At 38.6% G+C, this 288,358-nt stretch overlaps 5 protein-coding genes, 1 non-coding gene and 1 pseudogene across 12 annotated transcripts; 4 read left to right on the top strand and 3 right to left on the bottom strand.

The window, feature by feature from the left end:
• Positions 1–9,858: 9,858 nt before the first annotated feature.
• DLX1 (distal-less homeobox 1) lies at positions 9,859–12,898 on the bottom strand. The gene is made up of 3 exons (XM_004428187.3): positions 12,155–12,898; positions 11,304–11,503; positions 9,859–10,190 (listed from the first exon to the last, which is right to left on the bottom strand). The coding sequence occupies exons 1-3, from the start codon at positions 12,465–12,467 to the stop codon at positions 9,936–9,938; spliced, it is 768 nt and encodes a 255-aa protein (XP_004428244.1). The 5' UTR covers positions 12,468–12,898; the 3' UTR covers positions 9,859–9,935.
• Positions 12,899–17,364: 4,466 nt separating this feature from the next.
• Positions 17,365–93,012, bottom strand: METAP1D (methionyl aminopeptidase type 1D, mitochondrial). 4 transcript variants are annotated; one of them, XM_004428188.3, is made up of 10 exons: positions 92,957–93,012; positions 35,387–35,544; positions 33,237–33,386; positions 31,676–31,824; positions 31,044–31,086; positions 27,565–27,728; positions 20,263–20,360; positions 18,895–18,942; positions 17,940–18,018; positions 17,365–17,809 (listed from the first exon to the last, which is right to left on the bottom strand). In XM_004428188.3, exons 1-10 carry the CDS (start codon positions 92,994–92,996, stop codon positions 17,731–17,733), a joined length of 1,008 nt encoding a protein of 335 aa, XP_004428245.1. In that variant the 5' UTR covers positions 92,997–93,012; the 3' UTR covers positions 17,365–17,730. The 4 variants fall into 4 exon arrangements, with proteins under 4 accessions (XP_004428245.1, XP_087291523.1, XP_087291521.1 ...); XM_087435397.1 differs by lacking the exon at positions 92,957–93,012 and adding an exon at positions 64,393–64,570; XM_087435395.1 differs by lacking the exon at positions 92,957–93,012 and adding an exon at positions 36,953–37,176.
• A 13,870-nt stretch (positions 93,013–106,882) lies between these two features.
• Positions 106,883–176,137, bottom strand: HAT1 (histone acetyltransferase 1). 3 transcript variants are annotated; one of them, XM_004428189.3, is made up of 11 exons: positions 176,072–176,137; positions 173,420–173,524; positions 152,046–152,121; positions 147,786–147,906; positions 137,473–137,652; positions 137,078–137,199; positions 136,473–136,577; positions 136,040–136,146; positions 117,417–117,568; positions 113,708–113,824; positions 106,883–107,331 (listed from the first exon to the last, which is right to left on the bottom strand). In XM_004428189.3, exons 1-11 carry the CDS (start codon positions 176,076–176,078, stop codon positions 107,164–107,166), a joined length of 1,260 nt encoding a protein of 419 aa, XP_004428246.1. In that variant the 5' UTR covers positions 176,079–176,137; the 3' UTR covers positions 106,883–107,163. The 3 variants fall into 3 exon arrangements, with proteins under 3 accessions (XP_004428246.1, XP_014641334.1, XP_087291520.1); XM_014785848.2 differs by lacking the exon at positions 176,072–176,137 and adding an exon at positions 175,791–175,902; XM_087435394.1 differs by lacking the exon at positions 136,473–136,577.
• LOC147916303 (28 kDa heat- and acid-stable phosphoprotein pseudogene) lies at positions 130,954–131,459 on the top strand (annotated as a pseudogene).
• Positions 164,803–164,909, top strand: LOC147916302 (U6 spliceosomal RNA). The gene has a single exon (XR_015553305.1). It is a non-coding gene; the product is annotated as a U6 spliceosomal RNA (small nuclear RNA).
• A 60-nt stretch (positions 176,138–176,197) lies between the features above and the next one.
• Positions 176,198–182,935, top strand: LOC147916301 (uncharacterized). The gene is made up of 5 exons (XM_087434929.1): positions 176,198–176,210; positions 176,275–176,454; positions 180,382–180,483; positions 181,929–181,981; positions 182,752–182,935. Exons 1-5 carry the CDS (start codon positions 176,198–176,200, stop codon positions 182,863–182,865), a joined length of 462 nt encoding a protein of 153 aa, XP_087291055.1. The 3' UTR covers positions 182,866–182,935.
• Positions 182,936–194,692: 11,757 nt separating this feature from the next.
• SLC25A12 (solute carrier family 25 member 12) lies at positions 194,693–283,597 on the top strand. Of its 2 annotated transcripts, XM_004428191.3 has the most exons (18): positions 194,693–194,795; positions 195,759–195,806; positions 213,060–213,202; positions 223,573–223,688; positions 231,865–232,004; positions 242,449–242,595; positions 244,781–244,919; positions 245,598–245,691; positions 247,291–247,375; positions 256,760–256,841; positions 258,116–258,274; positions 261,388–261,440; positions 261,687–261,767; positions 275,113–275,253; positions 277,798–277,936; positions 280,786–280,944; positions 281,068–281,158; positions 282,487–283,597. In XM_004428191.3, the coding sequence occupies exons 1-18, from the start codon at positions 194,784–194,786 to the stop codon at positions 282,683–282,685; spliced, it is 2,028 nt and encodes a 675-aa protein (XP_004428248.1). In that variant the 5' UTR covers positions 194,693–194,783; the 3' UTR covers positions 282,686–283,597. The 2 variants fall into 2 exon arrangements, with proteins under 2 accessions (XP_004428248.1, XP_087291519.1); XM_087435393.1 differs by lacking the exons at positions 194,693–194,795; positions 195,759–195,806; positions 213,060–213,202 and adding an exon at positions 228,268–228,371 and having other exon boundaries at positions 223,620–223,688.
• The last annotated feature ends 4,761 nt before the right edge of the window (positions 283,598–288,358 follow it).

Raw genomic sequence — 288,358 nt, 5'->3', positions numbered from 1 at the left:
GTTACCCCTCTGAGGCCTTCCAACTTCACCTTGCACAGAAGAGCGGCACTCTAAGGCTGGGAGAGCTCTGGCAGCTTCTTACCTGGGAGCCTGAACCTCAGCCATCCCCTCTGAAGGGACCTGCCTCTGCTGGAGAAGAGGTTGAGGCAAGCCAGAGAGCCCTTCTTGCTGGATCCAGGCCTCCTCTCCTCTAGGGTGGTTATTCAGGCCCTCCTTGCTGTGCGTCTTCAACTCACCTCTGCCACATACCAGACACGGGACAGGGTGACTTTCGAGGCCCAGTGGCATCATCCTGAGAGGAATCCTGACTTTTCTGGCCAGATTGTTTTGGGGCCTGCATGGAGTCTGGTTTACAACAGAGTATGGTCAGGGAGTTGGGGCTCTGGGGAAGGCAGGGATATCACACAATCCAGTGTCCGTTTGCATTTCCTGCATTGTTTTCCCAGGCTAGGGAGGCCTAGGCTGAAGCCCATTGACCCTGCGATTCTGGCTTCCCCAAGCAGCCGCTGCCTAGCAGACCCGCATTCCTGTTCCCCCTCCCTCCAGCTCCAAATTCCATGGTTTTCTTTGAGTGCCAGTAGCTGGTGCCAGCCTTCCTCCTGCGGTTGACTGTGCCCTCCCCTCCCTTGCGCGCGCTCCCCTCCCCCTCCTGAAACCAGCGAGGAGAGACGGGGCAGTAAATTGGCTGGTGTCGAGGATCTGCAGCAGACAAGATGATTAAGAGGCCTACGCCGGAGCGCCCGGGGCAGGGAATGTCAGTCCAAGTTGGAATCACGCAACAGGCCTTGGCAAGAGCGAGCCTGGGAGCCGGGAGGGCGGGCGGCCCCAGTACCGGGGTGGGCCAAGGCCCCACAGACTCGCCGGAGTCACCGAACCTGGCACCCGGCGGCGGCGAGGTCGGGCACGGCCAAGGCGCGCCATTCCCCTGGAAGCCCGCGAAGCAGAGGGCAGGAGGGTGCAGAGGCCAGAGGAAAGGGGCGTTTCCGCAGACAAGGAGAAGGGCAAAGAGTAGGGAGAGCGAGGATGCGCCCGGGTCCCAGAAGTGAGGGGGCGGGGACAGGGAGGGCTGAGCTAGGGGAGAAACAAAGCCGGGCTGGGGGAGGCGGGGGCCGGCTCCAGCCCCGCCCGGGGCGACGCACTGGCAAGCCTTTCTCACAGTCTCGCTGCCTGCCAGAAGACTCGGAGCCCTGTGATCAGCCCGCCGCCGCGCAGACACGCTCCCCCCGCGCCCGACTGCGCTCCCCAAAGCGCGAATGAAAAATCGAAATGGGAAGCAGCGATCTCGGCTCCCTACACTGGGAAACCAGCCGTGCTCGGAACACACATAAATCTTCATTGTAATCCCCTTCCATTTGCTCCCGTGAAATATCGGGCCGGAGACAGGACATGACAAGCGCTGGGATACAGGGGGAGGGAAGCCAAGGAATGAGGGATGCCCGGCCCTCTCCGCTCCACCTCCTGGCAAGGGTGCTCGGAACTCCGGCAAAGCGCTGGCACTGAGTTCCAATTCTCGATGCAGGCAGCCGGGACGCGCCCGCATCCCCTTCTCCTGCCGTTCCCGCTCCCCTCACCTCCCACCCCTCGGCGCGCTCTTGGCCGCCCGCCACCCCTCCCCGCCCCGGGGGCTCTGCTAGGCTTAGCCACATCCCCCTCCCCCTGCCGCAGGACCCGCCGCCCACCCCGCGGCTCCCGGTCTGGGGACGGCAGAGAAGAAAGGGAACGGATCCCGGGCCTAATCAGTGCGGCTGCAATGTGGGACCGTTTAGGAGGCTTCCCCTCGGCCTTCTTTCAGGACTGTGAAAATTGTGAATATCCGTCCAGTGTAAGGATTTCCGAGACTGATGGGGCGAGTTTGGGGGAAGTATCAGGTTTGACCCGGGCGGAGAGAGCGCGGGAAGACTGGAGCTTTGTTTACAAACAGTTCTCTGGCAGAAAGGGGGAGAGGGGAAGAGAGGAGTGCAGAAGGGGTCGAATGCTCCCCTCCACTGTTAGAAGCCCCCAAGAAGGAAAACGGTGTCGAGGAGCAGAAGGCTTCCTTGCCTTTCAGAAAAAGCCGTTCTCACTGACCGTAATACCCAGCCGCACCTCTCCACTCGCACACCTCACCCCCCCCCCACCCCGGTGTCCCCGTGCCGGTCCTGACCCCAAGCACTCGCTCAAAAGTCACAAGCCGGCTCCTCTCCCGCCAGGGAACAGCGACCACCAGTGGCTTAAACCTGTTTAGGGTCAGAGACCTCTCTGAGAATGCAGCTACAGATTCTCTCTTCCTCCTAAAATGCAGGTCCCTTTGCATTCCACTTTGGGGCCCCCAGAAGCCAGCGGGTGGGGCGCGATCCTGCGGTCCTAGTTACACGCGCCCCTGGCCCTGTCCGACTAGGCTCTCCAAAGACTGGCGGGCTTTCGCAGGGTCGTGACACTCAAAACAGCCCCGGGGAAGCCTCCCCCACGCAGGGTCCTCCCTCCCCACCTGGGATCTGCCCCCTAAGCCTTACCCGCTGCCCCGGCCCCTGCTCCCCAACCGCACCACCAGGGCGGACGCGGAGGCCCCACATCCCTCCGAGGCACCCCTGGCGGGAGTGCCCCTCGTGGAGACGGGTTTGGCAGTGATTGCCACATTACAAGATGTTACATTCCGCCCTGGGGCCTGAGGCCGGGAGGGGCGGGGCGGGGGAGACAATATGTTTCAAGAAAAGAAAGAGCAGGCAGGTCTTGGAGGAGCAGCCCCTAGGCGCCTCCACGTGGGAACGTAGGCACAGTTTCTAGATAGACCTTTCTCCCTGGGGCCGCCTCGGGCTCCAGCTCCTCGCTCGTCCTCCGTGTGGGGCCTGACCGCAAACACCCCAGTGTCTTAGCAGTTTTCGGGCTGCTCCGAGGATTCTCCGGAGGCCCGTTTGGGGGATCCTCCAGAGTCCTGGTGCCACCGACTGCGTCCCAGGTCGGCTCCGGCCAGCGCTAGGAACTGGCGGGCTGGGGGAGAGGGCGCGGAGCCAAGGAAGGTGGAGAATAGCTCCATGAGGCGGGCCCGGGCAGAGGCTTAGAACTTAGGGGAAGGAGAAGAGGCGAGGGGGAGGAAGGACCGGATTTGGAGCGTGCCGGGGTAATCCCAGAGGGCGGACTGGGGCCCGCACAGAGCAAACATGGCGGGCTTTTCACACTCCCGCTCCTCCCCTCCTTTTTGTGGTCCAGGAGTCTTGGACATCCTTAGGGATGAAATCGCCTCTCCCAGAACAATGAGGACGTCTGGCCCTGGAACCAAAACGAGTCCCCACTGCTCCGAGCGGTGACCGAGCTCCCGTGGCTTCTCCCGCCGGGAGCCGCCGCGTTGCTCCCTCCTCTGGGGCAGCCCCCGCCCCGCCCCATCCCTCCACTGCCCTGGCCTTGCTTCTTAAAGTCGCACGGTGGTATCTCTGCGCCCGAGAGAAGCGCTGCCCAAGTGGGGAGTGTGTGTTTCTGGGGGAGCGCTATCTCAGGGCGGTAGAGATCAAAGAAGAGCCTAGGCGGTCGCGGAGTGGGCCCCAAGGACCTTCAGCTCCTTCCCTCCTCGTCCCAAAGCCTCCAAATAGCAGGCTCTTATTCGCCGGCACTGGGCGGCACCTCCTACCCTATCCTGGGGTGATCACCGCCTCGCACCAACTCCTCAGTCAGCCAACTGCCCCGCACCCCTCTCCCGCCCTCGCCCCCTGGGCCGGGCCTGCAGATGCCAGGACCCTATCCAGCTGCACTGTGGAGGAGGTTTGCAAGAATCCGGGAAAGGGGCCGAAGGAAAGGGAAGGGGAAAATTGGAAAGAAAGAGAAAGAAAGAGGTGTTGGGGTGTGGGGGGGGCTTCGGCTCAGTCCCTTTCTTGCTGAGTTGCCGCATTTAGGGTGGGGGCCGGGTCCTCTGGGGCATCCAACCTGGGGCGAGCAGGCACGCGGAGAAAGGGATTGTCTTCCCGTCATGTTCACAGGGAGAACAGTGAAAATTTGCCTTGGGTGGCCAATTTTCTCATTTGCCCCTATTAAAAGAAAAAGCCCAAGAAATTCAATTAAAGCCACCCTGGCCAAGGCGCTATTTGAGGCATGAATGTCTCCCCTAAAGCTGCAGCAATCATGTGGCATTAGACACTTCCGGAATCCTATAGCCAACCTGAAAAATCCCAGACCCCCTTTTTCCCTAATTTTTGCTCTGATCTGTAATTTTATCCACATTTGCACTAGTTTGAGCATTCTGGCTCTCCCATCTGAAAGCCTGCAATTACTATATAATTCTTCGCAATTTCAGATGTCCTAATATGGACTGTAATTTTTGCGCAAGACAATTTCCTGCTATTTCAAGCATCAACATTGTCAAAGTTGTATGTACATAATAAATGGGAATATCAATGCATAGTTTTTAGCATAACATCTTGACTCCTCGATAATTATATCCGTTCGGAGCCTACGCAGAATTAGCCTGAATTGCATGGTAACTGCTGCTGCTTTAAAATTTTTAAAAATTACTCATAATTTTCCCAAAGATTACCAAGATCTCGAGTGCACAATGTCATCAGCGTAATGAAGAGTAAACATTTATGCTAATAATCTGCAATTTTTTTCATCAGCTATAAAGACAGAGGCTATATAGCCGAAAATTTCAGTCCTATTCTGCAAGCGCAGAGCTGCAAAAAGCCTGCGGCGCTCGGAAGCGCCTGGTCCTAGGGACCTCTTTCCACTCTTTACTCTCAGGATAGAAGGATGGGGCTGGGGGATTCTTTTTGGTTTTCTGATTTTGTTTTGCTCTGGTTTGGTCGGTTTTGTATTTCCTATTTTTCGGGGGTTTTTTTCCTTTTTTTTTTCTTTTTTGCCTTTTCTTTCCTGTCACGCTCCCAGCCAAAAGCCGCCTTCGACACTTTTGATTTGATGTAGCAAAGATTGTGTCCAGATTATCTGAAATTGACACTGAAGAAGGTAAGGGTGGAAACCGGTTTCATTTTTCAGAGGGTTGGAAGGCTGCGCTGCGCCCGCCGCGGCGGCTCCCGCTCCGGGAGTAGGAGGGTGGGGGAGTGATTATGTATGCACCAGCTAATTCTTCCATCAAAACTTCTTGTCAGCGATGTCAGGATTACTTTTTTCCTTTTTATAAAAACACTTGATGTTTTAGGAAGCGTTAATCCCTGAAGGTTGGGGAATGAGGGCGGGGGGTGGGGGTAGGAAGGGAGTGGGTGGGGGTGACATGTTTCTTGAGCCTGGGGAAGGCACCCTTTAGAGCCGTTCGCCAGTCGACACTGGAGATAGGGTTTGTTGTGGAAGTGGGGACCGGAGGAGGATTTCTTTGAGTCATGGGAGGGAGACATCCTTACCCTCTGTACTGCATTTGATGGAGGTTCCCATGGTCGCGTGGGACGGGGAGCAGAAAAGTTCGCTTAACCTTTGATTTCAGGATGCTTAACCCAGGCGGTGGGATGACCAACACTAGAGAATTCTGAAGTTGGTTTTTAAAAGATACAGCGTGAAAGAGATGGATAGCAGGATAAAAATAATACCTGGGGACCTGAGTTGCTTCTTTTCTCCCAGTTTTTCTCGGGATCAAGTATCTGAGGTGCTATATCCAGCACCCAGATCACCTTTCCTTAGATGACAAATTGACAGTTTCTTCAAGGGAAGAGATTTAGTTAATTTCTACATCAAATGACTTTAAGAATAAATTCACACTTCTGTGCATATAGGTGGGGGAATTTTAAAACTTTTTGTGACTCTTAAAACTCGTGCAGAATAGAAAGGGTTGAAGGGCCATTTGACCCAGCCCAGGTGCAGATCTCAAAAAGAAGGAAATAAAAATAAAACATAGTAATCCATGAAGGAAAGCCGTGAACCATAAACATGTTTCCAATTTTATATTTTGAAAGTATTGCCTAGATTTAGGGGCTGCGTTCTTCCACAATTAGACTACTACTTGCAGGACCACTCAGTCCCAGGCTTATGAAACCCAAGACCAGCGAGGAGGGGGCTGGGGATTGTTGCTTCTACCCCTCCACCCCCACCCCTAGTCCTTTTAGAGCGAGTGTGTATGAGAGAAGATATTAAAGAGGTATCTGTTGTTTGGCAATTTTGCTAAGTCTGTCTTCATTACTTCGATGCTGTGCATTTGCTAATTTGGAGGCCCGGCCATTGACAAGCTTGCTCCATACACCTGCAAGCAATTTGCCGGCTCCGGTACCAGAGAATTGCAGAGATGGCAGCTCGCACCTATTTGATTTTTTTTTTTCCTTTTCTCAATGCACAGCAAATTTGGCTTTCAGTGCGTTATCTCTTTTGTTAATGCAAAAAGATTCCCTGGGCGAAAAAATTGCTCATAATTACCAGAGAGATGGGGAAACTGCATTAGAATAAATAAACCTGAAATTACTGTAATTATGTTGTGTTTGATGGGCCCGGCTTGTAATCAAGAAGAGAATACAGTGAAATGATGCTGACCCTCTTGGGTTTGCAGCTGTATGCGCACTTTGGGGTCTTTTTTTGCAGAAAAGAGTCATTTTGATAATCATTAAGCTGTGTGTAACCTATTTCAGAAGTGTTTTAAAATGAGGTTCACATTTTTTGAACAAGGGAAAAAAATCCCAAAATTGCATTTTGCCATTACAGACTCATACATAAGGAAAGGTTGTGTTTTCTAAGTGACAATTGTTAAGACATAATATTCGAAATCAGTATTTAATCATTATAATGAGGTATTGTTTAAATATAACCACCTTTAGATTATTCATAGTTTAATTAATATACTCATTATGAAAATCTTTGAATCAGATATTTGATGAACTGCTTGTCAGTAACAAGGCAGCATTAATTAGGCCTATATTGAGATTAACATTTTTTAAAAGTACAACCGCTTATAATTATAATAGAGCCTAACTAAAGACCGCCTTCGTTGAGCTAAAACTAATAATTTCTCTATTTGAACTGTTAGCAAGAGATTATTAAATTAGTATAAGCTAATATCTCAAAGTATTAAAATCCGCTTGACCAAACACATTTTGCCTATGGCTTCAGGCGTTGGGCCCTGGCTGCCGTCTGGGGTTCCCAAGTCCGATACGTGAGAGAAATCTGCCAAAACCTCCCTGCTAGCAAAGTCACATCTCGCAGGGGAAACCAAATCCAGGGAAGTCCCTGCCCCTGCGTCGGAGTCCAGCCTGGGAAATCGGTTCTCTCTCTCAGCATCGAGGCCGGTCCGCCTGCCTGCATCCTGGTCTCCGAGGTCCGATCTCCCCCAATTACTTGGAGTTACCGCTCCAGGTTCTGGGGGCCTGCGGGAGAGGAAAGCCCCAATCCTAGGCCCAGAAGGGGCCTCGAGGTCCCCGGCTCCATCCCTCACTACCTCCTCTGCTCCCTCCATCACCCCCCTCCGCCACTACCCCTCCCCTTCCCAAAGGGCGTCGGATGAGCCAGGCACATCTGATCTTTCACCAGCACCAATTGAAAAATGGGTGCTTGTCACAACACAGATCACTGCCTTCCCCTCTCTGCTCCCCTCAGTGCGCTGCGAAAGGCCCCCCAAAGCCAGCCGAGGGCCAGCCCCCGCGGGGAGAAGTGTGGGAAGCGCGAGGGAAGCGGGAATCGCTTGAAGCAGCCGGCCGAGGCCAGCAGCTTTCCCGAGGTTCCTCAGCTTTGCTGCGGGGTCTGGGGCTAAGATTGGGCTGAGGTTCAGGGCCACCGGGCGGAGGAGGGACGCAAGCTGGTTCTAGCTGCTCAGAGCCCACATTCTCCTGGAGCGAACTCAGCATAGCAATTCCACTGGAGGTGCCCCTGAAAGGCCTGGCCTCGAGACTTTCGGGCTGGGGTAGCTCTCAGGTTCCAACTAGTCATTGGAGCCACCCGCCCCTCCTTTGGCACCTCCATTTCTCCGAGGCGCACAGAACAGCCCGGGATCATTAGGCGAGAATGGGCCTCTCATTGCGGATGGGCCCTGGTGGGTGGGAGTGGCTGTGGAGAAGCCCGGGTGGCGCCTTGGAACTGTCCCCCGGAGCTCACTGATTGATTGGGGGCTAGCCTGATAGACGTGTCCTTCCGGCCCCTTTCCGGCGTCTGGCTGCGTCTTTTCCGCGTCGGGATTCAGCGCCCTCCAGGCAAGCAAAAACTGGGAGGCCGGATCCCGGCGGATGCGAGGGGCAAAGCCGGGTGTCTCTCCTTCCAGGCTTCCAGGCCTCCCGCGAGGTGATAGGGCGGGGGGCGCTCAAATCTCACAGGCCGGCTGCCTTTGAGCTCTGCTTCCATCTCCTCTCAGCTGGCCTTCACAGCCCCTTTGGTGCTCGAGCCCTGGCTCTGCCATGCCACACCTGTTCCTGATCCCCTTTCCCAGGGACCCTTGCCACCACCCTTCTAACCCAGGTAGGGATCAGACCCCTTGTGGGGCAGGAGGCCTGGCTCCCTTATCCTGGTCTGGGGCCAGGAGTTGCTGATCCTGCATTATCTGTCCCCAGAGGTGGGGGCCCAGCCGGGCCACCAGCACCCTCTCACACAGCACACCAGACAGCAGCTCTTTCTCAAAACCATAATTTTACTGTCTCAAAGAAACTTTATAACTTATTTACAAAGTTCTTTTTTTCCAAGATACAAAGCAATAAGTTAACATTCTCAATATAAAACTAAACTTTGACATAGAGAACACAAAACACGGTTGGATTTCAATTGATCACATTTTCCAAATTTCACAAGTAAAATGTCAAGATTCTCATTTCACAAAGCATTTACAGCCACACACAACGGAACAGAAAAAAAGCTAAGCTTGTGCAACATGTTTACGGAACAATAATAATAACAATAATAATTAATAACAATAATAATATGTACAGTGATTAGATCCTGCACTGGAGACTGTGCGTTCAGGGTGGCAACTGGCATTACTCTGGGGGAGCCCCTGGGGATTGTTGTAAAGCTGCTTTTGTCTTACTTTGAAGCCCACTCGCATTAGGGCAGTGACGCCCACGCCTGCCTGTGTTCTCTCCGCTGCCTATCCGGCCTCTCTCTCTTTCTCCCCAAGGAGGGAGTTAGGATTTTCCTCTTGTCCAGGCAAAGCGACCAAGGCATTCTTCCCGAGATGAGAAAATTGTGTTGGTTTCATTTCTTTCTTTTTAAAATAATGCGGGACATGTAAAAAATGCAAATCATTCGGCTCCAACCTCTCCATACCAGCGAAGTACAAAAGTTACTGTATAAGTTTAAAATCACCAGGTCTTCCTCATTCGTTTTTCCGGGTGCGTTTCAAGTGATCGGTACGTTTGGACCGTGCGCTCCTCGCGCCCCACAGCACCGCGAATTGGCCAACATTCAGCCTCCGGCGAAGTCCATTTCTCAATAAATAAAACCCCCTCCCTCTCAACTTCCCCCAGTTCCCGAAGGAGCTACACAGATAGTTAGCCCGGGAGAAGGTCCGAGAGGACAAAACGTCCCGGTATGCAGAACTGGGCGGCCCGGGGACCGCGCCTCCTCTGACCTGGTGACTTTCTTCAGAGGCCGCAGAATGAGGACAGCGGACGGACGAGGACTTCGACTTCGTCGTCGCACGGATACAGAGCGGAAGGAGACAAGAGACGGATAGGACGAAACAGAGCTTTTGCTTTTTCTACATCGTTGTTTTTTCCTGACAGTCCCACACAGCTGAGGGTCGGTGGGTCGGGTCCAGCGGGCTCGTCTCGCTGCTCCGGCTGTCTCGGGCAGCTGTGCCTGCGCTCCGGGGCCGCTCTCTGCTGTCACCGCGCGGCCCGGGCCGGGGTTCGGGAGAGGGTGTAAGCTCCAGGGAAGTCGCCGGTCCGGACCGCGCGGGACTCCGAGGAGGCGGCAGGTGCCCTGCCTTTACTGTCCCTTTTTTCCCTCTGGGCCCTTCTGCGGGCCCAGGGAACGCGGACGGGGTGGATGGACCGGGAGGCGGGAGGGGCCCGGGCCGGGGAGACGGGAAGGAGGCGGCCGGAGGCGGGCGGGCAACCTCACATGAGTTGGGGTTGCTGCATAGCTTCTTGGTGTGCCGAGGGGTACCACGACGTGTAGCTGGGGATGTAGGAGCCCGCGCTGCCACCCGAGCCCTTCCCGGATGAGGAGGTGGGGTTCCAGCCGGGCGGCACCGGCGGGGAGCCGGCAGACAGCGCCCGGCCGTTGGCCAGAGCGCTGCCCTCCAGAGCCGCCCCGCCCTGCTTCATCAGCTTCTTGAACTTGGAGCGCTTGTTCTGGAACCAGATCTTGACCTGCAAGAGCGGACAACAACGTGACTTGGGCTAGGTACGTTGTGCCTACCTCGGTGGTAGGGAGAAAAGGGGGCCGTGGGACAGCGGAGAGAGGAGGGCGGATTCCCCCCAGCTCCCTGCCGGAGGAGCAGGGCATCCTCCTCAATAAGAACCAAAGGCTCGGAGGCCGCGGGTGGCCGGCAGAGGCAGCTCTTAGAGAGCCAGGGGGCGTGATGGTGAGGGGTGAGCAGGGATCCAGGCCTTTGCCTGCCAAGGACTCAGCCCGACCCCGGCAATTGTCTGGGGAAGACGCAGCGCCTGCACAACATCGAGCCTTCGATTCCAATATGAACACCAATAAAAGAATGGAGTGGAGGAAAGGTGTGGAGGAAATTTATTTGCAATGCGACCCGCCTTCTCTTTGTGCCATCCTTTCTGCTCTTGAGTGAGTTGGGGGCTGACTGAGGAGGCCCCGGGGTTTTGTTAAATGTTCCATTTGGACTTAAATCAACTTTTCCTTAGCATGTGTTTGCTCTTCCCAGCTCTGCTCCAAATCCCGGCCCGGGGTGTTGGAAACACGCGCCAGTCGTGAATAGAACGCCCATGGGCTCCCCGGAGTCTTAGAGAAATGAGGGAAAGAAGGTCCCATTTCTCCTCGAGGGTATGGGACTTGGGAGGTGAGAGGGCAGAGGAGAGGATCCCCCCCGCAACCCGGTAAGGAGGAGGAGGAGGTGGAGGAGGGAGACAGAGGCTCGGGCCCAGGCCCTGAGTTATTAGTCATACTCTTTAAAGGCAAAGAAGGGATTAAGCCCCGTGTCTATTGTTCTAGTTGTTCGGGCACGTGTAACCTCAGAGTCCCCAAACAAAACGTCTAGGGAAATCCTTCCTGCGCCCTAATCAGATTGTCCAGGGAGAAAGACCGGGAGGCAGCGCGGAGTACAGATTGCAGCGACAGAGCCAGGGCAGAGAGAATGAGGGAGGAAGGAGAGACACGGGGAGAGCCAGGGGTGGTGGACAGACACACAGACACACAGACATACACAATCCCCGACCCTGAGGCCAGAGCAAGAAATAAAGCTCCAAGCGCAGGCCGGCGGCGGGAGGCCTGCCTGAGGAGGGGCAGCAGCGAGGTACCTGAGTCTGTGTGAGTCCCAAAGAGGCCGCGAGCTCCGCCCTCTCGGGCAGAGCTAGGTACTGAGTTTGCTGGAACCTCCGGTTCAAAGCCTGCAACTGCAAACTGGAATAAATCGTCCTGGGTTTGCGGATCTTTTTCCCCTTCCCATTGAAGCGTACCTCACCGCCTTCCACCACCGTGCTCTTCTCGGAGTCAGCCCCTGGAGGGACAGCAGAAGCGGAGCCGCTGTTAATGCGAGGGACAGCCAGCCGTTCGTGACAGGGGGGCTGCGGGCGAGTGGCTACCGAGGGATGGCGGAGGCAGGGCCGGGAGAGAGAACGTTCAAGAAATTCCAAAAGCTAGGAAAGGGTCCCGCAAAGTCCGAGGGCCCGACCCGGGCCCCTGCAGGCGAACTCGGGCAGTTCCCAGGCGCGCAGCTCCTGCCTTTGCGGGGAAAGTTTGCTATTTTTGCAGGCGGTAGTTGAGGTTTAATTACCCTTAATTGCATACATTGTTTATAGCGCTACGCAATAAATAATTACCGAGACTACTACGTGAACATGTGGGTTTCTGTTTTCCAGCGGGGCATTGAGTGCTCTGCGCACAGAGCCGCCCAGAGGCCCAGCCAGTGCCAGGGGACGCCCTCGGATTTATCCTTTGCTGAATAGTTGCGCGTTGGGTGGATTTTTTTTTAAATTTCTTCGTTATGACAAGGATCCATAGATTGATACCCGAAACCTCCACTGCTCCGGAGCCCTCCCCACCCCCTACCCCACCTCTCTCCCCTCCTCTCCCTCCTTTCTCTGTCTCTCTCCCCCTCCCTCTCTCCCTTGTACCTCTTTCTCTCCCTCTCCCTGGCAGGCGCACGTACCTGGGTCCTCCAGGCGGCTCTGGGCGAGGCTGGCGCTGCCGGGGTAGGACTGCACCGAACTGATGTAGGGGCTGGAAGCGTGGCTGCTGACCGAGTTGACGTAGGGGTAACCCAGCGGTCGGGAGAAAGACGAGGCCGAGCTGTAGGCGCTGTCGGGTTGCGAATGGCCCGCCGAGTGTAAACAGTGCATGGAGTAGTGCCCGTGGGACATGGGAGAAGGAGACATTTGCTGGTTGGGCGGCCCAAACTCCATAAACACCGCCTTGCCCGACACGGGGCTGTTGAGACTTTCTGGCATGGTGGTCATGGTCATCTCTTCTCGCGGGGTCTGGGTGTGGGTCTCTCTCTCCTCTGCTTCCCTTTTGGGGGTCTCTGTGTTTCTCAGGACAGGAAGGAACCCAATTTAAGAGGAACAGGGGTTTTCACTTTCCATTCATAAGAAAATGGAGTTTGTCTCTTTGAAAAGTCTAAGCATGATGCTGCGGAGCTCCCCAAACTCGCTTCAAAGCTTTGACTCAGCCAAGGTCATAAATATTCATGAGCTGGCGGAGCTGATTGGTCCGCTGTCTTGCATAATCACCGGGGATTGGTCCGAGGCGCTCCGGCTCCGCTGGACTGGAGCGGACGAGGCTGCCGGGCCTCGGGAGAGACGCGTCCACACTTCCCGGCCGGGGCTCCTCTGCAACAGAGCGCGCCGTGTGGGACCCACAATGAGCTGCGGCACCCGCGCCGGGACCTCCGCGGCCCGCGGTTCTTCAGCCTCCCGCCTTCCCGGCGCGCCTGACTTCCCAGAAACCAACCAGCGGCTCAGCACCGCCGCCCTCCCCCCTACTATCCCCACCCTCTGGCTGCCCCGGCACCGGGAACCGGGGCACCGCTTCTCCTAGCCGCCGCCAGTCGGTCCGGCGCTGACCTAGGGCGGCTCTGAAGCCTGGCCGCGGCCGGGAGTCGCGCACTGGGGGGCGCCGGAGGCGGCCACGAGAGCGCTGTCCTCCCGAGCGTCGGGTGCCTAGCGCAGCGCTCTCTTGGAGGCGCCTCCCTGGCCTGGATCCGCTCCGCCACATCCCTGGGGTCGGGTTTGGGGCCCTCCGGGCGAACTCACTCACTCGGCCTCCGCGCCGCCGCCGCCGCTCCCTGGGGCCCGCTCGCATTGCTCCAGGCCCAGCTGGCCACTCCAGCTCGAGGCTGCACTGGTCTGATTAAACCAGTGCGTGCGGAGAGCCAGGAACCCGCGCTTCTCCTCCCAGGAAAGGCGGCCGCACCGCCCCCTCCCCCCAACGCACCCCTCTTTCCCTCCCAACCTTTTTCCTCCTCCCCCTCCCCTCTCCACTCCCTCTGCGCCGAGCGCCCCGGGTTCGCTCGCCCCAAGGGCGCGGCGCAGCGTGGAGTCGAGGAGCCGCCGGGCTCAGTGCCTGAAGCGCGGACGCCAAGTGGTCATTTTCCGGCCTCCTGAGGTCTGGCGAGAGTACCCGGGATTTAGGAGTCCTGGGGGACACCGAAACCCGCGGCAAAACCAGGCCAATGATAGGCTCGCATATCTGTGTGTAGACATGTCTCTCATTGTCGCCCAAGATCATCCTCATCTCCAAAGGTCAAAGCAGGTGCCACTGGGCCTGGGGGCAGGACTGGTGGAGCCAAAAGCTGCCACGGCGCCTTCTGTCTTCTGGGGCTCTAGGTACAGAAAAGCGCACAAAAGCCCCCGCCGCCACCACCACACAACCACCTCCGCGAGGCGTGGCGCACCACGCTGGCTGCGAGGGGCTGTTGGTTCCCCATCCTGCCAGCCGCACGGTGAATCCCAAATTACTTTGTTAGGTAATTAGAAAGTGTTGATAATTATTTCTTTCATAATTTAGCGGTGTGACGGGAACGGGGAAATGATCTTGTGAAAGTTCACACGTGCAGATGTATTAGTTACTGATTCATTTGATTAAATGGTAGTCTCAAGTGCTCGGATCCGCAGCTGAAGGCGCCCCATTAGCATAACACTGATGTTTAATTTTCATACGCATAATTAGCCATATATTTAACACTAATAGCAACATGCAGCCTTTCAGCGTTAAACAGCCCGGGATTTGATCTGGCCTGAGCTGAACCTTCGTCGATGCACCTTCCCCTGTCTGGAGTGCGCAATGATCACAGGACAAACCTCTGTAATCAAGCACATTTTGGCAGAGGGAACACCAATAAAAATGAACGTTGAAAACAAATTACATCCGTGCTGTCGTTACAGATATTAGTGGAAGGGGCTTCTCTCTTTTTTAACTTCTGCAGCAGCTGCTGCTGCCCGTGGCATTCCTCTCCTTTGGTTTAAGGGCACGACGTTGGGGGTAGAAATATTTCAGGCAGCGTGGTTGGAGCAAAAAGAAAAACAAAAGCAAAAAAAAAAAAAAAAAAACACCCGTCTTCCAAACCAATAACGGGTTTGCCAACGTTTAAAGATTTTTTTTTTTTCCTTAATCACCGAACCACACGGTGAGGCTTTGTAGCAACAACCAGCTAATGACTCCGCCACCAGACAACTCCCGGAGCCGCTCGACTCCTCTTGATTTCCGTATTGCACTTGTGGTTTTTATTGCTCCTTCCTAGAGCCTGTTTTGGGGTGTGGAGTGCGGTGCGCTGCTCCCTGCACAGCAGCGCGGATGCTGCCCGGGCCGCTGGTCTGCCGCGCGCGCCTCGCGGGCCCTGCCCACGTAAGTGATCGTCGCAGCTGGCGCGGGGTCGGAGTTGGGACCGAGGGAAGCCGGGCTAGCGACTCCCGGTGCTTGAGAGGAAACCCGACGGCTGGGCCGCCCAGGGCCAGTTTGTTCCAGGAAACTGAAGGGTGGGGGAAGGGAAGAGAGGCGGCCACAAGTCGCGACGGTCTCTAGGACTCTCTGTCGGTGCACATCTGGAGGGGAGATCCAAGCCTTTCGCAGCGCAGGGGACCGAGTTAGCTCTGGGGAACAAAAGACCCGCACGCGACCCCTCGGGAAACGGTTTCAGAGCCTTGCTTATTTTAGAAATGAATTAGATGTGGGCGAGGGAGTGTCTACACTCCGGAATTATTTCTTAGCTCCAGAGAAGCAGGTTTGGGGAGGGGCGGCTGAGCCCGGGCCCTGGGGCACGGAGACGCCCGGCCTTGACTAGCTTCTCAAAGTGCGATCTTATCTCTACTCTATGAGCCCAGAGTGGATCCCTCCCACCCCCTACTGCTAAGGCGACACCTGTTCCGAAATGCCGGTTTACTTAGATTTTTGCCTGTCCCAACTCTGAAAGGAAACAAAACTCTCCTATCCATCCTGAGAGTCCAGATCCCGAGTAGAACCTGTTGGAGACACCACAGGACCAGGCGCCTGGTGGTGTTAGCCGTAGCCACGCGTGGGTTGGAATCCCGGCGGCCCAGGGTGAGATTTGGGGCCAGCTGGGGGCGGAGGGGGTGTGGACAAGGTATTTTACAATCTGCTTCCTAACAAAGTTCAAAGCATGATAAAACGGAGTTCGTTCTAATTCAAGTCTGTTTCCTATGGAGCTGCTGAGTAATTGGCTGGTGCTGGTATACATACATATATATATGTATGTATAATGTTTAAACTTTAGGTTACTTTAATATAATCCCATTTATAAACCTGTCCCATAAACACCTTCACCTGGGAATAATTGCTGCACAAGTAGTGTGTTATCCCAGTGGTTGATAAAATCCTGTGGTCCTAATAAAATTCTTCTTGGGGCACCTCAGAGTAAACTGATCCGTAGATAAGATAGGGGGCTAATCGTTGCAATCAGATTGCTCTAGGATAGAAGCAAAGTCATTCTCTGGCAAACTGCTCCTAAGGCCATCTGGGCCTTGTTCCTCTCTAGAGAATCCGGATTGTTCCAGGGCAGCAGCCTCAGTATCTAGGCCTTTGAATGACCAACTCTCGAGCAACCCAGAAGTTTTTCTACCGACCTTGTAAATCTTCAAGCTCTCCCTCGTCTTTTCCAGCTTTCAGACCCACTAGAATCAGAGTCACCTCTGTCCAGATTCTACATACCTGGAAGCAGAGAAAGAGTGCTGGAGGGTTTGGAGGATTCCCAAGAGAATCCCAAGTCTGGGAGAAAAGCTGAACTAGCCACTTTGCCAGGCGCGCTCATTGGCCTCAGCTTTCTATTTTTTTTCCATCCACTCTGAGTGTCACAAAGAGGAGCTGGCTCTTGAGTCCTGGTTATAGAGGCCACCTGTCAAGGCAGCTACAGGTGCCCATGTTTCCTTGGCGCTCTAGATCCCAAGCTATATTTAGTGGATGGCAACTTTGCAAAACCCGCTTCAGTAGAAACAGGAGTTAGCACAACCATTGACTTCCCCAATGCGCTCACTGGACTTATTCCTAAAGCCGTGACCAGAGGTGGACCACTTTCTACGTGGCCTGCTAGAGGTCCAATCCCTCTCCACCCCTGAGCAGGTGTGAACAGGTCCTGGGGATCATGCAAGGGAAGGGAGGGTACTCGGGGCAGGAATGGGCCTTGGGAGACGCAGAATGTGGGCCTTTGGAGCTCTTGCTTCTGAAGCAGATTGAGTTGCCGGCGGGCAGAAGAGAACCGGAGTTAAACCCGCCAGCTCCAATCCCGGCTAACTAGGCCCTTGCCCTCAAAAGTTCCCATTTCTCCTCATACTGGAATTCTCTGGGTCTCTAGCGCGTGAGCTCGGGTCCGAAGAAGGCCAGCATGGGGAGAGGTCAGTTTAAGGGCTAGACCGGCCGGAGTCTGTTCACAGCTGGGCTGGTGAGGCCGAGGCTCCAATTCCTAGTGCAACAAACGGTCTAGCGTGGGGGAGGGGGTGAGGCTCTCTCAAAAGTAACTCCTGGCGGAGAAGGAGGAGCAGGGGACCTGGAAAGTCATGTTTTTGGATTGATAAAGCCCTGCAGAAGGGCCAGGCCCAGGGTCCACAGGCAAGGAAATGTTTGTAACCAACCCCTCCATTCGCAAGTTAATCCTTTCATCGCAAAGCAGCTATGAAGGGGAAAGAACCGTAAGGACTGGGGGGCAGCTGGCCTCTTTGAGAGCCCTCGAAGCCAGCCAATGTGGGATCCACAAGGCGAAAAAAGAGACTTTTAAAAAATTCCCGGCTAACAGCTGGGCTTGGGTTTTTCTTTGCGCGCGCGCGCGTCTGAAAAGTTCAGAGACTCAAAAATCAACCACCTACCCTCTCCCCTAGTAACTGTCAGAGACGCAAGGAGCGCAGACACAATGGCTTGAAGAGGTGAAAGCTTTTTACTTGGGCAGAGTCAAGACAACGGAAAGAGAAAACCATGCATCCCTAGGAATCCCTCGTCTTCCAAACGAGGGCGTCCCCACTTCCCTCCGGAACCGTTTCCCGCGCTGGGAAGCCGAGCCCGGCACCGGGATCCGTCTCTCCGAAGCCGCAGGTCCAAGGCAGGGCTTCGGATCTGAGTTTCCAACTGCCCCCAATCCCCCCTGGCTTTTTCCAAGACGCTACCAGGTGCTAGATAGGTTAGTGCGCGACCTGCCGTTCGCCTGTTTCTTCTAAAAGTTCTCCAGCTGGATTTCAGCAATTTAGGAAAAAAGGCGCCCAGCCTCTGCGACCTTCGGGCCGCTCCTCAGGCCTCGTGGGGCAGTTTGGTCAGGATCTGCGCGCCCCGCGACGTGATGAGAACTGTGTGCTCGAACTGGGCGGACCTGAAACACACGCGGCAGCCGTCAGGACGCGCGCGAGGGCCGGCGAGGCCGGAGCAGCAGCTCGCCAGCGCCGTCGGACCAACCTTCCCTTCCCACACAACTGAAAAGCAGCCGGGCAGAAAGCAAACACCTTTGATTGTCCAGAGAGACCACAGTCCATGCATCCTCCAGGACTCTGAATTCAGGGGATCCCTCGGTTATGATTGGCTCTGTAAGAGGGAAAATATTTACTGCGGTGATCTAATCATATTCTTGTCAAACATTGTTTCGGCTGATTATCAAAAAAGGGAATAAGAAGGCTCTCCTCCCTCCCCCCAAGTGCTCCCCCCAAGGGTTCATGTTGTCATCTCAAAAGGGCTGATAATTGATGTTGCTTACATAGTATACCACAAACTAAACAGTAGGGAGAGGAAGTGCTACGGCATTCAAAAATGTATGAAGTTGCCTAGTTCGTAATTTTTTAAAGAAAAAAGGGCATTTTAATCAAGACTTAATTAGGACCCCGTGGATAATAACCACCCAAACACCAGTCCCTCTCATAAATACCAGCCAGTTTTTAAAAATATTTGAATTTTTAAAACATGCTCAAAATGTTCATTAATCAGCAAATAACAATTTTCTTATTTCACACTAATTGCTTCTCCATTAAGTCCCACAGCCAGAAATATGACGCCTTCGGGTCTTAGGTGATTGGAATTTGGTGGTGATACCAATCATATGATCAGCCAGGAATGGGCCACCAGAGAGTACATGCCACTTGCTGTCAGGGAGCAAGGGACATAATCGCCTCTAGTTACTGGGTGTTAATGGAAAAAAAACCCCACAAAACCAAAAAAACCAAACACTACATTATGCTGGTAACAGAATTAGAGGTTGGACGGCTGCCGTCTCCTAAATGTGTCGGTAAGTATCTGATTTAGGAAGATGGGGCTCGAGGATATTATTTAATCAGATTTACTATGCATCTGAATTATTTCATTACGCTGATTGGCTTTATTAGTCCTTCACGGGCCTGCCTGGCCTAGGCCAGCGTGGCTGCTTCTGCCCGGGGGCCACCGCTCTCTGAAGAGGAGCTGGGCACTGACCTATGGTGAACGCCATCCCCTCCTCCATGAGTAGATCTCTGTCATTCGCTGCAAAGCAGAACACATGGGGAGAGGGAGTGGGAATGGGAAACAGAAGGAAAGAAACAGAATTAGAGGGGTTGGGCTGCTCTGAAAACTTGGTAATTTTATTCCTTTTAGGGTAGAAGGAAGGGTGGAGGTTTCTAGAATCCTGAGTGTGGCTACCACCCAGGAGTTAAACACAGGGCTCCTAGGCCTCAGCCTTTGCATTTTCTGCACTTGGGGTCAACGCCCCTGAGGACGTTGCACAAAGGCCTAGAGGGAGCAGCCTGGGTGTTTTAGACACCTGTCAGCACCCCCCCCACCACTGTCCCCTGGCCACTTGCTGCAAAGTCTCCTGGCTTCACTGAGTCCTGGGCCTTGCCCCCTACTCCACCCTAAAGAGAAAGACATCTTGGGGAACTGATGCAAAGGGAAGGCAGTCACCTGAGGTGCAGGTGGGAGTAGGAGGCAAGAAGATGGATGACTTCAAATAACTCCAAGTGTTGGCGCTGGGTGGGGCATATGCCTGAGAGGCCCTTTCTGCACTCCCGCCTGGACCCTTCTGAGCTGCTTCAGGTGGGGCTCTTTGGCCCAAAGGGAGTTCTGACCTGCTGGGTCTCCAGGGATCTTCCAGGGAATGGGTTCCAGGCAGTAATTCCTCCAGGGAGTGCTCCCACCCCAAGCACTGAGGTCAAGGCCCCAGGACCAACCTTTCTTCAGTCCCCGACCAGGTGTGCACCCTCCTTTGGGGGCACTCCATGGAACTGCCTCCCATCCTAGCCAAATTCCCCCAGCCCTTGTGGCCCACCCTTGCCTCTCACTGTGGGGTGCACACAGCAGTGTAAAACAGGAGGTTCTGGGGAAGGCACACACGGGTGGGTATAATCTAGAAATCACTGAAGAGTACATGCTGCTAAATACATCAGCTGTCAGCGCGGTGTAGGATGTAATGAAGTTTAACCACAACAGTCAGCAGTTAGAGAAGGGGGCAGAAAAAGGAAAACAGACAACAGGCATGTGTGCACGCTGCTGGGATCTTGATGCAGTGTTCTGTTTTCAGTAACTTTTTCTAGACAAATATCCCCTGTGCCTTCCAGCCATCACCCTTCAGGAGAAGACAAAAATCAAGATAAACCTTATTTTGGGACTGAAACTGCTAGGCTCTAATCCAGTAACACAGTAATATGCTGGTTACCATTAAGTAGATCTCCCACACACACAACATACACACACATATACACACAAGATGATGATAATGTGGAATCAAAGTTAGAGGAAGAGCTTCAGGAACAAAACTGCCTTATTCTGATTCCATTCAATAAACAGCTCCCAAATGAACTTTCTTACCATGATGCCAAATTTCTGGATGTCCATGAAAGTAAGATCCTATCCCATGTCCCACAAAATGTGGACAGACTTGCAAACCATTCTGATGAGTTATGCGGCTTTAAAGGTAACCAAACAAAATATTTAATTAAATTAGATAAGTTTTGAATACATACATAGATAAAACAAAGTCACTGTAAAATATTCTGAAAAAAAAATCAGTTATGTTTAGAGTCAGATAATAACAATATGTTTCATTACTCTGGAATAATTTAAATTTTTCCCATTACTTGTAACAACTCCCTTTGGATAAATGAAAAAAAAAAGGTATTTATCTAACACAGTAGTTTGTTTCATTTACCTCAGTACAGCATTCAACGAAGGCCACTTCTACACAACAACTGAGTGTGCATGTACACATATATACATCGATATAACCAAGATACATGTGCATATAATGCAGGGCACAAAAACCTGCCTGGTTTGTATGGGGTTTCACAAAAAGACTGTGCAAATTACTACTGGTTTAGAAACAAAACAGAGACAAAAATTACAATCTAGAAATGTGACTTTCATAGTTCCCTTATTCTGGTCTATTTCAAAACATTATACATTTTACAAACAGACACACTCACACAAAAGGTCAAATCTGCTTTGTCAATATTCTTGAAACACTCCAAAACTTTGTGATCATTTGGGATTTCCACTCAAGACCTACACCATTAACAAGATTCATAAAGAATGCTTTTTAATCACTGTGATGCTTAACAGAAGCTAGCATTGTGACTCCTAATTCTTTTTTTTTTTTATAATTTTATTTATTTATTTTTCCTCCAAAGCCCCAGTAGATAGTTGTATGTCATAGCTGCACAACCTTCTAGTTGCTGCATGTGAGACGCGGCCTTGAGGCCGGAGAAGCGGTGTGTTGGTGCACGCCCGGGATCCGAACCCAGGCCGCCAGCAGCAGAGCACGTGCACTTAACCGCCAAGCCACAGGGCCGGCCCCTGACTCCTAATTCTTAATACTTCATTAGTTATTTCTACATGCAAATTTCGGGGGTTCCATCTATCACATATACGTAAATGAAATCTGGCACATAGAATCCAACCCTAAAACCTTCATCTACAAGTTAAGAAGTTGTTTTTGGCATCAGGTGCACCTGTTTATTTCTGGGAGCACCAGACAGACAAGAACATATGTACCATCAACAATTTATATTTTCATGTGGGTGAAGGGCATGTTGCCTTAACCCTAACTATAACAATGGATTGGGATTTACAGGACCACTATTTAAATTCTGAACAAAACCAAAGCTCTTAGTTCCCAAACTAGAGTTTCCAACAGACCCTCAGTTTAGTTTAACATGAACTCAAGGGTGTTTAGCCAGCATCTTTATAAGCACTCATGTCAATATACTTTTCTCTAAACATTTTTAACCTTCATCTCCAGACCTGTAAAAAATCTTCACTTAGACCAGAAGAATGTCACTTTATATATATATATTTTACACAGTTTATACAGCAGAGAGGCAGCCTCTCATTCAGATTTAATCCATGTAACTGACAGTGCAGAAATAGGTAAACTATGCATGTATTGAGGACAGAAATGATAAGTCAACATTTTTATCTCTTAAATGGTACATTATGGTTATTTCTGTGTGTCTCTGCACTTTGGGCAGGAGGTATAACAACTTCCAAGGTTCCAGCCACACAATTTCTGATTAGAGACTGAAGACAGAGCATGGAAGAAGGTGGGAGAGAGATTATTAAATAAGATATAATGACCTAGATTTTTTTTTTACAATGAGTTTTACCTAAACCTGTAAATTACGTTACTCCAGTCCCAACAAACCTCAACGATTCTAGAGCACTCAATATAAACTGTTCTCCTATTTTCTTTTCTTAAAAAAAAGAAACTTTTATGTTTTTGAGGCTCTAACTGATTGGCAGGCATCACAGCTACATCTTAAATGTGTGTGACAATGGCAATCTTCATTTTAATTTCTGATGAGAGGAGAGGAAGAAAGCCCACTCTGAAAACACTTGGGGTCCCTCCCCCCATCATACTTCTCATTCCTCTTCACAAAAGAAGCTGTGCAATTACTAGGTGGCTAAAGATATCTGAGTGCATTCTCCTACAACAATTTACTGCCTGGATTCTTCTGGAACTTCTGCTTACAGGAGTATCATAGAATGTGTGTGTCACGGATGCAAAGATCAGAGGATTTCACAGCCATGTGGAATGAGGAAAAGAACAGGACAAATTTCCCTCAGTTCGTTGGTTGAGCACCCATCTCAATGCTTGATTCCCAAGAGCTAAGGATACACTTCCGTCTGCTTTTCAGGGTATTTTCCTTTTGGATTGGTAGTTAGCTTATTAACACATACCTACTGGGACTAAATTGGATAAAATCTCATTAATGTTCTTAATTACTATATAAAGGCACGCCCCTTCTACTATTTTGGAATACACGGGAAGCACAACATTATTTACCTGATTCTAGGGTTTATTTTTTTTTTTATTTTTTTTATTTTTATTTTTTTATTTTTTTTAAAGATTTTATTTATTTTATTTTTTCCCCCCAAAGCCCCAGTGGATATTTGTATGTCGTAGCTGCACATCCTTCTAGTTGCTGTATGCGGGACTCGGCCTCAGGATGAACGGAGAAGTGGTGCCTCGATGCGCACCCGGGATCCGAACCCGGGCCACCAGCATCGCAGCGCGCGCACTTAACCACCAAGCCACAGGGCTGGCCCTGATTCTAGGGTTTAAATCTAACTTCATAGAGACAATCCAACTGACTTGTAGTAGCAAATTCCACTGTAACATGAAAGTAAGCACTGGTAACCCTAACTGTGGCACGGGAATGTGGAGTGTGTATGCTTCTCTTGACTGGTGTTTTTGGAAAATGGAAACAGCTGGGCAGGTGGGGGTGCCCAAGAATTGCTGCAGTTGCTCCCCAACACCAGCCATCTCAGGGCCATGACCTGTTTCTGAGCACAAGGGTCTTCTTGCCCTGGACATTTCACCAATGAAATCTGCCTTGTTTTTGCTGAGATTGACTGAAAAGAACTCTCCTGGTATTAGCTCTTCTGTTCTGATTTTCTCTCACTAAAAATCCTCTAAGACACTAGGACACTTACCCATGAGCCTGGGTACATTTATGATTTGAAGACTTTCATATGGATTATTTGGGGAGGGAGAGGAGAGGAGGAAGAAGGTGTATAAAAGTAGTTTATGAGCTTACTTTTAAATTATACTGTATTATTACAGTTCATGTTTCAGTTATAGGTAATAGTTGAAAGAGAAATCTCTCAAGGAATTTCATCTTATGACCATTTTCTTCAGTTTAATTCCTTTTCATGAGGCAGTTTTCCTCAACTGAAATATTGTCTAGATAAATTAAAATTCTTAATACATTTCAACTACATTTTATGACTAAGAATACATTCCCCAAGAAGGCAAAGGAGTACTATATTTCAGTATATATTCTTCTAAAGAAATAAAAATGCATGTGGAAACAGTTTTATTTCCATTTTTACATGAATCCTATAAACAGCGCTAATATCTAAATGATCACATCTCTAATGAAAGGATCTCAAATGGTACCTGATTTTCTAAGTTATGAAATTTTACTTTAATCTTTTCAGATTTTTATTTTAAGCAGTAGTATTTGAATGAAGGAATGCACAAGTCCAGGGATTCCCTCTAATGATAAGGAATGTTGAAGTACAATTAGTAATATTTTTGAAAGCCAACAAATGTTTTGCAAAAGAGTGGTACATTTTTTTGTTTCAAACTGGATCACAAATTACTGTATTTTTCTTACAATAGTGCTAAACTTTTATTTGAGGTTTTCTGTTTCTGAAAAGCAGACATGATGGATTGAAATAAAAGATAATTTATTGCAATGCTTACTTTCATGTGCAGAGAGAAGCAGTGTAATTGTAATTTACAGTAGCTGTCAAGAAAAATCCATCACAGATGACATTAAAATGACTTATTTTGCCTGAGCCACTTATTGTTTAAATGTGCATAATCTAATAGAAAGAGATTTTTAAAAATCTGCTTTATATTCTTCTAAATTAATATCAAAACATATACTTATGAATTAAACATTAAAAATCATTTATTGATACTTTCATCATGACATTTACAAGTATAAGTTTAAATTATTTTTGATTGAACTGTCACATATTTGTGATGCATGAATCTACACATTCACAATATTCTTATATATACAGATCATATCTCTAGAGATAATTACAAAAATACAGATTTAGAAATATTTTAAAGCAAATGGAGGTACAGTGAGTATAATAACTCTATAACCGAAAGATCACTAGCCATCCCTCACAAAGCCAAGGGCACCTAGAGAACTCTTTTCATTAAACTATTTTAGCCAATACTTCTTCAGATATATCATCCTATCCTCAGATATATCATCCTATCCTTTAGGTTTCAGAGAATTTCAGAATTTCCTATAAAGATTACTAGGTTTTTGGTAACATAATACTAATAAAAGATGCTTGAATGTTCTTTTCATGGTGTATCAGTAGAGGGAGGCTATGCAAAAGATGGTGAATATCTTAAAATAAATGAGACTGAGTTGAAAGATGTTTGTAAACCTTCAGTCTGTAATGATTCCAAGTACTGTTAGCTTAAAGATGGAGATTGTGTATTTACTCCCTTGAGATTTTGCCTGAATAAGAAAAGGCGAAATAACAGATGTCCAGAAACACTGCCTTAACACATCAGAACAAACGTTTGTTAGAATTGGGGCCAGTTTCCTTCCTAGTGGCAGACATACACCATCCAAATAATGAAATGTATTAGGGTAAAAGTAAAAAGTTCATTGTCTGTTATTTTCCTCATAGTTTTGTGAGTGCAGTTGTTGGGACCGATCTGGTTTTCAAAGGAGCTTGTAAATGCAGATTCACGCTCTCAAAAACTGACCTTTGCATCCAGATAGCTACAATCCAACGTCACTTTCAATTCTACTCTTCTTCTTTTTCTTCTTTTTTTATGTAGCTAGAATTAATGTAGTGAATATGTAATGAAATGCATTATCCTGCATGGAGATTTATCAGATTTTCTGACTGAATGCTATGCTTTGCTAGTACTAGCTGGAGTTCACCTGCGTGTTGGTGTGGCGTGTGGCTCTTTTTTGTAAAGAGTTAAGTCGTACACAAAAAAAGGGAACAAAGGTCAGCACCCAGCCGCCACTTGAATGTGAGATTTTTCTTTTTATTCCCCTTGATGTATACTAGGCTCTGTGTTATTAGTCTTAATGATGGAAAATTGTAGTGTTGATACAAATCTTTTTTTCAAAGTAGTAGGCGGGAGCTCCATTTGTTAGTAAGTTTTTTTGTGACTAAAAGCCACGGACAGTACATTTATGTAGCAGTAAAAGGCCTAGATGCTCTTTCCATAGCAGAGCTAATTATTCCTACTGTGACCTTACTGATCTAGCCTGTTCCTAGTACATCTCATCTGCACGCCTGTTCCTCTGTGTAGATGGTGTCAGAGAATATGAAAAACCCTATAATGAAACCATTTTCATGATGGAGAAAGGCTACTGGAGTTGCACTTGCTACAAAGAGGCTCAATTATATGAGTAATTGTGATAATTTTCTACATTCATAGCCTTCAATGGGGAAAAAAGAATGAGAGCCACAAAGGAAAATTACTTTAACAAGAAAGTACAGAGAGTAAAAATGGAAGAAGAGACAAAAAGGGGAAAAAATAACCAGAAAAAAAGTTTAAAAAATAGATCTGGAGGGAGGAATAGCGAGACAGGGAGAACAACAGAAATGCTCAAAAGCCCATGTGCAGCTGTGTTGCACAATTAAATTGAATTTTTTTTTCTGCAGTTGATGAATGTGACTACTGCAAATGTGCCTCTGTAGTTAGCTATCATTTGTTGTTCCGTGACAGGAAAAGGATAATTACCTCTCAGAGAGAATCAAAGGCTGACATGCCCTTTAGACACAGCCATGAATGCAGAGCTCGATAGAATGCTTGAATAAGAATCTAGTGTTCTCTGCCCCCTTCTACTGAAGAATAAATTTTGTTAAAATGCAAGAGCACCACCAGTAAATTTGTTGAACCCTAGGTGTTCAAAAATATGAGGTACATCTATCGACTCATCCCATTTGCAAAAATATAACTGCATTTTGAATTCATTTCTATTATATTCATGGACAGTAAGATAGTGAGATATGCATTAAATTTCTTTTCCCAGTAGGGGTCTGATTCAACATTTCCTATGAAAGAACAGAGAGACACTATCTTTTTTTCCCAGGCTAGTTAGCCTATAATTTAAAACTGTCAAAAACACAATTTTGTTCAAAGTCTTCAATAAAAGCTTCTCAGATATAACCCAAAGAGATTTTACTAAAGTTTGATTCAGACACTGTTACAATATTTTTAAAGCCATAAATACATTTAACTGATATTTTACTGCCTTTTTTCTTAAAGTATTTGAAGGCTTAGGAAGAAAAGAGGCAGCATCTTTTCAAGGTAACTAAGCCTTCCATCCTTTGGACAAACGGGAAGTATTCAATGGTTCATATTAATGAGAACAGTACTTTAAAAGGTACTGATATGATCATCTTTAACAAAACGCGTTACTTTTAAATGAAAACACATATTCTGCGCGTCTACTTCAAAACAGTTATGGTGAAAAAACGATTTAAAAGTAGGTAACAGATTACAAAGAAAAGTCTTGAATTCAGGAAATACACATACACTCAAAAAGCAAGCACAGAATACTGCATGAAAAGAAACAATGGTTTACAGAAAAAATGAACCAGACAGAAAAAAAGACACATCACCCTTTCAGGCTGTTTGCTAATCCACTAATTTGAAAGGTGAGGCTTGCTTGAGTTAACACTTTTTATCTTTGCATCATAGGAATATGTTTCCCTTCATTCCTTTATGAAATTTATTCTCCTGTCTCATTTTCCAAGGGTTGGGATGCTTATCCCCCTCTTAGGTACTTTCTTCCGTGTTTGGTATGATTTTGAGTAAAGGAACACTACAGACCAACATATGAGGCTTAAACTAAAGCAGTCATATAAATATTGCTTGCTGCTCCTGTAAGTTTCTTTGCTGACCCTGGTATAATTCACTTTTTTAAATCTTTTTTTTTTTTTTTTTTAAACCCAGGGAACAACATTGCAGCCTGGCAGGTCGCATACTGATATCAGACTGAAATGACGGTTCTGAATCATAAAACATGTCATCAACTTTATACCAAGCCACCAATAACCTTTGTACCATTTGCCAACCCTCCCTTCACTTGTCAGTGTAAGGCTCACCTGATTGTGTTTCCAATTACAGAGAAGGGAGCCCCGGCTCTGCAAGCTGCAATTGCTTCATCTCTACAGCTCCTGGCAACCTCCACTAACTTTTTACCACAGTCATCCACATTGCCCACCAAAAATGTTTCAGAGGTGTCTCCATGGTAGCCATTGTAATAGACCTAAACACAGGCAGAAATTTTAAAATACGTCCTTGTTTAAAAATCTACTCTCCAAAGTATACATTGTATTCATTTATGTGTTGAGTAGATTCATGTGTTTCTCCCTTTCAGAATTAATCTCAAGTTTACCTACAAAAAAAGAAATAGATATACTGAAACCTTACAGAAATTCAAAAGATGAAGCTATGCAATGATATTATAAAATTTAAAAATAAATAAGTGGCTAGTATGGCTATTTCGGCATTACAGTCAGCAACGCTATTGTAACATTTTGATTCCTCACTTTATTTCCGAGAAGACACACTATATATGCAAAAATTAGTGACCAAAGACCTTGACCCACAATTACGACAATAGGTTTAGAGAACCCAGAAGTATCTAACATAGTGAAAAGTTTCTTCAATGTCATGAAGATACTTGATCTTTTATTTACCAGTTCTATACTTGGAGGTGATAGATAATGACAAGAAGAAATAAGATAGCCATGTCAGTATTATATCAGACAGTAGGAGAATTTAGCTCCAAGAATTGAAGTGGCTCAATATAGGAATGAAATATGTTATAGAAAAATCCTGTCTAGAAGTGAAATCTTAATCAAATGTTCCGGATAGCAGAATGTCAACACAAAACACTATACATGGATTTTTTTAAAGAGTTAGAATACTATAACAAAACAGGCTTAAGAATAAAATTGCAGAAAATATAACTTTCTCAGTCTTTAACGATTCAAAAGGCCCTGTAGGATCTTGAAAAACACCAGATTCATCATAAAAATCAATATTTATCAAACACCATAATAAATATAGAAGGCAGAGGAGACTAGCTGAATATTGAACCTTTGATGTAGCGTGGAATTTGCTATTTTGCATAAATTTGTCCTATGTAATTATTTTTCACATTTCTCTTTCTCAAGAAGTAGAATGTAGAAACTGTTAGAAAAAAAGATATTTATCTGAGCTTTCTGTCTGTTTTAACACCAAATTAATGTCTTAAATCTGTATGCTATTCTGCATTTTAAAAAATACTCTCTTACATTCTGTTAGGGAAGCAGGAAAGGTCTTTATTATATCTTCACTTTATAAGTCAGGAAACTGAGGCATAGACGAGTAACCTGTCTAAGGTTAGTGGCAGAACATAAGAGAGAGATCCAGATTAATACGATGGGTTACTGGCTTCTAATCGGGTGTTTTCTCTACTATATCAATTTAGCTTGCAATATAGTAGTGTTTTATACATTTATGCCTATTTGCAATCCAAGTACAAGTTTTGATTTTATACACAAGTATATAACATTAGCGAAAATAAGGGTAAATATTCAAAAGAATTTGTAACTCAATATTTATACACTGCTATTTAAGTAAAAATGTATTTTTAAAAATCTTTATTTGCCTTTTCTTATTACTTTTTGCTAGCTTTCAAAATGACTACTTTAAAGAGTCTATATATATATGGAAATAAAATACTTTTGAAAGTCTATGGCAGTTATCTATAATTACTGTTTGTACTCACAAACTAGTTTTGTACTTCATTTATTTAACAAAGTTTTATTGAGCAACTACTATGGGCATTGCATTGTCTATTTTTTAACTTTCAACTTTCAAGCGGTAAAGAAGTCTATTTTCTTGTGGTATATACTAGATATAAACAATTATATAATGCAATCAGTATTTTCTCATAAACGTATAAGATCTAATAATGGAGTCCTTCACTTACAATATTTCATAAGAAATATAATTTGTTAAGAGATTGACCTATACGTTTCCTTGATTCCTTAACATTTCTAGACACTTGAAAATATTTCACTTTGCTTTATGAGTTTTGCAATTGTAAAATCATTTGAATGTTATAAATGGAATTGTTCATTAAAAATATTCAGGAAACTTAGAAAAGGCCTGGAATATTCTCTTTGGACACATTGGAAACAGTAGGGAAGAGTATGCTGATTTCATTCAAAGCAGCAATATTTTGTTAGGGGGTGATTAGGTGAGATACTAAATGTAAAACCCACAAATCAGGTACAATCCAAAACAAAAGTATATCGTGAAAAAGATTTTATTTCAGGCACACTTCATAAAATACCTGCTTCTACAGGATTCTGAGTTGGAAAGATACCAACAGAATACATGTGGAGCAAATGTTTAAATATTCTAAGTAGGACAAAATGATACAGGAAAGAGCATCAGCAATAAAAGAATCTTTGGCTATATCCTCACACAAACTGATAGGAGGAAAAGAGAGAGAATTAATTTAAACAACTAAAAATCTGACTGAACTCAACTACTGGACACAATTTTTACCTCGTTCCCATTCCTACCTAAGTTTCATGGTCTGGATATAAAATAACTATAAAAATATTTTCTCATTAATAGACACTGTACTCCTTGAACATCGCCCGTCTATCTCAACTAGTTCTCATCAGATGATTAAATTATATTTATTTATTTAGAACTTATTAATCATCAGATGTAGAGAACTTATTTACAATCTACGTAATCCAAATGTACCACTGCAAAATTTTTCAGTAAAATAAGTGCCAACACACAAATAATCCAGTCTGAGAATAGTGAAAGGCTAAGAAAATTAGAAAAGGTTAGAGCTTGCACAGTTTGAACTTCCTATGTTAAATTACTTTGGGTTGTTATTTAAAAGAAAGGCTGTTAACCATTTGGAGAAAACTTAAGTTCAGAGAGAAAACCACTCTGCTTGTGTACTTCGAGTTCAAGGCTGTCTATACCAGAAATGGAACACGACGTTACCTTCAGGGATTTTAATAAATATCAGGAACACTGCTAGCAAAAGAGTTGCTGTCCAAATAGACTGACACACACAGGCCAATGTAGCCCCTAATGACAGAGTAAGATAATGATAGGCCCCACTCAAAATCAGCAGGAAGAGGAAGATCAATCTTGGCAGAGTGAAGGAAAAATGCTGGCTTTCTTCGAGTTAGCTCATCTCATACATATCTAGCTTCAGCAGCTGCCCAGTGCTGTGGAGCTCTGCATTAACTACACAGTGGATCAATAACAATTACACCTTCTCAAAAACATGACACATAGCAGGATTGGGTTGACATTTCACTTAGGCCAACATTGATCTCAGCGCATCTGATTCCAGCCCTAAATTCAAGTCAGGCCTGGGTTTACTTGGAATAAACACAGAGTTAAAGACAAAAAAGGAAACCAGCTGCTTGCGTCTGGGTCTAGAAGTAAACAGCACTTCCACCGGTGCAGTTTGCATTTTCAATCCACAATTCTTCCTGTTGCTACCAGCCATTCTGAAGTTGATCAAAGAGTATTTTTTATATGATTTACTCACCGTGACATCAATGTTGATAATATCTCCATCCTGAAGAGGTCGACTGAAACATAAACAGAAAAAAAGTGGTGATAGACAGATCTCAATAAAAGGAATATAAAAACAAATACCTAATGACTACTATCACAAACCCAATGAGTCACAATGGTAATTGGGAGTGGAGAAGGAATAAATGGAATAACTATATCCAATATGTAAGTTATGTTAGTCACATCAAATTTTACAAGAAATACATCATATGAACCATATTGCATTGTTTAAAAATCTGCTATTCTTAAAAACGTGTACTTATTAGTTACCTCAATTTTTGCAAAGAGCCAAAACAAAAGTTGATAACCAACATTGGCCTACATTTGGATTTTTATCATTTATATGGTTAAAATCTAAGTAGGTAAAGAAATATTTAATGCACAATGACTTTTCTGGATTACGTACTGCTTTCACAAACATTAAATGGTGGTATTACATCCATTTAGAAGCAAAATACTTCAAAATTTTTGTTGTACCGTAATCAGCTTCAAAATTTTACAGGTGGGTTTGAATTAAACTACAGTGTCTTTCAACATATGTTACAGATCTCAGTTTCATGTTTTAGTTTCCCAAGGAACAATATGTTATTAAGCAATGAATACCTGTCAGGAATACCATGACATAGCACGTTGTTTACAGAGGTACAAACAGATTTTGGAAAACCTCCATAGCCTAGAGGTGAAGGATAGGCATCATGACTGATGATTTCCTGATGAACAAGAGCATCTATCTCTTCAGTTGTCATGTCAACCTAAAATATTAAATAAAGAAATTGTGGAGCAATAGTTGAAGACATTTCCTGTATTTATTGACTATGCCTACAGCTACAGCAATTTCAGGTGAGACTGTATAAAGTTACTGTGATAAACTTGTGGTATAATACTCTAATTAATTATGATTAACATTAAAATCCTAAATTGTGACTTCTGACAATCATTTGGGTATATGATGGTGTTATGGACTATTAGGAAATGAAACTTTTAAACTCTAAGATCCTTTAAATCACTTGGGAGTCATTAAATGATATGACACCTTTTTAGCCTGAAAATTTCAAAAGTATGTTTTTAGGCAATTTCTTCCTCTTCCTCAATGGTTAGTGCCCTGGGCTAACCGAAGCACATAAATTCTCAAAAGGATCTTCAGTTTAGATGCATAGCTCGAAAAGTAGGTCAACCCCCACCTTTTTATCTCACTGAAACACTACATGGGTTTTGCAGCAATGGCATGGAGATTACAGATCATCATTTTAAAAACTCAGTCTGATACATTTTGTAGAGATTTGATTTTCACTAATCTTGATTTCTTTCATGCCTAAATAAATCAATGTTATTAAAAATATTTTTCCCTTACTAGAAGGTATCCAATTGCTCCCAAACTAAAAGAAAACTAAAATCGAGTTTTGTGAGCACATGAAGACTATCTCCATAAACTCATTAAAAAAAATTCTAAAACAAAATATTTTATTAAAAATTAACTATTTCTTCAATAATTTTCTTTGTACTATTTTATATTCACATTATGCTTAGTTATGTTGCTATAACAAGTTTATTACTATTACTATAACACAATGATACCCTAAGTGATTTCATTGTTGAGTCTGACTTCCTAAATTCTGCCCACCTTTTGGAAACTACAGGCCCATATTTTCTTTCATGATCCTTATAAAGTAGGGTGTTTCAGATTATTCTGAAAGAACTAAATCCTATAGTAAGATAGTTGTACATAATTCCATTGCTATATTACCTATACCTTTGTGCATCTGGTCTGATCTTTCCTTGCAGAGCTAATGCAAGAAAATAGGAGACAAAGGATGAGAGCAACTCTTCAGGCACGCAGAAATAACGTGGAGAATAAAAGCAGAAACTACAGGCAGGAGGACAGGGGCAAAAGTCAAAGCTGTGTGTCATTGATCAACTTGGATAGGCTGACTGAGCCCAAAGCAGCTTCAGAATTCTACTAAAAATTGAATTTGGATTTTAAATTATCTCTTGAATAAACACATATAATAATAAAATCCCTTTCCCCCCTCTGAAGGCTTTACTTGATTTTTAACACATTAGACATGTACAAAAGAAGAGTTGAAGGGAAAGAAGCAAAAAGGGCACAGGTCCTTCTGTAAGTTTGTAAGTATGTAAGTCCTTCCAAGGTTTGGGGAGACGCCACCTTTAAGCTCTTCCCAGCCAGGAGGAGGACACGACGGGCCAGCTGACAAGCCTGACGAAGCCCTTGAATCTGATCTTCATTCTTAACTTCTATGCTGTCTCCCCAGTCGGGTACAATGCCTGTCGTCACATAGTCTGGCTTCTTTATGTGCTGGAAGAAAAAGGATTGAAAACGAAGATCAGAACCCAGCGCGCGACAATGGGATCATTTTTTCAGACACAGCCTCCTGCTTCATAAAGCTGTGCCCTTCCTGCCGGAGCACCGACCTCCGAAGCCAGCACAACAGACCCTCCAGGCTGCCCCCAGTTCCTTCCCCTGCCCTTTTGAACTTAACATTGCCTGTTAGTGCTGCCTTTGGATGGTCTGTTAACCTTACTGTGCTTTGAGTCAAACTGGACTGAAGTAGACTTCTGGTCAAAACAAACAGTAGTTTTCTTTTCTTCCTCCTCCCAACCCTGTTAGAAGTATATTGCCATTGATGAAAAATAGCATCAAGCTTCCAAATTGCCAAATGGCTAATTAAGAGCACTTTCATCTTCTTAACACAAAGATAAAATTTATGCAAAGGATAGCTCACAACACCCTCTCTGAATGAATACACGTAGAAGGCTGACTGTCAGGTCCGCTGAAACCTATTACATGTACACTTTTCTTACACTTGGCAACTGTACCCAAACTAAGAAGGGACTAGAGGACAAAACAAAACAGCTTTCTTTTCCTGTTCTTTTAAGTACATAAAAATACCTAGAACATTTCCAGTATTTGTCAAAAACAAAAAAAAACCCTAAAACTCAAAACATTTAACTCTGATCACCCTTGTAGAACATTCTCCACCACTTACTTAAATCCATGGGCAGTATTCAGAAAATCAATACTACCTCACACACAGACCTTCTTTCAGGCCCAAGGTTTTACACAGCTCTTACAAACTATTTAAGGAAACTGCTAAATAAGCCTTGTTGAACAGTACCCAGTAAGGCTACACAGCAGTTGGGGACAGGAAGCTGAGGGACATAACACTGTTCAATTGACACCGTAGCAACTGTGGAAGGGCTGAGGTGAGGGCTCTGCTTTTTGTGAAGTGCATCACGCAGGATTTAAGGACCTTCACTTATTCTCAGGTTCAGATGGGCCTTTCTGATACGGGTCATGCCATTGCTTGGGCTGCCACAGCTGAGCTCTGGATGAGCACCTACTCTCCAATGGCTTCACCACCAGCGCTCACAAACGCTCACGCGGTCTCCCCCACAGACTCTGTTCTTGTCGCCATTCTGCTTTGTGACCTGGCCGGGATACAACTACTGGCAGAGGGACTGTTGGACTGTCATTGAAATTCTAAAACAACACATTCACCTCTCCGGAGATTTCTTTTTCTTTCCTACTAAGGAAATACCAGGAACATACTCTGGGCTCTGGTGGCCTGTCTCGTCAGCCCTTGCCACAAAAATGGGCCACTCACCTTTAGGGAGTACAATATACTTAATGTGGGTATACTGTAAAAAAAAACGCATAAGAGGGGAAAAGCAGATGATTTTTGTGACAAATCTATATTTCTTTCAGCTACTCTTGATCTTCCTACATGACCCACGCACCTCAGTTGTATTGCATTTTGAAAAATGGATAGGTTGTCTTTCCACAGAATAGTAATCTCTGCAAAAAAAATCAAGAATGCTCTGAGACAAGACATTTTATTTAATTTACTCTAAAGGAGGATTCAAAGAGAGCAGCATTAATAACATGGAAAGTATAAGAGCAGGCTTTAGGAAAAAAATCTAGTGTATTAGTTTCAAGTAATCTCTCTTGAATGATCCCAATTTTATAGTCAATTTTTTTTTTCTCTAAAAAAGTTAGGAAACTATATACATGTAGTTTTATCTTCATGTTAGAAATTTAATATAGAAAATTTCATGATAGAAATTTTAATTCTACATAAGCTAAGCAGTTGTAAGCTCAGAGTTTTATTTAAAAAAATTAATGTTATAGAACTGCAGGATGTTAAAACTTCTCAATTACAATTTTAAATCACAAAACAAGTTTAAAAATTATGATTCAGATGGCTCAGAAATCAAAGGTGCAAAAACACTTGATTGCTTCTGCAGGTAACCTTTATCTTGGCTGGAAAAAGCAGCAGATAATAGGCAATACAGTACCTTAGGGACTGGATGCGCTGAAGAAACTGCAGCCGGCAAAACTATACTGTGTGAAATCTCTCTTTGTCTCTGGAAAAAGAAATTTCTTCTTTGTTGACTGCTTGACTGCTTGTGTAAGCAGATATGATTGAGTGGTGAAGACAAAATTCTATGACAACCTATGAGCAGAAATAGACATATTTTAAGTAAAAAAAAAACCTAACATGGTACCACATTTTAAGATGTTGCATTGTCTATTAAAGCATTGTTCTAATCCTTTATTGGCTCCAAAAGGAAAAGCCCCAAATAGAAAGGAAAGCAGTGGTATTCTGAGTTCTAGTACAATAAGAGCACAGCATATTTATTAGCTAATACTATGTTTACATAAATGTTTGACAATGGAAAACTCTACTCTAATGCAAAGCAAACATACAGAAACATCTGCGAACCACCAGGTCTGCAAAAAGAACAGTTTCTGCTGTGGTACACTTCGCGGCAATGTCCAGGATGACCTTAGATTCAGGGCACTGTTTGGGTGGCTTTATATAAAAAGCCGTTTTCCTTTGAAGAATCATGGACAAATTGCCAGCTGCACTTTTTGCCCTCGATAGGATTACCACTCTGTGTTAAGTTCACGTGCAGCGAGGCATTATACCGAAATTCATTGTGATGAACGCCCGAGTCAGATAAAGACTATAGCAAAAATGTAGGGTGTATCCTGGAAAGAAAATGACAAAGAGTCCTAAAGCATCCACAACAGGAATTCAGAAATATCTATCAAAATTTTAAATGCACGTATCCTTTGATTCAGCAATTCATCTCCTAGGACTTGACCTTGCGGATACTATGCAACAATGGATGTATGAACACGCATCCTCATGCAGCACTGTTTGTGGTAGAAAAAATGGAAAATAACCCAAACGCCCATGAACAGGGGACTAGTTAAATATGGTATACCTACACAACAGAAAACTATGGAGCTGTTAGAGAATAAACTAAATCATCTCTACGATTGATATTTTTAGGAGAAAAGCAAACGCTGAAGAACATGTATAAAAAGCCCATTAATGTAAGAGCTTATCCATTTATATGAGCTTTTATATGCCTATAAATTTCCTGAAAACTGATATTCATCAATAGTGGTTATTTCTGGGGCATGTGACTGGGACTGGGGGCGGGGAGGAAGACTTCCTGATTCATTTTATTTTCTTCTATACTATTAGGTTTTTTAAACCATTCGCTTGTATTACTTTTATAATTAAAATAATAGTTTAAAAATTCCTCAACATGTCATATTTGCACATCAGAGGTTGACAAACTACAGCCTAAAGGCGAAAACTGGCCTGCTGCCTGTTTTCATACAGCCCACAACCTAAAAATTATTTTTGCATTTATATATGGTTAGAAAAAAATCGTAAGAAAAATAATATTTTGTAACATGTGAAATTATATGAAATTCAAGTTTTAGTGCCCCTAAATAAAGGTTTATTGGAACATCGCTACACTCATTCGCTTACAATTACCTATGGCCGGTGGCAGATTAGTAGTGACAGAGACCATATGGCCCACAAAGCCTAAAATATTTACTATTTGGCCCTTTACAGAAGAAGTTTGTCGACTCCTGGTCTAGAGCACTGGTTCTCAAAATGTGGTATCCAGGCCAGCATATCAGCATCACATGGGAAAAAGATGCAAATTCTTGGGCGCCTCCTCAATTTACTGACTCAAACTCTGGGATGAGGCCAGCAATCTGTGCTTGAACAAGTCCTCAGGGTGGGTCTGATGCACACTGAAGTTTGAGAATTACTGGCCTAGAGTAACCTTCCAGCTGTGAAACATAATGGAAACATGAATTGCAGGTGAGTACTGGCCCCCAAAATCAAGACCTCCAAGTGAATTGAAAAAAGACACAGATGCAAACAAACCCCAATAGTCAGTGATTCAGTGTCATAAATTTCACTCAATTAAGTTCTTCCATAAAGTTGAATTTACATAATATGTTGAATCAAACTTACAGAGGTGTTTTGGTATTATTTTAAACAATTCCAAATACCAGACAAAATGCCAGTAATATCACATCTTTTAAAAATAAAATGTTGGGGCCAGCCCCAGTGGCCTAGTGATTAAGTTCAGTGTGCTCTGCCTCAGTGGCCCGGGGTCGGTTCCTGGGCACCGACCTACACTGCTCTGTTAGCAGGCATGCTGTGCTGGCGGCCCACATACTAAAAAATAGAGGAAGACTGGCACAGATGTTAGCTCAGGGCAAATCTTCCTCAGCGAAAAAAAACAAAGGTGTTCAGTAGAGGCAGTACATATTCCCTAAAGCTTGTAAAGTACAATATTTCCCTAAATACATCACCACCAGCCCAAGGATTGTCAACTGGTATATGAGGAGCAGGGTAGTATCCTAAGGAAAGCACATGGCTGGAAAGCAGAAGCCTGGACTTCTGTTTCAGCTCTAAAACTTGTTAGCTATGTGGCTCTGAGCAAGTTGCTTCTTTTGAGTCTTAGGTGAGAATTAGTCGGAATATGTGAAAAAGCAGGTGAAAGAATATGAAAGCACCCTGCATTTAGTAGACGCCCAATAAACAATAGTTCCTTCAAGAACACTCAAAAAGTAAAATCAGAAAGAAACATGGGCTCCACTATAGCTTCTAATATTGAGCACTTATTCTGTGTCAATTACTGCACTAGGCACTTTACATATGTTAGCTCATTAATCTTCACAACAATCCTATGAGTCATGACTGTTATTACTCCATTCCACAGTTGAAGATACTGAGGCATACATAGCAAAGTAACTTCCCCAGGGACATGTATGTGCCAAGGCTGAGGGAGAGCAGGCCGAGTTGCCTCCACAAAGTATACTACTTCTCTCACATGCATGAGAAAAAATGAGCTAACACACGTGGAAACACCTAGAAAATGTAAAAGGCATCATAAAACTATTAAGAGTTACTACTATTATTAAGTTATTTTTCCAAAAGTGGTGACAGGTTGACCTAATCAATCCACTCTCTCAAGCCAAGCTCCCTTTGCTGACCAAACACATGCTTCAGTGAGGTGGCTGAAGAAGTTGGTTGGGCAGTCTGTGGATATGGAATGGAAAATCTGGGTCTCAGCTAAAGCACAGTAAAGACGCAGTTGGAATCAATCTATGACTCCAGGTGGTGGTGGGGGAGCTAACTGTATCCCTGGGTAGGACCACAGGGAAGACACAAACTCACAAGTGTTTCCATTCTGAGGAAAGTATGTATCGTGATTACTATTAACTATGATAACACTAATAGAAACAATAATAATAGTGGTTAACATTTAACGGCCACTTTCTTTGATTAAGCATAGCACTAAGTGTCTACATACATTACCTCTTACCAACTCTGTCAGGCAGGCAGGCAGCTGTCGACGTCACGATACCGATGAGGAACTAAGGCCCACACCTCTGGTGATCAATGGCTGGCCCCAGCTCAGGTCCTCCAAGTCCAAACCCAGGACAGTGTCTGTCACTCCAAGCTGCCTTTCAACAGTGTGCAGGGGCTCCACTAGCTAAAATGCTTTGCTGTAGAATGTGTTTTTTCAGGGATTGGATTTTGAGGAAAGTTTTCTTTTTCAATCATGAAAAAAATATCATGGAACCAGCCAACATTTAGAACGAAGGTACTTTTCCTGAAAATTCTTAGAACTGATCTAATTGGGAAGCATAACAGTAGTGAAAAGAATGGGCTTTGAAGTCAGACAGATCCAATTTGCCAAAACTTCTGAGCCTCACTTTCTTCACCATTACATAGAATAGTAGCACTTTCCTCACCACCAGGCTGTTGTGAGCATTAGCTAAGATACGTATACATGTAAACCATCTTTAAAAAGTAGGTGCTCCATAAATGTTAATTTCTTTTCCTTTCCCTTCTCAACTCTTTGACATGTTTACCTGTGGGCCACTGAATTTAATTATTCTTTCATTTGACAATTCTTACTGAGCTCCTCCTATACGCCACGCTCTGGACACAGAGTGAACCAGGTGACAAAGTCCCTGCTCTCATGGAGCTTATAATCTGTGGTGGGACGCAGACAAGAAGCAAACCAATACATTAGATTATATGAGATGGTGATACGCGTAACGAAAAACAGGCCAGAGTGACACAGCCTGGGATGGCACCTTGGAGCTAAGGTTCTGCACCTGGTCCTGCCACAAGCTAACTATGTGATCTCAAGCAGTAACAGTAACAGTGAACACTGGCTGAGAGCTTCCTGGTGCCAAGCTCTGTGCTGAGCACTTCACAGACACTACCCACTGATACAAAGGCCTATTTAGTAAAATGAGGGAGCTGGACTTCATAATCTTTGAGGTCTCTTTCAGCCCTGACATTTGTGCCTTCATTTAGCAGCATCTGATTGTCATGCTACATTCCAAGCAATGGGATAATGTAGACTCTGATCAATTTTAGGACTCACGAAGATTTTTTTCCATGTGGCTGATTACAGGAAAGCGAGATCATCTTTATCAGTATTATCAAGTCCAAGTACACAGTCATTATAGGAGGAATCTTTTCTATGTACTTACACTTCAGGCGTGAAGTTATCAGGCTTCTACTAGGATATCTGGATGAGGCTTTTGAGATATTCCCCTCTAGGATGAACAGACTTGCCAATGTACCTGTCCTGCCACATGATGGGCTCGCTGCTGAAAAGATGCAGGCACACCCACACAGGACTGAAACATCGGGAACAGTCTGAACATCTCACAATCTGTTGACAATTATGGTTTTGCTGTGTACACAGCAATTCCACTTCGTAAGATACTTTTTTATTTGAAGCAAAATCTTTTCTTTCAATCTGATAAAAGACACTCTATAAATGTTGTCACAAAGTAACAGGATAATAAGGTACCACACCGTGTTTATTCTACTAACTATTCATTAGAAACCAGAAAAAAAAAATCTAGTGTTTTCACAGGTGAAATGAAGAAATGGGCTTAAGTCAATACACGCCTTTAGAAGACAATGGTCCCCCAATTAATGCAGCAATGGGAGGGAGGGGGCAAGATCCTCAACTTTGCTTATCATATTGTAATTAATAAATAGTAATTAACAAATTTTCTAAATACAGAGTGAGCAAAATTAAAATCCCCAGTCCCAATTATATTTAGAGTCACAGGATAACCAAACTACAGTATCCGCTACAAATCATTCTAGAAAAAGTTTATTGAGTTTTCTATAAATTTCCCTTCTTTATAAAAGCACTGCTTTGTACACCTAAAACTAATACAATGTTATATGTCAATCATATCTCAATTAAAATAAACACACAAATAAAAGCACTGCTGATACCTTATTATAACTACATCTAACTTCCTTCTTGCTCCCATCAATGTTACAGCTAACTTGATGCATAACATTCATCATCAGAGGCAGAGATACCAGCCAGGTGTCCATCAGCCACAGGACTGGCCTCTCTGTCTTCTGGGCACCATCATTTACCCAGAATCCACACTACACCCTCTTTTGTTAAAGCTATTTTCAGGAAACAAGGTTTAGGTGTGTACTAATTATTGCAAGGGACAAGTTGACTCATCTGAAGTTTAGGAGACGCCAGCAGAAAATCATCAGAAACCTCAGCAAAGTAGGAGAACCCCAGATTAGCAAGGAGCTGCTTTGGACTAATTTGATCTTAAGAGACATGATCAGAGTGAGTGTTGTTACTGTTGATTACGTAGCAGAAACTCTATACAGGGTTTCCTTAGGCAGTAAAGCTACACATCATTTGTTTTGAATCCTAGAATATTTACTTTTATCAAAGGTAATAATAAGAATTATTTTCAGTGTCACAAAAATTCTATCAGCGCCTAGTTTGAACTGAACGTTGAAAATTATAGGCAACTGCTTCTTTCAGTCCACGGAAGAGCACACTGTGCGGCCTGAATGCCTTCTGAAATTGGTACATGTCCTCTGGATCCTGCAGCACGTTTTTCATATTTTAAAACTGTATTTGCAATGTAAATCTAGGTTAAGGTTTTAAATATTTTCATATTTGGTAATAACATCAATTTCTAAAAGCTGCATTTTATTTCCCTTTACAGATTAAGTCTGAAAGGTGGGAATATAGAATTCAAGTACGATAGCGGGAGGTACGCATTTTAAATAACTCACGTTGCTGCACGCAACATGCCCTGTATTTATTGGCCTCTTACTCAGGGTCCATTTTAATTGTTATCTGCTCATGCATTCTATACCACATAATGAAACGCTTCCATTTCACTCACTGAGCCCTGGGTTTTTACGCGCACCTCTACTAATGACCCTTAATTAAGCCGATTTTACCCTTGAAAACGTGAGTTTTCTTTTGGTCAACAAGTATTTTTAAGGGAGAGGCCTGAATGAACTTTCAAAGAGACATTTAAAATGCTTATTATTTTAAGCAATTGTAAAACTGTACAAAGTAGATTTGTACTCAAGTGTGGGCTACCAACACCTATATTTTTCATTGTATGTTTCCAGGCAAGCACTTTCCGCCTGCGGCGTGCCATCAACTCCCAGATATGTTACATTTCAGTGGTATCAAATATCTGGGTAGAAAACAACACAATAAAGTAGCCTGTACTACTTTACGTTAGCTAACAATATCAACCAGAGATAATATGTAATTTAAAACACATCCTGTAAAATATCTTACTGAATATATTTTTTCATAATGATCAGTAAATGCCAAAGTCTAGTAACAAAACTATTATTTATAGCATATCAACATCTAATTGATTTTACAAATGGAGGCAATTATTTTGGATGAAGGGAGGAATGCCTGCCAGATTTAAATGATTTATGATTACTAAGAGAGAAAACATCGTTTTGCTAATTCATTTTCAAATATGGCTCTTACACTCATTGATAATTTTAATTTCAAACCAAATGATTTGCTTAAATAATACATTAACTTTAAAAAAAGCATCTTACTTTGCGACAGCAAACTGAGGTATTTTTCACTCTTTAGAAATATTGCTTCCCACAGCTGGCTCAGAAGGGACTGTACCATAGAAATACATTTTCAAGGTGCTGATTTAGAACCACAGGAAGATCACACTTCATGAACTCCAACCAATTACCCAGAGTAGGAGTGCAGGCTCTTACAGCACTGTGTGCTCCAAGTCCAAAAGAGAACACTGCAGATGCATCCATGCCTCATATTTCTTGACCTAAAACATTGACTGTCTGCTTGACGGGTTTGATAACTTGCACAAATATTGTGAAAGGAAAATCAGATAGTCTGCATCACTCGATATAATTCTCATTGATTTTTATAATCTAGTACTAAGATGTACGTGTTTCAAAAGTAAATGAGAAAGATTGAAGGTTCCTTCCCATTTCAAGAAGACTATAAAGCAGAAGAGAAGCTCACATTTCACAAGAAATAACCTATGCATTCGTTGAAGAAAAAAAAATAGCTAGGGGAATGCCCCAGGCTGAAGCAGATACTGATTGGGCAAAGCTGAAGGACAAGGGCCCTTGAAACTAAACAAAAGCAAATTCATTCTGTTGACAGATGTTGATTACATCAAAGCAACAAGGAACTCCTCCAACTCCCAATTTTTTTAAATTAATTAATACCTCTAAAATCTACACAAGAAGGACCAAGAAAGTTTTTAAACCAATCATAATAAACATTGTTAAACTTGTTTTTTACAAGTTTCAGTTCAGTTAAAGACTATTCTGGTGTGTTTTTAGCTATGGGCTTCTCCAAACAGTGGTTTATTCATTCCCATGGACATGTCTGGGGAGCCAAGCTGGCCATGCCATCAGCCCCTTCCTTCCAGGGGTTAACTGCTCTGGCTGCCAAATAAAATACAGAGTGAGCCATGTAATTATGGAGACAGTCAAAGGGCAGGCTCTATTTTGAAATCTATTTGCACAGACAAGGTCTTCCAATTGAGCTTACAGGAAACAAGCTGGTAAAGAGCCTCCTTTTCCCCAGATGCTTTCCACACTTTCTCTCCAATTCAGGAAATCATGGATATGGACACCACACACCATTGCTTCCCGGATTTCAAGCTAAGATGCCATTACAAGGAGAAGAGTGGATCTGATTCACAAACCTGTAAAAAACTTTTATTTTGCCTAATTAACAGCATTTGGCAACAGCCTCTGGATGGTAAGGCTCCAGTGTTTATTAAACAACATTTCTAAGGAGGATGCAAGCCCAGTTGTCATGTGGGTATTGGAAAACAGATCACTTTCTTTAACGCTCAAAATAAAGCACATAGTCGAGTCTAAAATATACTGGCGTAAGTACTTGTCTCAAATAAAGATTCTACTTGATGTCCAAGAGTGTTGTCCTTGAAGTTATTTATAAAGGTAAGACTGCTAAAACAGTAACAAAGATTCCACAGAAATAAAAAAGAAATGTGTAAAATACTTTAAGTGACAGAAAAAATCCCAAGTCACTTTTTTGCTGAAACATAAAAATTGCTTGCTTAAAGTTCTAAATTTGCAATTTCTATGAGACTTCATCATGCTCACATCAAAATAGATTTGGGCCACCACTCCTAATAAAACTAAGTAGTCAAATGAAGGTGCGATAGTAGTCTAAACCACAGATACCAGCCTGTGGATGTCAGAAGTCACCATCAAGCCATAAACCAAAGCCCGGGAGTCCCGGTTCTAGAGAAGATGAGCTGGAAAGTCAGCCATAGTCAGAGCACTTTTGAGGAGAGGAAGGGCAGCAGCCTGAAGGCACCCTCTTCCAATAATAACAACATTCAAGAATGATGCCCAGGTCATGGCAAAACATGACCTTCCCCCAGGGCTCCATCAGGAAGTTGTCTCCATGTTACATCCCCCTCCTTTTTAAAAATTTATCAATAGCAACTGATAGAGTATAACGTCAATGACAAGTTCAGAAATGGGTTTAGGAAAATACTTCATTTTGCTTCTTTACAAAAGCTAACTGGATAATATGTGATTATTCATTAATGTACACCATCAGCATCCAGGGATCTGTGATTTAAACAAAAAGCATTCCCCTCTTCTTGGGAGACAAAAACACCCCAACCTACTCTAGAAACACAGATCAATAAACATATCTACTTAATAAAGTAGACTTATGTTTGTGGGCCTAGAAAAAAATTCCTTTAGGCTGGTCCAACCACAGCTGGGGGAGGGGTGTCAAAGATTACAGGAAGAACTCAAAATCTAAAACTAAAATCAGATCACTTGGTGGATAAGTAGAAGTTAAATAGAAACTACTCACTTGTAAAAGGAAATACGGTTATTGTATGAAATCTCTCCACTTAAGATAAAAAAATGTTGACTTCAAAATTTAAATCTAAATTCATCTTTATAATCATAAAATATTGAGTCACACTGCAATAGTATATGCTTAGAAAATCCCATTGTCTCTCAGCTAAAGTTTAGAGAAAAGCAGCTTTTTAGCACTTCAACAATACATATACTCAGGCAACTTCTTGGACAAAGAAATATTGTATCCTTCCAGGGGAAATAAAGGAGCTGTTTATTAGGACTGTGGTTAAAATGTAATAATTCATTCTATTTGAGCCCTGTGAAAAATGTCATCAAAATATCATTTTCTTTGCCAGATTTTCTGGATGCCGTAATATCATTTAAACACAGAATAAAAGACAAGCTCTGATCAGAGTAGAAGAACACCATCACAATGAACCAAAAGCAAACGTTCGTTCCATCAAAGTAACAGGAAAAAATTCACACAGTCCTGATACCCAGAGAATGCACACTTCTAGGTTAGCACAGAACATCTGGCAAACTTCAACTTTCCAAAGTCTCTCAAAAGAAACATTCCTGTTACCTCACAGACTTTGGTTAAAGAAGAGGAAAATAGAAAAAATTTACATTAACGCGCACAAATAAGAATCAAAAAGAGCAATTTCACAGAAATCACATATGGAATTCAATTTTAGAGAAAGTCCATATAAAAATATCATGAGTCAAAAAAAATTGATAAAGAAAGTCCTTCTTTAATTTTTTTAAAAAGACTATTCATAAATACCACTGTCATGTAAAATACTACTCAAAATATTAGTTATTTGGATAAAAATGCCCAGTAATAGAAGCTGTTGGGACTTATAGTATATGATCAAAGGCACAAGTTTAATATGAATATTTTTCAAATGTATTAAAGCATTTGAAAAGAGTGTAATTTTAGTCTTCATCTTACAATAGTGTCAACTGAATTCTATATACAACATGCTTTAGTTATACTGTTGGATGTATTTCTTTCTCTTTTTCTTTTTCTCTTTTTAGAAGCCATTTAAAGTTATTTATGCAAACAATGGGTATAAAATAGATCAGAGCTTTGACTAAAAGTGCAGTGTCAATACCAAAAAAAATCAACATCTTAATATTTTCCTGAAAACGCTTTCACTGTACAACTCCAAAAGAAAGCCACGAAATAAAAAGAAAACATTTGAATACAAATATAAATCCTCCGGTGGTATTTGACAATATCAGGAGTTTGTCTCTGCCCTGTAACCAGGCGTAGGAGTGGTAGGTAGGTCGGTTGGTCAATAATCACTATCTAAAATGAGAAAAGTAAAGCTTAGGAGAACAATATATTTCCAAGCTTCTGCAGTTGCAATTACACAGATGCAAGACAATGAAAGTCAAGATCACTCATCAAGGAGTTATTTTCACAAGAAAAATAAAAGAGAAAATATACAGTAGCCTCTTTAGTAAAAGAAACAGTTCCAAAATATCTGAAGGCAGTTTTTTGGACTGATGTAGTTATGTTGCCACAAATAATTTTATATTCAATTCAACTGTGTAGACTTAGTTAACCATGTGAATAAATAATCACTCCATAGCTTTAGGCATTAATGGAAAAACACAACGCAGTAAAATAGTACAGGCTTAAAAAGGAGTCTCACAGAAGCCTGCTTACAAACTGACCCTTGTATTTTTTTTTTTCAGATGTGGATGCTCAACTATAAAACCATTATTTTTTGTACTAAAGACTAAAAATTAAAACCACCACCACCACTAACAAAACATGTATTCTTTATCTGTATGAAGCAGGCTGCCTCTCATATCTGAAAACACAAAAGATTACACGAAAACCTCAGCTGACCAAGATTATTCACACTTGGTGGAATGACAAATTCATCATCTCATTTTTAGATTAAAGTCTTCAATAAAGCCACAATGCTGAAATATTTGATATGTACAATATTTGAAACATGTTTATTGTCCAATATGAAGTATATTGAACATTTATTGAACTTCTACCAGAGTGTTACAAAAAGAAAACCAACCCCAAAATGCCTAAATAAAACAGCCAATTTGGAGGTAAAAAGAAGGACATAATGTGGAATTTAAAACACTTTATATTTTGCTTGTGAATGCACCATGGGATTTTCCTCCAAAAAATGTGCCTCTTAATTATATTTACTTAAGCTCTTATTTAACTTAGTTTTCCTTCTCTGAGCACTAGTTGGTTTACTTGGACATGCTAGTTAAACTCTCTAAGCCTTAGTTTCCTCATCTATTAACAGGAATAATAGCTTCCTCACAGGGTTGCTATGATACAGTAACTGTATGACATGGCGTATGGAAAGTGGCACAAGGTAAGCACTCGATAAATGGTATTTGTATCACTGGTTTCCTAACCGTTGGAGAACGTCACTCTAAAGTGGACTAATCAGGGGCCGGCTGTGGCGGAGCGGCTAAGTGCGAGAGCTCTGCTACTGTGGCCTGGGGTTCAGATCCCCGGCGCGCACTGACGCACTGCTAATCATGCCATGCTGTGGCGGTGTCCCATGTAAAGTGGAGGAAGATGGGCACCGATGTTAGCCCAGGGCCAGTCTTCCTCAGCAAAAAGAGGAGGATTGGCGACAGACGTTAGCTCAGGGCTGATCTTCCTCACAAAAAAGAAAAATAATTTAAAAAATAAATAAATAAATAAAAAATAAAATGTACTAATCAGTAGGTAGAAATCAACCTGAATTTCAAAACGTGCTTTGGATAATTCACCAAGTAAGTAATTCACAAGGTATTCATGAGATCCTAGCTTGGGTCCCAGAGCTGCTACTTAAAAACCACGCTATCCAAAGCACCGGGTCTCTCCTGCCTTCATCACAGGACCACCCTGACCATCAAATGAGACTGCAGATGTATAAATCCTTTACGAACCAGATAGCATCTCATGACTGTAGTGTACTGAGAGAAGTCTTAAACTCAGTAGGATTAATTATGCACAGCCTAATTTTGACATTCTTCCGAGCCAGCCTAACTTTGACATTCTTCTGAGAGTTCTTGGTGGGCCCTTACTAGAATGCTGATGGCTAATAGTGAGGTCTAAGGAAAATCTCTTCTTGCACTCAAAGGCAAAAAAGACCCCAGCTTTTCTCAAGAATCATATCCTTCCAAATACATTAGTATATAGGATAGTTTTTATATTTGTGCAAAGGGTGGAATGGGAAAAATCATGTTCTAGAAAGATTCCACTTGGCAGTGAAGACATTCCCTGTAAAGCTCACTATCACAAACAATTTTAAGAGTTAGAGCAGAATGCTGCGATTTTTATTCTGTCACTAAATAGTGTCTGGTCAATGTTGTGCTTCTCCATAAACATATGTTGTCCTTGGTAAAGGTTGTAAGAATTTAAACATACTTGTTTCAGTGTGCAACTATTTAATAGAAATATTCTAGAGCTCACCAAATCTTATCGTTTAAATGTACCAAGATGTCTTCTTTGCATAAAAATTCCTGTTTATTAAACAGTGATACAGGAAGAATTTATTTACATTTCAAGCACTACCAACATACATCATTTATGACAAAAAAGGCAAGCACTCCGTAAGCATGCTCAATCACTGTCAATCACGAACACTAAAATACACATAAACCAAAGCAAGCCGTGTGAACTGTATTAAATTCAGCTAAACACAGAATTACCAACAGAACAAACAAAAAAACAAATAATTATCAGTGCCTCACAGACCTATTTACACAATACACAAAATAACTTGGAAAGGTGTAACCACAGAAACCTGATAGCCTAAATTTAGTGCCTTCAAAATTTGCATTTATTTAAACACTGTGCAAACAATGTCCTTACAAAATGTAAATGTTTCAAAAGCAGTCAAAGCTTATCTTTGTTATCTGATCATTGATCAAAATAGTTTCAACCATAAATTAGCTGTCTTTAAAATTATTCAGGGACCAATTTGATGAAACCAAGATAAAAATGTCAAGCAATTTTTTCTAATTTTTCAGCAAACTGTTATTTTCACAACCACTGATTAATAATTGAAAAAACTCAGTTGTATACAATAAATCCCATAATAGTCAAATAACATTAAAACATGCTTTGACATAAAGACATTTCTTAAATTCACACTGTTGCATGCAACCACCCCCACCTTCCTCTAATTAACTACTAAAGCAGAAATGCTATTAGCTGTTTCAGTTTATGGGTGATTTTCACTGACAATTACCTTTTGAATAGTTTAATATTAATGCTATAGCTAGTCTTAATGTCTTATATTTTATTTCATAAGCTACATGAGTAAAACATTATTTTGTAGTTCACTGACTCCCACACTTAAGATGTAATGTTCAGTGTGTATTTCATTATGTAGATGAGCAATGGATGTTGTTTGACATGATTTAAATGGGTCAAGAGTATTTTCCTAGTCACATTAATCATTCAGACAGCTAGAATAAAAAAAAGCCCTTGAAAACTAAAACTAGAGAATCTATTCACACAAATGACACTCACCATTGGTGAGTTATCTAGGATGTGGTTAAGGAGAAGGAAGAGTTACAGACTTTGAACATATGTTTTATTATTTATTCAGAAACTACTTTAAGATCCCAGCTCTATTTTCAGAATCGAAGTGAACACCCATAGGAACAGATTTCTGAGATATCAAAATGTAATTTTTAAAAAAGTATTCAATGGAAATCTATGAAAACATTTTCATTTGAGAAAAAAGAATAAAATTTGGGGAGCCCAGCTGCAAATGAGACTGGGCCCCAAGGGTAGGGTCAACCCTATGGTATCTATAAAAATATACAGCATCTCGGATGAGGACACAGCCCTCACTATGGATAATAATCCTGTCTTCACCTGCTGATGGCTCCTAGGAAGTGAAGAGAAGGAGAAAAAGAAAAAGAAGAACTGGCCTTTAGAAATAGCTGCAAATCACCTTGCTCCAGCCGTGAATCAAAAGAAGAATCTGATAAGGAACATGGAAAGCAACAGATGTGAACACACCAACAGCAGCACCCCAGTTTCCTTTTCCTTTCATCGTCATGATTGACCATTACATTGGGTCTGATCAAGGGATGACTTGGTCTACATGGCTAGTCAATGTGCTAGAATACTATTCTGGATAACCATCCTACCACTTCGTTCCATATGAATTAAGTGCTTTCTAATAAAAAGCATGGAAGTGATATACAACTGCTTCCCTCCCAACGGAAGCTTTTTACTGGGTCTTTGGCAGCTGTGAAGAAGACAGTGTCTAGTATTAACTTTTTCATTCTGAACTGACTTCTCAAAGGTCATCCTCCCGAGTGGATGTGCTCTGCCTTCTCCTGAAACCACACAGAAGGAGCGGGAGTCCACAGGAAGCCCAAGTTTTGTTTTGTTTTGTTTTGTTTTTCTATTTATGAAAATGGTACATGTGTGGTAGCAAATATTTTTATAACAATACTGAAAAAGCATAAACAGTAAAAAGCTTCCTCAAACAATCACTGTTAACATTCAGCAAATACATTTTAGAACATTTCTCTATGTATCCACTAATATATTGTTATATATTTTTATAGTACATTATATTTTATAAAAACTCTGTACATGTCATTTTATTAAACTGCTATTTTGAAAACAATTTCTCTCCACAATATATGAAAGACATCTGTCTTTTTTTTTGTGTGTGAGGGAGATCAGCCCTGAGCTAACATCTGTGCTAATCCTCTTTTTGCTGAGGAAGACCAGCTCTGAGCTAACATCTATTGCCAATCCTCCTCCTTTTCTCCCCCCAAAGCCCCAGTAGATAGTTGTATGTCATAGTTGCACATCCTTCTAGTTGCTGTATGTGGGACGTGGCCTCAGCATGGCCGGACAAGCGGTGCGTCGGTGTGCGCCCGGGATCCGAACCCAGGCCGCCAGTAGCAGAGCGCATGCATTTAACCACTAAGCCATGGGGCCGGCCCGAAAGACATCTGTCTTTAACAAAAAATACAGATCTACATGATTCTTTTAGGCCCTTGGGGTTGTTCTACTGGGTTCACAGTATTCTTTTACATGGATGGGTAACACAGCACTTTATTTAACCAATAATGAGCATGTAGGTGGGTTCTTTTTCTGTTTTTGCCTTGCATGATATACTTTTTACAAATATAATTGTTGTACACATGACCAATTATTCTTTTTACCTTCAATTCCTAGAAGCAGAATTCTTGGGTTAAGAAATATACAAAATTCTGACATATTTGCAAAACTTTCTCCACAAAATAGCAATTTATTTTCCCAAGGGCGCCTATTTCCCTACACCCTTACCACTATTATTAATGTTGAAATCTTTGTCAGCCCGATAAATGAAAACTGGTATCTCGCTTTTACTTATTTTGCTTCAGATGCTCCTGAGGTTGAAGATCTCTTTATTTATGTACTTACATTCTTTTGTGAAATCTCCATTTAGGCCTCTTGGGTTGTTTTTTAGTTGACTTATTTTTACAAGCGCTCTGAGAATTAGAAACATTAAATATTTGTGCACTATATTGTTTCAAATATTTTTTCAATTTGCCACTGCATTTCAACCTTGTTTAAAGTGTTTTCAGCCATATAATTAGGTTTATATTGAATTTATGGATTAATATAGGGAGAATATGACTCTTTAAAATATTTAGTTTTCTTATTTAAGAGATGTCTTCATATTTACTGCAGTCGTCTTTAATATCCCTCAGTAGACATCTAATGTTTTCTTCAGGTAGGTCTTGTATATTTCTTATTATTTGTTTATTCCTAGGTATTTTATATTCTTGGTTGCTATCATAAATGGAATTTTTTCCATTATATTTTCTGCCTAACTATAGGACAGTAATTTATTTTCGTACAATATTAAACCTATTTCTCTTTAAAGAACTTAAGTTTTTATGAGGCCGGCCCAGTGGCATAGTGGTTAAGTTTGCATGCTCTGCCTCGGTGGCCTGGGGTTCTTGGGTTCGGATCCCAGGCCTGGGGATCCCCTACACACCACTCATCAAGCCCATGCCATGGCAGCATCCCACATACAGAATAGAGGAATATTTATGTTAGCTCAGTGACAATCCTCCTGAAGCAAAAAGAGGAAGACGTAACAAATGTTAGCTCAGGGCCAATCTTCCTTACCAAAAAAAAACCAAACTTAAGTTTCAAAAATTGAAATATAATACTCTAGTGTCATTTTTTTATGCTCTTTAATATATCAAAAAAATCAAACATAATACAGATTCACACACTTGTTCCATTGGAAAGAAGTGAGTTGGGACTGACTGGGGTTAACCAGACTTTCCCTTCCATTAACCAGACTTTCCCTTCCATCATCGCCAACTCATCCCCTCTTACCTTGTTTCTCCCCAGATACGAAGTACTGGACTGGGCAGGCTAACAGGTGCTAGAAGTGCCAGTAAGTTCAAGGACCCCCAAAAAGAAGGATAGATTTTTTGGAAGGGTTTGATATTTAAAATATTTTCCAAAAAAAGCAATGACCTAATCATGGGGGGTAAAATTAGAACTTTTTAAAACTTATTATTCTACATTTATTTATCTAATTTTACAGCTTAGTCTTGTTTTTGTTCTAAATTATGTGTCCGGGTTGGGTTGGGGCAACTGTAATCTTTTCAGCGCTAGGGTTCCTGTCACGACTCAGCCCTCATGTAACTGTAACTGTGCCTATAGGCACACAAGTGCCTGAATGCACTGAGCAAACAGCACAGTTATGAAACTTCTCCTAGTCTTATAACATTGAAAGACACCAAGAACTTTAAATAAAAATAAATTTAAAACTAATCTGCCAGCCTTCTGAACAAGGACTCTTTATAGCTCTAGTTCCTAGAATCCTGTTGTATTCAGTTTGATTTCCCCCTGGGAAGAGCAAGATGTCTTGAAATTGTAGAAGGGGGATGGGGGGGGGAGCCGCAGGGGATGGGGGATGGAGCCTCTCTCTATTGCTCTTTTAGAGCAAATGCTCTCCCAACGTATTTTCCTCCATGAGTTTCAGAATACTACTCCCAACTTCACCTACAAGTTTGCAAATCACTATGCCATACAGTGGACAGAAAAAAAATGGCTAATTTTTCCCATTAAAAGTATCTGATCCACAGGTAATAGCATGGAGAATTATATTCTTTCCTGTGCTTTTACCTATATTTGAAATTTTCTTTTTTTTTTTATTTTTTATTTTATTTATTTTTTCCCCCAAAGCCCCGGTAGACAGTTGTATGTCATAGTTGCACATCCTTCTAGTTGCTGTATGTGGGACGCAGCCTCAGCATGGCCGGAGAAGCGGTGCGCCGGTGCACGCCTGGGATCCCAACCCGGGCCGCCATCAGTGGAGCGCACGCACTTAACCGCTAAGCCACGGACCAGCCCTGAAATTTTCAATAATAAAAAGTTTAAAAAGTATTTGATCCTGCACTAAAAACATATTAGTTTTCCTAAAGAATTCTAAGAAGGATAGGAAACAGAAGAGTTATTTTAAATCTGGGGTGCTGTTTATATGCGAAAAAAACAAAACATTTAAAATGAGCATCAATGTGCAGTTGCTCCTGGGCTGTAAGCTAGGAAGAGCCTCCAGACTAGTGCTCTGATAGCGGAAACTGTACAGTTATTCTAACAACAGTTTCTAATTTGCAGTTCACAGCCACACGTGCTTCTTAGGAGTAATCCTGGGGCTGAGTTTTAGCTGCTCATATACCATACAAATGAAACTCCTACAGTACACGAGAGCACAAAAGAGCACAGGTCTGGGCACTGAACTGTTTCTGGCTGCAGTGATGTAAGGTGCCGGCTGGGATCTGAAAAGTATTTGGGGCTTGGCCCTCATGATGATGTACAGAGAGGCAAGCAGTCTTCACAAAAGTTCAACCCTGGAAGTGCTGGAGAGACAACGCAGAGCGAGGGAAGTTCCGTTTCCACCTTTGCGTTATAAAATCTTAGGCAGCAAGTAGGTTTTTGCACAATGGTATGGGGGCCCTCAGGTGAGTACTTTGGGGATAATATATACAATAGGAAGGTTATAAATCCTGTAAAGAGGTAGCAGTGGACTGACATGGACAGAATTTATACTTACCACAATGTTTCATCGTTACCAAATGTTCTGGTCCTGTTTCATCATTACCAAATCCACGCTGCTCTCAACTCCATTGCCATGACTAGATGATGCTGACCTCATTGAGTAATCTGCAAGACTGGCACTATTTGGGTTTGGTGATTGCTAACTTCAGACCTCATAAATATTATGTAACTCAAGTCTTTTTGCCTCTAGCCAACCAGCCTGACTGCAATTTTCAGCCACAAGTGGCAAAATGACATTGAGAATTTATGAGCTCTGCTGTATTAGTAATGCACATTTCCTTTTGAATTATTCTAGCCTATAGCCTGAAGCAAATTATAATTATCATTCCTTTTGCCACACAAGTCTGAAGATCTACAAGTGGTTCAGGTAGCTACATTAATACGTTTCAAGGTTTTAGGGAGGTTGGTAAATAAAAGCCCATATATGACGAATGTAAAGCAGATGAATTTTTGTATTGCTACAATTTTTAAACTATCTTATCTAATTAAAATTTGGTCCCAGTCACAGTCTGTCTATGGAAAATGATTCCCTATCTTATTAGAGATGTTTTTCACTTGACTATTTAAAAAAATGCATATTGTACAGATTGCTTGGAACACAGTATTCAGGTAGTCAATGGCCTATACTATAGATAAAATTAGGTTTACATCAAGATAAATATGTGGTCTTAGCTGTTTGGAAAGCATTTTCCTATGTTAACAGTGTGGCTAAGTTCTCAGGCTAGCTCATTTGCTCATAATATAACTGAAATACTATACATTTGCAATGAAAACAAAAAGCCAGGAAACAATTCAGCTGTAGGTACCTAATATTTTAGCTACATTATGGGTTTTCTGAGCTAGCCTGGGAATGTTGCTGCCATTTACAGTGTGGTTTCTAGAGGAAAATGTGTTTCACACTGTTGGACAGTTAGGAAAAGTGAAAAGTCCACTCTATAGCCTCCTACCTTCCATTCTCAGCCTCTTCTCAAGAACCAACTGGAAAGGGGATGGAGGCTGAGTGACCCTGAAAATACTAGAGAGGAGAAGAGAAGGCCAAATCTCATCCCTTCTCATTAAACCTATACCAGCCTCAGAGCCAGGATCCTCATGTTGCATCAGCTTCTTCCAACTTCTAGAGCAAGTGAAAGGAAGTCTGTCTGTCTTGAAATTCAAGCAACCCCTGCTACCTAATCCTTAGCACCAGAATAAACATCTCAAGCCCCAATACAGCCACCCTGCAAGGTAACATAGTGGCTCTGGAGGACTACTGTCACTCCTTCCAGAGTTCACCAATATGGGCAGGAGGTGTAGTTAATAATTGTTCATAACTTAGATGGAGCCAGTGGAACTGGATTGTCTAGCTTCACTTCTGGCTCTAAGATTTACTAGCTGTCAATCTTCAGCAAGTTACTTAACCACTCTCTGCTTCAGTTTCTTCATCTGTTAAAAAAAATAACATAAAAACTATTGTAGGGGGCCCCATGGTGTAGTGGTTAAGGGCACACGCTCCGCTGCTGGCGGCGTGGGTTTGGATCCCGGCCGCGCACCGATGCCCCACTTCTCAGGCCACGCCCCACTTCTCAGGCCACGCTGTGGCAGCATCCCATATAAAGTGGAGGAAGATGGGCACAGATGTTAGCCCAGGGCCAGTCCTCCTCAGCAAAAAGAGGAGGATTGGCATGGATGTTAGCTCACGGCTGATCTTCCTCACACACACACAAAAAAACTATTGTAAGGATTAAATAGGTTCACATGCATTAAGTACTTATTAGCATGGTGCCTGGCACACAGCAATCAATAAGCTGAGCTATCATTCCATATAGGTTTAATATCACTATGAATGAAAAAGGTACAAAAATGCTCTCTCCTTTTTTAAATCTATACTATTTTTTCTTCAAAGTAGTAGTTAGGTAGGAAGATGTAATTTAGCAAGTAGACATTAATGCCCAGAAAGAGTTTATGTACCTCTGAAATACTGCCCCCTACACACACATTCCTCAAATAAAACCCAGACTTTTAAATTACAGGTACATATGGGTAATAGACAACAGTGAATTTATTTTATCTATGTTGCTTTTACTAATAATATTTTAAAAGAAAGAATTTAAAAAGTCAATACAATTACAGGTGACGATGTGGGGCAACAAGAACTCTCTCTCATATACTACTGGAGAGAGAGTCAACTGGCACAACCACTCTGGAAAACTATCAATATAAAGTCACTAGTTCACTTCAGGTTTATACACGATAGAAATGCATACAGAGGTGCACCAAAAGACATGCACAAGAATGTCTGTAATAGAAAAAAATGAGAGCAACCCAAATGTCTATCAACAATAGAATGGATAAATTATGATAAATTCATAAAATGGAAGACTATACAGCAACCAACAGCTACAGACAACAGTATGGACGGATCTTTAAAATACAAAATCAAATAAAAAAAGCCAGACACAAACAAAGAGTACCTACTGTATGATTCTATTTATATACAATTCAAAAACAGGCAAAATTGAGTCATACTATTCAGGAATCCATACATGGGGGTAAAACTGTAAAGGAAAGCAAGGAAGTGAATGCTATGAAAGTCAAGATTTTAGTTACCTGGGAGATGGAACAGATTTGGACTGGGAAGGGCACGCAGAATTCTTCTGAGGTGCAGGGCACGTTCTGATTTTTTTTTACGTGGCATAGTAGTTACATAGGTGTTTGCTTTATAATCACTCATTAAATTGTACATTTGTTTTACACGTTTCTCTCTCCATATTTTACAATCAAGTACCAGAAGAGAGGGAGGGAAGACGAAAGGAAAAGAAGAAAGAAAGGCAAGAAGGGAGGAAGGAAGGAAAAGAGGAGAGGGAGGGAGGGAGAAAGCCAGAACCAGAAAACAAACAAAACAAACCAAAAAAAAGAGAGAGAGAAAGCATTCTAACAATCAGATTTCCGTATATTATGAGGCAAGTATTTTAAAATATTTATTAATATGTTAAATTCAACCAATTTTTTTTAAATCAAGGAAAATAAGAAATCAGACAGAATTCAAAATTCTTACTATGCAATGAAAAACATTAATAGCATAGTTAGCTATACTACATTTAATTGACTAGGCTAATGAGAAATTTGTATGTGAAAAAATTTTAAATGAATTCTTGTAATTATTCTATTATAATAAACTAGTTAATAAATACTCTTGATAGTCATGTAACTATATTCTTATTCCAGAGCTTTTTAAACTGATATAATGTACATGGGACAACTGTACTGCTTGCTGAAGCGGAAAAGGCTACTAAATTTTCTTAGCAGGAAAACTGTATCCTTTCAGGAGCTTTATAATAACAATAATAAAACAGCTGACATGGTTGTAGCAATTTACAAAGTAATTTTATACATATTATTTAATTTGGTCCTACAACCTGTGTAAGGTAAACAGAGAAGATATTCTTGTACTTATTTTACAGGCAAAACCCCCTGACACTCAAAGAGGTAAAGGGATTTGCCCAAGATTGCAAAAGTTACAAGCAGCAGATCTGGGTTTCAAACCTAAGCCTATTTTTTCAAACTTTTTATCTAGAGAAAATTTCAAACATACATAAAAGTAGACAGATTAATATAACAACCCCCCCCCATGTACCCATCATCCGGCTTTAACAATTATCCACTCATGTTGATCTTGTTTCATCTATAACCATCCTCCCTTCCCACTGAATTATTCTGAAGCCAATCCTAGACAACATATCATTTCCTCTGTAAATATTTCAGTATGTATATCTAAAAGATGAGAATTCTTTTTAATGATTTAACAAAATAACCTTATTACACCTAAAAAAATTAACAGTAATTTCTTAATAGCATCAAATATTTGGATAGTTTTGAGATACTCTCCTTTTGTTTTATATATATATATATATATATACACACACACATATATATATAATTTAATTTTTTAAATTAAACAAATGGCTCATTAAAATAGAATCCAAATAAGGGTCTACACATTGCATTTGATTGACATGTCTCTTACACCTATTTTAATCAATTCCTCTCTCTTCCTTTTTTTTTTTTCTTCTTGTAATTTATTTGTTAAAGAAGTAAATTTGTTTGTCCCTAACATCTCCCACACTCTGGAATTCCCTAGCTGTATCTCAGTGATGTCACTTAACATGTTTCTCTGTCCCTTATATTTCATATAGACTGATATTAAATTTAAGGATTGATTTTGATTCAAGTTCAGTTTTTTTGGCAAGAATATTTAATGGGTGGTGGTGTGCTCTGACAGCTGTCTCTCTTTTTGTGATGTTAGCAGCCATTGATGCTCAGTGCCTAGATCCATCATGTCATTAGGGGTTTGCCAAGTGGTGATATTTTATCAGATCTTCTTTATTCATTGGCAGGAAAACTTCTATAAAGAGAAACTTTCTTTTACCAAACTATCTGGTCATCTTGAGGTTCAGTTCACATAGGAAATCAAGCTAAAGGCTTGAGTCTTTCCCTCTACTTAACTAGTTTTCAGAATAGTGAGTTAAAAACCTGCAGCTTTGAACAACAAATTCAGTGTTCTTAATCAGAGATTAGATAAAATTTCTGAAAGACTCTGATCTAAAATATTATCTATTTCTATCTAAATGATTTCTATATGAAAGATTGAGTCAGTGAAACTTAATTTCACTTTGAAGTAAAAATACTGGTCAGAGTCCAGAACACAAACATTTTATTAATTTTTATCATAAAGTAAAAACATTAACCTCTCAGACTTAATAAATCACATATCTTCTCCATCCTTTTCTTCTCACACTTTCCTTTTGGGGGTGGGGTGGGGCTAGGAGATTAGAGGTAACAAGACAAGACTAGAATTTAATGGATTTTTCTTTAAGAAAGAAACCCAAAACCAAAAAAAAAAAAAAAAAAACCAGGTAAAATTAGCTATTGAAATTATGGCCATGTGAATCAACCCTTGCTCCCCACATCTGGCAGCACTTAGCTCCCCCAGGGCATGCTTGGTGCCCTAGGGCACCGTTACACATGTTTGACCAGCCGGGCAACAACAAAGGACACAGAGGCTATAAAAAGAGGCAGCAGGTAACCATCAGGCCAGCCACATGGCTGAGGCACTTTGACAAAACACACAATGAAGCAACTGGTTATTCCCATGGCTGAAAAGTCAAGGAGGGAGGGCTTTATTTTAGGATTCAAATTCCACAACGTGCCTCTTTAAGTCACTGGGTTACTTCCTTGTTTTAATCAGGTCCACAAATCCTCCCTTTTCTTTCAGACACCCAGTGAAAAACATCGGAGACAAGCTATATAAAGCCACCTTGTGTTCTTGCCAAAAACCCATCTGAGAATTCAACTAGACTGTTTTGTGGGCTTCCCCAGACTGTGGAGGAAGTGAAGGTGCCAAGTCATTCTGCACACACTTTAGCATTATACTCAAAAAGAGACAGAAGTGTTCATGAATGACATTGTCCATCTCATTATATCCATCCTACAACTTAGATGAGTATAGTACTACCAGGTTTTAATATGGCTCCCACCTAAACAGACATTTCACCATTAAGAAGGGGGGACTCTGCCTTTCCCGCAGCCTAATGCCCTCTCTTGGAGTCCTTGGTAGGGGAGTGTCTCCCTTCTCTCCCACCAAGAATCCCCACCCTCCTCTCCTCCTCTTCACCAAGACTATTAAACATATACCAACTCATTCCTTCTAATCCAGTCTTAGCAAACACTGGAATGATAACTCCTATTAAACTAAGGCTTTATGGGGATATTCCCTTAACCCAAAGGAAGGATTCTAATAGTTGAAATTTTAGGTTTCAAACAGACTGTAGGGAAGATATTTTGGGGCCAGTGCACCTTTCCGATGATTTCAGTTACACCATTTGTTAACAATCTATTTATAAATATGAAGCTCTGGGGGAAAAAAATTATAAATGTCTTGAGTCTTCCCTTCCAGTGAAATATTTCTGAATCATAAATTTTTGAAAATGATGAGCACTTAAGATAAAATATTTCTAAATTGACATTCAGTATTTACTCCTCAAAACAATTTCTTAAAATTATGCAACAGGAAGATGTTTTTAACACAGGATATATCCGTACATACATACATGTGGGTGTGTGTGTGTGTTTGTGGAATTATGACATCTTTGAACAAATGGATCATGTACAATTAAAAATTTGGAGAAGCTAAATATATTTTCTTTTTAAGTACAGAATAAAGTTAAATGAAAGATTTTATTAAGAAATGGAATATTTCTCACTAATTGATGTTGCTCCAGTGTCTCCAATTTAAGATAAAAGGCAGAAAGGTAATTAGTGACTGCATGACTATTGCTCATGACTTTATTACCCATCAAGGATTTGAATTTAGAAAGATACTTTCAAATGCTGAAGGCTAGGGGCAGGGTTCATGGGTTAAGAATGCAGACAGGATTTGTGCAGGGTTTCCCTCCTGTAATGTGATAGCAAGGTTGTGTCCCACATTTTTGGGCCCCCTTACTTCTTGCTTGCTTTAGTTCATGTCCACCTCTGCAATATGTTTTTTAAAAATGTAGGTTTAAAAGTGAGCTGATCAGGTTTCAGGAGTTTGAGGCGGTTGTTTTTGTGGGCTATAGCTTTCTCATTCACCTGCTGTTTTGGAAAATGTTTACCATAGATGCCCACACTACGGGGGACTCTAAAACCAGAAAACGTAATCCCTATCTCTGCTTCACTGTAATATAGACAGTTTTTCATATTCAAGCTTTTTTTTAGATTTTATAAGCGGGCAAGAACTAAATGCTGCTGGAGTTTTTACAGTTCAAGGGTTTTTAGGTATATTTTTCACAAAAATTAAATATATTTTACGAATGAATAAATACGTACATTTATAATTACTGACAATAGTAAATTGTACTTTTGAAGGTGACACATTCTCTGTGGAGTTTATAGGGCACCTCCTGGTTTGTTATGCTTTGACTATGCACTTCCTGTTGAATTCTTATTCTTCTATTTTCCTTCTTTGTTCAGGCTGTGCTGTGTCTAGAAGACTAAAAATGGCCTCTAAAGTTGCTTTAACAATAAACACATGATTGAAATAACATACTAATCAGGATAAGTTTATGAGAAAATCAAGAATCAAGTTAGAATATGTTGTTAATGTCCTTAAATTATTGAAGTGAATTCATATCTATAACGGACATTAAAAACAAGCACTGTCCTTCCTTTTTTACCCCTAAGAAACTGATTTTCCAACATAACTTCAAATTCTTACATATCTAAATCTGTCATGTAGTCCACAGCAAATAAAACTTATTTTTCTTTACAAATCTTCCTTCTGGAGATGCTCATGTTGTTATTGGTAAATGAAAAAGCAAGCTGCAGATCAAGGAGAGCATGACAGCATTAAAAACACACATATAGAGGTTTGCGCAGGCATAGGAAAAAAGTCTAAGTGAGGATAATTACTAAGTCTTCCTGCTTAAAATTGTTCAACGTTTGTCAATTGCTTTTAGAACATAATTCCAACTTCTCAGAGTCTACGAGGCTCTGTGTGGTCTGGCCCCTGCCTACTTCTCCGGCCTCCTCACACCCCACTCTCCATGTCACTCACTGCCCACCAGCCACAGGGGGCCCCTTTCTGTTCCTCAGACTAGGTCCTTTCTGTCTCTCTGCATTTGCTCTTTCACCAACTCTTTACATTGCTGGCTCATTTACATCCTTCAGGCCTCAGCTCAAATGTCACTTCATCAGAGAGGCCTTCTGGGACCCTCACTCCCTCTTAACTTTATTTCCTTCACAGCACTTTTCCCATTTTGGAGTTGTCATGTTTGTCTAATTGTGTCTTATTGTCTCCTCTACCAGAACACCAACTCCATGAGGTCTCGACTCCAGCATCTCCCACAGCAGTTGCTGGGCTCAGTGCCTGTCCTTCTTTAGGTCTCTTCAGCCTGCTAAAATCTTTAGTGCTTTGCACTTGGATTTTCCTCTTTCAGAGTCTAATTTTTACAATTTGGATTTCACTTTCTTGTCAAAAGAACTATCCACGTGAGCAAACACCCATAGCGGGTAAGAAATACAGTTAATTCATTTGCTACCTTAAAAGCTGAGGATGAGAAAACTTCATGCAAACTTCAGTTAAAATGACATTTGTAAATAAACTAAAAATGAAGAAAATGATTTTTTGAAATTATAAGGTAAGTCAGAGGGGAAAATCAAACACACACACATATATCTGCCTATATATGTATAAAATTATATACATAAATATATACACACACACGTAAAAAAATATATATATATATATATATTTGATTACCTATAAGTACAAGAGGACACCTGATAGCTAACTCTAGACCCAGAGGGATATGGTTTTATGTGTTAGGTGGGAGTTCTCTAGTGTTTATCATCTATCTCAGCTGGCTCAGTGTCTGGCATACAGTTGACAATCAGTCCGTGTTTGCTGAATGAAGGAATGAAACCATTCATTCCCAGTTCCTGGAGCAATCTTGGCATATCCAACCTCATTTTTCTAGACCCCTTCACCCTGCTCTGAAGGAGGAAACTGGGGTGTAAGGAACCAATGTGGTTCTCACTATAAGTATTAATTGTCTGCCCTGATCCAGAAAACTCATGTTTGCTTTCAGGACACAATAAATAAATATAAGTATTAAAACTTCATCGCCTTCCCCTCAGGATGGGATGGTGGTACAGAATTGGTGGCTGACTCATTTGTACTTATACCAGGTCTGCAACTGTGGTTTGATTATAGGGCCCCAAACTTTCTGTTCAATTGTGTGGTCATCTATTCACCTTAGCATGTCTCAGAAACTGAAATGAAAGTTGAAGGCACTAGGACAAATTTTAAAGATTACTATATTGTGAAGATGAGACTAAGATGTGAAAGCAAGACAGCCTTTCTGCTTTCTGTAGCAAACACAGTGTCTAAGTAGGCAGCTCTGGGTTCACTGGGAAAGCTGTGAAAGCTTTAAAAGACTAACTTAGAAAAGGGAAAATGCATGATGAGAGGGCAAAGGTTCTTCCATGAGCTACTTACTAAGCTAACATATGGGGCTCTCCCTAGGAAATAACGGATCTCAGCAATGATCATCAATGGCTGCTAATATGACAAAAAGAGAGACAACCAGATATGTGCCTCCAGATGGAAGTATATGACACTACCTATGATGTACTCTTGCCAAAAAATTGAACTTTAATCTGATCAAACTTCAGAATGGAAGTGATGGAGTTTGCAGGAAATACAGGGGAAAGAAAAATGGTAAATGACATCATAGGAATCCAATCAGGAAATCTAGACTGAGAAAATTTGCAGAACAAATGACCTGGTTACTTCAACAAATAAATCACAAAGAAAAAAAAAAAAGAGGGAAGGGGAACCTATAGATTAACAGATTAAAGAGACACATCAATCAAAGGCAATGTATGGACTGTGTTTGGTTCCTGATTCCAACAAATGAACTGTGAAAGAAAAAATGAGACAATCAAGGAAATCTACTTGCTGACATATTTCATACTAAGGAATTATTCTCAAATTTTATAAGGTTTAATAATGGTATATTTTTTAGAGAACTTATGTTTTAATATTTTAGAGTTGCCTACTAAAATATTTATGGATGTGGGCCGGCCCCGTGGCTTAGCGGTTGAGTGCGCGCACTCCACTGCTGGCAGCCCGGGGTTCGGATCCCGGGCGCGTACCGACACACTGCTTCTCCGGCCATGCTGAGGCCGTGTCCCGCATACAGCAATTGGAAGGATGTACAGCTATGGCATACGACTATCTACTGGGGCTTTGGGGGGAAAATAAATAAATAAATAAAATCTTTAAAAAAAAAATATTTATGGATGTAATGATATATCGAAGATTTGCTTCCACAAATAAACTGTAGAGGAGGGTAGAGGGATTTGAGGCATGTAGAAGTGAACCAAGATTGTTGAAATTGGATGAAGGGTCCATGGAAGTTCATTATACTGTTCTCTCTACTTTAGCGTATGTGTAAAATTTTCCCTAAGAAAAAGCTAAAAAAAAATAAGTTTCTATCAGTTAACATAGTACCCATCAGAACACATCTACACCCATTCTCACGAGGTACAGTAACTGCATCAGTACCACACCGGTTGCTTGTTAAAATGCAGTTTTCTGAGCTTTGCCCCAGACCTAGTGATTCAGAAAAGCCAGGTGTGGAAGCTGAAATCTCTATTTTAACAAACTAAGTGATTTTTACACACACAAAAGTTTCTTACATAAGTGATTCTTATAAACACTAAAGTTGGAGAACCACTGAATGGGCATTTTGTGTCAGGTTTTATTTCTTACTTTCCAAGTGAGAAAATCAAAGGATGGAGATAAATTAACTGGCCAGAGTTCACTTTGAGACCCTGAAGGGATTGAGATCTTTGAGCCTTTCAAATCTTGACTTTACTGTTCAAGCACAACTGAGCAACATGGCCTCATTTAAAAAATGTATTATCATTAGGTTTTAAAAGTTTGGTTCAAATTCCACCAGAACCAACCTGCTCTTTTGACCTTTCAAGATTGAAACACACACACACACCCAACATAAGTATCACAGGGGTCCCATATAAGATATCTTTAAAAAGAGGGCTCTATCAGGATGTGAGAGATAGCTTGGCCACTCTGTTAAAAGTAGAGGTGTTCATGGCCAAATCCCTGGGATTTGGCTGAAAATTGAAAGCCCATTTTCATTTGACAGGGCTTTGGTATAAGGTATATAGCAGGAGATTACCTGCTTGCCATTGGTGAAGATTACGTGTCAGGACCCCATGACCTTTTCCAAGGTTAGGGTTCTGGAGGCCAATTTTTATCTGCCCAGAGAGGTCACTGGTTGGGCTGCATGGTTTGGGTTTCTCAGAGCTCTTCTTGTTTGTAAAGACACCCTTGGCTTTCATGCTTGATAATGGCCTTTCAAAAGGTAACTAGAGAAAAGTATTAAGTGGGCATATTTTTCTATTTATCTAAATGGCTACATTCACACCCTTTCCTCTTCTGGTATTAATCCAAGTGGTTTGATTCTGAATTAAAGGGAGGGAGGGGTAGAATTCAAAACGGAGGTATACAGATCCTTTACTGAGCAAAAACCAACACCTTCATTTTTTCCCCAACATTATGGAAATTTTTAAAGATACAAATTGTTAAAAGAATTTTACAATAAACACACTACTTAGATTCTACAATTAATATTTTACTATATTTGCTCTTTATCACATTTCTAAACTTCCATTATCCATCTTTTGTTTTTTGATGCATTTCAGAGTAAGTTTCAAAGATCAGTAACCCCCTCTCCCATATTTCAACATGCATCTCATTAACCCAACTTCAATTTATGTTTAAATTTCCTTTTTTTCGCATTTTGAGGTAAAATTTACATACTATGATATGCACAAATCTTAAGCATACCATTTGATGAGTTCTGACAAAAGCATACACCAGTGTAACCAAACATCTATCAAGATACAAATATTACCAACACCCAGGAAGTTCCTTCACCTCCCTTCCCAGCAAACCCCACCCTCACCCAGTACCTATGGAAATACGTGATCTGATGCTTCCACATCATCTGGTGAAGTTAGGAACTGAAGTTATTGTAACACTTCCCAAGTAGGATAAGTTAGGCCAGAGAGAGGTTAATTATTTTTTTAGATCATATGAACATGACGTGAGAACAAAAACCTCAGACCCTGAGCAATTTCATGTTTTTCTCACTTGACTATATCCCAAAATTTCACTTCAAAAATTTCTAAATTAAGCTGAAATCAAATGTGTGACTTCTGACTGTTTCCAAGCAAAAAGACAATTTTCCCATAACCTTTTATCAAGGCAAACCTACAGGACAAGCTAGTATAGAGGAAAAGAATCATAAATGCATTTTAAAAAGAGATTAAAAATAATTCACACAGGAAATGCAATTAAATTTAATTACATTGAATGCTAATACTCCCCCTGCAGTCATAAAAACAAATGTTTGAAATATATTTGAATGAAAAGCTCTTAGTATATTACACAGCTAAAAATAATACATTTGCTTAATATTCAAATTTTTGTTACTACTCTAAATCTAATACAACCCAGATTTCAAAAATGAACGATTCTGTTCATTCTGCTATTTTCTACTGATGTAAGCAAAGGCAGTAATGTTACAAGGATATTCTTAGGATATCTGAAAACTACCAATAAATTAGCTTTTTTTCTTATTTGTTTAATAACTGCTGTCACTTTTTTTGTAAGCAGCAATCACAAGATGTCAAACAAATTCTGCCTTGACTGTGGGTACTGATAGATGTCTCTGCTCGTTTTTATTAAAAACAAAAAATTTTCCCTGCATTAATTACCAACACTGGAGAAGTGGGGGCACCACCTCACCAGCCTCTGGGCAAGCAGAGATGGAGCACAGAAAACCACAGAGCAAACTCTAATATCGGAACACCGGAACACATTTTTCTTTAACTCCCTTGGGGACCCAGGGACTCAAAGCCTTAGATTCCCTTAAAGGGAAAAGCAGGAGCCACGCATGCGGGCAGGGTGGGATCATGTTTATCAGTCACAAGAGTTCATCTGGGCCTGGATCCAAGTAGTCTGCATGTCTAAATTTGATGAAATATAGGCGCCACCAGGTAACAGTAGTGGTCAGGGAGCTTGCCAGAAACCTGTAACTCAAAACTGAAAAATGAAATTAAAAGACTATTTTGGCCAGGCAATTTCTTTCTTCAGGATGCAATAACTGCAAACTACAAAGTTGAAAGCACAGACAATTTTTTGTATGTTTTAAAATATCTTCTTCTTTCCTAATGTGACACAACATCTGGGCCAGGAAAATATACACAAATATTTTCAAACTTGCATTTCAATACCAAACTGTAACAGTTCAGTAGAACTTCCCCTCCTCCTTTCTTCTTTCTCTTCTCCACATTCTGCACCAGGGGTTGGCCTACGGCAGGGAGCCCAGGCCGGTTGAGGTCTTGGGTGTATCCGGAGGGCAGGTACGAGGGGCAATGGTGGTGGAGCAGACGCCTGACCCTGTCCTGTCAATAAACCTTAACCCCGACCTGCCAGGCCCCTGAGCCGGCTATACTCTGTCTAGCCTCTTCTCTAATTGCTCTAAAAATGACTCTTCATTTAAAAGTACCTTTGTGTAAACATCCCACAGGAACTGACAGTCATCAGAATTACCCCACAGTTCTAGTTTGTAAGGAGTGCAAGAAAAGCCTTTCATTGTGGTAGGACTTTGAAAACAATTTCAACCGCTGTGCAAAACAATACTCATCACTCGTTCAGCTTACTCTGCAGGTGACATTAATTTGACTTTTAAGACTGTTTACAGTGAAACGTTAGATCTTTTGATTAAGTTATTTGAAAGAAAAGATGGAGAAGTGATTTTCCCCACAGAACCAGCCTGTTTCTCTTACTTGTGAGCACCTCAGAGGTAAAGCTAAAGTCTTGGGCTTCCTCATGCACACGATGAGGCCTCCCTATAAATTCTAAAAGGATCAGTACTTTAAACCTAAATATGAAAATCCAAACAAACAAAAAAAGTAAAATGGGGAAGTGAGGAGATAAGAAAAGAGGTTTTGGAATAAAATTTTGTCTTTTTTTTTTTTTTAATAAAATTAAATCAGCTTTGTAGATTAGCATAAAACACAAACTTCTTTTAACTGGTTTGTGGCTTAATTCTTTTTTCCGTTTTCTTTATAGCAGTAAAAAAATTATATCACTTAATTTACTTAGGACTCCTTGGAGGCAATTCCCTACATTATTTCTCTCCTACTGACATAATGGAAAAGCCAGTTATTGTCAATTTTATAAAAGAAAACCAGACATGAATTTTGCAAATCCCAAGCTCTCTTCTGATTGGGTACAGGTTAAAATCTGGCCTTTAAAGTATGGCTTTTTAAACAGCTCAAATTAAAGAAACTATTATTTCAAGTAATTTATTACTAAGTCCTGACAAAGGAAAAGAAAGCCCCCCCCCATTCCATTTTCTCCATAGTACTTACCACCTTCTAAAATACTCTGTGACTTACTTGTTATATTTGTTTATTGCCTATCAATGCAAGCTCCTCGAGGGTAGGGATTTTGGTCCTCATTGATGTACTCAAAACAACCAGAGCAGCGTCTGGCACACAGCAAGACCTCAATAAATAGTCTCAGAATTAATGAATAAAAAAGTTGAACAGATTAAAGAAACACTCTTAAAATGAAATAAGAGTATTAATCTTATTCTGGTTATCTACCTTACCCTATATTTCAGTATAATAAGCTGTCTTTTTGTGGGCATGAAAGATTACATGTGATTTTTGCTTCAAATCAACCACCCAAAAGCTTTTTCCCCCTCCACAACACCCATTAAAATGAAAGAAGGAAAAGCCTTGATATTTCAAAGTTAAAGTAGATCTTAGAAACCACTTAAAACTGAGGTCTGAGCCTTCAGAATCCCCCAAGGAGCTTGCTGAACGTGAAGATTTCCAGGCCCCACTTCACACCTGCTGACTCAGAATCCCTATGTTCATGTAATTTATTGTCTGGAAGGGAAAAAAAGATTAACTGAGTAACCCATGGTTACAATAAATACAGCACTAGAGGTGTGATCAAGATGCTGCTGGAACCAAGAGGTGGTGCATATAAATCAGAGGGTACTTGAGGTGAATTCTAAAGTATGAGCAGAAATGTATTATTCGATGAAGATCTGTGGTGGCATATGCAATCCACACAGAGCGCAGTCTTTGTAAAATCTATAGGTGCTATGGCTTGAGGGAACAATGCCCATCAAAAGATTAGAGATGTAGGCAGAGGTTCAAAATATGAAGAGCTTGCTGTTCTAAAATAAGGACTTTTAAATATTATCTTAAAAACTGGGGGAAGCCATTAAAGACTTGAGCAAAGAAAAGTCATGATCATATTTAAATTTTAGAAATATTTGGAGAATGGACTGACTGGGGTGGGCTGGGGTTGGGCGCAGATTAGAGGCAGGGAGATAAATGAAAAGGCTATTGTAGTACAGAAGGGGACAAGCAATGGGGGCCTGATTGGGAAGTCACCCAAGAGGCAGTCTCTACAGCATCTACACTGGCTGTGTGTAGGATGAGTAAGATAAAGAAGTCTAGGAATTACTTATCCCTTTCTTTCCTCCCCCCAGGTTTCTGGCCTAGCACCCTGGTGAATGCTGGAGTTGTTAACCCAAACAGGGAAAAGAGGAGGAAGAGCAGACTTTTTGGGCAAAGATGATGAGCTCCATTTTGGACATGTTGACATTGCAGTGGTTCTCAAAGTGTGATTCTTCAGATTAGCAACATTAGCATCACTTGGGAACTTATTAGAAATACAAATTTGGGGAGTTGGGTGGAGCTCAGCTATCAGTCACCAAGCCCTCCAGGTGGTTCTAATGCACACTGAAGTTTAGAACCACTGGGATAGCCTAATCTCTAGCTCCAGAAGATAGTTAGCTTTGGGGAATGGACAGATAGATAGATGGAGAGATAGATAAATCAGAAAGGAGTGGCAGCTGAAGCCATAGGTTGCCAACTAAGAGACCTGCCTGAGGTCACATAGTGAGTGACATCTAGAGCTGAAGTTACCACTCCTCACACAGTCTTGTGTTGTTACCTCTGCATTACACGTAAGTGTCTCTTAAGTGGGCCTCTTATTTCAGATAAAGATTTCTTTTTTTTTCTTTTTTTTTTTTTTTAAAGATTTTATTTATTTTATTTTTTCCCCCCAAAGCCCCAGTAGATAGTTGTATGTCATAGCTCCACATCCTTCTAGTTGCTGTATGTGGGACTTGGCCTCAGGATGGACGGAGAAGTGGTGCCTCGATGCGCACCCGGGATCCGAACCCGGGCCACCAGCATTGCAGCGCGCGCACTTAACCACCAAGCCACAGGGCCAGCCCCAGATAAAGATTTCTAATACAATTTATCTCAAGTTATCCTTCAAACCCTGACTGCAATTCATTATTAGAGTCCTTAAATTCTCATAAATCTGTCAATAGCCATGAAGTCAAGTTGATCACTTTGCTGTCTGTGGCATGAAAGTCCTTATTTCCCAGATGCACATATTTTCTAAAATCCTTTTTTGTTTTTTTGACTTCTCTGCTTTCTTGTCTTAATCATCACAGTACGTCAACTGCTTCCATTCTTAATAAGCAGATATAAGTTTATAGGACTCAATTCCACCTACTATCCTAAATCTTCTCATTCCAAACATCACGTTCAATGTCAATTGCACCTCCCCCATAAGACACTTGCTCTTATTCCATGACGTCAGGATTGGGGAAAAGGAGTAACCTGTAGCTAGATTTTCAATTAAATTTCTATTTTGTACATAAACTGAATATTCCCCTGGAGTTTTTTAAACTCCCTTCTAATTACTACCTTGCCTTGTCTTGAATTAATATTCAAAGGTTTTCCCTTATATCCAAGTAATGATGCTACTCTTGGCAAGATGACTAAATTTCACTCTTTCAGCAAATAGTTATTTGGTTCTTACTCTCCATAGCACCTTACATATTTACCATGAGGGGGATATAGGAATTACTCAGACATATTTCCTGCCCTAGCAATCTTTTTTTTTTTTTTCCTGAGGAAGATTCGCCCTAAGCTAACATCTGTTGCCAATCTTCCTCTTTTTGCTTAAGGAAGATTCTCCCTGCGCTAACATCCGTGCCAATCCTCCTCTATTTTGTATGTGGGTCACCACCACAGCATTGCCACCAACAAGTGGTGTAGGTCTGTGCCCAGAAACCGAACCCAGGCCGCCAAAGTGGAGCATGCCGAACTTAACTACAAGGCCACAGGGCTGGCCCCAACCTGCCCTAGCAATCTTGACAATCCAGTAGCATGATAAGGTTAATGTGAAAACTATTACAAATATACAGCTCATCGTTCACACTAAGTGACTATGGAAGAAATGATGGACTCAACGTCCATTCCAACCTTTTCCTAGGTTGTCTTCCACACTACAGAGACTGGATAACTAAAGACTATGTTTCCCAGACTCCTCTACATAGAGGTTCTACTTCTGAATTCCACTTTACCAATTACTTGCCTTCATGGGAGATTTGAAGGGGGAGGTGTGGTGGAGGCCTCATTCCTGTTGCTTCTGCTATTCTTTTTTCTGCTGGTGATCACAAGTGTGAAAATGTTAGGTTTTTCTGTGCAGCATTCTACTGTCCCATTCGTTAGTATTGAGAAGCAGTTGCAGATGGTGGCAGATAGCTTTCCTGGTAGGCCAGGTCCACTTGCTCTCTGGTGGGCCAGTTCAGAGGAGCTGTCCTGGAAGTTGTTCCTCTAGGCTCAGCCTACAGGCACTTTCTTTAACCTCCCAACAATTAGGAACACCCAATTCCTATATTAAAGGCAGTTCCGCTTGAAATAGCTAGAGTGACTTCAGTTTCCTGCGACTTAACCCCAACTGATAGGGTTCCAATATTGGTGGAAAAAGGGAAGAGAAGGAGGAAGGGAGGCAGACAGACAAGGCCACAACTATTAGAGAAGACCAAGGGAGGCTCTACAGAGAAGGTGGTGCTTGACATAGTCCTTGATATACAGATAGGATTTTGACAAAAATGAAGGGCAAGGGAACAGCATACTAGGCTGAGGGTAAAGTATGAACAAAAGTGTAGAGTTATGAAAGCCTAGAGTACATTAAGGGTTGAGTGGTCTGGTTTTTGTGAAAGTATTGAGTATGCATATTTGGAAGAGTGAAATAAGACTACACTCTGAAAGGTTTAAAGTGCTTAGGGTAAAGAGTTTAGATTTAATTCAGGAAATTATTAAAGTTTTTGAATAGGAGAAAGCCAATATCAGAAATGAATCCTTAGAGAAAATAAAAGCGTAAAATGGATTGGAGTGGAAAATCAGGAAATGGTTCAGTTAGGAGGCTATTACCAGAGGACAGATGAGAAGTAATGAGGGATTAAACCACTGTGGTAATTTAGGGAATGTTAGAAAGGGGATGGATACAAGAGACTGCAGAAGTATCATTCACATATCTTGACAATTGATTAAATATATGTGATTGGGGAAAGGAGTCAAAGATGACTCTGAGGACAGTGGTGCCATTAACAAAAAGAGGGAACACAGGAGGATGACTTGGTTATGGTCCAGGGAATACTTCATTTGGCTTTGGATTTACTAAATGTGAAGTAACAGAAGGGGACCGTGTCAAGAAGGCATTTGGAAAGGCAGGGTTCGTGCTGAGGAGAGAAGTCAACTATATTGAATCTGGAAACTTACCTCACCATCTGATGACACTTTATCTAAAGTATTAACTAAAAAGTAGTTAACTATAAAGGCTTCCTACTTCTCTAGCTACTCCTAATCCTCTTTTGTAGGCTTCCCTTCCCTGATCACCTCTTACAAATCAGTCTTTCTTAGAGTTCTGTTCTTGCTTCTCTTCTGCTCAAGCTACCACCTTCTCCTAGGTAGCTGATATTGCCGCCATATGTACATGACTTCCAAATCTGTATCTCTAGCCCAGATCCCTCCCTAGAACTCTCTTGATCTGTTTATCTCCTCTGCTTACTGGAAATCTCCACTTGGCTGTCTCCAGGCACTTCACACTCAACATGCCCCAAATTAAACTGATAATATTCTCTTCCAAACTTTGTCCTCTCTCTAGTGTTCTCAATGAATGGCACCACAATCCACTCAACTACCCAGAACAGAACCTGGGAATCAGGGGGTCACCCACCACTCATCCTTTTCCATCATCACCATCCCCAAATCTAAGCAATAAACAATTTGTGAGTCTACCTCACGAATATCTACTAAAACCATTCACTTCTCTCCACCCCTACAACCCTGGTCCAGGCTGCTATCATCTTTTACCCAAAACAGCTGCAATTGCTTCCCTACTGTTCTCTCTGTTCTAGAGTCATCCTCCTCCAAAGCATTCTCCTCCCTGAAGCCAGTGAGATCTTTATACCAAGCTAATTTGAATATGTTACTCCCTTGCTTATAATATTTCTCACTTGACTCTCAAACTGCCCTATGATAAAGTCTAAACATCATACTTAGCTTTTGCTTTGTCAAAGTCACCTCAAAATTTAGTGTCTTAAAATAACAAACATTTTTTTATTTCTCATGATTTGTGGGTTGGCTGGGCAGTTCTTGTGGCTGGGCAGATTCTGTGGTATTCAGCTGGAGGCTCAGCTGAGACTGAGGTGGCCTCATTCACATGTCTGAAGGTTGGCTCAGTGTTAGCTGGGAAGATGGTGAAGACTTGGCCATGTATCTCTCATCATCCAACAGCCAACTTGGGGTCATTTATATGGTGGTGGTCAGAGGGTTCCCAGGAGCAGGAGAAAGTAAACTCCAACACACCAGTGCTTTCAAGCCTCTGCTTATGTCATCCCATTGGCCAAAGAAGTTACATGGCCAAGCCCAGATTCAGAGGGTAGAAAAACAAGAGTTGACCCTTTGACGGGAGAAGCTTCAAAGTCACACTACAAAGCAACATACATACAGAAAGGGGAAGAATTTGCAGCCTTTTTGTAATCTACCACATTAATGTACTTTACAAAATTCTTATTATCTGGATCCTGATTACCTCTTATGCCTCATCGCTTAAAACCTAGCCCTTGTCCCATGACTCCTATGGTATATCTGCTTCAAACACAATAGGCTCTTTCTCTTTTAGGCCTTTGCACATGTTGTTCCTCCACCTTGAATACTCCTTCACTTCACTACCATTTATCCTTCAGGTCTTCTCTTAAAATATGACCTTCTCTGGGAAGTCTGCTTTGACCCCTTAAGACTGGAGCAGGTACCCTGCCACTGTGCTTCACAGACACTATGCTTACCCCCATCACGGCCCTTAACACATGCACTGCCAATACCCACATATTCATCCATACTCTTCACTAGACTATAAGCTCTCTGAAGGCACGGACTGTGTCTTCTTCATCACTGAAGACCCATGCACAGTAAGTGCTTGATAGATTTCTGACTAACGAAATTACCAGATATGAAGAATCAGGGCAAAAGAAAATAAATTAAAAAAAGACAGAATTAGGAACGTGGACAAAATGTGATTTGTGGGTAAATCAGTCTTCAAAGATTAACAGTGTTATCCTGCCCAGGATTTAACAGAAAAATAAAAAGGTTTCCAGAAAGACTTGAGACCCCTTAGCTTTGATCATATCAGAAGGGGTAAGACCCTGAGAACCATTCAACCAGTTGGATAACTGTCACTGGGTAAAAGAAAAGGATTGACAATTAGATAAGAGTTATCCCCACAAAAGAAATTATAAAACTGAAGTAATATGAAACAAAATCTAACACATATAAGGGCAGTATTTCTGGCTAACATGCACCAAAATTCATTTCAGAAGTCAATAAAGATGGTAAACTGAATACATATCATCTACTTTTTCTGCCTCTCTTGTAGATTAAGTCATGAACCTATAAAATCAGAAAGAATAGGAGAGGAGCAATGGGGGGTGGGGAGTGGAGAAGATTGGAAGCTGAAAAGCAGATGACGGGAGGAAAATGACTTAGTGGAACCAAGAAAACTGAATCCTGTTCAGGCAGTGGAGAGTGGTGAGAATTCCCAGGAGTCAACTGGTTTCACCAGGTATCTCTAGACATAGAGTGAAGTGGAGCTAAAATAAGGAAGACTGTACTCTACAAAGTGGAATGACTGAACCTCTACCATTCTGGCAAAAGAATTATCCTCAGGAGAGAGTAAAACAGAAGGTCTCTGACTATAGAACACCAGGAACAGTTAAGGGTGGGGTTCTACAATGAATACAGGGGATTAAGTGAACAATTACATACTTGGGTGCTGAGACCCACTCCCCACCTTCCAGCCCTCTCACTTAGCTTCCAGAATGTTGGCAGCCAGGCTTTCAACTTCTAAGCAGGAGAATAGTAGAACCTGCTCTTGGGACTCTAATAGCCTAGGAAAAATGACCCTAAGATATTGACAAGAGATTCCCCATGATAATGGCCCAATCAGATCACCTGACAGCTCAGAGCTGACCCAGAGCAACGCGCCCCCGCCACTTGCTCAGAGCTTCCACTCAGTTTGTCTTGTTTTTCCTTTTTATTTTGAAATAATTTTAGACTTACAGAAAATAGTATAAAGGGAAACAAAAGCACAGAGTTCCTATACATCCTTCATCCAACTTACTCTAATGTTAACATTTTTCATAACCACAGTTTTATCATCAAAACCAGGAAATTAACATCAGTAGATTACTATTAACTAAAATATGGATCTTATTTGAACTTCACCAGTTTTTCCATTAATGTCCTTTTTTCTGCTCCAGGATCCAATCCAGTATTCCACAATGTAATTAGTTAAGTCTTTCTAGTCTTCTACAATCTTGTTAACTGTTGCTCATTCTTTCCTTGTCTTTCACGAGCCCACTCAGCTTTTTAAATCCTCCACTCTTATATAGAAGCAAACAATCATGGATTTCCAAGTATCAGAGAAAGCCTCTTAAACAAAAGATAAATATCAAACAACAAAAAGAAAAAAACTCAGAGGAAACAGAGAATATACAGAGAAGAAAATTTCTAGAAAATTATTAATAATATACTCAAGAAAAATATTACAACCATGAAACAAGAACAGAATACTATTTAATAAAAACTTTCAGGGGGGCCGGCCCGGTGGTGTAAGTGGTTAGGTGCACGCGCTCTGCTGCAGCGGCCCGGGGTTCGCTGGTTCGGATCCCAGGCGCGCACCGACGCACTGCTTGGCAAGCCATGCTGTGGCGGTGTCCCATACAGAGTGGAGGAAGATGGGCATGGATGTTAGCCTAGGGCCAGTCTTCCTCAGCAAGAAGAGGAGGATTGGCAGATGTTAGCTCAGGGCCGATGTTCCTCATACACACACAAAAAAACTTTCAGGGAACAAGACAGACTCTTGGAGATTAAAAATATCATAAGAGAATGAAAACCTCAACTGAAGGGGCAGAGTAAATTTGAGGAACCCTCCGAGAAAGGAGAGCAAAATGACAAAGCCCAGAGGGGACCTGGGCACTAAAAGGATAACCAGAAAAATGAACATATGCTTTTAAAATGTGATATGCGTTTTATGAAGGAGAAGCATAGACCACGATGAGAGAATATACTGGGGGGTGGAGTGCAGGGGTGGTAGAGAGGGTCAGGAAATCCCTTTGATAAATTTAAGACCTCAAGAACAAGCAGAAATATGCCAGATGAAGAGCTCTGGGGAAGAGCAATTCAAGCATAGGGAACAGCATATGCAAAGATCTCAAGGAGGAAAGGGCTTCAGGAATTAGAGCACCTGAAGAGCAGGGCGGTAGACAGGAGTGGAGGGACTGGAGGGTTGGGATGATAAGACAAGGCCAGTGGGCCCTGGAATTCAGGATTTTCAGGGTAGTGCAATGGGAAGCCTAGGAAAGGTTTTAAGGGGGAGTGAAATGATCCAATATGCCTTTTTTGTGTGTGTGTGAGGAAGATCAGCCCTGATCTAACATCCATGCCAATCCTCCTCCTTTTTTTCCCCAGAGCCCCAGTAGATAGTTGCATGTCATAGTTGCACATCCTTCTAGTTGCTGTATGTGGGAGGCGGCCTCAGCATGGCCGGAGAAGCGGTGCATTGGTGTGCACCCAGGATCCGAACCTGGGCCGCCAGTAGCAGAGGGTGCGCACTTAACCGATAAGCCATGGGGCCGGCCCCCACAATGTGCTTTTTAAAAGGCCACTTGACTGCAGTGTGCAGATGAATTGGAGGAAGTAGTTTAAAGACTATGTAACAGTCCCTCTCATCTTATGGATTTATCATAATTTACTTAATCATTCCTCTATTTTATTGGACATTTAGAGTGTTTCCAGTTCTTTGCTAATATAAACACCACTGTAAGAGACATCCTTGAAACCAAATCTTTGCCAGCATCTCTGGTTACTTTCTGAATATAGATTGCTAGAAGTAGAATTAAATAATTGAGTTAAAAGGTATGAAATTTTCTGGCTATTTTTTAAAAGTTCTTTTTAAAAGATAAAGATTTTGATCATTAAATTAAATATGAAAATCTATTTCACAAAATGGATATCTCCCCACCTATTCAGTTAAATGATATCAACAGAAGATTATCTTATTTAAAAAGATGAAAAATTTCTATTTGTATCTAAAAATTACCCCATTTATTTGTTTTTTAGAAATGGTAAGCACTTAAGTCATTAAAATCAATACCGTTCATCGTCTTGCTTGGGATGAGCCACATTTAAAACAATCAACATGCGAGCAGCAGGCTGTGCTTCCCCTACACATTTGGAACACCTGAAAACAACTTCGATGTAATATACTGTTCCAAGGGTATATCTATTTGTGGTTTAACTTTCTTATAACAATACATTTTTTTTGTTATAAATATATTCACAAATCTGAAAAAAAAAATACTCTGTTAGATGTGTTTCCCAACGGCATGAGTGGTCCCGTTCTGCCAGGCAGAGCTGTTGTTTTGCTCTCTATTTTCTCTTCTCATTCTCTCACATGTGGCCTCTTTCACAAGCAAATTTCTCTCTTTTGTTCCTCATCTCAGTGACTAGCATCACCATACACAAGCTCCTTCTCCTCTTTACCTACTTTTTCCCACTCACATTCTGTCTATGTACATATATCTCCTCACCTTCAAGTTCTTAAATATTCATTTTCTCTTCAACTGATGTGATCCTTTCTCCCCTCTCTCTCGCACACTCCTTTGCTCTCCCTTTCATCTTCCCTCAGACTCTGGTCCCCTCACTTCTCTTCTCACACGCTCCAACAACTTCTGCCCTGCGTCCTAGTTTGGGGAAGGACTGTTGGTCAGGAAATCTGCCAAAGTGGCTGAGGGGATAATTGGGGCAAGGGTGGGGGTGCAGATGCATGGATGCTGGGCATGAGGAGACCAGGTGGCCAGCCAGGGTTTCCCAGGCCTCTGCGGCAGGAGGGGGTGGGCCTGAACTAAAGGATGGGGCCACCAAAGCAGGGGACACAGGCTGAGTCCTGCTGCTCGACAGCCGGAGCACACACACATAAGCCACCCAGAAACGCCTGGTGGCCTGGATGGGGTCTGAGAGTTGCCAGTTGGACATACTGACCTAGACAACCAATTAAGGCATGTTCAAGGTCTGCTGAGCAGAACAGTCTTTTAAACTAGGCTAAATCTCCTGTTAAGAGGTGCTGATTTTTCTCCCCCTAAATTTTCCAGATTTACAGTCATAGTAAGAACTAGAAGACAAATGAGACAAGGGTACTGAAAAATCTGACACACTGAGCATTAGAGTTAACGTACTTTTGGAAACAAACCAGGTATCTGGTAAACACTGAGGGATCTAGTAGGTATGCTTGATGAGAATTTGTACTGGGAAGGAATTTAAGATCAAGGTCAGGAATGATTAATATGCATGCAGGAAGTCATCAGCATTTAAGCATAAGCAATATGCATCTCATTAAATCTTCAATCGCTTCCTATTGCCTGAAGGAACTGGTGGTAGTCTAATGATTAAAGCAGTAACATTAAAGTAGAAAACCATATTAGAAAATTAATCTGACCCTTATAAAAGAAGCTAGAATAAAGTACTAATCCACCTAAGCAAACTTTACAAGACTGTCCTCGGCAGCTGTGATTTTTCTTTAAAGTGCACTATCTCCCTGTGCCCTGAGTTAGAAGGCTTTGCTGAAAAGTGACTGGTGAAAGAGACTTTCGAGGGCTTTTTTTAATCTAGGTAATTGATAATCTTTCACACGCTTCCCAACTGCCATCATACTGCTACCTAGCTGTTTGTGGTGCCCCCCACTAAGTCACTGTATCACCAGAGAACGGCACCTCCCTCAGCCCAGCACAGCCTTCTCCTGCTGTGTCGCTCATTCTCTTTTCTGACTGCAGCGCCCCTGCGCTCAGCAATGCCCTGAACAGCTGCTATTCACGGAGCGTAAAGTAGGGGAGAAATGACAGAAGACGGCAGAGAGGAGCTGTCTTTTGAAATATCAATTCCTAGAGGGGCTGGTTTTCAGCAGCATTAGCCAGTTGGCAAAGAGGATGGTGAGGGTGTTCTTTTCATCCCTGACCTATTTCTATTTGATCTTATAGGAAAATCATAATCTTACCGACGACAGAGACAGGCTATGTGATGCCCTAAATTCAGAATTATTACAATGCTGAATAGAAGGATAAACATGAGTGTGATATATAGACTCCAAATGTGAGAGATAAAAGGATCTCAAAGCTAATTTTCCTAAGTTAATATTTCAGTAATTAATAAGCTTTCTCTTGTGGATATGGTAGAAATTTTTTAAAATCATGGTCGTATTACTAGTAGCCCTCCTTAGGAAAAAGAATCATTTTAGAAATGCCTACTTTTTCTATCTAAATGGTGAGATTGTGGGTGACTTTTACTTTCTTCCTTATACACTTCTTAATGTCTTAATACTATCACTATGAATAGCTATTACGGGCTTATTATGTGTCATGCACCATGCTAAGAGCTGTTGTGGTAGCCAGCCTCCAAGTTGTTCCCCAAGGACCCCGTCTCCCGGCATTCACACCCCGGTCTGCCGCACTGTGCTGGTCTGTGTGATCAATAGCATACGGCAGGAGTGAGGGGAAGTCACTTCTGAAACTAGGTTATAAAAGACTGTGGCTTCTGTCCTGGGCACTCTGGTTCTCCCTCTCTTGGATGACCAGTTTTGGAAGAAGCAGGCTGCCATATTGTGAGCAGTCTTATGGAGAGACACAGGTGGCAAGAAAGTGAAGTCTCCACAAGGAACCCAGGCTGGCCATGTGAGTGAGCTTGGAAGCGGGTACTCCAGCCCCAGGTAAGCTATGGGATGACTGCAGCTCCAGCCAACAAACAGCTCAACTGCAACTTCATGAGAGATCCTGAGCCAGACGCACCCAGCTAAGCCATGCCCGGATTCTTGGCCCTCAGAAACCATGATATAATAAGTGTTTGTTGTTTGGGGTAACTTGTTACACAGCAATAGGTAACCAATACAGCTGCACAGACATTATTTCTTTAATCCTCATAATAGCCCAGTAAGGTAGGTACTTGTCTCATCCCCATTTTACAAATGAAGAAACTAAAGCTTAGGTAGGTTAACTAACATGTCCAAGGTTCCACAACTAGTAAGCAGCAGCATCAGGATCAAACCTAAGCAGCCTGACTTGAGAATCCACATTCTTAGCCACTGTTACACAGCCTTCTTCATATTACTTTTATAATCGGAAAATATATTTTCAAAGTATTTTCATTTCTAGAAAAAGAAATTCCCACTCTTCCTTCACTCCTGTCTCAGAGATAGAGGCACTCTCCCCACTTTCAAGGGGAACTTTCCCCCTTCCTCTCCTTCTGTTCCTTTCCACCTCTTCCTTTCCACCTCGTTCAGATCTGCTCTCTCTCCAGGAAGCCCCCTGATTTCCAGGATTCCCAGTGGATTTCCTTATTTCTTACCAGTTTCCTTCCTTCCCTCTGCTTCTAAACATAGCCAGGGCCTCTATTTCAAAAACAAAACATATGTCAACACAAAACTTACACACAAATGTCTACAACAGCATTATTCATAAGAGCCAAAAACTGGTGATAATCCAAATGTCCAATAATTGGTGAATGGATAAAGAAAATGTGACCTATCTATACAGTGGAATATTTTTTGGCAATAAAAAGGGATGAAGTACTGACACATGCTACAACATGGATGAACCTTGAAAATATCAGGCTAAGTGACAGAAGCCCATCACAAAAGACCACATATTACATGAGTCCATTTATTTGAAATGTCCAGAATAGGCAAATCTCTAGAGACAGAAAGTTGATTAGCAGTTACCTAGGGGTGGTGGGGATGGAAATATTGGGGAGTGACTGTTAATGGGTAAGAAGTTTTCGGGGTGATGAAAATGAAAATCACTTGTGGTAATGGTTGCATAATTCTGTGAATATACTAAAAACCAGTGAATTGTACACTTTAAATAGGTGAATTGCATGGTCTACGAATTTTATCTTGATAAAGTTATTAAAAAAAAAAAGGACAAAAAACCTCCATACTTCTCTACAGCCACTAAGAACTATCGCTTTTCATCCATTCCTTCCACTGGTAAAATTTGGTCCAAGTCACCATGACCGCCTAGTGGCCAAATTCATTGTCATCCCCAAACTTCCTCCTGAGCCTCTTTTCCTGACTAGGCTCTCTGTCTCCACCAACTCCTCTTCTGCTTTGATGGCTCCTCACCTTCCTCGAGTCTGCTTTCCAACAAGCCACCAGGTCCTGATGAGTTCTGTTCTGTATCATTTCTCTTGCATCCATCTCTCCCTTTCCATCCCACAGTCATTGCACTAGTTTAGGCCCCTGCCACTTTGTTTCTATTCCTGTATCTACATGGTTTTCCCACCACTGCCCTGCTTATCCCCTTAGGAATGCGCCTCAGCCCTCAGCCTCTCTTTTGTCCACCTTATTCATCCTTCAAGGCTCAATTCAACTCTCATTTCTTCTGTGAAGTGATCACTCCAGCCCCAAATTATCTTTCCTTCCTCTTATTCCCAGAGCGCTCCTATACTGTTCTGCATTTTTATATGTATCAGGCTTCTTTCTCCAATTAAACTGAAAACTATTTGACCCTGTTCAGAAGGCACCTCATCATGAAACTCCAGACTACTCCCCCCAGACCTTCCAGTTCTCTCACTCCTCATTCCCACTACACCTGTTCTTTGGCTTTGTTGGGAATTCTCATCTTAGGACAACTCCTTTTTTCCCCAAACTATCAGCCTCTTCTCTTTTCACTTTCACACTCCCGATTATTCATTGTAATAATAATGGGCCCCAAAACAAATAAGATAGACAAGGTCCATGTCCTTAGGAAATTTCCAGCATAGGCTAAACTCTGGAATTTATTAGTTCAATCCCCCCTTGCCAGCCCCCCTGGTCCATGAACCTTCTCTTACTCCCTGGTCCTTCCAGTGCATCCACCTGGAAAATTCCAATCAATTCAACTATCTACCTTCACTCTTTTACACACACAGGATGATGCCCATTTGAAGAAAATCACACAGTGGCAATGAATAGGGCCACTACAAATACACTGTCTCTAATTTCACTTGGATCTCAACACTGCTGGGCAATCCTTCTATTATCCATGATGAGTTTTTACTCCTATCTCCCAAGCCCCTACCTCGTTTCATCTCTAATCTCTGCAAAAATGTACAGAAAGAAATTCAAGTCATTGGGAGACAAGGAGCTTCTTCAATTTTCTGTCCTCTCTCCTACCTAAAAACTATCTGCATGCACACCTACCATTTCCTCCAACCCTAAGGGAGCAGGAGCCTGGAATCTTCACCCCTTCTCACACATATGCCTGAGCTGTCCCATTCAGGTGGTCCCCAAATCGTGTATATTTTACTGCCCAAAGTAGTTATCTGCAACCTCTCCTCCCTAGCTCTCACCCTACTTGCCTGCCATATTAAACCGGCAGCGCTCCCAGGAGGCTGCAGGGGCTCTCTCTGCCTTTGGACAAGAGGCCCGGTCTGTCTCTAGACTCCTTCATCTGACCAGGCCCTCCTTACACAGAACTCAGCCCAGTCTTCTGCTCCTCTGTGAAGATGAAGACTCCTCAGTTGCGACTAGATGATCCCATTGCACCATTTGCTTACCTCAATCTGTGCCTCTATCTTACTCTGTTGCAATAATTGATTTACATGTCCGATTCTCCTAAAGGACTGTGAACTCATGGAGGACAAGAACTGTGTATTCTAAGCCCAGTGTTAATGGCACGTCCCCCACTCTCTAGTTTCCTTTTGTGTTTCCACAATGCTTCGGTCAAATCTCTTCTCTCTCCCCATTAATCTGTGCATTATTGCTTTGTGATCAGAGTATGTAGTTTATACAATTTTTCTTTCTAGAACTTATTGAGGTTTTTAGTGGCATAATTTATCAAGTTTTATCCTATTCATGTATATTTGCAAAAAAAAGGTATCAAATTTGATATTAGATCAAACTCACTAATTATAACATTCTGAACTTCAGTCACCTTATTATGTCTGTGCCATAAATTGCCCAATTAGAGGCATGCTAAAGTTTCCCACTATGATTGTGGTTTTATCCATTTTTCCTTTTATTTCTAATAGCTCTTGCTTTATGTATTTTAACACGTTATTTGATTCATAAATATTCATTATTAATAACATTATTGTATCACCATTAACTAGCCACTTTTCATTCATTCATGCAAAAAATCTTTCTTGAATGCTTATTATGTCAGATATTGTTTGAGGTGGTTGGGATAAGTCAGAGATCAAAACAAACAAAAACCCTTCTTGTGGAACTCACATTGTAGTGGCGGAGATGGGCAACAGACAATAAATATGACAAACAAGTAAATCATACAGCATGATAGAAAGTGTTAGGTGCTAAGAGTAGGGCCTTATAGGACACTATAAAGACTTTGACTTTTACTCTGAGTGAAACAGGTTTTGAGCAAAAGAATCACATGATTTAACTCACATTTTCAAAAGCTCAGTCTGGCTGCTATGTTGAGAATCGAGTATAGCAGGGCAAGGGCAGAAGAAGCAGAGAGACCAGTGGTGGGTTAGTGCAGTGATCCAGGTAAGATATGATGGGGGCTCAACTCATAGTGGTGACATCGGGGGTGACAAACATGTTTGTATTCTGGGTATATCTTAAAGGTAGATTCAACAGGATTTCTCGACAGATTGGATACAGAGCGAGAGAAAGGAATTGGGGGTGATTTGAAGGTTTATGGTCTGAGAAACTGACAGGACAAAATTACCATCAACTAGGTTAGGGAAGTCTTTGGAGTGGAGCAAATTTTAGGGAAGAGAGTAGAAGTCCAGTTTTGGAGTTTTGGACATGTTGATTTTGAGATGGCTATTAGACATCCAAGTGGAAATGTTCAGTAGGCATTTGGATGTATGAGTCTAGAATTTAGGAGAAAGGTCTTGCTGGGGGCATAAACATGGGAGTCAAGGGCATAAACATGGGAGTCAACAGGTTAATAGATGCTGTTTAGAGCCATGGGACTGGTGAGATCATTAAAGTGATAGTGAATATACAAAGAAAACGTCCATGAACCTCTTTGTTCTGTTTGATGCTTTTTGCCCTAAATTCTCTTCTGCCCAATATTTATATTGCTACTTTGCTTTTCTCAGTGGATATTTCTCTATTGACAAATATGTCCATGAGATAACTTTCTAGCTCAGTTCTTCTGGAAACCTGCTAAAGGTGGAATGTCAACCATGATACTAATGATAAAAATAATACTTATGATAAAAATGACTCCAAATTGAAAAACTTCACCTAGACTATGAATAAATTATAAATATCTGGTGAGAAGCCACACTTTGTTGTGTGTGGTGACTCTAAGTTTTGCAGGAGACATTTTGTTACTGCCTGCATGTACTCCCTACAAGTGGTTCTTTAGGTTTTCCACTGAAAATTAGATACCATATACCATTCAAGTTATTACTGCTGTGTAACAAGTTACCCAAAACTTAACAGTGTAAAAAAACTAATAATTTTATTATGCTCATGAATTATTTGGGTCAGGAATTTGGAAATGAATGTCTGAGGCTACATGATGTCCGAGTTCCTTAATCAAGAAGACTTGAAGGCTGGGGATGACTCGATGGCTGAGGGCTAGAACCATCTGAAAGGTCATTCACTCACATATCTGGTGCCTGCGATGGGATTACTCAAAGACTAGGTCTCCTGACCAGACCACTTTCAAGTAGCCTCTCCAAGTGGCTTGGCTTCCTCACAGCACAGCCCCAGGGTAGTCAGGTTTTCTACAAGGCAGCTCAGTCTCCAAGCATGACTGTTCCAGTGAACAAGGCAGAAGCTGCATTCCCTTTTATGACAGCCTGGAAAGGCACACAGCATCACCTCCCTCATTCTCTTTTGGTTGAAGCAGTCACAAGCCAGTCTGGATTCAAGGGGAGGGGATATAGATCCCACCTCTCATATCAAAGAATTCTGATAGTATTCTAAGGGAGATGCTATTTTTTTCAAATCACATCTTACTTTGAGATTTTTTGTGTGTGTGTGAGGAAGATCAGCCCTGAGCTAACATCCACGCCAATCCTCCTGTTTTTTTTTTTGCTGAGGAAGACCGGCCCTGAGCTAACATCTATTGCCAATCCTCCTCCTTTTTTTTTCTCTTTTTCTCCCCCAAAGCCCCAGTAGATAGTTGTATGTCATAGTTGCACATCCTTCTAGTCGCTGTATGTGGGAGGCGGCCTTAGCACGGCCGGACAAGCAGTGCATCGGTGCATGCCCGGGATCCGAACCCGGGCTGCCAGCAGCAGAGCACGCGCACTTAACCGCTAAGCCACAGGGCCGGCCCAGGACAGTGAATCTTGAGGGTAAACAAATACACAAGGTGAGCCCACACTGGCCCCAGTGTTCTGCCTGGGGAAACTGTCCCAACTGTGGTATTGGGAGGTGGAGCCTGAGCCAAGCACAGCGCCTCACTCCTTAGTTAAGGAGGCAGGGAGCAGAGGTCTGGCTGCTGAAGTAGCTGGAATTTTGTGGCAGGGTACTAGAAAAGAGGATCAAGGTCTACCAAACAATGGCTGCTGTAGGCTGAGAGCTGAATAGAGATTCCACAGGGTGCAGGGCTGGAAGAAGTTGGGGTCCCAGCCCAACAGAGTACAGATCTCATTGAGCCCCCAGGCATTCAACTGAGACCTCAGAAAGACCACGCCTTAAGAGTAAGAACCATGCACTAGCAGAGCAAAGGTGGGCAAATTAACATCCACAGGCCAAATCTGGCTCACTGACTGTTTATGTAAATAAAGTTTTATTGGAACATAGCTATGCTCATTTGTTTACATACTGTCTATGCTGCTTTTGCACTATATTGGCAGAGTTGAGTAGTTGCAATAGAGACCGTAGAGCCCACAAAAGCCTAAGATATCTACTATCTGGCCCTTTACAGAAAAAGTTTGCTGATCTCTGTACTATAGTAAGAGCCACACTCCAGACTAAGGGCAAAACAAACATATCACCCTAACAGAATAAAACCAAGCCTGGGAGAATCAAATAGATTTGCCAGTAACTTAACTGCCTGCCAGAACAAAACTCAACATATTTTAAACAAAAACAACATAATCTCCACAAGGTATTATCCATTATGTCACTTACACAATTACATATTAGATAACATATGAAGAAACAGAAAAATGTGACCCACAATCAAGAAAAAAAAAGTAGTCAATAAAACAGAAACAGGGCCAGCCCCGTGGCTTAGCGGTTGAGGGTGCGCGCTCCACTGCTGGTGGCCCGGGTTCGGATCCCTGGCGTGCACCCACGCGCCGCTTCTCCGGCCATGCTGAGGCCGCGTCCCACGTGCAGCAGCTAGAAGGATGTGCAGCTATGACATGCAACTGTCTACTGGGGCTTTGGGGGAAAAAAATAAATGAAATTATAAAAAAAAAAAAAAAACAGAAACAGACTCTGAGAACACCCAGATGACAGAATTAACAGATAAGGCCTTTAAAATAGCCATTATAAATATATATGTTCAAGTACTTAAAGGAAAAAATGGACACAATGAGTGAACAGGTGAGAAATCTCAACAGAGAAATGGAAACTATAAAAAAAGAACGAAATAAAAATTCTAGAACAAATAAGTACAATATATGAAGAAAAAAAAGGCTACTTGTATTTTAGAGATACATAACGAAAAATCTACAGATGAACTTAGATGATATCTGGGATGTGCTTCAACATAACCCAGCTTGGGGAAGGGGAAGTGGCTGGGGGTAAAGATGAAACCAGAGTGGCCATAAGTTGATGACTATTGTAACTAGGTGATCGGGGTATGTGGCAGATTATTGTACTGTTTTCTCTACTTTTGTGTATGTTTGAAATTCTCTATATTCGAAAGTTAAAAAAGAAAATTCAATGTCCACCAAAAAAAGCCGTTTTAACTATCAAACAAGAGGTTGTTCAAATGAAGCTGTGCATCCTTATTATCTTCCTCCCAACTTTGCCAAATTCCCTAAGATATGTAGCATTCAGTCTGCATTTTCAAAGATTTCCAATGCTTGAGGAAAGTGGGCATTTCATAAAAACTGAATATTTAGGTGAATGCCATTCTCTCTCTCTCTGTGTACGTACGTTATACACTTTGACACACACAGAGATATCAGTATTTGATTTCACAAAATGAGATTATATTAAACTGCTCTATAATTTGCATTTTCCAAATAATATATATTGTGGACATCATTCCATGTCAACAAATACAGGTCAACATTATTTATTCTTTTAAATGACTGCATAGCATTCATCACTGAGGGCCTACATGCTGCACTATGCATTGAAATTTCATAATTTCAATGGGAGACACTGAGCTATCTATGTTACAGAAAGCTGTCTCAAGCAGAGGGAAAACATAAGAGTATATATGGCTCTAGGGACATGCCTGACTTTAGGGACTTTAGGGCCATGATTTGATTGTTAAGTATATTATGCAGTAACAAGCCATACTATAACAGAGTTGAAATGTATTTGTTAAAAAATATCATATAGCTAAAATCCATTTCCATTCTCTTGCTATCAACATGGACAGAGTTTAAGTCACAGGAAACTCCTTATTAACATTAGCATTTTCCAAACCATCAATGGACTGCATCCCAAAAGTTTAATTCTAAGCCGGTTTGGTGAAACTGAGGATACATTTTCCTACAGAAGTGATACAAGACAGTAAGGATGTCAGGTCAGTTGACAAAAGTTTCAAGTACTTAATTCATGATGTACAATAGCCCCTCTCCTACCTGGAGGTTAAATTTTTGAAAAACCACTATGGTAAGAGAATTCTCATTGGAAGAATCTATGGCCTTAGAGTCACAAATGAACAGAAGCACATATTTTTTTACATTTGTTAAAATAAAAAAAACCGGGGCCTGCCTGGGGGAGTAGTGGTTAAGTTTGCGCACTCTGCTTCGGCGGCCCAGCGTTCACAGGTTTGGATCTGGGGTGCAGACCTACATCACTTATCAGGCCATGCTGTGGCAGGCGTCCCACATGTAAAGTAGAGGAAAATGGGCACAGATGTTAGCTCAGGGCCAATCTTCCTCACACACACACAAAAATGTTTTTAAATAAAAAACTTTAAAAATAAGAAAAACCAAGAATAATAAAATATTAGTAGCATTATATGCATCTTAAATTATAGTAATGAGTGTATATAAGTAATTTCCATTTACCATTCTATGATCATAGAAATCTTGAAGATGTTCCTTTCCTATATTATAAATTACACAGACATTTTGCTTTGTTGCAGAGAGTATATATAGTAAAAGACATCTTCCCCCTGGGTCTGGTCCCATTCAAACATTCAATGTCTTTTATATTTCTCTTTTTTTCTAACAGTAAAAAAAAAAAAAAAAAGTTACTGCTTTGGATAATAAAAATGCTATCTTCTCAATGTATAAAATTCAAACATATCAAGTATAAAGCAAGTAAAGGGCCGGCCCTGTGGCTTGGTGGTTAAGTGCGCGCGCTGCAATGCTGGTGGCCCGGGTTCGGATCCCGGGTGCACATCGAGGCACCACTTCTCCGTCCATCCTGAGGCCGAGTCCCACATACAGCAACTAGAAGGATGTTCAGCTATGACATACAACTATCTACTGGGGCTTTGGGGGGAAAAAATAAAATAAATAAAATCTTTAAAGCAAGTAAAAATCAGTCCAATCTCACCATCTAGAAATAACAGCTATAAACATTTGGGTGCACATCATTCTAGATATCTCTTTGTGCATATAAACACATAGGGAAACAAAGATATATAATTTTACATAAGTGGGATATACTGTTCTATACCTTGCCTTTTTCCCTCAATATATGTCAAGAACTTTTAAGTCTACATACATCCACAACATCTTTTTTAATGGCTGCATAGCACTCCACTGCATGGATGAACTATAATTTTTTTAGCCATTCTCTTACCAAGGGACATTTCAGATTCTGTCCAATATTTCCCAATGACTATTATTATAATGTTACATTATTATTCATACATCTTTGCACACTCATCCTATTGTTCTCTCAGGGTAAATTCCTAAAAGCAGAATTGTTAGGTAAAAAGTACGTATACCTTACACCTTGATACACATTGCCACAGAAACCTCTGGAAGGGCCAGACTATTTCACACACTTGCCAACAGTGCCTTTCTTAGACTTTCTGCTGGGCTTGCCAACAGTCTGCCCCCTCTCCTCTCACCGGCTTCGGCTCCCTCCACATGGATTGTGGAAGGAGAGCAGGACAGTACTTAGGTCCAAGAGTTGATTTCCATCAGCTTCCTTCATCTTTCCCATGACTACACTGCTTAAACCTCAAGCAATTCTCTTAGATTTCTTCCCTTCCCCCATTCCAATCTCTATTTTCTAATCACCTCCAGTAAGTCTGACTCACAATTAAAATTACCTGGAATGAAATTCTCACAGCTGCCCAAAAAGGTATGCAGAAGCAAAAACTGCATTAAATTATTATTGGAGGGAGACGGAATATAAAAAATAAAAAGAGAGAGAGAGCGAGAGCATGCACGGGAGGGAGGGAGGGAGGGAGGGAGGAGGGAGGAAGGAAGGGGGAATAAAGTCACTATTTTGGCCTGTGATGTGAAGAAAACTGACATTTTCAGATAAATTATTCTTTAGCCCTACCATACAACTTTTGTGCACAAATATTTCTATAAGAGGTTGAATTCTGAAAGGTCTTTCATTCAGTTATGAAACTGAGTACTTACTACGTGCAGACATTGTGCTCCAGGCTTTGGGGAGACAGAGATGAAGAAGGTAAGATCCTTGCCTGTAAGAAGCTCCCACTCTAGCAGGGGAGATGGAGGTGTAAACAACCACTTTTTAGCTAAGTGTACATACTTTGATACCGGGTGAGAAGTGTTGTGATAAAGGGACACTCTAAGTGCTACGTAAGCAGACTGGGTCAGTTTGGCTGGGCAGAGGCAACGCAGCTTCAAAGGAGAGATGGTCTTTAAGAGTGGCCTTGAAAGACAAATGGTTTTCTGGGTGAAAAAGGACACTGCAGGCACAGCAATTACAGAGGTACACGATGGTGAACCTTAGCAGAGATATGAGGATAAGGAACTGGCAGGAGATAAAGCTGAAAACGTAAACTGAGGCCAGACTGAGATGGAGTTATTCTTCCATGCCAGGGGATTCAGACTTTATCTCAGCAACGAGGAGTTCCTAGAGGTTTTTCAGCAAGTAAATATCATAATCAGATCTGAATTTTAGAAAGATAATTCTGGTTGTGGGGAAGAGGATAGACTGAGGTGGAGACCAGTTACAAGGACCCCGTCTAGCCAAGGAATAGTGAAGACTTGTACCCAGACCATGCAGAAAACTGGAGGGATCCAAAAAATGGGATTCACTGACTCACTGGACAAAGAAATTGAAGGCAATGGTGGAGACCAAAAGAACTCAAATGCTTTCACGTAGATTGTGACTGGATGGCAATCACATTAATGGAAATAGACTATATAGGTAGAGGATCAGAAGATGTGGACAAAAATATTCATTTCCACGTTGGACTTGTTGAGTTTAAGGGGCCTATGAGACATCTAGAAGAAGATGCCCAACAGAGAGCTGGCATGGAGGCCTAGTGCTCAGTTCCAGTGGATACTCTGTTGATTTTTAAAAATCATATAGATTTGACAGTCATTGAGGTTAAGTAAATTTGATTGATGACAACAAAGAGACGAAGCAGGGACGAGGGCTTAGGACAGAATCCTGGAGAACACTAATATTTACAAACTTAATAGAAGAGCCTAGTGAAAGTTTGGGAAAATCAGAGAGACAGCAGGCAAGCCAGAGAGACTGGCTCATAAGGGGGACAAGAGTGTAAAGGAGAAAATATGCTCCCTCCCTCACCTTCCCCATTCCTTCCCATACTCATTGGGCAAAGAAAGGATCTTATGTAGTTGGTTCGGGAGCTGGAACAAGGATTCTAGCAAACTGGGGACTGAGAGTGAGAGACTAAGCAAGGAGAGATAGATAGATAGCTAAGGATAGTCCATAAAGGGGCCCTTTCCCTATCATTAAATATCTTCCTAATGATACATTTTCCCTCCCTCTTCTAGTTAGAAGATCCCCCTCTTAGTAGTTGCAGTGCTGTAGGGTATAGTGGGATGGGTTATAGGAACCAATAACCTGGCCTGGCTTCCCTATAGTAGCTTTTCCCAAGATTGGCTAAACCACCATTTGTCAAAATCATAAGTAACAAAAAAAAAAAAAGAAAAAAAGAAAAGATTAATATGTTATTTCTATAATCTGCAAAGTGATTATATACATATATATACATGTATATATATGTATATATAATATATGATATGTGTGTGGGTTTTGACTCCTCCTCTACCTTGACTATCTCCCTAGATCCTGTTCACCATTACCTGCAGTGCACAAAAAAAGAAATCTAAACGTCATTATTTTTGGTCAAAAGAGGAAACACAAAAGTAACTTGATTAGTAAAGAGAGTTTGGACTGCAGCCCAGATCTTAGAAGATGTAAACTGGCACTCATTTCACAAGGTGCCCTCCCATGTTGACCTCCACTCTTCCGTCCAACCAGTCCCAAATACTGCCTACATCACCTTCCCCTTACACAGCTCTCACCTCAGATCATCCTGTGGCTCCTTACTCATCTCCACTAACACTGAAATACTGAGGTCTATCTGCCTATCAATCTCCTTTCTCTCTAAAACCATCTTCCTCTTTACTTTTCACACACACTCATCATAGTTGTCCTGTCTCAACTGAACTTTGCACACTGATTTCTATGGAGAGACCATGCCATGCAGTGCAGAGGAATGAGCCTTAAAAAAAAAATCACCATCTATGTAACCATCTGTGCCTCACTTTTCTCGTCTGCAAACAGGGAATAATGCCTAACTCACTGGGTTTTAAAAGGTAAGGTACTTAACACAGTATCATGTACTTAAAAGGCATTTAACAGTTGGAGAGGTTGTGGAGAAAAGGGAACCCTCATATACTGCTGGTAGGAATGCAAACTGGCGCAGCCAGTATGGAAAACAGTATGGAGAGTTCTCAAAAAATTAAAAATAGAAATACCATGTGACCCAGCTATCCCACTACTGGGTATTTATCCAAAGAACTTGAAATCAACAATTCAAAGAGAATTATGCACCCCTATGTTCACTGCAGCATTATTCACTATAGCCAAGAAGTAGAAGCAAGCCAGGTGTCCACCAACTGATGATTGGATAAAGATGACGTGGTGTATATATATAATGGAATACTACTCACCCATAGGAAAGACAAAATTGTCCCATTTGCAACAAGATGGATGGACTTTGAGGATATTATGTTAAGTGAAATAAGCCAGACAGAGAAAGACAAACACCATATGATTTCATTCATATGTGGAAGATTAACACACCACAGAGAGAACAATTCCGTGGTTATCAGGGGGAAGGGGGTTGAGAGGTGGGCACAACGGTGAAGGGGTGCATTTATATGGTAACTGACAAATAATAACGTACAACTGAAATTTCACGTTATAAACTATTATGACCTCAACAAAAAGAAGGCATTTAATAAACGATAGCTATTCACTATGAAAATATTTACCTCACAAGGCTATTGTTCCTACGTGCCTGGCACCAAAGTAGTCCCTCAAACTACATTAGTTCCCCTCTTGAAACATCTCCCATCCTTGAAACAACTTCCTAGTTCTTTCCAACAAAGATTCAGAAACTAGTGCAAATCCAACAAAGATTTCCCTAATTCAGCTGCAAAAGTATTTGTACATTTACTAAAATCTCACCACTCACGCAAGGATAACACCTACTGAGAGCTCCCCAGACATAATTTCTCCTTTTCTTAACTTTAAGTCACTGGAAGAGAACAATCACATTTTGCAAGTTCCCCAGAAAAAGTGTTGTATCATGCCAACAGATACAAGTTGCCTTCTCTGTGTCACCTGGGTGTCCAGGCACATTTCAGAGCTACGGTAGGTTCATCTCTCCGCAGCCTGAATAAATAAGTTTGCTACACTAATCATCCAACCAAAGTGGGAAAGAAAACTTCAGACAATGTCCCATCGATCTTAAGGGGTGACTGTGAATAGATGCCACGCAGTGACGTGGTCCAGGCGAGTGACGAGTGAACAAATGTGTCTGTTCCCGCGACGTGCCAATGTGCCATCGTGTGTGCCTAGGTGTGTGCGTAAAACTGAAAGTACATTCGTGTGCGCCGAGATAGCTGAGCGCGGATGTGTATTCCTTTGAACTCGGGCGCGTAGCGAGCGAGCGACGGTGCGAACCCCCACGAGGCTGTCCCCCAGGAGCTTACCTCTGAGGGCGAGCAGGTGGACGCCGCTGGGCGCCGCCATGTTGGCGCTGGTCACGTGGCCGCGAGCACTCGCTCGCCGCCCCGCCCCGCCCCGCCCGCCGGAGCCGTCCAGTCGCAGGCCTGCAGAAGACCGTCGGCGCCGAGGCCGCCCGAGGCGAGCGCGCGTGCGCGCGGGGGGTTGACTGCGGGAGCCCTGGCGGCGGAGCGGCTCCGGCACCGGGGCCAGCAGGGGAACCCGCGGCCGGCCGAGCCCCGTCCGGTCGCGAGAGACGGGCTCCAGCCGCGGTTCGCGCTCGCTCAGAGCCCCTGCGCCCGGGTGGGATGGAAGAAGCCTGTCAGGTAAGCGTGGCATCCGATATTTGTAGCATCAACATTTTGGTGCATGGAAACGTGAAGTTGGGAGGAAAAAATAAAGCACAATCTAGCGTTCAACGTAGCTGATTGTTGACACGTCTGACACTTTTTTGCAAATTATTTCCCTGGATTCAGTTGAAAGGTAAAATTTGGTTCAAAGTCACCAGCTGCAGCTTTGCTGTCCCAGAATCTACCTTACTCAGCAGAGACTCCAGACAAGTAAGGATGTGTGTGCAGCTGCGAAATCTATTCTGGGTACCCCAGTGGGTATGTTCAGGGGACTTCTCTTTCCCCAAGGACACTTCCCGCTCAGCGGTGTTAACTGGAGTCTTAATCCTAAATTCGATTTTTAAGAATGAGAGGATGACGTCTGCCAATTGCGCTGCCAAAAGACGAAGCCTACAGAGAGCCAATTATGGGTCAAGCGAGGGAGCTGATTTATCCCTGGTGATGACGGTGCCCATTTTACCAAATTCACTGTTCCTCTTATCTGCGTCCCGGGACAGATTTCCATCCTGTCACCGACCATGTATTATTGTTCATCTTGGTAGCTGGTGCTCTGCAAAGAACCTGATATTCAAAGAGTGTCTGGTGAAGGAATTGAACTCTCCATGGAGCCAGTCAAACCAAGAATGTAACAGTTTCCTGGACTTTAAATGCAGTAAAGATTGATAAGGATTCTCAGTGAATGTGTGTGATGTCTCCTAGTTCATTTTTAAGAATTTAATTTAACTACACAGTGAAAAATCCAGACAATTCAGAAATGAGTAAAGGGCAAAGTGCGTCTCCTTCCTCACCCTCTCTGCACACCACAGTCCCACTCTCCAGTCAACCACTGTGTGCATCATTCCATGCCTTTTACAGGCAAATATGTGTAAATATTTTAAATGGAATCACATACTGTTACGACTTGCTTTTTCCACTCGTTGTAAACATCAAATCTTAGAACGCTTAGCTGGAGTGCATTCTTTTTAATGACTACATGGTCCTGATATTTTTACTTTTAAAGATAATGAATTGGGGCAGGTCATTAGAGGATACATGCTATACTTCTTGGAGATCCAGTTTTGGATGCTTTTGGGTCACCTGGAAAGATAAATAGAAATAATGTTTTCCACCGAGATAAATAAGATATACAAGGATGAGAATGAAAAGTACTCCTACAGCTTACTTCAAGCCCCACCTTTTTCAAACTCAGACCAGTTCCAGGGAGAGGGTTTTTGAACATGGTAAATCTGTCCTCTGTGTAGCTGAAGCCAACAGTCTGAGTGCAGCAAAGGAGTCTGAGAGGTAGCAGGGCACAGAGTCTCAGGAAGTATGCAGAAAAAAGAAACCTAGAGTCCCTAGCGAAATGTCAGAAGGCATTAAGCCCAATTTCAAACACATCTGAAATAGAATGCATGTTCATGTGATTCGGCTTGGCCAACCCTTGGAAAACAAATGCACAATTTATTCCCCTGCAATTAGAAGGAAAAGGATAAGGAAACACTGTGAGGAGTCAGGTGGCACCAGTTTAGTGGAATCCAGGGAGGAAATCCCCAATAAATTCAGTAGAATGCAGATATTTAGGATGAGCTAGAAATGAAGCAGATATGAACTTGCACAGATGATAGCTCATTCACTGATCCTTCATTTGGCTTCTTTCATACCACATCCTTCTGACATTAGAGGGATTAAAAGCTGCCAGCATGTGTCCTCCGAAGTCATCAGTTTATGAGATATATGCATACTGACCAACAGAATAAAGGGCTAGACCACTGACATCTAAGATCTCTTGCAATTCTAACGTTCTGTGATCCTGGGCAATGAGGGCATTAGAATGCTTTCATTTAGATGAGTAACTGCTACTGACTCATCTCTCTACTCCATTTCTGCCAATCTTCCCACCTGTGAAATGAAGGTTAATTACGTATGTTGTGGCACTTCACTGATTTGAACTCTTACCATTACTCAGATTTTGTACTGGGGATTCTTGACTAAAAAGTTGAATAATTTTTCAAAACCAAGTTTCAAGAAATAAAGAATAACTTTTTAATACCTTCAGTTTCTGTCTCCAAAAATTCATTCTTGATTGTTAAAATATTTTTATAAATTGCGATTAATTATTGTTTAAAGGTCTTTTTACCTTGGTTTTAAAAGATCATGTCTTATAGCATCTTTTAAAATCTTTTAATCTTCTTTATAAATTCTGATATTCATATTTTTGAAAAGTCAGTTTTTCCTTCCTCCTTCTCCTACTTAATATTTTATTATAGACTTATACCATATAACTTTTTCAAAAGCTGTATATAGTTCGTGATGAAAAATTTAAATTATATCAGTTTCTGTAATGTATCTATTGAATTTGTAATTCAAATTCACATTTTTTTCAATGCTGTAGGGGATTATACAACATGAAGTAAAATCTCTTTAAAAATAAATTTTGCTTTGTAATATATCATCCTGTAACTTGTTTCACAAGTTTAGATTTTTAAGTCCTTATTACGATTACTATAATGCAAGATATTTAAAAACATAGACTAAAATAAAGAGTAAGGTGCTTACATATCTATAGAAGAAAATTGTTATATATGAACACGTTGTAAAACTAACTGAAATAATGTGGTATTTCCTACTGGGCACAAGGTAGGTTCTATGGCCTGCTGAGGGAAACGGGGTGCCCTGGGCCCTGCAGAGCTTCTGTGGGACTGTCATCTAGCCTGGGGTGCCTTCATTCTCCCTTCCTGACCTTGCTTCTCAGTTTTGCCATCTGAATCAGAAAAATTAGCCTTTTGATTTGATTTCAGGACTGTTTCTTAGCATTTGATTCTGTAGCTTGAGAAGAATATTTCCAATCCTGCCCTCTAATTTGTCCAATTTTAGTGTGAGGAAATACTTTTATTTATTTACATTTTTTAAGTCAAATGAACATTCTTTCCAGGAACTAGAAGTCCTGCATAAACATAATCTGCACATACAACAAGGACCTCTCTCCTAGCTGACTGGATCCCTGTAAAGTTAGGGTCCAGTTTCAGATGGTTATATGTTCAGGCAGAAAGTTTCTAGGGCACTCTCTTAGCCAACTTGGTGGCAGGATGTCGCTTCCTATACCAATCATTTGAGACAATAATGGATATGTTACTAGGTAATCTAGGGGTACCCTTGGAGACAATGTGTAAATGGTCCATGTTTTTTGAGGGAAAGTAATGCCATATGCAAGACAGTTATGAGAAATCAAGTGAATTTCTCTTTACTGCTTGTGCTCTGTTTCCTTGATCCATAGCAGTGCCAAGAGGGAGCTGGGAGCAGGGGAGGGGGGCTTTAGATGTACGTCACCTCCTGCTGCTCCCATTTTTGATTTGTCTAATGACATAATTCCTGTACAAATGAAACTTTAAGTCCCACCCCCTTCTGATGAGATTGCCCTACCTGAGCCCCTCCTGCATTGAAATTCTGAAGATTTCAGGCATCTACGGCCATTTATAGGCCTAATCCCAAAGGACTCAGCAAATAGCATGCTGCACCCTTCTGAGCAGTCTACCAGGGTAAGCAGAGTAGAATGGGACCAGACAGGGCTAACTTAGCTGTAGGGTAAGACCAAAACGTTGGCCCAGGGGAGTTGTTGCTCTCAGACCCAGTCTGGCCAGCATTTATTTTAATCTGGTTCAGCCCCTTGGCTTGAAAGATATTAGGGGAGATTGTAAGCAGATGTAATGCTTCAGCATAACAGCATATCCATTGTTGGAGCAGTAGCCCACCTGGAAGAGTGGCAGGAGCCAAGGGAGGCATGCTATGGGAAGGTTATAGGGAAGAGGATGAGGGTGGTCCCAGACCTCACTCACTGATGCGTCCAAGTTTTCTGATAAATACTGCTTGCTTTGGTCAGAGTTGGCTTTGGAACAATGTAGGCTTGAGGCACAAGGCTTCCCTGACCTCATGTCTTGGAACTGGCTCTGAGGGAAGTTGGGTTAAAGTAGAAGCATGCTGTTGCCCCATAAATCTAAATAAAAATAAGTGCCATTAGCGCCTGCCATCTACTCGCAGTTAGTAATCCCTGGAAAAGTAGCACCTGCTTATACACTTCTGGAGAATGAAGAATTCCACTCAGGGTGAAGAAGAAAGGCAAAAAGTTTCCAAGAGAATTTAGTGATCAATTAGCCAATCAATAAATACTTAAGTGTCTACTCTAGGCTCCAAGGAGATATGATATTATTTTTGTTCTTAAGAAACTAATTTGAGGGGCTGGCCCCATGGTTTAGTGGTTAAGTTCAGCGCATTCCGCCTTGGTGGCCCTGGTTTGGGAGATCATGGATTTGGATCCTGGGTGCAGACCTACACCACTTGTCAGCCACGCTGTGGTGGTGACCCACCTCCTATAAAGCAGAGAAAGATTGGCACAGATGTTAGGTCAAGGCTAATCTTCCTCAGCAAAAAAAATAAAAATAAAAAAAGGAAAAAAAGAAAAAGAACTAATGTGAAAGCTGAGACTAACATGCTCACAAGATTGTTCATCAAGACCAAATAAATACCCTTGAGACTACAAGCCCCATAGGAGCAATGCCAGGTGTGAGGGGTCACAGATTCTGGCTATCCCTGGCTGCCAAGAACTGAGAAAAATGCTAAAGTTTATTATATAAGGTCCCAGGAAATTGCACCTGTTTAATCTTCACTTCCTATAAAGATGAAGGAGAGAGTAAGAGCAATAATGCTTCCTTTAGCATCTCTAATCCACACTTGTAAAATAAAAGAAAATGCTCTCAATATTCTTGTTGGAATTTTTTTTTAATCTGGTTTTTCTTTTCTGTTTACACATGTATGTAATATGTGCTCTTTAAAAACATTTTAAAAATACTGAAATGTGTAATATAGAATGTAGAAGTCCCTCAGAAAAGCTCTCCCCAGGTAATCACTGTTAATGAGTTGATGTATATTCATCCAGGTTTTTTCCTATGCATTTACCATTTGCTGGACTTTCTAAGGGAAGGTACCTATTTTTACCACAACCAGCCACACATCTATATAGAATGAAAGACAGCAGACTAGGCAAACAACATGCGGAAGGACAGGAATGCACAATATTACCTATGACTTTATTACAGTCCACTCTGCGTTCTGTTTTCCTTTTGCCTTCTCTCTGCACTTGTTTTTCTTCTTTCATTGTCTCCACCCTTCTGTACGATTCCTTATTTTACTGTGGTTTTACTTGCTTTCCCTCCTGAGATGGTGATACATTTCTGGTTACCTTCTCTTGTTTTCTCTCTTTATTTATTCTTTTGCTGGATTTATGGTTCTTTGTCTGCTGTTTAATTCTTAGTGTGTTTGAGTAAAAATACATGGCCCTGTAGGATTGTATGAGACCAGTTCATATAGAAAGCAGTTGGACCATTAATATTAGAGGTTGAAAATATGATTTTGATATTTCCTGCCTATCAGCATGAAACAATGCTCTTTGGTCAGTTAATAGTTATGCAAAATACACTGCAGCAAGAATCTCCAAAGTAGAGATTATGAAATAACAAGGGATTTAGTAATAGAAAAAGAAAACTAGCTGCATGTCCCTTTCTCCCCTCCCACCCTCCGCCTCCACTCCCCAAACTGGCTGACAAACTAAGCAATAGTGCATTTCTTAACTTCTGCTCACCTCTCACTCAACAAATTCTATATTCAAGACTGAAACTGTTGAAACAAACAAGAGGGCAGATGCTGCCTCGACCTCTCTTCCCACTGAGCTGAGCTCCTCTGTGCTCACCCCATCCACTCCAACCCAGAGAATAACCTGTCTGGAGAGCATTCTCGTCATCTGAAGCACACACAAGCATCACTGCATTTTCTTTTGCTTGATAAAGGATAAAGGAAGAAAAGAGGCAGCTGCTCTAGGAGCAGAGAGCAAACAAGCCTCACTGTGGTGGCCCCCGGCCTTCACAAAGGGGGGATTCAGAGAGCGAGGCAAACAAACTGTACAGCCCAAGATTTCCACACCGATTCACCTGCCAAAATTATTAATTAAAAATCTAAAGAATTGTCCAGGTGAACTGAGAGTCTAACCAAAGAACATTTTCCAACTGGTCTTTTATTAAGCTGGGAGAGAGAGAATACAGTTGAAGAACTGGAAAGGGCTTCAAAGATCACCTAATCCAGCTCTAACTCGACCCCTTCCAATTTGAAGACAAAGATAGCGAGGCCCAGAAAGGTCGTAGGAGAGAGGATTCACCCCTTTTCCAGCCTGTGTACATTATAACACTGGAGGTCTTAAAAAATACTTGTTTACAAGACATTTATAAGGCACTTCTTGTAGCATCTTATACACAGTAGCTCTTCGTATATTCATAAGAGATGGCATCACACTTTATTGCATTATATTTCTCTGCAGGGTTAATGGAAAGCCCCCAAAATTATGACATGAAAAATTTCAAAGCTTTGGTTTTACATTTAGTGTCTGTCAATTTATAGAATCAGGGTGTCAAAATGGGGACTTTGCCTTTGGTAGCCAAATAAAGTACATGGTAAACTATGATACCATTGAGAATCAGTTTCCAAACAAAAGGATTGAGTATTGCTCTTTTTTTTTTTTTTTTTTAAGAAAGCTCTTCACTATCTTCTCTTTTGGCGAGTTCTGCTTTGTGGAGTCAGGCTGAGCACAATCTTACTGTTTAAAGGTGCCACTTGTCTGCTTCAGGTAAACTTATTTTTAAATTTCCTTGGTTTGGGGCTGGCCCGGTGGCTTAGCGGTTAAGTGCGTGCGCTCCGCTACTGGCGGCCCGGGTTCGGATCCCAGGCGTGCACTGATGCACCGCTTCTCCGGCCATGCTGAGCCTGTGTCCCACATACAGCAACTAGAAGGATGTGCAACTATGACATACAACTATCTACTGGGGCTTTGGGGAAGGAAAAAAGGAGAAGGATTGGCAATAGATGTTAGCTCAGAGCCGGTCTGCCTCAGCAAAAAGAGGAGGATTAGCACGGATGTTAGCTCAGGGCAGATCTTCCTCACACACACACAAAAATAATAAATAAATAAATAAATTTCCTTGGTTTACAGTTGTATTTTAGTTGACATTTATATGGAGCTTCAGTGGCTGAACAATATAGTAATATTATGTAAACAAAATTTTATATCAAAGTAATACATATATAGTTTTAAAAAAAACATGCAATTATAACAAGGTTTGCAATGAAAAGTGATAGTCTCCCATCCTACCCTTTTGCAGTCTGACCCAACCCATCCACTTTGTTTTTTTTTTTTAAAGATTTATTTATTTATTTTCTCCCCAAAGCCCCAGTAGATAGTTGTATGTCATAGTTGCACAGCCTTCTAGTTGCCGTATGTGGGACGCGGCCTCAGCGTGGCCGGAGAAGCGGTGCGTCGGTGTGTGCCCGGGATCCGAACCCGGGCCGCCAGCATCAGAGAGCACGCACTTAACCGCTAAGCCACAGGGCCGGCCCACCAACCCATCCACTTTGAACTGTTTTTGTTTCTAGTTAGTGCTCCAAGCCATGCCAACTATTGTTTATTGTATCTGGACTCTGGACTTTCTTGTATACTTCTTTTTCTGGATTTCATAATTTCCTATTCTAATTTGGACCAATTAATTCCTTAGACATGTTATTCCATTCCCATCCTCAGATTTCTTTTTATTGGAATCAGATTTGTTTTACGATTTCTTGTACTCCACATCTTACACGCTCTTTGATTTCACCTTTATGCTGCTAAAATAGATCTAAAAGTAACTTCATCAGAAAATGTGTGAAGTAAGTTTTCTGGTTTCTTAGATTTCCAAAACCTCCTTTGTTTTGCTCTCACACTTGATTGATACTTTGGGTATAGGTTTCTAGATTCAAAATGATTTTCCATCAGAACTTTAAAGACATTGTTCCATTGTCTTTTAGCATGAAGTATGGCTGATAAGAAGTCTAACACTATTTAAATTCCCCCTTCTCTCCCAGGTTACCTCTGCTTTCCCCTCTGAAAGCATTTAGGATCTTTATGTTTATGCTCAGTGTTTTGATATTTAATAATGTAGCCTACATGTGGATCTTTTTAGTTAAGTGGTATAGTGGTTAAGAACTCAAGTGAATTATACTGCCTGGGCTAAAACCCTAGCTCTGCCACTTACTAGATGTGTGACCTCAGGGGAAGTAACCTCTCTAGGCCTTACTTTAGGGTAATACCGTGTGCCTCACAGGGTTGTTGTGAGAACTGAGGTGAATGATGCAAGTGCTTAGGAGATAGTAAGTGCTCAATAAATGTTAGTGATGATGATTGAATCTTGCTCCACCTTCAGGGAGCTCTTCCAATTTGAAGATTCATTTCTTCACCTCTGAGGAATTATCCTTTCTCTGCTAATGTCCTTCTGTTTGCTTATCGTCTCCAAAATGAAAATAAGCTGGCTATCAGATTTCCCACATTGATTTATCTTTTCTCTCTTATTTTCTCTTTTTGATGTCCTGGGAAATTTCTTCAACTTTATACCCCAGATTTCTGCTGCTTGAATTAGAACAATCATTTTAAATTTCTAAGAGCTCTTTTTTATTCACTGATTGTTCCTTTTTCATAGTATTTTGTTTTGTATATGCAATATCTTTTCTTTTCCAATTTCTATATGAAAAGTTAGAAACATAAAGGTTGAAAAAATCATACAGTGAACACCTGTATATACCTTCCACTTAGATTCAATAATTTAAAAAATTTTGTCACATTTGCATTATTTCTGTTTATAGACATATATATGTCTATGTATGCATGTATATATGTATGTATATATAACCCACTTACACAAACATACTTTTCTTCTGGACCATTTGAATGTAATTTTGCATACGTCATGACTCTGCTCCTAAATACTTCAGCATGTGACTCCTAGGAATAAAGACATTCTCCTACACAATCACAATACCATTATTACAACTATGAAAATTAACAAAATTCTGTATCATCTAATATAGAGTCCATATTCAAATTTCTCTAGTGTCTCAAATGTGTGCAAATCCTACCAAAATGTAAAATGTCCATACCCTTTCACTCAACAATTCCATCACTGTCTTGCATATATACCCCTAGATGTACAAAATGGGGTATACACAAGAATATTCACTGCAGCACTGCTTTTAAGAGCAGAAAATAGGAAACAACCTAAATGTCCATTAGTATAGGATTGGGTTAAACACACTGAAATCAAATTATAGAATATCAAACAGCTGTCTAGAATCAAAGTGTTTAGAACTGAAGTGTTCTAATATGTATTAATAAAAGATGAGTTAAATTTAACTGGAAAAGATTCTGAGTACTGCATATATCACCATTTGTGTTAAAACAAAAAATTATGGATGTTTGCAAACTGATAATTAACTCTGAGGGACAAAAGAGAAACTGCTAAAAGTAATTGCCTCTGGAGAAGTGATTTTGGTGACTGGGCTGAAGGGAGGGCAGCTTACTTCTCATCAAATACTTTTACTCATTTTGAATTCTGTACTATGTCCATGTTACAAAATAAAAGAGTCAGTGCTTCAAGTGGATGAATATTCAATCCCATGTAGCAGTGGTTCTCAAGCAAGGGTCATTTTGCCTACCAGAGAACATGCAACAATCTCTGGAGACATGTTTGTTACAACTGGAAGTGGGGTAGTGCTACTGGCATCTAGTGGGTAGAAGCCGGGGACGCTGTTAACCAGCCCACAATACACAGGTCAGCCCTGCACAACAAAGAATGATCTGGCCCAAAATGTCGACAGTGCTGAGGTTGAGAAACCCTGCTGTAGAGCCACTCTTCTGGACGATAAGGCTTAGAAGAGCTAAGAAAACTAAAGGAGTGAACAAAGTCATGTGCATATGCCTAAGCATTCAAATCATTGTGCCTTTAAAATAATTCATATTTCTAGCTGCGAAGGAGGATGGTTGAAGTCCAATATATTCCTGTTTGCATAGTTTTTTACAGATTGGTACAGTATCAAGCTTCTGTAACCTTAGTTCATGTTAATAATTTTAACTGTCGTAAACGTAGTATAGTCACTATAAGAACGGGGTGAGACTAGGGCTTTAATCTATACATACTTGCATATGTATGCACAGCACATGTACAAGAATATGCATTGCAGCATTGTTTGTAATGGAAAATATTGGAAACAACCTAAATAATAGGGTACTGCTGGAATAATTTATGGTACATTCATACAATGGGATACTATGCAGCCATTAACAAGACAGCTCTAATGATATCCAAAGTATTAAATTTAGAAAGCAAGTTAGAGAATAAGATATGTGGGAGGTTGCCATATATATATATAATATATACAAGATATATACATATATGCTCATTTATGCCTATATTTCTAAAAGACAGAAACAATGGTTGTTTCGGAGGATTGGGGTGAGGAATTTTCACCATGTGCCCTTTTGCATTTTTATACTATGTGCATACTAATTATATTAATAAAGACAACTCTGCCCAAGTGAATGAGTAAATTAAATGCACTCTATAATTCCACTGCAACACATAATACAAGGAGAAGGATATATGTATGTATTACAATAAAGATGTAAAGGAATATGGAAACACAGAAAAGTTGTAGATGTTGAAAAGTGGAAAATGTTGAAAGCAGAAATGAAGAACTTCAACCCATACTTCAAATGAGGTACCAATAAATTCACTTATTACAATCAAACATCCTTTTCCTAATACCTGCTCCTATGAGGTTATAAAAACAAGAGGGCAGTTGGAGTATTTGTCTGGTGACTAGGGCAAATATCATCCAAGTGAGGTATTTTCCAGATGGTGATGAAAAAAATCCCCTCTTACGAAGAGCCTAGTGGTCTGGCATGCTTAAGATTTGGTTGGCCTACTTGATGGAAGATGAGAAGGAGGAGTGGAAGGCAGCAGCCTTGAGTATAGTCCTCGCTTTGCCATTAATTCATAGTGTGACCTTAAGCAAGTGAACCTCTGGATCTATTGTCCGTCTATAAAATGAGAGTGTAGATCCCAAAAAACAAATTAAAAAAAAAATCAAATGGATAATCCATATCAGGGAAAAAATTTCAGAAAAACATGGAAAAATATTCAGCCTTCCCATTAAGCAAAAGAAATATAAATTTGAGGTTTTATACCTATTGAAACAAAATCAACATCTCATGCCATTGAAATTCTGTTAAAACCAGTATACACATTCATATCTGTTAGAAATTTACAAACCATTCTGGAAAATATGGCATATTTATGTAACTGAGCCATAGAAATATTCCTACTCTTTGACTCAGTAACTGCATTTCCTAGAAATTTAACTTAAGGAAATGATTTAATAGACACAAAAATATATATACACAAAGACATTAATTCATTTGAATGTTGTCTATAATAATAAAAGAAAAAATCTAGGTAAATGGTTTAATATGGACAAATCAACATGAAATATTGTACATCTATGAGAACCACTTTGAATACTAGAAATGTTTGTTAAAAAGAAAATACTATATTGAATGTATATATGGATAATATACAAATGTAAAGTAATTTCATTTAGAAGGAAGAATTATGGGTACGTTATTATTTAATCAGTATTTAATATTGTTAAACTGGCTTTAAAATTCTAATAAGAATTTAAGAATGAATTTAAGGAATTAAATCATTTGACCTCTAAGTTCTGTGATTCTAATCATTCTCTGATACAGTGCTGGGGGCTTTGCTGTCAGCTTTCCTCTAGTAGACAAGGATGGCAGTAGATCAGATAGATCTTCAGAAGAGACAAGGCTCTGGTACAGCAAGCTGGGGCTCCTGCAATTTGGAGACCATCAGGTACATACAGCATTTCTTCTTTCCTCTCACACATAAACTAACTCACATATAAACTGAATTTTGTATGATTTATAAAAATGCTTTTTCAGATGTGTACCACATCTGACTATAAAAGCTTAAGAGTGAGGAGAAAAGATGTGAAAAGAAGCACAGATCTTAAAACAGGGAGGGAACCTAGAGATCATTCTAGTACAACCTCATTTTACGGATGAAAAAACTGATGCTCAGAAAGGAAACATGATATCACATGTAGAGAAAATGCAATTTGGAGAGGACAGGGAAAAAATTAAGAGTGGTGGATGGGGGAAGAGCAGTGAAAAAGGTAAAGGCAACAAGTAAATATCATAGATGTGTGCATGGATGATGAAAGAGCTGAAGACTACACTGAAGGTGGAAAGTAACCACTAGGCATAGAGGGTGGCTGTGTTGGTTTCATACACGGTCCTATACATCTATTCTGGTATTTAATTACCCCATACAAGGTGCATAGGTAACTACTAGACTTATACCCTTTTAACTCCTAATGAAGGTACAGCCTTTCAAGTCCCAAAGATGAATGCTAAACTAGATCTTTATCCATGAACTGAACATAAAACACTGCTTAAATTTTTAAAAAGTACATTAATGGGTATCTCATTGGCTTTTTCTGGTTTCTACATAAAAAGAATGTTGAAAGATAATTTGTTTAGATTGTACTGATTTCTCTTCCCTCAGAGCTCATCTTTAGGTATCAATTGTGCATTTTCAATAAAAAATTTAAAAATTAGCTAATTTAGATGGAAAACAAATTGCTTTCATATAGTTTCAGAAAGAATTTTAACTGAACTAATTCATTCTATCTGTAACAAATTATGTACATATATATATTCTCTCAGAAATCAACAAGTTTTATCTATATATAAGCTTCTGAGATGAGACTGAAACTTTTGCAACACCCTCTTTTTTATGGAGATGGCTGAGTGCCGTTGGTATGCTGCCAGCCACAGCTATTTTGTGTCCAGAGGGTACCAGTTACTTTGCTCCTCCTATGTTTGATAGGTTTTACTAATGGAAAGCTGATCTAAGGACAAGATAGTGCTTGTCAAAGTTGGGATTTTGCCTTAAGCACTGAACAAATCAGATTTTAAAAGTAAAGTTCACCTTACATCCCACTTTTGATGTTAACAATACCTCACTCACTGGCACACATTATAAACATCAAGCTTTTACTTTTAATGATTCTGTATCAAGCAATTTATTTATACTTTACTTCAATAAAGTAAGACTATACTAAGCAATTTATCATTACTTTGGTTTTTTTCTTGTTGGACTTCATCTTGGTAACAATACAGCAAATTACAACAGATATACACCTCATTTTACACAAGATATATTTCAATAATGGTGTGTAAATTGGATTTTTATAAATTGATTTCTATCTAATTATCTTACATTATTATTATTTATAAAATGTTAATGCTAACTTCTAAATTATCTTTAATTAATATTTGATGCCAAACATTTAGGTTTTATGCTGTATGTAGTTTCTCTTCTCTCTCTTATACACCCTACCCCCAACAAGCGATTAATAGGAGTTTATTTAAAACAAAAAAACCCTAAACTACGAACATTTCCGATTTAGAAAAATCACATGGAAAAAACAAGATTATTAGGAAGACCTTAAAGAAATGTGTTTTAAAGGTGCCAGATGTAAAATCTTAGAAGCAAAGTGTGGGAGGAATGATGATAAAAGCTTAAGACCTAAAATTTTTTAACAAGACTGAAAAAGTTTATCGAAAGTATTTAAGAATCATATCATCACACATTAACATATCACAACTAAACATTTATTATACGGTTTAAGAAGGGAGGCAACTGTAGTGGTATTTCAGAAGCTATATCTTTTTTTTTAATGTAATATATGCTCATAGACTCTAAACAGTATTTTAAAATATACAATCTCTCTAAAAGAAAATATTCAACTAAAGATAAGATAGATAACTTTTAATGTAAGTAAAATGTTACAAGATTTTAAAATTAAAGTCATCATCTGATTTTTCACAACACAATGTACAGAAATTTGCAAACTTCCTGTACAGAGCAGTATACTTATTACTCCTGAGCGAGGCGTTCAATGACACGTCGGTAATCTTCCACAAGTTCCTGAAAGCTTTCTTCCAGCTGTTCGTGTTGCATGCTTATTTCTATTTGGTTCATCTGGTTTGTCAGTTCTTCTGGTCTGAGACATTTTCTCATTTTAGCAAGATCTCTCTGCTTTTTCTATGCAACAAACACAATAATTGGTTAGACTAAGAAAGCTGATATATTTCTTTATATTTTTAGAATTTTAAGTCCCCAATGTTAAAAATAAGAGTAATGGGAATATGCCCAAATTTGTCCCATTTTTTTCTTAAGGAAGCCTAAACAGAATGTTAACCATGAATTACAAACCTTCTAAAAGGAATTAACCAGAAGACCTGGAATTTGTGTCAATTGATGGTAAATATAGATATATGACTAACAGCCCCCTCTCCAAAACATAATAAAGAACTGGCTAGTGCAGACACTCAAATATTTCCTTAATAAATAAAATGCACTAACTGAAGAAAGACAACTGAGATTAAGTGCTAATATTCTTCATTTCACTATTCAGTCATTACATTAATTTCAATTCCAAGATGGCTTCTTCCTGCCACTATGCTCATTTCTAAGTTCCCTTACTTGGCAATGTATTTATGGACCATATATTAATTTTAACATAAACTGTTGGAAGAGTTTCAGAAAGATAAACCAAAACTGTCACATTTTAAAAAACAACATTAACTAGCATTTACTGAGTCTCTACTATCCAGACATACGTTATCTTATTAAACCTTCCCCATTTTACTGAGAAGGAAAACACCATGCTGAGAAGTTTGCAATAGGGAACTGGTAACAACTTTTAAGCAGGACACTGTGTCAAAACAATACTGTGTTAATAATGCTGAGGACTGGACTGGAGGACCAAATGAACAGCTACTGCAAGAATTCAAGCGAGAGACGATGAAAGCCTAGACCAAGTCAGCAGCAGCAGAGATGGAGGGGACAGGGCAGATTTAGGGAAGAAAACAGTGATGATGTGAAGAAGAAAGAATGAAGAAGGATTCCAAGATTCCTGGATGGGTGGCAACACTGCAATATATAAAACTTTCATACATTCTGGATAAACTGTTCTAGACTATCATAGCAATCCTCCTTTATTAGAGCATATAAAGAGCTAACTTTACATAGAGATCAGATATCACATATATTGACTCATAATCTTAACTCGATGAGATAGGTACTATACTTTTCAATGGATAGATGAAGAAAAAAAGGGATACAGGAGTTAAATAACTTGTCATAGAGGTAGCTGAGAAGCCAGGATTAAAATCCTAATGATCTGGTTGCAAGTTTGTATTCTTAGTCCCTACATCTAACTGCCTTTCAAAAGACAATTAAAAAAAAAAAAATAAACCTAAAAACAGTCTCTTAAATCCATCCTAAAAACTCTTAAATCCATCCTAAAAACTAATAAATGTCCCTTAAAGGAAACCCTAATAATTTGGGAATATTAGGCAAATGTATCATGATTACTACTTAAAAAGCTCAAAATTAAGCTAAATTTATAATCACACCAACGTTTTAAAAACAAAGTAACAATAATAAAATTTGGAAATAAGCCTTTACTGAAATAAGCTATCTGACACTACAAAAAAATTAGGTTGATCCTGGGTCTAAATTGCTGGAGCTAAGTAAATGAGGCTGCTATTCCTATAATCAGAAAGAAATAAAATTAACTTCATTAATATAAGACACTCCTCTAAAGCAGTGCTTCTCAAACTTGAATGTGCACACAGATTACCTGGGGACCTGGTTAACATGCAGATTCTGATTTAGCAGGTCTGGGATGGGGCGAGATTCTGCAGTTCTAGCAAGCTCCCAGGTGATGTTAATGTTGCTGATCTACTGACCACACTTTAAATATTAGTTCTAGAGAACTGATGAAAATTCAAATTTATTGCTTTTTTTTTTCCTTTTTAAATTTTATTCATTTTATTTTTTTCCCCCAAAGCCCCAGTAGATAGTTGTATGTCATAGCTGCACATCCTTCTAGTTGCTGTATGTGGGATGCAGCCTCAGCATGGCCGGACAAGCCGGTGCGTCAGCGCGCGCCCGCGATCCGAACCTGGGCCACTGGCAGCGAAGCGCGCACACTTAACCGCTAAGGCACTGGGCCGGCCCAAATTTATTGCTTCTAAGGTCTGGAAGGACAGTGTATTCCTTACTCTTCAATCATGTGGATGATAAATGCTTTATTCTTGCTGTAAAAGTTTTTTTTCTGCCAAGAGGCACGATTACAGTATATAAGAGCTTCTAACTTAAGGAAACAGTTCAGGAACTAAAGGGTAATACATCAAAAAATTATTGTGGTATGTGATAGGAATATAAGCTACTTTTCTAAATTGCTAATCAGTTATAACACTTATTAAGTAATCTAACCCCATTGCTAGAAGATGCCTCCAATCACATTAAATTCTAATATATAATAGAACCATCAGATTAAATTCTTAAATATTTCTAAACCATCAGTTCTGTTCCAAATAACCTATAGAGTGAATCATGTGCCAGTAACATACTGTTTTAAATTATTATGCTGTTTTTAGCTAAGAGAACTTACTTCTCCCAATTTATCTCCCCACTCCTTACCACCTTCAATTTCTTCATTGTCAATTTTTTTCAGATGATATGTCAGAATTAATCTCTATTATAATGTTTATTGGCATGGCAGTAAATCTATGAATTAAATTTAAGAGCACAGGTACCTAGAGATTAAAAATACATATAATAGCTTTATGGAAAAAATATAAAACTATATATATAAGTTCCTCAGGAGCATGTAAGGTATGGTTCAATTTTAAAAATACCTAATTTGAGGTATTTGTTTCATTAACCTTTAATATGCCTTAAACTGTATATATTCTGCTTTGTATATGTATATTACAAATTACTCTCTTAAAGAATGTGTAAAAAAAGAACTTAAAAAAATTGATTTGGGGAAACCTCTATCCAGCAAAGTGACATACACTGGGAGTACAAATGAAATACTGAAAGGTAGAACTCTTTAAGATTGAAATAGACATTCTTTAGGCTTCAGAATAATTTTGTCCTTCCAAAACCACACAAAAACTTAATTTCTTCATAGATTATGGCTATTGATAATTTTTAATTAAAGATGGTATTAATGTCAATTTATTTATGTTAACATTTGGCTTGAATAGGAATTCATTTCCAGAAAATAATCCTTTCTTCTTGCCTAGTTTTCACAGGTTCCAAGAGGGCTTACAAATATAATCTCAAAAATGCCACCACCAGTAAGGGCTCCTTAATTTCCATCTGCTGAACTAGTCTCTTTTGTGAAGTACAGAGATAATGTTCTTTTGTAAGAATTTTAAAATAACAATAGTGTGGAGGCACATGAATTCCAAAGACTTCTGAAAAGACATCTTTAAAAATAGGCACACTGTATTGTATTTCTGTTCAATTCCTCACTATGGAGGCTTTTCCATTTTATAGAAGAAAAGCCTACTACCCAGATGTTAATAAGTTGTCGACAGTCATACAATTTGTAAAACGTAGAACTAGACCTCAAAACTGAGTTTCCTGATTCCAAATCCAATGATATTATAACAATGATTCTAAATTTTATATTTGTAAGCCAATTATGAATTAAAATGTGCCCTTGAAACAATATAAAAACTTTAACGCTAAAACCAAGCAGCTGCACCAACTTTTCCTTTTTTAGCCAAATTGTTCAAATTTATCTTTTCTTGAACACCTAAAAATTACTTCTGTACTAGAGATGGAGTTTCTTTTTGTGCTTTTTAAAAATGATTCTAGTTAATACAAGTTATTTTTATCCCTTCTTGGCACTGATACAAATAAATTATCAGTGTTTAAAGAACTTTTAAAGTAAGGTACAAGTACTTCTAATACCTACTCAAATAATTTCTTAGTGGGAGAGTGTGTTTAAGCTCACATGATCCCTCAAAAGGTAGCACAGAATTGGTGGACTTTGTTCTCTCAATAAATTATTTCATACCTCAGTAATAACTTAGTGACAATCAAAATTATAATTTCTTTTTATAAAATGTTACAGTAAAGATGAAAATTTTACACTCCAAACTTTCCCTATTAAGCATACATTTTAAAAACCTAAAAAAATTCTAAACCACAATCAATATTAAGCAATTTTCCTTTATTCTTAAATATAATTTTGCATTTGAAAATGCTGTGATAACACAACAAAGTACGTGACTGTCAACTTGGAATGACAAATTGGAGAAAACCATCTGCATACATTCAAAGAAATCTTTTCACTCCTCCCATGCCTATAGCACATTTAACTCATTTCTAGGCTTTCCCGAAGTTTGTGGTAGGTTCCTATCCCAAGCATTGTGGCTATCAACCCAACGTGGGGGAAGGGGACCCTAGAGCTTTCTTGGTTTTCTCAATGGGATAGAATACTGGATAACCAAGCTTATTAAAATATGCATTACTATAAATCAAATTTGAGCAAGTATCTGAAGAATTTGTAATTTGTGTATGAGCTTTGGTGCAAGAATGGCAAAACCCATTTTGGCTGTTAAGAACCTAAAGAGTTTAATAACCAGTTTTCGGTTGTCTTTCAGATAAGGAAACTTGCTGGACAGGTGAGGATAGTTAATAATACTATAAAAAATCATTATCATTCTTTAAGAGTGGAAAATACTTGCTTTTATGAACTATAAAAATTCCCATTATTTGCCATAACTTTATGACTACTGTTTACACTTAGAATTCATCAACTCTCATTTGCTACATCTGTCTATATAAACTGTCACATAAGTATCTGAGATGCATAATTTAACAAATTAATTATTTTAATTTACTAAAACAGTTTTAATGCTCTCAAATGTTGCCATGATAACATCTAATTATATTGTTCTATATGCCAGAATTTTATCATAAAAAAATTTTCTAGGTTAACAGATTAATATTACTTAAAGATCAAAATCTTTGGAAAGTACCATTTCTACCAATTTTCTGATGTTTCTGAGTTGCTAAATATCAAAGAATAAAACGCTACTTCAGACAATTTTTGGGAAGAGAGACCATTTTAATTTATCACAACCTGTTATATGCAGATGGTAGTCCATAAGATAGAAAATCAATCCATTAAATTGCTTAATGAAATGACACTATGAAGTATCATTTATATATATTCATATATATGAATACATATACAGTATATATTCAATATATATATGAATTCAAGATGCAATTATTTATAGTCATAGGCAAATAATTATTTTTATATTCAGAATGTGATATTCTTGAACAGAATTACAATGACAAATTAGGAAATACAGTTGCACTGCAAATAAGATGCTATAAAGGAAAAGAATTGGGATTCAACAAGGAGTAGTGTGATCCAATATACCATCAACATTCAAAAGACTGGCTCTATAAAGCAGAATCTATGACAAATAAAACCTGAATCAATGTAGGAAAATCAAAACTATGTGTACTTGATATATTAATTACTCATTAGTTATTTACTTTCTCCTTAAATTTTAAGATAGATTCAGATTTGTCACTTATGTTCCCAGCTATTGTGCTGTATAAGCCTATAGGTATAGTGTACATAAATCTAGCAACCACATGCCAGGTGCTCAATAATTATTTGTTGAATAAATTAACAAATATTCTTCCCAATCAGCTTAGTGCCCAGCTGCAACTATCAATACAAATCCTCATTCACACAAGTTGGCATGGACAATATCTGCCTTCATTATAAAGGCCAAATGATGATGAATCTAAACCTGATCTAGAAGGGGAAATTTCTGAGTTAAAGGAAAATATGGGAGATGAAAAAAAGGTGAGGAAAGGGGCATGAAGAAAGAATGTTAAAAAAAAATAACAGATAAATACTGCGAAATTGCAATGTCAGCAATGGTAAAGCACAGAGGTTACCAATGGGCAACCAAGGCCATATTTAGGAAGAAGGGAGCAAAGGCAAAGATAGGATATATAAGACAAATGAGAAGATAAGAGACTTAGAAAAAACTAATACGATAATTTCTTAGGGAAGAGTCTCAGCATTTAGATTTTTAAAAGATGCATACAAATGAAAGAAAAAAAATAACGATGGGTAAACTATCCTTGGAATTTTTTTTTTTATTTTTATTTTTTGGTGAGGAAGATTAGCCCTGAGCTAACATCCATGCCTATCTTCCTCCACTTGATATGTGCGACACCTGCCAAGGCATGCCTTGATAAGTGGTGCGCAGGTGCATGCCCAGGATCTGAACCTGCGAACCCCAGGCTGCTGAAGCAGAGCGTGCAAACTTAACCACTACGCCACCAGGCCAGCCCCTGGAATTAGTTTTTAAGTGAATGAAAACAGATTTATAGCTTATATTGGAAAATTAAGACAGTGAGAATTCTTATAACTAACTGAAAGAATATTTTTACTTTCGTAAGGGTTAATTTAGCAAAATGATTTGGACTCTCCCACACACTGGCATTTGCTAGACTTTCTTCTCCATTTTAAACAGTGATAAGAATATAATGTTTAAGACTCTTGAAATCCTACCTTATACGGGCTAATTAGTCTTCTTTTAATATCCAGTCTATAGCTTCTGTATTGTTCAGCATCACTCATGTCAGTTACCAGTAGTCGAAGAATTTCATAAACCCGTCTAGCATGTTGCTAACAAACAAAACAAAAGAAAAATACAAACATTGTCAAATTACAAAATAGTGACACTTTCCAAAAGGACACAAGATATAATGCGTATCTGCTATGGGCCAGAAACTGTGCTAGGTACCAGACGAAAAGCAATAAAAGATAGTCTCTGCCTTCAAGGAGCTAGCACTTTAGTGGTAACAGAAATGATTGCTGTATGGCTAATTTAATGATAGAAATATGCATAAGGTATTATGGTAGCATAGCCTGGGAATGGGAGAAATGTTAGAAGAGAATTCCTGGGGGAATAAAACTTGAGCTGAAACTTAAAGGGAAGGGAGCACACCATTCTAGAAAGAGGGCAGGGCACTGTGTGCGCTCGTGCACACATGCACACACATGCAGAACAGAAGCAGCTTGACATTGCTGGAGCACAAAATGAAAAGTAAAGAGTAGAAGCAGAGTGAAGATGGAGCAAGAACACAGGGCCTTACACGCTGGGTTAAAGAGCTGGGCTTTTACCTAGTAGGTGACAGATTTTAAATGGAGGAGTGAGCAAACCACACAAATTTGAGTTTTAAGTAAAGCATTCTCTCAGCTACACAGAAATGGTAGCCAAAAAAGGGCAGGGAGATCAATTAGGAAGCTGAGCTATTAAATCAGGCAAAAAATGATGAGGGCATGAACTGAGACAGCACAAGTAAGAATACTGAAGGAACAAAGATTCTAGAAATATAGAAAAGGAAAGACTGGCTGTGGAGGAGGGTGTGGAATGACAATGAGTTTTCACAGCCTGGGAGAGATTTAGGAGGCAGGAGAACATACAAATCTGAAGAAAATGCTAGTCTAAGGGTGAGGATTTAAGCAATATCAGTATACAGGCAACAGTTAAAACCATAAGATTGGTTAGGATCACCCAGGAAAAGCATACACAGTGAAAAGAGGAGAGAGATCAGAACCCTGCAGCACAGTGACAGTTAAAAGGCAGACAGAGGACAGAGAAAAACAGCCAAAGAAATATTAGGAGAATCAGGAGGTTTGGCGTCACTGAAGCCAAAGGAGTAGCCCACAGTTTTTCTGTTTGTGTTGTTTCACTTATATATTTCTTGGGGGCAGGGGAGAGGTCAGTATAGGTAGGCTGGGAAGATGATATGTGAACTTTCTGGAAGGGACATCTGAGCTGAGCCTGAAAAAATGAGTACTGTCTGGCCAGGCAAAGATGGAGAACAGGAGAAGGTGGTATCAAGGGCAAAGGGAATAGTATATGTAAAGGGACACAAAAGGAAGAAAGATGTAGCACAGCTGGGAAATGGCAAGAGGTTCAGTACAGCCAGAGCATGTAGGAAAGTGGCAGGAAGCTGAGGCTAGCAAGGAGGGCAGGGTCCAGATTATGAAGGGCTCTGTGTGCCATACTAAGGAGTTTTAATTCCTTTAAGAAAAAAAAAAAAGGATGATTTAAAGAAATAATGTATTCATATTCTCTTTCTTTTCAAAGCTGAGCTACTGAATAAATTCTCATTAATAAAGGTTTAATACAGTCTGGAGATACCAATTATTCCTAAAATATATATTTTATCTTAAAGCCAGGAAGCCATTCAAGTGTTTTAATGCAGAAGATGGAAAGTTTCAGTTCAAATTAAATTGTTTGTTAAAGGTCAGTGATCAGGAACTTTGGGTATACAGTTTTGGAGCTCAGGAGGAAAATCTGGATTGGAGATTTAGACGAGATCTCCCAGGCAGAATAAGTAGAATTAGAAGAAATGAGGATTGAATAAAGAACTACAGGGAGGAAGTATATTTAGGGAGTGTACTGAAGAGTGGAAGCCAGTGAAAATATCTCAAAAAAGATGATCACAGCGGTGAATGGAAAACCAGGAACTGTAGTGCCTTAGAAGCCAAGGGAGGGAAGGTCAATAGTATCAAATGCTAGTCCTTATTATTGGAATACCTTTCATCCCACATACTTTCACAATCCAAATCCTACCCATTCTTCAAGGCTTAGATCAAATGCATCCCTCTCATGAAATACTCTGATTCCCCTGCTTACATAAATATAATAAACTCCCTCCTCTGAACTCCTATATATATTTTTTTAAAGATTTTATTTATTTATTTTTTTCCCCCAAAGCCCCAGTTGATAGTTGTACGTCATAGCTGCACATCCTTCTAGTTGCTGTATGTGGGACGTGGCCTCAGCATGGCCAGAGGAGCGGTGCGTCGGTGCGCGCCCGGGATGCGAACCCCCGGGCCGCCAGCAGCAGAGCGTGCGCACTTAACCGCTAAGCCACAGGCCGGCCCTTTACTACTTTAAAATTCAAACAAATATACAGAAATATATAAAGGGAAAGTTAAGTATTTTACTCCAACCCCTCTCCCCACCAATACTGTCTCCAGGGGTATTAACTACTTTACCAGTTTAGATAAATTTTTTTTTTTTTTTAAAGATTTTATTTATTTATTTTTCCCCCCAAAGCCCCAGTAGATAGTTGTATGTCATAGCTGCACATCCTTCTAGTTGCTGTATGTGGGACTCGGCCTCAGGATGGACGGAGAAGTGGTGCCTCGGTGCGCGCCCAGGATCCGAACCCGGGCCACCAGCATCGGAGCGCGTGCACTTAACCACCAAGCCACGGGGCCGGCCCAAGATAAATATTTTTTTAAAAAGCAAAAATAAGATACTACCATCCATCTTTTCCTGCTTGTTACACTTAATATAGCCATGAAATCAATTATCTTCCCACTCTTTTGTTTTTTGTGGGTTTTTTTTTGAAGATTGGCCCTGTGCTAACATCTGTTGCCAATCTTCCCCTTTTCCTTTCTCTCCCGAAAGACCCAGTATATAGTTGTGTATCACAGATGTAGAGTTGAAGCTTTTCTATATAGGATGCTGCCTCAGAATGGCTTGATGAGCAGTGAGTAGATCCACGCCCAGGATCGGAACTGGCAAACCCTGCCTGGGCTGCCGAAGTGGAACGCGTGAACTTAATCGCTACGCCACCAGGCCAGCCCCTTCCCACTCTACTTAAAAAGCAAAAATAAGATACTACCATCCATCTTTTCCTGCTTGTTACACTTAATATAGCCATGAAATCAATTATCTTCCCACTCTTTTTTTTTTGTTTTTTGTGGGTTTTTTTTTGAAGATTGGCCCTGTGCTAACATCTGTTGCCAATCTTCCCCTTTTCCTTTCTCTCCCGAAAGACCCAGTATATAGTTGTGTATCACAGATGTAGAGTTGAAGCTTTTCTATATAGGATGCTGCCTCAGAATGGCTTGATGAGCAGTGAGTAGATCCACGCCCAGGATCGGAACTGGCAAACCCTGCCTGGGCTGCCGAAGTGGAACGTGTGAACTTAATGGCTACGCCACCAGGCCAGCCCCTTCCCACTCTACTAATGAGGAAATTGAGGCACAAGGAGGTAAACTAAATTGCCGTTAAGTCATACAGCAAGTGGTGAAGCCAGATGTGAACCCAGGCAACCTGGCTTCAGAGCCTCTACTCTTAACCACTGCTACTTCCTACACATGTATTCTCAATGTACTTGCAATATTTAAGTTATGTACTTAAAAAAATACTTTAAAATTTAAATGTTTTCCTCCTACAGAATAAAAATACCTTATTTATTTTGAACTTTTGTTGTGCCTCTATTGCCATATCTTCATTGAATCCTTGCATTAACTTTTCCCGGGAAAAACAGGGCAAATCTTGACAAAGCTTCACAAGCACAAAGTCTCTTAATTTCACATAGCTTTTGGATGGATCTTCCGCTAAAGAAAAAAAGCAGAATAACATTTCTCTTACCCAAAATAATTTCCTCATTATTTGCAATCTCAATATACATGCTGGGCTGGAAAGGCAAACATTCTTAAAAGAATTATATATACACAAAAGTTACAATGTGAAAGGATTATTCCTTATAAATCAAACAATATCACTAGTATTTTTGCCAAATAAAATTACAGGTGCAATCTTTTTGCAAAGACATATATATTATTTGTGAAATTAGGGCTACTCCTTTTAAATGTAAACTTTTTTGACTAGTGTGTTATCATATGCATCTGAGTTTTATTTTCAATTAAAGTAGCTGTATAAACAAGAGATTCAAGTTTGGATAATCAATTCCAAAAGCAAGTATTTTCTGATAGCTAAAGGTTCCATAGCTCAATTTATAACTCCTTTACTTTAATTTAATAACTTTTATAGTTTGCTATACTTCTTTCACCCAATTAAAAAAAAATTCTTCCTTTTACAGAAGCAAATCTTTTCTATTTAGAGAATAAAATGAGAATATGATTTTGATCCTATCTTCATTCTGTCTGAATAGCATAGATCTTCCTTTATGTTTGTCTATGTAATCTACATTACACTTTAGTGGACAAGGAAAACATCAAAACATGATGGGTAGAAAGAATACTACACAGAGAACGTGAGTTTGAGTCCCAATTCCGTCATTCACAGATGAAGGACCTTGGGCAAGCTACCTCACTCCTCTGAGCCCTCGTTTTCTGATCAGTAGAGGGCTTGTAACAAAGAATGTTGAAGTCTGAGCTAGTTCATGGATCATAAGATTTAATACTGTTATAATAGGAATATTCTACCAATTATTTAAATGCAATCTCTATCAAAATCCCCGGCTTTTTTTGTTGCAGAAATTAACAAGCTCATCCTAAAATGCATGTGGATATGCAAGGAACCCAGAGGAGCCAAAACAATCTTGAAAAAGAAAAAAGTTAGAGGACTCACGTTTCTTGATTTCAAAACTTACTACAAGCGACAGTAATCAAGACAGTGTGGTACCGGCATAAAGAGAGATATGTAAATCAATGGAATTGAATTGAGAGTTAAAAATAAACCCATACATTTATGGTCAATTAATTTTTTAGAAGGGTGCCAAGATAATTCATTGAAGGAAAGAACAGTCTTTTAAGAAATGGTACTTGGCCAAGTGGATCTCCACAAGCCAAAGAATCAAGTTGGACCCCGTTTCCTCACATCATATACAAAAATTAACTCAAAATGGATCATAGACCTAAAGAGTAAGAGGTGAAACTATAAAACTCTTAGAAGGAAATACACGAGTAAATCTTCATGACCAATGATTTCTTAGAAAATGGAACCAAAAGCACAAGCAACAAAAGCAAAAATAGATAAACTGGGCTATATCAAAATTTACTTTTTGTTGTGCTTCAAATTGTACTATTAAGAAAATGAAAAAACCCACAGAATGGGAAAAATTATTTGCAAGTCATTTATATGATAAGGGACTTGTATCCAGACTTCTTTTTATAAAAAAACTTTTATAATTCAATAAGAAAAAGACAACCTAATTAAAAAATGGGCAAAGGATCTAAATAGACATTTCTCAAGAAGATATACAAATGGACAATAAGCACATGAAAACACGCTCAACATCACCAGCCACAGGGAAATGCATATCAAAACCACAATGACATACCATTTCAAGTCCCCTAGGATGACTAGAATCAAAAAGACATTAACAAGTATTGATAAGATTGTGGAGAAACTGAAATTCTCATACACTGCTGGTGGAAATGTAAAATGATACAGCCACTTTGGAAAACAGTGTGGTAGTTTTTCAAAAGGTGAAACATAGTTACTAGATTTTCCACTATGTCCACTCCTAGGTATGTACCCAAAAGATCTGAAAACAGGTCCACACAAAAACTTGCAAACAAATATTCATAGTAGCATTCTAAGAGCCAAAAAGTGCAAACAACCCAAATGTTCATCAATTGATGAGTGGATAAATAAAATGTGGTATTATCCATACAATGGACTATTATTTGACAATAAAATGGAGTACTTAATATATGCTACAACAAGGAGGAATTAACTGTATTAATGTCCAGAACAGGCAAGTCTATAGAGACAGAAAGTAGATTAGTGGTTGCCTAGGGTTGGAGGTGGCGGGGTGGCAGGGAGGGGGAGGAAAGGAGTGACTGCTAATGAGTGCTGCGTTTCTTTTTGGGAGAATGAAATACTCCAAAATTAGATTATGGTGATGGCTGCACTGTAAATATCATAAAAAAACATTAATTGTACACTTTAAATAAGTTTATATGATATATAAACTATATCTCAATAAAACTGTTTATAAAAAGTCTGAGCTATGAGTAATGTTTTATGATTCTGAATCATTCAATCATTTTTCTTTTTTTTATAATTTGTATTTATTTATTTTTTCCCCCAAAGCCCCAGTAGATAGTTGTATGTCATAGCTGCACATCCTTCTAGTTGCTGTATGTGGAACGCGGCCTCAGCATGGTCGGAGAAGCAGTGCGTTGGTGCGCGCCTGGGATCCGAACCCAGGCCGCCAGCAGCGGAGCAAGTGCACTTAACCGCTAAGCCACGGGGCCGGCCCTTAATCAATCATTCATTCATTCAATCCATGTGTACTGAATACTTTCTTTAAGTTTCTATGTAGCACTTCACTATTAACATCATATGCATGTAATACGTAAACATTATATGACTATGGCTTTAAAGTGGTAAGAAGTGAAATTCTATCACTGCATCAGTTTAGTATGAAATTATGATCTATTAGGAATGTACAGATGATGAAATACAGTAAACAAAATAACTGAAATACAAATCTACAGAGAAAATCATCAAGCAAACATAAGATTGTAATGTAATAAGTTACCCTATCCCATTCTTTAGTCTTTGCCATATTAATTTGGCTGCACCATCCAGTTATACAAGCCACCCAGAAACCTGAAGGACATTCTGATTCCTTCTCCTATGTGCTGCCACCAGTATTTTTTTCAACTACTACAATAACTTCTTTACTTATTTCTCCTTACCTGTACCCCCCTAGCTTTATAAAATGTAAATCGGACTCTGATGCACTCCTAAATTAAAACTGTTCAAGTGTACCAATATAACTGTAATGGGAATCTCAGAAAGAGAGGAGAGAAAAGAGACAGAAAGAATATATGAAGAAATAATGACCAACAACTTCCTTAGTTAGATGAAAAACATTAATCTACACATCCAGGAAGCTTAACAAACTTCAATTAGGAAAAATACGAAGAGATCCACCCCTAAACACATCATAAACAAATTGTCAAAAGCCAGAGACAAACAGAAAATCTTGAAAGCAGCAAGAGGAAACAACTCGTTAGAAACCATGGAGGCCAGAAGTCAGTGGGGTGATATATTCAAAGTGTTGAAAGAAAAATGACTGTCGATCAAGAATTCTGTATCCAGCAAAATTACTCTTCAAAATGAAGGTGAAATAAAGACAGTCCCAGAAAAGTAAAGACTGAAGAAATGTGTTGCTAGCAGACCTGCCTTACAAGAAATACAAAATAATTATAAAACCAATGTTTGGCTTACAATATATAAAGATGTAATATATATGACAATAGTAGCACAAAAGAGGAGGGAGAATAAGTATAATGAAGCAATTTATTTATTTTACTGGAATTGAATATTAATCTGAAGTAGACTGTTATAAATTAAGATGCATACTGTAATTCCCACAGCCCCCAACCACTAAGAAAATAATTTTTTTAAAAAGTAAAAAAAAAAAAAAAAAAAAAAACCGAAGGAATTAAAATAGTTCACTAAAAGACATCTATTTAACACAAAAGAAGGCAGTAAAGGAGAAACAAAAGAACAACAACAGGGGCAGGCCCAGTGGCATAGCGGTTAAGTGTGCGCACTCTGCTGCAGCGGCCCGGGGTTTGGATCCTAGGTGTGCACCGATGCACCGCTTGTCAAGCCATGCTGTGGCGGCGTCCCATATAAAGTGAAGGAAGATGGGCACAGATGTTAGCCCAGGGCCAGTCTTCCTCAGCAAAAAGAGCAGGATTGGCAACAGATGTTAGCTCAGGGCTAATATTCCTCACACACACACACAAAAAGAACAACAAAAGCAACATATAGAAAACAAATAGTTGGGGCCAGCCCGGTGGCATAGCGGTTAAGTGTGCACGCTCTGCTTCAGCAGCCTGAGGGTTCGCAGGTTTGGATCCTCGGCGCACACCGATGCACCGCTTGTCAAGCCATGTTGTGGCAGCGTCCCATATAAAGTAGAGGAAGATGGGCACAGATGTTAGCCCAGGGCCAATCTTCCTCAGCAAAAAGAGGAGGATTGGCATCGGATGTCAGCTCAGGGCTAATGTTCCTCAAAAAAAAAAAAAAGAAAACAAAACAAATAGCAAAACGGCAGGTATAATTCCAACCGCAGCAATAATTACATTAAATGTGAATATATTAAACAAAAGGCAGAGGTTGTCAGACTAGATTTAAAAAGATCCAACTATATGCTTTCTACAAGAGAAACATTTTAGATTCAAAGACAGGCTGAGGAAATAAATGATAACATAGAAGATGCGTGTACAGGGTGTCAAGATGGCAGGGAGGTGGACTCCGAACTCACCTCCTCCCACAGACACAGAAGACTTACAACTAATCCTGGAACAACTACTCCTGAGAGAGAACTGAAAACTGGATAAGAGGATCCCCTGCAACACGTGACAGTCCTGACTGAGGCTGAAGAGACAAATTCCCTTCTGGAGAGAAAAAAAGCCACCTTTGCAAGCGGCAGCGCTCATGGCCGCCCGGGAGCAATCCAAAGGTACGCAGCCTTCCCTGGAGGAGTGGAGGACCTGAGTGGGGACTGTTGCTACTATAAGCATTTTTTGGACCCAGCACAACCTAGACGAGTGTCATAATATCTGGCTTTGCTGACTACTAACAATGGGGAATAGCCCCAGAAAAGCTATCAGACATAAGAAAAAAAAACAAGCCAGCTCTTATTGGGCCCATGCACAAATTCACCCATTTCAGAAAGCAACCTAAAATCACCAGAAAGAAAGGCGCACAGTCCTTTGGTGAAAAGAGACTCACCTGATAGGCCCTAGGTGCATCTCAATGAGAAGTGAGACTCTCCAGGGACTGAGACATTGGTGGCAGCCATTGTTGTGACCCGGTGCTGACAGTGCAGGTGTGCTGGCAGAAGCCACTGGAGTCGTGTCGTCACCCCCCCCCCCCCCCGCCTCTCCCTCCAGGATCTGCCCCACCCACTAGAGCACCGATTTAATCCACTGTCAGCCAGGGAAAGGGGTCCACCCTAGGGACCAGCCCCACCCAACAACAAGCCCTCAGGCAACTTGCGGGCCTGCATAGGCTAGGTGCCTGGATTCTCTGCAGCCAGGAGAGTGCGTCCACCTCTGTGGGGCAAGGCATGCGCGAGACGCGGGTGGAGTGTATGGGGCCTCTGCCGGGGGCAACTCAGCCCACTTCAGGGGATTAGGGTGCGTGCATGGGGCAGGACTATGTCAACGGTGTGTGTGGCCCTGTGGGCGGTGGGGCTTGTCAGCTGCAGAAGACTTGTGCTTCTCAAACAGCCACACCTTCCAAAGCCTGAAACAATTGGGTGCTCCCTTGCCTAGGGCCAGCCCCACCCAGAGGCAATCCTGAGAGAATTGACAATAGCCTTATAGGCTGGAGGCCTACAGCAATTGTAAGCCCCTGAGCCTAACATCCAGCCATGCTGGGAGCCTACTTAACAGAAAAACTGCAACAGGAATGTGCTATTAGACCTTGCAGCCAACTGTGCTGGGGCTCCCCATACCTGATAAAGAGACTGAAGGGTTCATAACAGCCACACAGCTGAGCATTACAACCAGCTAGCAGGGGGGACAGTTCAGCTTCCCTGGACATCTACAGCAAGAGCAACCCTGCCACAACAGAAGGATATACATAGCCCACACCAGGGTCACTCCTGGTACGTTTCGAACTGGTGATGAGAGGGAAGCACACTGCTGGGCCTCATAAGGCATCTCTTACATAAGGTCACCTCTCCAAGATCAGGAGACATAGCTGACCTACCTAATACATAGATAGAAGCACAGAGAAAGAGGCAAAATGAGAAGGCAAAGGAATACGTTCCAAGTAAGGGAACAGGACAGAACCCCAGAAAAAGAACTAAATGAAACAGAAATGAGCAGTCTACCTGACAGAGAGTTCAAAGAGTCATAAGGATGCTCACTGATCTTGGGAGAAGAATAGATGAACTCAGTGAGAACAACAACAAAGAAATGGAAAATATAAAAAAGAACCAATCAGAAATGAAGAATACAGGGCCGGCCCCATGGTTTAGTGGTTAAGTGTGCACACTCTGCTACTGGCGGCCCGGGTTTGGATCCCGGGCGCACACCAACGCACTGCTTGTCCGGCCATGCTGAGGCCACGTCCCACATACAGCAACTAGAAGGATGTGCAGCTATGGCATGCAGCCGTCTACTGGGGCATTGGGGAAAAAAAGGAGGAGGATTGGCAGTAGATGTTGGCTCAGAACTGGTCTTCCTCGGCAAAAAAAGAGGAGGATTAGCATGGATGTTGGCTCAGGGCTGATCTTCCTCACAAAAAAAAAAAAGAAATGAAGAATACAATACTGGAAATGAAAAATTCACTAGAGGGACTCAAAAGCAGAGTAGAGGATACAGAAGAACAGATGAGCAAGCTGGACGAAAGAATAGAGGAAATCACCCACGCTGAGCAGATAAAAGAAAAAAGAATTAAAAAGAGTGAGGGAAGTCTAAGGGACCTCTGGGACAACATCAAGCACACTAACATCCATGTTATAGGTGTCCCAGGAAAAGAGAGAGACAAAGGGGCAGAGAAGCTATTTGAAGCAATAATAGCTGAACACTTTCCTAACCTAAGGAAGGAAACAGACATCCAGATACAGGAAGCACAGAGAGCACCAAAAAAGATAAACCCAAAGAGGCCCACACCAAGATACATCATAATTAAAACATCCAGAATTAAAGATAAAGAGAGAATCCTAAAAGCCGCAAGAGAAAGGCAACAAGTCACATACAAAGGAAATCTCATAAGGCTATCAGCTGACTTCTTAGCAGAAACCTTACAGGCTAGAAGAGAGTGGCAGGATATACTTTAAGTACTAAAAGGAAAAAACCTACAGCCAAGAATACTCTACCCAGCAAGGTTATCATTCAGAATGGAAGGACAGAGAGAGAGTTTCGCAGACAAGCAAAAATTAAAGGAGCTTATCACCAGGAAACCAGTCCTACAAGAAATGCTAAAGAAACTTATTTAAGGGGGAAAGAGAAGACCAAAAATAGGAAAAAACATTACCTATTTCCATGATAAGAGGGTAACAGATACAAATGCACAAAAAAGAGGCTAGATATGATATCAAAAATATAAAATGTGGGAGAAGGGGAGTAAAAGAGTAGAGCTTTTACAAAGAGGTCAAACTAAAGAGACCATCAACTTAATATAGATTGCTACATACATAGGTTATGATACATGAACCTCATGGTAATCACAAACCAGAAACCTATAATACACACACAAAAAACTAAGAGAAAGGAACCCAAACATAATACTAAAGAAAGCCATCAAACCGCAAGGGAAGAGAGCAAGAGTAGAAGAAAGGAACAGAGAACTACTAAAACACCCAGAAAAAAAGTTAAAAAATGGCATTAAGTACATACTTATCAATAGCTACTTTAAATGTCAATGGACTAAAACCTAAAGGCATAGGGTGGCTGACTGAATAAAAAAACAAAACCCATATATATGCTGCATACAAGAGACACACTTCAGACCTAAAGACACTCACAAACTGAAAGTGAAGGGATGGAAAAAGATACTCCATGCAAATGGCAATGAAAAGAAAGCTGGGGTAGCAATACTCACATCAGACAAAATAGACTTTAAAACAAAAACTGTAACAAGAGACAAAGAAGCGCACTACATAATGATGAAGGGAACAATCCAACAAGAGGATATAACACTTGTAAACATCTATGCACCCAACATAGGAGAAGCTAAATATATAAAGCAATTATTAACAGACATAAAAGGAGAAATAGTAACACAATAATAGTAAGGGACTTTAACACTCCACTTACACGAATAGATAGATCATTGAAACGGAAGATCAATAAGGAAACACTGGCCTTAAATGACACACTAGACCAGCTAGACTTAGTGGATATATACAGAACATTCCTTCCAAAAACCGAAGAATACACATTCTTTCCAAATGCACATGGAACATTCTCCAGGACTGATCACATTTTAGGCCACAAACCAAGTATCAATAAATTTAAGAAGACTGAAATAATACCAAGCATCTTTTCTGATCACAACAATATGAAACTAGAAATCCATTACAGGAAGAAAATCAGAAAAGCCCCAAATATGTGGAGATTAAACAAAATGCTACTGAACAACAATTAGGTCAATGAATAAATCAAAGAAGAAATCAAAAAATACCTGGAGACAAATGAAAATGAAAATATGACATGCCAGAATTTAGGGCATACAGCAAAAGCGGTTCTAAGAGGGAAGTTTATAGCAACGCATGCCTACCTCAACAAACAAGAAAAATCACAAATAAACAATCTAACAGTGCACCTAAAGGAACTGGAAAAAGAAGAACAAATAAAGCCCCAAATAGTAGAAGGAGGGAAATAATAAAAATCAGAGTGGAAATAAATGAAATAGAGACTAGAAAAACCATAGGGGAAAAAAAAAAAATCAATGAAACCAAGAGCTGATTTTTTGAAAAGATAAACAAGAATCTTTGGCTAGACTCACCAAGAGAAAAAGAGAGAAGGCCCAAATAAATAAAATCAGAAATGAAAAAGGAGAAATTACAACAGACACCTCAGAAATACAAAAGATTATAAAAGATTACTATGAAAAGCTATATGCCAATGAACTGGATAACCTAGAAGAAATGGATAAATTCTTAGACTCATACAACCTTCCAAAACTGAATCAAGAAGAAACAGAGAATCTGAATAGACCAATCACAAATAAAGAGATTGAAACAGTAATCAAAAACCTCCTAAAAATAAAAGCCCATGACCAGACGGTTTCCCTGGTGAATTCTACCAAACATTCAAAGAAGACTTAATACCTATCCTTCTCATACTCTTCCAAAAATTGAAGAGAAGGGGAAGCGTCCTAACTCATTCTGTGACGCCAACATTACCCTGATACCAAAACCAGACAAAGACAATACAAAAAAAGAAAATTACAGGCCAATATCACTGATGAACATCAATGCAAAAATCCTCAACAAAATACTAGCAAATCCAATACAAGAATACATTAAAAAGATCATACACCATGATCAAATGGGATTTATTCCAGGCATGCAGGGATGGTTCAAAACATCCACAAAACAATCAACGTAATACACCACATTGACAAAATGAAGAATAAAAATCACATGATCATCTCAATAAATGCAGAGAAAGCATTTGACAAGATACAGCATCCATTTATGATAAAAAATCTAAATAAAATGGATATAGAAGGAAAGTACCTCAACATAATAAAGGCCATATATGACAAACCCCACAGCTAATATCATCTTCAATGGTGAAAAACTGAAAGATATCCCCCTAACAACAGGAACCAGACAAGGATGCCTACTTTCACCACTCCTATCACCACTCCTATTTAACACAGTATTGGACATCCTAGCCAGAGCAATCAGGCAAGAAAAAGAAATAAAAGAGATCCAAATTGGAAAGAGAGAAGCGAAACTGTCACTATTTGCAGATGACATGATTTTATATACAGAAAACACTAAAGAATCTGCCAAAAAACTTTTAGAAATAATAAATGAATATGGTAAAGTTGCAAGATACAAAATCAACATACAAAAATCAGTTGTGTTTCTATACACTAACAATGAAGTAGCAGAAAGAGAAATTAAGAATACAATCCCATTTACAATTGCAACAAAAAGAATAAAATACCTAGGAATAAACTTAACCAAAGAGGTGAAAGACCTGTATACTGAAAACTATAAAACATTGTTGAAAGAAAGTGAAGAAGCCACAAAGAAATGGAAAGATATTCCATGCTCTTGGATTGGAAGAATTAACATAGTTAAAATGTCCATATTTCCTAAAGCAATCTACAGAGTCAATGCAATCCCTATCAAAGTTCCAGTAACATATTTCACAGAAATAGAACAAAGAATACAAAAGTTTATATGGAACAACAAAAGACCCCAAATAGCCAAAGGAATCCTGAGAAAAAAGAACAAAACTGGAGGTATCACACTTCTTGATTTCAAAATATACTATCAAGCTATAGTAACCAAAACAGCATAGTAGTAGAACAGAAACAGACACAGAGATCAATGGAACAGAACTGAGAGCCCAGAAATGAACCCACACATCTATGGACATCTAATTTTTGACTAGGGAGCCAAGAATATAAAACAGAGAAAGAAAAACCTCTTCAATAAACGGTGTTAGGACAGCTATTCAGCCACATGCAAAAAAATGAAAATAGACCATTATCTTACACCATACACAAAAATTAATTCAAAATGGACTAGACTTGAATGTAAGACCTGAAACCGTAAAATTCCTAGAAGAAAACATAGGCAGTATGCTCTTTGACATCAGTCTTTGCAGTATCTTTTTGAATACCACGTCTCCTCAGGCAAAGGACACAAAACATAAACAAATGGGACTACATCAAACTAAAAAGCTTCTGCACAGCAAAGGAAACCATCAACAAAATGAAAAGACAACCTAATAACTGGGAGAAGATATTTGCAAACTATATATCTGATAAGGGGTTAACATCCAAAATATATAAAGAACTCACACATCTCAACAAAAAAACTAACAACCCAATTAAAAAATGGGGAAAAGACCTGAACAGACATTTCTCCAAAGAAGATATACAGATGGCCAACAGGCACATGCAAAGATGTTCAACATCATTAACTATTAGGGAAATGCAAATCAAAACTACAATGAGATATCACCTTATGCCTGTCAGAATGGCTGTAACTAACAAGACAGGAAACAAGTATTGGAGAGGATATGGAGAGAAGGGAACTCCTATACACTGCTGGTGAGAGTGCAAACTGGAGCAGCCACTATGGAAAACAGTATGGAGATACCTCAAAAAATTAAGAATATGGGCCAGCCCGGTGGCGTAGCAGTTAAGTCTGCGTGCTCTGCTTCAGTGGCCTGGGGTTCACAGGTTCAGATCACAGGCACGGACTGATGCACCGCTCGTCAAGCCATCAGCTGTGGCGGTGTCCCATATAAAGTAGAGGAAGATGGGCATGGATGTTAGCCCAGGGCCAGTCTTCCTCAGCAAAAAGAGGAGGATTGGCAACGAATGTTAGCTCAGGGTTAATCTTACTCACAAAAAATAAATAAATAAATAAATAAAACTTATTAAAAAAAATTAAGACTAGAACTACCATAAAATCCAGCTATTCCACTGCTGGGTATTTATTCAAAGAATATGAATACACCAATATGTAAAGATACACGCACCTCTGTGTTCACTGCAGCATTATTCACAATAGCCAAGACTCAGAAGCAACCTAAATGCCCATGAAGGATGAATGGATAAAGAAGATCTGGTATATACACACAATGGAATACTATTCAGTCATAAGAAACGATGAAATCCAGCCATTTGTAACAACATGGGACTACATCAAACTAAAAAGGATGGACCTTGAGGGCATTACACTAAGTGAAATAAGTCAGAGGGAGCAAGTCAAATACCCATATAGTCTCACTCATAAGTAGAAGATAAAAACAACAACAAACAATCACAAAGAGACAGAGACTGGATTGGTGGTTACCAGAGGGGAAGGGAGAAGGGAGGAGGGCGAAAGCAACGATTAGGCACATATGTGTGGTGATGGATTGTAATTAGTCTTTGGGTGGTGAACACGATGTAATCTATACATAAATCGAAATATAATGATGTACACCTGAAATTTATATAATGTTATAAACCAATGTTACCGCAATTAAAAAAAAACAACAAAAGAAAAGAAAGACAGGCTGAAAGTCAAAGGATGAAAAAAGATATACCATGCAAACTAATACGAGGTCTGGACTGGCTATGTTACTATCAGGCAAAATAGAGTTTTAAAGACATTACCACAATAAAAAATAAATTGGGAAAAAATGGAGTTTAAGACAAAAAAAATTATAATAGAAAAAATGGCTCACTTTATAATGACAAGTTAATTCATGAGGAAAACATTATAATTACCAACATATACATAACTAACAACAGAACCCCAAAATACATGAAATAAAAGCTGACAGAATTAAAGGGAGAAATAGACAATTCAACAAAAATAGTTGAAAATTTCAATACTACACTCTCAATAACAGATGGAACAACTAGACCGAACATCAGCAAATATATAAAAGACTTGAACAGCTCTATCAATCAACTTGATATTTACATAACATTCCACCCAACAGCAGCAGAATACACATTCTTTTTAAGTGCACACGAAACATTCTCCAAGATAGACTATATGTTGGGCAAAGGATCAGTAAACTATGGCCCATAGGCCAAATCTCACCCATAAGCCTGTTTTTGTATGGCGTGTGAAATAAGAATTGTTTCTAAATGGTTGTCAAAACAAAACAGTAAGAATATGCAACAGAGAATGTATGTGGCTTGCAAAGCATAAAATATTTACTACCTAGCCCTTTAAAGAAAAAGTTTGTGGTCTTCTAAGATAGGTCATAAAACAAAACTCAATAAATGAAAAGAACTGAAGTCATACGAAATATGTTCTCTGGCAACAATTGAATTAAATTAGGTATCAACAACAGAAGTAAACTTGGGAATTAACACCCTTCTAAATAACCCATGGATCAAAATGAAATCACAAGAGAAATTAGAAGATATTTTGAACTTAATGAAATGAAAGTACAATTTATGAAAATCTATGTGATCAGTTAAAGCAGTGCTTATATTTATATATACATATATTATATGTAAATATATAAGTATTTATATATTTAAATGTCTATATTAGAAAAGAAAGAAGACATCAAATCAATAACCTAAGTTTCAATCTTAATTAGAAAAAGAGCAAATTAAACCCAAAGCAATAAGAAGCAAGAAAATAATAAAAAAAAGTGGAAATCAATGAAGTATAAAACAGAAATAGAAATGTTTATGAAAATACAAGGGATCCTATAAACCCAACACAATTTTGAAAAAGAACATGGTTGGAGGACTTTCACTTCCTGATTTCAAAACTCAATGTAAAGCTCAAGACGCTGCTGCCACTGGAGCCGTGATGCCTACAGAGGGAGAAAGGAAGACCACAAACGCTGGGCTAGGCAGTCCATGAGCTCCAAGGAGACTGATGCACAGCTCCAAGCTGAAAAGCAGAAGGCCAGGGAAGAAGAGGAGCGAGGAAAGAGGGTGGAAATGGGGCTGCAGGTGACTCCAAAATGGAGACGAAATCTCCAGCCTCAGAAGAGTGTGAGGATGAAGATGACACCTGCAAAGGTGTAGAAGGGCTCATCAACATCAAGAACCCCAACTGGGTGGCAAGGACAATCAGAAAAGTCACACAACCAGATCTGGGCAGGCCTAAGGAGCTTTTAAGGAGAAACAAGAAGACACTGACAAGAGAAAGCAAAAGAGCATTTCATGAAAATACATTTAGCTGGAAACACAGAGCAGGCCAAGGCTGACCTCACCTGATGGTGATCATTTGGAAAGAGAAGAAAGGGGAAGGAGGCTGCCAGGAAGAAAGAAGAAGAGAGGAAAGCAAAAGATGATGCAACTTTGTTAGGAAAACTAATGCAGTCGCTCACCCTGAATGAGTAAGAATGGCCTGTAGGAGGAAATACTAGGCAACTGGGCCCTCCTGCCAGGACTTCTGCCGTGTCTTGCCCACCCTATGCCCTGGTGACACTGCAGCAGCCCCTCACAGCTAGGAGGGGCTGGGGGCCTCCTTTTCCTCATCTTGCCACATAAATCACTGGTTGCGGACGAGGGGGACTGCAGGGGAGGGAACAGCTGCTATCATGAAGACAAAAAGATTCGGACTGCATCTCCTATGTAACCATTTGAATGTTTAGAATTCAGAACCCTTGTTGAGGGGCAGGTCTCTGAGAGGTGGGGTAAGAGAGTTTCCATTTGCCAGGTAGATTGCACCTTAGGGGACGGCTGTGCCAGGGTCAGCTGCTGATGAGTTTGCGACAACCAGCCCCAGTCTGTGTTGCCTGGGTGCTCTCATAGAGGACTGTCCTCTGGGAGCCTGTGTTCCAGGTCCCTGAGGGTCATGGCTTGTCTTGGGCCAGTGCCCCCTGACTGAGGCCTCCCCTCTCTGACCTTCCCCGCTCCATTCCCACCCACCTGGCCAGGGCCAGTACCCATTTTTAACCCTACTCACTGATCATCTCAAGAAACTTCTGTGTACTTGGCAGCACCCAGGCAAAATATGCTCCACAAATTCAACTTATATATATTTGGCAGGTTAAACTTGACATTATCATTTAAAAAAAATACAACTTAATATAAATCTACAGTAAACTAACCAAGACAGTACGGTACTGGCATAAGAATAGACATACAGATCATTCAAGAGTTCAGAAATAAATCTTTACATTTATGGTCAACTGATTTTCAAAAGATATCAAGGCAATTCAATAGGGAAAAGGACAGTCTTTTTAACAAATGGTGCTGGGACAAGTGGATAGCCACATGTAAAAAGATGAATTTAGAAACCAACCTCACAACATACACAAAAATTAATTCAAAATGGATCATAGACCTCAATGCAAGAGAGTGAGGATGGGGTGTGACTGCAAAAGGACATGAGAAATCTCTTTACAGTGGTAGAAATAGTCTAAAACAGGACCATGGTGATGGTTGCAAAGCTAGGCATATGTACTAAAAATAAAAATCATTGACCTGTACACTTAAAATGGGTGAATTTTTTTTTTGAGGAAGATTGGCCCTAAGCTAACATCTGTTGCCAATCTTCCTCTTTTCTTTTTTTTCCTTTTTTTTTACCCTCCCCAAAGCCCCAGTACATAGTTGTATATCCTAGTTGTACGTCATTCTAGCTCTTCTACGTGGGATGCCACCTCAGCATGGCCTGATGAGTGGTGAGTAGGTCCGTGCCCAGGATCCAAACTGGCGAACCCTGGGCCACCAAAGTGGAGCACGCAAACTTAACTGCCACGCCACTAGGCCGGCCCCTAAAATGGGTGAATTTTATGGTAATGGAAATCATACCTCAATAAACTTGCTTTAATTAAACCTCTACTAAGTGACAAAGTCTTAAGCAAACATCTCTTTAAAAAAATTTTTTGAGTACTAATAGATAAGGCACAAGCTTACTGAATGTCAGTTTTTCCAACTCCATCTCTTTCTAAACTGGTTTAGAAAAAAGAATCGTGATGCTAATATCAATTTAAAATAAAATTTAGTAAGATTGAAAGCTTAAGTAACTTATATACCCTCAGAAGTTTAGAAAAAAACATATCATAGGAAAAAGAACTACAGTTGAGAAAAACCTAAAAACTTATGCCACATTCCTATCTGAAATTTACACATAAATTGAAAAAACATGCAAGAAATTTCCATTTAGCTTTAAATAAACTGTTATAGACTAACAATATTTTGTTTGCAGCGTAATATAAGGGGCCAAGTCACCTCAATCTGTAAGCACTTTGACTAAAAGTGTCAGCCTAAAAATGAACTTAAAATGGTGATACCCAATAATGTGTGACATCCTTCAATTCCTTTGTTTCCATGCTACAAAGATAAGCGATACATTTAAAAGATAAAATCTGCTCGACTATAAATCTATAGTAATACATGGGATCAAAAACTGAGTTTTTTCAAAGTTAAATACATTATCTAACAATAGACGTGCTCTTCTATGATTTTTTAAAAACCTCTCCATGTTAATGAGCTATATTAGAGATAGAAGAATCATACTCTAAAGAAGAGAAATGAGATGATAGTACAAATCACCTAAATATGAAAAATTTACAGATAATATTCTAAAAGGCTATATAACATATTCCAGTACTATAAGGGACATTTAAACAACAGATATGATTAGCTCTCATACTACTGACGATTAGTAATACTGATATATATTCTAGCCCAAGATCAATTTCTATTGCCAAGCCCAACTCTTTTCGTAATTCTGGAAGAAACAAATCGTTGATTCCATTTATAAGGTCACACAACTGGGATGTATATAAATGCTATATATCTTAAGATACTGACATCCTCAAAAGGAAGATGGTATAAAGAATTGTCTTCCAGTATTTTACTTTAAAATTAAGTGCTGAAAAAAGAATATGGGTGGCAATTACACCACAAACACCTATCTATCCTGTAACACAGGCCATTGATGGTAAGTTTTAATTATTACTACATCTGGCTGTATGTTAAGTAAGCAAAAGGCCATCTCAATATAAAGAATATCCTGGATTGCAGAGGGAGATCCATAGCCTGCTAAAGAGCCTCAAAGCTAAAAAAAAATACACAAAATAATGGAGAAATAAATAGGCAACTAAAATGACTCAAGAGTAGAAAATTCTGCACTTTTCTTTTTTTAAAGGACTGGGTATGGAAATCTAGGAGAAATATCTTAATGAGAACAGCTGGTAAGGCATTTTTAGTAATTTATAATGCTGAGAAATGTTAATGCTGAAAATAAAGCCTGATACTCAGTTTTCAAATTCAGAAGTCCTTTAGCATGTTTAGCCTTTTCTCTTTAGAGACTTCAGTTTGCAATGAATAATGGCTACCATTATTGATGACTCTTCACTGCGATTTAAGAAATAAAATTCTTTATCTGCTAATTGGTGCTAAGTATCAAGGACTTTATTGGTTGCAGTAGACAGAAGAAAGTGGTTAAGAGGCTTCAGAGAAACAACCCCTGCTGGCACATTACCCACTAGAGAAGACAAAGACTACTTATGTGAACTCTAAGTCTCCAGATTAAAATCACCAAAAAAGTCCCTTTATGTAGCACCAAGTCCAAGCTCTATAAGTAAACAGAAGCTAAACAATTTTCAGCTTAACTAAAAAGAAGTGTTATCATTTGCATTATGTTTCTTTAATTTTACAAATCACTAAGCTAGTGAAGATGTCACTTAAACAATTTATAACTTTTGATATAAAACTAACTTTAGTAATTACTTCATCTCCCAAGTTTCCAAATCATTTAACAGTAGCAAGGAAGTGAGATGAAAAGATAATTCAATTCTATAAACAAGGAACTCCCTTTTAAAAACATGCTTTCCCTCCAGTTTATTAATCTACAGAATCAATTCAAAATCTGTTTTGCAGTAACTTTAATTTTATTTGCTGGACAAGCAAAACATTACATTACATGAAAAAGGAATAAACTAACACATAATCTGCCTACTAGCCTATTTATATTCTTGTTAGTCCCACAGCCAGTATTTTTTTTTTTTTTGGTGTCTTTAAACAAAGCGATAAAATAAAATTCCAAGACAGCATTTTTTTTTAACAAGTTAACATTTTAGTGTAAGTATTACAGTTTTAAAAACAAAAATGTATTCAAACTCTTACAGAATTAATAAAATTTAATACCTAACTTGGATGTGAATATCTAGTACAGTATTTTTCAAGGAAAAGAAAAACGTGGCTTTCAGTTTAATCAGCAACTTTATGAGTAACAGATTTGAAACAGCCTTACTTAGGAGGAAGAAAATAATGACAACATAAATGTTCCTTGGGCCACTTTGTTCTTTGGTAGTTCACATGTTTACCTACTAACATCTGTAACCCCATCTAATGATGACTTCTCCATTTGAAGAGTAGTCTCCTTCCTTCTCCTAAGCATCCTATTCATAATACTACTTCTATGGCTAATTCATACTGAAAGACGTTTCCAAAACAAACAGGCCTATATTTCACCTTATAGAATACTGTTGTGAAGGTGTGCATTTTAGGAATATAAAACACACACCTTAAGAAATGTGTATTCTGTTCAGGAACTACTGACCACCTTGGTTTTTTCTCCTCAGCAAGGTTTAGAATATTCTGCCCCTACATGAAAATTAGAGGATGGCCTCTGACAAATGCAACTGTTTGCCAAATAAACTGAACAAATAAGTGATACTATACTTGCAATGTATTTATGCCTGACCAAGACTTCCCAATATATATTCAGTTCATCATCTTCAATTTGTTCAATGAATAAGCACTTCATACTTAGAGATGCAATCCAATCCCACAAAGACTTATGATTTAAAATGTAATCTTAAGCCATCTTTAGACAGTTCCAGAAAGACCCCAGGAGAATGCTGCTGTTTAAAATAGAATAGTTATTTCTGACAAAAACAAAATCTATCAGTAAAGAAAAGATTTTTTAGAAAGGCTCTTTCAGGAACAAATCAAATTTTACATACCTGTAATATCAAGAACAGAGGGAGATGCAATGTAGTATCTATGAACTGTTTCAAGAAGTTGGGCACCATGGCCTTGACCTTGAAATGGAGTCAATATCAGCATCTGACTACAGTAAAGAAATTATTTTAAAATTAAAATATCACAACATGACCAGTTTAAAAATTGCAAATCACTATAGTATTATGAACATTTTAAAGTCTGTGTGTTTTTTTTTTCAATCAACCCCCAAGAAATCCAAAAATTATTGAGATACTCGAAATTGGTTTAATCTTCCACAGTGTTTCAAAGGGAACAATGAAATAAATCAGTACATAGCCAATGAATAATGGTGATTTTTTTAAACAAATCAACACTATTATAACAAGTATTGGAAACTTCAGCAGTTCCTTCTTCTGAAATAAAAGACAAGGCACGTGTTACACCGCCAATTACCTTACACGTGGCCGGGTTTTGTCTGGGTACACATAGTAATTATAGACTGTCATGTAGCCTACGGTCGCAAAGAGCGTAGCTCCATCCTTATTATACTTCTCAAATCTACAGATAAAACAGAAAGCCAAGCAGGTCAATTACAGTCGCGCTCCCATGCAGTGTCCATTTTCTTTTCCATTCTCTGACTGAATTTTCAGTGTCAGCAAGCTACTCTGTGAGGGCCCAATGGGTACACCTGCTATGTTCTGAATGTACAATTCACTTAATTGGTGTGCAGCAACTTGGATAAATCAGACCTCTTTACATCACTTCAGTGCACTTGCCTATTATAAAGATGAATAGGTGGCAAGTAAAAGAAAACACAGGCAAAGCTCATTTTACTGTTTAAGCCTACATTCAGGGCCCTAACGGACAACAGCATTTAATTCAGCTCTATTCTCAAGGTCTCCCAATGCATAATGAGGGAAAACTCAAGCCTCATAAACAATAGTTTTTCTTTCCTGGGAAAAATATCATTATATTGTCCCAATAATTGGGCCGCCACAATTAAAATGCTGGCTTTGTGAAGGTAATAAGGTCTACTGTTGCTTTAGAACTGTACTTACACTAGAAAGTAGTGCCATCTTTCATCATCCACGTCAATAAAGCTAGCAGTTTCAATAAACCACATCAAAAAGGTCTGAAGCCTTTCATGATATTCTCGAAAGCCTCTACATGTCATGTCAGCCTAGGGAAAAAGCCAGGAAAAGTCAGGTGAAACTCATCACAGAGGTAAGTGAAAGTCTGCAGAACACAAAACTATCCTGTGGGAAAATGTTTAGAAGTCTCAGATTAAGATATGTACACAGACACACATACAAAATAGATCTTTGTTTTTAATGCTGACAAAAACTTGCTTCCTAAAATGAGAATAAATCCCTGAAAATAACTGAACAAAAGACATACAAGTTTTGGGCAAATGGAGTACTTTTACCCAAGAAACATTTAGATTTATCTTTACCTTGTATATCTGAAAGGTAAAGTTTTCTCCTCCTGTTGGACTGAGAACAGAGTATGTGTGGAGTAAGGTTCCAAATGGCTTGAAATCAACTTCTTTTTCCAGCAAAGAAAGAAAATCATTCGTGTTTGTGCAAAATCCAGGTGGAATGATTTGTCTAATTTTGCCCTCAACATCATCTGCCTAAGGAATGGAGGTTAAAGGACATAAGAAAAAATTATTAACAAATTTGACTTTTAGTTGAATATGTTTAATTTCTTTGAAATGAACAAAAATCACAAAACTTTAGTTTATAGTTAAACTAAAGAAGTAAACACGCAGTGAACTGGGAAAGAATGAGTTTCACGTGCATGAGATACTGCCACACAAATCTGAGATGAGCATAAGCAAAACATAGACATAAAAAAGAGGAGACAGGTAGCCTGAAATCAAGTGCAAGAATGAAGGCATTCTATTGAAATTTCTAACAGCATGCAGAAAATGCTGACTATATCCCTTCAGGACAATGTGAACTGGCCAAAACAAAAGGCTGCTTATTATTTTATGTGCGTCAAGGAGACCATATTATCCAAGACATGAAAAGATCACCAGCATTAGTGAGGTGAGGCTAGAGTCTGACCAAACGAATAGGAACCTCACAAGGAACAAGCAGACAGGTCATAACTCCCTCATACACCAAACTCAAAATTAAGATGATAATTTTTAAAATATACCCACTTAGGAAATAGTAAATTATATGAATGGATGTATTATCCATTCATCTCTATAATGTGACACAATTTTTATAGACTTGGATTTGTGACAGTAAAAAGAGACAAGCCTGGACAACAAAATTAAACTCAGAGATTAAAATTACCCTTGTTAAACAACCTCGATGAATGTTAAAACTATCAGCTGAGCAGACTTCATAATCCTTTTCAAAACCCCAAAAGATCACTTGATTGAATACATTTACTACTTCTCTTTAACCATGAATATTTGATGAAGTCTTACAATAAAGTATTACTGCTTCTCACCAGGCAATAAAACTTAATGAATTGGTCTCAACTTAACAAAACCTTATCCCTCAATACAGTCCCTAAAAGCCTGACATTACATTCAACAAAATGAGCTTGCATTCTATTCAAACTTCTTTCTGAACAATGAGGCCAGGTTTTTACTTAATGGAGTTTGCCGTGAGTTCAGCTGTAATGTTTGTATTGTATCTATTTCCACAAGGACTGACACAAGAACACTTTGTGTTAACTTACTAAGCAGCTCTTTCATACCGTTTACATGCATGATGGGTATTAGTTCTAAACCAAGACCCTTGCTACTTAGCATTCAAAACAGGGAAATTAAGATGCTTAGGACAAAATACACTACAAAAGGCTAATACAACATGCTACTAATTCCTGTTCTTTCAACCATCTTTTAACTAAGTAGAAGCAATGCACCTGCAGATGAATAGCACTTTATTATTATTCAGTTACATTTTAGGATAGAGAACCAAGGATGGAGTTTATCACAAACAAGTTTTATTTTCAATGCTCGGGCACCACCAACATTTATATATAACTTGTTTATAGCTATAAAAAAAAAGAGCTATTATTTAAAATATAAAGCTCTTCAACATTTTGCCCAACAGCTTATTTCTAATATGTACACCAGTCCTTGCAATCCATTCACCCTTAAGATCAAATAAACTGCATTTGATAGGACTATTTTTGCTTATTTTTAAAGTCCCAATTGATAAATATTTTTCCTTGAAACTGCTATCTAATGTGAAGAGACCATCTTAAGCATATTTTATATAGAATCTGTACAATTTCAGTAATTACAAGAGGAAATCATAATAATAAGGGATAGTTTTAATAGGTCTGTTGTATGGCAATTAAAATCCAAACTAGTAATGTGTAAAGTAGTATAATTTTTGTTCAAGATTAAAAAAAGTCAGGAAACACTACTTTTAAATAAAGAGGTTTATAATCTACCACTTTAAAAGAAAACACTTCAAGGCATTCATAGTGTATATAATTTTAACTTTTAAAAATTTTCCCTATGCCCTGTCTTCTCAACAAGGCATTGCAAAGCATGATCAAATAACTTCACATATCTTGCAGCAAATGTACTTTAAAGATTTCTTAGAAACTCTAAGTTTCAAGTAGCAGTTCTGGTGGAAGACAGAGCAACCCAAAGGTTTGAGCTTAACAAAGTCGAAAGAGAGTTAATGCTTAACTTTCAGCCTTCAAAGGATACCTCTTTATTGTAATAAATATCTTCAAATAAATATCTTGCTCTGGGCAAGTTTACACATTACTTTAAGAACTTTTGCATGGGAATAAAAGGCTAAGTTTAAAAACAAGGAATCTGTTATATAATATAGGTTACAGAAAATGTATATCTGATATATTACATAAAAAATACATAGCATAAAACCAAACAGCTCTTCAAACCTAGAATTCAGAACTTTGCTTCACTGAAGGAAAAATGTCTGCATTTCTCTATTAAATGGATTCTTCTTTAAGAAAAAAAGTCCTATAACCACATGTCTTAGAAATCTGTATTATTTTCTAAAAGAATAAATATATTTTAGTTCAGTTAAATATTCATTTTTCATATTGGATTACTGGCCAGATAATAAAATCACCACTAGAGAAAAACCCCATCTAATCATTTTTAATTGAATGTAGAATTAAAGATTAACTGAAACCTTTTAGTTCCAATGCTTGTGGCTAAAAGTTTAGATTCTATTTCTGAACATCACTGAATAATTCCTTATCTTTAAGAATATCATTCTAGGGCCGGCTCCGTGGCTTAGCGGTTAAGTGTGCGCGCTCTGATGCTGGCGGCCCGGGTTCGGATCCCGGGCACGCCCCAAGGCACCACTTCTCCGTCCAACGCGAGGCCGAGTCCCACGTACAGCAACTAGAAGGATGTGAACCTATGACATACAACTATCTACTGGGGCTTTGGGGGGAAAAAAATGAATAAATAAAATCTTTAAAAAAAAAAGAATATCATTCTAAACTTCAATTAAAATTATATAAAAATATAAAGAAAGGATAAGAAATTAAACTGAATAGGTACAGAATCCAAAACACAACATATTTAATTAATAAAGATATTCCTTACAAGTGTTTTCTGAACATTTAGCAGTATCTTTTTAAAAAAGGAAAGTATAAAAGTAACTATTCTATTTAGGCCTTAAGTTACGTAAGTCATGATGAAATGTTTTAGATTGTATACTCTCACTATGGTCATTTCAACTTCCAATGTTCTACACTGTGTTACACATAAGATGTACCCATGAAACAAGTTTTGCTTTTCCTCATCAGTGTATAAAGCAACGTGTCTGAGAATAACTGGTAGTCTGCTATAATACAAATATCTTTACATTTGTATTTGTATTTATACACATTTGAAAACCAAATTATCTCTTTAATGTCTTATCCTAAACAGCACCATTTGTCTAAATTTGTCTATGGTGAGTTATTTTTGAAACAGCAATTTTAAAGCCATGTTAAGTAGGTGGTACATGCTGTCTTTTACTTGGCTAAAGTGGCAGAGACTTTTTTTTTTTTTTTAAAGATTTTATTTATTCATTTTTTTCCCCCCAAAGCCCCAGTAGACAGTTGTATGTCATAGGTTCACATCCCTCTAGTTGCTGTACGTGGGACTCGGTCTCGCGTTGGACGGAGAAGTGGTGCCTCGGGGCGCGCCCGGGATCCGAACCCGGGCCGCCAGCATCAGAGCGCGCGCACTTAACCGCCAAGCCACGGAGCCGGCCCTAAAGTGGCAGAGACTTAACATTAACTCTAATTCTAAGTATACGTAAGATATGCTACAAAAACAAGCAAAAAAAGTTCATATCTACTTAATTTGCTCAATCTTACATTCTCTGACAATGTAGAAATTTGAGTATTGTTACAGAAATTAACAGCATAATCTCTTTCACTAATGAAAAAACAAAGGTCATAATATGTTTGTTTATACTGCATTAGTGTTTTACTACTTGAACTCACAAAATTCTAAGACCAAAATCTCCATATATAATTTTAAAACTTTTTATATTTCATAAAAAGCATTACTCATTAAGAACAGTCACAATTATCAAAAAAAGAATATAGTGAAATATTATTAGTATACCAAAGATTATTTTTTTAATTTCCTCAAGATTAAATTTTTATAAGTGCACAAGATTTTTCTATCCAGAAAAATCTTTAAATCTGCTCTCATCTATTCTCAAATTTAATCCATATTAATGGGAGATAAGGACAAAATAGATGATTGAAATTCAGATAATACAAACCTTACCCATGTGTTTCAACTTCCTCTATCAAACTCTTCCCAGAAATGCTAGCAATTAGCAAAACCGAACAATCTTAGTTACACCCCCTTTCACTAAAAAGCAATGAAATTACCTCAAGATAGGGCAGGAGGTATTGATAAAAGCAAAGATCAGGGAACCAGAAGATGAACAAACCATAAATGTCTGAATAATCAAGTTTACTGTATTGTAAAATTCTGACTGACTATGTTGCCTTTAAAGATGATGGCTAGTGGAGATGTTTTACAGGTATCTTAGTTGTGACTAAAAAATTTTAGGTGCAAATGGAGAACTCAGCTTGGAAAAGAAAAGGAATGGATGATGAAAGATTAATGTAATGGCAAAATTCTAATAAGCAAATTAACTTCGAAGCAGATTTGCTGTGGCTTCTGACGATCTAAAAGGGTATATTTTTCATATGCAAAAATAATGCTACATAGTTTAGTCTGCAAAGACTCAAATATGATAAATTATAGAATAGTCTCAAACCTAATGCACCTAAAAAAAAAAGTCTTGATTTTTTCCACTTAAATCTACTTCTCCAATCTTCCCTATCTCAGTTAGTAGTACCACTATTGCTTAAGCAATGGGATCCTCCTCGTTCCTCTTTCCCTCATTCATCACGTTTAATTCAACAGCAAATACTACTGGCTCTACCTCCAAAATATATCCTCAGACAACTAAATGCAGTACTGCCTATCACAATGCAATGGTCTGGTCTCCCTTCTTTCACTCCTGCCCCCTATAGTGTCTTCTCTGCATAGCAGCCAGAATCATCTTTTAAAAATATAAACCATATCATCATAATTCTTACCCTACATGATCTAGTTCTGCCAACCTCTTCAACCATCTCCTACTCTTCTCTCCATCACCACAATGATTTAATGACAGTGATTTTTCTGGACTACAAAAATGCCAAGAATGTTTTCATCTCAGGACCTTTGCATATGCTGGTCCCTTTGCTTACTAAGCTCTTCCCTCAGATTATTACATGGCTGGCTCCTCTTCATTCAGAAACCAACAAAATGTTTCTTCATAACACCTTCTGAATTTAATTTGTTTATTTACTACTTGGTTACTGACTGTTCCTCTCGGCTAGAATGTAAGCTCCATGAGAGCAGTGGCTTTGTTTTGTTTGCCACTATATCCCTGCATCAAGAACACAGAAGGCACTGTGGAATGAACATTCTCACTGTAAACCAAGAGAGAAGCAGCAGGCCCATTCCCCCAACATCCACTACCCACTCTTTTTTTATAAGGGGGAAAAAAGTCTTTGCTTGAACGTGTAATTTAAATAAATGATCTTCGACCATGAAGCAAAAAATAATCTTAGCAAAAGATATTATAAAAGATTGATTCCTGGGCCGGCCCCGGGGCCTAGCGGTTAAGTGCGCGCGCTCCGCTACTGGCGGCCCGGGTTCGGATCCTGGACGCGCACCAACGCACCGCTTGTCCGGCCATGCTGAGGCTGTGTCCCACATACAGCTAGAAGGATGTGCAACTATGACGTGCAACTATCTAGTGGGGCTTTGGGAGGGAAAAAAAAAAAAAAAAAAAAAAAAAAAAGATTGATTCCTTATGCCTAACACAGTACTTCTAAATGGAAAAACCTGGTTTTTAAGAATGGAACTATTAGAAGTCAATGCAAATACATACCTATTTTCACTGCACACAGTATTTGAAAGATTTATCAATAACTAAGTCAATAATTCCTTTGGAAGAAATCAATTCAGCACTATCAGCTGGAACTTAAAAAAAAAACAAAAATACCAAAACTCTAAAACAACAGTGAATTTTATACAACACAAGGAAAAATACCACCTGCATTTTTAATAAGAGTATCTACCAGGGCGGGCCGGCCCTGTGGCTTGGTGGTTAAGTGTGCGCGCTGCGATGCTGGCGGCCCGGGTTCGGATCCCGGGTGCGCATCGAGGCACCACTTCTCCGTTCGTCCTGAGGCCGAGTCCCACATGCAGCAACTAGAAGGATGTGCAGCTACGACACACAACTATCCACTGGGGCTTTGGGGGGAAAAAATAAAATAAATAAAATCTTTAAAAAAAAAAAAAAAAAAAAAAAGAGTATCTACCAGGGCTTGAGAATTTAACAATCTAATAAGAAATATTTGATTATGTAAAAACTCCATTTTAATAAGTCTGTTAAATGCTAGTTTATCTAAGACTAAATCTTTTCAAACATCAAATCACCACAACTACAGTATTACTCAGAATCATATATTATGTCTACTCAGACATATATTATGTCTATAAAATTTCAAAAATTTCCAAGGGACACAAACCACTGAATAAAACAAATATTAAGTGCAGTTACATATTATTTATCTGACAAGCTTAGCCATCTTGAACAGGGCTAGGAAGTGGCAACAAAAAAAGTAAGTGCTCAAAATATTTCTGACACTGAAGTCGAATAAAGCATATAAGAGCCTATTTATGAACTCTTTGATGCTATATACAATTCACACTATGATGCCATTAAGCTTACCAATATAGTATTTTTACCCATAAGGGGATTTTTTGCAAGAGGGAAGCCCCTCACACTAGCAGTAAATTGAGAGCTAAAAGTATGGGAGCAGGAAAACATAAATAAAATATACATTGTAAAAAAAAGAAATAACTAATAAGCACAAGAGCCTGGGCCCATTTAGAACAGGTCATAAACAGTCCTGACATCTTTTAATAGGATATTGTCATATATTATGCATACTACTGCTAAGTGACTATCTTCTAGTACAATCTTGATTATTTACTAGTTGGGTGACTTTGGGTGAGTCCTTTACAATAAAACAAAACCAAAAAAATTAAATAAAAGGGCCAAATCAACCAGTCCAAGTAATGAGAGGAGGTTTTAACAAAAAAAGGATGGGGCATAAAGTTGGCAAAAGATTTAAGTCAGAAGTTTAAAGTCAGTTTAAAGCCTTAAAAAAGCTGGCTTCATTGTTAATGCTTTAAGAACTGCTTCTTCTACAGAAGAAAGTTATGATCCAATCTGTAGTAATACCTAAGATCTTCATTTTCCACATTTTAATTCTCTGGCTAGCTGTGTATAGCACAGTATTATCAATAATACGACTGATCTGATAAAACTTACTGGATCCATAAGTCCAAAGGACAAGAGATTTTACTACAAAAATACAGTTTCCAATTTTCAATTTATAAATGTGATTCAGTGACAAAAATGGTATTTAATTTTTGAAAAATCAACTCTGTGAAATAATTCTCGATGAAAAGTTTCAATGCCTCTAAAAAGGAATGCACAGAAATAGAACAAGTCTAAGATACGTAATTTTCTTAAGGTCCCTCAAAGATTCATGTCCATCCCAAACATCCAAAATAGATTCACCCCATTCCAACATCCTCAAAAGTTTCAACCACTCCAGCAGCAACTCAAGTCCAAAATCTCATCATCTAAGTTGTCTAAATCAGGTATGAGTGAAACTCGAAGTATTTATCATGGGGCAAAATTCCTCTCCTCTTGTGAAACTAGAAAACAAGTTATTGCTTCTAAAATACAATGGTACGACAGGCATGGGATAAAAGTTATAGACTTTCACATTCCAAAAGCGAAAAAATGGTAGGAAGAAAGTAGTTACTGGTACCAAGCAATTTCAAAATCTAGCAGGTCAAATTCTTAGGTTTCAAGGCCTGGAAATACTGTGGCCTGTGGCTCTACATTCTGGGCCCAAAACTCTACCCTCAGAGTCATTCTTCCTTATTCTTGAAAGGTAGTACATGTTTGCAGCTGAGTAGTGTTAACCACTTGTTTCCTGCCTACAGAATTTTGGAAGTTCATCAGGCTTCTCTCATCCTATCAATCCAAACTGGCAGTGCTTCTGCAGATATAACATTCTCAAAACCCTTGTGGGTCACCTGTGTATGCCATGAGGGTTCACACCATTAGACAAAATGGTCCTCCATGGGTCTTCCCTGCACTCTATTTAGTCTCTATTCCTGGCTTTTGCTGAGATTACTGAAGAGATCCATGAGTCATATGCCTAACCTCTTCAGCAACAGCAAATGGTTATCCAGCCATGGGTTTCTCTCCAGAGCATACTTTTCTGACAATGAATCTCGTAATTTCAGTGTCTTCTGCAATCTGGATAGGCTGAGTATCTCCCAAATTATCAGATCCTGGATCTTTTTTGCTTAACAGTTCTTCCCTCAATTTATCTCTTTCCTCTCACATTTTACTATAAGCAGCAAGAAACCAGGCCACAGCTTCAATACTTGGCTTGGAAATCTCAGCTAAAGATCCAAGTTCAGGGCCGGCCCCGTGGCTTAGTGGTTAAGTGAGCGCGCTCCACTGCTGGCGACCCGGGTTCGGATCCCGGGCTCGCACCGACGTGCTGCTTCTCCGGCCATGCTGAGGCCGCGTCCCACATACAGCAACTAGAAGGATGTGCGGCTATGACACACAACTATCTACTGGGGCTTTGGGGGGAAAAAATAAATAAAAGTAAAATCTTTAAAAAAAAAAAAAAAAAAAAAGATCCAAGTTCATTGCTTAGGTGGAAAGTTTTCCTTTCCACCTAAGTGCAGGACACAATTCAGCTAGGCCTTCTGGCACTATATAACAAAGATCTCCTTTCCTCCAGTTTCCAATATCTTCCTCATTTCCTTCAGAGCCCTCTCCAGAGGCACCTTTAACATTCCTATTTCTACCAACATTCTGTTTATGGCAATATATGTGTTCCCTAAGACGATAAAGACTTTCTCTCCCATGCTCCTAACTTCGTTCTGAGCCCTTACAGCAGTGCCTTTAACGTCCATATTTCTACCAACAGTCTGTTCAAAGCAATCTATGCTTTTTCCATCATGTGCCTCAAAATTCTTCCCATTTCCTCTACCCATTTCCAAAGATAATTCTACAGTTTTAGTTCTTTGTTGCAGTAGCATCCCGCTTCCTGATATGAAAATCTGAATTAGTTTCCTGTGGCTGCTGTAACAAATTACCACAGACTTGGAGGCTTAAAACAACAGATACTTATTCTCTCATGGTCTAGAGGCAAAGTCTAAAATCAACATCACTGAGCTGAAATCAAGGTGTCAACAGGGCCATACTCCCTCCAAAGGCTGTAGAGGAAAATCTGTCTCTTGCCTCTTCCAATTTCTGGTTGCTAGCAGCATTCCTTGGCTTGTGCCCACATCACTCTGCCTCCGTAGTCATACTGACTTTTGGGGGGCCATAATTTAGCCTACCACAGATGCATACTCTTCAGTGCCTCTCTTTGCCTTCACCCTCTTTTTGTTCATTTGTTTCCAATAGTTTTATAGTGTAATCAGCTTAATCATCCACATTCATAAAGGAATATATTAGCAAAATTTGTGGGATTAGAAATGCTGCAAGAGAAATTTAAACAGGCCAATTCTACATGAAGTAAAAGTAGAACATTTAGCTATTTCCCTCCATCTTATTTAACTTCTGGGAGAAGTAGTTTGATGTCCATAATAAAAAACAAAACTTGGTAAATAAAATACAACTCTGATCATAAAAGTGAAGGTTCTGGGGCCGGCCCAGTGGCCTAGTGGTTAACTTCACATGTTCCGCTTCAGCAGCCTGGGGTTCGCAGGTTCAGATCCCTGGCGCAGACCTACTCACTGCTTATCAAGCTATGCTGTGGCAGGCGTCCCACATATAAAGTAGAGGAAGATGGGCACGGATGTTAGCCCAGGGCCAATCTTCCTCAGCAAAAAGAGGAGGATTGGCAACAGATGTTAGCTCAGGGCTAATCTTCCTCACCAAAGGAAAAAAAAAAAAGTGAAGGTTCTTATAGAGAAGGTCCACTTAGGAAACAGATCAGGCTAAGGATTATGATCACAGAGTTACCTGAAATGACAGGCAGGCAATCATCTCCATAACTAAACTTGCGTATGTGGTTTTAAAGCTACTACATAACAGATTCTCTCTTCCCTCAAACCTTTAGATTTTAAAACCTGTTTTATACTCAATTGGAAAACAGAGTTAAAAATAAACTTATTTCTGTTCTTACCTCTACACAGTCAAAGTTCTCATCAACTTTAGATGCATATTCAACACGGAACATTGTTGACAGGCTACCGGCAATATAGTATAACAGGATCTTCAAACCCTTGTAACCAAAAGCAGTTTCGCTGAAAGGGAAAAAAAATTAGCAGTAATCTAAGACTCCAAAATGAATCTTTGCCGAGTCATTACAAAGTATTAACCCTACATATAAACAAGTTTAACTTCACAGGTAGTTTCAAGACTTTACACTATACTTATTTAAAAATAAAAAAGAAAAGAAACAAATATTTGTAATGAAACTATATGCCTCAGCTTTCCTCATTTATAAAACAAGAGAGAATAATAGCACCTACCTCAGTGATGCTGTTCGGGTTAAATGAACAAGTTAATACATGTAAACCACTTATTACATTGACTGGCACATCGTACAAGTACTCAATAAATGTTAGACATTACTACTACTGCTACTGTTGCTGCTGCTGCTGCTGCTACTATTACTCGTACTAGAAGGCATTTTCAAATCAGAGACAAGTAGTGTTAAATGGGTACGTGGCTAGGCAAGTAGCTAAGATGTAGCTTTGACTCAATCCTTCCAATTTACCTCTTTCTTCTATCACCAACATCCAGAGCTGCTGAAAGTGGTGATGGCACCTATCTATCACACCCAGAACTCAGAAAGCAGATATGGAGCTGTTGCTATTTTTCCAACCCTGCTCCCCGCTATCCATCTATACCTTGCTATTCCCTTTTCCAGCTTAAAAGGTGTCTTCTAATAAGTGAATTCTAAAATATCCAGAATAGATAAATCTATAGAGACAGAAAGTAGATCAGTGATTGCTTAGGGCTAAGGAGGGTAGGGGAAAAAGGGAATGATTGCTAAGGGGTTATGGGGATTATCCCCCATAATCCCTTTTTTATTTTGTTTTTATTTTTTAAAGTGACAAAAATGTTCTAAAATTGATTGTGGTGATGACTGCGCAACTCTGAATATACTAAAAACCACTAAATTGTACACTTTTTCTAATTGCTTTTTAATACATTTTTGCGTGTGTGTGAGGAAGATCAGCCCTGGGCTAATATCCGTGCCCGTCTTCCTCCACTTTTTATATGGGATGCCGCCACAGCATGGCTTGACAAGCGGTGTGTCAGTGCACGCATGGAATCTGGGCCTGCGAACCCTGGGCAACCGAAGCAGAGTGCGCGCACTTAACCTCTTGCGCCACTGGGCAGGCCCCTGAGGTTTTCTTTTTGTGAGGAATATCAGCCCTGAGCTAATATCTGCCAACCCTCTTCTTTTTACTGAGGAAGACTGGCCCTGGGCTAACATCCATGCCCATCTTCCTCCACTTTTTATGGAACGCCACCACAGCATGGCTTGCCAAGCAGTGCGTCGGTGCACGCCCAGGATCCAAACCGGTGAACCCTGGGCCGCCGCAGCAGAGCGCGAGCACTTAACTGCTTGTGCCACCGGGCCGGCACCTGTACACTTTAAATAGATGAATTGTACGGTAAATTATATCTCAATAGAGCTTTTTTTGTTTTTATTTTTTAAAGTGAATTCTGAAAGAAGAGTGCTTCAAAGAAGCATTGTCATTTCCAGATTTCTGTCTAGGGCACCAAAATAAAATATTAGCAGTGTCCATTCCAGAACTATGAAAGTTACATGCAGTAGAAAGGAGTGGCAATGATACTACGATTAAGACCAATGTCATGCTTGGGTCATAAGATACAGGGTTATCATGATGTGACTGTCATCTGTCTACTTTAGAAGAGGGGTATGCAAACACACCACTTTTAATGAAGCAAAACAGACAAATGAATGTGCAAAATGCCATTAAGAAGCAGTATCTGTAAAACTAGATCCTACCTACTAAGATATTACCACAGGAAGAGATTTCAAATAGCAGTAAGAGGAAGAGAATAAAATAAATAGCTCCTTAAAGATATAAATCCAGGGCCGGCCCCGTGGCTTAGTGGTTAAGTGCGCGCGCTGCGCTACTGGCGGCCCGGGTTCGGATCCCGGGTGCACACCGACGCACCACTTCTCCGGCCATGCTGAGGCCGCATCCCACATACAGCAACTAGAAGGATGTGCAGCTATGACATACAACTATCTACTGTGGCTTTGGGGGAAAAAAATAAATAAATAAAATCTTAAAAAAAAAAAAAGATATAAATCCAAAGAGAAAACATTTTTATTTTTATAATAAAATAAAACCTGTTTAAAATATGAAAGGCTCAAATTTTGCATGAATCAATATATAATAAAATATAATTATTAATATTTAAAAGCACATAAAATGCCTAATCTGATACATTAATAATGAGAAATTCTCAGGAAATTTGTTCCATGAAAAGACATCTGTCAATTTAAAAACACATTAAATAAATGTCAACAATGTTGAAATAAGGCATAGGGAAAATAGCCATGCAGGGAAATATTTTAACTGTCAACTATGTCTAAACACCCTTCCCTTCTACAACAAACCAGGGTTCCTTGGGAAAATGGCTGACTCCAGAACTAGCAGAGAAAGTACAAGATGAATCTGGAACAGCTTACTGTATGAGAAAGTAAAGTGCCCCCAAAATGATGATGTATCAAAAGGGCTCATTCAAAAGCCAGTTTGAAAGGGTAGCCCCTTGCTGAATCTGAGATAATTTGAGCACAAAATTAATAACAGAGTCGGATTATAACACACTGAATTAAAAAAGAGTCCTTGAGTCTATTCTGATATAAACAAAGAAATACATAAGGGGGAGAAGCTCTTCCTTATAGTAGAATGCCAACTACGAAATGTAGAAGCTATGATAGAGTTAGAAAAATCACCATTTCACAATCATAGTAAAACACAAATTCAGGTGAAAATCATTAATGGATTTAAAACTACTGGGTGAAAGTTTGATAGGAAAAAAGGTATTTTCAGTCTCAGAGTATCTCCTCACAGATTACATATAAATAACAAAGGGAAAAATGTTAACTTGATAGTGGAGAAACCTGGCAGACACCTCTAAACTAAGTGACCCAAGTTAACAACCAACAGTGGGACAAACTGACATCATGGACTTTCTGATACGACACACTGAAAAGGACACACAACTTCTGTCATGGTACAACAAAAACATGCATTATTTAAATTTAACCATGAAGAAACAATCAAACTAATCCAAAACGAAGGCTTACAAAACTAGCCTATACTCTATAAAAATGTCAATGTCATGAAAAACAAAGAAAGGCTGAGGAACTGTTTCAGATAAAAAGTGACTAAAGAGATATGACAACAAAATGCAGTATGTGATTCTAAATTGGATCCAGAATGGGGAAAAATTGTTATAAAAGAATTATTGGCAATCGACTGGCAAAATCTGAAATGTGGACTGTATATTAGAAAATAGTATTGTATCAATGTTAAATTTCCTGAGTTTTGATCATTTTACTATGGTTACTGTCCATGTTTTTAGGAAATACATACTAAAGAATTTAGAAGTAAGGAATCAAGACGTATCTGCAACATACTTTCAAATGGTTCAACAACAACAACATATCAATATATTTATATAAGAAGAGAGAATGATTAAAGCAAATATAGCTAAATGTTACTTGATGAATCTAAATAAAGGATATACATATAGAGTACTACTCTTGCAAGTTCTGCAAATTTGAAAATTTTCTCAAAATCAAAAGTAAAAAAAAAAAAAAAAAGGGTAACTGACCATTCTAAAAATGTAATGAAGGTATAGCAAATTAAAGAACTGCACTGAATATCCCAGGACATATCTTTAAAGCTGCTTTAAAAAATAAATTTCTCCTGCTTATTTACTTGCCATAGAATAACAACTTGAGGTTTCTAACTTTAGGGGAGTGTATTCTGTACTAGAAGCAGCACAGCGAAGTGGTAAGAAGAAAAAAGTAGTAGTTATGAATATGGGCTCTGCAGTCAGATTGCCTGAATCTGAACTTTGGCCATTCATATGTCCTTAGGCAATTATCCAATTCCACCAATGTACAATATAACAAATGATAATACCATGGCTGAGACTGTTGTGAGAATTAAATGAGACAATGTATCTATAGCACTAAATGACAAGTATTATATAGTAAATTAGTGTCTCAATGTCAAATATGCTATTCTAATAAATATTTTAAAATAAATTACATGAAAAACTAATAGTAAAGAAAATAAAGTCTGATTTCTAAACCTTAAAACAAAAAATCAATTTTATTTTTGCCATACTAATTTGGCGAACATCTTAGTAAATTACTTACTCATCCCCAAAGAGTTGATGGGTATATTCAGGAAAGAAAGTTCTAATGTCATTCTCAAGATCTTCAGGAAAACGAACTGTTTAAAAGAATAAAAAATATCAAGATATTAAAGATATTAAATTAAAGATATAAAAGGTGACAGGTATTTCCATTTTAAGAATTTCACTTTAACTAGGATACAGGCAACATTTTTCTTACTTAAAATGGCACTTTTCCATTATATGATTTATACTGGATTCTCATGAGACAAGTGAACAATGAAAATCAGAATATCACTTTGAGTGCTTCAGTGTCAAAAGCCTACTTATTCTAAGAATTAGAAAACTAGGTATGACAAAGGCATCTGATTTAGTTTTTATTTTTCTGTATGTTTATACACAATGCAAAGAGTAAAAGAAAACAAAACCAAAAAAGACACTTTGAGTTAAGAAAAGCTACAGCATCAAGGAAACAAAAACAGAATGCTATAAAAAACATTCTAAGAACAAGAATAATCTGAGTGTGATGAAGCCCATATCATCACATCATTCTTTATGATGCAAGATGATATTTATGTTGTTCCTAGGTTTTTTCTGCTACTCAAAGTAACACTGCAATGACATCTTCATATACACCTTGCTGTACTTTTACAAGTAGGATAAATTCCTGGCAGTAGAAATGCTGAGTCAAAGTACTGAAATGTTTTTATAAATACTGCTTAAGTGCCCTCTAAAAATATTATAACAGTTTATATACCGGCCAGCTACTTAAATTCCTTTGTTTCCCACATCCTTGAGAATACTCTGTACCCTCAACTTCAATTTCTACCAATCTAAGATGAAAATGGGTATCCTGTTGCTATTTTTATTTGCATTTACTGTGAGTAAAGTGATATTAGACATTTTCCCAATATAATTTATCTTATGAAGAAAAACTTTACCAAAAAAAATCCTTAAGTAATTGAAGAATGGAAAGATAAGTTGTACATGAAAAATTTCTAACACTGTCCTCATAAAGCAGGTCAGGGTGCAAAGTATCATCTAGCAGATTACTGATTTACAAAAGGAAAGATATCTTTTCACCGTAGAGATCTGGCAGTCACCACGTTTCCAAGTGATCTAACTTAGACATCACTCATTGTGAGACAGACCAACATTATAATATCAGCATTACAAAAAAAGCAACATAATGTATACAGCATCACCTATGAAGTTTTCTCACCAAAAATGCTTATCCTAGATCTAATCCAGCTTTATATCTTCCCATTTACAAGAAATATAGAGGGTAAGGCAACAAGTCAAATACAACCAAAAGGAAATACACAAATCCAGAATGTAGATTTGTCTAATAATTCTGCACAATGACTTTACTCTTCCAAATAAATCAATGGCATAGGGGGAAAAAGTTCCATGGGGTGGGGGGAGGGACTGTTCTGAATTAAAAGAGATTAAAGAAAGATTACAACAAAATACAATACATGACCCTTGATTGGATTCTGGTTTAAATAATTTTTTTTAAAAAGCTATTGAAGACTTTCAAGGACAACCAGGGAAACCAGAAAATTATATGATGTCAAAGAATTACCTTTAATTTTCTTAGATGTGATAACAGTATTATGGTTATATATGTGAATATTCATATATTAGGACATGTGCTATGAGGGAACTGTCATGATGTTCAGACACCTACTTTCAAATAATTCAGCAAAAATACACACATATTAAAGCAAATGTGGCAGACTGTTAACTGTTGAATCTAGGTGTTGGATATATAGGTGAGTATTGTTCTGTTCTCTCCACTTTTCTATGTGGTTGCAAATTTTCATAATGAAAATTGAAAGGAAAAAACCCCTGGGCAAATACAGCAAAATGTTAAGATTCAAAAAAACTGAGTGACAGGATCACAGATATCCATTAGTTTGCTCTATATTTTTTGTATGTCTATGATATTTTATAATAAAAAAATAAAATAGTCCAATATGTCTAGATTCATTAACCTAAAAATTCATACTACTGCATCTCTAATATTTAAAAATGTTTGGAAGTCTCTAGAAATTATTAAAAATAAGTTTCAGGGCCAGCCCCAGTGGCCTGGTGGTGAAGTTTGGCGTGCTCTGCTTCGGCAGCCCGGGTTCAGTTCCCAGGCGCAGACATACACCACTTGTCTACTGGTGGCCATGCTGGGGCAGCAGCTCACAAACAAAAGAGAGGAAGATTGGCAACAAATGTTAGCTCAGGATGAATCTTCCTCAGCAAAAAAGAGGAAGATTGGCAACAGCAAAAAAAAAAAAAAATTAATTTCAAACTACTGCTTCTAATATAATATATAGCGCTTTGGTAGTGATGATAAAGAGAGAAGGATAGAGAAAAAGACAATTGAAGACAACTAATGAATAAGAAAAGTACCATGAGCCTACTTATGATAACTATTTCTATAATTTGGATTGGCCTTCTTCCAATGTCCCTGTCAGGCAAATTAGTGAGGTTTTACTGTTTTAGCATGGAATTTAGTCCACAGAAAAAAGGAACTAAAAAAAGCAAAAAAAAAAAGCAAAGTAATAAGTCTTAGTTAAAATGAAGTAAAACTCACATAGCTTAAGGCAAATATATAAATATTTATTGTTTTAATTTGATTAGATTTTACATATGAGTCCAAGAGAAACTCTTTAAAACCAATGCTATGTACTTTATAAGGGTTCTTTTAATAACCAATAAATGAAGTTTTTATATCAGTCATTAGATTACCTGAAAACATGTTCACTGTACAACCTTCAACCACATTTGGCGGATTTCTAAAAAGTTGCCCAAAAACTCCTGGGGCTACACACTAAGAAGATACGAAGGACTACACTTGATAGATATTAGAATAAAAGTTATCTCCTCAAAAGAGGGTTTTTAAGGTTAAAAGTCCTAGGTCTAGACAAAAGAAACCAACAATTGGTGCTAGGGGCACAAAGAATGGAGGTCAGTCTTTGTAATAGATAAGGAATAAATGTTTCTATTCTCATTAAAAAAAAAAAAACCCTCAATACTTATACAAGTGTAGCAATTACTATGAAAGAAATGAAACCAGATCTCTAAATTTGTCTATTCTGGACATTTCACATAAATGGAATCATATAATATGTGGCCTTTTGTTTCTGGCTTCTTTCACTTAATATGTTCTCAAAGTTCACCCATGTTATAGCATGTACCAGTAGTTCATTCCTTTTTGTGGCTAAATAATATTCTACTGTATGGATATACCATATTTTATTCATCAGTTAATGGACATTTGGGATGTTTCCACTTTGGGGCTATTATGAATAATGCTGCTATGAACATTCATGTACAAGTTTTTGTGTGAACAATGTTGTATGCCAACACTGGATATACTCTTAAAAGGAGCAGTCACACACAAAATAATAATATGCTATTAACAACATTATTACTTGTCACTTCAACATTTACTGTGTGCCAATTTGCCAAGGATTTTATAAACATTATTGTAATTAATCCCCACAAGATCTGTAGAAGGTAGGTACCATTATTACTTCCATTTTATAGATGGATAATGCAAAAAAGACTAATTTGCTCAAGGTTGCAAAGTTGGTAAGTAGCAGCTTTAAGGCTGAATCAATCTGACTTGTACACAAGAACATGTACAAAGTGCAAACTCTCTCTTGCATATCACAAACATTAAATATTAAGTCTTTACAATGCAGTTATGTCAGTGAAGCAAGAAGGCAAACAAGCAACCCAAATGTCAAGCAATAGGAGAATGAGTAAATAAATTATATAAACATCAAATAGTGTGTTTATATAATCATTAAACATCATGTTATTGAGAAATATTTGGTGACAGAAAACTGTTCACAATGCAGTTAAAGTGAACAGAACATGACACTGTGACCTCAATTTTATAAAAGAAATAATATAAATGAATATATGATTTTAAAAAAGTAGAAGGAAATATCTCAAATTATAATACAGAAGTAGTTATTCTGGGTGACAGAATTATGAGTAATTTTATATTTCTTATATTCTGCACTTTCCAAAATTTCTGCAAAATATGTATTATTCCAGTAGAGAAATATACAATATAAAAAACTGAAATAATTTAAAATAAGCACTAAAAATTTTCTTTCCAAGAAAACCTATGTCACTCACACCTTTGGAGAAAAATGGAAGATCAGGGCCTGAAATACTAAATGGCACCTTACTGCCAACATAGAGCAGAGGACCTGCAATGAATCTTTTTGAATATATGTCCTACTGTTTCCACTCCTATTTATAGTTCCTATATTTCCTAGTTCTCAGAATCACTTCTGTAATTTTTGGAGGGACAAGATGCATAAAAGAGGATACATTCTACATATGTCTTATTAGCCAAAAACAAAATCAAGAAATCACTGAGGCACATTAATTTAGTCAATTTTTAAAGTTTGTTTAATGAATACTTAAGCGTTTAACACATATACAACCCACTGACAGGTGCTCATAATGCAGATATAAATGGGTTCCAGCTCTCAAATAGCTTCAGAGATGCTGCCACATATTCCCCATAGTATCTAACTGTATTCTGGATTATAGCTAAATTTCTCATAATCCTGTGTTATTTAAATAACTGAAATCTTAGTGTTTTAGCCAATACTTATTTTCCAGACCATAATAAATTGAAAAATAAGTTTAATTACATTATTTTCACATGTAGGAGTGAAGACAGGGCCCAATATGCTCCTGGCAACATTCCCATTAGCACCACCAGCCTTCAATATTATAGGGCTTAACATTACAATATACCTTAGAGACTACCATAATTAATCTCATCATATTCCTTATTCCAGTAAACTTTAGTTAAGTTCCTAGGTTATCCCTTATCACCTGGATTCTCATCCCCATACAGGCGCCTAAATCTACTAATTTAGTGCCATTTCCCACCCCTCCCCATCTCGATGTGACCACTGTGAAACTTACACGTCAGTTATATCAAAATTCTCCATATTCCCAAATTCTTCCTTGAATGTTCTCCTACACCTTCTTGCTCTAACAGTTCACGAACAAACACGGCTCTCCCTCGAGGACACTGATTCTCTTACAGCCCTCTCAAGTAGTGGTTGCTTTCTCTTCCATGCCTTCACACTGCTGGGACAAAGTGTCTCCCTTGCTCCTTACTGCTGGTTTCAGACTAATGTCTTTCTGTCCACACCCTAAGAACAACCAGGAGCTTCATACATCATGAAGCTCATGCATGATATATCTCCTTCATTCTTTGAAGAATTTAGCTCCTGGCTCACTGTCACTCTTTCCAACATCACATCTGAGTTAAATCTTGGTGACTTCAAAATTCATGAAAATTAATCTCCAACCAAGCATCCTCTCAGTTTCTTGATTTCTCCTCCAAGAATCTTGTATTCACTGTACCTTAGCCACTTATTCCCATGACATACCTTAGCCCTTATTTATCATTATCAATCTCTTTAAACTCTTTAATCTCTATTTCAAACACTGTACATTCTTACCACTACCTCTTCCTAGCTCACTCCGTGATATTCCAATTCTAACAATTCTTCAACTCCCACGAGAACTTACAATGTATTGATTAGAACACAATTTCACTGTCCCTCCCTTCCTTTGTATCTTCACTTTCCTCCTTTTCCAGTGCAGAATTCCATGGCCAATCAATATTATCACTCCCTTGTAAACATCTTCAACTCCTTTGCTCCAATCTTTGTCATACTAGCCTGCTAAAACCCCACATTAGTTAAATCTGCCTATATGCCCACTCTTTGCTACACCCTTGCATCTGGATGTGGTTGACCTCACTTTATATTAATGAGTACTACCTTGAAGTGGGCCCTTAGTGCTACTGACAATCATACCATAGTTCTCAAGTCCACTCATCCCTCTTGCTTGACAAGATGACTATTTCCTCCAATATCTTCTTATACAATCACATTCTCCCCTGATTACCTTGCTTCTTGTTTCACCTAGAAAACAGAAGCATTCAGAAGAGAACGTGCACAGACTGCCACCTCTACATCTTCTAATTTATTGCAGGCTTCCCAAATAATCTGTCTTTCTCTAGTTATGGTATGGAAATTCTCCATGCTCCTATCTAAGGTTAATCCCTCCACTGAAAAATAAGATCTTTTTCCCCTCTCATATTCTCAAGGATATCACTCCACAAATATTCCCCTTCCTCTCCTGTATCATTTTTTCCTTCTCTGACAGATCATATGCATCAGTTTATAAACATGCTATTATTTCTCCCATCGTTAAAAACTCTCATTGCATTATTCATATCTGACAAAGTAGACATCAATAGAAGGCAAGATGAAGAGTTAGAGGGGACAGAGATAGAGATCTCTTACCAGAGACAGAGAGGGAATATTTTATGATTAAAGGGTCAATTCATCAAGACGACACCAGTCTACCGTATGCACCTAATATCAAAGCTTCAAAATACATGAAGCAAAAATTGACAACTGAAGAAACAGACTAATTCACAATTATAGTTAAAGATTTCAACAGTCCTCTCTCAATTGTTCTAACTGATAGGATAAGTAGACAGAAATCAGCAAAAATACAGAAGACTTGAACAACACTATTAAGCCAACTGACATTTATAGAACCCTATACAAAACTGCAGAATATAAATTATTTTCCAGTGCACCTGGGACATTCACCAAAACAGACAATACATGCTGGGCTATAAAACAAATTTAAAAGGACTAAAATAATCTTACCTCAGTAAAATTAAATCAAAAATCAGTAAGAATAAGATAGCTAAAAAACCCCCAAATATCTGGAAATTAAGCAATGCTTTTCTATATAACCCATATATCAAAGAAGAAATGACAAAGGAAATTACAAAATATTTTCAATTAAACAATCAAAATACAACAAAACACAACTGGCAGGATACAAGTAAATCAAGATTGAGATTTTTTTTATTTTTCTTTGTTCATCAGTATTTTATTTTTTGTGTGTGTGAGGAAGATTAGCCCTGAGCTAACATCCATTGCCAATCCTCCTCTTTTTGCTGAGGAAGATTGGCCCTGGGCTAACATCCGTGCCCATCTTCCTCTACTTTATGTGGGACGCCTGCCACAGCATGGCTTGTAAGTGGTGCGTAGGTCCATGCCCGGGATCCAAACCTGCAAACCCCGGGCCACCGAAGCGGAGCATGCGAACTTAACTGCTATGCCACCAGGCCAGCATAGAGATAAATTTTTAATTTTAAGGCTAATGTTTAGCCTTAAACATTAACAAGACATAAACAAGAAAAGGGAAGTTTAAAATTAATTATATAAGCATCTACCTTAGGAAGGGAGATTTTTTAAAAAGAGCAAATTAAACTAAGAATAATAAAGAAAATTATAAAGAATAAGAGTGAGAAATAAAAAATAGACAAATGGAAAAAAGCAATTACTAAAACGACCAGTGAGCTTGATAAACTCATAGGCAGACTAATCAAGAAAAAAAGAGAGAAAACACAAATTATCAGTTTCATAATTTACCAATATCCTCAAGAAGGGATTATGGATTCTACAGTTATTAAAAGGGTAATGCGGGAATATTATGAACAACAATCTGCCAAGAAAGTTAGATGAAATGGACAAATTCCTTAAAAGACAAAAATTACCAAAACTGACACAAGAAGAAACAGAAAATCAGAGTAGTACTAAATCTATTAATTAGAGTTGTAGTTAAAAACCTTGTGACAAAGAAAACTCAAGGCACACAAAGCTTCACTGGTAAATTCTATTGAACATTTAAAGAAAGAATAATACCAATCTTAACGCAAACTCTTTCAGAAAATGGAGAAGATACAGTTCCCAATTCATTTTATGAGGCCAGCAAAACCTGATACTAAAATCTAAGACATATAAAAGAAATCACTCTATCTCACGAACAAAGATGCAACAAGTCTTAGCAAAATATTACCAAGCAGAATCCAGGAAGGTAGAAAAAGGATAATATTTGGCATGTAATATTGATTTAATACTTAAAAATCCATCAATGTAACTCACCACATTAACAGAATTAAAAAAGAAAAATCATATGATCATCTCCATGAATTGAGAAAAAGAATCAGTCAGAATGCAACACTCATTCATGATAAAAATTCTTACCAAACTAGGAATGGAAAGAAACCACTTCAACCTGATAAAGGGGACATATGAAATACCCACACTTAACATCATACTTAATGGTGAAAGGCTCAATATTTAAACTGGGAATAAGGCAAGGACGTCTGCTCCACCACTTCCATTCAACATTATAATAGAGGTCCTAGCCAGTTCAATAAGGCAAGAAAATGAAACATAAGGCATACAGACTGGAAAAGAAGAACTAAAACTGCCTTCATTAATAGGTAATGATTGTGTATGTAGAAAAGCCTGAGGAATCTACATTTTCAAAAAAACTGCTAAAATAATTGACTTTAGCAAGGTTACAGGGTACAATTGTACAAACTGCAATTACACACACACACACACACGAAACAAACAACTGGAAAAAGAAATTTTAAAATCATACCATTTCAACAGCATCAAAAACCAAAACATACAGAAATACACAGAGATAAATTTTTAAAAATACATGCAAGACTGAAAACTTGAAATACTTCTAGAAGAACTAAATAAATACAGACATATGCCATGTGCACAGATTGAAAGGCTCAATATTATTAATACAGCAATTTTCCCCACATTCATTTATAGATTCAGTATAATCTCAATTAAAATCCCAGAACTTTTTCTCATAGAAATTAACAACCTAATTCTAAAATGGAAATGGAAATGAAAAAGTCAAGAACAGTGTATCTCGAAAAACAGCAAATACAGAGGACTCACACTACCTGGTTACAAGACCCACTATAAAGTTACACTAATCAAGACAGGATGATATCCACAGAAGGAAAGACAAATCAACAGATGAGAACAGAGTCCAGATATAGATCTACACGTATAACGTAAATTTATTTTTGTCAAAGGCATCAAAGCATTCACGCAAATGGTATTGGAACAAATGAAGATCCCTGTGGAACAAAGTTTGACCCCCTTCCTTATACCATACACACAAAAAAATTTGAGATAAACCACAGATCTAATTGTAAAAAGCTAACACTATAAAGCTTCCAAAAGAAAATACAAGAGAAGAGCTTCACGATTTCCTTGGGCTAGACAAAGATTTTAGGCAGGAACCAGGAAACACTAATATAAATGAAAAAAATTAATAAATTGGCCTTCATCAAAACTAAAAACTTCTGCTTATCAAAAGACATTGTTTAGAATATGAACTGGCAAGCCACAGACTGAGAGGAAAATATGCCCAATACATATATGCAGCACAAAGGACTCATATCCAGAATGTATAAAGAACACCTACAACACAATAACAGATAGACACAAACCAATTAAAAAATGGGCAAGAGATCTGAACAGGCAATCCACAAAAGGAGATATACAAACGGTCACTAAGCACATGAAAAAAAAATGCTTCATCTCATCAGTCATCAGAGAAAGGCTACTTAAAACCACAATGAGATACGACTACACACCCATTAAAATGCCTAAAATTTTAAAAATTGACAACACCAAATGTTCATGAGGATGTGGAGTAACCAGAATTCCAATACATTGCTGGTGAGGGTATAAAAGTAATATGGAAATCAGTCTGGCCAGTATCTTATAAAGCTAAACACGTAGGGCCAGCCAGGTGGCACAGCAGTTAAGTGCATGCACTCCACTTTGGCAGCCCAGGGCCTGCAGGTGCGGATCCCGGGCACGCACCAACGCACCGCTTGTCAAGCCATGCTGTGGCGATGTCCCATATAAAGTAGAGGAAGATGGGCGCAGATGTTAGCCAAGGGCCAATCTTTCTCAGCAAAAAAGACGAGGATTGGCATCGGATGTTAGCTCAGGGCTGGTCTTTCTTACACACACACACACACACACACACACACACACACACAAAAGCTAAACATATACCTACACTATGACCTAGCAAATCCACTTTTAGGAATTTATCCAAACTAAAATCATACGTCCACAAAAAGACTTGTACAAGAACATTCTTCGAGTTATCTATAACAGCCAAAAACTTGAAACAATCGAAATGTCTATTAACTGGTGAATAGTGATGTATCCAAAATGGAACAGTATTCAGCAAAAAAAAGGAATGAACTACTGTCTCAAGCAACAATAAGACATACCTCAAAAATATGCTGAATGTAACTAAGCCAATCACAGAGTATATAACTACATTCATATAAAGTTTTAAGACAGGCAAAACTAATTTTGGTGACAGAACTCAGAACAGTAATCACCCTGTAGGGATCAGGGATTGAACGGGAAGGAGCAAAATTCTGGCCACTGAGAAGGCCTGCTTTCGTTAATATTAGAGTAACACTCTAACAGGAATGAGTTCATCTGTTCACCTAGCAGATCTTGGCTTTGAAATACCACTTTCCACTAAAAGAAACCAGGGCTCCTTGGAGAAATGGCCGATTCCAGAGCTGTGGCAGAGATAACAGATAAGCCTGAAACATCTTGTTCCAGAAAGTAATCCAAGAATGAAGTAATCAAATAATGAGAAGGACATGTAAAAAAGACACAGAAGCTTGAACTGGGCTCCCACTGGCCAAGATAGGGACAATTTGAGCACCAAAATAAATGACAGTAACAGGTTATGATCCATTAAATAAAATAGGAAATAAATAAAAGAATTGGAAATTTAAACTGATAGGGTGCAGTGAGATTTGTGTATCACTTCTGTGATATTCCTACCAAACATGTATAACCTAAAATAAACCATGAGCAAACATCAGACAAACCTATATTGAGGGACATTCTACAAAATAACTAGCTTGTGATCTTCAAAAGTGTCAAGGTCATGAAAGTCAAGAAAAGACTGACAACTGTTCTACTGTGAAGGAAAAAAGAGACAACGCAGCCAAAAGCCAGCCCTGATTCTGAACTGGATCCCTTTGCTGTAAAGGGCATTTGGGGACAACTGGGGAAACATGAACGGAGTCTGAAGAATTAGATAGTGATAACATATCAATATTAATTTCCTAATTTTGATGGTTATATTCTAGTTATGTAGGATAATGTTCTTGTTCATTGGAAATATACACTAAAGTATTTGTGGTGATGGTTCATCAAAGTAAGCAATTCATTCTCAAATAGTTCAGGGGAAAAAAGGTCTTTGTAATTATATTTTCAATTTTTTTTGTAAATTTGCAATTGTTTCAAAAACAAAACAAATCAAAGAGGAATGTAATCCACCAGGTCTGCTGCATGTCTCAACCCCCCAAAAACCAGGTTTTATATTAAAACCCAAAAAAGCAGTATTTTGAGGGGGAAAATTCACAAACCTCACTGAATCGTACACTTAGTAAGTGTACATTTCACTGCATGTAAATTGTACATCACTTTTTAAAAAGTAAAAATAAAGTTATCTAATTTCACACCGTGTCTTCCTCTATCCCATTTCTCAACTCGAAAGCAAAACTCTTCAAAAACAGTCTATACTCCATTTCTCTAATTCCTCTCCTCTTAATTTCTCTTAAATTACTATAAAGAGGTAGATCCTATGACTCCATCACTACTCTCATTTAAAATAAAAATCATCAGATCACTAAATCCCAACAGTCTGTATGTTACTAGATCTACCAGCAACATTTGACAATAGTTAATTACTTCCTCATTCTTCAAACACTTTCATCATTTGGCTTCCAGATACTTCATCCTCCCAACCTATCCTTCTCAGCCACAATGGCTTCCTTAATGTTCCTTGAACATGTCCAGCACATTGTACACTTGCTATTCTGCTGCCTGGGACACTCTTCCTTGAGATATCCACAGGGCTCACAGATTCACTTCTTTTAGTATCTACTCAAACGTCACCTTAGCAGTAGGAACTGATCACCCTATACTTTCTCCATAACACATATCACAATTTGTCATGTATTTATGTCTGTTTCTCATAACCAAAATGTAAGTTCCATGAAGAGAGGGACTGTTTGTCTACTGCTCTATCCCCAGTGCCCAGATGAGTGCCTGCCACATAGTACAGCTAAATAAGTATTTGCTGAATGGTGAATGAACTTAAAAATATAAAGATTATCTCAGTGGAACTAACAATAGAGTATATTTTAAAAATAGGTTATATGGCTTTTTAGTAGTATTTAGAACAGTATACTGGAGAGTGAGGGGTAAGGGAAAACAAAACACACACTACATAGGAGAAATTGCAAGGAAGCAACAGAAAAATTAAGATGAGAAAAGCAACAAATAATAAATGTCAAGGAGACAAACTGACTAGGTAAAAAAAATTATACAATCAAATCCAAATATGCTCTCTATAAAAACACACCTAAAAAGAATAACAGGTTAAAAGTAAATGGAAGGGTGAAAAATGTATCATGCAAACCACAAAACCTAAAAACACAATCTAAATTGTATTAAGGCAAAAAAAGCATTTAAATGGCATAAGAGAACCTCTTCATAATCATTAAGTTGAATTCTCTCAAGCCTTTAAGAAATAGGTAAACCTAATGCTTTCAAAACTGGTGAGGGTGGGAGTAGTAAAGTGGGAAGGCCATAAAAAGCAGTAACAAAGAATACAAAAGCTGACCTTTACCTCTCCTAAAAAGAAAGCAAAAAGTAGAAAAACACAGACAATCTCATCTATAAATGATAATGTAAAAATATTTAAATAGCCTTCATCAATACATTAAATAGTCAATATAAAAAAGTCTTCATCGACACATTAAAATATATTGAGGTGTGCTCGCTTCGGCAGCACATATACTAAAATTGGAACGATACAGAGAAGATTAGCATGGCCCCTGCGCAAGGATGACACGCAAATTCGTGAAGCGTTCCATATTTTTGATTTTTAATTAACATGTTGAAAAGAAATGAACAAGTTTAAGTATTATCCTTGTAACTTTTTCTTATTTCTTCTTTTCCTTTTCATTTTTGAACTCTTTGGCATTTTAATTTTCAAACTACAATTTTGATTACCGCTTCAAAAATTAAAATTCTCTGCAACACACAAAAAAAAATAAAATAAAATAAAATAAAATAAAATATATTGAGGTACAGTCACGTGTCACTTAATGACAGGGATATGTTCTGAGAAATGCGTCATTAGGCCATTTCGTCGTTGGGTGAACATCATAGAATGAACTTACACAAACCTAGATGGTATAGGCTACTACAGACCTAGGTACTAATTTTATAGGACCACCATAGTATATGTGTTCTGTCATTGACTGAAACGTCCTTATGCGGGGCATGCCTGTGTTCATTTTAGAAATGCAGAGATGATTCAATATCTAAAGATCTAATAATAAAATCTATTATATCAAATATTATGTATTATAGATATCATATATAACATAATATAATCAAAATTATTTCCATAGGGCCGGCCCTGTGGCTTGGTGGTTAAGTGCGCGCGCTCTGATGCTGGTGGCCCGGGTTCGGATCCCGGGTGCGCACCGAGGCACCACTTCTCCGTCCATCCTGAGGCCGAGTCCCACATACAGCAACTAGAAGGATGTGCAGCTATGACATACAACTATCTACTGGGGCTTTGGGGGGGAAAATAAATAAAATAAAATCTTTTAAAAAAAAAAAAAAATTATTTCCATAGAAACCAAAACGGCACTCAAACTCGAATATGCATGTTTGAATAAAAACTCTCTGCAAAACAAAACAAAACATTCTCCAATGTGATAAACCAGGATCATGCTTAGTGGAGAAGTACTAGAACCATTCTCATTAAATTAAGAAATGAGGATGACTGCTGTGATTTTTTAACACTGTTCAGAAAATGCTATCCAATGCAATTTGAAAAGAGAACAAAATAAAAGGCACACATATCAAAAAGAAAGTGAATTTACTAAAATATTTAGATGATACGATTGCATGCCTGAGAAAAATATTATCAGCTGAAACTGCTCTACAAAACAGTAAGAGAATCCAGTAAAATTATCGATTTTTAAAATATATTTTAAAAAAAGACAAACAACCCAAATTAAAAAATAGGCAAAGGATTTGAATAGATACTTTTACAAAGATATACAAATGGCCAATAAGCACAAGAAAAGATGCTCAACATCATTAGTCATTGGGGAAATGCAAATCAAAACCACAATAAGATATCATTTCACACCAACTAGGATGACTATAATAAAAAAAAAACAGAAAATGACAAGCGTTGACAAGGATGCAGTGAAATTGGAACTCTCGTACATTGCTGGTGGGAATGTAAAATGGTGCAGCCGCTTGTGGAAAACAATTTGGCAGTTTCTCGAAAAGTTAAACACAGAATTACCATATGACCCAGCAATTCTATTCCTAGCTATATAGTCAAAAGAACTGAAAACAGGGACCCAAACAAATAACTAAGCCAATGTTCCCAGCAGCATTATTCACAATAGCCAAAAGGTGGAAATAACCCAAGTGTCCATCAACAGATGAATGAATAAACAAAATGTGGTATATATACACAATAGAATATTATTCAGCCATAACAGGAATGAAATTCTGATACATGCTACAACATGAAACATTTGCTAAGTGAAATAAGTTGAAAACATTAGCTAAGTGAAATAAGCCAGACATAAAAATACTATATGATTCCACTTAAACAAAACATCTAGAATAGGTAAATTCATAGAGACAACAAGTAGATTAGAGGTTACCAGGGGTTGAAGGGAAAGGTGAATGGGAAGTTATTGCCTAACAGGTACAGAGTTTCTGTTTGGAGTGATGAAAAAGTTCTGAAACAGACAGCAGTAACAGTTGTAAAACATTATGAACATAATTAATGCCACCTAACTGTACACTTAAGATGGTTAAAATGAAATACAGAAAAAAAGATTCACTCTTTCCACAGTAAGTTACTACCAGAGCACTGAAACTCGGTGGAAAAATCAAGTCTGTCAATCCCTCACACACAAAGTGAAAATAGCTTGCTATCTGGAGAAAGAACCTTGGGATAAACCTTAGTGGAATTACTGGTATTCAGTCAAGAGTTAAAGCTGTCCCATGTGCCTAGCACAATGCCTGTCACATGGTAGGTTTCAAGGACCATTTGTCCAGAGAAGGTGGGTGGTGGAGGAAGATGAGATAGGAGGGCTGAAGGCAAAGAGGGAGGGAGGGAGGGAGGAAGGAAGCAAGATTGGTTTGAGGGAATCAAGTTATTGCTACTGACTATAGGGATTAGAATGACCAAATAACCCAGTCAATTTTAGTTTTGTTACATATGTGTAGAAACTGAGTTAAGTAAACTGGATTTTGATGTGGGAAAATATATATATTAAAAATTATTTTCAACAATGAACTAGCAGAAAGAAATCAAGAATACAATCACATTACAATCAGAGCAAAAAGAATAAAATATCTAGGAAAAAATTTAACCAAGGAGGTGAAAGACCTGTACAATGAAAACTATAAAACACTGTTGAAAGAAATTGAAGAAGACATAAAGAAATGGAAAGATATTCCATGCTCATGGATTGGGAGAATTAACATAGTTAAAATGTCCATATTACCTAAAGCAATCTACAGATTCAATGCAATCCCAATCAGAATCCCAACAACATTTTTCACAGAAATAGAACAAAGAATCCTAAAATTTATATGGAACAACAAAAGACCCCAAACAGCCAAAGCAATCCCGAGATAAAAAAAAACAAAGCTAGAAGTTTCACACTCCCTGATTTCAAAGCTACAAAGCTACAGTAATCAAAACAGCATGGTACTGGCACAAAAACAGACACATGGATTAATGGAACAGAATTGAGAACCCAGAAATAAACCTACACATCTATGGACAGGTAATTTTTGACAAAGGAGTCAAGAACATACACAATGGAAAAAGGAAAGACTCCAGTAAATGGTGCTGGGAAAACTGGACAGCCACATGCCAAAGAAGGAAAGTAGACCATTATCTTACATCATACACAAAAATTAACTCAAAATGGACTAGACTTGAATATAAGACCTGAAACCATAAAATTCCTAGAAGAAAACATAGGCAGTATGTTCTTTGACATCGGTCTTAGCAGTATCTTTTTGAATACCATGTCTCCTCAGGCAAAGGACACAAAAGAAAAGATAAACAAATAGGACTACAACAAACTAAAAAGTTTCTGCACAGCAAAGGAAACCATCAACAAAACAAAAAGACAACTTACCAGTTGGGAGAAGATATTTGCAAATCATATATCTGATAAGGGGTTAACACCCAAAATATATAAAGAACTCATACAACTCAACAACAAAAAAACAAACAACCTGATCAAAACATGGGCAGAGGATATGAGCAGACGTTTTTCCAAATAAGATATACAGATGGCCAGCAGGCACATGAAAAGATGTTCAACATCACTAATTATTAGGGAAATGCAAATCAAAACTAGAACGAGATATCACCTCATGCCTGTCACGATGGCTATTATTAAAAAGATAAGATATAACAAGTGTTGGAGAGGATGTGGAGGAAAAGGAACCCTCGTACACTGCTGGTGGGAATGTAAATTGGTGCAGCCTCTATTGAAAACAGTACGGAGATTCCTCGAAAAATTAAAAACAGAAATACCATATGATCTAGCTATTTCACTTCTGGTTATTTATCCAAATAGCACTAATTCAAAAAGATAGGTGCATCCCTATGTTCACTGCAGCATTATTCACAATTGCCAAGACTTGGAAGCAACCTAAGTGCCCATCAACGGATGAACAGATAAAGAAGATGTGGCGCATATATATACACACACAAAGGAATACTGCTCAGCCATTAAAAAAATATGAAATCTTGCCATTTGTGACAACATGGATGGACCTTGAGGGTACTGTGCTAAGCAAAATAAGTCAGATGGAGAAAGACAATTACTGTGTGACTTCACTCATATGTGGAAGATAAACACACAAATAGATACAGAGACCAGATTGGTGGTAACAAGAGGGGAAGGGTGTGGGGGAGGGCGAAAGGAGTAAAAGTACATGCGTACAGTGACGGGTGGCAACTAGACTTTTGGTGGTGAACGTTATGCAGTCTATATAGAAGTTGAAATATAATGGTGTACATCTGAAATTTATGTAGTTATAAACGAATGTGACCTTAAAGAAAAAAAATTATTTTCCATAGTTTTCCCACACACTATTAATAAAGATAGAAAATAGAATGGAAGAGGAGATTCCATTTATAATAGCAATAAAATAGATGAAATACTAGGAATAAACTTAATAAGAAAGTTTATCATCTTTAAAGAAAGATTAAAACTCTAAAGATAGACATAAAAAAGGCCCAAATAAATAGAAAGTTATTCTTGTTATTAGAAAGGAATACTGAACAATGTAAGGACATTAATTCTCCCAAAATTAAACTTACAATTTAATAGGATCTCAATTAAAAAAAAAAATCAACAAAAAATCTTTTTGGAACTTGATAAAATGTTCATCTAGTAGAATAAACATTAGAGAAAACTTAAGAAAACAAAGAGTAATGAGTGGGACCTATTCACACCATATATTAATCACAACATTTATTACAACAGCACACTAATGGCTCAGGGACCAAAAAAAGCCCCAAATAAACCCAAGAATATATGATATTTTAGTATGTTAAAAGAGAAATTTTAAATCATTAACAAAAAAACAACTTAAATTGGCAGGTGGATAATTGGCTAACTCATCTGAAAAAGCATAAACCTGGATTCTATCTCATACCTTATATCAAGATAAAGATCCAAAGGTTTCAACTTAAAAAAGAAAAAATCCAAAAAATTATTAAAAGAAATAATGGGTAAATTTCTTTATAATCTTAGAGTGGGGAGGGCATTTTTGTAAGACATGATGGAAACTCATAAAAGAAAAATAAATTTTTCTAGATAAAAAGTTTTAACTTCTACATAACAAACTCACCAAAGTCAAAACCAGGAAAAAAGTATTTGCAACATATGACCAAAAAAGGGCTGATTCTCTTACAATAGAAAGGATATACCTCTCTTAGAATTAAAAATCAATTTTAATTATCAAATCAAAAAATGGTCAAAAACATAGTAAAAAAAAAAACAGAAAAGAACAAGTGTTGGCACGGATGTGGAGAAATTGGAACCTTTGTGCACTGTTGGTAGGAATGTAAAATGGAGCAGCCACTATGAAAAACAGTATGGAGGTTCTTTAAAAAACTAAAAATAAAATGATCATATGATCCAGCAATCCCACTTCTGCACATACATCCAAAAGAATTCAAAGTGGGATCTCAAAGCGATGTTTGCACACCCATATTCACAGTAGCATTCTTCACATAGCCAAGAGCTGAAAGCAACCCAAATGTCCATCAACGGATGAATGGATAAACAAAATGTGGTGTATATATACAAGGGAACATTATTCAGCCTTAAAGGAAGGAAATCCTGTCATGTGTTACAACATGGATGAATCTCAAGCACATTATGCTACGTGAAATAAGCCAGTCACAAAAAGACAAATATTGTATGATTCCACTTACATGAGGTATCTAAAGTAGTCAAATTCTAGAAACAGAAAGTAAAATGGTGGTTGCCAGGGGCTGGGTGGAGGAGAAATAGGGAGTTGTTTAAAGGGTTCAGAGTTTCAATTTTGAGAGATGAAAATGTTCTGGCAACAATGTGAATATACGCAACACTACTGAACTGTACACTTAAAAATGGTAAAGATGGTAAACTTTATGTTACATGTTTTTTACAATTTAAAAAAAAGTCTGTTGCAAGGAGAACAGTCAATTCATATTAAGACATAAAAATGATCAAAAGGAAAAAAGAAAAGTTGCTGAATCTCACTAATAAACAAAACGCAGGGGCCGGCCCCGTGGCTTAGCAGTGAAGTGCTCGCGCTCCGCTACTGGTGGCCCAGGTTCAGATCCCGGGCGTGCACCACGCGCCGCTTGTCCGGCTGTGCTGAGGCAGCGTCCCATACACAGCAACTAGAAGGATGTGCAACTATGACAAACAATTATCTACTGGGGCCTTGGGGAGAAAAAGGGAAAAAAAAAAAAAAGGAGGAGGATTGGCAATAGATGTTAGCTCAGAGCCGGTCTTCCTCAGCAAAAAGAGGAGAATTGGCATGGATGTTAGCTCAGGGCTGAGCTTCCTCACACACACAAAAAAACTCAAATTAAAACAAGAAACCATTTTTCACCCATCAGAGAGGCAGGGTGTTTTTTTTCTTTGTTTTTGTTTTTTAATGATAATATGCAACATTTACCAGGGTATAGGTAAAAAGACAATCTCAAAAAATTCTGGTGCGAGTATAGTTACTTTTTAGGAAGGTAATCTGGCAACAGCTACTGAAGTAGAATATGTTCACGTCCCTTTGATCTAGCATAATGGTTCTCAAACAGGGGCAATTTTACTCAGAGGGTATTTGACAATGTCAAAAGACTTTTTTGGTTGTCGCAATTGGAGGGGAATGTTACTGGCATCTAGTAAGTAGAGATCAGGAATGCTGCTAAATATCCTACAACGCACAGAATAACAAAGAATTATCTAACCCAAAATGCCAATAGTGCTGAAGTTGAGAAACTGATCAAGCGTTTCAATTTCTAGCCCCACATTCTATTGAACACTCACACAAGTGGATAAAGATATACACAGGCTATTTATTGGAGAATTATTTTTAATAGCAAAAGAGGATAAGCAACCCAAAAATCCCCTTACAGGGAATACTTAAATAAGTTATGATACAGTCATACTGTATTACATAATTTAAAAGAATGAGGTAGATCTATATGTAGTTACAGGGAATGATATTCAAGGCACTGTTAAGCTAAATAACAAAGAAGCCTTACAACAGGATCCTGGTTTTAGAAAAATAAATTAATGTATGTACAAGGAAAAAAACATCTAAATCAGTATTATCTTTGTAGTGAGGGGTAAGGAGACCATTACCTTCTTTCTCGCTTTCTTTGTATTTCTGTTATGTTTGTATTGTTTTAAATAATAATAGCAGCTAACATTTATTGAGAATTTCTAAAAGTCAAGTTGTTTAAGCACCTTACTTGTATTTAACCTTACATTTAATCTTTACAATCACTATCAAGTAAGTACTATTAACTCCATTTTAAAGATGAAGAACCAGAGGCATGGAAAGTGACAGAACCAGGATTCACGAGCATATATTTTTTAAACAGCTTTATTGAGGCTTAATTTACATACCATAAAACTCACTTGTTTTAAGTGTATAATTCAATGATTTTTAGTAAATTTAGAACTGTGCAACCATTGCCACAATCTAATTTTAAAACACTGCCATGGCCCCCAAAAGAAATCTCATACCTATTTGCAGTCATTCTCTGTCCCCAGGCAACCACTAATCTACTTTCTGTCTGTATGAATTTGCCTTTTTTTTTTTTTTGGGAGGAAGATCAGCCCTGTGCTAACATCTGCCAATCCTCCTCTTTTTTTGCTGAGGAAGACTGGCCCTGGGCTAACATCCGTGCCCATCTTCCTCCACTTTATATGGGATGCCACCACAGCATGACTTGCCAAGCGGTGCGTCAGTGTGAGCCCGGGATCCGAACCAGCGAACTCCTGGCCACTGCAGCAGAGTGCGCGCATTTAACCACTTGTGCCACCGGGCCGGCTCCTGAATTTGCCTTTTCTGAACATTTCATATAAATGGAATCATACAGCATGTGGGGGTTTTGGGTCTGGTTTCTTTAACTTAAGAATGTTTTTCAGGTTCATCCATGTTGTAGCATATAGCAGATGTTCATTCCTTTTTATTGTCAAATAGTACTCCATCATATAGATATACCATACTTTGTTTATCCACTTGCTAGGTGATGGATATCTGGGTTGTTTCCATTTTTTGGCTACTGTGAATAATGCTGCTACGAACATTTATGGACAAGCTCTGCATGGACATACATTTTCAGTTCTCTTGGGTAGATACGTAGAATTGCTGGGTCATAAAATAAATTTATGTTTAACTCTTTAAGAACCTGGCAAACTGTTTTCCAAAGTAGTTGTATCATTTTATATTCCCATCAACAATATATGAGTGTTCTTCCACAACCTCACCAACACTTACTATTATTTTTATAAGCAAAAAAATAAAGGTAAATATTTTTAAGAGGCTAAGACCACTTATACCTGCCATTTTTTGCCACACTGTACTTCCTATACGTAACCTCTGCCACCTCTCAAACATCTACCCACTCCATGACATAAATCAAGACTGAATAAAATCTGAATGTGTTCAATATATGTTGAAAACTACATATGTACATAAACAACAGCTTTTACGTAAAATTCTACTTCTAATTTAAAAAGAAAGATTATACACACACACACACACACACACACAGTACCTACATAACGCCACTTAGAAATGGCATACATACCTAATTTTAGTTCAATTGCTGTGTTGGTGTTACATTTGTACTCGGCCAGTTTCTTCTCCACTGCACTCTTGTATTCAACCAAAAATTTCTCCATAGCACCAAATCCTAAGAGAAAAGGTTGTTAAAAGGTCTGGTTGGAGGTGATTTAAATAGTCAAACCTACAAATAAGGTTCTTATTAGAAGTGGAATAAAGGTAAGATTTAAAACATGCTAATAGGGCCGGCCCCGTGGCTTAGCGGTTAAGTGTGCGCCCTCCACTACTGGTGGCCTGGGTTTGGATCTCAGGCGCGCACCGATGTACCACTTCTCTGGCCATGCTGAGGTGGCATCCCACATACAGCAACTGGAAGGATATGCAACTATGACATACAACTATCTACTGGGGCTTTGGGGGGAAAAAAAAAAAAGGAGGAGGATTGGCAATAGATGTTAGCACAGAGCCGGTCTTCCTCAGCCAAAAAAAAAAAGAGGAGGATTAGCATGGATGTTAGCTCAGGGCTGATCTTCCTCATAAAAAAATAAAATAAAATAAAACATGCTAATAGATCATAAAAGTACAGGTCATTCTCCATATACTCCTAAATAAATGTACTGAGTATGACTGCCTCATTCTAAAATAGAAAAAAATCACTTTTAAGATAGAGGCTTATGAACTAGGCATGCTTTACATAAACGAGTAAACCTGAAAATTAACACAACAGACTACTGACATTTCTGAATATTTAATACTAATGTAAATTACCTGCTAGGATTTATAACTAAGTAGCTATTTCAAAAGAAATAGAAAAAGGATGCCAGTGCTCCACTAAGAAACAAAGTGAGAATGTCCTTTTATAATTACAGTAGCATTTCATTTCTAATACTGGAAAAATTCTACCCAAAGTATTTGCAGATCAACTATTAAAAAACCATCAACTGATGATGCATAGATCATCTCAGGAAGGATACACAAGAAACTGGTAACCATGGTTACCTCTAGGCTAAGAGAGAAGGAATGTGGACAAGATTAGGAAAGAAAATTTCACTGTATTAAAAAAAATTTTTGACCATATGTGCATAAGTCTTAAACTATGGGCTACTGGAATACCCAAATGGTTTTACTACAACCTGGCTACCCATAAATATATATAATCGTTAATGGAAGAAATCATTATCAAGAGAAACTTTGAAGCAAAGATGACAATAAATCTCCTCACAAAATGAACATAAATTAGTAAAAATTCAGGAAAAAGAGTCATGAGCAGAAACAAAAGAGGTACAATGACATGCCATAAACTTCAATAAGTGCTTAAAACACACATATACAGAAAATGGGGAACACTTAAGGCAATATACATTTATGGTTTGGAGTCAGAATTCCTGGATTCAAATCCAGGCTTCACCATTTACTTACTAGATCTGTGAACTAGAGCACATTACTTGACTTCTCTGACCCTAATTTATAAAAACTGAGATAAGAGAACCCACCTCAAAGAATTTATGTATAACCTCAGCAACAAAATTTAACTTGTGAAATCATACATTAGCTTAATCTCCACAATTCTATAAGAAAAGTAGACACTATATTAGCCGCACTCCATATGTAAAAGCTCGGGCTTAGAAAGAGTTGCTTAACAGCACCCAACTACTAAGTGGTGGAGCTGAAATTCGAATTTAGGTGTAATTCTTATAATATGTACATCCTATACAATATATAATATGCTCCCCCCACTTTTATAGTACCAGTGTACCCCAAGATCCTACAGTCTCTATCTGGTAGAACAGATAAACATCTGTAGAGCTCATGCTAGCCTGTCCACCCAGCATATCCATAAAAGTGAGACTACTACGAAGGCACTGGGAAAAGATAAAAAACTGAAACTGTCCATCACTTCAAAAGATACGTAATTGGCAAAAAAGCATATACTCACACCAAAACGGTCTTAACAGACGTACAAAATAACAGCAATTATTAGTTAATTAAATGTTGTAAACTGAAAAGACTCAATAAGAGAAGAGAGCAGAATAGAATGAACACAAGCGAATTACATCATAGTAGACACACTCTAAAAGAGAAGTTTAGACGAAAGAAGAACGCGAAAACAACCTCTTTCTCAAAGGAAATCTAAATAGATCCTAGGAATACTAAAGTGCGGGAGATTAAGGAGACGATTACGAAGTCAGTCCGGATTCAAGTGAGAGCCCTAGTGCAGGGCAAGGCAGCAATGCGCTGGTCAGAAGTTGACCGTAGGGGAAGGTGGAGGGAGACCTGGAGGAGGAGGAGGATCCGAGCATTAAAATCGGCTGGCGGGAAAAGGACCAGACTAGCGTAGCTGCGGCAGCAGTGGGCAAAAGGAAAGAGAAGAGAAACAGGCCTCAAGGCATCCGCACCTTACAAGCCCCCATCGCGACGCTTCCCCGGCCTCTTCGGCCCTCCGCAGGGGCCGAGTTCTTCGCGGCAGGCGCAGAACCCCGAGCGGTTGGGGGCGGGGGCACGAACCTCGGCCGACAAGGAGTAGGGCTGAGAGTTCCGCACTTCCAGGCTGCCACAGGCCTTCTGGAACCCAGGTTAGAGCCCGAAAGTTCCGAGCGGGCACTGTCACCACCGTCACAGCGTTCTTTCACAAACCTGCCCGCCCCCTCCCCTTGCTAAACTTTTCCCGGGAACTTACCCGCCATTTCCGAGCTGCCAGCACCCGCGGCTGAGGAAGGACGAATCAACCCGCGCGCTCCCTGGCCGGAAGTGAGCGCACTGTCTGACGCATTTCCCCCGCCCACTGCCGGCAAGTCGCTGGCCAATGAGAGGAGGAGGTTTGAGGCGCGGGGTGGCGGAAGCACCTCAAGAGGCGGGGCTCACACCGCTGGGAACGCTCAGACCGTAGCCGCGGCAAGTGCCGTCAGCCCGTTTGCAGGCCTAAACTGGGGGGAGAGGCCGAAAAAGGGGCTTTTAAAGTTGCGACTCCCGCTGGCCCGAGCAGTTTCTTTCGGGTTGATTTGAGTGAGATAGAGATCTTACGGCTGTTTTCTTTCCCCCCTAGCGATGTTTTGGAGACTGGTAGGAAAATTTTCTCCTTGGCCTGGACAGTGGAATGTCCAAACACCTGAGCCCTAGCTTTACGTAGGGAGAATGTAGGGATTGAGTTGCAGTTGCGTAAGAAATTTTCACTTATTTTATGTCTGTTTTTGCCGTATATACTTGTTTAACATTGTCTTTCTTTTCGCTCATGTGTTTTAGTGGTATATAGTGTGATATTTAGGTACTCTGCTTGCACTCAGGGTTATTAGGCAACCATTTAGTACACCGAAATTGTTACCTAATAATACCTCAAGTGCCCTGATTTGGTGCTACATGTCTCAAGTCTTAGTGGCTGAACCACATCACAGGATGCTACCTAATTTAAGCCATAGTCCTGGTTAGTATTTAGTAATTGTTGAAACTGTTTGTCCCAGAGGATAAGCCACTATTTAGGTATCCACAAATATTCCCATAATGTTGTCTGTACGCTAGAATGCCTTGTCTCAACAAATGTTGGTTACTAGGTTTTACAATGATGATGCTAAAGCTAAAATGGACCCTTGGGATGATAATCTAGAACTGATAACACCCCTCATATTAAAGATGAGAAAACTAAAGCCCAGAAAAGAGAAATTGCCCAAGTTCACACTCAGTATACAGCCTGTGCAAGAGTCCAGCTTTCCAGACACTCAGCCCAGTATTTGTTCAGTTGCGTAGAGATGGCCCTCCCGAAGATAAAGATCAGAAAAGATACTGAGAATGCTCAGATCCTTTTTCTTTAAGCCTTAATGAAACACTAGACATTACTATCATAATGTTAAGAAAACTGAAGTCAATGCTACTAATGACATGGATTCAAAAAGAAAACCAATCTTTTTTTTTATAAATAATTTTTTCAGAATGGCAAGACTCATCATCTCTTTTCGAAAGCACTTTATCTGTAGGTCAATAGCTGACCAGCAATTATGATCCTTATAATAAGAAATCAATAGGAATTTGTCTTAACTGCAGGCAAATCTGAAACAGTGTAGTCCTGTGACTTTATGGTTAATTGTAGGGAAGAAATATGATGAAACCTATATATGATAAATATGAATAAGAAATATGAAACCTGTATATCATGTGACTAGCATTTAGTATGTAGCATACTAGTATTTAGCTTGTAGAAGTGAGGTTACAGTTTTAAATTGTCCTTATCTCAGAGCTGTTCACATATATTAAAATGTCACAGAATTCATGTTTAGGTACAGTTTACCTAAAAGATAAAAGAATGACTTCTTTTAGAAAGGTGATAGTCAAATTACCAAAAAGGAAAAAGTATTTCTTTTTCTTGTAGGGCTTTTTCTCTCTTTTTCAGTTTATATTTTACCTTGTTCTAACAGAGTTTTAGGAAGTGAACATTACCACCATGAAATAAAATTTCTACGAAAGGACTATGCTGTGCTGATATATATGGAAGAGGCAGCATAGAGATATGGAAAATTCTGAGACTAGCCCTACTAGTCTCAGTTCTAGTACTTCATGATTGTATAACCTTGTTTAATGTGTTAAGGGGAGATAATAATACTTTCCCAGTCACCACGTTGGGTTGTTGTGAAAATCAAATAGAACAATATTCATGAAAGAGGTTTGTAAACTATGAAGTTCTGTGTTAATATGGGGTGGTATTAGTATGATAACATTTATTCTAGGATAGGAGGTCTGGAAAAGGCATTTTTCTCCAGAGAAAAAGGCCATATTACACTATTAAGAATGAACCAGCAACCATATGTTTGGTACATGTTCAAGTGCATATAGATTAGTAAATTTTGCCATCTTGTTAAAACTTTCTGAATGGATTTTTTTAAAAACATGGTTTTAAAAAGATGGTCATTGGGGCTGGCCCAGTGGTGTCGTGGTTAAGTTTGTGTGCTCCGTTTTGGAGGCCCGGGGTTTGCAGGTTCAGATCCCGGGTGCGGGCCTACACACTGCTTATCAAGCCATGCTGTGGCATGCCTCCCACATATAAACTAGAGGAAGATGGGCATGGGTGATAGCCCAAGGCCAATCTTCCTCAGCAAAAAAAGATGGTCATCAGAAAATGGATGTAGGAAATCTGAGATCTAAAAGAAAAATGCAGGTACTTGATGTGTCTTTATTTCAAAGTATATACCTCTCTGCAGACAAATAACAGTAGCTAGTTAACTCATTTGTTTAGCTCATAGTGCTAATGGTGAGGGTTGGGTGGGGTATGAGTTTCAGTTCCCAGAACAATTATCCAGAATCCTCTACCGAGCTAGATGACCTTTATATGAGATAAAAGACAGAAAATAAAAATAGACCAGCTCATATTGAAAATTACTGTTAGAGAAATAACTTAAAGACACACATTACCAACAGTTAGCACGTTACATTTTTTAACTGTCATACACTACCCATAGCTGTAATAGCTGTACAAACTAGTACTTGTTAAGACGCAATTTTAAAAACTTTAACAAAATTTTCAATTTGTATATCTTTTGAGGTAGCAGTTCCACTTATAAGCATTTGTCCTAGAAAACTATTTGCACAGGAATGCAAAGATATATGAACAGAGATGTTCAAAGCAGCATTAATTTTACTTGCAAATTGGAGATAGCCTAAAGATTCATCAAAAGGGGCTGGCTAATATACTGACTTCAGAAAATATCTACTATATAATAGGTTAAAAAATAAATTACACAACATTATAATGTTATTTTATTTGTATAAAAAAGTGTATTTTGATATAAACATAGAAAACATCCGAAAGCATACCTAACAAGTTTAACCGTGGCTGCCGCTAGGAGGGGGAATTTGGAGATGGAGATTAATGAGGAATTTTTAAAAACTACTATTTTGCTTCTCCTGAGAATGTATTGGTTTCTTTCATAATTAGAAACTTATCAATCTTTTTGAAAGTTTTTAGACATGGTTGCTAACTCTTACCCTCTTCTTTACATTCTAAATTGATACACAGAATCAAAGAGGAACAGCAATTGAAACAAGGAACAGTTAGTTGAAAATTAGCATTTCTAGTTTTACATTCTGCCATTATTTACAAGCAAAGATTTGTCAAAATGAGGGAAGAGCACTATAATTGCTTATACTTGTTCCCAAAATTACCATTCTGTGATGCCTCTTTTACTTTTTGAAACTATAATTTGTAAGAATGGCATTAATTATGTATGTCTACCTAGGGTGAGTAATACAATAATGCCTATGACATTTCACATTCCATAGTTAAACTTCTATTTCAAATATTAATTATTTTTTCCGTTTTAGCCAACAAAAAATGACCATTACTCTTCTATGTTAAATTTTTCTGCTCTTGTTTTGTGTTGTTTCTTAATATGGAAGAGCTTTAGGGTAGGGGGAGGGTGAAGAAAACTTTATCAAAGCTACTTAGATATTAAAGAAATAAGACAAAAGTGGTGAAAATTATAACTAGAAATACTCATTTTAAACTGATATATTGTTTCAGTCCTGTTTTTTTTGATTGTGGTAAAAAACATATAAAATTGACCATCTCAATTATATTTAAGCATACAGTTTAGTAATGTTAAGTATATTCCCATTGTTGTGAAAGCTGTCATTTTAATGGATTGGTTTTTAGCCAACTCCTTTGTAACCTATTTACCCATATCACTACGCACAGCAAGACTCTTAACTTCCTATGATCTGGACACACAAAGGGAGGAGCTTTTATATCAGCTATATAATACTGTTAGTTGTTTAGTTTATAAACTTGTTCCTTAAAAGAATTATAAAATAAAATAAAATTTAGCTTTATGGTAGTGTTTCTTCTAAATTTTTTTACAAATCAGAATTTTGAGGGAATATGTACAGTTGTCAACAAGCTAAACCAACCAGTCACTGTGCAAATTAGTAAAATTAAAAGAATTCTTTCTGAAAATTTTGCTAGAGGGAATCCACACTTTAAGTTTGTCATTAATCTCATCAACACAGGGCTCTCAGAGAATCCCTTTGCCAGTCTCTTGAATGAGCTAAGAAGAAGAAAGGGTCATGCCAACTGGTACCATATAATACAAAGAGAACCTGCTTCATCAGGTAAGAAGGGTGTATCGGTAGGGTTAGGATTCATCTAAAGAATAAAAGGTTTACTTTTTCATATCTTTGTAAATTTAAATTTTGTTGTTTATGAGGAGGTTTCTGTTACTATAGATATGGTGGTATTTTTTAATGTAGTTTAAGAGAAACTAAGGTAATTTGAATAATATAGAATCAGGAATTTTCGAGCAAAGTGATTTTAGAAATTAGATAATCTAGTCATTGTCATACTTTTTATTTGGTATATATATGCATAAAAGCTTTTGTTCCTATTTTCTTATAAATATATATCTAATATATTTTTACTTCTGTTAATTCCTATATTAAATATTGCTATTGTTAACTTTTTATATGTTACACAAAAAATTTGGCTAAAATTTTTAGACAGAAATTTTAATTTTAAAATATTAGGTTTTCTATCTTCTCAATCATCTATGCACCTCTGAAGATCCCTGACTTAATTCCACACTGTTGCTTGAGGTTTCTCAGCAAGTAACTGATAGAGGCGATATTGTGGCCCAGGTCTCTCAATTTGGTCCTATGTTTTTCCACTTTTTTCTTTCCTTTCTTGCGGTAGAAAAAGCTAATTTCCTTCACGAAATACTTTACTTTGGAGAGAAAGTTACTGTGTCTGGCACATGGCTGACATCCGTTAAATGTTTGTTAAAAGACTCTGCAGTGATACCATCAAGAACACAATTTCCCCCCCAAAACAACGAAGCTTCCATGTTTGTTTAAGCACTTCATGGTTCTTGGATTGGAAACTGCTAAGTTTCTTTGCTTTAAAACGTCCTTGAGCCTGTGATTAGAATCAGAGAATAAAAACCACCTCATCCACATTTAACCCATTACCACTAACACGTGTGTAACACAGGCCTTTCCCTCTTATTAAATTGTTCTTTGGATGTTACCAGGGAGTAGCTTTGGCCTACGGTGAGTAATCAACACAATGGGCAGGAGATGATCTTTTGCCAGAGAAAATTTATCCCTGGTACAATGGCTCCAAAGACAAGATTCTTTGGGAAACAGGGGTATTCTTGTAGACAAGCCCAGATCATCAGGAGCCCTGGCTTTCCCCAGAGAATTTTAACTCAGATTCTAAATTGTGGCTTTCTTAGAGAGCTTTAAGAAAGCCTAGCTATTCCTCATCAGGAGCTTACCCTCTTCCTCTATACCTCCTTCTCTATCCTTCAATCAGTTAAGCACCCAAATATTTAGACACTAAACATAAGCTGCCATCTCCCCAAACCCAGGTCCTATTTAGAATACTACACTTACAGGGTGGAAGAGAGGTATTGGGTAAGTGGTACAGTGGATGTAACATCCTTCCTCTTTTCTCCCTGGGTTTCCCACAACAAACAGGAACGAGCCCATGCGGTTCCCTACAGCAGCCCCACATTTCACCCCAAGTGAGGCTTTTATCCTCTTCTCTCACTTCTCTCCAGGTGGCTTCATTGAGGCCTGCTGTATCAGGGGCCTGCTGTGTTCACTCACCAAGGTAGGCCTGCTTATCACAGAAGGATTGCCTCACTTTCTGATCTGTCCTCCTAGGGGATAATTATGAATCATCACCTTCTCCACTCTTAAGCTTATTTACCTCTTATTGATAACTCCTCTAGGGCTGAAACTATGTTATCTTCATCTCTGAGTTCTTACTTGAAGTGAGAACAAATCCTTTTAACTAACATTTACTAAAGATTTTGATTCAGATTAACTGTTATATTGGATATATTAGTATTTAAGCTTGCCTATATCCTCTCTTCTTAGGTCCACTCTCAGGTTTGTTTATCTTCCCCTTTCTACCTGACCCTTAAGGACAATTCCTATATAAATGGAATTATCTGCAATACTGGGTTATATTATCATTTTATAAAATGAAGTTATATTCTCATTTTATATTCAAGTTATAGTCTCTCATTTTATAAAATCTTATCTAAAAATCTGAATGTTAACTTTAAAAAAACATGTAATATTCTCATTGAAGAACAATTACTTGGAGAAATGAAAAGTTCCATTTAAAAAAAGTTGTAAGAATAATCTCAAGGGGTCCCTAAAATATTTTAAAATATTAACAAATAATTATAACACTTTGTTTTACATAAGTTTTGTTAAGCTAGAATCACAAGGAAGACCAGGAAGAAATTCTCTTTTTCAAAAAATTGTGGCTGCGCATCTGTATTTTGTCCTTGGATATGTAAAAGTCCTGCTGAGCTAAATTGTATGTTTCTTTCATTGAGTAAAGATTTTTGCTATTTTTTTCCTTTTCAGGTGGACTTTCAAGTTCTTTTATTCTCAGATTTTGAACCTCACATTGTTCTTTTGAGTAAAATGCACAGAAAGACTGCAGCAGGGAGACAACAACTGTCCAATTCATTCAAATAGTATCAATATGATTTAATTATCTTAGGTGTTGCTTTGCTTTCTGTTAAATAAAGTAAATTAATGTTTAAAAGCCAAATGACAATTTTATTTATTATTAGATTTAATTGTATATGAGCCCATATCTAAGCACAAATGAAAATTGCATGGTTATATGTTTAGTACATTACAACACCTTATCCATTTATTTAAAGTAGATAAATACTTATCTAAATCATCACTATGACAAATTAGAACAATAGCTATAATCTGAAAGGTCATTCTTTGGTGAGCCTTACTTTATTTTTATGCTATCCAGTTCACATATAGTGGGTCGTATAGGGTTGAGATTTAAAAAAAAAAAAGATAGCCATAAACTTTTTATCTCTTACCAGGCTTGGGTTAAGAAGGGATTAGGGCAGGGGCTGGCCTGGTGGCACAAGCGGTTAAGTGCTCGCGCTCCGCTGCGGCGGCCCGGGGTTCACTGGTTCGGATCCCGAGTGCGCACTGACGCACTGCTTGGCAAGCCATGCTGTGGCGGCGTCCCATATAAAGTGGAGGAAGATGGGCACGGATGTTAGCCCAGGGCCAGTCTTCCTCAGCAAAAAAAGAGGAGGATTGGCAGATGTTAGCACAGGGCTGATCTGCTCACAAAAAAAAAAGAAGGGATTAGGGCACTCCTAGGTATGAGATCAATATGCCACAAATGATTCCAGGAGATTTTTACCCTGCTCCAGTGTCCTAAAATATTGCAGTGTGGGAGGAAGGCTTCATAAATTAGAGTCCTCATACAATTATTACCAATGATGCTATAGAAATTGGACTTAGAATAGGTTAGGGTAGGTGATTTCACAACAGGTGAGCCTAAAGGAATCTTCACTAGAGGGCTCAAAGACGTGTTCTCTGAAATATCTGTGCTATTAACAATTATTTGTATGGACTCCCTGCAAACTGGAATGATTGCAGATAATGGAAAAAGTCAAGCATAATACTCAATTTTTAATGGAAAAGGGAGGAATTGATAGATCACCCTCTGTTTTAGTCTTCCTCTTTGAAATACTATGGTGTTAATCTTTGAAAAACAACAACCAAGAAAACAAAAAAACAAACCATAATTTACAAGTCCACAGAGGGTGGCCGAGTATCCATCATCTGACATGGATTTGTGAAAAGCAATCTTACTGAATAAACTTATTTTACTTCTTAAAATAAATAAATGGTAAAAAGAAGTATAATAGTGGGTTTGGTTAGATATACGATCATTGCTGACCCTATGCAAACTTGTGATTTAGAGAAAATTCAATTATCTGCTCTAGGCTTTGTTTAGTATATTCAGATTACTCATACAATTGTACTTGCCACATGCATACAATTTCAAGTTCTGATTCATTCACTTAACTATATAATAAACAACATACTACTCTTACTTTTATGTGACCAGGTTACTAAGGAATCTGAACTTAGTAGGGGTATATACATAAAATGTTTTTTCTTTAGTCATTGCTCCCACTGTACTATGTTGAATACCCTTTCCTCCCAGGCAGATTCCTTAGTTTTCTGGTCTTTTAATTTATTGAAAGTCTAGCTTGGCCTAGTTTAAAACTTTGGTGTTTTAAAACCTCCTCCGTTGCTGGCCAGACTTGTAGCCACAGGGACCTGAAATGAGGATGAGAGAATAGTCAATTTTTCACTCATTCTCCTTTTCTAAGCCCCTAAAGTTTGGTTTGGGGAGAGTGTCTGGTTTTAGAATAGTTTTTCCTCTTTCCTTTTCAAGGCTAATTCTTTTGGTGTTGAGGCTAGAAGTAGGAATAGAGGAGAAATGAATCTTGCCACTTAACTCTCTCTGTTTGGTCTTCTCTACTTCTCCAGCTGACATTGCCTCCCACTGAGGCTCTTACTGCCTCTCACATAGCATGCATTCTTAATTTCTTCAGTGAGCTGAAAGGGGCCTCCATATTGTACCACTGCCCTGACAAGGAAACTGTGGCTCCTTGCTGCTGTTGTCTCCTTTGTTAGTAGGCCTCCCTTTTGGGTGGAACACTGCAAAAGCACTTCAAGCCCCAACGTCTTCCTGGTGTCACTTGACCATAAGAAATTCATGTATCATCTCTTATGTGGCAATCAAAGTCTCCAACACAATGGACAGACATAGTCCTATCAGCTATCATATCATCACAGAATGAAATTTAAAATGTTAGCCAATGCCAATACTCTTCATAGAAGGTGGGGGTGGGATGAGGAGCAAGAATAATATAAAGTGTAGCTGCTATTGAACCCTCTTTCTGTAGGTGGCTGTGAGGCCTAAGTTGATAATCATAACTTCGTTTTTCAACCCCTTCTTGGGGGTCTAAGTCTTTATCTAGTGCAGTGCCTAAACCTTAATTCCCAAATGATCTGAGTCTACTATGGATTTATCTTTGTTGGGTTGGCTGTCTTTATTGAATTGCCTCAGATGGGTTTGAGACATAGTCATCCTTGTCCCATTGTATAGCAGGAACCTAGTTTCTCCTTGATTGGGATTATCACCACATAGCTTTGGTGACCCTTTTCTGCCTTTAATTCTACAGCTTGATGAGCCCAAAATGGCCAGGGGGTAGTCTCAGTTACCAATTCATCTGTACCTTGATGGTGTTTCCTGATGAAAGCATTCCTCCCTTGGATACAGGACCTCAAAATCCATGAGCTCAAGGTTGTAGGGATGGGAGGCAAAAATTTCTTCAGTGGGTTATTTGGTGTGATAGTGAGAGGGCCATTTTCACCTCTTCCTCTCTGTTCATGGATGTGTGCATTCTAGGTACAGGAGATCTTCTGTCTCCAATGTTCTGATATTTTATAATGTCCTCTGTGTATCCAGAACAATAAATGGAAAAAGTTTAATAAAATTTGAGGAAGCTTCCTCAAAATTGCAGGCTGTAGTTAACTCTTTTTATACATAAGTTTATTCTTATCCTTTGTGGCATCTTTGCAGTAAAAAGACCTTATGCCATGGTGAAGAACTCTTATGACTCAACTCTTAGTTCCTTTTTATTTCATTTTCATGTAGTTTTTCCTCAACATATTGACATTATTTTAAGGTGGCATCCTATTGTCAGGGCATCTGGAAATGGAATATGCAGAGTACAACTTTGACTGAGACCTTTAACTATTCTTGGTCAAGTTCCTTCTGTGTTCTCAGCTTCCATCCTTTTCCAATTAAAAGAGTGCCAATCAGGGGCCGGCCCCATGGTGTAGCGGTTAAGTGCGCACGCTTCGCTGCTGGCGGCCCAGGTTCGGATCCCAGGCACGCACCGATGCACTGCTTGTCAGGCCATGCTGTGGCAGCATTCCATATAAAAAGTAGAGGGAGATGGGCACGGATGTTAGCCCAGGGCCAGTCTTCCTCAGCAAAAAGAGGAGGATTGGCATGGATGTTAGCTCAGGGCTGATCTTCCTCACAAAAAAAGGAAAAAACAAGAGTGCCAATCATTCCACAATTCTGCCCAGTTTTCGTCCTTAATTTGTCTCTTTCTACAAGGTCTAACTCTCCTCCAGGTCTAGCTGTTTCATACTGTTTCTCTAGGACTTTCTAACTTAAACTTCCTGATTATTCTTCTGATCAGTACAATTTGATACTGATCAATATTACATTATAGTCAGCTCTCCTTATTCACAGGTTCCGCATCTTTGGTCTGCACCATGGATGAAAAGGCCTACAATGGTTGTGTTTGTACTGAACATGTACAGACTTTTTTTCTTGTCATTATTCCCTAAACAACACAATTATTTACGTAGCGTTTACAATGTGTTAGGTATTATAAGTAATCTAGAGATGACTTCAAGTATATGAGAGGATGTGCGTAGGTTATATGCAAATATGATGCCATTTTATGTAAGGGACTTGAGCATCCATGGATTTCAGTATCCATAGGGGTCCTAGAACCAATCCCCCCAACGGAGACCAAGAGACAGTATTCCTTTATGGTAATTCTTCAGAAGGAGTTTCTTCCTGGGCATACTCCGGTTCCTAGTTTCCTTGTCTTGAGGTTTGTGGCCCTCTCTTCCTTAATGAGTCCTTTCTTTAGGTCTCCCACTACAAACCTGCCCTCACCTTTTTGGAAACTCGCTACTCACTGCGGTTGACTTCATCCTAGGATCAGTTCTCCTGCCCCCACCAAGGCAATCCAAGGACATAATGACCCATTGCAGGATATTTCCCACCAAAGTGTTGAGTTTCTCAGTCTAGATTTACACCCTAGGTGCATTTCAGCAGGAGAGTTCCAGGGTAGGCTCCAGATTCCAAGTCTGGTAACTTGCAAGGTTTCTGTCAGTATGTTATGCAAATATACTTCCATATTTTTCCTCTGGTTTTCCTGTGGGTAACTATTAGACCAAATAAACACATACACACAAACACACACAACTCCCAAGAACATATAATTACTGTCTAAATCTATGTTAAGGAAAACATTTTTTTTCCTGAATGCAATATAGTTTTCACAGATTCCCCTGCCCATAATAGAGATATATTATTTGTTAGTCAGTTTCAGTTTCTTTTTCCTACTCTCCAACTGTGCACAGAGGCCTATCAGTATTTAAGAAACAAATCCCATTACAATTCCTAGCCAAACAACAGAATTACATATCTCGATGGCCATCTTTAGTAACACAAAGACCCAGCACAATTTTCTCCAATGTTTTATTATGAAGAATTTCAAATGTATAGAAAAGTTGAAAGAATTTTTATGTTGAATTCCTGTATACCTCCCAGTTAAGTATCACATTATCTATCTATCTATCTATCTATCTATCCATCTCTCCATCCATCCATCAATCTTTCTTATTTCTTTTACACATTTCAAAGTAAATTTAAGATACTAGTATTCTTTCCCTAAATACTTCATGTCATTAGCAAGAGTTCAATATTTATTCACAGATTTTTTTTCTTTTGAGGAAAAATTTACACACAATGAAATGTATAAACTCTAAGTGTACATTCTCTAAGTTTTGGAAAATATATACACCTGTAACCTAAATCCCTAGCAAGACACAGATTATTACCATCACTCTAGATAGGTCCCTCATGCCTCTTTTCAGTCAATTCCTCTCCCCCAGCAACCATGGTTCTGATTTTTTCCACCACAGATTAGTTTTGTTTGTTCTAGAACTTTATATAGATGTAACCATACAGTATATGCTCTTTTGTACTATATGATTCTATGTAAGTCTTCTTTCACTTAGTATGATACTTTTAAGACTCATCCATGTTGTTGTATCAGTAGCTGGCTCTTTTTTATTGCTGAATAGTATTCCATTCTGTGAATATACCACAGTTTGTTTATCCATTCTCCTATCGATGGACACCTGGGTTATTTCCAGTTTTTGGCTTTTATGAATAAAGTGGCCATGAACATTCTTGTACAAGTCTTTTTATCCACATATATTTTAATTTCTTTTGGGTAAATACCAAAAGGTAGAATTGCTGGGTCATTGTGTAGGTGTATGTTTAGTTTTATAAGAACTTGCTAGATCTTTTCCCAAAGTGATTATACCACTTTACACTCCCACTACAGTGCATGAGAGCTCTGGCTGCTACACATCCTTGCCAGCATCTGGTGTTTTCAGTCTTTTTAATTTTAGCCATTCTAGTGGGTGTGTAGTGCTATCTTTTTACTGTGATTTAATTTGCATTTCCCTGATGACTAATGATGTGCAGTTTTTCATGTGCTTATTGGCCATTTGTATATCTTCTTTTGTGAAGTGTTTATTCAAGTCTTTTGCCCATTTTTAAACTAGGTTGTTTATTTATCGAGTTTTAGGAGTTCTTTATATCCTGGATTATCAGTTCTTTGTCATATATGTTTTGCTAATTTTTCTCCCAGATTGTGGCTTGCCTATTCATTTTCTTTTTTTTTTTTTAAAGATTTTTTATTTATTTATTTTTCCCCCAAAGCCCCAGCAGATAGTTGTCTGTCATAGCTGCACATCCTTCTAGTTGCTGTATGTGGGACGCGGCCCCAGCATGGCCAGAGGAGCGGTGCGTCGGTGCGCACCCGGGATCCGAACCCGGGCCGCCGGCAGCACAGTGCACGCACTTAACCGCCAAGCCACGGGGCCGGCCCCCTATTCATTTTCTTAATGCTGTCTTTTGATGAGTAGAAATTTTCAATTTTAGTGAAATCTAATTTTTTTAATTTATGGTTATTGCTTTTTTTTTTTAATTTTTATTTATTTATTTATTTCCCCCCCCAAAGCCCCAGTAGGTAGTTGTATGTCATAGCTGCACATCCCTCTAGTTGCTGTACGTGGGACGTGGCCTCAGCATGGCCAGAGAAGCAGTGCGTCGGTGCACGCCTGGGATCCGAACCCGGGCCACCAACAGCAGAGCGCGTGCACTTAACTGCTAAGCCACGGGGCCGGCCCTGGTTATTGCTTTTTATATACTAAATAAAAAACTTTTACCTACCTCTGAGTCACGAAGATACTCTTTTATGTTTTCTACTAAAAGCTTTATGATTTTAGCTTTTGCATTTAGGTCTATGATTCATTTCAAATTAATTTTAGTGTATGTTTTGAGGTAGAGGTTGAAGTTTATTTATTTTCCTACATGAATATCTAGTTATTCCAGCATCATTTGTTAAAAAGACTCTTGTCCCATTGAATTGCTTTGGCACCTTTGTTAGAAAGCAAATGGCTTTGTAATTTTGTATCTATTTCTGGGCTCTCTATTCTGTTTCATTGATCTATTTATCAATCCTTACGCCAGCCAGTACCACACTGTGTTGATTTCTTTAGCTTTATAGTAAATCTTGAAGCCAGGCAGTGTAAGTCCTCCAACTTTGTTCTTTTTCAAGTTTGCTTCAGATATTCTGGGCCCTTTGCTTTTCTCCCAGCACAATTTTTAAAGTGAAAAAATTTTCTTTACTTTGGATCAGATCCAAAGTATCCTTCTTGACTGACCTCTAAGCAGAAAGGAGGCACAAACCAGATCCAAGTAAATCCCTAGAGGTAGGGTAGGGCTTGGCAGCTGAGGACTGGGCAGGATGTTTGTTCTCCCAGTTACATACGTACTTTTGCTTGGAATGGGAATATGTGACAAACCACAGAGTTCTTACCCCATTATTACTTAAAGCTGCCTTGGCCTTTGGCACATGCAAAAGGTTTTGGTATCGTTCTTTCAGCCTTATTCTTTAAAAAGATGAATAGTAGCAGTTGCCACAGTAAAACATTCTCCGTACTTTGAGAATCATGCTATTTATTTTTCTTATATTTCCTACAGCTGCAACAGCGAGTTTAGTACAACACAAGGCACTCAATAAATGTTTATTAACTAAAATTTGGCTCATTCCAAATTATGACATTAGAGTGTTGAAAGAAGCATTAAAGCTTGTCTCGTACAAACCTCCATCTGATCATAAGGTTTCCCACTAACTACCAGCTTGTACCTGACTAGTATAGCAATAGGGCACTCACAGCCTTAAATGTCTAGAGCTGCTCATTCCATGAATTCCTTCCAAAATCCATTGAAAAGAAAACTGGCTGTTATTGCCTCCACAAGGGAATAAAAATACTGTGGTCCAAAAATAAGATCACTGTCATCCTCATTGCATAATTTATAGAATTTAGAGTCAGAATGTGAGGAAGAACAGTTTAGGAAGATGTAATTGCAGGAGTACCACTATTTCATCTGACTTTTGATACCCCACTCTTCCCTCTCCACCAAAATGAGAATTTATTTCAATTAGAGCAAATGTTCATACAGGGAGTATAATACTTGTACAGGGCCGGCCCCGTGGCTTAGCGGTTAAATGCGCGCGCTCTGCTGCTGGCGGCCTGGGTTCGGATCCCGGGTGTGCACCGACGCACAGCTTCTCTGGCCATGCTGAGGCGGCGTCCCACGTACAGCAACTAGAAGGATGTGCAGCTATGACATACAACTATCTACTGGGGCTTTGGGGGGGAAAAAAATTAATACTTGTACAGTATAGAGAAGCCCTAAAATGTGTCATTTACCTAGTGTCTAGCTATAAGTGGCTTGGGTTGAAATAATAATCTCTGACTTATTGATTTCCAGGTCATCCTACCAACTAGAACGTAATTTGCTCAAACTTGGACACTTAATCCTTCATATTTCTCGCCAGCCTACCCCTTGCCATTTCCCCATATAGACTCTTAGCAAGGAAGGAGTTAAATTTATTTTAGGAAGGAGTTTACTTTATTTCAGTAAAATATAAAGAACCATTTTGTAATTCTAGGTATAGGCCAAAACCAATATACACTTAAAAGTTCCAGATGTTTAAATATCATTTGTGTGTGTGTGTGTATGTATGTGCAAGTGCCAAGGTGAGATCATGCTATTTATTTTACTTTAAGTGAGCTTCGTCTTGATGGGGGGTAAAATGTAGCTTATTCCTCATCATAGTGATGGCGTGTGTACCTTTAACCTAGGAAGAGCTCCATTCCTGGTTGAATTAGTCAGTAATATCCTAACCCTCCACTAAGTGTTTTTACACCACCTTGATTTAGTTCTTGCAAGACGACATCCATAGTAGCTGTGTGGGATATGGAAACAGGAACAAAAATGTATTCATGTCAGTAAAATAATTAAAGGAGGCTAGAAGATAAACAGAAATGGTATGTTATTAAAGATAGAAGGAGGGCCAAGAGTGGCAGAACCTGCTCATTGGAAATTGCCTCTTGTTTTAATGATTACATTTTAGTTTATGAGGGCACTAGGCATTAGTATAATTCTAACTTTCACCCACAAAGTGCCTGGCTGGTTTCAAATTAATATAATGTAAGCTGCCTGGGAGTTGGAGACATGTTGCTGTGGGTTTGTGTAGTAAGCCCATATTTTGCTTTTGCATCTGGGGGTAATATATTATTTTGATGGGCAACAACTTCTCAAGCAGATTTAAAGTCCAGGCTCAATCAAGCTACATATTGAATCTTTTATGAAAGCAACTCTAAAAAGTGACTATTAATGACAACACTTTTGCAACTAATCTCTTAGCCTTTAACTTCCAATTTTGCTTTCTAAAATGTCCTTCTTTATAGATGTCCTAATTATCAAGTTTTCAACTTATAGTTGTTGTTCCATGGTTTTAAAATTATTTCTTGTTTTAAATATCATTTGCAACTTAAAGAGTTATAAATTACTATACTGGCATGTAATTTAAAAAAATCGTGAAAAGGGGCCGGCCCCGTGGCTTAGCCGTAAAGTGCGCGCACTCTGCTACTGGTGGCCTGGGTTCGGATCCCGGGCGTGCACCGACGCACCACTTCTCTGGCCATGCTGAGGCCGCTTCCCACATACAGCAACTAGAAGGATGTGCAACTATGACATACAACTATCTACTGGGGCTTTGGGGAAAAAAAAAAAAAAAGGAGGAGGATTGGCAATAGATGTTAGCTCAGAGCCAGTCTTCCTCAGCAAAAAGAGGAAGATTAGCATGGATGTTAGCTCAGGGCTGATCTTCCTCACAAAAAAAAAAAAAATAACTTAAAAAAAAAAATCGTGAAAAGTTTTGAATTATTTCTACCACCTTTTCCAAAATATACTGTGACTCTTATTTGACTGGTTTGTCTTTTGTTATCCCATTAACTAATAAGTTTTCCCTCAACCCTGATCATCTACCATTGAGGCAAAAGTAAGTTTTAATTTGTTGTAACTTCTGGTAATACTATTAGCCAATCATTATAACATAAAGACAGACTGCAGTTTTTCAGGGCAGGAGCTCTAACACATATGCTTTTGTATTCTTTTCAATACTTAGTTTATTTCTTCCAGTACATACTTTTAATACCTTTGTCCATTTTATTGTTTATTATATTTGGATAGATAGAAAATCTAGCAAAATGCACCTTTATTTAGGGTAGCTGAGCTCTTCTATCTTCTCCATATAGCAGCCTCAGTTTTATATTATTATATCATCTCCACTGCAACTAGATTGGCACCAGTGAAGTCCTTGAACTTGCTCAAAGATCAGCTATTTTTTGTTTTTGTTTTGTTTTGTTTGCTGAGGAAGATTCGCCCTGAGCTAAGATCTGTGCCAATCTTCCTCTACTTTGTACGTGGGTTGCCACCACAGCATGGCTGATGAGTGGTGTAGGTCTGGGCCTGGGATCTGAACCCATGAATCCAGGCCACCGAAGCGGAGCACACCGAACTCAACCACTACACCCCGGGGCCCGCCCCATGATCAGCTATTTTTTATTCAAGAAAATTTTCATTATGCCTAGTGCTCATACCTGTGAATTATTGTGGTAGGCTCTGTTTAAATGTACTGTTGTCTTTCTCTCTAGCAGTGGCCAGTCTGACTCTAAATTTTCACTCCAACAATATGGATTTGGTCAGCAACAACATGTTCCAATAGAAAATAATCCCTTCATTTTAAATAAATGCCTTCCTTTTCCTTAAATATTTTTATTCATACTGAGGGACTTCGGGCTACTAAACAGACATCCTTCCCTTGTAAAGTAACGTAAAATAAACATCTTGAGATTCCTACTTAGAGAAACTTCATAAAATAAGAGAGAGTGGAGTATCAGGGACATAAGTTGATAGTAGAACAAAATACGAATTTGTAAATCCTTATGTCCGATTACATTGTTAAAAGAACTTTGAACAGACTGAAGAAAGAGATGTAATGTTGGTAGACAGTTAAACCAACTGCAACAGAAAAGCTCATTTTAGGAGTACTAGTAATGGAGCATTCCTTATCAACAATTTCCATTTGCCACTCCTCTTTCCTCATTTCTATTAACTTGGATACTTACAAATATTATGATTCGTGAGACTGGAGAAAAGGGAAGCCTTCTGTGAGACTCAACATTGGAAATGTAAAAGAGCGGCGAGAAGGATTACAGAACGAAGTGAGATTAAGATAAATCTTGGAGTTGTTAGACAACACCCCCCCAACCCAGCCCCACCCAGAGCATGCATGGTTTAAAGACACAAACAAAAAATACTTGGTGTTGGGGTTGTGGGGAAGCATTGACCATCTGTAAGCTCCTAGAGAGTAGGAACTAGATGTGATTCTCCTTTGTATTCTTTTCAAGCAGGACTGTGTCTGGCATATAATAAATGCCCAGTAAATGTTTGTTGAGTGAATCAATATGTGGCTCAATATAGTCATAATGGCAAGACTCAGTCTTAGAGACATTATTTTGATTCAAGGTAGGGCTACTACCTTTTAGGTAGGGCTGGAAATGTTTATGTAGGGGCAAGTTGGGCCAGGATTCAGTGTCGGCCCTGTGGAAGACAAACGGATTTTTTCCATATGCATTTGTGCCTACATCATCGCACAAAGGACTTGGGTTATTAGGAATGTGGAGTCAGTCTACCAATAAAGCTTTATAATAGTAGATGAAGCACATATATATTAAGCGTATTTATCCCATACCAATTTAGCGGCATATTTCTCAAATTATGTTTACTTAGGTTTTCCCCAGAGTGAGTGGTTCCCAATCGTTTTTATTGTCAGCATTTGTCATTAGTTGTCATTAATTCAGTTATTCTTATTATTAATGGGACGTGTTCTTTGATCCTTCGAAATCTTGCTCAATCTAGGCCCCAAACGTTCCTTAAGTATCAGGGGAAAAAGACTTTGGCTGAAGTCGGTGCCCAAAGCCACACCCACTAAGAGGCCTTAGGAAACCTGAGGCTTGCCTGGCGGCGACTCCGCTGTCGGCAACCACGCGGCGCGTCGGAACCCCACCGCCAGCACTCTGGTCTTCCCCGTGGGAGGCGCGTCCCCCTCCTCCGCGCAGCGGGCCGGGGGGCCCCCACCCAGCAGCCTTTCCGCCGGCCGCGGGGCCCTCTGCCCGCCCCGGGCTCATTTGCATAGGGACGCGCGCGGCGCCGGCGAGCGGGAGGGCGGGCGCGGCCGAGGAGGCGGCGCGCGCGCGCCCTGACAGCTCGGCCCTGCTTGCTCACTCGCTCGTCCCCGGCTGCCGAGCACAGCATGGCGGTCAAGGTGACTCCAACTCTCTGCTGCTGCCTTTATTGCATAAGAGACATTCCGGGGACCCTGCATGCAGCCCCTCACCTCTTCCCATTTCCTTCGTTGCCTGGTTCTTAGATAGCACGTCCTGGGACTCCAGCTCGCGGGTGGGAGAGCTGTGCGGGGCTTGGACTGGAGACAGAGGATGCCCGGCTGGGGGAGGGGAAGAAGGAGGGATTGTGAGTTGGAGGGGCTTGTGAGGACCACGGTCGGTGAAGGAAGAGTAATGTTCTACCCTAGGTGCATGGGATTGTGAGTCCGGAGTTGGAGGGCGTCGGAAAGGGAGTGGAAGGAAGTGGCGTGTAAAGCCGGGTGTACCTAAGGCATCTGTGTATTGCGGTGGGGGAGGGGGTGAGTAATTGAGTAATTTGGGGCTTCAGTGGGGCTGGGGGAGCAATGGTTGGCATTTGCGCTGCAGGTGGCAGGATGTCGAAAGTATTTGGAAACGTTGTAGCAGCTTTCATATTTTAGGTTGAGTGGAGAAAGAGAGGGGCGCGGAATATGATTGTATTCTGGATTGCTTTCCATCGGGAAGAAAGGCTGCTAGGCCATGCGATTAATTTGAGTGTTTCAACTTTTCTTGTTCTACCGTTGCTGGCCTCTTGATTTGAAGGTGGGTGGTTGCTACTGTGTTGCTAGTGGATGTGAAGTAAAGAAAGAGGTTGATCTCCACTGCCTTCCCTTTCGCCCAGAGGAAACTATCTGATGGATTTGCCGTTATCTTCGGCTCTTCACACCTGTCTTTATAGCTGCAGTCACAGATCTCCAATTTGACAGTTGTTATCAGTATTAGTTGCTTTTGGTTTGTTTTAAACTAAATATCCTTATAAAGATAAGAACATTGATTGTTAGCATCTGTGAACTCTAATCTGAAGAGATTATGTGGTCTCTAGTGAAGCATTAACTGGCTTTTTTTTTTTTTTCTTACCGGTGCAGACAACCAAGCGAGGTGATCCTCAAGAGTTAAGAAACATATTCCTACAGGTAAATTGGCTTATGTAGTGTGCTTTTCCATTGGGGAAAAAAAAGTGTAAGTCTAGTACTTTTCAGGCCTTAACTTTCAGGAATGTTTTATTTTCATGTATTCTTAAAAACATGGCTAGACAATATGGTTTATAATTCTCTTATTTTATTAGGGGTTAAATAAAAGTTTTCCTTTTTATTAAGGTTTGATAAAAAGATTTTCCTCAAATTATTGTTCTTTAACATGATTTAAGACATGTAAAGGAAGAACACTAAAAAGAAGAATTTCCAGCTTCCCTTCAGCACTGTGACCAAAATAGAATTTCAAAATGTAGTGGCATTCTTGTGTAATTGATAGGTATGGTGATTAAAATTCCTTTTTCCTTGAAAGTTGCATGTTTATAAAGTTTTCATACTTATAAGCAATTCTCTATATAATTTGTTATAGAGGTAAGAATATTGTAGCTATTCTTAATTTGTGCATCTTTTCTCCCTCTACTTACTTATATTACATCCATAGGCTTTTGGGGTTTTGTTACAAAATGTACTGTCTGCTATTCTTGCAGAGATCCACCTTAACTTCTGCTAAGTTTTTAGGATCAGTGTCTTGGCTGTAGACTTAAAAAAAAAGTTGGCTTTGTTTTTTGTTTTGCTTTCTTTTCTTAAATTTCAGAAGTTCCTCATGCAGGAAGTTGTACTTAAGAAGTAGATGCAAAGGGAGACAAGCTAAGGTGTTCCACTAAATATTGTGTTTTTTTCTGAAATCTTCTTTTGAGAACTTTCTGTTCTGGACCTGGGTTCTCGTATAGAAACTTTGACCTTGGGCAGTCCCTGCTGGGTGTTAGTTTCCTCTGTAAAATGAGAGGTGATCTCCAAGGTTCCTTCCAACTCCAAAAATCTATGATTCTATATTAGGAACAGATTCTATCATATGCTGATGAGCCTGGAATAGATGACATTTTTATGAGATACGTGGATTGCTTAAGCTATTGTTGGGGAGGAGGCTGCAGAGATGACCATATATATGTATAGTTCTTGAAAAAGAATTAGTGACAATGGACATCTTAAATTTTACAAAATCTGATAAAGGGAAGCATTAGTTTCAGAACAAAAGTAATTATAATAGAAATGCTCTATTTATGGCTTGAAATGTTTATTCCTCACGAGCGTTCTTGAAAATAGCCAAAAATATGTCAATGTTAACCACTCCATGTGATTATACTCAATTGTTTTCTGAGGAGTTCATGTGATATAGTTAATTTTATTTTCTAGATTAAATAGGCGTGGAAAAAATCAGTTGAAATAATGCGTGATGTAGTGAAAAGAGGACTGACCTAGGTGTCAAGAACGCCGGGTTCAATTCCCAGTGCTGTCTCTATCTCTTTGTGGTACCTGTAGGCTAATTATCTGGCCTATCTTCTCATGTGGGACTCAATGGGAATGGGAATTGAGGTCCTTCCAGCTTTAAAAATCCTATGAAAAAGAAATCTGTGATGCTGTATGGGTTTGTTTTTTTTTTGAGGGGGGGATGGAAGTATAAAGAGAGAGGTGGGACTATGCCTAGCTTTTTGACAACTTTGAAATCTTATTCTCTTTTTACATATTATTTCGATGGTGCCCTTATTTTCATATTGAAAATTTGTGGAATTCGTAACTGCATTTAGCACTAACTATAAAGCATTGACTTGAGAATTATTGATAGATAAGAAAGAGATAGAACATAGATACCTTCAGGAAGGGATAAAGCAGCTAGAAAGATACAATATAGTTAACTGAATCAATTTGAGGACAGTTACCAAGTGACATACTAGATTTTTTTTATTCCTGTCTTGAATATTTCAAACTATAGTTACTTGAAGCTATAGGGCATTGTTTAGAAACAGTTTTATTTTAGATACATATGGTTTATTAATATTTAGGGATAATAGAAATACATACTAACTGCATATTTCTTTAGCACTTAACATATTTACCCAACAAATATTTACTAAGGACTATTTGCTGTTGTGCCATGTGTGCACTTGTATTTAGTTTAGCAGTAGACACCAAGTTGAATAATCAGAGGAGAGGACTGAGCCAAGGCTTGAATGGTAATAGACATGTGACTAGCTCCTTTCGGAGACCCATTCCATCTGTAACAGTTTGTGATTGAGGGAGTCAAGAATAGAGAAGACACATGCGTAGCCTCTGGTAGAGCAATCAGGTTGGCTTGCCTGGGGGAGGGTGGCCATGTGATAATAATGACAATGGCTAACATTTATTGATCATTCTACAGTGTGCTGGGCATTGGCCTAATGCTTTAAGGGTATGATACTAATTTTCATAACAACATTAGGAGGTAGGGTTAGTGTCTCTGTTAAATAGATGGAAGTTAAATGACTTGGTTAATGTCACTTAGTTCATAAATTTTAGAGGCTGAATTCAAATCAAACTACAGAACCTATACTCTTCTTCGCCCTTACACTAATACTGCCTGTGGGATCTTGAAACGGGGTAATTTTTGAATGCTAGAGGTATGTGAAGGGCTAATGGTAGCTGTGTTTGTTAAGAAGTTAAAGAAAAAATAATCTGGTTAGTCAGGTGATGAAAAAAAAGTGCCTTTACGCTGTAACTAACTAGAACATTTGGCCGAGGAGTTTGGATTTGAAACAGTAGGGAGGCACTGTGGGTTTCTGAGGGGGCAAATTGAAGTGGTGAATTCTGGCAGCTCTTTGTGTGTGTTGGATAAAGTGTAGAGAGATTGGAAGTAGCTAGGACGAACAGCTAAGAGGCTATTGAAATAATACATGTGGGAGATAATGACCTGGAGTGGCTGATGGCTAGGGAAACGGGAAGGAGGGACAATACCAGGGACTCTGAAAGGGAGGAATCTATTGAATTTGGTATTAAATACGGAAGTAAAGGAAGAAGTAGTGAATCTGCCATTTTTAGAATAGATGTTAATTCCTAAGGCATCTATTTTGGGAATTTGGAGGGGGAGGGCTTTAAGTCTGGTTACTAAATAAATGTGTCCTAATAAATTAAAGTCAGGTTTGGACAGATACAAATTCATGCAGGTGGTAGATGAATCCTTCTGGTTAGGGGAATTAAACATAAAATAAACAAGACAGACAATAAGGAACTGATTTATAAGTGATATCCACAGTTGAAGTGGGAAGGAGGAGGAGGAGAACTAGGGAGAATGGTCCCATGGGAGTTTAGAGTTTCACGAAAAGGATATATGATGATTTTGGGATATGTATAGGATTTTGATGTCACTTTAGTTCAGGATCATTTGAACTAGTTAAATCACAGAGAAAATTTACTTTTGAATTTTAGACAATTGAAAGCTCTTTTTTGTAAAATTTAGATCTGTGGCATTAACTGTCTAAATTCACAAATAGTCACTATGCCTCAAAAGTCCTCTGTTTTGTAAACAGCAAAATATTCCTATTTGAATGTGCTGGTATATCTATGTTAATAGAATTATGTGTGCAAGTTCATGAGAAGGGCTTTATAAGAGTAGAGCATTATTATTTTGAGTATAGGGATATAGGTTTATTTTTTCTGTGTTCATTGCTTCTGAAATTTTGAGGTATATTTTCTATTAGTTAAAAAAAAGAATAATAATATTCACTAGGATTCTGCTTTTTCCTGCTTCCCAAGTTCATAGAATTGGAGCACAACAAATGAATTCTTATGTGGTAGACTGTGCTGTAATTTTACAATCAGTTGTCAAGCTAAGATTTTACTATTACTACCCTTACAGCTGTCATTTCTTTCTTCTTTCCCCTTCTCACCTATGTACTATCATTGACCCAGTTTTGCTACATCAGAAGTATACAGTAGCAAAAGGAGACAATAGAAGCAATGAAGAGGGAGGTGAGGCAAGGACAACAGGAATGTCACATGCTGTTTGTTAAAAACCAGACAAATTTCCAAACGAAGAGTTAATCTGGTTTGTGCTTTGTGGCACAGTTGGTTTATCAAAGACTGTTTTAAGTGAATGATTTTTCAAGATCTCTTTTTTTAGTTGATAGACTTTCTGTTCTTTTATCAATGTATTGTATGTAAAAGCAACACATGTTGAGACTGTATTTACCATTATATATGCTAGACCAAAAATGTGCTGCAATGTAGAACTCAAATATTATTTTGATCTTATTTTCTCATTATCAATGTAACGATGAAGATCATATCTCATATAAAATTATGAAACTTCATTTTTTTCTGTCTTGTTTATTTTGGATTAGAGAGTAAGAAGAAGAAGATGCTGCTAATATAAAGCAAAGAGTGATAATTTTTAATTGAATTTTTAATTTTTAATTGAAGTTTTAATTTTTAATTAATTTAATATTAATTTTAATGGAAAGAATGTCCTTTTATTCAATAAATATTTGTTTACATATTATGTATTTATTTACTTTTGGTAGTAGCCCTGGAATTAAACAGGGCTTTTAGCAGGAGACCCTTCCACTTTGTTGGAATATGCGTTGGGGCTATGTTTTCAAACGTGTGGGATGTGTACTACAGTATTACAGTTATAATAAGATTATCAAGTATTAAAAAATGATAACATCTACTGAGGCTGAATGTTGAGTGAAAAGGTGCTCTCATACAGTATTTGTGGAAACAAAGACTCTTTGGAAAGCAATCTGGCAATGGTTTAAAATAAAAAGAAGATACCGGTTTGAGCAAACAATTCTACCTTTGGGATATTTGTCTCAGAGAAATAAAAAACTCATAAAAAAATTTATGTACAAGATTGTTAGTTGCAGCACACAATTGTTCCTCAAAAAAAGGAAACAAAATAAATGCAATTAAAGGGGAGTGGTAGAAAAATTATGGGATAACCATACCATGGAAATTATGCAGATGCTAAAAAGAATGAGTTAGGCCTATCCTAGTTGATTTAGAGGGATTTCCAGTGTACTATTAGTGAGAAAAGAAAGATGTAAAGAAGTGTATATAGCTGTATTTTAGTTTTATAAAAGTCGCTTCATATATGTTGTATGTATATTTACGCATGTATATGTGTGTATGATTTAATGGGCATTGAGAAACGTATGGAAAAATAAATACTAGGTTGTTAACTTGGTTGGGAGAAGAATTAGGGGAAAATAAAAGCAAAGTCTCAATGTGTATGTATTAAGTTTTGAGCATGTTAATAATTTAAAAAGTAAGGATTTAGCAATTCAGAACCTGAAGTTAAAAGAGGACTTCCCACATAAATTGGATTGAATAAACTCAGTATGAGATGCGCAGAAGGGAATATGTAGTTTTCTCAGTCGCACTGATTAAGAGTTTTCACCAGTTCTTCAGAATATTGGAATTGAAGATGATAACCTTTATCTTTAGTTTATAAAGTGTTTGCCATAAACTATATAGAGTTCTCATTTTTAAAAAAAGCACTAGTCATTAAGGGCATACTAGCACCATAGTGACACTTGATCCTTGAATCAACTAGAATAATTGAAAAATAATTGAAAAGATGAGAAAATTGCTGTTGTTAAATGCCATGTTATGTTCTACTACCAATCAATACATTTTTAATTGCTTCCTTGTTCTAGGCTGGGCATTGAGCTAGGTTCTGCCTTTACAGAGATAAGATAGAGGAAGGAGTTTAGTGAAGATAGGGGTGAGACAGACAATGACAAAGCCCACACATTCTAGGTAGGGGTGAGACAGACAATGACAAAGCCCACACATTCTAGGTAGGGGTGAGACAGACAATGACAAAGCCCACACATTCTAGGTAGGGGTGAGACAGACAATGACAAAGCCCACACATTCTAGGTAGGGGTGAGACAGACAATGACAAAGCCTACACATGAAAAAAAAAAAAAAAAGCAACTCCAGATTGTGACAAGTCCGATAAGAAAATAACCAGTATGATAGAAAAGGCCATCATTTTTCAAGAGGCTGGTCAGGGAAGGCCCCTGAGGAGGGGATGTTAGAGCTGAGAACTAAAAGGTGGGTAGAGAGAATTCTAGAGGGCTCACGTGTGCGAAGGCCTCAGTATGGGTAAGAGTTTGGTGTGTTCGACAAACAGAAAGGAGCCCAGTTTGCCTGAAGCATTGGTGAGTGACGGGGTGAATGGCCAGTAAGAGATGAGACTCAAGTAGCCGCATGGAGCAGGGCCTTGTTTATAGGTCATGGAGAAGAGTTTGGATTTTTTTTAAGAGCGTCGTGGATACCACTGCAGGTCTTTTACCTTGCAAGTAGAATGATTCAATTTATGTTTTAGGTAGATAATATTGAAATGTAAACTTTCTTATACATTTCTGTGCTGTCTCATGGGTGATTGCTTTGGCTAGACTGTGATTCTTCCAATTTAGTTTCCTCCTGTCCTTAGAGTTCTTAGAATATCTTGAGCTAGGCCTCAGTTGCCTCCTTTTCATCCAGGAGGCAGCAGAGTGTAGCTGGAGCCTACATGGGCTTTGTAGTCTAACCTGGGTTTGAATCCTTATTTGATCCCATTTTGCTATGTGACTTTAGGTGTTTACATTACTTTTGGAGCCTGTTTCCTCATCTATCTTAGAAGGGATAACTACATCTAGCACATAGAGATGTTATAAAGACTGAATGAGGTAATGTGTAAATGTGCCTGACACATGGAGAACCGAACAACGCTTAGTTCCTTGTCCCCTCCTTTTCTTCTAAGATGAGACGAAGACTTTTCTTTCCTGAATAAGGTCTTCCCCAGGTAACTGTGCTGGACCCATAAAGTGACTAACATGTTAATGTGTGTTTATGGTTATGTACATGTAATCAGTTAATTACTCACATTCTTGAGACGTACATGTGAAGATCTTCACAAATCTCCACATTCAGAAATACCACCAAAGAGGTAATTTCTCTCAAATCTATAGGTTCTGAGAAGGGGTATAGCCATGGTCTAAGACTGAGAGACCTGAGAGATGGTGGAAGATATGTGCAGAGTTTGTTTTTGAACATTTAATTACTCTGTCTGGACCAGAGAAGGAATAATGGTCCAGCCATAGGCTCTGAAATACCAAGACATGGACCGGAAAGAGAGACTTATAATTCATTCTTTATGTGTGTGACTTTTTTTTTTAATCATCATATTCCTGTTCTGTCCAGCTCTTTTTGCTTAGAACTGCTGAAATTTCTGAAGCATCATTCACTGAAATCAGTGCCAGGACCAGTACTGGGCTTTTCAAACTGTGCTATTGCTTACTTACTGAGTCACTGTTATGTCTCAGGCACTAAGTGTTTTATACAAATCATCATATTTAATCCTCAGAACAACTCTATGAGATAGGTACCATTAGTATTCCCATTTTATAGATGAGGAAATTAAATCCCAGAAAGGTTGAGTAACTTGCTCCAAATTGTACAGTAAATGGAGGAGGCTTACTTTATATATTTTAAGCAACTTGCCTTTTTATCTTAATATTGTTTGGAGATGCAGGAATGTTAGTACATATAGAATCATCTCATTATTTTTCTGTAACCTTTTAAAAAACCTTTATTATGGAAAATTTCAAACATATATAAATTTAGAGAAAATAGTGTAAACGAATTGACATAAACCCATCACTCAACTTCACCAACTATCATGGCTAATCTTGCTTCATCTATATTGCAGCTGCATTGGATTATTTTGAAGCAGTTCCCAGACATCATATCACTGCATCTATAAATACATCAGTCTGTATCTCTAAAAGATGGTGACTGAAAAACCAACCAACCAAACCACAATGTGATTATCACACTTAACGATATTCCTTAATAACAAATTTCCATTCAGTGTTGAAATTTCCCTGATTGTTTCATTTTTTTTAAGTTGCCTTATTAAAATCAGGATCCAAGCCAGGTTCGTACATTACATATGGTTGATCTGTCTCTCAAATCTTTTAATAGTGTCCACTCCCTACCAGGATAAAGGTCCTCTTTTCTCTGTGGCAGAAATCTTGGTATTTAATCAAGGCTTACCAACATTAAAGCATCGCATCCCCCTAGGAGCTGCACCTTGATTGTCAAAGACATGATTTGCCCAGGCTTATACATATATATATGCTGCTTGTATGTTCCCATGGTTACTTAAACCAAGAGATTGAACTACTTGTTTTAAGAACAATGCAAATTAATTATTCAACTTAATCTGCCCTGAGAAGCATTCTAGTTCCAGTTATTGAGTTCTTTGGGGTCATTATTTTATTTCCAAGGTTTTTGGCCATTTTGAGGGGAAAATTGTTTTGGTAGACCTAGTTTATTATGGTAGCTTCAGTTGATTTCAGTGATTAACAAGGATCTTGTACACCCTCGCTCTGTTAGGAATTGCATTATTTAGTAGCTGATATAATGGATTTAGCTGCCATAATTGACAGTAAAAATATATATGTTAAGGCAAAAAGAAAAATAAGCACACGGTATTTCATGGGATAAGCCTGAATTAGAAACGCAGACTTCTGGAGAATTTTCTTTGCAAAATTAAATAGAAGGTTTTGTTTCTAGTGTATGTGAAATATGCAACTGAAAGTGCTAATTAAAATTAGATGCATAAAACTGCCTTTCCTAATGCATGTGTAGTTGATTTTAGGAAATATCAGACAAATTTTGCATCACTAATTAAAATCTCTGTTTTAAAAAATTAGTGTGGCTCAATAAAGTTGTTGAAATTAATGTGGCCATATGTGTTAAAAATTATTTTTTTCTCATTAAAATAGTATTATGATAGGTGAATTCCACTTTGTACTGCTATAACCGAGTTTGTGTGTCAGGTCTGTTGTGGTCTTTCCTCGTTATGCAAGTGCTTATGTAGTGAAAGGGCATGCATTCCTGACTAAATTTGGCTTCCATTAGGAGTAAGAGCAGTAATAGTGAAGGACAGCAAGAAGATTAGCTTCATATGCTCAGCTCTTGCCTTGGTACATGTCTTCCTCTTCCATTGTTCATGTAATTAATTTTTCTATATAGGAAATGCTGTATGTGTTATCTATAGTTACCAAACTTTGTGACATTGTCATTTGAGAGTTACTGAAATTGAAAGGATGTTAAGATCTGAAAATGTCAGTTCATCTCAGTTGGAACAAAGTCATGGAAGAACAGTTTGTTTTGACTCATATTACAGCCACGTGTTGGATAAGCAGAGATGAAACTGCCTAGACCAGTCAGGCCCGATCTCCTGGTAAATCCAAAACAGTGGAAGCCAACCCCAAGGAAACCTTGGTTTGGAGAAAGAAGGAGAGTTAGAACAATAACTCCTTCACCTTTGGGCAAAAGCAGAAAAATTCAGTAGACAAGGAGGGAAACTGAGATCCTGTGCTTTTCTGTGCTTCTAAGCATTTTAGAATAACTATTTCAATATGCATTAGCTTTACAATTTCCAAGTATTTTGGCATTCAAGATTTAATTTTTTCCCTTACAACAAGACACCTATCTTTCTGGAACCTCTTGTTAGAGAAGAGGCTCAGAAAAGCTGTGTTTCGCTCCGGAAATCTCGACTAGTTAATGGCACAGGGGATTAGAACCTATTTTCTGATCCTGGTTTCGGTGTCTGTCGTAGCATCATCTCTGAGCTATTTGAGGGCAGGAACTGTGTGTTTTTGATCTCTGCATCCCTAGTACCAGGCATAGTGCCCAGCACACAGTTGGTGCTTAATAAATATTTTTAAATGAAAGCAAAATAACCTGAAAGATTTGGTTTCAGCAGATTTTTGGCTTAAAAAGTAGTGCTTCTATGACGGATAAAAACTAGACTATTGGTGGTGAAAACAATGTAGTCTATACCAAAATTGATATATGATAATGTACACCTGAAATTTACACAATGTTTTAAGCCAATATGGCCTCAATAAAATAATTTTTTAAAAAAAGTAGTACTTGGGGCCGGACTGGTGGCGCAAGTGGTTTAGTGCGCGCGCGCTCTGCTGCGGAGGCCCGGGGTTCACTGGTTCGCATCCCGGGTGCTCACTGACGCACCACTTGTCAAGCCATGCTGTGGCAGCGTCCCATATAAAGTAGAGGAAGGTGGGCACGGATGTTAGCCCAGGGCCTGTCTTGCTCAGCAAAAAAAGAGGAGGATTGGCAGATGTTAGCTCAGGGCTGATCTTCCTCACAAAAAAAAAAAAAAGTAGTGCCTCTGGATATATTACCTTGGTCTCAGTGTGCATACTTAAAAATAAAATTCTTGATTTTGATGCACTGTATAGTTTTTAAGAAGTAACCAGCTTTTGGGGCCGGCCCTGTGTCGTAGCAGTTAAGTGCTTGCGCTCCTTTGCTGGCGGCCTGGGTTCGGATCCCGGGCGTGCACTGATGCACCACTTGTCAGGCCGTGCTGTGGTGGCGTTCCATCCATATAAAGTGGAGGAAGATGGGCACGGATGTTAGCTCAGGGCCAGTCTTCCTCAGCAAAAAGAGGAGGATTGGCGTGGATATTAGCTTGGGGCTGATCTTCCTCTCACACACACACATACACACTAAATGAAATAAATAAATAACTTTAAAAGCAACCAGCTTTTTAGTCATAGCAAATCAGAATTTTCCCTTTATAATCTCTGGAAAATATTTTAGAAATATAAAACATAAAAGGATCTGTTTTTGAACTTAAACCATTTAAACAGGTAATTTGTATCATTTAAACTATTTGGGTTTTTTACTCTTTCATGTCATTGAATTTTAAGTTAACTTTTTTTTTTTCCTTACTCAATGGAAATTTAGGGTTGTGGGTAAACTCTTTGTAAAGTCTACTTTATAGGTAACCTGTGATATAGGTTGCATACACTCTAAAGGTCACGTAAGGTTAAATTTGGTAAATTGCAAAGGCGTTACTACTATCCAATTTACTCTAGTCAAGTGAGGCCTTGGTATGTTGATCTGTTGGCTTGATAGGCAAAACATTTCTAAACAACATGATCTTATTTGGAGCTAGAGGTAGTTCAGTGTAAGTACAATATATATCTGTATATGAAACCCTACATCTTTTATGGGCAATAATTTTGATTAAATGTATAAAGATTCTAATCTTTCATTAGGATCTATTTTATTTCTCAAGCTTCAAAATGTCAAGGCTTTTTCAAGCACCTGTGAACTATACTCACTGTAAATTTAAATATTTCTGGAAATGTCAAAGGTATGTGTACTTTTACATTTAGATACTTGAGTTGGGTTTGGAAAAAGTTTAATCAAGAAAATAGACCACCTATTTTTGTTCAGATCCTGTCAGCTTCTTCTTGTCTATGTCTTTCATGCGTCCTTGACTTCTTGCGCAAGAGGGATTTACAACTGCATAAGAGACATCTTTGAAATTGCAAACGATTAACTCTTAATCATCTTAACATCTTAATCGCTTTTCTTAAAGTTATTTGGAGTATGGATATAATACTTGGTTAATTTCATTTAAAGTCGTTTTAGTTCACCCTTTGAAATGATAGGAATAAAATGGAAACGATTTTGTGAAACTACTAAGTTACTTGAGATATTAAATTTTTAGCATAAGTGCTAACCTAGGAAACTCAAAACTTTTTGTTAAATTGCCTTTTATCATTTTTAGTGTAAACACGTGAGTTGTTTTGATTAGCAGAAAGAGAAGGTCTCAATAAGACCACTTTTTTTTTTTTTAAAGATTTTATTTATTTATTTTTTCCCCCCAAAGCCCCAGTAGATAGTTGTACGCCATAGCTGAACATCCTTCTAGTTGCTGTATGTGGGACTCGACCTCAGGATAGACAGAGAAGTGGTGCCTCGGTGCGCGCCCGGGATCCGAACCCGGGCCACCAGCATCGGAGCTTGCTCACTTAACCACCAAGCCGCGGGGCCGGCCCTCAATAAGACCACTTAATCTTTTCTTATTTCTAGCGTTATCTGTTACTGTGGGCCATGTTTACTTTTTTTTTTTGTCTGTCTGAAACTTTATTATCCAGTCAGTTAAAATAAGAAACATTAAAAGTAATGAAGTTGTTTAAAATAAATGGGTCTTGTATTTCAAAAAATACTTTCGGTTTAAATATATCACCTGTTTTTGAGGTAACTGCTTTTCTTTGTTAACATAATATCTAAAATATTTTAGCATCTTGACTGACTGTGGGTAGATTCTAGTTTCAGTTCTAAACTCCCTCTTCTGTTCTGTCTGTTCAGGCAACAGGCTCACTGGCATTGCCAAGTAATTGTCTCTAATTTAATGAGTTAATTAGTTAACTGTCTCCTGCAGAAGTCAAGTACTGACTCCTTGTGGATGAAAAGACTTGTGTTTTTCTCCTCTGAGCTATACACTTTATCTTTCAGTTAAAATCAAGTTAAAATAGACTGGGAGAGTTGGGGAAAACACTAGCAAAATACCTCAGGGTAAGTGATTCTCTGGCATCATTTATAACCGCAGATACTGGCAGTCTGTTCTAGTACAACAAAAGCATTCGTTTTTCTTGTTGGCTGCTGTGTCCTTGGCAGTTGTGCTAAGGCTGCTCTATTTCCTGATAGTTTGAAAGTCAAGAATGTTGGGAAATCCTGGTGATTCAGTAAGTACGGTATACTTTCAGTGTGTGTGTGTGTTGTGTGTGTATAGTGATGGTAGTCTTGGCAATCAAATTCAGGTATTAGATATTTGACACCTCTGTGGCAAGAAGAAATGGACAATTAGTTGCTAAATTTTGTTAATACTAACTGAAATGTTTTCATATTCGCTCTCTTTTGAAAATTGACATCAGCTAATTAAAGAAACACTCAGGGCTGGCCCCGTGGCTTAGCAGTTAAGTGCTCGCGCTCCGGTACTGGCGGCCCGGGGTTCAGATCCCGGGGGCGCACCGATGCACCGCTTGTCCGGCCATGCTGAGGCTGCGTCCTACATACAGCAACTAGAAGGATGTGCAATTATGACATACAACTATCTACTGGGGCTTTGGGGGGAAAAAAAGGAGGAGGATTGGCAATAGATGTTAGCTCAGAGCCGGTCTGCCTCAGCAAAAAGAGGAAGATTAGCATGGATGTTAGTTAGCTCAGGGCTGATCTTCCTCACCAAAAAAAAAAAAAGAAAGAAAGCAACACTCAAACAATTGTGAAGAGAGAAAACGAAGATCACCATAACCCATGTCTTGTATTTTTCTTATTTTGTGTTTTGTGTTTAGTTCTTCCTTATCTTAAATTTTTCATAGCAGTCTGGCCCAGGATTCTTTGGCAAAGGATGTGAGCATTTTTATGTTTTTTTGTATATGATATATATGTATATTTGCATATGTACATATATATTGCTAAATCGCTTTTCAAAAGGACTGAATTTGAAAAAAGCAAGATGTACAGAATGATGTAAATAGTATGTTATCATTTGTGTGAAAAAGAGAAATAGATAAGCCATTGGTTTTTGGTTTTCCCTCCCACTGCCTTGGTTTAGGCTTCAGCCTCTTTCACCTGGATCTTTGCAGTAGCCACTACTTTGTCTCCCTGCCCCCAGTCAGTTTCTCTCTTCTCCAATCCATCTTTCACATTGCCACCAGAGAGAGCACAGGTCAGATCATGTGTCTCTTTTCCCCTAAAATTTTTAGTGGTATCCCATGGCCCACAGAATAAAGTTCGGACTATTCAGTTTAGCATTCAAAGTCTTGCACCATCTGGTCTCAAACTGCCTTTTCAGCTTCACCTTCTTCTACTTATCTTTGTATACCCTCTCTCTCTTTTTTTTTTTTTTGTGAGGAAGATCAGCCCTGTGCTAACATCCATGCTAATCCTCCTCTTTTTGCTGAGGAAGACCGGCTCTGAGCTAACATCTATTGCCAATCCTCCTCCTTTTTTTCCCCAAAGCCCCAGTAGATAGTTGTATGTCATAGTTGCACATCCCTCTAGTTGCTGTATGTGGGACGTGGCCTCAGCATGGCCGGAGAAGCAGTGCATCGGTGAGCGCCTGAGACCCAAACCCAGGCCGCTAGCAGCGGAGCGCGCGCACCCAACCGCTAAGCCACGGTGCCGGCCCTGTATACCCTCTCTTTGTTACCATCTCTATCTCCAACTAACTCTCCCACCCCACCAAAAGAGAAAAAAATTTATTTTTTAATTTCTATATTTGTTCACATTTTTTTTTTTTAGCTTGAAATACCCTTTCTCTCCGTTTGCAGTTGAAATTGAATTTTACTTTCAAGGCCTATTCCAAACTTTCTCCTTCCTCCCGCAGACCCCATCCCACCTGTCCTTAGATTGAACCACTGCTTTTTGGTTCCCATGGCACATTTCTCATACCGTTGTTTGGCACTCATATTCTGGTTAGTGGTTGACTTGTCAGTCCGTTTAAATTCTATTTTTAGACTTCCTTGTGTTGATTCCTCTTTCTAATTGCAGTAGTCTCTCTGACATTTTGCCTTCCCCGCGCCTGCCTGTCCTTAAACTCTGGTGGTTTTCTGGTCTTGGTAAAACATGTCAGGTTATATCATACATTGAAGAATGAGGAGGAGAAGAAGCAATTGTCAGAAATTGGTAGAGTCCACTCACTATTAGTATCAATACCATACAGTTTATTTTTTCTTTATCCTGTTTGCATACCTATTGTTTTGAAGCATCAAAGATTATTTAGTCTTCATTTTATAGATGTATGATATATCTAGATGCCTGGGAGGAGAATGGAGTTGTTGAAGGACTCAAAGCAAGTTAGCGGTACAGCAAAGATTTAAACCCAGGACCCTATCAGGAATGACTTTTATAGCATGTGGAAAGAACATGACTTTGTTTTGGGGTGATATATATTAGGTGCTTTTGGTAGCACCAGCTAGTATAAATATGTCTGCCTTGGGCTACTTCTTGTGTAGGCTGATAGAGCATTGGCTGTAATAGCTTCTGTGGTGTTTTTCAGAATATGACAAAGGAAACATTTTTGATTTAATTCTCTCCTTGTTGAAAGAGCTGGTGGCTTGATTTAGTCAGAGTCACAAATGAGGATGTATGAAATGCTTAATCAGAAAGCAAATCGACAGTCTTTTGATCTGATTCTTCCCATCCCTGTCTTGTTTCCCGGGAGCAACCACTTGTAACTCTTTCAGCTATTTTTTTTGGGTATTTCCCTTCATAGTTCTTTACTGCTATTTCTAGACATTACTGACTTTCTATTACAGTAGTGGAGAACTTAGCTTCCTTATACTACTTCTTTCCCCGTTCTTCTCCGTCTATTCCTCTCAGTGTATTTATAATTGTTTTTAAATTAATATTTAATATCTACATTATTATGACTATAATGTGTATTTTGAGCCAAATCATGTATTATGATAATATTTCCTATTTTTGTACAACAAAAATACTTTTTCATGGAGTTAAAAATTACTCTTTTATTTACTTAGTAATTTGTGTACCTATTACCAATTCATTAATTTAACAAATATTTACTGAGTGCCTACTATGTGCCAGACATTATTCTAGGTGCTTGGGATACACCAGTGAACAAACTAGACAAAGATTCCTTCCTTTGTGACGCTTATATTCTAGTTGAAAGATAAACAATTGAACATAATAAAGAAGTAAAATGTATAGTAGGTTAGAAGGTGATAGGTGCCAAGGGGAAAAAAGCAGAGCAACGTTAAGGGGATTGAGAATACAGATACAGGCATGAGTTGTAACAGTAACTAGGGTGATAAGAGTAGGTCCCATTGACAAGGTGACATTTGAGCAAAGATTTAAACTCCTCCCAATGTTATTTTCTACATAGCCAAATGCCGTGGATAATCTGACATTCCATTTTCCCCAGTGGCTTTCCTTCTTGGAGCCCTCTGTGTGCCCCAGCCAGGATGAGGTACTCTAGAGCCTGAGGCACAATTGTTGTCCTGGGATTTCCCTTGGCCACTTTCCTGGCTTGGATCATCTGTTTCCTGGATCTCACATCTTCCTCTCACTTGGTGTTCATGTCTTCTTTTTGATGGAGCAAATTCTCCTATAGCTTCCTGAGAAAGGGTACATGAAGGGAGAGAAAAGTATTGAGAACATGGATACCTCAAGTACTTTTAACACACCCTTACAATTGATTGAAAGTTTGGCTCAGTTTATAATTCTAGGTTGGAAATCATTTCTCTTGGAATTTTCAAGGCCTTACTGCGTTGTCTTCAAGCTGCCAATGTTTCTGTTGAGGAAGCATTGATGCCCGTGATTCATAATTCTTTGTATGTGACTTGTTTTTTCTCTCTGAAAACTTTTAGGATTTTCTTTTTATTCCGATGTTCCATAATTTTATGATGACGGGCCAGGCCCTGATGTGGGTTTTTGTTTTGTTTGTTTTAATTTATTGTGTTTGGCACTTGGTGAGCCCTTGTATTCTTCAATTCTGGGAAATTTTCTGATGTTACTACTTTAATAGTTGACTGAAGTAGCTAAATTGATCAGCTGCAACCCAAAGAGGAGGGCTTTGGTTCATATTTGGTCATGCCATAGTACATAAAACCCTTAAAATAATGAGGCATTTATTTGATAGGCAGGTATTATTGTATTTTTAAAAATTATCAACATAGAAGGTAGCATATTTTTGATTCTTTTTTCCAGCTACTGGAACTTAGAACACAGACCTGTGATGGAAGTTCTTGTTTGTTATGCTTTTCTCATTCGCTTTACTTTTAAGATTTGGCAGGTTATATGTGTGTCATCCCCCCCCCCCCACCATAGGCAGGAAGCCTCTGGGAGTCTACTGATGTTATCTTCTCTCTTTCAGGTCTTGGTCTCCTTGGCTACCCTTTCACTTTTCTTCATCTTTCTCCTCTCACATATATATAATAATATATATATTATGTTACATAATATATATACATATCTTACATTATATATATTCTATAATTAAATATATATTTGAGATAAAAGTCACATAACATAAAATTTGCCATTTTAACCATCTTAAAGTATACAATTCAGTGTTTTTTAGTATATTTACAATGTTGTGTGACCATCACCCCTATCTAATTCTAGAGCGTTTTCATCACCCCCAAAGAGAAACCATATACGTGTTAAAGCAGTTACTCTCCTTTCCCCCCTCTTCCCACCTCCCAGTAACAACTCTTCAACTTTTTATTGCTGTGGATTTGCCTGTTGTGGATACTTCATGTAAATGGGGTCGTACAATATGTGGCCTTTTGCTTCTTTAACTTATAATATTTTCAAGTTTTATCCAGCTTGTAGCGTGTATCAGTACTTTACCAATGTTATTAAATCAGGCTCTGGGTGTTTGTTTTTTCACTATCCAGAGAAAAATTCTTCATTTATCATCCTTATTTTGATTTTGATACTGGCCTTTAGTTTAGCTTTTCACAAAACATTTGTTGGCTACAAAATGATATTGAATAATTTTAATTTTTAAGTATACATTATTTATGTATTTTTTAGTATGCCAGTGCTGAGGTCGATGGAGAACGTTACATGACGCCGGAAGACTTTGTCCAGCGCTATCTTGGACTGTATAATGATCCAAATAGCAATCCGAAGATTGTGCAGCTCTTGGCAGGAGTAGCTGATCAAACCAAGGATGGGTAAGAACCTTTATACATTTTTTTTTTTTTTTTAATTTTTTTCCCCCAAAGCCCCAGTAGATAGTTGTATGTCATAGCTGCACATCCTTCTAGTTGCTGTATGTGGGACGCGGCCTCAGCATGGCCGGAGAAGCGGTGCGTTGGTGCGTGCCCGGGATCCGAACCCAGGCCACCAGCAGCGGAGTGCACGCACTTAACCACTAAGCCATGGGGCTGGCCCCCCTTTATACATTTTTTGAAAACTAATGTTCTGCGATATCTTATTAAAAAAAATAGGAAAACCTTAAGTTTACCTATGGCCATCTGGAATTTTAATATTAATAAACCATATCTTTTCTTAGAAGTTTATAAAAACAGTGTTATTTACTGCCATTATCAAGGATACTAGCATTTCTTTCTTTTTTTTTGAAAAAATATTACATGTGAAAAGCCATGTTTTATATTGAATAATCTGAGCAGAATGGTTTTCAGATAACTAAGTGTATTTCTTTTCAGATAACTAAGTGTATTCTTTAATTTCATTTCATTCAGACATACTAAGTGTATCTCTTTCATTCATTCATCTATTCAATAAATATTGAGTACCTACTAGGCACTGTTCTAAGTGCTAGAATTACATCAGTGAATAAACTGTGCAAAAACAATAAACAAAATTTAAGAGTAAATTACAAAACTATAACAGAGTAAAAGTAAATTGTAACCTCCTTGTAAAGTGCTATGAGGAAAAATAAATCAGGGAAGAATTTAGAGAGTGGTATTTATTTATTCATTTATCTGTCTACTCATTTATTTGACAAACATTTATAGAACCACCACCATTTGCCAGGCACTGTTGGGCCTTAGAAATACAAACATGAATAAAATGGAGTTCCTGGTCTTAAGAAGCAGCTCATGGCCTAGTGAGAAGGAGGATGAGTAAACAAAGAAAAAGAAGTAATACTTCAGGATTAAGGTGCTAAAATAGATGTATACAAAAGGTACATAGGACACCCAAGAAAGCATGGTTAACTCTGTTTTGAGCAGTCAGGACAGTATCATAGAAGAGGTGATGCTTGAGTGAAATCTGGCAAGATGAATAGGATCTTGCTGTTAGTTGGACAAGTTGGGAGGAGAATTCCAGGAAAGGGAACAGCTCTGGCATGGAACATCATGGAGCTGTGTACGTCTGTGTGTGTGTGTGTTTTGGGGAGCGACAGTGGGAAGGTTGTGTTACAGGTACTTTTGGTGTGGCTATGGTGTTGCTTTGTTGCTGTTTAAGTTGTGGTTGGAGTGGAGCTGGGCACCTTATATGCTAAGCTTTGACTGTGTCCTGTAGGCCCCTGACTCTCCATCTTGGAGGTATTTTTAGCCTGGCAGTGTATGGGTTTGTGCAGTCACAGAAGTAACAAAAAGCATCTTACTAGAGTGCCCGTTTACTCAAATCAGGGGGGAAAGCACACCATTTTTATATTAAAATCAAAAATGACTGTGTTATAGAGTGAATGGAATATTTGCATGCATTATAAAGAAAAATTTGAGTGCTTTGTGAGTTCCAAGCTACATCCCCAGGCCTTCAATGGCCCAGGTTCTTTCTCCTACCTGTAGAGCTGTTTGTGTGAAAAACTTTGAAAAACTAGGCAATATGGAATCTTTAAAAGTTATTTCCATTACTGCAAATGGGATCAGATTTTATAAAAATGATGGGTTGGAGTAGGACAAGACTTGCATGCAGTGGAATGCGTTTAGGAGGCTATTGTAATAGTTAAAGTGGAAATGTTGGTATCTAAGTTCTTTGAGTCTAGGGTTGGTGTTGTATAAATTTATATTTTCCCACAGAATCTAGCACAGTGCATGAAATTTACTATGAGTATTTTATATCTTAGAAAGATTTTATTTGATTTATCAGTGGCAGATCTTGGGGAACTTGTATACATTTTGTGTCTAGTCTCTAAAAAAGTAAAATCAGCTGATAAGTTACTGTAGACCATTCAGCCATTGGGTCTCTCAATAGTGATTAGACCGTAAGGCATATGAAAATTAATTATATTTAATCAGAACAACTTCTAATTTATTAAAGGTAACATTTACATTTAGCTCTTTTAGAAACTATCAAAGTATTTATTGTCATTAATTTGATCTCAGACCTGCTTTCAGAGTCTCAGATCCATATCTTTTCAGATGCTTCCTTTTTTGTGACCATCTGCTCTGGTCTATCTCAGTAGTGTGTCTTTTTTGAAGCTTCATGCAGTTCTCCCAGACTCAGTTGCATTGTTAAAGTGTGGTCAAGTGGAATCAAGGGTTTAAGTTGCCCAAGTAGAATAGATCAAAGATGAATTTTGGCTAGTAAAGAATCTAATGATGTTGAATAGTGTTTACTTTTAAAAAAGCACAAAACTCTTCCTCTTTTTAAAAGGTAAATGTGTTCTATTTCAAATTTTAAAAACTTCTTAAACTTCCCTTTTTTCTCTCTCTTTGGAATGAGTCAGATTAGGATTGGGTAGGAAATCTGATTCATAGAGTTAGGTCATAAAAATTATAAACAAGTTTATGAAACATATAGATTATTTCTAAAAGCAGAGAAAGGAGGAAGTTTCTAGAAACACAGTGATTCATGACCTATTCATGGATGGTCTTCAGAGGCTCCTGAACCTGCTAAAACACAAAGCAAAATGAATGGATTTGTATCTGCATTTTTCTGGGGAGAAATCCCATTTTTTCAAAAGGGTCTATGACTTCAAAAAGGTTAAGTATCATTGTTAAAGTTGTTTAATGCTTAAAAAATTTTTTTTATTGAAGTCACATTGGTTTATAACATGAATTTCAGAGGTACATCATTATATTTTGACTTCTCTGTAGACTGCATCATGTTCACCACCAAAAAAGTCTAATTGCCATTCATCACCATACGTATGTGTCCATTTACTCCTTTTGCCCTCCCCCCACCCCCTTCCCCCTGGTAACCACCAATCTGGTCTCCATATCTATGTGTTTGTTTATTTTGCACCTTGAGGGAAGTCTAAAGGTAATTATCTTTCTCCATCTGACTTATTTCACTTAGCATAATACCCTCAAGGTCCATCCATGTTGTCACAAATGGCAAGATTTCATCTTTTTTGTATGGCTGAGTATAATTCCATTGTCTATATGTATGCCACATCTTCTGTGTCCATTCATTGGTTTATGGACAGTTAGATGGCTTCCAACTCTTGGCTATTATGAATAATGCTGCAATGAACATAGGGGTGCATAAGTCTCTTTGAATTGTTGATTTCATGTTCTTTGGATAAATACCCAGTAGTGGGATAGCTGGGTCACATGGTATTTCTATTTTTAATTTTTTGAGAAATGTCCATACTGCTTTCCATAGTGGCTGCACGGATTTGCATTCCCACCAGCAGTGTATGAGGGTTCCCTTTTCTCCACATCCTCTCCAACATTTGTTATTTTTTGTCTTGGTGATTATAGCCATTCTAACGGGTGTAAAGTGATCTCTTGGTGTCGTTTTGGTTTGCATTTCCCTGATGATTAGTGATATTGAACATCTTTTCATGTACCTGTTGTCATCTATATATCTTCTTTGGAGAAATGCCTGTTATATTCTCTCCCCATTTTTTGATCTGGTTATTTTGTTGTTGTTGTTGTTGAGTTGTGTGAGTTCTTTATATATTTTGGAGATTAATCCCTTGTTGGATATATGATTTGCAAATATTTTCTCCCAGTTGGTGAGTTGTCTTTTTGTTTTGTTCCTGGTTTCCTTTGCCTTGCAGAAGCTCTTTAGTCTGACAAAGTCCCACTTGTTTATTTTTTCTTTTGTTTTGCTTGTCTGAGTAGACATGGTATTCGAAAAGATCCTTCTAAGACCGACGTGAAAGAGTGTACTGCCTATATTTTCTTCTAGGAGTTTTATGGTTTCAGGTTTTACATTCAAGTCTTTAATTCATTTTGAGTTAATTTTTGTGTATGGTGTAAGATAATGGTTTACTTTCATTCTTTTGCATGTGGCTGTCCAGTTTTCCCAGCACCATTTATTGAAGAGACTTTGCTTTCTCCATTGTATGTTCTTTTTTTTTTTTTTTTTTTTTTTTTTGTGAGGAGATCAGCCCTGTGCTAACATCCGCCAATCCTCCTCTTTTTTTGCTGAGGAAGACGGCCCTGGGCTAACATCCGTGCCCATCTTCCTCCACTTTATATGGGACGCCGCCACAGCATGGCTCGCCAAGCAGTGCGTCGGTGCACGCCCGGGATCCGAACCAGCGAACCCCGGGCCGCCGCAGCAGAGCGCGCGCACTTAACCGCTTGCGCCACCAGGCCGGCCCCTCCATTGTATGTTCTTGACTCCTTTGTTCAAGATTAGCTGTCCATAGATGTGTGGTTTTATTTCTTGGCTTCCAATTCTGTTCCCTTGATCTGTATGTCTGTTTTTGTGCCAGTACCATGCTGTTTTGATTGCTATAGCTTTGTAGTATGCTTTGAAGTCCAAGATTGTGATGCTTCCAGCTTTTTTCTTTTTTTCTGAGGGTTGTTTTGGCTATTAGGAGCCTTTTGTTGTTCCATATAAATTTTAGGATTCTTTGTTCTAGTTCTGTGAAGAACATCATGGGGATTCTGATTGGGGTTGCATTGAATTTGTAGATTGCTTTAGGTAGTATGGACATTTTAACCATGTTAATTCTTCTAATCCATGAGCATGGAGTATCTTTCCATTTCTTTATGCTTTCTCCAATTTTTTTCAATAATGTCTTATAGTTTTCTGTTTGCAGGTCTTTCACCTCCTTGGTTAAATTTATTCCTAGATATTTTATTCTTTTTGTTGCGATTGTAAATGGGATTATATTCTTGACTTCTCTTTCTGCTAGCTCGTTATTAGTATATAGAAACAGGACTGTTTTGATGCAGGTGCTTGTTGTGGAAAGCCATGTAGAAGCAGCATTATAGGGTATAAATAGCATGATGGGCTGTCTAAAAGTAAAAGCCATTAACCAAGTATTATTTGTGAGATTGTGGCTTAAACTTTGAAGTTCTGGTAATATAATGAAAAGCACAATGATTTTATGCATTAAATGCAGATCTCGGGGACTATTATTGTGTGATCTAATCTAAAATATTTAGACAGTTGCTTGTTTGAAACTAACTTCTAGAACTGTAGTTTCTATGTTTAGCTCTAGTCAGAATTTCATCTGCAGGCTCTATTCTCCTATTATGTGGAAAACTATAGTTTTCCTCTCTTTTACTTTTTCACAAGTGTTTTCCTTTAATATTCTATATGCTTATAGAAAAACTTTTTATGCAGATATCTTGGCTATTTTAAAATTACAAAATTAATATATTAATATTTTGAAATTTTATTAGTTTCCATTCAGTAAATTAAAAAGGAACTTTGTAAAAAATTTAAAAAACACATCAAATTCATAAAATATATTATTTCAAAGTTATAAAATGAATACATGTTCTTTGTAAAAAGTCAAACAGCAGATATGGTAAAAAGTGAAGGTGTCCCCTCATCCTCAAAAGAAGACAAACTATTAAAACATAAACTAAGCAATGGTTTATTCACTCCACAGTTAGTGGCTTATAGTTTGCATTTGTTCTGCTAAAGTCTTGATCAGGTCCTTCTAGCAATAGGGGAATCCATGACAAGATAAAGAAAAAAGAGCTTTACAAACTATTCTGGAACGTGTTTGCTTTATGTTAGCAGATAAGCAGACTATTTCTTGCTTTATGAAAAGTATTATTACATTATAATGTGGTATAAAATGCCTGTGGGCTAAAAGTAGGTAAGGAGCACATCAGAGAGACTGAGTGGCATATTTCCTCCAAATATTTTATGAAAATTTCCAAACATTCAGAAAAGTTGAAAGAATTTTACAGTGAACACCCATATGCCCACTATATGGATCCTACCGTTAACATCTTTCTATACTTCCTTTCTATGTATCTGTCCCTCTATCTTTGCATCAATCCATCTTATTTTTTTACAAAATAAGCTTGTTTACAAAAAGACATTTCAAAGTAAATTGCAGACATTGATAAACTTCACCTTAAATATTTTAGCATGCATATTATTAACTGGATTTTAATATTTGTTTTGAGTTTTATTCTTTGGATGTAAAATTTATACGCAGTGAAAAATATAAATCTTAAAGGTATATTTGCTGAGTTTTGACAAATGGCGCACACTTGGGTAACCTCAGGTGACGCATTTTTTTTTATTGTATTAAAATATATATAACATAAAATTTGCCATTTTAACCATTTTTAAGGGTATAGTTCAGTGGTATTAAGTACATTCACATTGTTGTACTACCATCACCACTATCCATCTCCAGTACTTTTTCATCTTCCCAAACTGAAACTCCATACCCATTAAACAGTGAGTCCCCATTCTCTGCCAACATTCAGTTGCTGGTAACCACTTTTCTACTTTCTGTCTCTATGAATTTGACTATTCTTGGTCCTTCATATAAGTGGAATAGTATAATATTTGTCCTTCTGTGTCTGACTTATTTCACTTAGCAAATATTTTCAAGATTTATCGATGTTGCAGCATGTATCAGAATTTCATTCATTTTTAAGGCTGAATAATATGAAGTGACATTTTTAAGTTGCTGATACTTTTGTGTTTCTTAATTGACTTTTCTTTCTTTAAATAAATTACTCTATATGACAAAGGTAACGCTGAGTATTGAGAGTTGGCAGAGTAGTCCCCCAATACCTTCTAATAATTGTCTGCCTACTATAGATGCCAGATGCCCGTTCTATTTTTCAACTATAACTTTAAATTTGGGGTGGGGGGCAGAGAGGTGTACACTAAAGTGAAGGCAGGATTTGCAAGTCTTTGAGTAGGCCCACTGAGTTCCTGGATGTCTTGAAGCAGATCACTTCTTTGGACTTTTTAAAGATCCTTTTGGATCTAAAGTTGCGTGAATATAGGATTTGCCATTTTAAGTATACTGATAGAAAAAATGTAGATATTTAATAAAATCCATAGACTTTATATTTTAAACGAAGGGCTGCTTAGTTGGAAACCTATGCAACAAGAGTCTCAAATCCTCAGGGGCAGGGTGTAGATAACTGATGAGCCCCTGGTCCTTCTGAAGGAGGCAACTTCTGCTTGGCTCCAGGGGGCTGGTGTTACTTGGACCAGAAACCTGTTGCCCAAGCTTGCAGTTTATCTAGAAAAACCAGAAAACTGGATATTTATGTGAAATCTTTTAATTTCTTAATGTTGACAACTAATGTAACTAAAAAAATAATCCTGTGCATGCCAAAGAAAACATATGTGTGGGCCAAATTCAGTCTGCCAGCTGATCGTTTATGACCTTTGCTAGCTAAGGAGGAAGGCTTTGACCTCTTCTCGTAAATACAGAAAGTATTACTACTGAGCATGAAATGTGTTTTAAAGCTACATATTCTGTATTTCAGGGTAGTTGTATTTTTGATGTCTAATTCCTGAGACTTGTTTTGGAAAAACCAAAATGTTATGATGGTTTTTTTTTTTAATTTTTACCCATAATCAGCCTAACTACTTTTTATTTTTAAAATTATTCTTATAATCAGAAGAAATAATGCTAATTCTTCATTATAAAAATTTCAAACATTTCAGAAATATATAATGTAGAAAGTGAAGGTCTTCTCTAACTCCTCCCCTAGATTGCTGCTCAATTTGTGTTATACGTTCTCATACTTTTCAGACCATACCATGCCATTCAGCTTTAGTTTTGTTCAGAGCTTAAAACCACATATTACTCACTGCTTTTTAGGAGTTTGTGGATGGTCATGATGATACCTGATATGTTACAGCTTCATTTGTTTTTACTACCCTAAAATTTGTGTAATGATAACCACACTTTTGAGTTTTACTATATCTTTTAGTAGTACACCAGTGTATAAGGTGTATTATGACATGTGGCCTGATAAACAGTTTTGATTATTGGATTATTCCTCCCAGGATTCCTTAGGCACTGAAGTTCCTAATTTCACCAAGAATTCTTCAGCGTGGGCATAGTGGGGGCATAGTCTTCAGTGCCCTGAATAACACCACCACAAAAGCCTTTCCTTGGATAAAGGGCAAAGGCATAGTATACATCATTGCTTTGGATATAATGTAACTTGTGTCATTTAAACATATTTCAAAGTGTTTTAAGTAATAGAAAATGTAGCTTTGAATGTAAAATATGTCTTAGATGAATGGGGGCATAAAATGAAATGTAAAATATCGTTTTCCTAATACTGTGTTAAGAAACATGTCTCTCTAAAAAGTTGTATATCCTAAATTGAGTTTGTTCTAGAATATTTATGAGTTCCTACCCTGAATCAAGCCTGTGCATTGTGACAAGCCTACCTTCTGGTGGGGAATTAGACTTTAAACAATGAGGTACATAATTATTTTAATAAGAATTTTGCAAGGGGCACTAAAAAAATACAGTGTGCTGCCGTAAGGGTATAAAGAGGATGTGAAGTCATCTGGGGACTCTGAGATGGTTCTCTTGAGGAAGTGATATTTGAGCTGAGCTATATAAATATTGGGTGCCAATTAAATGAGCAAAAGTTTGAACATGGTGGGATCATTCCAAGGAAAATGAATTGCTGAGTGATATCCCTGAGCAGAAGGAGGATGGATCATTCTAGGATCTGAGAATGAGTAGGCTGGAGTGCAGAGAGCAACGAGGAGATGTGTAAAGGTCCAATCCTGTGAGTCTAGAAGCCACATTAAGGATTAGGTCTGTTCCTTTAGATAGGGTGACTGTAAATGTATTGTCCAAACCAGGCCATTTGAAAATAAAAGGCAACCCTACTACTAATATATAAATATAAATATATATATATATATAATACGTTATATTTATATATATATATATAATATGTTATATTTATATATATATATATATAATACGTTATATTTATATATATACAAACAGATTTTTATAATGTTGTTATTTGGATACTAGTCGCTTACCAATAGCAGCAACATGGTATGGAATCTTTGTAGCAAGCTTGCTATGGAAGATGACTCTAAACTAGCATATGACAGCTCCATAAGGTCAGTGAAGGTAATTTTGGCCACTGGCTAATTTCACAACCCTGGGTATAATAGGACTCAATAAGCTTTAATTTTCCCCTTTTTGTTTTGAAGTTTCCTTTAAAAATTTTTATTATTGATGTTTCAAACATATATAAAACAGAGAATAGTGTAGTGAATTCATCACCCACTTTTAATAATTATTAAAGTAATTATAAAGTAAGTTTCATTTACTCCTCTACCCATTCTTTCATCCCCTGGATTATTTTGAAGCAAATTCTAGATGACATATTTCATCTGTAAAAGTCTCAGTGTGTATCTCTAAAAGATAAGAAAAATTGCCCAAAGCAAAACAAACCTCCTCAAGAACACTAACATTGATTTCTTAATATCATCAAGTATTTGTGTTATATCAGTATTTCCATTTCCTGATTTTCTTATAAATTAAAAAAAATTGTTCTTTTACTTTGTTTGAATCAGAATCCAAATAAGATCTGTCTTGTATTTAATTGCTATATCTCTTATGTCTTTAATGAGGTTCTGCTCCATATCTTTGTAATTTTCATTTATTTATTTTATTCCCCAAAGTCCCAGTAGATAGTTGTATGTCATAGCTGTACATCCTTCTAGTTGCTGTATGTGGGACGCGGCCTCAGCATGGCCGGAGAAGCGGTGCGTCGGTGCGCGCCTGGGATCCGAACCCCGGGCCGCCAGCAGCGGAGCGCGCGCACTCAACCACCAAGCCATGGGGCTGGCCCCTGCTCCATATCTTTACAAGTTGTGTTTTTTTTGCAACGATAGAATGTTTGCCCTACGGTTTCCTACAGACTGCATTTTTGCTGATTGTGTTTCTGTGGTGATGTTTACTGTGTTCCTTTGTCCTTTTAATTTTCTGTAAATTGTTGATTACAACTAGAGCAGTGGTTCTCAACGTGGTAGGTGCTATTGGCATCTAGTGGGTAGAGGCCAGAGATGCTGCTAAACTTAATACAATGCACAGGAGGCCCTCACAACAATGAATTATCTAGCTTAAAATGGCACTGTTGAGTGCCAAGGTTGAGAAACTCTGATTCAGAGACTTGATCAGATTCAGGTTTAATTATTTTTGATCTTGTTCTCTCTCTTTTTGATGTGAGGGGCTATTGATTATTGCCCAGATCCATTAATTTGTTATGGGTTTACCAAAGGGTAATATTCTAATTCTGTCATTCCTTCTTTCTTTCTTTATTATCTGGAATACCTCTATAAAGAAGAACTTCCCTTCATCAATTATTTGGTTACCCTGAGCTACAGTTCATACAGTAAAGACAGGTTAAGTGCCTGATGTTTTCGCTTTCTTTACCAGCCAATAACATTTTATATTTTATTCCAGGTTGATCTCCTATCAAGAGTTTTTGGCATTTGAATCTGTTTTATGTGCTCCAGATTCCATGTTCATAGTGGCTTTCCAATTGTTTGACAAGAGTGGAAATGGAGAGGTGACATTTGGTAAGGAGAAAAAAAGATTCTAAGTGATAAGTGAAGTTAGTGAGGCTGGTCCAGTCTTTAATTGGTAAATCTAGCAACTGCATATAGATTGCTTCTTATTTAAGAGCTCATCAATAAGTAAAGTATTAATTTCCTAAAAGGATTTACACAGATAAAATTAAAACGGTTTTATTTTCTTCAAAGCATTAGACTATTGGAAAAAATGAAGGAATCTAGGAATGCTGTTGCTTCAGCTCATTGAGTCACTGACACTTTCACATTCCTAAAATAGGTAGTGTAAAATTTTATTGTTCTGGGCCAGCCTGGGCAAAATTCTTTAGGAAATAGACTGTGAACAATGTGGAGTAATAATCTCATTCTTTAAGGGATTTTTGAGTAGAGTTCAGAGCTTCTCTGTAGCATCTTTGGAAAATTGCCGCTATGTCATTTTAACACCAAGAATGGAACTAAAGGAGGGAGTTAAGGCAAGAATGGTTAGCATTCTCTGAACCCCCGTTTTAGATTTTTGGCTTTAGGAAACAAGGCTAGAATATTAAAATTACCGTCTGAGTTGGATGTAGAAATTGATTTAAATCCTTCAGTAGGCATGTAATCTAGCACATTGTCATGTCTCACAAGCATATAAACTAGGATTTCTATTTATAGCCATGTATTAGTTTTTAAAGATGCTTATTTGTAGAAATTAGTTTATGTTTAGTAAAAGTATCAGCTAATTTTTCCTGCAACAGGCTTGTCATTAAAAACAATGTAGTGTTTTCAAGGACCTTGAGCCCTCCTCCCTTTTTTATATTTGGATTTTTTTTTATTGTGGTAAAACAACACATAACATAAACCTTACCATCTTAACCATTTTTAAGTGTACAATTCGGTAGTGTTGAGTATTTCGCATTGTTGTGAAACGGATCTCCAGAACTTTTTTGTCTTGTAAGTCTGAACTTGAGCCCCTTTTATGGTGTGAATCGGCATCAATATGTGGTAGAGAAACTCTTAAAAATCAGGCTTTCCCTGAGTCACAGCGCTACATATTTATTCACTGTAGTGTTTGTTATAAAACAAATATCTTTTAGTTAAACCCAAAGGAAAAAGTATCATTGCCATGGTAAGAATGATGAGAGAGTACAGGTATTTGGAAGGACCAGTGGTGCCTTTGCTAGGCTCTTAGTGGGCACATTTTCTAGCTTGGCATTGATTGTTTCCTTCCTTCTGCCCATTGACCCAGTTGTCTTCTGTATAAGAAGGTTTTCCCAAATAAATACCTATTCAGAGCTCTATAGGTTTCTGTGTATATCTTGTCATTCTCCCTGCTTTGGAGCAAGCTCTGGCCATTCTGCCTTCTAAAGAATGTTGACTTTTCTCAGAAAAACCTAGATTCTATAGTTTAAAGCATAAAACTTTTATCATTGCATCATTCAACATTAATTCTTTACTCCTCATAATGCTGCATTTTTTAGTTTCAATTGCTCACATCTCACCTCCAAATGTGGTGCAGAAATGCTTGGGAAATAACTTGATACAAATATCTGCATTAGTAACTGTATACCTGTGCTTCTATCATGTGTCCAGTGTTTAAGAATTAGATTTCCCAAAACCAAAGTTTAATTTATTTTGTCCCTCCTACCCTGGTATCATGGTGTCTCCTCCATTTGATTGCTTTTCCCAATTTCTATTTTTAGAAGTAAGTTCCTCAAGTCAGTTCACCAAACAGACTAACAATAGAGACTCATGCCATTGTTGATTAGTAGATTAAAATGAGTGTAGGAAGTAGCTGAGTGGTTTATACACACCTTATTATTTCATGCAAATGAAAGCTTGTAGTTAAACCCCAACTTGAGCATTTCATAGATCTTTTGTTTTTCCCTCAGACTATGATTTATGAGTTAGAATTTCAAGCAAATAGAATTAGAATTGAAAGCAAAACAAATCAGTTTTAGTTTTTAAAGCACCTGGTATGAACTGAATAACATGTAAATCCTTCAGAATCCTGCTTTCATTCTTCTGCTCCATAATCTAAAGACAGGACAATTCTTACTGAATAAGATAAAGCCGGCCCCACTTTCAACATTGTTCCTGGGGTCCCTGCCCAGCTGGATGGTTCTCTTGATGGTGCTTGCCTATTTCCTAGGACCTTGACTATTTCCCCTTTCTGCCCTGCCTCCTTAGTTTTGAGGATCCATTTTTAGATAAATTTTCTTAGCTAAAATGAAAAGAATCATAATGAAGGAAGGTTTAATTTTATATTCTTAAGAAAAGAGGAAAAATATTGAAACTGTTACAAATGCAATTTAATAAGATTTCTAAGACTCACTCATTTCAGGCCATATTCAAGACTACAGAATTTCAGCATAAGGAAATAATTAACTTGGAGTTTATTTTTATAGGATTTTGGATCTGTGATAAAGGTCAGTTTTCATGTTTGTACCCACTTAATAAAATGAATTGTGCTTATGTATTTATAGACATTTGTTTAGGTAAAAGGAAATTTTAGATCCATTCTAACTCTAAATCTTTTTCACCAAATGGCCTTATGTTTTCTAGTTTGGAGCTTATTTAAGGTGTAATTTTCTCTTGTGTACATCAGGAGAGAAAGGTGGGAGAGAATATTGGATACAAAGTGTAATAGGGTGGGGAAAGACTATTATGTCATTGGTATCTCTTGTGGACTATGATGATGATGTTATCTGTGTACTTGTATCTATTGTTCTCATCTATGCTTTTGTTTTTTTAGATATGCTTTTTATATGCATCAAATTATATACTTAAATTGTGTGGATCTTTACAAGTATTTATATAAATAGCAATATTGAACAACATTTACTTGAGTGCTGGACAAGTTTTTTTTTTATTGTTAGGGATGCCTCTACTCTGGAGGAGAGGACTTACCATTGAGACCTTGGTAATCCATTTCAGAATGTGCAAGCTCAGGAGAGGATTCTGGAGTTTTTAAAGGAGTGAATAGAGCCATTAGTTAATTGTTTCCTCTTTGATGTTCCTTTAATAAAACTTCTAATGCATGCTGTGGATAATTACTTAATGGCTTGTGTATCTGTTACTGCCTGGTGGCATGAGCCTTGTAGAGGCCCTTGCATGACTGGTGTGTGCTAGATACAGTATAAACTTGCCTGAGTCTCACTATTATCCACTGGTATACTGGATATTCTGCTAAATAGAATTAGGTTAAGGTAAGCTAAATAACCAGTTATACTACATTGTGTTGTCAATATCTGCCATGCATGTGTCTCAGATTAAAAAAATAAAAGCCTCTTGCTTTAACAAAGATGTAATCATTCTAAAAAATAAAAACAAAACAAAACCCAAACCCTTATCCATTAACTAAGTGAATATAAAACATGTTATACATTCTAAGTTTTCTATTAAAATCTCATCAACATTGTGTTCCAAAGTGTTTGCCTAGGAATGGGAACTCTCCAAAGTGAACTTTTCCAAGGGCACATCTTCAGCCGCTGACTGTAGAACCCTTAAAAAGCAGGCATTCCTTTTGATTTTATACTGTGTTTGACCATCAATATGTACAGCAAATAAAAATGTATTCCATTTGTGCCTCTAAAATAGACTCTGTTTCCCTAAACAGAAGAAGAGATTGGGGTGATTTAGGCATAACCATTGCTATTATTAAAAGGTTCAGGAGATGGAAGTGTAGATGTGAAAAATGTTGTACCTTTCTCAGTGGAAACAAAGCTATAGATATGGAAAATTATAAAATTCTAATGGTAATAAATACTTAGTTTACTCTGGTAAGAATTAGAGCTTCACCTGGGCATTCAAATTAAATCAGGAAGAATTTTTGAGATTCCTTTCAGATATTGCAGAGAAGGTCATTTTAATACTCAAGACTACGAGAGTAGCTTAGAGTTTGAGGTAAAAAAAGGGACATGGTGTTATTAGTTTTTATGCTATTTGGTGATAGACTGTTGAAGCATTTAGCTTCTATAGTAATAGATGTTCTTTAAATGTAAACTCATCTTTCCTGAGAAATGGACCTTTACATATCCTTGGCAGCAGGACCACTTTGTTAACTAATTGTACAGTAGTCCCTTCTGGAGGTAGGTAAAGGGTTAATAGAATACTTTTCCTCAGAAAAACAGAGGCCCCCCAGGAAACTAATACCCACCTGGAAGTCTGGGCCTGAGTCAACATGCTATGTTGGTTGGGACTTCCTCTGCAAGTTCCTGTTGTTGATCTTTTTGTTGTTGTTGTTTGTTTTCCTTTGTTTTCTTTTTTGGTCTCTTAGTTGTTCCTCTTCTTTCCCCCCAAGTTTTCCTTCATTGAAAAACTCTTTACTTCCACAAGTCTCGCCATTGTTTTTGTTCAGTTATACACAAGGATATTCATTGTTCATGATGGGAGTCCTTCTAAAAGCCTCTCTGACTTCACTTTAAGAACTGTGCAGGTGAAACTGAGCTATTGAGGAGTTTTTTCCCCTGACAATAAAAATGTTTGCTCTCAAGCCTATAAGTTGGAAGCAGTGGCTCCTGCTGGGCTGGAATCCTTGGAATCAGGATGTCATTGGGCTGATGGTAGGTGGGCTGTGTCACAGGGCTGATGGCTTGTATACCTACAGGAGGAGTTCTCTGGCCACACCGTTGGTACAGCAGCTCCTTCCAGGCTCATTCATGGAACAGGCATGGCGGCAGTCTTGGAGAAGAGTGCCAGCCCCGGTCAGAGGTAATTTTGTACTGCAGAAAGGTGAACGAGACCTGTAGGAAGCTCCCATAAGGACCAGGGGAGGGATGAGGGTGGATGAGATGGGGAGACACAGTGTGGGCTGCTGGGGAAATTAAAACCTCTGTTAAGACATATTTACATAATATATATGCTTCAATGTGTATTTCATCTAGTCCAATCATCATAAGTGACTGATACAGCTAAACTGACTAATGTTGTACGTCTGTGAACATTTTTACTTAATCACAGTTGTCACCATTACCTGCCTTCCTGACAAATCATTGTACTCCTCTCCTTTGAGCAAAGAGAACATAATGACAGGCTACTTTTGTATCTGGCCCCAGTTCCCTCTTCAAAGGAATTATAAACCATCTCTTTCATAAGCCCATGCTCTGCAGGAAGTGAAAAAGTGGTCTTTTGGTTTCTGTATGTCAGAAAACAAATGGATTCCTATTTCCCTTAGCAATGCCAACCTACTATAAAACACTAGATCATGATCTTGCTGCCAATAAGATGTGACTGTCATATCCCTTTCATCCAGGCCAGAACTGTGGCCACTAAAATAGCACTCCGGGGAGTGCTATTTAAAGCTAAAGACCCTTGTTTGCCACTGGAAAGACGGGATTCTCTCTGGGGGGAAAACTTGCTATGTAGTTTCAGTTAAACGTATGGGATATGTTTAAGATTATTGGTGTTCCTTTTCATGTTGTGCAAAATCTGATGAAACCGGGTATGGTAGGAAGAACATCAGCTGTTTGAGCTATTGCCTCACACAAGGATAAGCTCTCCAGTTCTGCAGCTTTTGTATAACTTTTTCTTTGATAAGCATATCCTGGTAAAAATAAAGTGGTAATTATGAATTGGACTTCAAGACAATAATTGCACAAATTATTTCTGTAAGCTTCCTGAATTATCTGTAGGCAATTTGTAGTGTAAATAACAACAGAAGGGAAGTGGGGTACATCAAGAGGTGCCAAAGTAGGTTTGAAGTTTTGTTAGTCCTAATAACTATAGTTGTAGCCTGTGACATGGCTAAAATAATTGAAAGTGTCTGGGGGTAATCAATAAACCACAGCACATAATAATGGTCATAATAAAACCATATACAAAGCTGTCAGGTGACCACTTTGAGAGAAGTAGGAAACCTTCAAACAAATACTTATGGAAAATGATACCTCAATATTTAGGGATATTATTATGCGTAATTTAGGCCATCATTTTAATTGTTTCAAAGATATTCTAAGATCTTATTTAGAGGTTGCTAGGAAGTTTACAAAATAGGATTTCAGTTACAGTTTTTATTATAGAGCTATTTCTGTGAATGTAAATTACACATTATAATTTTGGTTTATAAATATCTTTTTTGTGATAATAGAAAACAATTTTCATTGATAATTAAACTTTCATAGTTTGAAAGTTTTTGAATCTTTGACTTTATTTGATATAGTTTCACACTGGAGATTCTGATATTTTCTGATCATATAGAGGGAATTCAGTTTTATTCCACCATTATATAAAACTTATCTAGGTAGCAATATGTATATTTCTTATCAAATAGTTGAGTTTTGGGAGTTGTGACCTTTACAATGAAGGTTATCTTAATTAACTTATTCCTTTTAATAATTAATTACTTAATTTAATAAATAATTTAATAAATAATTACTTAAATTAAATATATATAGTAATTTAAGTTATCCTATTCTACTTTCCATTAATTTCTTCATATTTCCTTAGTTTAACACTTTATTTGTTAGACCTTAAAAATAAGAAATCAAATTAATTAACTTGGAAATAGAAGCAGCTAATTAATTAGGAGGATCTTAAAAAATGCTTGCTGATCTGCCATAATATTTTAGCTCTAAATATGTTTTGCATCCCTTATAATTTTAATTTTCTTGTAAACTTTAACATATTTTACAACTTGTTGAAGTTTCATATAGATTTAAGGGCACTCTTTTGTGTTGGTTAGAAGCTAGCATCTCATGAATTGATATTGAGTTAATTCTTTGCTTTTAGAAACAAAAACCCATATATATTTAATTTGTGTTTATGGGAGGTGAAAATAATTTGACATGATTTGAAAATTCTGAAATACTGTTGCTACTTAAGCAAGAAATAAATGCTACATTCCATTTAAAAGAAAAGATGAGAATCCCATCTCCCCAGTGACATCCAAAGCCTTCTTCCAACTTACTGATTGCTGTGACCTGTTCAGAGCTGTTATACTGAGTCCAGACTGTAGGATTTCTAGATTAGGATTCTTACACACACACACACAGACACACGTATACACACTCACATGCATCCTCCCCCATAGCAATGCTTTTATCAAGAAAAAAAGGTATATAAAACTAAAGGGAATCCATTAAACCATTTACAATATGAGATCTGTATCTAATTCACAGAATTTGCAGAAATTAGAGAAAGTAGCATAGTTGGAGATTCTAAAACATTCAACTTCTGTTTACTAATTCTCTAGTATAATTGATAGCTATCAATGGTAAAACCCTTTCACTAATATAATTGGCTTAAATTTGAAAATAATTTTGTTCTTAAGACATCGGTAAAACAGGCTTCCTGCTTTCTTAACTTTGTTAATTTTTTTTTTTTTTTTTTTGGCATGAGCTTCTAAATTAGTCTATCCAGTCTATGCTTGTTAAAGTACCAGTCATTTGTGAATTGACTTTTATTGTAAGCGTAGAACTGTGGAAGAAAATGAATGACATTGTTAGTGCATGAAGACCAGCTGTCAGAGGGTTTTGGTTGTATATTACACAGTGTGACTGGTTCCTATCTAAAAGTTAGTACACCGTGTTTAGTCCTTCTTTATTTAAAAGTGAATCACTAATTTCACTTATCTTAAAATATTTTAATAGTTGAGACTAATAATCATGGTTTTTATGGGGATTTTGAAGCTTTGTGTCAAGACCATATTTTTGACAATATCAGAAGCTTTTAATAAGGTGCTTGCTGCTGAGCTAATGATATGCTTTTGGTAGTATTTCTTATACCTATCTTCAATAGACATATTCAGGCTAGTGTGAATGTAATAATCAAGCCTCAATCAAACCATACTTGGTATGACAAATATTGCATTATACTGTAATTTAGGTATTCATGCTTCTGATAAAGGGCTTAATTCGACTCCTTGAGGAACCGGGAAAACACTATTGATTTTATACTGGAATGCAAAGTAGCAACCATTTATAGTGCAAGATATAAATCACTTCCTAATTAAAACTAAATCAAGAGAAATTAAGAATCTCATGGCCTTATATGTAATGGTACACAATCTTAAGTGTAAAATTATATTTTGTATCAATTGTGTTCCTGTGCATGGGTTTCTGGGCACAAAAAAATTTGCAGCTAATCTTAACAGAAGCAGATAATATTGACTTTTAAAATTTCTCTTAATTTCTTTCTGTAGGAACATTGCAGTGGACTAAACTACTTATTCCAGATATAATTTTTTTGTTTTGTTTTCCCTTTTAAGAAAATGTCAAAGAAATTTTTGGACAGACTATTATTCATCATCATATCCCTTTTAACTGGGACTGTGAATTTATCCGACTGCATTTTGGGCATAATCGGAAGAAGCATCTTAACTACACAGAGTTCACACAGTTTCTCCAGGTGAGCTTAGTTTTCATTTTTATTGTTGTTAGCGCTGTCAAAGTCAATTCTGACTCCTGGTGACCCTCTGACTCCTTGTACGGCAGAACTGAACCCTGCCCAGTCTTTTCGCCATCCTCTCGCTTTCTGGTACTAGGTCAGACAATGCTCTGCTGCTATCCATAAGGTTCTCATAGCCAGTTTTTTCCAAAGTAGGTGGCCAGGTCCTTCTTCCTACTCTATCTTAGTCTGGAAGCTCTGCTGAACTTTGTCCACCATGGGTGACCCTGCTGGTGTTTGAAATACTGGTGGCATAGGTCTCAGCAACACAACAGTATGTAGCCACCACAGTATGACAACCGACAGATGGGTAGTATGGTTCCCTGACTGGGAAACGAACCCATGCTGCAGTGGTGAGAGTACCGAATCTTAACCACCAGACCACCAGGGCTCGCTGGTTTTCATAACTGGTGTAAATATATACCATTCCTCCTCGACTTCCTTCCCTTTTACTTTTATTAAGTTTATTACAAAAAAATAGCAATCCCCTGTAGCATTTCACCCCCATTTCTCATTTCCCACTCTCAGGGGAACTTCCTTAAACTCTTTCTTTCAGTGTTTACTTCCATAGCTTTAAATAATAAACTTGTGCTGGCACTTCTACTTTTTATTTTTTATTTTATTTCATTTTTTTTTTGTGAGGAAGATCAGCCCTGAGCTAACATCCATGCTAATCCTCCTCTTTTTGCTGAGGAAGACCGGCTCTGTACTAACATCTATTGCCAATCTTCCTCCTTTTTTTCCCCCAAAGCCCCAGTAGATAGTTGTATGTCATAGTTGCACATCCTTCTAGTTGCCGTATGTGGGACGCGGCCTCAGCATGGCCGGAGAAGCCGTGCGTCAGTGCGTGCCCGGGATCCGAACCCGGGCTGCCGGCAGCAGAGCATGCACACTTAACCGCTAAGCCACGGGGCCGGCCCGCACTTCTGCTTTTTAACTTTTCACTTTTAGATATTATTGATTGAATTCTAACTGTGGAAGATTAGGAGCTAGTTCTTTCACCTCTCCCTCTCTACTGCAGACTTGGACATTTTCTGTCCCCACCTCCCATAGAATTATGTCATGATTCTGCTTAAGTCAATAATCATATTTGAATTACTATAATTTTTTAAACACTATGCATGACTAAAATGATTACTTAGAGTTTCTAGTTTTTCTTATTTGTTTAGTTTTCTATGTATTAATGCTAATTCATTCTCAAACTTTGCCTCAGTTATTAAAATCTCATTTTAATATATTTAAAACACATTAGGTATTCTATCAATTTCATCTTCTTGGAGCTCTCCAGGAGCTTTCTTTTTTTTAAAAATTGAGGTAAAATGCACTTAACATAAAATCAACCATGTAAAAGTGCACAATTTAGTGGCATTTACTATTCACAGTGTTGTGTAACCACCACCTCTATCTAATTCCAAAACTTTTTCATCTCTCTCAAAGATAACCCTGTACCCATCAAGCAGTCACTCCTCATGTCTGCCTTTCCCCAGCCCCTGGCAACCACCAATCTACTTTCTATCTTTATAGATTTACCTATTCTGGATATTTCATATAAATGGAATTATACAATATGACTTTTTTGTCTGGCTTTTTTGCATTTAGCATAATGTTTTCAAGGATTATCCATGTTGTAGCGTGTATTAGTACTTCATTCCTTTTGATGGCTGAATAATATTCCATTGTATGGATATACCATATTTTGTCTATGCATTTGTTGGTTGATGGACACTTGTGTTGTTCTCATCTTTTGGCTACTGTAAATAGTGCTGCTATGAACATTGGTGTACAAGTATTTGTTTGACTACCTGTTTTCAGATCTTTTGAGTATATCCCTAGGAGTGCAATTGCTAGGTCACATGGTAATTTTATGTTTAACTTTTTGAGGGACTACCAGACTGTTTTGCATATCCCCTGCACCATTTTCCTGAAACTTTCTGACCTGCTTCATGGTTGGAGGCTGGATTTCATACTGGTTGCTTGGCTGTCAGTCTAATCTCCCTTCACGTTCATCCTGGGGAATCCATTTGCCTTTCTGTTATGTTGAATCTCCTTTATTATGGTTTACTTCCTCTTTTTGGTGGAATACTTCCTACAGGGGCTTCCTGAGGAAAGTAAGATAATTTTTTGTGAGACTTTTCATATCTGAAAACCTCTATCATTACACTTAGTTTGGCTGGGTATAGAATTCTAGTAGGAATTTATTTTCCTCCTAATTTTGAAAACATTTCTCTTTTGTTTTCTAGCTTCCAGTATTGCCCCTGAGAAGTCCAGTGCCATTCTCTTTGTTTTGAAACTTTTTTTCCCACTCTGGAGGGTTTTAAGACTTTTTTCTTTTCTTTAGTGTTTTGAAATTTCACAATGCTATTCCTTGATATATGTTTATTTTTATTCATTGTGCTGGACATTCAGTGGACTCTTCTAATTTGAAAACTTATGTGCTCTAATTCTTGAAAATATTCTTATTACTTTTCTTATTTACTTCTATTTTCTTCCTTCCTAGAACTAGTAAGTATATTAAATATATGATCCTTTAGTTTTCTTTTCTCTCCTGTTTCCCTTCTGAACCATCTATTAAGTTTTTAATTTTTGTTGTAGTTCTAATTTTCAGGAGCTCTTTTTGGTTTCTGAATATTTCTTTTTTAAAAATAGCATACTGTTCTTCTTTCTTGGATGTACTATATTCTCTTACTTCTCCAAAGATGTTAAAGACAGAGTTTTGTGTTTGTTTGTTTTTGTTAATTTTCTTCTCCCTGAAAAGTGCCTATTTCTTCCAAGTTTCTCTTTCTTTGGACCTCTGTTTTCATGCTTTTCTGGTATGTCTGATGGTCCTTGGTCCTCTGTTCATATTTAAGATTGAGGCTTATTGGGAGCTTTGGGATCGTGGTAGGACTTATTAACTCTGGACCTTACTGTAAAGTTCTCTGGCTGGGCTGTTTTATTGGGGACCCTCTAATGTCTGTATGGTCAGGTCTTTTCTTTTGGATTGGAGAATCAGAGAATAATTATCTGGCCTCCCACTGGAGTATTAGATCTGTCTTCTGACATTCTGGTTGCTGAGTAAGACAGGAAGGTTGGAGGTCTCAACGTTCAGTATCGAGATGGACTTTCATTTAATTACCTCTTTTCAACTGTGCCTGGTCTCCCCTAGTCCAGAGATCCTCTGTTAGACTCTCCAGACAGTGAACCTCTAGTCTTCTGCCAGGGTTGGGAAAGGGCAGAGGCCTGGTTATGGTGGAGTAGGGCAGGTAACTAACTGCTTTTTAAACAGATTTCTATCTAAGCCTCCTGTTTTCATTTCCACCTCTACTGTTACTTCCAGGGGTACTAGTGTAGCCAATTCCTGAGTCTTTGAGGGATTCTGTCATGTACATTGGATTGCTTTTAGGCTTTCTCCACTTCTAGTTTTCTTGGGTCTGCTAAGTCAGTTGTCACTTGCCCTCCTGCTCTCTAACCTTAAAAATGTAGTTGCTCTCTTCTCCTTTTCTGTTCTCTTTGTCCTTGAGTTTACTGTGATTTTAATAAAGAATGGGGTTTTGGAGGACAGAGTTAAATGTACTAGTTCAGTCTCATCCAAAGCCATGCTATTTCTGAAGCTCTGCTATTTTTTTTTTTTAAAGATTTTATTTATTTATTTTTCCCCCCAAAGCCCCAGTAGATAGTTGTATGTCATAGCTGCACATCCTTCTAGTTGCTGTACGTGGGACGTGGCCTCAGCATGGCCCGAGAAGCGGTGCGTCAGTGCACGCCCGGGATGCGAACCCGGGCCGCCAGCAGCGGAGCGCGCGCACTCAACCGCTAAGCCACGGGGCCGGCCCTGAAGCTCTGCTATTTTCATCTCATATTTAGGTGAAATGTATTTCCAAGTACATAAGATCTTTCACTTCAGCATAACTTCCTTTCTTTGCCCTTTCCCTCAGTTCCCCTACCCACCCTTTCAATCCAGAAGCAGATTTATTTTATATTTTATTTATTAGAGTATCTTTATCTTTTTAGACAAAGTCTTTCTTTAGAGTATCTTTATTTATTTTACCTTTTATAAGCCCAGAATATTGTTTTTCTTCATTAGTGTGATCACAGTTTGAAAACTATATCCTTTAGATGTGTGTATTTGTAGAACCCAGTGCTTGTTCTAACACTTTTACTGTTAGTGCTACCTGACTGACCTTGTAAAATGCTCAAACTTAAAAAGTTGAAAATATTATACATTTGAGAGATGATTTTTTAAAAAAGGAAATGTCCTTCCCACTAGTGTTTTTTTAAGATTTCTTTAAAGATGGCTCACTCTCATTGTTGCTTCCCTTGCATTTATTGAAGATATTTTATAATATCTATTCTATTCTGATGTTTTAATTATACTACGTGAATTGAGAGCTTTAAATATGGAGCTTCTTTTTTTCTTTGTTTTGCTTCTCATTTTGAAGTCCTCAATTTTAATTTTTTAAGCTTTTTGTCTTGAAAGACTTCAAATATATTTGAAAATAGAATAGTATAATGACCCTCCATGTGCCCATTAACCAGCTTTGACAATTATTAACTGTTGGCCAATCTTGTTTTATCTGTATATTCCACTCCGTTCCTTACTGGATCATTTGGAAGCCAATCTCTTATACCCTATAGTTTCATCTGTGATAATTCAAATATATATCTTTAAAAGGTATGTAAGAGTCCTTTGACTCTTGACCTAATAGAAAATATATTCTTCTAACATTACTCTTGCATTGAGGATTCTGCTTTGTCTTTAATATAAAGGTTCACATTTTTTTTCATACTGAATGTCATTAATAAGGCTTAATCATGCCCATGGTTGCCACTGGATATTTCTGAGAGGCTAAGACATATGCATGGAGAAAACAAAGACATAACAAAGATATAAAGAAGGAGAAAAAAAGGAGGAATGAGGAAGGGAAAACATATATAAGAGAGGGAGTGGACCTGTGTCTGCTTCTGATGCTGCTCAGGAATATCCTTTCCATAGAGAACACTTTCAACCATATTTTAAGGCTGAAATAAAGGCCAAAAATTCCTGCTTTATTTGAAGGATGATGTGATTAGAGCTGAGGTGATAGGAGGATGGAGTGAGTTAGGGAGAATGACTGCAGTAGAAGAGGAGAAAATTCACAAATATGTGGAGATTAAGCAACATGCTCCTGAACAATCAATGGGTCATAGAAGAAATCTAAAAGGAAAACCAAAAAATATCACGAGACAAATGAAAATGGAAACACAACATACTAAAACTTATGGGATGCAGCAAATTACCAATCCTTTTCTTTTTTTGCTGAGGAAGATTGGCCCTGAGCTAACATCTGTGCCCATCTTCCTCTATTTTACATGTGGGATGCTGCCACAGCATGGCTTGATAAGTGGTGCGTATGTCCGCACACAGGATCCAAACCTGCGAACCCTGGGCTGCTGAAGCAGAGTGTGTGAGCTTAACGACTATGCCACAGGGCCAGCCCCCTCCAAAAGAGGGAAGTTTATAGTGATAAACACCTACATTAACAACAACAACAAGATCTCAAATAAACAACCTATCTTTACACCTCATGGTCCTAGAAAAAGAAGAATAAACGAAGCCCAAAGTCAGTGGAAAGAAGGAAATAACAAACACCAAAGCAGAAATAAATGAAATGGAGACTAGAAAGACAATAGAAAAGATCAATGAAACTAAGAGCTGTTTTTTTGAAATGACAAAATTGACAAACCTTTAGCTAGATCAACTAAGAAAAAAAGAAGACTCAAATCAAAATGAAAGAGACATTACAACTGATAACATAGAAACACTAAGGATCATAAGAAACTACTATGAACACTTATACACCAACAAATGAGATAACCAGAAGAAATGGATAAATTCCTGGAAACATACAGCTTACCAAGACTGAATCATGAAGAAATAGAAAATCTGAACAGACCAATTACTAGATTGAATCAGTAATCGAAAACCTACCAACAAACAAAAGTCTAGGACCAGATGGCTTCACTGGTGAATACTACCAAACATTTAAAGAAGAATTAATACTAATTGTTCTCAAACTCTTCCAAAAAACAGAAAAGGAGGGTACACTTCTTCAAAATTCATTTTACAAGACCAGTATTACCCTGATACCAAAGCCAGACAGGGACACTACAAGAAAAGAAAATTACAAGCCAGTATCCCTGATGAAGGTAGATGCAAGTATCATCAACAAAAAACTGAATTTAGTAGTACATTAAGAGGATCATACACCATGATCAAGTGGGATTTATTGTTGGGATGCAAGGATGGTTCAACATATGCAAATCATTAAATGTGATAAGCCACATTAACAAAATGAAGGATAAAAATCATATGATCTTCTCAATAGATGGAGGTGCAGAAAAAGCATTTGACAAAATTCAACATCCTTTCATGATAAAACCTCTTAACAAATAGGTATAGAAGGAATGTACCGCAACATAATAAAGGCCATATATGACAAGCCCATGGCTAACATCTTACTTGATAGTGAAAAACTGAAAGCTTTTCCTGTAAGATCCAGAACAAAACAAGGATGCCCACTCTCACCACTTTTATTCAACACAACATTGGAAGCTCTAGCCAGAGCAATTAGGCGAGAAAAAGAAATAAAAGGTATCCAAATGGGAAATGAACATGTAAAATTGTCCCTGTTTGCAGATGGCATGATATTATATATAGAAAACCCTAAAGACTCCACGACAACAACAACAACAAAAACTGTTAGAACTAATAAACAACTTCAGGAAAGTTGCAGGGTACAAAATCGATATACAAAAATCAGTTGCAGTTCTATACACTAACAGTGACCTATTGGAAAGATAAATTAAAACAATCCCATTTACAATAATATCAAAAAGAATAAAATATTTAGGAATAAATTTAACCAAGGAAGTAAAGATTGGTACATTGTAAACTATAAGACATTGATTAAAGAAATTGAGAAGAAACAAATAAATGGAAAGATATTCTGTGTTCATGGGTTGAAAGAATATTGTTAAAATGTTCATACTACCCAAAGCAATCTATAGATTGAATGCAATCCCCATCAAAATTCCAATGACATTTTTCACAGAAGTAGAAAACAATCCTAAAATTTGTATAGAATCACAAAAGACCCCAAATAGCCAACGCATCTTGAGAAAGAACAGGCATCACAGTTCCTGAACTCAAACTATATTACAAAGCTATAGTATTCAAAACACTATGATATTGTCATAAAAACAGACGTGTAGATCAATGGAACAGAATAGACAGCCCAGAAATAAACCCATACGTATATGCTCAATTAATTTTCGGTGAAAGAGCCAAGAATATACAGTGGGGAAAAGGTAGTCTCCTCAATAAATGGTGTTGGGAAAACTGGACAGCCATGTGCAAAAGAATGAAACTGGACTCCTATCTTATACCATAGACAAAAATTAACTCAGAATAGATTAAACATTTGGATGTAAGACCTGAAACTTTAAACTCCTAGAAGAAAACGTAGTGGGGGTAAGCTCCTTGTCATCAGTCTTGTCAATGATTTTTTAAATTTGACAGCCAAAGCAAAGACAACAAAAGCAAAGATGAACAAGTGGGACTACATCAAACTGAAAAGCTGCACAGCAGAGGAAACCATCAGCAAAATGAAGATGCAGTCCATGGAGTGGGAGAAAATATTTGCAAGCCATACATCTTATAAGGGGTTATTATCCAAAAAATACAAGGAGCTCACGCAACTCAGTAGCAAGAAACCCCAAATAACCCAATTAAAAAATGGGCAAGAGACCGCCTGGTGGCGTAGTGGTTGGGTTTGCGCACTGTGCTTTGGTGGCCTGGGGTTCGCGGGTTTGGATCCCAGGCGCAGACCTACACTCTGCTCGTCAAGCCGTGCTGTGGCGGCACCCCACATAGAAAGAATAGAGGAAGATTGGCACAGATGTTAGCTCAGGGTCAATCTTCCTCACCAAAAAAAAAAAAAAAAAAAGGAAGAGCAAGAGACCTGAATAGACATTTTTTCATAGAAGACATACACATGGCCATCAGGTACATGAAAAGTTGTTCAACATCACTAATCATCAGGGAAATGCAAGTCAAAACCGTGATATCACCTCATACTTGTTAGGATGTCTATTATCAAAAAGGCCAGAGACAACAAATGCTGGCAAGGATATGGAGAACAGGGAACCCTTGTACACTGCTGGTGGAAATGTAAACTGGTACAGCCACTATGAAAAACAGTTTAGAGGTTCCTCAAGAAATTAAAAATAGAACCACCATATGATCTAGCAATCCCACTTCTGGATATATATCCAAAGGAAATGAAATCAGTATTTCAAAGAGATAGCTGTATTTCCATGTTTATTGCAGCATTATCACAATAGTCAAAGTATAGAAACAACCTAAGTGTCCATCAGCAGATGAGTGGATAAAGACAATGTGGTGTATATATACACAATGGAATATTATTCACCCTAAAAAAAAAGAAGGAAATCCTGCCATTTGCGACAACATGGATGAAGTGAAATAAGACAGACGGAAAAGACAAATATTGCATGGCATCACTTATGTGTAGAATCTAAAAAAAAAAAAAAAATGTTGAACACATAGAAACGGTAGAATAGTGGTTGCCACGGCCTGGGAGGTGGAAGAAATAGGAAGAGGCTGGAAAAAGGGTACAAACTTTCAGTTATAAGATGAATGAGGTCTGAGGGTCTAACGTATACCATGGTGACTGTGGTTGATAATACTGTATTGTATAATGGAAATTTGCTAAGAGAATAGAACTTAAGTGGCCTCATCAAAAAAAAAGATAAATATGTGAGATGATGGATGTCTTAACTCGATGGTAGGAATCCTTTCATAATGTATACATATATCGAATCATCACGTTGTACACTTTAAATATGTTACAATTTTACTTGTCAATTATACCTCAATAAAATTGAAATTTAAAAAAGTAGAAGGGGAGGGAAGTGAGAAAACTTTGTCAAATCATACTGGTTGTTTGTTTTGTACTCTTTATCTTTCATACATATTTACCAGCTAAAACCAGGGTTTTAGTTTCTCCACTTCTATTGCTCTTTTCAAGAAAATCCAAATATTTAGATGTTTGATGATAGATGTTAAAATGTTTAGATGTTTTCCTCAATGTTATCATTTAATTTTTTTAAGTTAAGACTGTTGAAAGATTTAGTAGGTTTGATATACTTGTCTCTAGCCTATCAACCTGCTAAGAAAAAATATTTTAAAAACTTGTTTTATTGTTAAATATCATACAAATACAGAAAGCCATATAAAACAAATGTATAGCTTAATGAATTATTATAAGACGAACTCCTGCTGAGGTAATTTGAATGTCTTTGAATTACCACTGAGATATATCACAAGTCCATAGGAAAATATAATTAAATAAATTAGTAAAATGGTAAGACTTCCACCAAAAACTATTTTAAATGTCAGACAAAGGTAAAGCAACATTGATTTGTAGGCTTTCATAAATAGTACTGAAAATTGCAATATTTAATTTTATCTGTGAATAATATTTATATATTTAGATATGAATATTATTTCCAGAGTTGCAAATAGTGTGAAAATGGCATCCAATAGCACTATTATTTTGTTGTGATAACTGATTTATTTGGATTATGTGATGGGTCCTCAGGGCAGAAATACTCTGATTTTGTCTTTCGTATAGTACTTAGGGTATTATTGGCATATTTTATTGTTTTTATTGATATCACTTATTACAAAGTTTGGCTGACAAAAGTTCAGAGATCTGGATTGTTTCACAGTTTATGAGTGACTGTGCCCAAAGCTGGACGGAGTGATAGCTGAATACTAGTTATGCAGTTTGTTGTTCATAACATTCATGTTATGATTACTAAGTATTGCACTTGCTAGTCAGTAGAGTTTCTCACTAAGTTCATTTTTAAAAATTGCTTGAAAAATGATGTCTAATTCATTGAGAGAAAGGGAGTGTGAGAGCGAGAAACACTTTGCAACATTTAAAAATTGAAAACTGAAAATGAATCTAAACTTATAATTCAGAAAGTACTTTTAGATGACAAGAATGCCTTCAAACAGGAGAGAATAAATTACTACTTATTCTAAAGGTTGAAATAAAGCACTGAAAACATACTCTTCAGTGATGAAAACTTTTCAAGTAAGTGGTGTTTTTCTCCTCCCTTTTCTTTGTTGCCATGCTGTGATTCATTCTTCTTCGTGAGGAGTAGTATGTAATGCATTTTCTCAGAAAACGTGCTTTTTAAAAGAAATTAAAAGTTTTGTTGTAAAGTCAGAGCCGTACATTGTTCATTTCTGTAGAAAGTGCATGTAGGGGAAGGAGGTCTGTCCCTCCTTTCTAAAACTTACACTTGGGATGTGCTTTAACCAATCTAATGCCCTATTTCTAACTTTTCCCTCCAGGAGCTACAGTTGGAACATGCAAGACAAGCCTTTGCACTGAAAGACAAAAACAAAAGTGGCCTGATTTCTGGTCTGGATTTCAGTGACATCATGGTTACCATTCGGTCTCACATGCTTACTCCCTTTGTGGAGGAGAACTTAGTTTCAGTAAGTAAAAAGCAAGTACTTCAACTTCTTATTTCCTTAAACGTTTTGAACCATTGGGTCCTGGATTGCCTCCCTGGACCCATCTGACTCTCAACTATTCTAAGTTTATGCTTGGTTGGTAGAAGGTAAATAGGTGTGTGTATAAGGGAGGTGGGAGTGATGGTGAATGGTCTTTCCCCATATCATAGCTTTTTTCAGAGCCGCCATCTTGCTCTCATGTATTTTTCCAAATTGTTTATTTCCATTTACAGAGTCCAGCTAAAGAAAACAAGGGAGTTTGTAGACAAGGGTGTGCAGTTACTTTTTCCAGTGGGCAGTACCTCTCCCAGACACAACTGCCTTCACCTTGGCCTCTTTCCATCCCACCAGGCTCCCAAAGCCTTGCTATAAGGATGGCTCTTTCCCTTTGTTGCCTGCAGGGTGCTGTTTGCTAGAGGAATCATCACTGGCCTCTACACTCTTTTAATAACCAAGGCAGTGGCAGAAGGTATGGAGGAAATATGAGGGCATCAGCCTCTGTGGCTCACTCCTCTCTCTGCCCCTTCACCTGTGCATTCAGTCTGCATGGACCAGAGAGTTTTTTGTTCCGTCAAACTGCAAATCTCTGTAAAGTAATCATCTGGACCAATAGCAAACTGATGTCATCCACTTCCTCACAAAGAGTGGTGAAACTTTCCTCATCAGTTTTCTTGTTCATATGTTGTACTTATGTGTAAGTTTTTGATTGCTGCTTGTTTTAAATGGAGGGAAGCCAATGAGTGCGTTTGTTGTTTCAGCTGAAGATCATTATCCCTGATTTAGACTGGGGTAGAAAGATCAACTTCTGTTCTTTTTCTTCAGTGAATTTGAACATGGAGCATGTCACTTTCTCCTACACATTTCACCTCCTTGACACACATCTCCCACTCCCCTACCCTCACCTCATACCCCAGCCAGAAAATGAAAGGAAGGAAAGAAAGAAAGGGAGAGAGGGAGGGAAGGAAGGAAGAAGGAAAGAAAATCCTAGAGAGAAGGTCTCACTCAGTGCCTTGGGTGATTAAAAGACCCATTTAATCTTTCCAATTGGGTTAGATAGACCTATTATAGCCTCAATTTACCAAATGCCATTTCAATCCCTGGAGGAATATATTAAATAATTTGAGTCCTGCTTTTGGAACACTGGTATCCAAATTCAGGCTAATACAAATATCATGTGTATTTGGGCCTAAGGCATGTGTGTGAGAGGTGGTGGGGGTGGGTACATTTGCCCATCATTACCTACACTATTCCTAATAGACCTTTATGATTAAGGTTGTCACACTGGTATTTCCATAAATATTTCTCTGCTTTTTTAATAGAGAATGTTTTTAATCATATGGGTTCCTCTGACTCCTGGCTTAGAAATTAGGCTTTTGCAAACTATGAAAAATATTCTTTTTTGAGTTTATGTCCAAGTGGTGGGCAGAGGGATAAATTACCTCTTCACCCTGTGGAGGTCATGAAGGCCACATTGCCCGCCATCCCTCTCCAGGCATGAGAGAGCCTCTTTTGCACTGTTCCTCTAAAGACATAATTTATAGCAAATAAATCCTCCCTAGATTTTCTCCACCTTTTTGGAGTTTTGGTAGTTGTATCTTTCATGATACAGATTTAGAGCCTAGCACAGGCTGTTAAATATCTTAATTATAACAATGGCCTTAAAAAAAAAGATTAGGAAAGTTGATATAGTAAAATGGTCTTAAAATTTAAAGTTACCACTGGTTTTTGTGTGTGTGGGGGGGGGAAAAAGCAAGTTTAAAAAAATGCTCCTTATATTGTACATCCTTTATATTGTACATTGGTGTTTGGGTTATCCAGAACTATCAGGAGTTCCATAGTTGAGGGTCTTGAAAATCCTGTTTAAATAACCATTGTTTTTGATCTGTGATAATTATATTTGTTGTTTCTGACCTTATAGGTAGATGAACCATGAAGTCCAATTTCCAGATGTTGCTTTCTTCCTTAAAACCTAAATTACATAGACCTCCCTGAGGGCATGAAATGCACTGAGTGTTTCGTACGATTCTTTCCTTCTATTTATTGACTGGTTGTTAATCATTTTAATAATGAAGACTCTTTCGGATCTTCTCTGAGAAAAGTGCAGTGTCCGTAAACGTGTTTTTTGTTTTTGTTTGTTTTTTTAACTTTTTGTGTTGTCATTTCCTAGGCAGCTGGAGGAAGCATCTCACACCAGGTTAGCTTCTCCTACTTCAATGCATTTAACTCCTTACTGAATAACATGGAGCTTGTTCGTAAGATATATAGCACTCTAGCTGGCACGAGGAAAGATGTTGAAGTCACAAAGGGTAAGATTTAAAAAATATATATTGATTTGAATCTAAGCATTTTCACTTTTCTTTATCTAGGGCATGAGGTTGATCTAAGTTTACTACTCTGACGCCAGATTTAAAAAGCATGTTACCAGGTGTATATGCTTCACTTTGGCCATAATGGTCTCCAAAATCCAGGTGGATTTAATGGGATGCTGAGGTCAGGAATGAAAAAGTGGCTTTGACAGTTTTGAAAAGAACCTTGGCCCAGTCTGTCAAACAGGTCAGTGGCACTGTGGCAGCAGCTTGTTTGTACTAGGAAGGAGTTGCCACAGAACGATGGGCAAGCCCACTCCTTTCGTTGAATTGTAGTAGGAGGTTTTAGGTGACTGCAGAATAGCCAGTTCTTTTATCTTGTGACTCTGGAGACCAAAGCGAATAAATAAGATAAGCGAGAGGATTCTAAAGAGATTGTTTCATCTTTAAAGTTAATTTATCTTTATCTGTTTTATCATCTTAACATTTTATCTTTTGCCAGCCCTCAGAATTTGGTAGTTATTCTTATATAGTTGAACTTAGGTATTTAAATTCAGTTTTAGATTTCTAAAATAGTATTAAAATGCCTTTAGCTTTCAGATTATAATTGATTAAGGTAGAAGTTTGTTGTATATTTAGAATCTTTTAAGGTTTTGAAATATTTTCTTTTTCTTTCAGAGGAATTTGCCCAGAGTGCCATACGCTATGGACAAGTCACCCCACTAGAAATTGATATCCTATACCAGCTTTCAGACTTATATAATGCTACAGGGTAACTATTCCAATAATTCTTCATGATATTTATTATAAGACAGTTCTTTTAACATGTGAATCAGTGGTGTGCTTTCAGTTCATTTTAACAATCATTTATTCAGTATATAAATTTCAAGAGAGACAGGCAGATAGGAGAAACAGGGGAGGAGGGAGAGACAGAGGAAGACAGATGGGAGATGGAGGGAGGGAAATGGAGAAAGAACAAGATGGGGGAAAAAGAGAGAGAAGAAAGGAAGAAAAAGGAAGGGAAGAGATGGAGAGAGAGGTAAAAGAAGGGATTAAGGGGTTGGGGGGCATGAGAGAGGGAAATGGGGGAAGGAAGAAAAATGAGAGAGAAGGGGAGAGAAGTGAGAAGTAAGAGAGGGTTGGAAAAAATCAATTTAATCTGGACTGTGTGGAGGTGTTAGGAACTTTAGAGATTAGTGGAAATTTGCCTAAATTTATAAAATAAACTGAGGACATGTTCAGGAATCTTGTAATCTTTTTGGTTCATTGTGAATGGTCATTTTACTAAACAGTATATACCATTTTGTGTTGGAGAGTATCATTTTCTTGAAATATGCCTGTGACATTATCATCATAGTTACTGTCACAGACAAGCTCAGATGTTTTATGCCTCTGTTTTATAAACTAAAATAACCAAAGCACGTAGAGGGCAGTTAATTTGCAAAATCTTATGCAAATACAAAAGACAAATCCTTATCTATGGGCACCCAGCAGGACCTGTGGGATAGGGAACTTATGATCTATTAAGTGATCATATTTTTTCCAGTCATCTCTAGTAGTTATTTAAGTGTAGGAATGTCAGAAAAATGGTTTTTAACCCTAGAACTGAGCACCAATAGAAGTTGAATGTACATGGATAATATATCGCTTTTGTTTTACATAATTGAGCTGGAGATGATACTAAATATACCAGCCCATCTTTGGTGATTGATATGAAATATCAGGCTGTGCCTCATCCATGTAGAATTCACATTTTTAGCAAAAGGTTTGAGTCTCCTTCATAATATTAAATGCTTTCAAAAAATGATTCTCAGAACTGGATCTGATGTGACCTTCTAGCTGGTTCATGGAATGTACTTATTTTTAAGTAAATTTTTTTGAAACATTTGTGTGTTCATGTGGTTCAAAATTTAAAGAGTTTAATGGAGCATACCGCAAAAAAGTCTCCCTTCTACCCTTGTGCCTTTTCTAAAGATAATCAGTATTTATCAGTTTTGTGTTTATCCTTTTCAAAATACTTTGCACCTGTGCATTAAATATGTGTGCTGAGGGAATACATTTAGTATGTATGAACTGTCAACATCTATACTTTGCTTATGGCAAAAATTAGTTTTTTACTTTTAATATCTATCATTGGAGTCTTATTAAATTTGTGTACTCCACATTATTTCTCTGGAGTCTTTTGCTTTTTGTTGTGGCAAGCAGAGTCTAATGATTTTTTTTCTTACTAAAATGATTTGTGTGAATAGGGAAATACTACTTTTAAATCATAGTTCTTTTTTTCCCCCCTTTTTTGTAAAGAAAGATAATCTTGGTATGAGGAATTTGTTGGTGTCTGACAGTTCTTTCTTTCCCATATTTTTGCCTGAAGACGCTTGACTTTGGCAGATATTGAGAGAATAGCCCCGTTGGCTGAGGGGGCCTTACCTTACAACCTGGCAGAACTTCAGAGACAGGTAGGAGGAGTCTCATAAATAGAATCACCTTCAAAAATGCTGAAATAGTATGTACATGACAGCCTAGAGCTTCCAAATGCTATGAAAATTAAAACAACTTTCCAGAAAAAGACTTTACTTAGCTCAAAAATTACCTTTATAGAATCATTACCCCTATCCTCATAGAATATTTTTATGGGGTAACTAGATTTATGTTTGTGTTTTTTTTCTTTTAGCTTATTAAGATAAGGAAAATAAGAGGGCAGACATATATGGGCTTGGCTTCCTTCCCCCTGGAATTAGCAGTCTTTTCCTTTCATTTGTCTAGTCACATTTAAAGATTAGTATTAAGTTCACTTTGTGTCATTAAACTGATATTTATAGGGTTTTTTAAGATACAAAACGTTCCTCTAATGAAATAAATCTTTCACTGAGATTGTTCCTCATAGAATACAACAATAACACAGGAAAACTAATTAATGAACCAGAAAGAAAATCTTGACTATTATTACCTTTTTGATAAAATATTAGTTTGTTTTTTTTTAATGTTAAGGATGACTAAAACAATAGCTTCTGAGTCCTATAAAGTTAATGCAGTCCTATTTCTGATTTCAAAAATACCATTTTGGTAGGAAAATAAACCTCATGATGTTACTTTGAAGAGTGGAATGGAACGGTTTTTTAAAAATCTTGTTTTAAACTGAAAGCCCTATTTCTGTAGCATTTGGAGGAAGCCTCAGTTGTAGTGATGGTCACATAGCTTTGTGTGGGTGGGTGAGGGTTAAGAGGACTAGTCCTCGTCCTCCTGGTATTTCCCGAGACCTCTCATATTCAATAGACATGAGACCTGTGTCTCTTATGATTCTTTAGGAGACTGATGCTCTGTGAGTTTAGGAGACATGGGGAGGTCATGGGGAGAGGAGGGAAGAAGACAGGAGACAAGGAGAGAGGGAAAAAGGCTAAATGAGTGTGCCACGGAAAGAGCCCAAGTCTACTTTTTCTTCATTGCTGCCACATTGGTGAATACCCAAATGTGCTAGTGAAAAATCAAGTTGTATAGTGTGGTTCACTTTGGGAAATTTCGGTAGGAAATCTTTCTTCTACTTGGGCTCCATGGAATTATGATTCTGCCTCTGAAACTAATTAGAATTTCCAGTTTTATTTTACATAATAAACGAGAACTTTTGTAGTCAGGTATGTAAATTGAAAATGGAAAATACTGCTTTTATATCTGTATTTTATGTTAATACTTTGCTTGGTGTGTAATAGAGCTTCCTGCAGATTAAAATGTAATTTAGCTTGCAATTTAGCTTCTTAAGTAGCAAAAGACTCTTATCTGTGGCCATCAAAGTTTATTTCCATTATAAGTTCTCAGAGCCTTTAAAAAATAGATGCATTTATTCCAATTCATTGATTTATAATGAAATTTAATAAAGTTGAAAATTTGAGACATATTGAAATATTTAAAGAGCTCTTACTGAATTTAATTTTATAGTTTTTAGTATACATTTATAAAAATTTGCTCTTGAAGTTTGAAAAATTGCATTTCAGAAGGCGGTATTTTTCAGTGTTACATGTCTATTAATATAGCTTTCGCTGGGAGTGTCCTTAATTTTGTAATTGGGGAATATTTCATCTAGCTTATTAAACACAATGTAATGAATTTAAAAGTCCCAACTCATTTCCTCCCTTCTCAGCCTTTCTGCTGCTCTTACTTTTCGTTTCACCCGCCTCCTAGAGGCTGGATCTGAAAGTTGTCTTTGTAATCTTCGGTGCCTTGAAGTCTACGTCTCTCATGTTTCTTAGTCCTTAGGAGGGTGATGTAATTTACTGGTGTAAATTTTCTTGAAGACGGATTCGAAGATGATTTGCCTGCCTTCCGTAGCAGCACTGATGCTTTATGCTGGTGTGGATGGCCTCAAAGCTCTTGTCACATACTTAGGAAATGGGCAGTAATAAAAACCATCACTTTTTCCTCTTTCCCTGGGTTTCTGATTGGCATGTCTAGTGGTGGTGGAGTGCCTTCTCTGCCTTTTCCCTAACCAGTAGGATGGCACAGGGATCCGGAATCTCCAGAGAGCAGACAGAGATCCTGGGTATTCTTGCATTGTCCCCAAAGGAGAAACCTCAGAGCTTGCATTGTTTTTCCTCTCACATATCAGCTAGATTGGGTAGTCTTATTGCTGAGAGTTAGGAGTAGAGAAATAAAAATGAAGATTTAAAATCTATTTTCCCCTATAAATTACTGTAAAAACAACACCTAAGAAAATAAAACTCAGTAGAAATCATAAATAATTTTTAGAATTTCATAGAAACAGATTTATGAAGATTATTTAAGAGGGATTCAAATTAATGTCCCTAGTTACATCCACTGTAAAATCTGACCTTCTCTATCCTTGGGATCTGGTACAAGTTTCTCTGGGCCTCAGTTTCTCCTACAGTAAAGTGAGTACCTTTAAATATTTCCAAGATTCCTTCAAGCTCTTGCATTCTGTAAAAATGGTGTGAATCAAGAGATTTTTATTTTTATTTTTCTTTCAAAATTCTAAATGTGTCCTCCTGTTTCCTTGTAGCATTAAAAACTTTGTAAGGAATACAGGCTAGGACCCAAGTAGAATAATATAAATATATGCCTAAGTTCTTACAGCAACCAAAGTAATAAACTTTCTGCAATTTTTAGAAAAAACTTTTTTCAGTTAATATATTTTAGATTTGTCAAGCATTCTAAGGCAGCCATGTAGACTACAAATTTAGTGACTCAGTTTTTTATTTTTTATTTATTTATTTATTTGTGTGAGGAGATCAGCCCTCTGCTAACATCTGCTAATCCTCCTCTTTTTTTGCTGAGGAAGACAGGCCCTGGGCTAACATCCGTGCCCATCTTCTTCCACTTTATATGGGTTGCCACCACAGCCTGGCTTGCCAAGCAGTGCGTTGGTGTGTGCCTGGGATCCGAACCGGCGAACCCCGGGCTGCTGCAGCAGAGCGCACGCACTTAACCGCTTGCACCACCGGGCCAGCCCCAGTGACTCAGTTTTTTAAATTCTCTAGACCGCAGAATTACAATAATGCTAAGTATAACTATTTTCATGTCACTTCCGGAAGATATTTTTTATTCTCTTATAATTTTTCCTATATTACCAAACTAGGAATACATAATTATTTACATTTCATATGTAGAGTATTCCCCTATAGGAATCTACTTGAAACTTAGGTATAAAATAGGAAGGACGGCATATTTTGTTGTTATCTCAAATTATGAAAGTTGTGAAAACACATGTGCATGGTAGAGAATCTGTGAGCTCAGAAATAGAAGTTAGGAAAGAGGCAGAGGTTAAGAACTTGGGCACTGATAATGTAAGATCCTTCCTTTCTCAGTTTCCTCATTTATTAAGTAGAGACAATAGTATCCATCTGATAGGATTATTGTGAGAATTACATGAAAAATGCACTTACATTAGCATGCAATAAATGTTAACCACTATTATTGTTGTGGTTGTTCCTCTTGTTGAATATGAGAAGCCTATCTGAGCAAGCTCCAAGTTGGGCTCAAATGTATATATGACATAACTCCTTCATCCACCCTCATCTATTTTCCTTAGGTGGGAGGGGATGGGAAGTGAGGAAGAATTATATCTTCATATTTTCTTCTTTATTGCCTGAAATATTTAACTTTTTAAATTTTTTGTGCTGGCTGAAATTCTACATTACATTTTTTAAAAACTTAATTGATGGATTCATATAGAAAAAAAAATCCCTACTCCACACCATACACAAAAATCTATTTCAGTTGGCATATTCTAAATGTGAAAGATAAAAGCTTACAGAAGATAACATATGAAATTATACAGAAGATAACAGAAGAAACACATGATCAAGAGATAAGCAAAGATTTCATAACAGGGTACAAAATACCTGTCGTGAAGAAAAAGCTTAATAAGTTGAACTTCATTAAAGTTAAGAACTTTTGTTCATTAAAACGTATCACTGAAAGGATGAAAAGACAAGCTACACAAAAGGTAAGATAAAGGATATCCAAATGGTGAAAGAAAGAGTGGGAGAGAGGGAAGGAGGAAGGGAGAGAGAGAAAAAAAGAAAGAAAAGAAGAAAGAAAAAAAAGTTTAGTATCATTAGTAAACAGAGAAAATACACATTAGAACTACAATTCAATGCTATTTTATGCTATCCAGATTGGCCCAAATTATACCCGGACAATGACAAGTGTTGGTTAGGAGATGGAGGAATGGTAACTGTCATAAAGCTCTATCACAACTTTGGAAACTATTTGGCAGTATCAACTACAGTTGAAGAGAGACATGCCCAATGACCTGACAGTTCCTTTCCTGGGTGTAGTCCCTAACAGGAACGAGTACATATGTTGATTAAAAGACACCTGCAAGAATGTATATAGCAGCATTATTCGCTATAGTAAAAAACTGGAAATGATTTTCCAATATTCATCAACAGTAGAATGGGTAAATATGTTGTGGTATAGAGATGAACAGTGAGAAACTTGGAAATTTTCATTTGGGGAAAGTGAATTAAATAAAAGGAGATGGGTTGCAGAGAGAAGAGGATGGGACATTTTTGGAGCCTGAAGCACTTTGGAGGTTAAAACCAGGTTAAAGGACAATTTTGGCCCTATATGAGAATGGGTAAACAAACTTTTTCTTTACTGTGTATCACATAATTACTTTTTCAGCTAAATTTGGTAAAAATCTATGATGGACCTGCTTGCGCATATTTGTACTTTTTAAAAAAGTTTTTGTTTCTATGGGAACATGTATTCAAGCTACAGACCGCTCACATAAAGAACTTTTGGAATATAAGCTGGGTTGGGTTCTGCCAAAATATGATTAGATGATTTTTCTCTCTATTGTGTGTATAGCATTCCTTCGACATAGGACTTTGTCTCTATTGTGTATTTTGCATTCTCATGGATCTTCTTTGAACCTTGGATTCATGAGTAAAGAGAAAACATTACAATCCACTTACTAGTTCCTTTTTTTTGGAACTTTTTACCTCTGTCACCTGTGATAGTTTTACCATCAATGGAAGTCTGTTCTCAAAGAGGAGGAAATTGGGTTTATATATTATTTATTTATTTATTAGCCATTTTAGGAGTTTTATTTATTTATTAGCCATTGAGGCATTTAAATTATTAGTTTTAAAGACGTATTACAGTCTTGAACACAATTTAACTCCCCTCTTAACTGAGAGAAAAGTGTATATTGTTTAGTATTAGGGAGAATTTTTTTTTCTTTTTCTTTACCCTCGTCTCTTTGACTGTCACAGCTTTGGGTTTTAATCTTGTTTTGTAAAGCCAAGAAGACTGAATTCGAATCCAGGCATATTAAATTCATAGGTGTGATTTGCTGACAAAAGAATTTTGTTTTACTTTCCCTAGCCTTATTTTGCCATTCCAATCATACATTTTAGTTGATGTGAACTCTAGCCTTTTTTTCCCCCTCCTATGCTCAGTATAAAAGACTTCAGCTTTTCCTTCCTTTTCTTCTATCCATGAATAGCATGCCGTTCGGAAGAGGCAGTTCTCTTTATCGGGTTGGCATATTGCATGAAGCACCGTGGTTTGGGCAAGTTACTTGACTTGTTAACTGACATGACCTTGCTTTATCTAATTCTTATTTATTGGATGAGGTACATTTGACAACAAAAGCAAAAGAAGTCTCTCCTCTCCAAATGAGATCTCAGGTCATTTCCTCTCATACACATATGCTAAGAGAGCAGGTTAAAAATCATTTAAGATTCTCAGCTCTTATTTTGCTTTGAAAAACACTTAATTAATCTTGTTAAATATCACCTTCATGATCATAATCATAACCTTAAACGAAAGAGCACCTTTTCCTTTGGCCTATTTGCTCTCGGTAGGCGATCTTCTTAGTGCTGAGTATTTTCTTTCAGCCTAAATGCTAAAAATTCAGTACACAGTCATTAATAGGGATGACAGCTACAGTGGCATTCTACTTATGAATATTCATAAGGTGAAATCCATAGCATTAATTATATTAATTTACATACCCGAATACAAGTGAACCATAAGTTATAGTGATAGCTAAACCTAAAAAAAACCTTTAGTAACCATATATATTTTTTTACACGTATTTTTTAAAATAAATGCTGTTTAATAAGGGTAGAGGCGACGTTTCTTTCAAACGGCACTTGGGTATTTATAGTTAGAGATGTTTTTAGCTAAGAATTAAAGCACAATATAATCCTTCAGTTTTCATAGGATTTTGTAGGGCTTATAAACATTCTTTAAAGGAAGAGAGTATAAAGAAAATATATGTAGTTGAACACAGGAGAGATCTTTTATATGAATAAGGGAATTAGTGGTTACTTGATTCTTATTTGGGATCACCCTTTTATTCTGTTAGTTTTAAAGATTTTATTTATTCATTTTTTTCCCCCCAAAGCCCCAGTAGATAGTTGTATGTCATAGGTTCACATCCTTCCAGTTGCTGTACGTGGGACTCGGCCTCGCGTTGGAGCCGGAAAGTGGTGCCCGGTCTTGCGCCGGGATCGAACCAGACGCCAGCATCAGAGCGCGCGCACTCAACCGCCAAGCCACAGAGCCGGCCCTATTCTGTTAGTTTTAGTTCAACATATTTTTTTGGAAGGAGACATGATTGAAAATAATTCATAATCTATGAGATTGAGGTTTGTTTTCACCCAGTTTTATGATTGAGAAACTCCAGTTTTGGAAAAAAGTTTTACGTGCATGTTTTGAGAAGTTAAAAAGTATATGTTTTGTGTTTAGTAGGTAGCATAACAGCCACGTTAATTTTAAAAGATTTTTAAATCTAAGCAAAATGCCATAACTTGAATTTCTTCAAAATGTGTGATGTTAAACATCATCTTTACCTTGAAGGTACAGATTGTGTTTGTTTTCAGCTATGTTGTCTTTGAAACAGAGTTATCAGAATTAGCTGGTTAGCCTCACTGTGTTCAATTAACATTTAAAAAACTAACTGAAGCATATTCAGGCAATATAATACCTTAAAGTGATACCAAATTTTTGCATTAATAAATGAAAAATAAAATTTAAAAAAATCATTTCATTTCATCTCATTCTTTTATAATTTCTGTTTTTGTATATGTTTAAAGTGTATATTATATGTAATTTTCTAATATTTATTATTTAGATTTATATATATATAATTAGTACTGTGAAACATGCATATAGTTTATAAATGAAATCATATATTAGGGTTAGGTGCTTAAAATCTTTGCCTGGCAGGAGTGTTCAGTCATAAACAGTTGTTGGAGACTGTTGACTTAAAGAACAATAGAGAATGCTTTGGGGTGACCAGGGCCATCACTCTGCTTCTTCCCCATTTCATAGTGAGACCTTTGGCAAGTCACCTGTCCTGTCCATAGTATCACCATCATACCTTTGTATGTGCAGTAGACTGACTGACAAAATAGTACAGTGTGGTCTCACTGTGGGTAGAAATTGCTAAGAGTCAGCATCCTCCTGATGGTCTCACAGGGGAATTTATTTCCAGAAGATTGAAAAACATAGGACTCCTATGGGCTGCATTAGGGTGCAGGTCCTGGAGTGCTTGGTAAAGTACTTTCACCTTTTGGGAGACAGCAAATCTCTAAACAGTCCAAAATTAGTATAACTACTATAGTAATAAACAGAACAAAAAGTAGTTATCTTTTTGGATGACACATTTTGTGCTGTTCTGTGAATGAATCAAAATTAGGCTTATAGTCAAGGTTTTGTTAAAATATCCTTCTCTTTCCCTTATTAGATTTCAAATAAAAGTACCAATCTCAAATTATTAATTACTCACTTTTGTTACAACATGTAAATCAGGCATAAGAGATGGCTAGGCAGTTGCTTGGGCTAACTTGATAGGAAAAAATGTATTCCCTACAAGACCATGATTATGTCCTACTACGTGTAATTTTCCACCCTTTGTATGATGATTTCTCCCATATATTAAATACAGTTTTGGATGTAATAGATCTATACTTTCACCTAATCAGATTATAATAAAGTTGGTATATTGGGATAGTTGAGATTTATAAACTATGTAGTGATATTTTTTGAAGTAATGATGTTTTACTAATTGCCAGGTTCTCCAAGCATTTCATCTTGACTTTTCATTAAACACTACCTATTTTCCTTTTTACTATACAATTTATTGAACCACAACATAATGAGCTTTTAAAAGATCTCTGCCTACAGAGATCACAATCAAACATTAAATATTTAGATATCAGATGCTTTGGTTAAAACAGAAATGATGCTTATTGTGGTGCAAAATTTACAAAACAGGAAGGCAGATAAAACATTTCTATAGGTTCCTTTCCAAATTGTAAATATCTGGCTTTGCCATGTTTAACTTGGTTAATTGAGCTTTGAAGAGATTGTACAAATGAAAGCAAATCAGATCATTTATGCTGTGGGATACCTATGGAATAACATTCTGAATCACAATAAGATTTTCCCCTGTGCTTTAGTATCATAATAGATTTTACATTAGAACTATAAATGTGGCTAGGACAGTGGTTCTCAGCCTAACTACATAGCAGAATGATTTGAAGCCTTTTAAAAATGTGTAAGCCTGAGGCCCTAGGGATTTAGTTTTTAAAGGCCTTCAGCTGTTTTCTTTGCGCGGGTAGAGTTGGGGAATACATAGTTCTAGGAGAGCAAATGCTCAGTAGCTTAGGTCACAGATACTAGCGATATCCTCAGTGGTTGAGCTGCAAAGCCAGAAATAAGGGGACAAAGGTTCTGAACCCTTGAAATAGTAGTTATTAAAGTTATTCACTTTAGACCAAAAGAGAAGCCTTTGACTTTGCTTTACGTATAGTCCTAACAATCCTAGTTATGTGATTTTTCAGGCCCTACAAGATGAGAGGCAGCAAAATCAAACTAGGAGCCTGTTGGTAAAAGAAGTACTAGCTGTCAGGCATGGGAAAAGAGCACAAACAGCTGCATTAGATCTTGGTGCAGTAACTGATGGACATATGAATATGATGACCTGTAGTCATTAGAAATGGTAGATTATGATCAACATTCTCTGATTTAGGAATCAAGATAGTCTTTGTACATTTGAGAAAGATTTTTAAATTGTAAGTTGGTTAAAGTAAAGAAGAGGGAAAGATTTTATATCTGAAATGTTTATTTACCTGAAAGATTTGTTTCTGTAGAATGATAGTGTCTTTCTCAATAGTAGCAGATAAATGAGGCATTACTAGGCTTATAAAAAAGTGGGGGGAGAAAAGCTGCTGCGTCTGTTTGGCTGGATATGGTTTTTCAATGCTAATAATAAAGGTATCTATTTAAAAATCTTAAAATAGCCAAATTGTAGCTTTTTTCATTTGCTGTATGCTTTTCCAAAACTTTTTACGTTTTCTTCCTCCCCACAGCAATCTTTCGGTTTAGGCAGGACTGTCTGGCTCCAGGTTGCCGAGTCCGCTTACAGATTCACTCTGGGCTCAATTGCTGGAGGTGAGTGACATGTCTATGTGCTATTTCAAGCTTGTGTTAATGTAATATTATCTCACTAGACCGGGACAGATCAGCAAAGGTGCAGTTCGTTGTTCGCACGGGTCACGACTGCGGGGCTTTCTGAAGTGTTCTTTATTTTCACCTGTGATCAGAGGACTTGTCCCAGCATGGCCATGGCCCCTCTGGCTCCACTCTGTCTTCAGGACGAAACCTCTGTAGTAAGGTGACAGTCTTGGATGCTGTGCTGCACTCACCTTAATTATCCTGGTTAGAGCCGGTGGAGGAAATGGAGAATAAAACTGTGTTTATGGTGTTGGGGTGGGGGCAGCTAGGAAATCAAGATTTGGGGTACAAATCCCAGAACCTTATGAAATAAAACAACCTCTCAAAGTGATTCACTTTTGCTTTTCTGCTTGTATTTTTTTCCTCTCCCCTTTTACTGGTTGAAGAGTATCGAGACTTGTAGTTTATTTGCTAAAATGAACCTTCCCTCCCTGCTCCTGGGCAAAATTTGAGACTGTTTTTGCTTAAATCTCTCCATAGAAAATGTGTAGAATCTGAAGTTGCTTTTTTGAGAAGAACCTAGCAGGTGTGATTAAAATACTTAGGAGTTTTCAAAACAAGCCTGAACTGATGAAACTATTATTTTTTTTCTTTTGAGTCTCAGTTTTAGAAGTTGCAAAGCATGTTTTGGTTTTCAACATTGAAAAATATAATACTCTAGTTCATGTTATAAATTTTTCAGTCCCTGAGAAGTTCTAAAGCCTGGACTTTTTTTTTTGAAACCAAATTCTGTACATAGGGATAGGGTCCTGTTGAGATTTGGTTCCAATATTATGGTTGCAACTAAGATTCATTTATCTAAATAATTCAGTAAACTAAATTTTAAAATTACAGCCACCTATGTATACATATATAGTCATTTTAAGGGATAACTGTATAATATTTAGGCATTTAATGGAAAATATAAAGAAATAAGTTTTATATGTAATAGTTTAATGTTGTCATAGAAAATTGAGTGTTGATTATCTAATGTTGGTGATAATTTGAAAATCCACTACAGTTGTTCTCTGAAACAGCTGTATTTATGGATCCCATCAGTTGCAAGCCTGTCATCCTTCAGCTGTGTATGGGAGAAGGAAAAATAACATAGTCTTTTGTGAGAATAGATATTGTGTTTTATTTTCTAGTCCTTTGAGATAGGATTTGTTGTCCTTATTGATTCTCCATTTAATTGTGCTCTCTTTTAAGCCTAAAAATTGTTTTATTTGTAGCTGTGGGAGCTACTGCAGTATATCCTATAGATCTGGTGAAGACCCGCATGCAAAACCAACGTGGCACTGGCTCTGTTGTGGGGGAGCTGATGTACAAAAACAGCTTTGACTGTTTTAAGAAAGTCTTGCGTTATGAGGGCTTCTTTGGACTCTACCGGGGTGAGTAAGCAAATCTCAGCTGCTGAAGTTAGTGATTTTATCTCACCAGCAGCAGCTTTTAAATCGCACGTTATGAAAATCAATGCGTAGCCTGTCCAGTCAGATTAGGGCTGTTTCTTTCTATTTTCTCATTGCTCATTTCCCTTTTTACATTCTTGCTAATAGCTAGCAATATTAGTCTGCAAACAAGGTCTTCATTTCTTCTTCATGCTATTTATATTTCTTGGAATCCAAATCCTGTGTGTCCCAATATGGGTCTGTGGTCACTGTGCTCTTACAAACTAAGGCACGTGTCTGCAGGTAGAAATCAAGGACGACAGCTAAGAAATAGAGAGCTTCTTTTCTCAAAGAATTAGAGAGGAGAAATACACCTCTTCTCTGTGAAATAGAAGCCAGGCTGCCACTCGAAGGTGAGTTTACCCTCTACCCACTTGTTTCAACTGAAAGAAATATCAAATGTTTTTGTCTCTTCCAAGGAGACCATTCATAAGTCTTTTCCAGTGAGTCATCCAAAGTTTACAAAAAATAAAAGAAAACCTTTTGGCTCCAAGTCTAATTCTTGCTCCTTCCTCCCCTTGGCTCAGAGGCACTGAGTGAAAGCAGAGAGATTTTCTTCTGCTGGGAATGTTACCACCAGCTCTGGCTGAGCACAGTGCTGTCGGCATCAGAGGCAGCGGCCCCGTGCAGAATTCTCCCCACCCCCGTTGGCTTTGTAGCAACTTGTTCTCTTTGGAGAGGGAATGACTTTCATGTACATGTTTTCACATTAGAATTTAGGGTTTCCTTTGGGAGGGAGATTAATTTTTTAATCTCTTTTGGCGCCACTTGGAATTCTTTGAAAATACTCTATACATACTCAAGTCCAGGGCATTTATGTAATTTACTGTACTTGTTTGTTTGCACACACGGTCTCATTAATCCCTAGCTCTTTCTGAGCTCTGTTGAACTATTTGGCTTAGAACCTCTTCCTTGGAAAGAAAGACTGGGCCTGAACAAAGCTTTATGCTCATGGACAGGAGGAAAAACACCTCTGGTTAGCATTATGTGCAGATATTCAAGTGAGAAATGTAGCTCGGATACACTTATATGTGAAGGAGCAGGTCATGAGGATGTTTATTTTTGGCAATATGTGTAGCATAAGAGAAGAGGGTGGTTCTGAAATCAAACTAGGCTCAAATACTCAGCTCCTGAGAATGAAAGTAATTAATTGTGCTCAAATATTCAGAGCTCTAGCCTCTCTAAATTCTAGCTGTACAGCGTGTACTCCGTGGGAAGAAGTGTGCGTTGTCCAGAATGCAGATCTGTCATGTGAATGCTTGTTTTAAACTGTATTAAACCCTGCATATCTAGATTTTATTTAATAGGGAATCTTCTCATTGAGTGGAGCTAAGGTTGTTTTTTTTCTTTGACATCTCTAATCTTTCTTTGTCGAATGATGACCTTTCTTCCTCCTTGGTGTACTTTTAAAGAGAATGTCATCTATTAGAAGGACCCTAGATATATACTGCACAGTTTAGCCTTCTCAATGGATGGATGCTTACAGAAGATTTCATTTGGGAGAAATGTCATGTTAATTAAATGGGTCCAATGTAATGATTTTGGTGGGAGGAGGTGGGGAGAGGCAGAGGGATTGCTAGCTTTATTCAGGATGTGAGCTAATAAAATCAGTCCTTTAAATGAGAGACTCTTGTATTAGGGAGAAGATTGTGGGAGTCCTGTATGTGAACACTATGATTATTGAGATTGTCATATATTGCTTAGAACTGGTCGATTATTCTGTCAGTTGATTGACAAAATTGTTGACAGATTAGCCTAAATTTCTTTGCAGGAAATAATGATAAAATGACATAAATCAGTACTTTATTAAAATTCCGTGAGCCTTATGGAGGCAAGTTGTAAAACAAATGCACATGCTGACATGGTTGTATGGGAGTTAGATTAAAAGTAATAGGGCCTGATAATCATGAGGGTTAGCAAGTTAAGACTGCCATCTGCTGATTTATTCTTTTAACAGTCTGCTACCCATTAAAGGTGTGTTCAGATTTGTGTTTGTCATTGATAATTCAGTTTGACTGACAGTAGCCTGTATGTATGATTACTTGCTGGCTCTCAACTCATAGAAAATCACTCAGCAGTATCCTCAAAGTAGGGCTTAAGATCAGCAGTGAGCGTGCAAACACATACATAACTCCCCCTTGGCTGGGTGATTTAAAGGATATAAAATGTTTATTGTTAGCATCTTTAAAAAAATCTATGCAAGAAACGTGCTAACAATTTGGATAATCTGTATGCTTTAGAAAGCTGAGCTCTATGAATATCTACAGATGTTGAATTGTTTATATGTTTTTTTCTTTTCCAGTTTGCAGCCAGCCTGGGAAATTTAACTTTCTAAGAATAATGATTTCCTTTGTTTTAAGACGGTTCTTTTGAAATGTCTTAAGTTTGACATATATTAGTAAATAATACAATAGGCATATGTTTTTGCTTGTAGAAGATACCCATTAAATGATACTTAAACTGCATTTTTCTTTGCAGTTTTGGCTTCCTTTTAAATAAATGAGTACTGAATTCTGAGTTTCTCTAAGGAGAAAATTATGGGAGTTGGTATTCTGTAATAACAAAGCAACCGTATGCTGTTACACAGGTAGCATCATCTGTGGCAAAATCTGGGTCTACTTTACAGCACGCTTTGCAGAGCTTTTCCAAGCATATAACACTGAATTCTTTAAAGTGTCTGTGTATGTTTGTATGGTGTTGGTTGTAAAGAGAGGGAATTTGGTTACATTTTTATTGACAGTGTTCCTGGAATAGGGAAGATCCATGGGCTCCATTCCTTCCTCATGTACTTTTTGGGAGGTGTTAGATAACTAGGCTTTAAAGGAAGCATACTTAAGAAAAGAATTTTTAGCCTTGAGGAAGCATAACATTATATTTCACATAAATAATTATTACATACATATACAGAGTGTTTAGGATAATCCATTTTTTCCCATTTTAATGAAAACTCTAAAATGTTTGATGGGTAAATAATATGGGGAAAACCATCCCTTGTTGGGCTTGTATATTCATGTCTAGTACATCTATGTTGCTAACGATTCTCTCTGTTTACCTAGGTCTGATACCACAGCTTATAGGGGTTGCTCCAGAAAAGGCCATTAAACTGACTGTAAGTTTCTTTCTCATTGAATTTATGTCATTGGTTTAGATTATCATTAAGCCAAAAATGAAAAATGATGCTACTGAGACTGGTCCACTATCAAGGCATTTGTAAAATTTTAAATTTATATGTAAACTTTTGATAATTTTTAATTTTATCATGAGACAAATATTTTGCTGACTTGGAAAACTAATAACATGCCAGTAGAGGAAATGGTTGGGAATTCTGGTTAACTGATGTTGTCTTTCTATTTAGGTTAATGATTTTGTCCGGGACAAATTTACCAGAAGAGATGGCTCCATTCCACTTTTAGCAGAAATTCTTGCTGGAGGTTGTGTAAGTATTAATTCTGGGCATTTCTTGTGGCAAATATGTTCTTTTAACCTTTATACATGTTAGATATAATATCTGAGTGACATTCTCCCTGAACTCAAGGGATTCTAAGCAGATTTTCTCAGTGATCATATGGAATGATTTTTTAATTTCATTGCATCATCTAACTGCTTCTTTTTTTTTTTTTTTTTTTTATTTATTTTTTCCCCCCAAAGCCCCAGTAGATAGTTGTATGTCATAGCTGCACATCCTTCTAGTTGCTGTATGTGGGACACGGCCTCAGCATTGCCGGAGAAGCGGTGCATCGGTGCGCGCCCTGGATCCGAACCCAGGCCGCCAGCAGCAGAGCGCACGCACTTAACCGCTAAGCCACGGGGCCGGCCCTAACTGCTTCTGAGTGCAGAAAAGAAGTAGTATTTTTGTCAGCTTAGTCTCTTAGAAGCTCCTGATCCATTATCTTCCACATTTTTTAAAGTTCTACTTCTGATTCTTCTTAAATATCACAGAAAATAGAGTAGTAGGTAGAGTTACCCTACATTTATATTGACTGGAACTTTAAAATAAATGTGAGATGGCTGATTTGGACCTTATATTTTAGGTGTAGGACTGAGTAAGCCATTGTGTTATAATTATAATTTTCCTTCTTTAGGGACCAGAAGGTATAGCAAAGAACCATAACTATGTTGAGGCTATTGACAATTTGAATGCAGAGATTCAGATTATATTTACTTAGAGCACAAAGGTTTCTATCTTTAAAGTGTGAGCGTGACGTTGGATTTAGATCAATTCTTAAATCTAAGTGTGCTGCTCAACTAATTTTATTTGTGGTGTTCATTTCACGTTTGGTAATATGTGATTTGTTTAAGCCTGACTTAGTCTATTTTGTCCCTGAAACCCTTAATAACTTCCAGTTGAATTGGCTGACAATCTTGGCTAAACCCTCCTCAGTTGCTTGTGGAACCTGAGGTGATGAGGTCGATAACCTTTGCAGCTTTTAGTTCGGAGAAGATGCCCTCAGGGTCAGAGAGAGAGGCTGCTCTGGATTCTCCTTGATGAGATTTGTCAGCCTGGCACATACCTGCGTCCTCACCTTTCTGTAACCAAAGTTCCTATAAGAGGTGGCTAGGTGTGTGTGTGTGGGTGTGTGTGGGTGTGGGTGTGTACATGCATTTGCGTGTATGCCTGCATGCATGCCCCCATGTGCATTCTCAGGAGGAAAACTCACCTCTTTGGCTGACTTGCTTTGTTCGTGAAGGACAAATAATAGACATAGAATAAAACCTTTGCTTAGGCAGATCACCAAAAATGTAGTTTCTCCTCTTCCTTTATGCCAATTAGACGTTGTAATTATTTCTCTTCTAATGAGAGAAGCTTTTCAAATCATAACTATTCTTTTTCTCCTTGGTTTTAGTTTCAGTTTGGTTAAGAAGTTTCCTGATTCAGTTTTGCCACAGCACGTGCATAAATTTGCCAAACATTTCCTAAGTGATGTTCTTTCTCTTCTGTGTAGCTAATTATTTCTGTTTCCATTTGTAATATCTAGAGGTTTTTGCCCATGAAGCTGACCTGTTCTCATGTCTGACATGTGACCTAAGTCGTTAAACCATAATCAGATATGTGGTTCCTTTGTTCTTCCTAGTTATGGACCCTGTTTCTAGGTTTGAACTTTGGGAATTTCTTTTGAAGTCTGGGGTGCCTTGAGGGTTGTGCTGACACTCTAAATCTCTTCCTTAATCATGACGCATTTCTGGAAGCTTTGATGGATTGTCTAGCAGGAAATTGACAGCATGAAAAATAGTCAGATTGGGCTCTAGGCAGAACGATTAGGTTGTCTGCAGTCCTGCACCTCGAACATGTTCTGCTTCCCTGTTTCCTCTAAACCTCTTCCTTCAGGGAGGAAAAAAATATGCAATTATTGAGTTTCTATGTATTCTATGTATTTCAACATAGAATAAAAACTTAAAAAAAGGATGAGTCTCTACTTCTAGACTGTCAGGCACTGTGGAATATAGGAATACTCTCTTTACTGAGTGAAACCTGGTAAGCAGCCACCAGGTAAACACTGGGAAGAGTGGCTGCGCATGAGGCTGATCATGAGAACCCTCACCATCCTGGGCGGTGGTGGTGATGTAATGTGCAGTGTCCCTGTGGGTGTTTGGCTGAATGCTGTCAGAGCCACCAGGTGACAAGAGTGCTGCTGTTCTTCCAAAGATCACTCCATTTTAAAGATGTACTTAGTGTGCTAACCTAATGCAGGTTAATTCAGAAGAAAAGCTCAAACTGAGCAGTCAGTATTGGCTTTATAGGTTTTTTTCCTCAGCAGAAAGAACAGCTAGGTCCTGGGCTTTGAGTTTCCTATGTAAGGGAGGGAAATTCTACTGCTATGAAAATGACTATGCTGCCCTTTAGGAAAAATGGTGTGCACAGACTAGATCATGAAGTGACCAAGAAATAAAAATATCCACTCCTTAGACATTATATGTTTTTTGTTGTTGTTTGTTTTGTTTTAGGATTCATTTTTTTTTTTTTTTGAGGAAGATCAGCCCTGAGCTAACATCCATGCTAATCCTCCTCTCTTTTTTTTGCTGAGGAAGACTGGCTCTGAGCTAACATCTATTGCCAATCCTCCTCCTTTTCTCCCCAAAGCCCCAGCAGATAGTTGTATGTCATAGTTGCACATCCTTCTAGTTGCTGTATGTGGGACGCAGCCTCAGCATGGCCGGAGAAGCAGCACGAGTGCGCCCGGGGTCCGAACCCGGGCCGCCAGTAGCGGAACACGCACACTTAACCACTAAGCCATGGTGCCGGCCCCTATGCTTCATTTTTAAAAGTATGAGATATTTGATACGTGCAAAACAGTATACACTATATAGATATAAAGAGTAATAATAAAATGAACATGTATGAACCTACTGCTCAACTTAGCTAAAATATTAGCACTATCCTTGACACTGATTTTTACTTTAATGTAGCTCTAATCTGCTAGATTGCTAATGAGCAGTAGGGACTTTTCCTACTGGGCTGAACATTTTATAGGCATTATCTCATTATTATTCTCAAGTAGTGTTGAAGAAAATAAAACCTCAGTGAGGTTTTACTAAGCCAGGGCTTAGTAAATGGCAAAGTTGAGATTCAACCACTTTTGTCTTCCAATCCATATTCATTCATGTTTGGTATGTTTCCATGCATTCATTCTTTCGTTTATTCATTCTCATTGAATAAGCTGTCAAGGCTGAGAAGAATTTAGAGTTTTTTTCCTCCTGTGAAGGGAACCAGACTTAGGCTATGTTTGTATCTCATAGAAAAGGGGCAGTTCCTGATCATACTCACCAGATAAAACTTAGTCTTAAATCTAATCTTATTCCACTGTGGTAATTTGAAAGTAGAATTTTTTATCGTGATTTGCTTCATTTTACATATCATCAAAGAAAATATCTGCTTATCATTATAATTCATCATAATAGCTACCATTTCTTGAGCATCTTGCACTGAATTGAACACTTTATAGGCATTATCTCATTATTATTCTCAGCTAGAGTTGAAGAAACTAAAAGCTCAGTGAAATCTAGCACTTAGTAAATGGAAAAGTTGAGATTCAAACCACTTCTGTCTCCAAATCCATATTCTTTCATATTTGGTATATGTTTCTATTCATTCGTTCTTTGATTTACTCATTCTCTCATTCACTGAATGCCTGCTATGTTTCAGGAAAACTTTTAGAATAACAGCTTTTTTGAGATATAATTCACATACGATACAATTCCCCCCACTTAAAGTGAACAATTCAGCAGTTTTTAGTATATTCATAGAATTGTGTGACTATCACCACAATCAATTTTAGAACATTTTTATTTTCAAAAAGAAACCTGGTACCCTGTGACTATTGCCACAGTCTTCCCTCCCTCCCCCCACCAAGGCTTAGACGACCACTAATAAACTTTCTATCTCCACAGATTCACTGATTCTGAACGTTTCATATAAATGGGATGATACAGTATGTGGTCTTTCGTGTCTGGCTTCTTTCACTCAGCATAATATTTTCAAGGTTCATCCACGTTGTAGCATGAATCAGTACTTCAGGCCTTCTTATTGCTGAATAATATTCAATTATGTAGATACACCACATTTTCTTTATCCATTCATTAGTTGTTGAAGATTTGGGTTGTTTTCCAGTTTTTGCTGTTATAAATAATGCTGCCATGAACATTCATGTAAAAAGTTTTGTGTGGACGTATGCTTTCATTTCTCTTGGGTATATACCTAGAAGTGGAATTTGGTGGGTCGTATGGTAACTCTAATTAGTATTTTGAGGAATTGCCAGACTGTTTTCCAAAGTGACTGCGCCATTTTACATTTCTACCAGCAATGTATGAGGGTTCTGACTTCTCCTCATCCTTGTCAACACTTGTGATTATCTGTCTTTTCATTATGGCCATCCTAGTGGGTGTGGAGTGGTATCTTATTGTGATCTAATGACTGATGGTGTTGAGCATCTTTTTATGAATGTATTGGCATTGGTATCTCTTCTTTGGAGAAATGTCTATCAGAATCTTTGCCCATTTTTTAATTGGATTGTTTGTCTTTTATTATTGAGTTACAAGAGTTCTTTATATATTTAGAGTCTCTTATCAGATATGTGATTTACAAATATTTCTACTTTCTTAACGGCGTCCTTTGAAGAATTGGACTTTGATTTTAATGAAGTCCAATTTATCTATATTTTCTTTTGTTGCTTGTGCTTTTGGTGTCGTACCTAAGAAATCATTGCCTAATCCAAGATCTCAAAGATTTATACTTCTGTTTTCTTCTAAGAGTTTTATAGTTTTAGCTCTTAGACATTTAGGTCTTTGATCTTTCACACAAATTTTTTTTTTTTTTTTTTTTTTAAAGATTTTATTTATTTATTTTTCCCCCCAAAGCCCCAGTAGATAGTTGCGTGTCATAGCTGCACATCCTTCTAGTTGCTGTATGCGGGACGCGGCCTCAGCATGGCCGGAGAAGCAGCGCGTTGGTGCGAGCCCGGGATCCGAACCCGGGTCGCCAGCAGTGGAGCGCGCTCACTTAACCACCAAGCCACGGGGCCGGCCCTTTCACACAAATTTTTAACCTAAAATTTTTAGAGTCTTTTGCCTTGAACAGAGATATTACTAAATGACACTTTTATTTTTCATTGTCAACATTCTGGTATATTACCTTCTAATGTTTTCATACACATGTGCACATGCTCGTATGCATAGGCATGTGCACACACACAGACACGCATACATTCTTTTTTAAACCAGATGGAAGTTTTGTTGACTCTGACTTCTTGATTGGAAATGCAAGCAGCTCTCACTTTCTAAGGGCAGCAGAGAATCACAGTGGAACTTTTCATTTTAGAAATAGAATATAACCTTTGGGAATACAAGTATAAACAGGGTGTGCATTTTCAGATTTTAAATCTTCATTGTGAACATTAACCAAACTTTTGTTTTATACTTATATCAAAACCTTCTCAAAAAAGACTTACTAGTTCAGAATTTATGCTAATTTAGATGTGCTAACATAAATTTTTTTGTTGTGGTATCTATAAATTGAACTTTAGGTATATTAATTGCTTGACCCTTCTTTAAGTGGAGATTGGGTAAGAGAGTATCTGTGTGTATATAGTTACTCAGTAAATATCTGTTATGAATGCCGTATGTGTAGTGTTGCAAATAATTTATTCCCGTTCTCAGAGCTGAGCCATTCTTATCAGGCCATATGTTTTTATTTTTCTATTAGAAAGTCTCTCTTTATATATGTATGAATACATAAATATATGTATATACACACATATTACATGTCCATATCAGACATAAATATAATTGACTGTTTAATTATGATATCTGTTGTGGGCAGGAATAATACTATAATGTCAACTTAGAATATTCAAAGTACTTTAATATTCACTATTGTCACCTCCTATGAAATAAGTAGATGAGGAATAGAAGCTCAGAAAGGCTAACTCTCTCACTCTAAATGACCCAGCTAATATATGCTGCAGGTTTCATGTGAGCCCAAGTATTTTGATTTTAAGACCAACTTCTTTTATTCTATAATGCTCTCTTAAGGAACCAAATCAGGGCCTTCTCCATGTGTCAAAATAAATCTAGATGAGCCCGTTCAACTTTGTAGTGGCTTTTCTTTCTTTTTTTTTTATTATAGACGTATATATAATAAAAATTTAACATATCTATGTTAATTTATTAAGGTATAATTAACATATAAAAAAATGAACAGATCTTAGATGTCAGCTCAGTGAGTTTTAACAATTGTGCACAACCATGAAATCACCACGCAAGATAAGATGGAACATTTCACTCCAGAAAATTCATTTATGCCTCTTTCCAGTCAGTCACTCCTCTGCACCCCCAGGCAACCCCTGTTCTGATTTCTCTCACTCGTTTTGTTTCTTCTCAGATTTCATATAAATGGTATCATACAAAATGCATTCTTTCATGGTTGGCCTCTTTTGCTTAACATAACATTTTCAAGAGTCATCCTTATTGTTGTGTGGGTATCAAGTAGTTGTGTTTTTTTGTTTTTAATTTTACTGAGCATTATTCTATTGTGTGAATCAACCACAATTTGCTTATCCATTCTTCTGTTGATGGACATTTGGGTTGTTTCTAGTTTTTATCTGTTATAAATAAGGCTGCTATAAACATTCTTGTACAAATCTTTTCGTCAACATGTGCTTTTATTTTTCTTGGGTGAAGATCTACGAGTAGAATGGGGTAGGTGTATGTTCAATTTAAAAGAAACTGCCAGTTGGTTCGTCAAAGTGGGTGGACCATTTTACAGTCTCATCAGCAGTGTACGAGTATTCCAGGAACTCCACATCCTCATCGATGCTTGATGTTCTTAGTCTATTTTATTTTAGTCATTCTAGTCTAAAGTCTTAGGCTATTTTATTTTAGTCGTTTAGTCATTGGTGTGAAATGATATCTTTTTATGGTTTTAATTTGCATTTCCCTGGTGCCTAAAGATATTGAGCATCCTTTCATGTGTTTATCGGCTATTAATATATCTTTTTTTGTGAAGTATCTGTTCACGTCTTCTGCCTGTTTTTTATTAGGTTATTATTGATTTGTAGGAGTTCTTAATATATCACGGATACAGTCCTTCGTCAGATATATGTGTTATGAATATTTTTCCTAGTCTGTGACTTTTCTATTAATTATCTTAATGGTGTCTTTGGTAGTTTTTTAAAAGAAAAAGATTATGTAGAGTTTCTTAGACATATCCATAAACTTAAGTGAGAAAAAATTTGTCTTTCCAAGTCAACCAAGGAGAAAGTTTAAAAGTCTATACTTATAGGACTGACCTATATGTATTTTCTAATCATCACTCTGGTAGATACCTGTTTTTATGTTAAACTCTAACCAGAGCACTTTTACCTGATTACATTACCTCTTTCAGAGAGTATATACTTAGGAATGGATAGAAGTCATAAAACTCAAAATATATTTACTTCTCAGCAAAGGGCTAATGTAATCCCATCGTGTTGTAGGTGTTTCCTTGGCCCTCTGTCAGCATACCTTCTGGAGAACACATCCCTTCTCTTGGTGTCTTGTTCTCAATCTGCCTAGTGTCTCGCATTAGTGCACAAGAGCTCTGTGAGGTAGATAGGGCGGTTGTTGGGATCCCTATTGTCTCATTACAAAACCAAGGAATGAAATGTTATGACCTATCCAAGGTTACAAAGTTAGTGACAATATAGGTCAACAGCCTTCCAAACCTAGAATGTTTCCACTCTTCCATGCTTCCTCCCTTCAGCCCATGTGTGTGCATGCACACACACATACACGTACACACACACACCTATTTGGGTGAGCAAGAGGCCGACTTATTAGTTGGAGCATTTACTAATCCTGGGAGCCAAGAAATATAGCTGAGCAGCTCCCTATGCGATGTCTTCCTCAGCAAGCTGAGCTCACACGTCTCTAAAGATTTGTTTGGAAATAGTTTCTCCAACTCCCATCCCCAGGAGTCAGTGTGGTCCTGACTTTATGCTTGCATACTAATGTGAACACAAGTAAAAAGTCCATATATGTTTATGTCAAAGTGGCTTATGATAGGTACACAGGGATTTTGACTCTTCCTTACCCTAGTGGAGGGTATGTGTGGTTCTATCTGTTCACATCCTTACACCCTGGCATATATCATCACTCAGCAATGAGCAAATTGCAGTTGATTCCTTTTAAACTGTCACTATCCTAGACTGTTTTAGAAAGAACCAGAGCATTTCCCATTGCTTTATAAAATATCTAAGAATGTTTGGTTGATGGTGTATGAGGCAGAGTCACTGTCTGTTCCCATTCCTCTTGAGTCAGTCCTAGTGACAACTAATTCTGCGACTTTTATTAGTTTGTCTGGTTGTTTTAAATGCACCTATTTTGTACATCTGTTCAATGGGCTGGTGTGGCCTTAAATTTAAGTTAGATTTTCATAAGTCTCTGTAAGAGAAGACTTTTTTATAATGAATTGTTCAGATTGGACTTTTTGTGGTTAAAGGGAAATAGTTCCAAACTACAGGAGACAACAGATCAAAGGACATAAACAGGGGACTTGACGCAAGCAGGGCCGGGTCCCCAGCCCTTTTGTGGACTCTACCCCTGAGGTGGGATTGTGAGGGCAGGAGGTTCAACAGGCCTAATCCTGTGTGCAGCCCCTTGGCCTCAGGCACATCAGGAGGCGTGGTGACATCTCAATATTACACCCTTTTTCTCCTAACTTTTGCTGTCAGCTTTAGTTGGTTTATTTTCTCATTAAAAAAAAAAATTTATGTGACACAAGATTAAATGGAAGTTTTTACATTCTCCCCATTTCTGTTGTATATAGGTAACCCTTGTTCAAAATGAGATTTGTTCCCTTTTATTGTGTCATTTGTAATTCAGTTCTAGAACAAAGAAATGACAACTTAATACTGACAAATAAAAACATCTAAGTCAGTTATAATATTAATGCTTGCCTCTCTTTAAAAATAAAAAGCAAATTTGAAGAGGGAGATTGAGCAATTAGAGGGTTAGAAGCTAATTTTGGTGATTTGGTGAGTGAAAAAATTCACCAAAGGTATTGTATGGAATGGTATGTTATCTAAAATAAGCATCAGTTCAAGAAACAGCAAGATGTCAAATTAGACAGTGTCTGTTTAAGACTATATAACTGTGTATCATCACGGTTTAGTTTGAACCTTTATATATCTTGTGTCTGTTATTTCAGGTCACTAGATATATTTGGTTAGATGTTTTTGATGTTCATTTAGTTGTATATACAGGTAGATAAGCCTTTTTAAAGTTTTGGATCCATAGATAACTAGTGCTAACTGGTTTTTAAAAATGCACTTAAACTATATAAATTACCAAATTTACCATGGGGAAAAAAGTGTGAGAGAGGACCTAGTCTGTGAAAGAAGCCACTGTTTCTAAGACCACAGCTATTTCTTGTTGTTGTTGTTGTTGTTTTAAATTTGTTTTTGTTTCTGAGTAGTTAATACATTCATATGATTCAGAATTTAAAAGGTACAATGGGGTATGCTTTGAAAATTTTTTCTCCTAGCTACTCATTTCTCTTTCCAGGAGGCAACCAATGTTTTCATCTCTAAGCCATTTTGATTTTGATAAACTTAGGTAAATTTTGATGTATTTGTGATTAATGTGAGTACCTAATATTTTATGTTCTGTTTATGTCACTTGGCATGATTTTATTACCTAATCTTGTTGCCTGACAGAGCATATAATTGTTTCACTTAACTGTTTCCTTATTGGGCCTTTAAAATTTTTTTCTGTTTAATTTTGTTGCTTTTTAAAATAGCAAACATTAGCATATTTGTAAAATTAGAGATACTTTTTTTTCATTGAAAAGTTACCATATTTTTATTTCACAGTTTAGCACTTCGGAAATTCTGTATCTTCAATGATTATATTTACTGTAAGCAGTGTTTTTTCCCTCTGAAAAGGTGTTATTAAATTAATGATATCACTTATAATTAATAGAGTCTGAAAATAGTGGAGAAATGATATTTTCCTGTATTATTCTCAGAGGAAAAACACTCAGTTAAGGATGTGATAACATCATAATCCTTGTTCTATGTCGCTAGATTTCTCACCAGAATGACTGAATTAATTGCCAATTTTATTCTCTCTTCCCCAGTTTAATATGTGTGAGATAGTGGTCAACCTCAGAGTTTCAAAAAGGGCAGTGCATATTTGCCATGTATATTCCCTTTAAGTGTTATAAAATAGTCCAAGTTTTAGACAAATTAAATAGCAATATTTATTTTTTCTAAAATTACTCAGTGTTTCTGAATAGTATTTACCTACATATTCATAGGCCTATCATAAAGTTTTAAAAAAATATATTTAAAGCATATATAGATTATGCAATTGCTAGGATTTTTCCTTCTTCAAATATAGTAGAGTACATACGTGTGAAACAAACTCAGAGAAATGTGCCTTGCTGTAGTGTCATTGTTGTGTTGTTTACACTCTCACTTGATATATATGATATGTGATATATATATAAATTTAGTGTTGTGGTTATGTCCAGTGCATTGTTGGGACTTAGTATGTGTGCGGGGTAACAAATCGTTAAAGCATACAGCAGTCAGTGTGTTTGTGTTTTAAAATGTCATTTACTGGGCCGGCCCCGTGGCTTAGCGGTTAAGTGCGTGTGCTCCGATGCTGGCGGCCTGGGTTCGGATCCCGGGCGTGCACCGACACACCGCTTCTCTGGCCATGCTGAGGCTGCGTCCCACATACAGCAACTAGAAGGATGTGCAACTATGACATACAACTATCTACTGGGGCTTTGGGGGAAAAATAAATAAATAAAAATTAAAAAAAAAAAAATGTCATTTACTTCTCTCAGTTGTACTGTTTTTTTGTTTTTTTTTTTTTTTTTAAAGATTTTATTTATTTATTTTTTCCCCCCAAAGCCCCAGTAGATAGTTGTATGTCACAGCTGCACATCCTTCTAGTTGCTGTATGTGGGACTCGGCCTCAGGATGGACGGAGAAGTGGTGCCTCGGTGCGCGCCCGGGATCCGAACCCGGGCCACCAGCATCGGAGCGCGCTCACTTAACCACCAAGCCACGGGGCCGGCCTCAGTTGTACTGTTTTAATAGAAAGCCTGTTATGTGTACACTCAGAAAGAAATTTGAAGCATTGTTAGAGGAGTACATCTCAATAAACTGGCAACTGCTTCCAGAAGGGTCCGTGAGAGAAGGAAGGCGGAGAGAACTGTGGGGTGGGGGATGCTGGTTGGGTACTTCTGCTCTGCAGGGTGGTATAATTTACTAATGATTAAAAACATGAAAGAACTTTGCATTTATTTAAACATAATGTCCACATTTAACTAGTAGCACCCAGGGGTTGACATCGTTTGGTGGTGGCAAGTTTTTGGGATTATAATCAAAATTTGTGGTCCTATTCTTTTTTTTAATCTGCTTTAGTTTAGAACATAAAGCATATTTTCCCAAAGATAGTCTTTCCAACCATTATTCAAACAAGAGATTTCAGGGAAGTAGTAAACTTTTTCAATTGGTTTGGTCTTTAATACTAGCTACAGGAGCAATTACTTGGATTATCATTTTAACATAATTTTTCACCCAGCAATCCTTTTGAAAGTATTGTTTGCTTAGATTGAAACATTGAAACGCTTCCTCCTGCCTGCAGTGCAACAGATTAAAAGGGAGAGAAACACAGGCAAATCAACATGTAAAATTGGGTCAGTCGTCATTTGGGGACCCGTGTGGCCCTGGTCTGGAGTTGGGAGTTGCAGGAAACCCGGAGAGAGACAGCAAATTGCTGCACCCCCGTGCTTGGTGGACAAAAAGCGGATTAGGGTCCTAGGGAACCCAGGACAATAGGCTTCCCACGAAGACAAGAGGAATCTTGTGTCAGTGTTGGCAGTTGTGGATGTTGATAGGAGTAAAGGGTCAGGATTGGAACAGGAGTAGTGGGGGGTTATAGCCACAGGTTGTTAGGAGAATGGGCTGGAACTTGTTGCTGCCCCTTGGAAGGGGGTCTAGGAGGACTATGGGTTTTAAAAAAGTGAACAGGGATTTGGGCGAGGGCCAAGTATTGAAGCGGCATTGAATGCTACGCGTGAGTTTTATGGGTATTGTTTGTAGTGTTTCTATACCTGTGGAATTACAAAGCCCCAGTGAGGCACACATTTCCTGTTACACATGTGACATGCTATTGCCGTGAAGTTATGATTATATAATATAAAGATGCTTATGTGAATATGGTTATGATTATATAATGTAAACAGCTACAGTTGAGATGAAGATGTGCAAATGAGATTTTTTTCACTTCATGAATGGAGGTAAATATATATATACGTTTTTAAAAAATTATTTATTTTTATGTATCCATATACACACACGCATACACACCAACACACATTTTTTTCTTTCATACAAAAACCAAAAAAGGAGTTGGAGTTGGTAGCAGTTTTGTTAAATATTCTTTTTTTTTTTTTCTTTTCGCTCTACTAGTTAACAGATTTTGGATGCAAATACACTCTCATTATCCAAATTCAAATCTCTGTCACTCACCAGTAGAGAGTGTGGAGTGTGGCTGTGATTTGTTGGTGTTATACTCATGGTAACTAGATGTTCCATTTCTCAGCTCTGCCTTGAAGAGTTTTTCTGGTTTTGTCTTGAAATGATACTGAAATTGTCTTTCTAAATTCTCTCTTTTTGTGTGGGTGTAGCTGTGTATCTGTCTCAGAGTTTTGCTCAGGATAATACGTTTTAAAATTTGAACCAGAGGAGACTTCTTCCCTCTTACTTAAGGCACCTCTGTGGGGCAAAGCTGTGTTAATTGCTCTACAATCCAAGGAAGCGGCAGCAGTTGGCTGAACTACAGAGAACGCTTGTTAAGAAGAGGAAAGAAACCATTGTCGATCCGAGTTTTAGGTCCAGAGTGTAGAAGATACCAACCAACCTTCTGCCATCTCTTTCCCTTTCATTGGATAGCCCCACACTGCCACATCTGGCTTCACTTTTGTTTTCCAAATGAGTTTATTAGTTTTGCCATTTTGGATATGGCTGGATTGACCCTGGAAAGACTGGTCTGAGAAACACTCTTGACATTTCAAATAGAAACAAACCCAGCGATATTGGCTTGAGACAGAGTTTGGGACCATCCCTGTGAGCCCCTCCAGCATCAGCCAAGCCAAAGCATCAGACTGTCGTTCCCCGTGAAGAGGGAGGTGTAAAGTGGTATAATGTGGAGGCTTTTCCGGATTTTTCTTGGTTACGCTGCCAGTTGGGCTCTGATTTGGAAATCTTCTGTCTCTCTTCCCTTGCCTGCAGGCTGGCGGCTCTCAGGTCATCTTTACTAACCCCCTGGAGATAGTCAAGATTCGTCTGCAGGTAGCTGGAGAGATCACCACAGGACCCAGGGTCAGTGCCCTGAACGTGCTCCGGGACCTGGGCCTTTTCGGTCTGTATAAGGTGAGTCGATTCCCTTGGGTTGTCTCGGTAGAGAGGTTGTAATGTACTCAATAGAAATGTGAAAGAATGTGGAAACCAGACTTCTCCCTGGCAAATGGAAAAGCAATCTTGTCCAGCAGGGTAGTCCCTGGAGTAGAAAATCAAACAAAGAGAAACAATCAGGACACTTCTGTTAGAGGCAGTGGGATATACAAACAGGCTCTCCTGTTGTCATCTTCAGGCTTTTATAAAGCTACCAGCAGGGAGGCCGGCACTGCAGACCTGCTGGCTTCAGGTTCACAGCCTTTTATTTGATAGTGGGTTTGGGAAAAGTTTCTTTGGTGTCCTCTTTGGACTGGTTTAGGACTTCAAAATAGTCTTATGTTTATTTTGAGTTGAGTTATCTCTATTGTTATCTTCCCAGCAGGGGCTTCTCTTTGTCTTAATAATTTGACCACAGTGAAACAGTAGCTGAGTTTGGTAGGATTCAGGTCTTTAAGAAGTTAAGTGGTGGGATTTGTCAATAATGAATTCCATTAAAAAAAACCAGAGTGGGGCCGGCCCCGTGGCTTAGCGGTTGGGTGCGTGCGCTCCGCTGCTGGCGGCCCAGGTTCGGATCCCGGGCGCGCACCGACGCACTGCTTCTCTGGCCATGCTGAGGCCGCGTCCCACGTACAGCAACTAGAAGGATGTGCATCTATGAAATACAACTATCTACTGGGGCTTTGGGGGGAAAAAAATAAATAAATAAAATCTTTAAAAAAAAAAAAAAAAAACCAGAGTGTACTACTGTACTTTAGCAAAATGCCAGTCAACAGATTCCTTCCCTGCAGGTATACTTGCTCCCGTCATTACAGATTGGATGTAATGGAGCAGAAGCTATTATTATTCTTTTTTTTTTTTTTTTTTTTAAAGATTTTATTTATTCACTTTTTTCCCCCCAAAGCCCCAGCAGACAGTTGCATGTCATAGGTTCACATCCTTCTAGTTGCTGTACGTGGGACTCAGCCTCGCGCTGGACGGAGAAGCGGTGCCCCGGGGCGCGCCCGGGATCCGAACCCGGGCCGCCAGCATCAGAGCGCGCGCACTTAACCGCTAAGCCACGGAGCCGGCCCACTATTATTATTCTTAAACAAGCAAGAGTATTTCTTTCCATTCTTCTGCTTGGTATAAGGGGAGAATACGTAAATTTAGCTGCTATAGACAACTGTGTTTCCACAGCATCTGATTTATTTATAGATCCTTCACTGTAGAATTGTGTAAATTGGCTTCTGTAGCTGCAAATTAGAAATTCTCTAGATTAGAATCACACAGCTACCGGGCTCTTAGGAGACCAGTAAACCACTGATGCCTATCTTGAGAGAGTTTTGTACACATTCCCTCCCCTCCACCTCCACTTTCCATCCTTTTTGGAATTCCCTTTGAGAGGTGAAATTATTAATATTGTTTCTCTCTGTCTCATCCTTCAGAGAGTCCTTGGAATTTTTTTTTTTAATGTTTGAGTTTGTCTTTTAAAAACAGAGCCATTAGGGAAACAAGTGCCAAAGATGGAGTATTCGCCTGGCTCGGTAAAGCCCTGGGCAGTAGAACGGCCTGGGCTCCTGACCAGCTGAGGAAGGTGTTCATTGTGGCTTCAGTCACTGAGACAAGCTGTCCCTGGGTGGTTTTCTACTCCCATGGGAACCTCCTGCTAAAATATTTTGTCTGGGTTCCCCCCAGTCCTCTGCTACTTAGGATATGGGGAATGAGGAGGGAAGATTGATGGTTTCTTTTTCCCCTTCCCTAGAATAGTCACCTCCTTTTCCACTGCCACTGCCTATAGCTTCTGACCTGACACTTCAGGGGCTCTAAGCTAATGTGGTTTGAGTTGGTAATTTGTTCATGTTTTGGGCTGCCTTTGCTGGTTGCTTTTAGAATCAAGCTATTAATCTTGGGTTTCCAAGTCTATTCCCACCCACACATCATCTCCCTCACACCCACCAAAGCCAAACAGAATAAGCAGCCTGGGGGCCAGCCCGGTGGCGCAAGCGGTTAAGTGCGCGCGCTCCGCTGCGGCGGCCCGGGGTTCGCTGGTTCGGATCCCGGGCGCGCACCGACGCACTGCTTGGCAAGCCATGCTGTGGCGGCGTCCCATATAAAGTGGAGGAAGATGGGCACAGATGTTAGCCCAGGGCCGTCTTCCTCAGCAAAAAAAGAGGAGGATTGGCAGATGTTAGCACAGGGCTGATCTCCTCACACACACACACACAAAAAAAAGAATAAGCAGCCTGGAGGTTTGAGAACTGAATTTTTATTAACCCTAAAAACTGAATCTATACTGGAAATACCAGAAAATTCTTAGTTGTCAGAATAACATCATTACCCAATTAACCAACTCTAGGACTCCAGGATCCACCAGCTTTTCTCAAACTTTGAGCCATGTATATTTCTCTGTTCTCCCCACTTCCCTTCCATACCAGTCCCAATGCTGTTTGAGGGATACCTCAGGCGTGTCACCCTGGCTTCCTAGCGGGCATTCACACTGTTTACACAACCGTTTTGTACTGTTTCCTCACTGTGTGACAGGGTGCCAAAGCGTGTTTCCTCCGAGACATTCCCTTCTCTGCAATCTATTTTCCTGTTTATGCTCATTGCAAACTACTTCTGGCTGATGAAAACGGACACGTGGGAGGTTTAAATCTCCTTGCGGCTGGAGCCATGGCAGGTAATTAGAATTTTTTTTTTAAACCAAAAGAATCCTCCCCCCCTTCTCTTTAAGAAGTACAGAATCTCTATGTACTTTTCCCCTTTATTTCTGGAAGGGTTATTGTTTGTATCTGACTTAGTTTAAATATGATCGCTTTTTCTCCTTTGTGGGATGTGCTGTAATTCTGATGAGAGTTAATTACATTTGCATAATGTGGATAAACAGCTTAATGCAGCTTAGCAACTCAGAGCCAAATTAGATCTGCCCATCTAAATTGGGCTTTCATCATTAACGTGTTTCTTAGCCTCCTGTGCCCCTGAAACTTTGGGTGCAGCCAAGCTAAGCATTAAGGTGAAAAAGTTCTTCATCAAATCAGTTGCTTTGTTATACCTCATGCTGATGCACAGATCTAGCATGCCCTCACTTTCTATTTCTGTATATTGGAATCTACATGATTTGGCTAAAAATTGAGGTTTCTTCATGAAAAGAAGCTGCGTTCCTTCTACCTTCATCCTCATTAGACCACGTAAGCGATACTTGCCCAGCAAATCACCCTGTACTTCACTGGCATCTCTTCTCTGTCTGTTAACACTTTCCGTCTTTTATTCGTGGTAGTTTGCATCAGTTTTATCCTCTGTACTAGGCTGGGAGCTCATTCCATTTGTCCTTGCCTTCCCTACGTGGCCAGCATAGTAATATAGGAACTCAGTAAATGTCAATGGAACAAATGAAGACCTTCATCTGGTCTAAGATACCGAATTAGGCACAGAAAGGATTCCATCTGAAAGAGGAGCCTAACAAACGCAGGAAGATGCTAAGATGCTTCCTTCTCATCTCACGGGTCTGGCCTGTCTCTTAAGCTGTGAAGGAGCTGACTTGGGACAGAAGGGGAGAGCCAGGCGTCCCTGCTGCACCAGCACTCCGAAATGACAGAGGAAGGAAAGGGCATGTGTTTGCTCTCCATTACATCTGGTCAAAGATAGAAATGTGAAGGGTGAACACAAACCCACATGCTCTCCCCAAATGCTTGGTGTAGCTCTGACCACTTGGGCTCATGGTACTGTGTAGCTCTCACTGGGTTCCTTCTCCTCTGGTGCCCTGACTAAACATAGCAGGACATCCTGAGCACTTCCTGAAGTGTGGTGTGTGTGGTGTGTGGCAGGAGCCTTTGGTTCTGAGGGTGTTGGGGTGGACCACGTTGTTGTTCTTGCCCATGAGGACAGAGAATGACTTGTGATGATTAAGAAACTCTCTCAGGGAGCTTCAAGCCCTTATTGTGGGTCCTGAAAATCCCTTGTCCTCTGGCATCTGTACCTTAAGTCAGTTGCACATTTGAAAGCCAATAAAGCTACCTGCTCAGTCTTGGCACTGGGTGCTCGTCCAGCCCCTTTCTAGTACTCCAAAATCTCCCAGTTTTAAATGGGGGCCAGCACGTTTTCCCTCTAGTCCTTGTCCGTGCTTTCCAACCAGCAGCAAAAAAACAGCCAAAAGAACAGTCTAACCATGGACAGGCATTTTGGCAGTGGTTGGTGGAACCGAGTAAATGTTTCCATGGAACTGTCAGCGCCAACTTCTTGCCCACAGACGTTTGATGTCAGTTTTCAGAATGAGAGATGAATTTTTCTAATTTTTACCAGTAAAGTTTTGCTGGCAGGTACTGAGAACGTTCAGAATTCAGAACATTCCAAAGGCAGGCAATTTATCTAGTTTCATCTGAATAAGGTGCTAGGCTGTGTGGAGGAGAGGTGTTTGCTTCATTCTCTGGCAGACCCCAGCACCCCAAGTCCGCCAGCTCTGTCTGCCTAGTGATGATTCAGTGATAGTCAGGCCAAATGGAATTTCAACCCCCCAGAAAGGTTATCTTGCTCCTGTGTTCCCTGTTTGCGGTTATAAGTAAAAGGTGTGGTTGTGAAATCCATCTTCTGTGTCCTACTGCTGGGCACAGGGATGGGTGATAAGGCCTTTTGATGATCAGTTCCCCTCTTGTTACTTCACTGGTTGCCTGGCCTCCTCTGCTCTGGTTGTGTTGACTTCTGTCTAAAAGGAGTCACAGTAAGTTCTCTCGTTAGCCCCTCAAGCAGGTGAGTATTGATAGTCACCTCGCACAGTGAGGTGACAAGAATCAGCAAAAAAACGCTACAGCTTGGTGTCAGATGCCTTTAGCAGCTCATTAAATTGACATCATTCTTATTTTTTATTGTCCATGAAAATGTTTGTATCTTATTTAAGAAAAAAAAGGAGAGGGCCGGCCCCGTGGCTTAGCGGTTAGGTGCGTGCGCTCTGCTACTGGCGGCCCGGGTTCGGATCCCGGGCGCGCACTGATGCACCGCTTCTCCGGCCATGCTGAGGCCGCGTCCCACATACAGCAACTAGAAGGATGTGCAACTATGACATACAACTATCTGCTGGGGCTTTGGGGAAAAAAAAGGAGGAGGATTGGCAATAGATGTTAGCTTAGAACTGGTGTTCCTCAGCAAAAAGAGGAGGATTAGCGTGGATGTTAGCTCAGGGCTGATCTTCCTCACAAAAAAAAAAAGAAAGAAAAAAAAGGAGGTAAAATCATTGAATGCTAAAAGGGAACACGTGGGAATTGTGTTAGTGATATTGCTGCACTTCTTTCCTGTCACAGTTCTTTGGAATCATGCAATGTGGGTGATTTTCCTAATTCAGAAAGACAAAAGAATTTTGCCGTGACCACACTGAAGCAGCTAGCAGGCTTATATATCTTTTTTTCCCATTAGTGCCCGGGCATCTATTTAAGAAGCTCTGAGTTCAGCAAAGTTGCTAATTGTGTTGTTACATGTTAGCAGTATTTCTAGCCTTTTTAAGGTATTTTGGGTGAATTGAACGTGCCTTTCTCCTGGAAGGTGTGCCTGCTGCTTCTCTGGTGACCCCTGCTGATGTCATCAAGACAAGACTGCAAGTGGCCGCCCGCGCCGGCCAGACGACATACAGCGGTGTCATCGACTGTTTCTGGAAGATACTCCGGGAAGAGGGGCCCTCAGCGTTTTGGAAAGGGGCTGCAGGTAGGGACTGAGGTCGTAGGGAATGGCTGGCTGGCATTAGGGTCCTGCTCCCGTTACTCACCTGTGGTCTTTGCCACAGTCATCCTGGTGTTAAGTGCCCCCCCTCCTGTCTCTCTTTTTCAGCTCGAGTGTTTCGATCCTCTCCCCAGTTTGGCGTTACCTTGGTCACCTATGAACTTCTCCAGCGGTGGTTTTACATTGATTTTGGAGGCCTGTAAGTGCAGCTATTCAATTCCTTTGTAAGGAGAGCACCCAAACCAAAACAAGTCTTCGTTCGGCCTACAGAGGCATTTTTGGAACTCTCAGAAACGGATAGGGCAGAGAATCCTGCAGGACCAATGCATTTAGATCAAACAGTGGGCTTGAGAAGCTTCAGGGTTAGCGGAGTACGACCTCGATGGGTGACGCCGTGCACAGGATATGCAGCTGCTTAGGGCAGGGTTAGGGAGGCAGCAAATTAAAATGTGGTGTGAATGATTGTTTTAGTGTACACAAATACTGAGCTTCACGGATTTAGGTTCTTACCATTTGGCTCTTATTCTATGGCCTTTTTTTGCCAGAAGTGATGTAAATTTGTATTAGTAACACTTTTGTGAACTTTCTTTCAAAGACTCAATCAAGCCCTTTCACACCTCCGAGATTTCATTATTCACCATAATTGATTATTAGATAGGTATAGATGTGCTTAGAGCTAATTTATTGCCCCCAAAAGAGGTTCAAAGAGAGGTTATGCCCATGGACATAATCACTGGTGAGAGCTAGGCCAGAAACCGGGCCTCTTGAAGCTTGGTACTTGAAGCTTGTGCTGGGGAGAGGAGGAATTGTTGCATTTTCTGGGTGGAAAAGGTTGTACCCAAAGCAGGCAATTATCAGCTTTTCAGCAGAAAGTCAAGGCCCGTATCTGAGTCTTCACCTCATAAACCTGTGAACCCCTTTCCTGCTCAAAGGCCAAGTAGCAAATTAGCTGTTGAACCAAGAGGTGGAAGGACTTAGACAAAGAAAGTAAGAACAGCAATCTAGCAAAGCCAGGCTTTTCTACGCTTTCACGTTTTGTAAAAGTAAGAATTATGTCTATTTTTCTTTAAATGATTTTAGTAATAACCTTCGTGAATCTGTCTACTCTTTAAAAAGTTAGCTGTTAAAATTATGTCAAAATAAAAGAAAAATGTAAACTTCTTATGATTAATTTATGCTTAGTGCAGAAAACTTGGAAATCAGAAAAGTATAAGAGAAAATCATCTATAATCCTACTTCCCAGAGAGTGTTAATATTTGAGTGTGTTTTCTTCTGATCTTGTTTCTGTGGATCTATTTGTATATGTATATAAGCATTGAAATTGAGGCCATTTCTCTTCTAAATCAAATATGTGAATGTGTTGCTTGCAAAGCAGCTATAAATCATGACGAATGCAGCATAGATGATAAGGAAGTAGTTGGACAAACACTCTTCTTTGTGGCACATGAGTCAGACTACAAACGTTTAGTTGTATGCCATCCCCGTCAATCTTGAGCACGTTAACCATTGGTTTTTTCCTGTCAACAGCAAACCCTCTGGCTCAGAACCAACACCTAAGTCACGCATTGCAGACCTTCCTCCTGCCAATCCTGATCACATCGGTGGATACAGACTCGCCACAGCCACTTTTGCTGGCATTGAAAACAAGTTTGGCCTTTATCTCCCCAAATTTAAATCTCCTGGTGTTGCTGTGGTTCAGCCAAAGGCAGCAGCAGCAGCTCAGTGATGAGAAGACCGTTGAGTGTGGCAAAATGGCTCCCTGAGGAGAGAGGCCTAGGAGAGCAGACCTGTAATCCTGTAATGTATCCAGTCAGCTGCATGGTGCTGACTGAGCTGCAGAGTCAAACTATTCTTTCTCTATGACATATACATATATTTGTTTATAAAGTAATCATTTGCCCGGGGGAAAAAAAAAACAACGCAGTTTCAAGCTTTAGTCTTATGTGTTGAAATGTTTTCTAAGCCTTGGCATGAATTAGTGTTCTAGACTGCTTTGCACAGCTTGCACTTACAGTGACTGTACATATTGTACATCTTTGTACAGAGACATCTTGGCACCTCATCCCAAAAAATCACATTTATAGAATGTAATGCAGTTCTGAGTGGCTTGAAATGTACAGAATGTGTTGAAAGTGTTTTATTAAGAATCACACGAAATAAATGTATTAAAATTAAATCCATTCTTTTATTGGTGACTTATGGAAATAAAGCATCAATATTGTATGTATTTAATTGCTAGCTTGTTTTCCATTCTGGAATGAAAAGGTATTTGCTGATAAGAGGCATAACGAGACCAAGTGCTGACACCATCGAGTAAGAGATCCTCTGGAAAAGACGCATGCCCGTGGATGCCGGGGGACCCGGCTCATGACTTGCGTGTGCTGATGTGTTTCCATTTGTATTATTTAACTGTGTGTAGATCTTCCTCTATTCATCAATCAAATGGCATTTCCTAGACAGCTCCTCTCCTGTCAGTGTGCTTATGGAAACAGGGACGTCTCCAGCATTACTGGCTTACTTTTGTCTTCTTCTGACACAGCAAGGCAAGGGCCTAGCTTTCAAGAGTAAAGGATACTTTGGCAATTTTCCTTCATATGGATATAATTCCAATCAAAAATAAAATGCACACCAAAATGTATGCATGTAGTCGGATTTTCCTTCATCAATATACTGATAGTACTTTTTGTTTTGATTCACCACCGATTCCAAATAACTCATGATCAGGTTTCCCTCTCTCCCACTTTTGTAGGCAATGGACAGTGTGATTTGGAAAGGGCTATGGTGGAGTGAGATAGGGAAGAAGAAAGAGAAAAGCTCTATCTTGTGATTCAGTGGGTCTAGGTTCTTCCTTATGAATCCAAATACAAACTACTTATTCCAAAAGTCACTCAGCAAGGGTGTGATTACTAATTCAGATCTAAACATGCATCTTGACAGCCACGTCTACACTTTGCTGAGGTTGTGATTTGATGTGTAGCATCAGAATTTATTTACTTTAGCAAAGTGCTTTGGGAAAACATTATTGCTATTGCCAGTGAGCCGGGATATGAGAACATATGCAAATATTTTCAAGGGGAGAGCCTGGAGATGGACCTAGTCACTTAGTATCCTACACAACGCTCTTCAGTTGATGGCTGACAGCCCTGTAACACAATTATAGGTTCTCTCAGGGACCTCTAGGAACAAAAGAATTAGCTTTGAAAGCCAAGTTATTTCCAAATGTATTCAGTTGTTCTCATTGGAATGGAATAAAGAGCAATATAGTTGTTTTGCTATTACCACCTGTTAAAAATCTGCAAGTAGTCCATGGCTATGTTCTTATAGAAGATTCATATAATATGTATATCTGTAGAGTAAGATGTGAAAGTGCCCTCTTCACCCTGCTTCCCCTTTCACTGCTCCCTGTCTGAGAGATAATCACTGTTGAGGTTAGAGAACAAGTCATAGTCTGTTTTTCATACATCTATATATATATAAATATATGTACATGGTTATGTTTTAAAAACAGGATTATGCTATGTGTTGTTCTGTGACTTGCTTTTGTTCACGTAATGTCTTTGAGGGTGTTCCATGTCACTTCATAGATTTATCTTAATTTTTAATAGCTGCATAGTATTCTATTGTATGAGTTATGACACATTTCATAAATACTCCTTTATTGACATTTATTCATTTTTTTCCTGCTATTGCAAGCAATGCTATAGTGAATGGTAAACATCTTTGCACGCACATTTTGAGTACGTGTGCTAGTGTTTCATTAGGATAGGTATTTAAAATTGGAATTGATAATTCACAGGATATATGGGGTTTTTAAATATATATTTCCACCTTGTTCTTCAAAAAAGCTTTACTAATTTACTTTTCTGCTGACAGCAGATGAGAATGCCTATTTTTTTGCAACCTTACAAAAAATAGATATCAGTCTTTTACATTTTAGGCAAATCATGATAGGTGATCACTATTGTTTTAATTTTCATTTTCCTAATTACTAGTGAGGTTGAATGTCTTTTCATATTTATTGGCCATTTGTGTATTTTCTTATCATTGTGGAATATACAGAAAGTACATGAAACGTATATGTATGTATGTATACACAGACACGCACTCATGCAAATATATATTTTAAACAAATAGTCATAAAGTGAACGCCCATGTAACCACCCAGGTCAAGAAATAGAATATTTCTAACACCTCAGAAGTTCCCCATATGATCCTCTTCATCACAACCCCCTCTTTCCTCCTTAATACCGTCACTAATCCTCATTTATTTGCTTTTTTGTATAGTTTTACCACCCATATATACATCCCTAAACACAATATTTAGTTCTCATTTTTGAATTTATGTGAAATGATATTGTATACTTTTAAGACTTGTTTCTTTTGCTAAACATTATAAGATTCACCCATATAATTGTATGTAGCTATAGTTTGCTTATTCCATTGTATGAATATATTACAATTTATTTTTCCATTTTATTTTGGTCACCTGGGTTGTTTCCAGTTTGGGGATATTGCAGTGCTGCTCTGGACATTTTGTACTCATATTTTGGAGTGCGTTTTTAAGAGGATATACACCTAAGAGCAGAGCCACAGAGGCACAGAGTTTGTTAGATTCAACTTTGCTAGGTCATGCCAAACTATTTTCCAGAGATTCTTGTACTGATTTACATTTCCTCAAGGGCGTATTGGCTTTTTAAATTTTTACCAGTCTGTTGGGTGTGTAATGTTAGCTCATTGTGGTTTTAATTAGCCTTTTCCTTATATCAAATGAGGCTGATCACCTTTCATAGGTTCATATGTATTGCCACATTGTTCGTCAAAAAGACTTTACTAATTTACTTTCCTACTGACAGCATACGAGAATGCCAATATGTTTATTGGCTATTTGGATTTCATCTTTGGTGACTGAAGTATGTGTTAAAGTCTTTTGTCCATTTTTCTCAATAATTTGCAGGAGGTTCTTTATATATTTGGGATACTACTCCTGTATGAGTTGTGTTGAAAAATCTTTTCCCAATTTGTGGCTTGTCTTTCCATAATGTTTTCGATATACTAACATTTTAATTTTAATATGTTCAAATATATCAATTTTGCCCTTGTGGTTAGCGTGTATTATATTTCATGTTTTCAAAAATTATTCTCTCTCTAGGTCATGAATATGGTTGATATTTTCTTCTTAAATGCTTTATAGTTTCACCTCTTATATTGAAGTTTCATGCTACTTGGAACTGTCATGGCATGGTGTGAGGTAATATTTTTGCTTCTTTATATGGTTAGTGTGTTGGTCCAGCACTGTTTATCAAAAAGACCTTTATTTCCCTACTGCTTTGAAGTACCTTCTCTGTTTTATATTAAGGGTTGATATATGCAAAGATCTATTTCTGGATCTATTTATTTTGTTTTATTGGTCTTTTCCTGTGCTAATATAAACTCTCTTCAATAGTCTTATCTTTTAGAAAAGTTTTGATATATAGTATATCAAGTCCTTTCACTTTATTGCTATTCTTCAAGAGCTTGTGGCTCTTCTTGGTTCTTTGCTCTTCCTTATCCATTTTAGAAATAGCTTGTCAATTTCCTCCCCAAAACTAAACAAACCAACCAAACACACTGAGATTTTGATTGGAGTTGCAATGACTCTATAGGCCATTTGGGGAGAATTTACCTCATTATATTGGGACTTCTAATCCATGAACATGATTCTCTCCTTATTTAAGTCTTTTTAATGTCTTAATAAAATTTTATAGACACCAAAGAGGTCTTGTACATTGTGTACATATATATACACATATTCATTCCTAGGTATGTCATATAGTTAGATACTATTATAAATTATATCTTTTCAAAAATGTCGTTCCTGGTATACAGGAGTATAATTGAGTTTTTCCCCACTTTTTGTTTTCAATAATTTCAAACCTACAGAAAAGTTTGAAGAGGTAAAATGAACTCTTTGAATACCTTTCAACTAGGTTCACTTATTTACATCTTTCCATATTTGCTTTATCTTTATGAATACACAGTTACTTTTGCTGAATCATTTGAAAGTATGTTGCAGACATTACGTGCTTCATCCCTACCTATTTCAGCATACATCTCCTAGGAAAGAGGACATTCTGCAACCAAGCAATACCACCATCCCACATAAAAATCAACAATAACTTCATAATATCATCTGATCATCAGTCTAAATTCAAACTTCCCCAACTACCCCAGAAATGTCTTTGTTTTTCTGATGCAGAATCTAATCAAGATTGATGCATTATACTTGCTTGTTGTGCATCTGTAGTCTTTAATTCTGCAATAGTCCCTGCTTTTTTATTTGTTTGTTTGTCCTTAACATTGTAAGTCATTTGTCTTTCAGAATGTCCCACATTGTTTATCTGATTGTTTCCTTGTGGTATTGTCTAACTTGTCCCAATACCATAAACTTGAAGTTAGTCTAATGGTACAGTTAATTTTTCTTTCTAGCAGCTTTACGGAGTATTCTTTTACATCACCACAATCCAATTTTAGTACATTTCCATGACCTCCCTAAATGTAAAATGTTTCATTTTGTACTCCCACCAGTAATGTGTGAATGTTATAGTTTCTCCATATCCTCACCAACACTTTATATTATTATCTATTTTATATTCAGTGGATGTGAAGTGATGCTGCACTGTGGTTTTAATTTCCATTTCCCCAATGACTAATGATGTTGGGCATCTTTCCGTGTGCTTAGACATTTGTGTTTCTTTTACCTATTTTTTAATTGGGGTTTGTCCTTTTATTATTGAATTATGAGAGTTCTTTATATATTCTAGAATAAGTCTTATATCAGATTTGCAATTATTTTCTCCTAGTCTGTTTTCTTACTGGTGTCTTTTGAATCACAAATGTTTTAAATTTTGATTAAGTTTATCAGTTATTTAATTTTGTGGATCATGCTTTTGATGTCATATAAAAACCCTGCCTAAATCAAGGTCAAGATTTTCTCCTATGTTCTCTTTGAAAAATTTTATATTTTAGCTCTTACATTTAGATCTATGATCTATTTTGAGTTAAATTTGTGTATAGTCATCTTTTTGCATGTGGCCTTCCAATAGTCTCAGCACCATTTGTTGAAAAGGCTGTCCTTTTCCCAATGAATTGCTTTGGTGCTTTTGTCAAAAATGAATTAACCATACATGTAAGGGTTTACTTCTAGACTCTTAGTTCTGTTCCATTCATCTATGTGACTGTACTTATGCCAGTACCACAAGGTCTTAATTACTGTAACTTCATATGAAATTTTGAAATAGGAAAGTGTAAATCCTCCAGCTTTGTCCTTTTTCAAAATTGTTTTGGCAGGATCTTTTGCACTTGCATATGAATTTTAGATGAGCTTGTCAGTTTCTTCAAAAAAGCCAGTTGGTATTTTTTT

This window comes from Ceratotherium simum, chromosome 9 (genome assembly GCF_057802395.1).
Source record: "Ceratotherium simum simum isolate JZ-2026a chromosome 9, ASM5780239v1, whole genome shotgun sequence".
NCBI classification, from domain to species: domain Eukaryota; kingdom Metazoa; phylum Chordata; class Mammalia; order Perissodactyla; family Rhinocerotidae; genus Ceratotherium; species Ceratotherium simum.
Note: the sequence above shows the minus strand (reverse complement) of the source record. Positions and strands in the feature narration are given on the sequence as shown.

Bases quoted from the DNA above. Each gene is read 5' to 3' on its own strand.
- HAT1 (XM_004428189.3), bottom strand. The intron at 113,825-117,416 runs GTATTTTTATTC...TTTGTTTGTTAG, and splicing joins AAAAGTTCAAAATAAATAAG to CAACATGCTAGACGGGTTTA. The intron at 107,332-113,707 runs GTAGGATTTCAA...TTTGTTGCATAG, and splicing joins GACTAATTAGCCCGTATAAG to AAAAAGCAGAGAGATCTTGC.
- LOC147916301 (XM_087434929.1), top strand. The intron at 180,484-181,928 runs GTAAGAAGGGTG...ACTTCTCTCCAG, and splicing joins AAGAGAACCTGCTTCATCAG to GTGGCTTCATTGAGGCCTGC. The intron at 181,982-182,751 runs GTAGGCCTGCTT...TTTCCTTTTCAG, and splicing joins TGCTGTGTTCACTCACCAAG to GTGGACTTTCAAGTTCTTTT.
- METAP1D (XM_087435397.1), bottom strand. From the start codon at position 64,555: ATGAAAGCCAAGGGTGTCTTTACAAACAAGAAGAGCTCTGAGAAACCC. The intron at 31,825-33,236 runs GTGGCGTCTCCC...TTAATATTTTAG, and splicing joins TGGCTGGGAAGAGCTTAAAG to GTTGACATGACAACTGAAGA. The intron at 31,087-31,675 runs GTATTCATTGCT...TTTATGTTTCAG, and splicing joins TGTCATGGTATTCCTGACAG to TCGACCTCTTCAGGATGGAG.
- SLC25A12 (XM_004428191.3), top strand. The intron at 261,441-261,686 runs GTAAGTTTCTTT...CTTTCTATTTAG, and splicing joins AAAAGGCCATTAAACTGACT to GTTAATGATTTTGTCCGGGA. The intron at 277,937-280,785 runs GTAATTAGAATT...TTCTCCTGGAAG, and splicing joins TGCGGCTGGAGCCATGGCAG to GTGTGCCTGCTGCTTCTCTG.
- DLX1 (XM_004428187.3), bottom strand. From the start codon at position 12,467: ATGACCATGACCACCATGCCAGAAAGTCTCAACAGCCCCGTGTCGGGC. The intron at 11,504-12,154 runs GTACGTGCGCCT...CTGTCCCTCCAG, and splicing joins GAGCCGCCTGGAGGACCCAG to GGGCTGACTCCGAGAAGAGC. The intron at 10,191-11,303 runs GTACCTCGCTGC...CCGCTCTTGCAG, and splicing joins TGGGACTCACACAGACTCAG to GTCAAGATCTGGTTCCAGAA.